Here is a 258465-nt window from a genome sequence, read left to right on the forward strand (position 1 = left end):
CCTTGATCCCCCTGCCTCTACCTCCTGAGTGCTGGGATTATAGAAGTGTGCCACCATGTTTGTTTAGCTTGCTGGCATCGAACTCGTGACCTTCCTGCCTCAGCCTCCGGGGTGCTTGGGTCACAAATGTGTGCCACCACCACCAGATCAGCCAATAAACTGCTCAACAACTATTAAATCGGTGTTTACAAAGCGTCTCTGCGATCTTTAGCAATACATTTTACTTAGTTTTCAATGGTTTTTGAAACATCCATCCACATAGGGCTCTATATTCTTTCTCACTAATTCAGAAATATTCCTACCACCCAAAAAGAAATCCAAAATTCACCAACAGTTCTCCATTCTCTTCTCCCTAGATCCTCCTGTCTTTCCCCGACTCACTTATTCTGAATATTTCACAGAAACAGAACCATGGGCCGTATGAGATTTCATGTCCTGTGGCTTTTATTCTTTGCACAGTGTTTTCAAGGAACAACTGTGTTGTGGCATGCGCTGATACTTTGCTCCTTTTTATGAGGGAATAATATTGTGTGCAGAGGCCACATTTACTTATCCAGTCACAATTACCTGTAACTCCAGCTCCAGGGAATTTGGTGCCCTCTTCCAGTATCTAAGGGTACATAACACACACACACACACACACACACACATACACACACACACATACACAGACACAATTTTTAAAATTTAATAAAAATCATTTAGTAGATTTTGTTCAAAAGTTAAATGTATTTCTTTCTTTTATCTTGAAAGTAATATTACATTAGTAACCTTATAGATTTAGCCTCAAGAAAGTGAGCTTCCCTGCCAGTCTCTGCAAGAAGCACCCAGCGCCTCTGAGGACATTCTAAATCCATTAAAACAAAGAAAAACCAAGCCAAACTAAACCAATAGAGAGCCTGGCATGATGTTGCAAGCGTGCCATTTCAGTACTTCAGAGTGTCAGACTGGTCTACGCAGCAAATCCTAGGCCAATCAGAGTTAACGTGGTGAGACCCTGGCTCAAACAAACAACAAACAACAAACAACAAGCAACCAAACAAACTGTAAAGTCTCAAATGAACCCACCCCACCCCACGACAAATGCCTGAGGTATCTATTAGCCAATCAAAGCAGACGCTGGCCAGTGCTCCCAGCATCCCTTGATACCAGTGGCCCCACCCAGCACTTCTCAACCCACGCCTTTCTGCTTCCTTTCCCATTTGCCATCCCCTCCTCCCCCTCCTCCCGCTCCTCCTCTCCCCTTTTCCTCCCTCTCCTCCTCCCCTCCTCCTTCCCCCTCTCCTACCCCTCCTGTTACCCCCTCCTTTCCCCTTCCTCTTACCCCCTCCCTTCCCCCTCCTCTTTACCTCTCCCCTTCCTCCCCCTCCTCCTGCCCCTCTTTCCTCTTTTCAGGGCCAGGCTCAGTCTGGACCCTTCCAGAAGCCTCTAGCTATTCTCTCCCTCCTATCTACAACAAAACGTTCTCCTCAATCAAACCTGGGCGCAGTCTTGCCCTCATTTTCATTCTCAACACAGAGAAAATCCACAGTGACTTGAGTAGACTGTCTCATTCAATCTCCCGAAAACTGAAAAGTTCAGTCACCCAAGCTCTAATTAACGCTGATCACGCCACAGCTCCCTCTTAGAGGGGACAGACACGGGGAGGGCTCTCCTGGGTTGGCTGCCAGAACCCCGTTATCTAGCTGTATAGAGTTACGCACTTTAGCTTCCTCAGAAGAAGATACCATGAAAAAGAATCAGGCTCAACAAGCTACTGAGTTGGCTATGTCTCAACTAAACGTTGGGAAAAGCATGGGAGACACTGGACTCCCTGCAGGGACCGTGAATCTTTGAGGTGAAGAGTGGAAGGAAGGCTTCTCTGAAAGGCGTCAGAATACGGAGCAGCAGAATGGAGCTGCCTGAGAATTCTGAAAGCTTATGAGAAAACTCCGAGATAACCAGACAGGGCTCTTGTGATGTCTATTTCTTCTAAAGATGCGTTTGTTCTTGGAAGGTGCTTTTGTGCCCTTCCAGGCATAGTGGGTTTACTTATGATTACCAATTATCTTGCTTTTGTTACTCAAAAGTGTTTCCAAGTATGGCCGTTCTTAAGTTTGTATACAGTTGGAAGTCATGTGAACTTGGCCCGTATGACCTTGCTTAACCCCCACAGACTATAAATTGTCTGCTGTTCTGAATAAATTAGCTATTGCTTGACTTAGCCCACCTCACTTTTAGGCTCCGTTTTATCCCGGACTCTGGAATCAAGACAAAGGAGGTGACGATCTTCTTATCAACTGTACAGACAATCAACTGAGTTTTTGCTGAAAGAGAACAAATTGCCTCAAGTCTCGTGGCCTGGGTTCAGCTAGGGCCTAGACTTGGGAGAGCTCGGGGGTTCTTTATAGAGATGGGACCCCTCCACACCTGTGGCAGCACGACCATGCTGAGGTTGGAGCGCGGGGAGCCCTTGTACAATGCTTATTTTATACATCTCTGCTGAGCCACTGCCTCCCACCCAGAGAGCCAGGGCAAGTCCCACGTAGATGCAGTCTGTACACATTTTATGATTTTTTTTTGGTTGAAATTTTCAAAGTGTAAACCCTGTCTAAACTACAGTAATCTTCTAAGTACTAAATACTAAAATTACAGTAATTTTCTAGTTGTTGCAATTCTCATTATTAACAAAACCCAATATACCGAAACAATTATTCATGTGTCATGAATAACCACAAACTTGTGTTAACCAAACAGGAGCAGCGTCTTAACCCCTTAAAGAATGAGGTGGGGAACCCGTCTCATCATATGTAAATAAGGGGCATCAGAGCTTTGTACTGTGCTGATCTTACACACACACACACACACACACACACACACACACACACACACACACACACATATATATATATATATATACACGTTCATATCCAGATTGCCTGAATGAGGCTTCAAAGGAACTCAGGATTATCAGATTCTCCATCCTTCCTGGCCATACTGGTAACCTTTTTTTTTTCCAACCATAAATAACTTTGTCTTGTAAAATATATGGCTTCAAATATAAGAATCCACCCAGTAACATTTTAGCTTACTTTACCAGTCTTAGTATTTTGTTTTTTAAAAAGATTGTCCTATATGTTCTCATGTATTTATATTTCTTAATATATATATTTCTTAATATAATTTATATTTCTTAAGTTTTTATTTATTTTGCTATGTATTTAATATGTTACTCTGATAATGATGACAGGTTATGTTAGAAGTTTAAAGTAGTCAATTACTAAGAACAAAGTGTAGACCAGTCACAGAACTATAGACTACATGGATTGTTTTTAAACAGATGTGTTTATTTTTATTACTTCTGTGAGCATGTTCTGCTAACATGTATGTCTGTACCACATGCATACCTGATGTCTAGTGAGATGAGAAGAGGGTGCCGGGCCCCTGAACTGGATTTATAGACTGTCGTGAGCCACCATGTAGGCGTATGTATAAGGTACATGTGTGTGTGTCTGTGTGGCACATGTGTTCGTGTATGTAATATCTGTGTGTGTATACTTGTGAGTGTGTTTGTGTGTGGCATGTGTGTGTGGTATGTAAGGTATGTGTATGTGGTATATGTGTGTGGTCTGTGTGTTTGTCTGTATTGTGTGACTGTATAAGGTTCATATGTGTGGTGTGTGTGGTGTGTACGGTGTGTGTGTTTGCATGTGTGTGTGTACAATGTTTGTGTGTGTGCTGTGTGTGTATGTATGTGTTTGGTGTGTGTTTGTATGTATGATGTGTGTGTATAAAGTACATGTGTGTGGTGTATGTGTGGTGCACATGTTTGTGTATGTAATATCTGTGTGTGCATGTTTGTGAGTGTTTGTGTGTGGTATGTGTATGTGGTGTGTGTGTGTATATGTGTGTATGGTGTGTGTTTGTATGTATGATGTGTATGTATAAGGTACATGTGAGTGCTGTATGTGTGGTGTTTGTGTGTGTAGTATTTGTGTGTATGTTTATGAGTGTGTTTGTGTGTATGGGGTGTGTAAGGTGCATAAGTGTGACGTATGTGAATATGTGTGTAGGGACATGCTTATGCCACACTGCATGTGTGGAGCTCAGAGGAGAACTTGCAGGAGTTAGTGTCCCCTTCCACCAAGTGGGTTCCATGGACTGAACTCAGGCCTGCAGGCTTGAGCTGTCTCACCAGGACACACACACATTATTCTTAAGGCATTTGAGTCAGAATCTATGTTCCAACATAGATTCTGTGTAAAATTCTGCAGCGTGTGCAAATCTCCAGTTTTTGTACGCTGCGGTTCCCAATAGCCTGATCTTCAGCCCACTTCAGTGACCTGCATTGTGCACACAGGAACAGTCACACCATGGTTGTCCTCTGATTTTGCTTTTTAAAAGTTTTACACATGTTTGGGTGTTTTGCCTGCATATATTCTTTGGACCACACAAATGCCTGGTCCTGACGAAGCCAGAAGAGGTCATCAGATTCTCCGGAGCTGGGCAACGTTGGGAATCTAAGCTGGGTCCTTGGCAAGATTAGTCAATGCTCTTAACCACAGGACCATTTTCCAGCCCTTCTACATTCCCTAAGTAATACTCTTGAGTTGGACATGCACACCTGCGGTCAGGAGGCAGAAGCCAGGGAGAGGATCACGAGTTTCAGGAAACCTGAGCTACACGGTGTGACTTAATCTCAACAGATGACTATATTCTTGCTTTACTTGTAGACAAAGAAAAATGAAAGTGGTGATTCTGACGGCTCTCCTCGTGCTCACAGCTCACTGTGTGCCAGTAAGTAACCTCTGACCGTCCATGTCTGCACACAAGCTTTCCTGTACACGTTCTGAGTCTTAGTTATTCTCGGTCCTGAAATAAAGGCAACAGACCACTCCGAGAGCACCTCCATTTTAGACTTTTCTCTGGACCTATAAAGAAGTAGATCTTTCAACCTATTTGGAAAGACCTTGTTAGAAAAACAAGAGAGGTATGTAGCCCGAAACCGGAAGCTCTCGAGCCTCAGAGCTCAGCAGTGGTTCACAATCTTGACTGCCCTTTAGACTCCTTTGGGAGACTTCAGAAAGTTCTGACATCTGGGTGCCATTCCCCCAAGTCTGGCTTGACTAGTCTGGGGTTTGTGCCAAGTGTCCGGAGGTTCCCAAGCTCCTGGGTGATTCTTCTGCTGGTGGCTGGGCTGAGGACCATGGTTGGAGGAAGAGAACATCACTTCAGTGATGGACATAGAGTGGAGAGAGCCTGAGGCACCGATCAGGGCCATACAGCCCCATTGTCACAGCAGAGAAAGAAGAGAGTGACTGTCACTCAGACGCACAGTGTGGCCAACCTGAGGCTTGCTGCTCATGGACATCTCAGGGCAGCTCTGTCTACAGCCCAACACGATTGCAGATGACTGTGTCAAGGGGCTGGCTGTCAGGAGAGGATCATTTCTTATTCTTCTTGATAAGACACTGTGGTGTGGTGTGCTTTCTATTTCTACAGGTATCAAGATTCCCTGGCAGGATTGTCCTCTACTGTCCTTTCTTCAACTGGAAGGTGAAGTCCCCTCCCTCCCCTTCCCCTCCATCACTTCTTCCTTAGAGGAAAAGATCACACACACAGACACTGTTACACACACACACACACACATACACACACCCATATACACATACACTAAATAAATAAATAAATAAACAGAAGTTAAGTGAGTAATTACTCAGAAAGTAGCAAATTGTTTTGTTTCGCATCTTTAATGTCTATCAGTGTTTTCCTCTCAGACACTCATGCCTTACTCTCTAAGTTTTTTACACACATCTATTATGATACTCAAATCCCTCTGAAAGTTGCGTGTAATATGTTCCCTTTTTATGTCAATCAGTAAAGTTCTTTCTTTTTCCCCCCCCCTTTTTGTCAAGAAACCTGGCAGCCACCTTTGTATTTATTTTTGACTGTTGTCTTTGACTCAGATTTTAATCTATAGACTGTGGCCTCATGGCATTCGCCTGATGCCTCTAATCTTCCTGAAGATGCTTAGAATACCTTGGCAAGGTCAGGCTTAGTATGCTCAGACGGCTGCCAAATGGATTCTTCTTTCACACTTTAACTAGAAGAACAGAGCTAAGTGTGCATCACTCCCCAGCTAACTCCTAACCCCCTCCACTTCCGTGTGATGAGCCCGAAGCAATCTGTATAAATGCTTTCTTTTCTTTTCTCCCCGCACCAAGGGTTTTCTTAAAAGAGCTTTCTTCATAACATTGGAAAATACATTTAACCGGGCAGTAGTGGTTCACCCATTTAGTCTGGGTACTCGAGGCAGAGGCAGAGGCAGAGGCAGAGGCAGAGGCAGAGGCAGAGGCAGAGGCAGAGGCAGGCAGATTTCTGTGAGTTTGGGACCAGCCTGGTGTACAAGGTGAGTTTCAGGATAGCCAGGGCTACACAGGGAAACCCTGTCTTGGAAAACAAAACTAAAGAAAAACACTTAAACTTAGAGCTGCTAACAATCAACCGAGCTGTGACTGCTCCCCTCCCTTCCTTTCCTTGCAGAGATGCCAGAGGTTCTGTGAATTCTTAAAAATCTGTGTAAGTTTTTATTCTCTGTTTTATTCTCTGATGCTCGGAGAGGAGGAAGACTTGGGAAGACAGGGGGGCGGGGAGTAGGAGGAGCTGATGGCATTGGACCCTTTGCTTCTTTCTCGTAAAAGCCTAATCCATCATTTAGGAACTAAAACACTCACCCCTAAGAAAAGAATTACCATACCATCTCTTGAAAATGCTAAAGGTAGTTTTCAATTATGTTATCCGTCATAATATCTGATGATTTTTCTTAAAAGAAAGAGAATACTTGCTTAAAATAGCATAATTTATAATTTAAAAACAAAATTTTAAAACTGTGTTTTCAAAGTTCTTGTTTGTGACCTACCTGGAGAATTGGCTCTGCAGTTATGAACCCTTGCTGATCTTATTGACTGAGGATCCAGGGTCAGTTCCCAGCACCTCCATGAGCTGTCACAGCCATCTGTAACTCCAGTTCCAGAGGATCAGATGCCCTCTTCTGACCACAACTACCAGGAACCAGACTTTGGGTCCCAGCTTCTACATGACAAGCAGGGTGTCCCCACAGACCTGTAGCCTGGGCTCTGAGGTGGATGGACAGAAGGATGACTTGCTGACTGGGAAAGACCCCTATCTGAAAGGAGAGAGGCAGAGAGGGAGGGAGGAGGACTCCTAGTGACCCCTTGTGAGAGCAGTGAGTCCTCACATGGAAATAAAACCATTTAGATTTTATTACCCCATATGTGCAAACAAGTAGACGTTGGTGAGAACAGAGAGAGTCGTAAAAGAATATGGTCTTGTTTAGAAATTCTTCCCACCTTACCCATATCGCTTAAAACATTATTATACAAAATAGCCATGCCACTTTTCTTTATGCATATACTAGCTGTGTGGGTTTTATATGTCATTTTGTTTAAGTGCATTTCTGTCTTGGTTTTTGTTTCTATCAGAGGAAGCCGCCTGTGAACAGGAGAACTACGATGGTCCCATCATTTCCACCCACAACAGAGGCTGACCTCGCTCTGACTGGAGGTCCTCCAGATCCTCTTACCCCCGATAGGCGGGGAGATTCGAGATAATAAGGTTCCTCACAGCCCAGAGAAGCCCTCCCACCCCAGTGCACCAACCTACAGTTGGATCGTGCTTCCAGCTTCTGGGCCACAGTGTCTCCCTCCTAGTGATGCTTCAATAAAAAGTTTATATCATACTGCTTACTATGTAATTGTGTCATGCAGGTTTTGTCAACTTGACCCGAACCGACACATACTCAGGAAGAGGAAATCTCTCTTTTTTTAAAAATTCATCTATTTTTCTTTTATGTGCATTGCTGTTCTGCCTGCATGTATATGGGAGTGTTAGGTCTTGGAGTATACAGACAATTATGAGTTGCCACATGGCTGCTAGAATTTGAACCTGGGTCTATCATTACGTGGTCAAGTCCATGCCCTTAACCACTGAGCCGTCTCTCTAGCCCCAGGACCTGGAATCTCTGAGGAATTACCTCCACGAGCCTGGCCTATGCACCTGTCTGTGGGGCTGTTTTCTTCATTCAAAGGATGTGGGCGGCCCATGTACCACGGGTGATGCTGTGGAGACATGGTGGGTGTGCGTGGACTGTGTGACAACACCAGCTGAGCAAGACAGGAAAGCGAGCAGGGAGAAGCTCTCCTCCGCCCTCTCTGCCAAGGTTCCTGCCTTGAGCTTCCTGCTTTGGCTCCCCTCAACGATGGACTCTAATCTGTAAGCTAAACACAGAGTCTTCCCCCAAGCTGTTTTTGATCAGTGTTTTACCAAGCACAAAAAGCAGACTATAATGATCACATATATTTATTATCTCCCACCATTACTAGGTCTTTGCAGAAGAATCAGGAAAATACAAATAATTAGGACATCGTTTCTTTATTTGTCTGTCTTGTCTTTTCTGTCTTTCTTTTTCCATTCTTTGTTGTTTCTTTGTTTCTTTCTTTCCTTCTTTCTTCCTTTCTTTCCCAATCAAAAGTATAGCTGGAAACCAGAGATTTCATCACGCAGAAGAAAATTGGGAATAGCAATCTGAGGAGAGCAACCTGTGTTCTCTGCTGTGGGGTAACGGTGGGTGAAGGGAGGTCTGTCCCCCCCTTGCATTCAGGGCCTTGAGCAGACTCCTTGTGGTGTCTAGCAAACAGAGAGGGTATCCTGAGTCTTTTAATTGTGATTTAAACTTATAAAGTCACAGGGATATGCATTTAAATTTGCCTCAGTTGGGAGGGAAGGTCTCTCTGTATCTGCTCATGAAGGTATCTGAAGCGAAAGGCAAATGCTGCTGGCTTGACCCCTCCATCTCTGCAGAGTCTCTCTTTCAGGAAGGGAACAGTAGCAGCAGCCCTGGCTCATCAATTGTGAAGGATGGTCACATTTTACTCATCTGTCCGTCCCTCTGGGATGCAGAGTCACCATGTGCCATTCATGAGTGATTTAGAGGCTTCTTTGGGATGTTTTTCGAAGCACCGTCTTTACAGCTAGTGGAAATGGGCTCATGTCTGAAGAACTGAGTCAGTGTAAGAGACACCCATTTCTTAGGATGGGAGGTTCAACATGGACAGAGCTTACATACCACTGACTGCAGCATGCCAGGGAGCTTGTTTGAAACATACAGCAATCCCCTCTCTGCTGCAGACCTGTGGAAGGCTGCGGTAGGTACGCAGAATCCTTCCCTCCTCAGTCACAGGGCACCATATCAGCACATCTGTCAGAATCACTCCAGGATAGCAGTCCATTCCCTCAGTATGAGGGTTGCTTTCACGTTGAAAAGATTATTTCTATTAAGCATGGTTCTTTTGGAAAGATTTTATTTATTTACCTTAAGTATGTGAGTACACTGTAGCTGTCTTCAGACACACCAGAAGAGGGCATCAGATCCCATTACAGATGGTTGTGAGCCACCATGTGGTTGCTGGGAATTGAAATTCGGACCCCTGGAAGCGCACTCGGTGCTCTTAACCCCTGAGTCATCTCTCCAGTCCATATTATGCATGTTTTAAATTAATCATTTTGAAACAGGGTCTCATTTGTATCCAAACTGTCCTCAACTGCACATAGAAGCTCCTGCCCTGCCTTCCGAGTCCTGGGATGACAGGCCTGAGATGATTGTGATAGGAAATTACAGGGATGGCACAGGTCTGCCTCTCTGGTCCCGATGAGTGATCCTGGTCCTCCTGCCTCCTCAGTGACCCCTCAGATAAAGACCCCTCCCCCATTCCTGTGGCCGGTCTCTCTGTGGCATGTTTGCTTCTCCTAATACTGGAGTCTTCTCAACAGTTTCCAGAGACAGCTTCGGAATGGCACGTAGTACCACAGTATCACTGCTAAGTTCTTTTCCTGTCCTGTGGAAAATGTATCTGATCTCTTCTCTGTACCCTTAGACTTCAGAAAAGGACATTACCTCAATTATCTGTTATATGATTAGACTTAGCTCAGCATCCTAACGTATGAACTTTATTTGGTTTGGTTTGAGAGTGTTTTGTACTGTGTAGTCCTGGCTAGCTTCCAGTGCACATTTCTCTTACTTCCCAGGTGCTAGGATACTTCCCAGGTGCTAGGATACTTCCCAGGTGCTAGGATACTTCCTAGGTGCTAGGATACAGATTTGCTGCTTCATAGCTGACTCCGGAGATCTTTCTGGTTTTTTGCTTTGTTTGTTTTGTCTTGTTTTTGTTTTTGTTTGGTTTTTTTTTTTTTTTTTTTTTTTTTTTTTTTTTTTTTGAGACAGAGTTTCTCTGTGTAGCCCTGGCTGTCCTGGAACTCACTCTGTAGACTAGGCTGGCCTCGAACTCAGAAATCCACCTGCCTCTGCCTCCCAAGTGCTGGGATTAAAGGTGTGCCCCACCATGACTGGTCCTCAGTTGATGGAACTGTTTGGGAAGGATCAGGAGGTGTGGCCTTGATAGAGGAGGTCTGTTACCAGGAGTGGCTCCTGCCATTCAGTCAGCTCTGTGTCTACCTTGTAGCTGTGGTCTCGAGATAATTGACAGCTGTAAGCTGTCAGTTACTGCCCCAGCACTATGCCTGCCTGCCTGCTTCCATGCTCCCCATCATGATGGTCATGGACTCACTCTTGGAAACTGTAAGCAAGCTCCCAATTAAAGGCTTTCTTTTCTAAGTTGCCCTGGTTATGTGTTTTGACATGGCTGTGGGAGAGTAACTAAATACAGCACTTGTTGCACATGTCGTGAAAGTGGAAGACAGACCTATCAACATTTGCACAGCAGGAGTATGGCTCTATCTGCCAAGCATGGTGGTGGGTGTGGCAGCTGTGTCTAACAGTGGGCTCTCTGTTGCAGTTTTGCTGTGATATTGCTACACATGGAGCATGGAGACATGTGAAGGTCTGCAGCATCAGACAGTGCTTCTTCCATGTAGGTAGAAATGGTGAACAGAAATGTCCTCACTAGTGTAGGTGGTAAGATAACAAGAATTCAATGAGTTTTGGGTACTTTTATTTTTTAATTACTCTGCCTGTCTGTTGTTGGTGCTGGCACCTACTGTTTAAATACACACACATACACACACACACCTTACATGTAACTTAATTCAGTCTTTTGTGTGTGTGTGTCTTTTGTTTTTTGGATTTGGTTTTTTCGAGACAGGGTTTCTCTGTATAGCCCTGGCTGTCCTGGAGCTCACTCTGTAGACCAGGCTGGCCTCAAACTCAGAAATCTGCCTGCCTCTGCCACCCAAGTGCTGGAATTACAGGCGTGCGCCACCACTGCTCGGCATAATTCAGTCTTTTTTTTTTTTTTTTTTTTTTTTCGGTTTTTCGAGACAGGGTTTCTCTGTGTAGCCCTGGCTGTCCTGGAACTCACTCTGTAGACCAGGCTGGCCTCAAACTCAGAAATCCACCTGCCTCTGCCTCCCAAGTACTGGGATCACAGGTGTGGGCCACCATGCCCGGCTCTAATCTACTTCTTTTTTAAAAATTTTCTAAGAATTCCAATCTGAATGTAAAAATATTAAAACTACCCTCCAGAACTTGACAGCAAAATCCTACTGCTGAAGACACCACATACTGATCTACAGAATACAGAAAAATCAAGCTGATACTCACCTGAAGTGAGGAAAATCGTGAGTTTTATCACAAAATATTTCCACTTCATTTTTCAATTATATCCTAAATGTATTTATATGCCTATTATTTTATCTGAGTTTTTTCAAAAAAAAATCTTCAATATTATCAATTATCCTATGCAATCCTCAATTTTATCTCAGACAGGTTAGATGAAAATATTCGATATTACCAGAAAATATCTTAACTTCCTTTTTCAATTATATTCTAAATGCATTTGTATGCCTAGCATTGTATCTGAGTGATTTTCCAAACAAATCTTTAATTTTGTAAGTAACACTATGTAATCCTCTATTTTATCATACATATGTTGTAGGAAAATCTTCAGGTTTATCATAAAAGGTCTCCACTTCCTTTTTCATTTGTATTCTAAATGCATTTGTATGTCTATCATTTTATCTGAGTTTTTTCCAAAAAAATTTTCAATTTTCAAATACCCTATATAATCCTCAATTTTATCAAACATATGATTTATGAAAATCTTCAGTTTTATCAGAAAATATTTCCACTTAATTTTTCAATTATACTTCATCTATATAGGTAGAACTTCCATATAGGTAGAACTATATGGAAGTATAATTCATCTTTATTGCCTAGCCTTAAAAGTGCTGGAATGTATTATATGCATTTTATAGAAGAAGAAATGTAAGCATCAATTCCACCCAGCTGTGAACTCTGCAAGCTCTAATAAGAACATGCCTACTGGTACAGAAGTGGCACAGATATCACAGGAGGAACCAAACACTTTTTGATGGAAGCCATAGCTAGCACTGTTATCAGGCCAACAACGTGTGGCTTGATAGGTCCCAGGCCTCAGGAGAGGACCTGCTCCTCTTACCTGGCTCAATGGACACACAGTATTGAACTGCCTCCTAACGTAATGACTTATCATTATATCCAAGACCAGTGTACCTCTCAACCCTCAGCAGAAAGGCCTCTTTCTATAATGATGGAAATCAGTACAGACACCCATAAGTGGTCAAGGTGCAGAGAATAAGAGACTTTGGAACACTCAGCCCTAAGTGAGGCATTTGTACCACACAGCCCCCTTCCCAAGGCTCAGGCACCATCACACAGGAGGAAGTGGAAAGGCTGCGAACGCTAGAGTGTGAGGAAGCAGTGATTTTGGGACATAGTCGTGTACTGAACAGAGGAGCTCACAGCAATTGTAAGACATAGACGAGATGGGTCAAAACTCATGCCAGGCAAGATCCCAGCGTGGAGAACAGGAAATCAGCAATACCCCGCCCTTAGCCGGGGAGAACAGGAATCAGCAATACCCCGCCCTTAGCCGGGGAGAACAGGAATCAGCAATACCCCGCCCTTAGCCGGGGAGCGACTGGTGACTGAAAGCTGAGAGAGGCTCACCTTCCTTCAGGGAATGTAGGTAGTCTAGAGAAAGGTCACATATATCGGACTTGGTGGAGAAAAGGTTGTATGGGTAGGGAAGGGGCTGTGGATTTGAGAGGAGTCAGGGCAGATAGGTAAATATGATCAAAACACATTGTGCAGAATTCTCAAAGACCCATAAGAGGGGAAAAAAAACCCAAAACCCCAAGCCCCAAACCTCCTCCACTCTGGCAACTGCTCCACTTTTTCTCTTCACTCTCACAGAATCCTGGCCACTGGCTTCAGTTTAACTGAGAAATGAGAAGTCTTGGTTTGACTAAGCATGGCCTCTGCATGCTCACATTTATGAACGCCTGGTCGGCAGGGACTGACTGATAGGGTTAGAAAGACTAGGAGGAGATGAGGTCTGACTGGAGGAAGCGTGTCTTTGAGGTTTCAAAGGGTGTATGAGTGTGTGTGTGTGTGTGTGAGTGAGTGTGCGCGTGTCTCATCCACTCCTCCAGTGCCGTATGTGCTACCCTTGCTCCCACCACGACACTGGGTCCCTGAAAGAGTAACCAAGCTCTCAATTTAACGTTTTGTTTCTCAAGAGTTGCCTTGGTCACAGTGCTCCTCAGGGCAACAGAACACTGACTTTGAGTCTCCTTAGCATTTCCATTTGCCTCACTTCTTATAATTAACTGAATTCTTTGTTAAAATCGAAACAAAGGGAACAATGACAAAGATTAAGTGAACATAATATCTATTTTTATTATGAAAACATTAGACTTTGACACATTGCTTCATTTGCTTTTTAAAAATCTATTATCTGACTTACACCTATTCAGCAAAAATGCCAATAAATTACATAAATCATAGTTTGGGTTTTTTTTTTTAAACTAAGGTCATGTTTTATGATAATCAAACAATTCTAAGTCCCAGCTGTATGAACTGCTGACTATGATCTATTTTCCATCTTTAGCTTAAAGAGAGAAAACCAGCCACGTTAATACACTCTTCCAGCTCCTCAGAACGCCCTCCACACGCCGGGGCAATCCTTCCTCTCAGTAGGCAGAATGTGGCCCTGTCGGACTGCAAGCACTCACTCTAAACTGTCCCATCCTGCACTCCAGGGAGGCACGGGGGAGGGTGTGTGGGGGTGTGGGGTGGGGGAATGGGGGGGGAGAATTGGGGAGGTATGACACACAGGACCCCTGAGTCCAGGCTACCCCGTCTTCAAGTACAGTCCTTTCTCTACAAGGATTAATCAGCTGAGAACTCAAACGCTGATTTAGAAATAATGATTCCCAATCAATACACATTAATTAAATGTGTTAGTACTGAAGCCACAGAGTCTGTCTGAAAGCAATCTGAACAAGTAAGGCAAACTGCACGGCCACCACATGCCTTCAGAGGGTGCAGGTTTGCAGTCTGGTGCCCTCTGCAAATTGTATTTTGGGAGGGTTCAGATGAACATAAATACAACTTCCACATGAAGTCAGAGTTTTCCACATGGGTGACATTAAAAAACATACATCAATCGTTTTACAAGTGAATGCTTTCCACCTGGTTCTGTCTTTATTTTTTTGTGGCGGCAAACCAAAGCACTGTCTTTAAGACTTCTTCAACATAATGACATAATCTCTATCACGCCTAGGGTTTAAAGCTAGATGTCCTGGTCCTTGTCCCCATCGTCATCATCATCATCGTCATCATCATCATCATCATCATCTTCTTGGTCTCCAGATTCATCTTCTTCTTCGACCTAAGGGGAAAATACAGATTTGTTCATACACACACAAAGTCATACGCTGATTAACATATACACGTAAAATGCATGCTAATAAATATTATCAGTCAGTCTGTCCTCATAGTAGAACAGATTTCCTTGACTTCATCATGCTCAGGGCTCCCTGCCACGTTCTGCATGAGGTTTGTGCTAAGCAGTTCACTTTCATGGGAAACAGTCACACCCTTCTATCTACCAGCTGGAGTACATGGCGGTAAAAACCATGACCACCCACCTCACCCTTGACAGTGACGCTCATTACCTAGGAACAATGAAATCAGCCATTTTTTATGCTCGGGGTCTTCAAATATTGCAAAGAGATTTTAACTTATCTCAGATCAACTCTGAGCTAAGTGAGGACTGCAGGAAATAATACATGCACACACATGAACACAGGCATGACTTCCTCCTCCACACTAAACCCAGGAGCATGCTTTACAGACACGATCATGTGTGGAAATGTCTCAGTCTTACTGGGTGACCAAGATCCTTGAGTTTACTCTTCAGTGACAATATCTTCTGATCTTGATCTGCCAACAGCACCAAAAGATCATCTTGCCCTTTCTTAGAATCCGTAACTTCCAAGTCCAGCTTGTCCTTCTCTGTTTGTAGGATGGCAATAGTGCTGTTGGACGAGTCCAGCTGCTTCTGAATGGCCGTCCTCTCCTCAGACAGTGCTTTAATCTCATTCTACAAGAAAGGTGACAATAAAGCAGTACTTACTTCCTAGAGCACCTAACAGTTTCTGTGGATGACAAACTGTTGTATGTCCCAGTTTGGGTGTGAAATGTCCCCCTGGGTGGCAGATGTGGGCCATTAACCACAGTAGTTTTGAAGGTGATGTCTGTTTCTGGTCTGGCTGGAGCAGTTATTTCTTGATTTGCCCACATGTGGCCACCACACACAGCTGTGAGCTGCTTCTGTCAGACACCACGTCTTCCCAGCCATTAGGGACTCTGATCCAAAACAACCCTCTGCTCTTTAAGCTCCCTCTGCCAGGGCTTCTGCTTGCAGTGTGGTGAAGGTAACTAATGTGACAACTGTGAGTCTGAGATGCCTGGCAGCAACTGGGCACATAAGGCACGCCCAGGAGCATGAGCATCGGCAAAGAGAGCCCCAGAGAAGAACAGAGTAGACAGTAAAAACCTCAATTTCATTTAGCCGCCCCAGCCCAAATCCTGAAGACAATGTTGTACAGAAGATGGTAAGCATCAGAATTCACACTCAAAACTCACAGGAAAAAGTTCCATTTCATTCAGGGAAGCAAATGAATAGTTTCAAATAAAACCACAACATAAATAATTTAAACACAATCCAAAAAGTATAACTATTTATCATCTTCCTTTTTCAAACATTTCTTCATGATTTACTTATGAATGTCACGATTCTTCACGTTACTTCTTCTGACATGTCTATCCCAATACTCCTCAGCCCTATGGAAGTCTAGGTGCTATTTTGTCTTTTGCAATAGTCCCTGGCTGGCCAGGCACTCACAGTCTCACCTCTGCATCAATGCTAGGATTGCACCACCATGCCTAGCGATACATGGTTTCTACATTAGCCAAATTTGTTACCCTTAATTTGTTACGATTAAATATTGTCATTGATAAGAAAACTTGCTGGGTGTGGTGGCGCATGCCTTTAATCCCAGCACTCAGTAGGCAGAGGCAGGTGGATTGCTGTGAGTTTGAGGCCAGCTTGGTCTATAAACTGAGTTCCAGGACAGCTAGGACTATAGAGAGAAACCCTGTACCAAAACCACCCCTAACTTTCAGTTTTCTTTATAAGCCCAAGGAACTTAGAGATGAAGTGAAACAAAGTCAAAGTTTTTGGACTGTAGGTCATATTAGAACTAATAAATAGCAGTTCTAGCACAACCCACCTTTAACTCTCTGGTCTCCTCCAGCAAGGCGGACAGCCGTCCTTCTACATCCGTGGTTTGAGCCGTGGTCACGTGCTCACCCTGTCCTTCTACAGGAACTGATTTTGCCTGAAAACACAAAATTGAAAAGTCTTTTGAAGGTTAAAAATGAAGCAAACTTTGTAAGTGTATATATCTTCTTACCATTTTGAAGTTTTATTTCAAATGAAAGAAAATAAAACTCACGTATTTATGTGAAAGTAACACAATGCGCTCTGACAGATGAGCTGTCCCCGTGGGGTGGCACTAAACATCAACAGCACACAAGAAAGGCAAGGTACAAGGCCGCCGGCTGGGAGCAGGGCCCAGGCAGACTCGACACTGTGCCTCAAGTTCCTGTGCTAAGTTCAGCACTGTCACCTCAGGCTTTAAACCAACCCAATGCCATCACTTGGTAAAATAAGTATTTTAAGTGTTCTATGAATTGAAATTTTCAGCAACCACCCTTTCTCTATAAGATACCAGAGTGGGGACTGACGCAGCCCCTCCTAAGGGTGTGAGACAGTGGTTTTGGAGCAGGACAGGGAGTACAGTTTTGTGGGAGACTCCCACGAGGCCTAAGCCACTTCAAAGGCACTACTGACAGGACTATGAACCTCAGAGGGAATTCTGGAAAGGAGGCACAAAGAAAAGAGAAGGCTATGAAGGATACTTGAGTTTTGTGCACATATGTGGAGAGAATGCATGGTGAAGTCACAGAGAAATGGGAAGATTGCAGTTGGCAGTTGGGGGAAAGACAGCATGTGGTCCGGTATTTTGAGAGCACAGAACAATTGACTGGCCAGTCTGTTGGTCTGTGTATCTGTGTTAGAATGTGTCTGGTCACCCAAGCTGGGCTCTACCTCACAGTTATCCCCGTGCTTGGCATGGTTACATACATAACCTGAATCATGCCTCCAGCTGACGGTCCTAAACAAAGTGCTAAGTGCAGCCTCCTTTCTCTGTTTACTGGAACGTGTAAGAGGAGAGAGAAATTTACACATGAGTAAGTAAAAATAAAATTTTGAATTTTTCAGCCTACCTAGATTGCAAAATATGAGCAAGTGTGTTCTGGGGACCAGGAGGGGTCCACCACCTTTGTTAGTGGCCATACTTGGCAGATAGCAGGACAGAGGTGAGGTATCTGCAGAGGGCTTTCTTGAGTGGTGGTTTGTCCGTGCATGGGATTTTGACAAGTTCACAGCAGCAGGGACGCTATCAGATTGGATGTAAAGGGATGGAAACGGGATGTTACACTGATGAGATAAACCATTCAGTCACTAAATAAACAAATCCACACAGTAATAAGAAGAAAAGAAATGGAAAAGAAAGGAAAGACAAGCAAGATACCAGGAAGCCTGTCACTGAGCTCTGGCTGGTGACCCTTTGGAAGGGAGGACGAGGGTGACTCACCAAGGTCTCTGCTCTCCGTAGCAGCTCGCAGTTCTCTGTCTGTAGTCTCGTGATCTCCAATGACTGTGAACATAACTGGGACTTTAATGCTGTCAGTTCCTAAAGACAAGAACAGTAAGTTGTGGTGGGAACAGTGTGGCTCCATTAAGAAAATGTCCACTTACAGGGAAATCCTTTCTTGACACTATCTTCAAAACTCATTCACGTCCAAGTTTCAGAAGTTATCAAGATCGAGAACAAACCCCATATATCCATCCATCCATCCCTGTTGCCCTTGAGATCCTATATGTCCTCCCCTCCACCAACACATCCTAAAGGGATAGTGGGGAGAAGGAAGCCGGGCAGGCAGGCAGGCATAGAGACAAGAAAACAGAGAAACAGAGTCTGGAGGACACTGGTGACTGCACACTGCCCTGGGGGGCCTGCAGGCTGAGCCCAGAGAGAGCAAAGCCGGCACCGGCGTACAGGGTGCTGCAGCCTCCTGGTCCCATGAGCCATGTTACAAGGCAGGTAATGGGGTGTAAGCACTGAGGCCTGGCTCACAGTCTTAGCTATGAGACAGTCATCAGATCCTCGCCAAATCTCAGGCCTCGCTACTCCTGGCTCAAGCCTATAGCTTGGTGTTTGCAACTCAACGCAGGCCAGCTCAAGGTCAGGGCCATGGCGCATGGCGGTGGCAGCGGCAGCAGCAGACCTTTTGATGCTTACACCTCCTCCACACACAGTATTTTGTAATTTGCAGTATAACACATAGACCCCTATGTTGCTAGATAAAGCCACTTTAAAAATCTTGTATATTTACCAGGCACAGTGGTTTACACCTTTAATACCAGCACTTGGGAGGCAAAGGCAAGAGGTTCTCTGTAAGTTTGAGGCTAGCCTGGTCTATATAACAAGTTATAGAACAGCCAGGACTACATAGAGAGACCCTGACTCAAAACAACAACAAGACCAAAAACCTCCTTCCTACCCACATACAAAACACTGAAGCACATGATATAAGTATAAAGCAATCTCTGCAGATTTAAGATGCAACAGCGTTGGTGACACAGGCACAGTGTGGGCACATCTCTCAGACAGCCATGTATATGAAAGGCTGCTGACTCTGCAGGGGACTCCAGCTAGCACAGCAGCACGGCCTGGTTTCTGATTTCTTTTCTAATAACCATACATTCCTGTATAACACAGAAAGAAGTTTGATCAAGAAGAGAGAGGGAAAGAAGGAAACTTTGAAACAAGAAGCTGGGCTAGCAAGCCGGCTCAGTGCGGGACTATCTGAATTCACTCGTAGCTCCCACACGGTAGAGGGAGAGACCCAATTCCCTGCAGTTGTGTTCTGACTTCCAGATGTGGTCTTTACAGCACAAGCTGTGTACACACACACATTTATAGCACAAGATAAATACATGAATACATGTAAAAAAATTAAAACAAACCAATGAAAGACAAAAACAACATTATTGTCAAGTAAAACCAGCTTGTAGATTTTTCAAAGCTTGTCTTAATGACCAAATCTTATTGTTCCTGACAGTGACATTCTACAGCGATACAACGCTCAGAGTGTTATTACTCTACTGGAATGGAAACAAGACAAAACAGAACTGGGCTCAAGCTAGAACATACCTGTTGTAACTCTGCCACTAGCTGGGAATCTCTGGGCGAGCATGTTCCTGAAGCCTGTTCATTCATGCCTGATGCTTGGGAAGATTTCTACAATTAGAAATAAACTGAAATTAAGGAAAGAAAGGGAGTCACAGCAGAGGTTCCCACTCACAGCCAGGTCTTACAGAAGCTCACCAAGGACTGCACATAAAGACTGGAAATTTTATATATAAGAGTCTATTCAGCAGAGCGCTGACTGTCACAGCTCTCTGCAGCCTCAGGAGTTACACTCATACCAAGGGATTCCTGAAATCTAACACGGACCTGAACTGGTCTCCTAGGCTAAGTGAGGAGCATGAGACGCCGCTGTGTAAAGGCACCAGCCATCAAGCCTGCCCACAGGATGCTGATTCCTGAGACTCCCACAGTCCAAGGAGAGAGCCAACTCCTGAAAGCTGACCTTTGACCTCCACTCTGTACCTGAGCGCCCATGTCTGTACAGCACACACACACTGATTTCAAACCAAACAAAAATAAACAAATGTCTCTAAAACCACACTATCACTATTTTTAAAAGAAATAATCCCAATCAATCAATCAATCAATCAAACCAAGCTGAGTGTGGTGGTTCAAGCAGATTATATGGCGAGTTCCAGGAAAACCAGAGCTACATAAAGAAACCCTGTCTCAAGAGAAAATAAAATAAAAAAGCAAATTAGCTGGTGCAGAGGTGCTCATGCTCAGTCCAGCACCCAGGAGGCAGAGGGAGGCAGAGGGAGGCGGAGCTCTGTGAGTTCAAGACTAGCATGCTCCACACAGTGGGTTTAGAAGCATCAAGCCAGGTATGCGGGCACACATCTGTGATCCCAGCACTTGGAAGGTAAAGAAAGGCAGGAGGATCAGGAATTCAAGATCACGCTGAGATGGCTGAGTCTGTCAACAACAACAACAAAACCCACAGAGCTGGCTGTGGTGGTACCTAACTTTTAATTCAGCTCTCAGGAAATCTGAGTTCAAGGTCAACCTCATCTACATAATCAGTTCCAGACCAGCCAGAGCTACACTGTAAGACCCTGCCTTAAAACAAAACAAACGGGCTGGAGAGATGGCTCAGAGGTTAAGAGCACTGACTATTCTTTCAGAGGTCCTGAGTTTAATTTCCAGCAATCACATGGTGGCTCACAACCATCTGTACAGGATCTGATGCCCTCTTCTGGTGTGTCTGAAGAGTGTGACAGTGTGCTCACATACATTAAATACATCCATCCATCCATCCATCCATCCATCCATCCATACATACATCTTTAAACAAAAGAAAACGAATAAACAAACCCAGAAAAACAGACAAGTAAGATGATGAGAATTACTCCTGGACACTTATTTTCATTTCTTTTTTAACATTTACTTACCAAATTTTCAATCAATGCGTCCTTTTCAGCTAGCTGGCTTTGTAAGAGCACCTGTTGACTCCTTAACTCTTCCACCTCTTCCCTCAGCCGACTGATTTCTTCTGGTTGAATGCCATTCACCTGAGCCCCATCACTGTGAGAGCCTTGATGATTGTCCTTTCCTGTTAAATATTACAACACTGGGGAAAGCTGGCCCAAGTCACGCTCTCATCACCAGGACTAGAAGACTGCAATACAAGGTCACCTAAGACCCCAGAGAATGGCTCCTTTCTGATGGCAGAGGGCACTGATCGGTTCAAGGGTCCTGATTAAACTGTACGGTTTGGTGATTATGACTATGATTGCTTATAGGCTTTAATTCCAATTCTGACAATAAACATAAGAGAAGGCCAATCCATTTAAAAAGCTTCCCAGAGGAACAGCTATCCACGTGGAATAACTAGCCAAAAAAATATTGTCATAAAGGAAGAAAAATTTGTTTCTGAAAATGTTAGTCACCCTCATAGAAATAAACTTCTTCCTCTTCAGCACTTGGCATCATCATCACAAGGCCTGCAAGAAGATGCTCTCCACAAGCGTGGGGCTGGTAGTGTGCCTTACTGTGCAGCGCCGCTCCCGCACACATAGAGTGCAGGACTGGAGCTCCAGCTCCCAGAAAGAAACTGACTGGAATGGAGATCCTTTTTTCCCTCCAGGGATCCTAGACCTGAGGCTAGCACTGGTGGCAAGGAGGCCACAGGTCCTGAAGACATGGTGCAAACAGAGCCAGGCCCTTTCCTCCTGCTTCACACAGAGCAGGAGCAGGACTGACCCCTGGTCTCCATCAAGAGAAGAAGGGTTTACCAGGTCAGGCCCAGACCCAGCAGCACCCAAATGCCCACGCACAACCATGGCCAACAATGACGTCTGAGAAAACGCCCCTTCAAATGGAGGCATGTGAATTCTTACCTATCCACCTGGGACTAAATTAGAGTTTTACATATCTATTATTTCATTTACTTTTCAGATGACATGAATGCTATTATTTCAATTCTAGAATTGAAGCAATTGAAATACTATTTTAGTCAATCTCAAATAGCCTATGGGATATATCATCTGGGGAGCCTGTAATGAATCAAAACATAGTGTGTTACCTAGCAGAGTCAGCAATCACTGGTCAGCCAATCAAGCAGGAGGACAGAGGAGAGGCTGGACTTTATGTTGGAATGATCTGGTCTTAGCTACTTAGTTACAGACCATCCCGCACTAGGTTCTAACTTAAGCGTGCATCACAGTGATCACCGTGACATGTTCCAGCTCCTGAGGACAGAGTGACTCACTCACCAAGCTGAACTTTGAGGAGATTGTACTGATCCTTGTGCTGCTGAATCTGAGATGCCTGCTGGGTGACTGCTGTCTGCAGCTGCTCGTTCTGACATTTCAGTGTGGAGACTTGCTGTTTCAGTTCCTCCAGTTGTAGGTCCTGGGAAACAGACACACGTCAGATGTTCTCACTGCATACACCAGGTACACAATAAAATACATGGACTTTAAAAAAAATTCAGTATGTAAAAACACTCAACATGTCCAACATCAAGGGCAAAGCCTCAGGATTTGCACATGACAAAGCTGATCCCCGGTGGCATAGAGGCCTCAAGCAGGGCTCTGTGGCGGGCACCACAGCACAGCCTGTTCCTCACTCCCTCGGGGCCAGGGAACCATTACAGAAATGTATGCCAAACCACATACGAAACTTAGTAAATGAACATACACATATGCAGCTATATTATTCAAATGTATCGTGTTTACTTGTTTTATGTGCATGGGCACACAAGTGGAAGTCAGCAGGGAACCAGCCTACAAGTCCTAGTGACTCTGTTCTACTCAAAGCTGGGGCTCCAGGACCACGAGCACCTGTCTGTCATGTGGGTGCTGAGATCCCAGCTCTGCTCTTCATGAGTTACCTTTTCAGCCACAAGGCCGTAATTATTAATGCCCATCAATACCTGATCAAGTAGATATAATATAAATTATATTAAATGTTTTTAACGCTAAAGTTAATTTCCACTTTTCAAAATGATATTCATTTAACAGTTTTTCTTGAATTTTGGAGAATTTCCTTAGAATGAATTCTCAAATGTCATTCAAAGCATATAAACATTTTTATAGTTTTAGATGTTTATTATCTGATAGGATTTAAGTTGTGAGAATGTATAAAATTAACATTTTATAAATAAATCAGTAATTATGTCTGAACAGTTTCCTCTTTCTAAATCAACTGTATTTAGCAGATCCAGATGTAAGTGACACACCACATTGCAAAAATACTGTATTCATAAACTAAAACCAGCTGTATTTGAACCAAGACATAGATTAAAAATCCATAACTGGGGCAGTTCGATAACTCAAATTTGAACAGAGATACTGGTTTTAGTTTATTTATTTGGCTGAACACTGAAAAACTGAGGACAAACTTCAAGAATTCTATTATTACTCATAAATTTTCAATCTCAGATATTTATATTGTGAGGAAGGAAAAAATACCATACAGGTAAGAAGATAATCCTACCCCCACATAGGCTGTTACACTTCTTTCATGACATTAGAATTTTAATGACATCAGTAATCTAATTTTTCAGATAAAACTACATAATCCTTTACAAAATGCTATTATGGTATGCATCATTCAGTATATATACTGGATGACATTTGAAAGGATGCAACGGGGCTAAGGGGCATGATACGCAGCGGACAGCGGCTGGCACAGTGAAAGGAAAGTGTCAACTGATGACTCTGAAAGTAGAGTTCTGGTCTAGCTCATCACCTTCCTTCTGCACTGCCTGTCTACCAGGACCGTACTCAACCACCCAAGACAGAAATCTGGGGAGCACACTTATCCTTTCTGCACCTTGACACCTGCAGAGAAACATTACCAAGTCCTGCCAAGTTTTATCTTCAGTTTCCACACTTCTCAAGTCTGTCCCTGCTAACGCGCATACACTTAAATTCTGTTCTAACAATTACTGGGAGATGCTGGGAGAATTCATTAAAGGCAGAGATGTCCCATTTATCTTAAACTGAATATAGTCAGTTCCTACTTGTAGAGATGCTGTAAGAGATACTGAGGGCTGGAGAGATGGCTGAAGGGCTCAGTTCAATGGCTGTTCTTCCAGAAGTCCTGAGTTCAATTCTCAGTGACCATATGGTAGCTCACAACCATCTGTAATGTGATCTGATGCTCTCTTTGGGTATACAAGTGTACATGCAGATAGAGCACTCATATACATGAAATAAATAAATAGATGAATAAATAAATAACTTAAACAAAAAAGACACTGCATTCCCAGAACACAGCAAACATGTGAGGTAGTCACTATTATCATTGTCATCACTGTCACCAACACCCTCCCCTGGCTCACCCACAATAATCTCCTTCATCCCTAGGCTTGCCCATCAAATGTCTCCTTCACAGAGCGAGCCAGGAGCTGCTCTAGGTTCATGGCAGCCCCGGCAGACTTACCGTGCTGTGGGCCATCTCCTGGCACTCTCCTTGGCTCTCTTATGGAGTGTAGCCTAGGCTCTCTCAGAGCTCAGCCTGAGTGCTGCTACACCTTTGATTAGCTCGAGCACTAGGCCTAATATGGCATAACATATCTGTCACAATGATGTAGCTATCTGTCTCACCCTGACACCAATAAGAGAATCCATCTGGTCCATGATCTATAAGATCCTGCACAGTGCCTAGCAGAAAGCAAGTCCCTCAGATGCATTTGAAAACAATCAAGTTTACTTTCTGCCTCCCTCATCCATTTGAAATGCCAAGAAGCAACCTTCCCTCAAGCAGAGCTGCTGCCAGCCAGGAGAGGTCCACTGGTTGGTACTTACTTGCTCACGGATCATATTCTTATAGTGAGTCACAATATTATCGTGCTGCTCTAAGGTTTTCTTTACCTCTTCCTCTTTCTTATCTTCTTCACTGGACTTATAAATAGCCTTGGTAATAACACCTGTAAAACAAAACATACTTAAACTGCAAATGTAAATGTGGCTTTTACTTCCTCAGATAAAGGGATGAGAAGAGAGTCTATCCAAGCTGCACAAACACACGGCTCAGGCAAGCTCAGAGCGTTTCTTTATCTGCACTATCTTGAGACCTAGGCCTCGGCTTCCAGCCTCCTTCTGCTAACCTGGGCCTAGACTGTCTCAGTCTCTCAGACTTACCATGAATAAACACACCCTGTCTAGCTCTTTCTGAACTCTTGCTGGCTAGGTCAATATAGCTGGTCTGGTTCAAATACCTCTCCAAGCTGACTGCTTCAAATTGTAATCTCTTGGCTTCTGCTTGAAAAACCTGCCTCTGAATTCCATGAATTCAACTGCACTGACTGTACCAACCAAACAGAACTCAACTACATTTAACTGAACTGCACAGAATTCAACTGAACTCTATTCCACCTCTTTCTGCTCTGCTCTTAAGTAGACTCTCTTTCCTGTCTGTTCTGATGAGAGTTGGGTGTATCCTATCTCTGACTCATTCTGTTAAATCTTTCGCTGATTTGTCATTTTGTCTGCCGCTCAATTAGACATCAGTGTTTGGAATTAAGGATGTGTACTAAGTGTGTGTCTGTTTTCCAACCAAATCACACTGTGATCCAGAGCTTGTCTGCATCCAGCTGGATCATAGAGACCTGGGTGGTCTTCGGATGTGATCTCTTGCCAGAGCAGCCATGTTTCTAGACTCAATTTCCTCTACATAAACAGCGCCAAGTGGTTTCCTTGAGGCTCTGCAGACAATAGAGAGAGCCTCACGTGCTGAGGTACATGCTTTATCATTCACCTATTTACTTCCAGCTTGTAAAGCATTGTAAACACGACTTAATGTTTACAATTTAATGAGTAAAAATAGCCTAACTCAAGACAGTCATGCAATACTCTTTCTAATCTTAAAGAATCTGAAGTCTTTCACACTCACACACACACACAGACATTGGATCAGCACAAATCTTCACATCTTACCTTCAAGTTCCTTCACCAGCTTTGTAAACTCATGATCAAATATCATGTACTCTGGACTTGGAAAGTTTGGCTGGGGTTTCTGAGATGCTCTGGAATATAACTCATGTTTGCTAATAAATCCTAGTTTCTCTATGAAGTTCTCCTTGCCAATCCTCTTCTCTATTAGTTGCTTTAGTTTCTCTCTACATAGATAAACATATGAGATGCTTAAAAATTTGCAAAGTCATAAGCTTGGTTTACTTATACTTTAGCAAAAAAAAAAAAAAAAAAAAAAAGTATCACTGCCTCTAGATGACTAGATGGCCATCCTGCCCTTACTTACTTTGTGTAGTTTTCTAGTGAGTTGTCGTTGAAATAAATTGAAATGCCCAAAAGTAGGGCACATAGGCCTTGGACCAACTGCTCTTCTTCTCCAAGATTTTCTGCAATCTGTCCTGTAAGCTGACATCTTTGTTAAGGAGTTGAGTAGGTTTATAGTGTCTAGAATTTTATTTTGTAATCTGAATTTAAGATTTACACACATCTTATGTAAGATTTTCTATAAGAAATTCTATATATGTTCCAAGCCAGCATACCCTAAAAACCTATACAAATACATCAGCTTAAGCATTATATACCCATAACATTTTCAAAAGTTGTAACAGAAGTTGAAAGATGTAAGTTACTTACATGCATGCTACCAAAACTCTGTAAAGGATACAAATGGAACGTTGGCCGAGTTGTGAAGAAAGTGTGTTACAGCGATAGGACAGTTGCTTAGCCAGGTACATAGCAACATCAACAACCCAACTCTAGTCTGTATTTTGCTTCCCTGAAATAGATAAGTTGGCAGAAACCACTTTATGTTTACTATTTTTTCAAACTCAAAGTAAGCCTAAGATCCCTCCTTTTCTTTTGTGTTAAAAGATCTTAAGCATCGAGGAATGTATAAGAAAGACAGATTTTAAAAACTGAAAAATACATTTTTGTGTTTATAACAAGCTGCACTTTCCAAAAGAGCACAGGGCAGAAATCAGAATTGATTCATATGCACCAATACAAGTGGTTATTTAAAAAGCCAGCAGCGTCTGGGCTGGGCGTATAGTTCAGTTGACACAGTGCTTGACTAATATGAAAGGAGCCCTGGTTTCTACCCTCAGCACTGAGCAGAGCCGGGTCTGGTGGTGTGCACCGATAATCCCAGCCCTCGGGAGACAGAGGCAGCAGGAGCAGAAGCTGGAAGTCATCCTTGATTATGTAGTGAGTTCAAGGCCAGCCTGAGCTTTATGAGAGCTTGTATAAATAAGTAAATAAATGGTGCTAGAAGATGTTATAACAAAACTATAGTGCGGGAGCTTTAAAAGACCAATCCCAAGACATATTATTAGAAATAAAAATAAACCCATATAAAGTTGAGTAGGTAGGGTAATGAGAAGGATCTGGGAGAAGTTGAGGGAAGCTACAAAATATACTGTATAAAAAAATTAGAAAATGGGACTGGAGAGATGGCTCAGCGGTTAAGAACACTGATTGCTCTTCCAGAGGTCCTAGGTTCAATTCCCAGCAACCTCATGGTGACTCACAACCATCTGTAATGGGATTTGATGCCCTTTTCTGGCATGACTGAAGACAGTGACAGTGTATTCACATATATAAAGTAAATAAATCTTTAAAAACAATTAGAAAATGAATAAAAACAAAAAATATATGTTCCAGAAAATTTAGTTATATTTCAATCATTTTTAATTAGCAAAGAAATGGGATTTTATTGAGAAGTGAAAGTGTAAGGCAGATACACTGCAAAAGAACCTCGAACAGAATTTTAAAAACAAGTTCTTGATAAAGGGAAAAAAAACACCTTTCTTCAAAAAAAATCACAAAACAGACAGACAAATAAAAATGCAAACAAGCTGGGCAGCGGTGGCGCACGCCTGTAATCCCAGCACTCTGGGAGGCAGAGGCAGGCGGATTTCTGAGTTCGAGGACAACCTGGTCTACAGAGTGAGTTCCAGGACAGCCAGAGCTATACAGAGAAACCCTGTCTTGAAAAAACCAAATCCAAAAAACAAAACAAAACAAAACAAAAAAGCAAAAAAAAACAAAACAAAGCAAACAAAGACCCTCCTAAGTCATTTAGTTCAATTCCATGAGAACATATTATTCTCAAACAAGAAAATGAAGAGCTGTGCTGCAAACCCAGGGCGGACAAGCCCACGCTCCTTCTCCAGCATCCCTAGTGGAGCTCAGCTCTCCAACACCAGGAAATGCCCTTAGCACACACTGCGCCCTGCCAAGACCACGGAAATAATGTTAGAAAGGCATGTGCCCACAAGAGTATGATGTTACAGTTAGAGTCCATGTAAATGCTTTCTCTTATTTATAACACTGCTACTGCCCACTTATAATACTATAGCCTTTATTTTCTTTTTAAAGAACAAAATCTCAAATAAAATAAAATCAGCATAATAATGCATCATTTGGGGGAATTTTCAGAAAGAATCCAAATTAGAATTATTCAAAGAAATGATGCAAGAAATGAACTTAACTGTTGCTACACTTTACAAATATTCTATTTAGATTTAAAATAAATTTATTCATTAGTATGAATGTGGAGGTTAAAGAGCATGCTTCATGCCTGGTAACTTTAGTTCAACTTTCAGAACTCATGGCAGAAAAAGAGAACTGACTCCTGAAAGTTGTCTTCTGACCTTCATACCCATAGCATGGAATGGGTGCTAAGGTAGGCATGCAGACATGCACACACACATACAGACGACTATGGTGATGGTGATGGCAAAGTTGATAAAATAAAACTTGAAAAGATGAGTGGATCTGTATCACATACAGATCATTAAAATGACTGAGTAAAAACACCTAACTGGAAGTTATGGTTAAGTACCCTAAAACCCTAAAGATGGAGATAAAGTCATTTCTAAGAATGACTTATAAAGCAGAGACCATAAAAGACTGATTTTTAAAACAAGGGCTGGAGAAATGGCTCATTGGTTAAGAACACTTGTCAAAAGAAAAATGACCCGCAAGGAAAAAGAAAAAGATAGCTGTAAGCTATACCAAAGGACAACAGGTAAGCTCCCTAACAGAAGCAGAGATTAGAAAATACAAGACAAGCACACAGCTCTTGCCAGAGCCTACAGACCCTCCATGGAACTGTGGAGATTTACAAAAGGAGACTGAAGACAGATAGTACGGGGCATTCTGAAGTTCAATCAATAGAAACCAGAGTGAAAGGGTGGAAGAAAAGTCATGAATCCATAACCACAATCACATTTTTGTTTCTTATGAGAGAGGGGGAGGTCAGAGTGTACACACGTACACATGTGGTACATGTGTACATACAGGATATTAAATATTTTCCCTCTCTTCCTCCACCTTGGTTTGAGTCACGTGAAGAGCCTCTCCCTGGAGCTGGAGCTGGAGCCGGCCCCTTTGGCTAGGCTGGCTGGTTAGCCCGCCCGGGCTCCTCCTGCCTCCAATCCCTCAGTGCTGGGTTACAGGTGCACTCCACCAGGCCACACCTCTATGCAGGTGCTAGGGATCAAACCTGAGGCCCATGCTGGGTGGCAGCACTTTACCCGCAGAGCATTCTCAGCAGCCCTTTGTCCCTCTGTCTGTCTGCTGAGACAAGGTCTTGATGTGCCGGCTGGTCTGAACTCACATGTCTACAAGGCTGGCCTCACACACACACACTGAGCCTCCTGAGTCTGCCTCCAAAGGGCTGGGATTGCAGGTGTGTACCACCATGCTCAGGCACAAATAAAATATTTTTTTTCAGGCACAACTTTTTTATTTTATTTTTTTCATTTTGTTTTTAAATCAGTAAAAGAAACTGGGTCCTAGAGGCTGCAGTGATCTAAGCAGCAGTAAAATATTTGAAGTTAGTGCAAATAATCTTTAATATCAGCTATTATACTTTCCCAACTATATTTTCTAAACAAGAATCCTTCTCATTCCTATGTTCACTCAAGTTGAGCATTTTTGTACTGTTTATGTAAACAAAAGCTGGCACTTGAAAATTTTAAGGTTTTTGCATGAAAATCAGGTTCTAGATATTGGACCTAATAGGTCTACTTATAATCCTAGCACTGGGGAGACAGAGCCAAGAAGGTCAGGTGTTCAAGGCCAACCTCAGTCACAAAGGGAGTCCAAGACTAGCACGGCTTACATGAGACCCTGTCGCGGACGAAGGAAGAGCCAGCAGACCTAGTGTCACAGGGTCAGACTCACTTTTAGCAGTGCCTTCTAAGAACGAAGAATAAAAGCACAGATGAAGTTCTTGAAAGTACAAAAAGATTCTACAATTTGTGTGTTTTTTTTAAAAGCCAATCAGTTGAAAACATAATACCTGTCTTTTAAGTGCATGACATTTATACGTAAAGATATATATTCTAATATATATATTTTTAAATATATATATTAGTACAAAAAGTACAAAAAGATTCTACAATTTGTGTGTTTTTTTTAAAGCCAATCAGTTGAAAACATAATACCTGTCTTTTAAGTGCATGACATTTATACTTAAAGATATATATTCTAATGTCAAAACCTCTGGCTGGAGGGCGTGGCTCACTGGTAAAGCGCTTGCCGATCCTGCACCACATCCTGAGCTTGATCCCCAGAACCATCTAGTAAAACAAACCAAAACTGCTGGCACAAGCTGCCACGCATGTGTGTGTGAGTTACAAGTGCATGCTAGGTCACATTCACATGTGAAGTGCAGTCACGACCTGGACCTAACTTACTACTGCTCCACTGTGCGACTGAACCACAGGACTAAACAAGGGCGGGAAGACTTGGAAGACTTTTTTTTTTTTTTGATTAAACACTTTGTCAAAAGAAAAATTAAACTGAAACTGAACATATAACTCTCCTCCCAAGATAGTAAAACCAATACGGAAGTTGGAGATTATACAGATTATACCCAGAATAATCCATAATACTTCATTTAAAATCATTACAATTACAAAAATTTTACTACTGTACATTTTAAATAATGTAAATAAGAGAAGGTCACACGTTCCTCCTTCATATACTAGTTAAAAGACACATTTTATCCTAAACGTGGCTTTCTTTAAGTTGTTTGTAAGGGAAATAAAGAAACAAGCTTGGGCAAACAACACAAGATCCAAAACTGCGCGTCTGAGACAGTGCAAGCCAGCACCCCGGAGCCCAGGCACAGTGCGCCTGTTCCCATAGTTCTCAGTAACCAGCCAAGAGAAGGGAGCCACCGGAGAGCCACCTGTGACAGACAAACTCGCCAACACGTGTGAGTAGAACAGAACTTCAAACAAGCTGTTAAAAACCAACTGCAAATCCCAAGACCAGGAAGAAGCCTGTCAGAAAAGGCCTCGGCCTGTTAGGCATACATACCCGTCTGTCGATCTTATCACCCTGCAAATTATACAGCAAACATTATTCGTAAGCATTGCTTTAAGTCCTCCAGGTCCAGAAAAGGCCTTAGGATATGCTCTTAGTCTCTGCAGTCTAAGGCCACACTCGACGGAAGTGGCCTTAGACTCCTCTAGGAGTCGCACACAGGCGGGCGGACTCACAGCCCTGGGTTACTCACACAGGGCGTCCGGACCCCAGCACCGTGGCTTTCACAGCACCATCAGCACACTTACAAAGCTAAGGTGGCAATGCTGGGCACAGAGTTTTCACAACTGGCAGGAAAACAGTTGTTTTCAACAGTGACAGGAGACCACCAAGCATTAATAAGTAAAATTTGAAACATTTAATATAGTTTATTTTTTAAATCACTAAAAGATAATCAATAAACTGGCAACTGAAGTAAAGCAATTTAAACATCATTCAATTTTCTTCTCATTATAGTTATTTTTAAAGATTTCACTTCTAACTTCTATGAATAATAATAATATTTCTTTAATTAAAAAGCCCCAGAAGGCCTGGGCGCTGGGGTCAGGCAGGGGTGGAAGGTGTTCAGTAAGCACGAACTGTGCCAGGCAGCAGCAACACTGACAATCACAAGTTCAAAACAAAGAAAGTGCAATGTGTGGTGAAAAAATAGTGAAGGCTACAGCACAGCATGGTGGGAGCACCAGGGGAGGACAGTGGGAGCACAGCAGGGAGGATCCCCCACTGCTAGAGTCAGTAGCCAGAACAAGGAGCCTCCATAACTAAGCTTCCGCCCATGATTTTGACTTCACAGCCACGCTGAGTCAGCAGGGCTGTGAACGGTCAGAAGGCGGAGCAGACGTGGGCTCCTCTTCACGGGAAGAGCCATGCCCACGCCTTGCGACCACGCACCACTTGTTCTCTTTAAGTAGCTGCAGGAACACAGATTTGAAATCATTTTCATCTTTATCTTGCTGGGCATGTGAGAACTCAGACACTGGAAGTATACACTGTACATGTCTATTTACTACACCGCTATTGCTTGTTTGGGATGACCAACTGCTTCAGGAGAAAACAGGGAGGCACGTAACTACACATTGCATCAATTAGCTTTCTCTTCTTTACTAATCCAGATTCAGTCACTGAGAAGAGAAAAACGACAGCGAAAAGTCCTGGATAATTTAAGAAGATAGACCTGTGCCGAGAACTTGTATTTTTATCATGGTAAATTCCTTAACCATTTGACAGACCTCTTCTATAAAAATAGTTACTGCTTCCTCTCTGCTTCCAAATGCTCTGATTCCGATGACACAGTAAGTCAGCTTTCTACCCTTCTCTCCCTGCCTCTGCCAGGGGCTCCTGCCCCGAGGCCCCAGCGCTTGCCCTCAGTAGCCCCGGGCCCTTACCTGGGAAAGAATGTTGGTGCATTGCTGCAGGAGCGACACCGGAGGGTTGCCGATGTTGGTGGCCAGCTGAACCCTGAGCAGTTGCTCCTTCTGAGTGGCATTCCCCTGCAGGGCATGGGCGAGGGCCACAGCAGCACACCAGTTTGAGAGAGAATCTGTAGAAAACAAACCTCCGCAGAGCAGCTGGCCGGCCGAGATGGAGCTGCCTGTTGCTGCAAGCAGACAGAAACGTTAGATGCTGAGCGGTGGGACTAACCCCAGCCCCACTAGGTTACACACACACACACACACACACACACACACAGACACACACACACACATACACACACACACAGTATAAATACTCTTAAGTACTCTCTAAGACACAAGAGGGAAACACGACTAAGAAGGGTTGCTGTACAAAGAATACCACAACCCTGCAGGTGTCCAGCTGTGGGAACAATACAGAAGCCATCTTCGGGGAGAATGACATTTCTAACAGTCAGAACATCACTACCTCCGTCATCTTAGTTTCATTTACAGAGAACAAAACTTTATAATAATAGCTTTTACAGAAGTAATTTTAGTAAAATAGAATTAAACAGACTTAAAATTTTGCCAACTTCCAATATTTAAATAATTACAATGAATTTACTGATGATTCCAATCACTCATGTCAAATTGCTTTTAAGTTTATGCAAATAGCCTTTAAAACACATCAAGTAAACTCAATCCTGGAGAAATCCACAAGCAATGGCTGCATTCTAGCACAGACCAGGCTGAAACGCTGGGCCTGACTAAGTGCTGGGATTTATCTTGCGTGCCAATCACTGTCAGCAGCAGCCCTGTTCACTGGTGGTTACTACACACCAGAACCCAGGGTCACAACTGTACCTGTGTCACTGCATGTGTCATCTTCACATTTCTAATGACACCACATCCCCTCACACTTTAATGAGCGAAACAAGGAGAGAATGCAGACTCAGGTAATGTCTGTCTCAGGTCTCCTCCAGCCCACACAGGCCTTCCCCTAGGTCACAGAGTGCCTCAGGCTAAAACGCAAGGAAGGGCTTCAATATAAGCTGAAAAGGTTTTCCTTTCTAACTGCGGGAACTGAGCTACTTGCCGTCGATAGTGGAAGGCAGGAGAGTGGCCACCACCTCCCCCTGCCCCTTGTCGTTCTTATACAGGAAGCACTGGAAACAGTAGAGCACTGCGCAGCGCAGCACGAACGGCTGCCTCTCGTTCACCATGGACATGAGCAGCACCACAATGGCCGGCCTGTCAGAGGGCAAGGGAGAGAGTGAGCAGAAGTGCAGCCAGCACACAGCTGCCTGTCATTCACGAAGATGGGCGGACAGACGGATGGACGGACGGGTGGGAGGCTAAGATTTGTCTGTCGACGGAAAGGCTGGAGGCTGAATCAAGCACTGCATGCGACCCAGAAGCACACAGTCTTAAATAGCAACATACTTTTGCTATTGGACCATTTCCCAACACACGCTGGTCTTTAGAAAGAGTAAGAGGTGGCTGGAGAGGTGGCTCAGTGGTTAAGAGCACCAACTGCTCTACCAGAGGTTCTGAGTTCAATTCCCAACAACCACAGGGTGGCTCACAACCATCTGTCATGGGATCCAATGCCCTCTTCTGGTGTGTCTGAAGACAGCTACAGTGTACTCACATACATAAAAATTTTAAAAAAGATAGTTAAAGAAAAGGAAAAGTAACGTGCACTGACACCCACTACTCCCCAGCCTATGCTCCTACGTCCTTCATGCATTTCCTGGCTCCTACCGTGGGGGATTTGAAGGTGCATTCACAGAAGCAAAGTAGTCCTGGTTTACTTGGCAGCCTCGAATAACTTCCGATACAGTATTTATGGTCTGTCAAGAAAGAAAAACAAAGGACCACATGGAGAGTAAGTTAAAGGGAAAAATCTGTCCAAAGATGAAAACGTTATAGCTTGCTTTTTGTGTTTGTTTCATTTGTTCTATCAAGACAGAGTTCTCTGTGTAGCCCTGGCTGTCCTGGAACTCACTCTGTAGACCAGGCTGGCCTTAAGATCACAGAGATCAGCCCGTGTCTTCTTCCCAAGTGCTAGGAGATAAAGATGTGTGCCACCACTTGGCTAAAGCTATTCTTACCTTCAGACACTTGCGAACAGGAGAGAAGTTAACAAGTAAGCGCACCCACTCCTCTAGCTGCCGGGGTCACTACTGGGGGGAGGGGAGACCCATAAAGTAGGTTTCAGAAAACTAGGATTAAAGAACGGATCCCAAAATGGTCTGAAGAGAAATGGCAGGTTTCACTAGGGAAAACTTAGAATCCCAACTGGCTACTTTGAAGTTATTTCTTCAAAGTAATAACAGAATGGTGACCTGAACGTTGAGTGACAGAGATTTCAACCCTCGGTTCTATACCTAGCTAGGCAGTAATGCTGACGGAAGGGAGTAATATTTTCATGTATAAACAACAACAACAACAAAATCCCTATTTTGGTGATAATGTTCTTTTAGGAAACTTAGTAAAATGAGATAAAGAATGAAGAAGTAAGGAGAAGACCCAAGATGCAGGAAAGAAAGGAATTCCAAAAGAGATCCCAGGAGAAGGAAGCCCCAGGACCAGGGCTGAGCTCCAGCTCGGACGGAGCAGGAGGATGGAGGCTTTCCAAGCCTGGAGTGGGCGTGCCGGCATGCTACGCTGAGCAGAGTATAGGATGTTCAGTTACACAGAGCTACACAATGAGTGAAGGCAGCCACAGTCACGTGAGAGCTCACACCACTACCCTCTTCCACTAGAGGCACAACCATTGGGCTGAGCAGGAACACTGGCTTGTGCCTGTAACCTCAGCACTCAGAAAGCTGAGGCAGGAGCACTACCTGGAGTCCAAGGCTAGCCTGGGCTACAGTGTTAGCCTGCCTCACATATGTTGTATTTATATATGAACATATTAGTTTAAACATTCATTCCATACAATAATCCTGTATGCAAGGGAGAGGGGAGTAAGAGAGTTGCGTGTCAGGGGAGATGGGTAGGGGCCTGACTTAAAGTAGAGACAAATGTGACTAAAGCCAGCTGGTTTATTCTAAAAATTTTGTTATTATTTGTACTTTAATATATATATTAACTGACAAGTTATAACTTAAACACTTTATTACATTTATTTGTCTCTTATGCCTGCATGCATGTGCCATGATGCATATATGGAGATCACAGGACAACTTGGGGGACAGGGCTCTCTCTGTCCTTGGGATCCAATTCATCTCAAAAGGCTTGGCAGCAAGCATCTTTACTGCTCTTTCTTGACAGCCCAACAAAAATAATTCAAAGTATCTATATTTCTGTGAACTAACTTCATTATTATTCTTATAGAAAAGAAATTTAAAAAATGCCATAAATCAAGGTAAAAATTTACTATTCTGAGTCTTCCTGTTAAGGGGGACTAAATAAATTTGTTCTTAAGATTAAAACCATAAATTCCTCCTGTAAGTGGTCAGAAATAACTCAAGGTACTTTGCTACTCTCTTGATTCCAAAAATGCCACCATATCATGCAAATCAAGAGGTTCAAATCTTTGTGTTCATTTTCAGCACACTAGTGAAGGCCACGGGCATGCCCTTCTGAAAAGTCACTGGGCCCCTGAAAGAAGCTGCTCTTCAGAGAAACCGTGCTGGGAGGGAGGAGACAAAGGGAGGGTGATACTATAATTTCAAAAACGGTATCTCTCTGTTAAATACGTTCAGTGAAATTAATGAACAACATTTCCAGATGATGAGCTAAGATTAACACTGTACATTATACAACTTGAGGAAAGACTATGCCTTTTGGAACTAACACTGCCACTATTGTATAGTGAGTGAGGAAACCCTCCTGAAAACGGTTAGCTGTCACTGCTGTTCCTACGGTTAACGTCTACTTCCAACAAGTCCCAAGCTGCACTTGTACAGAGCGGCCTCGTCACGCACCTCGGTGAGGATGTCGGCAGGGATCCCAGTCGCCATCAGGATAGTGCAGAGCTGCTGCAGGAGCCCACACTGGAACATGGCCTTCTGACAGCTACTGGTGGCACCGGGAGGGTTGGTGGGAGATACCAGGACCCGCACAAGCTGTGAAAGAGAATAAAATGTGTCTTTAAAGATTTGTAGCAGGGCAGGGCGGAGCACGCTTGCAATCCTAGCACTTGGGGGTGGAGGCAGGAGGACCAGGAGTCCACGGCTAGCCTACTTGGATGAGGCCGTCTCAAATCACCTGTGAAGGTGTGAGCGCCCGATGTGCTCCCCAGGACTAGGGCTGTCCCGCCTTACTTCACGGCCACAGTGTTAGCACAAAAGACATTTTGCTATTTGCTTAATGTTGTCCCTCTCAGGTGATCTGAACTCTCACAGTGGCATCTGCCTCAGTCATTCCTGCACTCAAATAATAAACACAGTATTTACAAAATAAGCATAGTCAATACAGAAGGGAATTTAGATGCAGGATGCCAGGCTTCTCAGAGAGGCATTAGTAGGATCTAATAGCAGAGGGGAGCTGAAGCAGCCGAGCCTGAGTTTCGATGAATCGCACCGACACTGAAAATAAGGAGAAGCTGCAGCTGGCCGCGGGGCCTGACAGAAGACTCACGCACCGGCTGGGGTGGTCTCACTGTTAACCAAATCCCTACCATTCCATGAGTATGCTAAACCTGAACATGAAATTTCAAAAACAACTAATTAGGCCCACTTAAATCTTCCACATAACTTCAAAATAACTTAAGATATGACTTCTATTTTACAAACTAGTGGTATGTTTTACATGCAAAATTTGTATATACGCAATATAGTATTGACAATACTTAGTTAATGAAAGTGCCAGACAAACGTCCTAAGACCTTATAGTACAGAAGTAATCAACTAAAACAATTACACCCCTAGAGACAGGCCATGCCACAGATTCCGCTTTCCTGATAAAGAGGACTTTGCGGAGGGGCAGAGTAGCAGAGCGTTGGCAAGTGATGGTTGCTAGGTGAGGTGTGGCACACCTTCCCCACTCTCAGGAGGTAGTCAGCCCAGGGCCTCACAGGGAGACTGACCTCAAAAGAAAGATTAAAAAGGGAGACTTAATTTAGAGGAAGAGCTTGAACCTCCTTCTCCCGAGGATATTTATTTCAGTTTTCAACGGCTGAGGAGGGACTATAAGGTCCATGTATCCACACAGAAGCCATGACACACTTCCCTTCAGCGCCAACGGAGAACCTGAGATGAGCGAACCTAACTACGACTGCAGCGGCTCTAACATCGCTGGCTGCGCGGAGTCAGAACCAACCTCTGCATCGCCGAGGTGGAGAGAATGGTAAGGTGAGGGCATAATCGCACTCCCGCTGCTGCGGACTTCGTGATCTTCATAAGCGTAAGAAAGGGATGTTTCCAGTAAGGGGGTGAGGCAAGCTTAGCCATGGTTTTAAAAGTCAAAAACCCTGCACTGTACCTACATATACATGTAGTATTGTAACACATAGTAGGGAATGCATATCTGTGTAGTATATGCATACTGTTCAGAACTATAATAGTGCATTTCTCTGTTTACATGCTATACCACATTAACTTTTTAGATAGCAATATACTTTTTAAACTAACTTTCTTCAAAAAATTTCTCTCTCTCCCTCTCCCCCCACCTCTCTCCCTCCCTCCCTCTTTCATTCTCTCTCTCTCTCTCTCTCTCTCTCTCTCTCTCTCTCTCTCTCTCTCTCTCTCTCTCTCTCTCTCTCCCTCCCTCCCTCCCTCCCTCTCTCCCTCTCTCTCTCCCCCCTCCCTTTCTCTGGGTGTTAAGTAATTGGGAATAACTTACTGAGGGTCAGAGAGGGATGATGTTAGGATGTAATGGCCTTCAAGGGGGAGCTAGCTTTACTTACTCACCAAATGCTTTATTGGTACTGAGAACCAACCCAGAGCCTTGTTTTTTCTAGGCAAGTTCTCTACCTCTGAGTTAATCCCCAAGCCCTATTTTTAAATGTTTATTCTGTGGGGAGAGAGGGAGGGGAAGGAGGGAGAAGACTGACTGACTGACTGACTGACTGACTGACTGACTGACTGAATGAATGAATGAATGAATGAATGGGCAGTCTGTGTTGGTGTGTGAAGAGGCCAGCAGAGGGCCATTGATCCCTTGAAGCTGGAGTTACAAATAGCTGTCGCCTCCAAATATGAGTAATGGAAGCAAGCCTGGCTCTCCCGGAAGGGCAGCGAGAGTTTTAACCCCTGAGCCGGCTCTCCAGCCCCTCAAAGTTTTTTTTACATGGTACTCATAAGTCATACCATAGCTGCACTGCTCCAGGTCCAAAGGACTCCAAGCCGACCTGCGACAGACACCTCCACATCAGTGTATACTGCATTCACAACAGCTAGGTCACGGAACCAACACAGGGGCATGACCATGTGTTGACTCCAGGTCTGGGATCTCCAACATGGTACTCTGGCCCTCGTGGGCACCATACGTAAGTGGCATACATTCACACACACACACATACAGAGATAAATAAAAATCTTTTAAAAATATTTTTTTTAAAAGGTTGTTTGCAGAAAGGCAAATGCAACCAGAGACAATCCTACTAATTGAAGAGGCCAGTCACAGGTAAAACAAATGTTGATTTTTGCCATCTGTGGTTTTTAGATTTTTACATAAATCCAGAGAAGTAAGTATTGATGACATAGAAGCAGGAGAGAAACATCTACAGAAGTGAGGGGTGAGGAGAAGGGAGAGCAGGGCAGTATAGGGTGCACATGTGATAATATTTAATATACACTTTCCAAACGCCCTTATGGCGGCCAGTGGGAAATGGCGCCTGATGACCTGAGTTTGATGAAAATTAAATAAAATCACCGTCAACTTGTCCTCTGACCTCCACACGTGATATGACACACATACTCAAGCACAGTACACTAAAAGGATAATAAAGGTAATGACAATGCCCTTATATACTACAGTATATATGCAATGAGTATACGTTATTTAAAAATCCTTTTAAAAAAGGTTTTATATTGCCTCTAAAAACCAACAGAAAACTTTGGATCTACCAAACTGAAGCAATTTCTTTTTGTGGGAAGAGCCCCTGACAGAGGCTTCCAGCGCGCTGTCTGAGGGGCACGCACATACCTGCAGCATTAAATGCAGATTGGTCACTTTCTGCGCTGACCAGCCAGAGTTCTCATCTCCAACTTCAAACCAAGGTTTCATGCGTTGAATATAAGAGCCTTCTTTAAAAAAGTTTTGATTGGAATTGTTGTTTTTTAATAAGTTTTGGAGCAAAATCAAACAATCTTCTACTACTATACCTGGGGAAAGAACATAAGATGGAGACATTGAGGCTGGGGACATCTGACAGAACTCAACTAGTGTCCTCAAGTGTCTGTCTCCACGGTCAGTCAGCACAGCACAGCCTGTTCTGATTGACACATGCCTGTGTCTGCACTCTGTGTCTGTACAGTCCAACATACTATAGTGAGCCACCTTTCATATTCACATGTAAGCTTAAATAGCAGGTTTTCAGTGCTGATGATCAAGACCCCATGACTAGGTCAGATTGCTTCTAGAAGATTGTCCTCTCCACTAGACCCCAATGCACAAACACAGGAGTTTGTAAATGTCCTACTTAACTCTGCAGTCCTGGCAGACACAAGAAGCAAGACTATATACAAAGCTATATATAAAGTAGCAAAGTACTAAACATTTACTGCCTGGTCGTCTATCACTCCTTACCCATCTGACAGTGTCTGCCTCTTCTCGGAAAGGCTTCTCCTCAGGCTATCGGTCCTGTCCCTGTGCCCCCGCTTCATTCTCCTACTTCCATAATCACAAACATCACTGTCCTGGGCAGTTTCCCCACACTACAACCTCTGCTATCATCACAATGGAAAGCTTCCCACTGACCTCTACGTCTGGACCAACCAACAGCTCCCGTTTCCTCTGAGCACAGCTCAAGGCCCTCACAGCTCTAGGTCACACTCACACACACACACACACACACACACACACACACACACACACACACACACACATCTTTAGTTTTACAAGGTTTATGTTCAGTGGGGTAGACCACTCACTGCTCACTGACAACCCTGACGACCTGAGGTCAATTCCCAAGACTCACATGGTGGATGCAGAGAGACAAGTGCACACTGTCCTCTGGTCCCTACATGCTAAGTGTGAAAAGCAATCTAAACACCTGCTTCTCAGAGCAGGTTGACAGTTACAGAAAACACAACACTAGTGCTTCTGCCTGCTCCCTCCCCTAGCTGCCCCTCATTATCATCCTGCTCTAGTGTGGTACCTTTGTTATAAAGGATGATCAACACTGGCACATAGTACAGATAACAGTTCACTCCTCACCCTGCAAAACCCTACGGCTCCCCAATCTTTCTGGAGTTGATGACTCCTTTCATTGCTGAGTAATCTCGTTTTATGAGCCCATTAGCACGCACCCATTCACCTCCTCAAGGACATCCTGGCTGCTTCAAGTCTTAGCATGTTGACTAGAGCATCTATGAACATTCAAGCACCACTTTTCATGTGGATATGTTTTAATGTAATTTGGATAAATATGAAGCAGTAATACTATGAGATCTCACAGGCAGATTGTGTTTAGCTTGTAAGAAACTGCAGTGTCTTCACACTGGTTACGCTCCCTTCCGTTTCTACCAGCAACGCATTCCTATCTCTCCATGCTCACTATCTAGTAGTGACTCTCCATGACTCTATCTAGTAGAGTCAGTGTTTTGGATTTTCTCCACTGCATTGCTATGTAGTGGTGCCTTAGTGTTCCTAGTGCAACTGCCTAATGACATAATGCTGAACATTTATTTGAATGGTACTGTAAACCATGGTATGTGCTTTTACTGAAGAGTGTATTCAGACCTTTTGCCTAATTTTTTAAATTTGCTTTTCTTTTTTACTACTGATTTTTTAAGTCTTTTTTTCAGATGTAAATTTTAAAATATTTTTCTCTCAGTCTATGCTATTTCCACATTCTCTTAACAGTGTCTTTTGTAGAGCAGAACTTTCCAGTTTTAATGAAGCCCCATTCATCAGCTTGTTTCTTTTGGAACCGTTATCTAAGAACCTGCTAACTCAATCATGCTATTTGCAATGGTTATTTAATACGTATATAAACTGACAAAATAAAACTATGAAAACGTTAAGTATTTTATGAAAACTATTTTTTTGTTTGAGGCAGGGTCTCTATCATGCTGTCCCAGAACTGGCTCTGTAGACCAGGCTCTCCTCACTCACAGAGATCTACTTACCTCTGCCCGCAGGGCTGGGATCAAAGCTGTGCACCACCACATCTGGCTCAATTAAAAACTTTAAACTCAAAAGAAAGCAACCCTGGCTCCAAAATGGTCTACTTTTCTGCTTTATTCTTCCTGAGACGTTCAAGCCATCAACCAAACAACTGCCTCTCTCTTTAGAGCTTCTCCTCTAACCTGGCTTCAGGACACACACACACTTGTAATCCCAGCAGCTGAAGGCCAAGGCGAAATGACCACAGATGCCAACTAGAGCTACCGATAGAATGCAGATTGGTTAGAAGTGCTTGAGATCCAGTTTGCACCTGCCTTCCACTCCTCCTCCATGCTGTAAAGAACAGCTGTGCCTGCCCTGAGAGAGTTCACTTTAAACAGCGTTTGATTCAGTTTTGAGGCTAGAAGGGAACTCTGCACCCATGAGACAGGTGACCACCACCAGCTTTGTGGCTCTCCCAAGAGGCACAGACTAGTTCCTGGGAGTAGGAAGGGCACTTATTGGGGTGAATTAAGATACTTAGGGGCCCATGGGCATAAGAAGACCATATCAGGAAGAAGTCTATCGAGGGCCAGTGAGACGGCTCAGTGGCTACCAGAGCTTGCTACTGTGCAGGCTTGGAGCCTAAGCCCTGGAGCCCCCTCAAGAGAAGCGACTCCTCCAAACTGTCCTCTGACCTCCACACGTGCACGCAGCCCAGCCTACCACCACTTCCCGTGCCACACAGCGGACCAAGGATCCCGAGAAAGCAGTGGGCACTCAGCACTGGACAGTAACAATCCACTCAGCTGTCATCTGGGATGCACTTCAAGGATGAACAAAGACCTTCAACTGTCCCAGGGCTTCAATCTACTTGTCCCTACTGCTGACATGGTCTACTGTAACTGTCATTTGCTTGTTCTGTCCTTGGACAGGACATTTAGCTTGACTCCAAAGCTCACACCAGCAGCTGTAACTTCTCTAGCTCTCTGAGAAGCTCAGTTTGGTTGATTTTCATATTCATACAGATTCTATGCTCTGTCAGTTTCCATGGCCTCTGAAACCTCTTACGCTGCTGTCATCCCTTAGCTCTATGTAGTCTATCTACATGAGTGTAGATAATTTACTGAGTGGTATGTACTGCATGATCTGTGAGTTAATCTAGTAATTAGGACTTCAGTAAAAGAACCCATGCTGTCAGAGTGGGAGCATCTGCAAGCTGTGTCTCTGAGATTACAAGGCCTGAGACTGTCATCACTACATTCTGGCCCTGAAGATGTGACTGTGCTCACCTGCTCTGACACAGTGCCCTCCCTCACAAGGCAGACAGACTCCTGCCTGTCTTCTCTACCTAGCTCAGATGTCCACAGCTCTTCATTTCTGTTACTGGGGAGATAGGTTGCTAAGGACTCCTGTTGAGCTGACACTTCAGGACCCCTCCATGGAAAAGGCTGAACTCTGTGAAAAGCTGAGGATTTACTGGACATTGACCCCGGGAGCCAAGGATCCGGCTGGGCAGAGGGGCGGTAATGTAATCAAGCACATGGACTGCTGGGAACCACGGTGACAGCCATCAAGGTGAGTGCGGACAAAGCAGTCTCCTTACTTCCCCATTCTTACCTCCATCACTGTTCCCCTCCTCTGTAATAATGTCCAGTAGTCTCTCAAAAGCATTTTCAAAAGCAACAATTTTCTGGATTGCTCCATTGTTCCTTGTTAATGCCTGCAGTAGTAAGACACCCTTATAGAAAAGAAAAGTGGCATTCAGTTGAGTATGAAATTTATTGGACACCTAAAAAATTACTTTAAAAATCACAGAATCCTATAATAAGCGGGATTTTACAAATCCAGCTGCTTCGCTCTCTGTATATAGAAGGACGTAGAGGGCAGAGACAGTTCACTAATCTGCTTCCCTAAAGGTCCTAGATCACATAAGAACAAGGCTTTGGCAAGAGTTTCCATCTAACAGTTTCTTCTTACTGTATACAGTAAGAACACAATCACCTCACTCCATCAGTCACCATGGAGTTTCCACAAGCTGAGAATGATTATAAAGCTCTCATATTTAGTCTACTCAAAATGATAATATAAATCATGAAATACCACATTCTAACAGAACTTCTACATAGTTCAGGATATGTTGCTAATCAGGCCCCCAAATTCCTACAATTTGATTTTAAATCAACAGGAAAAAGAAATGGAAATGTGTGTCGCGTGCAGAGTTTACAGACAGTACTGTGGCTGGGTTTTCCCTCCCAGTCTTTCTGGACCAGTGGTTGGCCAGAATGGCTTCCACAAAGCAGGGGAGCAAGAAGACTGGCTATCCTGCTACCACGGTGTGGCCAGGAGTGCACCATCAACATTCCCAAGCACAACCAAGGAGAAAGCCTCAAGAAGCGCAAAGGCCCTGGAACTCTGCATTCTGTCACGGAGGCGATGGGGCTCCGTGTGTGTGTGTGTGTGGGGGGGGGGGGAGCCTCCAGACGCCCATGGGGACTGTGCGCAGACAAGGACTCAACCAAGCTGTCTGGGCCAAAGGAATAAGGACTATTCCAGAGTGCATTGTGGTAACTTACAACCCTGATTACACATTTCAAAATCTAGTCAGTGTAGATGAGACCTAACTGCTGAATGTCAGATAAAGCTACAGAACTGAGAAACAAACAAACAAACAAACGTTAACTAAGTCTTTACCCTGACTTTTAGGGTTTTTTCAGCTTATTAAGTTGTATATTTCCATCAGTTATCATTTTTAAAACTTACATTAATGTTTATTACTCATCTCCTTTTATGTGTATGGTGTTTTGTCTGTATTTATGCCTGTATACCATTAGCAAGCCTAGTGCCTGTGGAGGCCACAGGAGGGTATAGGATTCCTGAAACTGGAATTACAGACAGCCAGGAGCTACACGTGGGTGCCGGGGATTGAAGGGGTTCCTCTGAAGAGCAGCCAGGGCTCTGACCTGCTCAGCCGTCTCTCCAGCCCTGTTACTCACTCCTACTTACGAGCCCCACTGACCACATGATTAAAGAGACAATAAACAGATGAAGGGGCAAGCGTGGCTAGGCTTCAGGTTTGGCCCCCAGGGATGTGACAGTCACTGTGGAAGTAGCAGCTGAGCCTCTGTACACGGTTAACAACGGGTTAACAACGGGCTTGACTCACTGGGCTCCTTCAACCCCTTTCGCTGATTTTCAAATTTTAACACTAACATGAAAGAAAGGTAAAATAGAATTTAAATGTCAAATTTCCTGCCAATGTAATACTGTCAAATTGAAGTTTAATTGCATAAAAGGAAAAAAAAAACACACAAACTCTTGAGTCTCATAAAGTAGACAGAAGCTAAATGCCCTACTTACTAGCTGAATAACTTTAAGCAAAGTATACAAATTCCGTGTCTCAAAATACTTATATGCAAAGTAGAATACTAGTATCTCGAATCCTTCTGCCACACTGTTTCCTTGGAACACTCAATACACACTAGACTGGCCTCAAACTCAAGCAGATTGCCCCCCCCCCAACCCCCCGTCTCCAGAGTGCTGGGGGCTAAAGGCATGCTCCACCACACCTAGATGTCATATAATTTAAAAGGTGGGAAAACAGCACCTACAGAGTCTACCAGTTTTTTTTGTTTTTGTGTTTGATTTTTGTTTTTGTTTTTTTTTTTTTGGTTATTTTGGATTTGGTTTTTGTTTTTTAAGACAGGGTTTCTCTGTATAGCCCTGGGTGTCCTGAAACTCACTCTGTAGACCAGGCTGGCCTTGAACTCATAAATCCGCCTGCCTATGCCTCCCAGAGTGCTGGGATTACAGGCGTGCACCACCACTTCCCGGCTGAGTCTACCAGTTTTAAATCTCAACATTTATTAGTAGTTTATTTTCCTCTTATTTTGCTGAATAGATCAATTGAAACCAAGAAAATATACCCATAAAACATATAAAACTAAGATATTAAAGGTTACAACAAAAATAAAACTTAAGATCCATTCATAAAATTAATAACAGACATCATAGTCAATCATCTTATCTGCCTCCAATTAAAAACCGAGGCAAGGGGCTGGTGAGATAGATGGCCCAGGGGTTAAGAACACAGGTGCTCTTCTGAAGATCATGAGTTTAATCCCAGCTCACAACCATCCGTAAAAAGAGATCGGACGCCCTCTTCTGGTATGGCTGAAGACAGCTACGGTGTACTTAGAAGCAAGCAGGGCCGACCAGAGCAAGCAGAGGTCCTGAATTCAAAATTCCAAGCAACCACGTGATGGCTCACAACCATCAGCACAGCTACAGTGTACTCATATACATAAAATAAATACATAAATAAATAAGTAAGTAAATAAATCTATCTTTAAAAAAAAAAATCAAGGCAAAAAGTTAGAAGGGCCAGGAGCTAAAGTAAACAGACTGAAAACATGGGGGTGGGGGTGGGGGGGGGGGTGGGCAGGCAGCAGGAGTGCTGGGCCAGACAGATTCAAGTCCCTGATAAGCTTGTATGGAAGGAAATATAGTCATTTTATTTTGTACAATAAATATATATGATCTAAGAAAGTAATTAAGGAACCAAAGTAGACATTTGTAAAAAGGGCAATTTTATATCTGAAAATAAAAACAAATTCTGATGACACGAATGAAGACTTAGAGAAAGAGAATTTCTTCATTCAAAGGCTTAACCGTCTCTTATCTAAATTGGAGGTTGAACAGAAACCTTGAATTTAAGGTACACAGTCATGTTTTAGCTAATTAAAACTTTTATTTATGTGTATGTGTGCACACCTGCTTGTCTGAAGTGCCTGTGGGGGCCAGAAGAGAGAACATGAGATTCCTCAGAACCAGAGGTACAGGCATGATGAGCCCCTGGATATGGAACTAGGGCCATGCCTTGGTCCTCTGTAACAAATACTCTTGATTGCTGAGCCACATCTCCACCCCTATAGTTGTATTTTAATTGCGGAAAAACATCCCAAATTATCCCTACTAGATGGGTGTTCATTTAAAAAAGACAATTCTTAAACAAACAAGCAAACAAACAAACATGGAAAGCAGATGTGAAGACATCTGTCTGTAATTTTAGCACTGGGGGTGGGGTGGGGGTCAGGTTTTAGGCCAGCCTGGGATGCAGAGTGAGATTCTATCTCAAAACAAACAAACAAACAAACAAACAAACAAATGTAAAATAATTTAAGTATTGAATAAAGATTTGTTTCTGTAAGTTACATTGGTATAGCATTTTACTATCTATAATATAGCTTTGCCATAGATACTACAACATTTAAAAGTTTTAGATTTATTTTTATCTTACGTGCACGAGTGCTTCTTTGATTCTATGTATGTGCACTGTGTACATGGCTGGGACCTGCTGAGAGCAGAAGAGGTTTGAACCCATAGAACTGGACTCACAGAGTCGTGAGCTGCTAAGTGGTGCTGGGAACTGCACCTGAGCCCTACCCAAGAGCAGCAAGTACCCAAGCTTCAGAGCATCTCTCTAGCCCCAGACAACCAAGTCTGAAATGTTAACTTCAAAATATGTATGACATGGATTACAGGTCAAGGGTTTGGTTTAGTTCTGCTTCTGCTTTGCATTAACCTGTTACAAAGTTCAAAATCATAAGCAAGGATCAAAATAAGTATCAGAATGGAGAATGACTCCAGAACAGCAGCACTCTGCAGTGAAGAGATCACCAGTGAAAATCCTCTGGACACATTATCAATGAAAAGAGAGTGAGGAAGCCACGTGTAACGGATTGTAAACCTATACTATTTAATGTCTCAGAATGTTTACTGTAGGAGAAAGACAATTTCTAGGCGGAATTCTACGTCAGCATTTCAGAAGACCATGAAAGAAAGCCTAAACATATACGGAAGTAGTAAATTTGAATAACCAAATGGTCTGTCTAACTCTAAAGACTTGTTAAGCACAAGACAACACAATAATGTATCTTACACATAAGTTCAAAAGTTGGCCAACACTCCAACTTTCTGAAACTAACTTTTTTTCAACTCATAAAGGTATGTTTGCAATGAGACAAAATAAGCATCCTGTTCTTTCTTACTTTCCAAATTAAACTTACATCATTACGTATAATTTCTCTGGAATCTGCCAGTAAGTCCATTAATCGTGAAACACCTAGAACATACAACCATAAGAAAATTACAGGCGGACCAAAAACACAAATAGTGATTTAAGTTACAGTTTATTAGGTCACTGCTTCAGTCCTAGGCCTCTACTTTGTTCTCAGAGTCACTCAGGAGTAGTCACTTACCCATGGGACTGACTAGGATGATTTGCTGCACAGTAGGACCTAGCTGTTTTAAAAGAGAAGTCAGGAGTCTCACGCCAGGCAAGCGGACGTGGAAATCAAACTCCTGCAATGGAAGAATTTTAACTCTTTAGCAACTAGAATTGCTATTTTCAAGGAAAACATTCTTTTCGACTAATGGTGCAATAAGAAACTACAAGAGAAAAATAGAATTTCAGTGAACTTTAAAAATTAATTTTAAGAAATAACAAGTTAGTGTTAATTGATTATACTTACTTAAATTATAATGATCATAAATACTTTGTAAAACCAGAAATAAGATACAGATTATTTTAATAGATCACATATTTCCTGTATCAAGTATGTGAATCCCTCACATGGAAGTAGTAAATTTGAATAACCAAATGGTTTGTCTAACTCTAAAGACTTGCTAAGCACAAGACAACACAATAATGTATCTTACACATAAGTTCAAAAGTTGGCCAACACTCCAACTTTCTGAAACTAACTTTTTTAACTCATAAAAGTATGTTTGCAATTCAAAGCATGATAAACAGCAAACTTCACTCACTACCTTTCAAGTGTGCACACATTAGTTCTTCAATGACACCCATAAAGGCAACAACAGCAGCTTATGAACATGACAGATGGCCAAGGTTCCCTTTTTACCTCCAACAAAGATAACAGGAGAGTGACATTTTCTGGCTGCTTAGTGAAAATTTCTGTAAACTGGCTTCCCAACTCCTCACTCTGTCTTGTAGAATTTTCTTCTGTAATATTCAAAGAACAAAGTACTTCAACATGATGCTATGGTAAAGTATCCTTTCACTGACGAGTTAAACAGAAATGGTAATTTTCCTGGAATATAAACAATTCAACAGTACGGGTGATATCAGTAATGCAACTAAGATTGAAAACTGTATTTGTAAACTTACTTTCAAGGTCAGTTAGATATCACATTTCCTCAAAGACATCAGGTTAAACTTTTATTAGAAAAGGCAACTTAATTATAAAATTAAGGCAGTCACCTTCAGATAAACCAGCATTGTTTTTATGCAAAACCTAGACAAGTATTTGGCAATAAAAGCAAAATTAAACACTGAATTTCTTTACAATGTTCTGTATTAAAATGGTTAAAACTGTATAGGCCTAAGGGGCGCGGTGCCTATCCTCCCTGCATGCATGTGGCTAAGGCAAGATGATGACCTTTAGCTTGTCTCAGCAACCGAATTGAATTTGAAAACTAGGACAAAAATTAATATTAGGAGTGGGGTGCTGAAATAAAGCTACCATGTGGCTTTTAATGCCTTTTGTTAGAGGACTATGGAGGACTTTGGAACTCCAGGTTAGAAAAGGCATCCCACACTGAAGAAGGCAGTCATTCTTGAGGAAGCTTGAAAGAAACAGACAACGGAGGCCTGGCTTGTGGGGTTTCAGAGACGAGTAAAGACAGTTTGTGACACTTTGGATTAAGAATCTATATGGGGCAAGAGATGCCAGCAGTTCAGACCACATGTTGCTGTTGTATAGGACCTGGGTTCGGTTCCCAGCACGCAGACAGTGGCTTACAACTACTGCTACCTCCAGATCCCAAGTTTGAGGGATCCGATATTCTTTTCTCATCTGCATGAACAGACAAACACATGGTGGGCATACAAGCTGCAGGTAAAACATTCATTCAAATATAATAAAAAGACTCCCCCCAAGGAAAAAGAACCTGCGTATACTGGTCAGTTGGGATTTAAGAATTCACTACGATTAACCGAGAGCAGGTTCACTGGGGCAATGGGAGCCTGCTGGTGAGGGCTGCGAAGTCAGCCGCAGTTGGTAAGAGCTCTGCTTCGCTAAGGAGAAAGCTCCGTGCTTCCCTGGGACAAGAGGAAAGTATTTCCCTACGTGTATACACATAACCTATGCTCCAAGGAGGCCAAGCCCGTATCTCAAGCTGACACCAGAACTCAGCCTCTGTGGTACTGGTTTTGAAGGCTCGAGGGGTGAGAGATGTTGTAGAGGGTCTCCTGGAGAGCAGCTGAGACCTGGCACCGCGTGGCAGGGTGGAATTCCTGAGGATAGGTCAGGAGAGCCTCAGTTACAGGGGAGGTCAGCCCTCTGTGCCTCGCACTATCCCCTGAGCAGGCAGTCCTGGGCTGTATTTAAAAAGCTAAGCACCAGCCTGTGAGTGCACCAGGAAGGCATATCCCTCCATGATGTCGGCTTCAACTTCCTACCCTGACTTCCTCCAATAACAGATGGTGAGCTGGAAGTAAAGCCACATGAACCCTTTCATTCCCCCAAGCTGCTTTTGACCATAGTGCTTGTATAGTAGCAGGATAAAACACACACAAACCTATTTATTAAGAAGTTGATAGGAATGGGCCTAATCAAATCTCAGTAGCCCTGGACTAGAAGCAACTGACGGCCGCCCATGAAGAGAAAAGACTTAAAGTGCGGAGTACTGGGGCTGAAGAAATGGTCCAGTGGGTAGGAGCACTAGCTTATGAATTCAATCCCAAGCATGTATGTTGGCTCATACATGTCTGAACTCCAGTTCCAGGGCAGCCTATGCCCTTTTCTGGCCTCTGCAAACACCAGGCACAAATGATTTATAGACACACATGTAGACAAAACACCCATACAAGTTTAAAAAAGAAAAAAGAGCCGGGCAGTGATGGCGCACACCTGTAATCTCAGCACTCTGGGAGGCAGGCAGATTTCTGAGTTGGAGGCCAGCCTGGTCTACAGAGTGAGTTCCAGGACAGCCAGGGCTATACAGAGAAACCCTGTCTCCAAAAAAAACAAACAAACAAACAAACAAAAACAAAAAAAAAACAAAAAAAAGAAAAAGAAAAAGAAACAAAACAACAAAGTAAACCAGTCAAAAAGGAAAAAAGTACTAATTTGATGAAGTCACTGTATAATGTTTTTTTGTTAATTTAAAAATATTTGTTGGCCATTGGCACCAGGGAGCCAGGAGACTCCATAACCTTCTGTGCACAGCCTGCCAGGAGAGAGTGATCTCCCAGCAGTGCTTTCACTTCTGAGCTCAGAGGAGTAAGGACACAGGCTTACAGGCCCACAGGAGGAACAAACTCCAGCCAGAGACAACAATATCAACTAGCACCAGAGCTAACCAGATGGTGAAAGGCAAGCACAAGAACCCTACCAACAGAAACCAAGGCCATATGGCAACATCAGAACCCAGTTCTCCCACCACAGCAAGTCCTGGATACCCCAACACACCAGAAAAGCAAGAGCTGGATTTAAAATCATATTTCATGATGCTGATAGAGAGCCTCAAGAAAGACTTAAGTAATTCCCTTAAAGAAATACAGGAAGCCGGGTGGTGGTGGCTCATGCCTGTAATCCCACCACTCTGGGAGGCAGAGGCAGAGGCAGGCGGATTTCTGAGTTCGAGGCCAGCCTGGTCTACAGAGTGAGTTCCAGGACAGCCAGGGCTACACAGAGAAACCCTGTCTTGAAAAAAACCAAATCCAAAAAACCAAAAAAAAAAAAAAAAAAAAAAAAAAATTGTTTGAAGAGTATTGGTATTAGACCTTCTATGAAGGTCTGATAGAATTCTGCACTAAAGCCATCTGGTCTCATGCTTTTTTTGGTCGGGAGACTTTCTATGACCCCTTTTATTTCCTTAGGGGTTATGGGACTGTTTAGATGATCTATTTGATCCTGATTTAATTTTGGTGTCTGATATCTGTCTAGGAAACTGTCCATTTCCTCCAGATTCTCCAGTTGTATTGAGTATAGGCTTTTGTAGTAGGATCTAATGATTTTTTGAATTTCCTCAGTTTCTGTTGTTATATCTCCCTTTTCATTTCTAATTTTGTTAATCTGGATACTGTCTATGTGCCCTTTGGTTAGGTTCCTCAGAAAACTGGACATGACACTTCCGGAGGACCCTGCTATACCTCTCCTGGGCATATACCCAAAGGATTCCCCAGCATGTAATAAAGACACATGCTCCATTATGTTCATAGTAGCCTTATTTATAATAGCCTGAAGCTGGAAAGAACCCAGATGTCCCTCAATGGAGGAATGGATACAGAAAATGTGGTATATTTACACAATGGAATACTATTCAGCAATTAAAAACAATGAATTCACGAAATTTTTAGGCAAATGGTTGGATCTGAAAAATACCATCCTAAGTGAGGTAACCCAATCACAAAAGAATACACATGGAATGCAATCTCTGATAAGTGGATATTAATTAGCCCAGAAGCTCTGATACCCAAGGCACAATTAGCATAACAAATGACTCCCATGAAGAAGTAAGGAGAGGGCCCTGATCCTGGAAAGGCCTGATCCAACTTAGGGGAGTACCAGGACAGAGAATAAGGAGAGAAGTGATTGGAGAATGGGTGGAGAGAAGGTTTATGGGACATATAGGGAGGGGGGAACTGGGAAAGGGGAAATCATTTGGAATGTAAACAAAGAATATAGAAAATAAAAGTATATAATAATAATAAAAAAAGAAATACAGGAGAACATCGGTCAACAGGTAGAAGCCCTTAAAGAAAAAACACAAAAAATCCCTTAAAGAATTACAAGAAAGCACAATCAATCAAGTGAAGGAACTGAACAAAATCATCCAGGATCTAAAAGTGGAAGTAGAAACAATAAAGAAATCATAAAGTGAGACATCTCTGGAGATAGAAAACCTTAGAAGGAATTCTGGAGTCATAGATGCAAGCATCAACAACAGAATACAAGAGAATGAAGAAAGAACCTCAGGTGCTAAAGATACCATAGAAAACATTGACTTGCTGGGCAGTGGTGGCGCACGCCTTTAATCCCAGCACTTGGGAGGCAGAGGCAGGCGGATTTCTAAGTTTGAGGCCAGCCTGGTCTACAGAGTGAGTTCCAGGACAGCCAGGGCTACACAGGGAAATCCTGTCTCGAAAAATCCAAAAAAAAAAAAAAAAAAAGGAAAAAAAAAGAAAAGAAAAAAGAAAACATTAACTCAACAGTCAAAGAAAATGCAAAATGCATAAAGCTGGCAACCCAAAACATCCAGGAACTCCAGGACACAATGAGAAGACCAAACCTAAGGATTATAGGTATAGAGGAGAGCAAAGATTTCCAACTTAAAGGTCCAGAGAATATCTTCAACAAAATTATAGAAGAAAACTTCCCTAACTTAGAGAAAGAGATGCCCATGAACATACAAGAAGCCTTCGGAACTCCAAACAGACTGGACCAAAACGGAAACTCTTCCGTGCACATAATAATCAAAACACCAAATTCACTAAAAAAAGAAAGAAGTAAAAGCAGTAAGGGAAAAAGGGCAAATAACTTATAAAGGCAGACCTATCAGAATTACACCACACTTCTCACCAGAAACGATGATAGCTAGAAGATCTGGGCAGACCTCATACAGACCCTAAGAGAACACAAATGCCAGCCCAGGCTACTATACCCAGCAAAACTCTCAACCATCATAGATGGAGAAACCAAGATATTCCATGATAAAACCAAATTTGCACAATATCTGTCCACAAATCCAGCCCAACAAAGGATAATAAATGGAAAATGCCAAAACAAGGAGGGAAACCATACCCTAGAAAAAGCAAGAAAGTAATCTTCTTCCAACAAACTCAAAAGATACCCACACAAACATAAGTAACATCAAAAATGGCAACAATCACTATTCCTTAATATCTCTAAACAACAATGGACTCAACTTCCCAATAATAAGACAAACTAACAGGAATATTTCTCATATAAATCTTCAATTTTATCAGAAAAGGTTTGTAATTCCCCTTTTAATTAATTTAGTAATTTTTTATGTCTACCATTTTATCTGCATTATTTTTCATGATAATCTTCAATTTTATTATATCTTTCTATATATTTCCTCATTTTATCAGAAATATTTTCAATGTAAATCTTTTTTATCACAAATGCTTCTAACTCTACCTTCAATTAATTTAGAAAGAGTTCTTATATCTACCATTTTATATGTAAAATTTTCCATGAAATAGTCAATTTTAACATGTTTTTCTATACATTTCTTAAATTTTACCAGAAAGATCTTCCATGTAAATCTTCAATGTTTATAATTCCACCTTCAATCAACTTAGAATTATCTTTATGCCTATCACTTTATCTGTATAATTTCCATGATAATCTTTAATTTTAACATGTTTTTCTATATATTTCTTAAATTTTATCAGAAATATTTTCCATGTAATCTTCAAGTTTATCAGAAAATGTTTATAATTCCACTTTCAATCAACTTAGGAATACTTTTATGCCTACCATTATTACATCTATATAAAAATTTCCATGATAACCTTCAATTCTAACATGTTTAAAATTTTTAACACCTAAAATTTTTCTACAATTTTTATCAGAAATATTTTCCATGTAAATCTTCAATTCTATCATAAAATGTTTCTATTTCATATTTCAAATAATTTAACAATGTTTTATATGTCTACCCCTTTACTCTTTAATTTTCCAAGATAACTGTCAATTTTAATGGTTTTCTATGTATCTCTTCTATTTTATCTGAAATATTTTCCATGTAAATCTTTAATTTTATCATAAAGTGTTTTTACTTCCTTTTCAATAAAAACATACTTGTTTACCTCTTAAATTACATGTATAAGTGCCTTGACTAGAGTAATGTTTACCTCTTAAGTTGCATGTATAAGTGCCCTGACTAGAGTAATGGAGGTTGTGATCAGCCATGTGAGCGAGCACTGGGAACCAAATCTGGGTCCTCCACAAAGAGTAACAAATACTCTTAACCCCTACTCTAGCCCCTACATTTTTTTAATGTTGAAACATTCTTTTATTACATATTTTATTTACATTTCAAATGTTATCCCCTTTCCTAGTTTCAGCTCCAGAAACCCCCTATCCTATCCCCCTCCCCCTGCTCACTAACCCACTTGCACTTCCCTGTCCTGGCATTCCCCAACACCAGGGCATCCAGCCTTCACAGGACCAAGGGCCTCTCCTCTCATTGATGTCTGACCAGGCCATCCTCTGCTACATATGTGGTTGGAGCCATGGATCCCTTCCATGTGTACTCTTTGGTTGGTGGTTTAGTCCCTGGGTGCTCTGGGGGTACTGGGCGGTTCATATTGTTGTTCCTCCTATGGGGCTGCAAACCCCTTCAGCTCCTTGGGTCCTTTCTCTAGCTCCTTCACTTGGGACCCTGTGCTCAGTCCAATGGTTGGCTGAGAGCATCCTCCTCTGTATTTGTCAGGCACTGGCAAGGCCTCTCAGGAGACAGCTATATCAGGCTCCTATCAGCAAGCACTTGTTGGCATATACAATAGTGTCTGGGTTTGGTGACTATATATGGGATGGATTCTCAGGTGGGGCAGTCTCTGGATGGTCTTTCCTTCAGTCTCTGTTCCACACTTTGTCTCTGTATCTCCTCCCATGGGTATTTTGTTCCCTCTTCTAAGAAGGACTGAAGTATCCACATTTTGATCTTCCTTCTTCTAGAGCTTCAAGTGGTCTGTGAATTATATCTTGGGTATTCCTAGTTTCTGGGCTAATATTCACTTATCAGTGTGTGCATACCATGTGTATTCTTTTGTGACTGGGTTACCTCACTCAGGATATTTTCTAGTTCCATCCATTTGCCTAAGAATTTCATGAATTCATTGTTTTTAATAGCTAAGTAGTACTCCATTGTGTAAATGCACCACCTTTTCTGTATCCATGTCTCTGTTGAGGGACATCAGGGTTCTTTCTGGCTATTATAAATAAGGCTGCTTTGAACATAGTGGAGCATGTGTCCTTATTACATGTTGGAACATCTTCTAGGTACATGCCCAGGAGTGGTATAGTTGGGTCCTCCAGTAGTACTATGTCCAATTTTCTGAGGAATTGCCAAACTGCTTTCTAGAGTGGTTGTACCAGCTTGCAATCAGACCAACAACAGAGGAGTGCTCCTCTTTCTACACATTCTCGCCAGCATCTGTTGTCACTTGAGTTTTTTATCTTAGTCATTCTGACCAGTGTGAGGTGGAATCTCAGGATTGTTTTGATTTGCATTTCCCTGATGACTAAGGATGTTGAACATTTCATTAGGTGCTTCTCAAACATTTGGTATTTTTATGTAAGTAATAACTAATGTATAGTTTTAGCCTTGGTAAGTTTTTTCAAAATCTAGTTCAGTGGAGCATGATAATATGCATGTGGTGACACCAGAGCCTGGAGACCGGTCTGTCAGAGAAGGATGAGCAGCTGCTTCCTGCTGGCTTCTCCCCGCTTACAATCCTCGTCAGGCTTCTTTATTTATCTACTTTAGATATATATTTTTTTTTAACAAGACATGTCTTAGAACTCTTGTGCACATTCAGGAATGAAGGCCAAGTAAAAGTGAAGGATTAATTCAATACTTGCACCAAAAATAAGAGACTAACCTATCAAGAAACAGTTTACATCCTTGATTTATTCTGTTACCTACAACATATAAAATACTGTAGCTTATTACTAATTTGGTTCTACATTTTGAATTGAGCTAGTGTGATGTAATCTGATCTAAGACTTCTGCCCCAGCTAGGGTTTCTACTACCATGATAAATCACTATGACCAAAGTAATTGAGGAGGAAGGGATTTATTTCAGCTTAAAGTTGTTGTCCTGCATAAATGTAGGCCAAGGCGGGAATTCCAGGCAGATCCCATGAAAGAACACTGTTTACAGGCTTGCTCGACCTGCTCTCTCATACCCAGGATCACGTGTTGGAGCATCCTCCAGCCCAGGGACGGACCACCTACAAGGGCTGGGCCTCCCTCACCAATCACCCAGCAGGAAGCACACCAATCACTCTTCTTGCCCTTAGGCCATTTTCTCAAGTTCACTCTTCCTAGCTGAGACTAGGATTGCATCAACTTGACAAAAACAACCAAAGCAACCATCAATTTTAAAAAGTCACAGCCCTAAGGCTGTATTTCCAAACTTTAACAGTTTATTATTTGTATTTTATGTGGATAGATTTTTTTCTCTGCATGTATGTGTGAGCACCACATGCCTGCACTGCCTGCAGAGGCCAAGAGCGAGTGTAAGTCACTGGAACTAGAGCTACACGAGGCTGTGAGCCACCTTTGGGGGCTGAGAACGAGCCTGAGGTCCTCTGGAGGAACAGCCAATGTTCTTAACCACTGAGCCGTCTCCTCAGTCCCAGCACTTCTATACTTTAATGTGGTGCCTTCAAACTAGCTAAGTAATGGTATCCAAAGCTTTTAGTGGGACAGTAAAGTAAAATTGTTAAGAACTATTAAATTAATCATATTTAAGGTTATAAAGCAAAACTACACCCATAAGAAATTTTTATCTAGCTGGGCATGGTGGTGCTCTTGAGAGGCGCAGGCAGGCAGATATGTGAGTTCTAGGCCAGTCAGGTCTACACAGTAAGTTCCAGGACAGCCAGGGCTATGTAGAAAGATGCTGCCTTGATAAACAGCACAAAACAAAACAAAACAAAACAAAACAAAAAGCCTGGCAGTGATGGCAAAGGCCTTTAATGCCAGCACTTGGGAGACAGAGGCAGGCGGATTTCTGAGTTCAATAATAGCCTGGTCTACAGAGTGAGTTCCAGGACAGCCAGGGCTACACAGAGAAACCCTATCTCAAAAAAACAAAAAACAAAAGCAAAAACAAAAAAAGAACCCTATACAATATCTATTACACATATAGGCAAGAGCATGAAACAAATCATCTTAGTTTAAGTGTTATGGGCACATTCCTCTAACCTGTAGAAGTAAGTAATTCCTAACGTAAGTGATTACATTAGGAAACCGATGATCTATTGTTACAGCAAAGATAAGCTAAAACAGATGAGTAAAAGCAAAGACAAATCCTTAAGGATTTTGTGGTGTGTGTATAAATAAATTTGTATTTGAATATATACACATACTCTCTATAGATATTAAACACACACAGATATATCCCACCACTTTCCAGATCTATTTATAGAACTAGCTTCTAACTAAAGTCATAAAAATATATTTGTTCTTAAAGAATATTTATAGATGTATGTTTTCCAGAGGTATAAACTGTTTAAAAAACACTATGGGAACCTTGATAGAATTCCATATCAAGTTCACAATCTAGAGAAGAAAACTGCTGAATAAAAAGCAGAACACGGAGGCATCTGCCTGCAATCTTGGCACTCTAAGGGCAGAGACAGGAGAATAAGTGCAAGTTCTAGGCCAGGCTGGTCTACAGGTACCAGGCCAGCAAGGACCACATTACAAGACTCTATCTCCAAAGGCCAAGTCCCCAACGCCAAAAAAGAGGAAAGGAGATATTTTAAAGTACACAGTGAGACTATCAAGTAATCTTTACAACTGTGACTCAACAATTGAACATTTAGGCCTATTTTAAATGCTTATGTAGGGCTGGAGAGATGGCTCAGAGATTAAGAGCACTGACTACTCTTCCAGAGGTTCTAAGTTCAATTCCCAGCAACCACACGGTGGCTCACACCATCTGTAATGAGATCTGATGCCCTCTTTTGATGTGTCTGAGGAAAGCGACAGAGTACTCATATACATTAAATAAATAAAACCATTAAAAAATAAAAAAATAAAAAAATAAATAAATGCATATCTGAATTTTCTACAGAATTTCTATAGAATTTCTATAAATTACAGTTATGTAAATTATATAATTTATAAGTTCTAGTTAGAAAGTAAAATTGGCCACAATTTATTCAACTGAAAAGTCTATGGAGGGTGTCAAACAAGGAAGTGCGAGAGAGGACACTGTTCTTCCATCAACTGAGTCACACGCAGCTTGGGTGACAGGTCCAGCCTTTTGGTGTTTGAATCTGAGGAAAGAGAAGCAACACCTACCTCAAAGGCTGCATGAGGGTTACGTAAGCCTGCACGTGACAGGACTCTGCACCCTTTAAGGTTCTGCACAAAGATGAGAGAGCAATGACAGAAACAACAGTTCCTGATGTGTAACACCCAAAGAAACAGCCTGACGGACAGACGGACGGACGGACAGACGTCAGGGCTGTGCTGCGGCTCTTCTGTTCTCAAGCAAAGGTCTCAAATGCCATGAAAGGTAGTCAGTTTTTTGTTAGTTTTGGCAACTCTTATTTTAAATCTACTTTAGATAATACTTCATTCATTCTAAAAAAGCATTTAGAAATATTAGTTAAACAAAATAAAAGGAAACTTGATTATTTTAATTATGAAGAAAAGAAATACTGTTAAAAGTTACTAGAAGTCAAACAGACCACCAGAGGGTAAGTATCAGTGAATTCCAGAAATTAATGTAAAAGGTTAGTGACTGAGGCACAGCTGTGCACGTGGTACTTTAAAGGGACAACATCAATATACATGTATTCTCTAAACTGAAAAATTAACAGCCATAGGGAGACATGTATGTTTCCATGTGCATACATATTAAAGTATTACTTATAAATAAAATAATCTGTTTTCCAGGAGTGTGCACAAAACAAATGTAATAAATTTGGATAAATGGAGTTGCCAGAGGAAATTAGATTTTAATAAAAGATACAATATCATGGTGTGGACAACAGATAATAATCTGTATTATCCATTTAAATTAGAGATTCTGATACAATGAGACCAACGTTAGACTTTTAGCTGCCAGAAGAAACAGCATTTGACAGTGTCCTTTTATATTACCAGGTCTTACGTCTAAAGCGGCATGCATATGAAAATGCAAACTTTTACCTCCAACATCATCTGAAAAGTAGATAGACAAAAATGAGGGAACAGAAAGTAGGTGACAGAGCAAACCACATCTGTGTGAGCACAGGAGCCGACCAAGTGAGCAGCACAGCACAGAAGATGAGACTCTGTCATAGGTCAGACAGGTGCGGCTCGTCCAGCACACATGGCTATCTATTAAATACATATGCTATATACTGAAGACTATCAAACAGATTTATCACTAAAGGATTATAAAACATTCCCAAGGGAAAGAACTCTAAGTAGTTTTGGATCACTGGAGAATTACCTCACGAAGAAGCTCTAACAAGAAGACACTGATAATACAACTCAAGAACACATTTTAAGGATCTAGTTTTTAAAAATTTTATTCATATTAACTGAACTTTCACAAGACAAAGGCCATAGAAAAATTATTCTGCTACCATTTATTCTTATTCAAAAGCTGTTTTTCCTATGTTATCAAAAAGACTTTTGCATGATGAATTATAAATAAAGAGCAGAGACGCAGGCTCCGTGGCACCTGCCTACAATCCTAGTACCCAGGAAGCCAAAGGATAAAAGCCTGGGCCGCAAGGCCAGCTTGGGCTATGTGGTGAGCTCATGCCACAACTACACAGTGAAACCCTGTCTCAAAATGCAAATAATTAACACAAAAATCCCAAATACACACAGGATTGCCGCCCCCCCACCCAGATATAAGAAACAAAAGTTTTGAAAACATTTTTTTTTAAGTAAGTATGTTAAGTGGCTAGGCATGGTTTGTCCGCCTTTATTCCCAGCACTTGGGAGGCAGAGGCAGGTAGATCTGAGTTTGAAGTCAACCTTTTCTACAGAACAAATTCCAGGACAGCCAGGGCAACATAGAGAGACCCCAGTTCGAGCAACAACAAAAGGGTGTGTTGCTACTAATTTTCTCATTTATTCAAAGCATATTGTGTATATATTTAAGCAGTTACATGGTCAACTTCTTTTCCAATGAATAATAAATTGTTTACTAAATATATCTACCCCTTAGAAATTAATACACTTCTAAATGAGACATCACAGAGCCATAAAATCTTAAGAAAAAGTATATCTAATTCCACAGGACCATGGCTCCTCAGCGCTTCCTTTCCCACCCCCCCCCACCCCCCCCACCCCCCCCCCACCCCCGTGCTCGGCAGGTGGGTTAGCAAGCACAGGTTTTTCTGCTTAGCTCTTAATAAGAGAGCTGCAAGGTCAATACTTATTTTAATCTCTGCTTTGTTGTATTTTGGAATAAATTAGAATTATGAAACACACAAATAAGTCTGTTCTTTTCTGTAAAGTAATGGACAACACACTAATGTTCTACTGTAAGTGGCAGTTGGCTCTGTGGAACACCCTAAAAACACGTTGCAATGTGACAGGGTGTCACCCTAATGGCACTGTGCATCTTACAGGCTATGCAACCAAGGCACAGACATTCAATCAAGCCTTTCCCCAAGCACCAAAGCCAAGGGCAGCTGTCTGACTTTAAGTGTCCAAGTGTGCTGAAATAGAAAGGGAAAGGAGGACATACCAGGGAAAGAGTGGCTTTCAAATACATCTATACTATTTCATATCAAATATGAATATCTTCATATTGAGAACAGGAATAAAAATCTCCCTAAATTTTTACAAATAGTTGCTATTAATATATTAACAAGGTCTTAACCCCCACCCCCAAGGCTTAAGTGTTAGGAGAAACATCCCTAACTTACACTTATAATAACACATACAAATAACCCATACAAAGACCAACCCACCAGAGGGATCGTTTGATTCAGCACTGGCTAATACCCACACTGCCGAATTGCAGCCCAAAGAGGGAAAAACTTAAGAGAGAAGGCTCTTCTCGGTGTGGCAGGGCACTGCTTTAACCACAGCACTAAGGAGACAGAGACAGGCTCAACTCTCTGAGGCCAGCCTAGTCTATAGAGTGAGTTCTAGGACAGCCAGGGCTACCTAACAAAAAACAAAAAAGAAGGAAAAAGAAAAAAGGGAGGGAGGGAGAGAGATGGAGAGAGACAGAGAGAGGATCTGGAGTGAATGAATGAGGGTGAAGGATAATCTACTACAATGTGTTTCATTTGAAAATGTCAGGATATCTAATACCTTGTAAGTTTACTAAAAAATAAAAATGCGAAAGAAAGAAGAACATAAGCAAGGTTTGTTGGCGTGTCTATAACCCTCCCTGAAGCTGAGGGAGGAGCCTGGGCTTAGGTGCGTCCTGACTTAGGGACAGAAACCTCACTCCACCTCGTCACGATGGTCCAGACCACACCCTGAGCAACCATTCTAGAGATGCTATTGAGGAGTCAAGTTAGATCTTTACTGTGTTGATTCAGAGAGCAACTTAGGAAAACATCACACAATGAACAAGCTTAGAAAATAAACTCAACTTCAAAGCAAAACTGGTATAACCTACTTTATAGAGAAATACAGTGAAATAACTGGAAACTTACCTAATTCTTCCTCTTCATCATTAGATATTATATTATAGAGTGTGTCCAAAGCATATTCTATTATTTCAGAATCCGAACTAGAAAAAAGAAATTATTATACTTACACACTGATGGCTGGAGTTTAAACTGTTATGGGCATTTTTAGGTAGTTCTTTCATAAGACTAATAAAGTATTCCTTTTTTTCCTAGAAATTTTATCTAATAAAGTATTAGTAAAGCCAGGAAGTAGCTCGTGCTGTGTTGTAATCTCAGTTTTCGGGAACCAGAAGGAGAATGGTTGCAAGTTCCAGACCAGCCTGGACGGTACAGTGAGTTCCAGACCAGGCTTGACTACACAGTGACACCTTTGTCCTCTTCTTCTTCTTCCTCCTCTCCCCCTCCTCATCCTAATCATCATCATCATCCTAACAATAACAATAATAAGCTAAATTAAAATAAGAGACTATATATTTATTTAGAATTATAAAAATTGGGACTCCACTTGACTATCTAATTAAAAAATATCATACATAAGATAGCAATGAAAACATAACTTAAGAAAATACAATAGCATCATTATTAAATAAATATTAATAAAGTATCAAGTAGGAAAAACTAAATTTAAAAATAGACAGACAAGGCGCTGAAGAGACGTTTAGCAGATAAAGTCCCTGGCTAATTTTTAATTCCCAGTACCCATATGGTAGCTCTTGACTGTAATTCCAGTCCCAGAAGATCTGGTGCTCTTCTGACCTCCATGGGTACCAGGTATGCCCATGGTGCACAGATATATGCAGGCAAAACACCCATATTCACAAATAATCAAAAGTTTAAAAATAAGAGAGAATAATTTGGGCTGGAGAGATGGCTCAGCGGTTAAGAACATTGACTGCTCTTCTGGAGATCCTGAGTTCAAATCCCAGCAACCACATGGTGGCTCACAACCATCCATAATGAGATCTGATACCCTCTTCTCGTGTGTCTGAAGATAGCTACAGTGTACTTACATATAATAAATAAGTAAATCTAAAAAAAACAGAATAATTCTATTGTATGTATATTTATGTGTACACATGTTTGTTAAAACATCATATATTGCCGGGAAGTGGTGGCGCACGCCTGTAATCCCAGCACTTGAGAGGCAGAGGTAGGCGGATTTCTGAGTTGGAGGCCAGCCTGGTCTACAAAGTGAGTTCCAGGACAGTCAGGGCTATACAGAGAAACCCTGTCTCGAAACACACACACACACACATACACACACACACACACACAGCATTATCTGTAGGTAGTCTACCTTTTCTATATATACTTCATCTTCTTAAGAAATTCTGGTGGTAAATATATAAAATTTCTATAATCAAGAAACACAAGATCTTGTACTTGCTGACAGATTTTAAAATCTGTCAGATTTCCTCTCTCACGGAGGATGACAGAACATCCAGAGAAGTAAGAATGTCACCATGGTCCCAGAGAATTACACATGTGAGGAAGGACACGGGAAACAAGGGTGACAACCCTAAAGGCTGTCAGAGCATGGGGAGACTGAGTCAAGTGAGCTTTTACACAAATTATTCACACCTTTGCTTTTGGAAATTTTGAAACAGGTCTCATAAGAGATGATTGAGAAACCCAAACTATCAGAGACTTTTTTTTTTAACACAATCAAGACACCCAGAAGAAATCACAACTCAGAGGTAGGCCATCCAGGACATCCGGATAGCATGTGATAGGGCCTGTGGTTAACTCAGAGTTCCAACAAGACACAAAGCGTCTGTGACTGTAAACACCAGTGAAGGGGGAAAGTTTTCCCTCTTAAGTAAGAAAGACAACAGCAATACTCCTTGTACCTTTACCCAACACCGAAATAGAAGTTACAGTTTCAAAAATATACAAGCAAACTGGTGCTGAGGAGATGGTCCAGTGGGAAGGAACACCTCCTCTGTAAGCACAAGGACTCGAATCTGATTCCCCAGTACCAAGCATGGACTCTGCATAGGTCTGGGGTAGGTCCTGGGCATGTTCCTAAAGGTGTGTAGCTTGCTGTTCTCATGGGACTCCCGAGGGTGGGAGTGGGGGGATCGTGGTCATTTCTGCTGCAGTTGGGACGCTTTCCTCCTACTGGGTTGCTGTGTCCATCCTTGATGTGAGGGTTTGTGCCCAGTCTTACTGCATCTTGTTACGTGTCGCCGTGTGCAGCTGGTGTCCCTAAGAGGCAGTAGTGTAACTTGGACACTAAGCTCATTGAGAAACTACTAGAGCTAGTGAGCAAACTGAGCAGTCGCAGAATACAAATCAACTTACAGAATCAAATGATTAGGAAATAAGAAAATAATTTTATTCAAACTATTCTAATGATAAAAATAAATAAAATACCTGAAACAGAATTTCCTTAAAAGGTCTAAGATTTGTACTTGAAAAGTTCAAAATGGGGGCTCAGCGGTTAAAAGCACCAGCTGCTCTTCCGAAGGTCTTGGGTTCACAGCCCAGCAAACACATGGTGGCTCACAACCATCCATTATGAGATCTGACGCCCTCTTTTGGAGTGTCTGAAGACAGCTAGTGTACTTACATTAATTAATTAATTTTTTAAAAGAAAAGTTCAAAATGGCCAGGTGGTGGTGACACACTAGGGAGGCAGAGGCAGGCAGAACTCTGAGCTTGAGGCCAGCCTGGTCTACAGAGTGAGTTCTAGGGCTGCAGAGGGAAACCCTGTCTCAAAAATTAAAATGAAACAAAACAAAAAACCAAACCAAACCAACAAACTAAAAACAAACATAAAAAGAAGGAGGGAGGGAGGGAGGGAGGGAAGGAAGGAGGGAAGAAGAGAAGAGAAGAGAAGAGCTGGGGAGATGGTTCAGTGGTTAGTAACACTGCTCTTCCTGAGGTCCTGAGTTCAATTCCCAGCAACCACGTGATGGCTCACAACCACTGCAATGGATCAACGCCCTCTTCTGGTGTGTCCGAGGACAGCACCACTGTACTCACACACATAAAATAAATGAACTCTTTTAGAAAGAGAAAAGACAGGAGAGAGAGAGGGAAGGCAGCCACAGGATGGGGCCAGGCCCACGCGCTCTCACTAGCCTGGCTCTCTCCTGGCCCAGCAGTCAGCAACAGTGGGTCATACGCCTCACACTACAACCCCAGGCCTCCTTTTCCACTTCCCTGCCCTGTCTTTAATGACCCAGGTAGTCATACTGGGTCCACTTAGACATTCGATATAATTTCTTCTCATCTATTAGCATAATTACACCTGCGAAGTTCCTTCTGCTATGTAAGGCGGCTCCCAGGCTTGGCTGGTAAGGAATGCAGGCATCTGGTGGGGTGTTACTCTACCTGCTCTAAATTATACACAGTAGCTGGCTTTGAGAAAGTAGTCAAGGCTACATTGTGTGGGAAGAGGAAGGACAATCACTAACTAAGAAGCTGCTGGACTATACTCAAGAGTGGCTATGAAATAAACGGACAGGTGGTCCCCAAATCTTTATAAAGTTTATATTCTTTGCTTAAGAAATCTGAATTTGGCCAGGCGGTGGTGGCGCATGCCTGTAATCCCAGCACTTGAGAGGCAGAGACAGGCAGATCTCTGAGTTCGAGGCCAGCCTGGTCTACAGAGTGAGTTCTAGGACAGCCAGGGCTACACAGAGAAACCCTGTCTCGAAAAAAAAAAATCTGATTTTGGCATATGGCATATGCCTATAAGCCTAGCACCCAGGAGGCAAAGGCAGGCAGATCTCTGAGTTTGGGGCCAGCCTGGTCTATAGAGCAAGTTCCAGGACAGCCAAAACAACACAAAGAAACCCTTCCTCAAAAACAGACAGCACAGAGGACCTTAAATGCTGGCAGTCCTGGCCCACTTCTCAAGTGCTTTGATTACTTGTAGGCATACTGCATCTGTTCTTTTATTCCACTTCTATGTCTAGACTAATGCCTAGCCCACTGGTTTGTATCTAGTACGTGATAACTAAGACTAAAAATATGTTGCACAGACTTAAAGTTACTGTCTTCTGGGATGATGACGGTTACTCTAAAACAAATTAAAACTCCAGAAAGCAGGAAAGATAAATCATACATGAAACTTACCGATCTGTTTGTAAAACATGGATAAGATGTTCCATAGCTTGGATTCCCACTTCCAGGCGGAATTTCTGCACAGTAGACAAGAAAGTGTTATTACAGAAACTAATGCTGGTCTACATTACAGAGTGAGTTCCAGAACAGCCAGGGCTACACACAGAAACCCTGTCTCAAAACAACAACAACAACAACAACAAAAAGAAAAGAAAAGAAACAAATGGCAGACCTAAAAAAGAAAAACAAAACAACCAAAACCAAACCAAAGCAGTAATTTGGCTGGAAAGATGGCTCAGTGGTTAAGGGCACTGGCTACTCTTCCAGAGGACCTGGATTTAAATCCCAGCATCCACAGGCAGCTTACAGCTGTCTGTAACTCCACTGTGTCTTCCGGCCTCTGCAAGCACAATGCATGCAAGTGCTGCAGACAGACATACAGACAAAACACCCACACAAAACACCCACACACGCAAAGTAATCAATTTTTTTCAAAGAAGCAGTAATTGAGTGTAACGAACCTTAGAGAGGGATTTAAGGGCACGCACAGCATTTCTTCGGTCATCCAGTAAAGTAGATGAAGCAACGCGGTCACAGAGCTTCTGAATCTATCAGTGAAAAATAAAACAGCATTACAAAAAAATAAGAGAGAAACAATCATGTTTTGCACTCCCAAATTCATACCATTTAATTTTGAAGAAAAATCAACAAATGGTATATTGAAGAAGTGTTTTTTGGGCTGGAGAGATTGTTCAGTGGCTAAGCACACTGACTCCTCCTCCAAAGGTACTGAGTTCAAGTCCCAGCTCACAATCATTTGTAATGAGATTTGATGCCCTTTTCTGTTATGTCTGAGACAGTGAGAGTATATTCACACACATAAAACAAATAAGTAAACCTTTAAAAACAAATAAGTAAACCTTTAAAAAAATAAGTGGTTTTTCTATTTATTTATGTAGTATATCGAATTACAGAGATCTTTTTTACCTCACTAAAGACTTGAGAAGTGGAAAGGGGCAAATAAGAAGTCAACTCAGTAAGTCAAAGCAGTTGAGAAATTGGAGACTACACTGGAAGGGGCAAAGGTCAGTAACGTGCTTAGGAGGATATTCAGCTGAGAAGTGGGTCAGACAGGGAGGTTATGGTCCAACTTACTAATGCGCATTGTGCTACCCTCACAGTGCAACTGTACACTGGGCTAAGGGAATTCAAGATATGTACACAATGTTTTAAGTTTTAACAAGTTTCCTTTTATATAATTTTTATTTTATCATCTGAGTATTTTGCCTGCATGTGTCTGCGCACCACCTGCTGACCTGGTGCACAGAGGCCAGCAATGGGCATCAGATGCCCTGGAACTTGAGTTAGACCGCATGAGCCATGATATAAATGCTGAGAATCAAACCCTGGTCCTCTGAAGAAGTGCTCTTAACTCCCAAACCATTTCTCCAGCCTCCAATTTTAAAGTTCTACATGTCTCAAATCTTTAAAGACAGACTATGTCTACTTTAAAATAACAGAAATTAAAATTCAAATTGAACTTAAAAATAAACATCAGAGTACTAATATGACAGAATAAATTTGGATAAATGTCTACCAAATGAGGAAAGTCAAATTATGACATATGTGATGGACCCCATATAGTTATTCAAAAGAATTAACTGTACTGACATAAAAAGAGCATCACACAATAAAAATAGGCAATAGGTAAATGAGCCCACAGAAACAAAAGCATGTATGTAAAATAATAGTATTTATTTTGTATGTGTGCATGTGTATAGGTGTACATGTGTCTAGGTAGGTATGGGTGTGTATGTACGTATGTATACATGTATGTATGTGTGTGTTTATATGTGTGTGAGAGAGAGGAGGGGAGGAGGGACGGACATTCTGTAGAAAACTACTCTTGTTTCTACCCTGTAGGCCTGAGGAACTGAACTTAGGACGTCAGCCTTGTAGTAAGTGTCTTTACTAAGGAAACCACACTGCCATTCAGTATTTTCCTGTCATCGCTCAGCGCAGGACAGCCAGTATTGAACGGTTCTTTTTGAATACTTAGTTCTAGTGGCTGAATACTACTTCTGGTTGGACTGTAACAAATGGCAGTTTCCCTCACAGCCCTCTATGGTAGCACACCAGGTAACCCCAGCACCTAGGAGTCAGGCAGCAGCAGCAGGAGTTCAAGGTCAGGCTACAGAATGAGTCCAAGGCTAGCCTAAGCTACAGAAGAACAGGTAGGGGCCAGCCACTACTGCTGATACCGGAGGAGAAACGGCTTCAGGAAAATGTGAGGACATGCTCACAAGGAACACAGGAAGACATGTTTACATGGAACACAGGAAGACATGCTTACATGGAACACAGGAAGACATGCTTACATGGAACACAGGAAGACATGTTTACATGGAACACGGGAGGACATGTTAACATGGAACATGGGAGGACATGTTCACAAGGAACATAGAAAGACATGTTCACAACATTAGCATTCGGGTCTTTGTTCTGTTTCTGTCTCAAGCAATCTTGTATTTGAACACACGGCCATGAACCTCCTGCTTTTGCTGCTGGAAAGCATGTAACCTCTGCGCATATTCAAGATGCCTGTGGGCCTTAGTGATCCTCCTGGAAGGGAGTGTGGCGCTGCTACTCTCCACAGCCAGCTACAACCAGGTACATCGCTTATGCCCAAATCCTACAAAGGTTTGCTTTTGTTCAAACACAGGCCTACATCTTTCATTTCTAAAGCATTAAATTGCTTAATTTCTATCTAGAACTTGTCATCTTTAAGACCGTCCCTCCAGCGTTTCTCGTTGCTGTGTAATTGTGCTCGGCTGCACTTTCTTCCTTTTAGTTATGGTAAGTCTGGGTGCGAGTTTGTCCACACACACAGCACATCCAGACTTCCTGAGAACGTGGCATCAAGTGTGACCACATTCTGACCAACAGATTATAATTCCAAGGTCATATTCTTAGAGGGAACTTTGTGTTCCTCACTCCTAACTTGCCTCAGCCTGGAACGTGAACTTGATGGTACTAAAGCATCTTCAGTAGTTCAAATCAGTGCAGTGCTGTCAGTGACAGCAGGTACTGTCCAGGGACCTAAGGCCCTGCTGCCTGCCAGCTTGAACTTTTCCTAGACAAAGAGAAACTTCTTTCTCCTTTAAATCTGTCTACTAGCTCTCCTGACTGCAGCTAAAGTAATACCCTCAAATAATAAACTCATTTACAGGTAACGCAAACCTAAACTCTGGAAAAGCACATTTTTATCAGGTAGATTCAATCTTTAGTGCAAGTAAACACACACACACACAAACCTGGTCTTGAAACAAATATTTTGTAAAACGTTTTGGCCAAATGATCATTTTTACTAATTAGTGATTTAAAAAAAAAATCTTCAATGCCCACTATTACGTATTATAAGAAGCAAATCTCATGTTTCAATTTTGAAAAAAGATCTCTTTGTATGTACATACATATATACTGGAAGTAGGAAAAAATTATTTTTGGTGATGGAAAATGAAGTAAGTCAATTATAGACTATACATTGATTTTTATTATTCTAAGGTTTATTTTGTTCAATAACCTTTTCAATAACCTAAGAGAAAAAACAAATCTCTATGCTTTTATTTTGGCATTCTTGTTCTAAGGCTGACCACTTGGCTTAATATTCATCTGCTTTATGCTTACAACTGTTTCTGCTGTGTCAGTTATGTTCTAGAGGTCATCATGGACACAGAATAGTGGGCCCTTACGTACTCCCCTGAAGGGAAACACAGGTTAGCTTCCTGTGAGCTGACAGATTACTGTCATGCCAATCAATAGAAAACCTTGTTTTCAGCCAGGTGTAAGGACACATCTCTAATCCCAGGACTCAGAGGCAGAGGCAGGTGAACCTCTGTAAGTTCAAGGTCAGCCAGGGCTAAATAATGAGACCTTATTTGAAAGAAAAACTGAAACAAAAATCTCAAACCAACAATAAGCCCTTGGTTTTATGTGTATTTCTCTTTAAAGACCCCTTATCTAATAAGTATTCTTATTCATGGATACTGAACTCCAGGCCAACTGCCCTTCCTCCTGAGTGGAATTCTTTAACTCAGTTTTCTATAAGATGTTGTCTACCCTTCCTGTGCCTAGGAAAATCACAACTCAGGAGTCGTTTGTTGCAGAGAAAAGTCACAACAAATACAAACATGTGAAAATGTAATACTACAGAATACTGAGCCTGCTCCCACTGAGAAGCAGGAACGGGGTTAGGTGGTCGTCCTCGACCTCAGCTGGGTGTGGAAGCTAGGAGCCTGCTTCACTGCTCCACAACGGCCTCAGGTGAGCGGGTGTGGGTTTGGGGACTGCAAATATGTCCTAGTGAAATTGCAAATAAGGAAACTGATAAGGACAACCTAAAGTACAGTTCTAAGTCCACTTCATTGTCTATAATGTAGAAGGATCTAAACAAGATGCACTCTTAGGATTATTTAATATTAAAAATTTGAATGCATGAAAAATATTCTATTTCAACCTAAGAAATAATAGCATACTTAACATTTGCAAGTTATCTGACTTGTACATGAAATAATGTTGCTAGCTTTAGAAAATTAAAAAATTTCATATGGAAGTCTACATTTCTATTTTTTCTTGAAAACACTAGCTTGATGGTAATCAACACTATGTTCATGCAAAGTAACAGTCAATTTTTAAAATTACATTTTACTTATTTGTGTGTGTGTATTTGCATGCATGTGCTATGGTGTGCATGTGGAAATCAGAGGACAACTTGTGGGAAGTAGTTCTCATTTGGGTGTTGGGGACTGAACTCAGACAATCGGGCTTAGTGGCAAACATCTTCACCTGATCCAACATCTCACTGGTCCAGAACAATACATTTTAAAACTCACTTGCTATGCTTTTTTTTTTAAAGATTGATTTATTTCTATTTTATGTGCCTGAGTGTTTTGCCTGCATGTGTTATGTTCATGCCTAGCTCCCTCAGCGGCCAGAATCCTCTACTGGACTCCCCCCAAAGTAGAGAGTTTTGAGCTACCTTGTGGGTGGTGGGAACCATCCCTGGTTCACTGGGAGAGAAACAAGTACTCTTAGCCACTGACTTACGTCTCTGGGCCCACATTTTATTTAATGTTACTGCAGATGCAAGTATGTTGGCAGAGGACACCTTGCAAGAGTCAGTCCTCTCCTTCCACCACGTGGAGAGCCACTATTATTAACTGGATCAGTGGGATAGCAATACTAACCAACATTCTAAACTAAATCCCAGCTTCAGAGATATATGCCAATCTATATTTTAGTTTTGGTAAGATATGGTATGCTGGACAGTTTTATGTCAACTTGACACAAACAAAGTTATTTGAGAGGAAGGCACCTCAATTAAGAAAATGCCTCCATATCGGGGTGGTGGTGGCACATGCCTTCAATCCTGGCACTTGGGGGGCAGAGGCAGGTGGATTTCTGAGTCTGAGGCCAGCCTGGTCTTCTAAGTGAGTTCCAAGACAGCAAGGACTACACAGAGAAACCCTGTCTCGAAAAAGAAAGAAAGAAAGAAAGAAAGAAAGAAAGAAAGAAAGAAAGAAAGAAAGAAAGAAAGAAAGAAAGAAAGAAAGAAAGTAAGTAAGTTCCTCCGTAAGACTGGGGCGTAGGTAAGCTTTTTCTTAATTAGTGATTAATGGGGAGGGCCCAGCGCACTGTGATGTCGCCACTGAGCTGGTGGTCCTGGCTTCTACAAAAAGGAGGCTGAGCAAGCCACAGGAGCAAGTAAGCAAGCAGGAACCATTCATGGCCTCTGCATCAACTTCTGAATCTGGGCTCCTGCCCTGCTTGGATTCCTGTCCCAACTTCCTTTGGTGACAGACTAGATGTAGGAGTGTAAGCCAAATAAACCCTTTCCTTCTAGTGTTCATCGCAGTAACAGAACCCGTAACTACTCAATGCTGACATATGGTAAATGTAGTATTTACCATGTGAAAGATGGAGTCTAAAGTGCTTTCTATTTTAAAATTTATTTAGCCAGGCTATGGTGGCCCCCACATTTAGTCCCAGCACTTGGGAGGCAAGGTGTAATCCCAGCTATCCAGGATTCTGAGGCAGGAGGATTATGAGTCAAAACCAGCCTGGGATACAAAGTGAAGCCCCACCTCAAAAATAAAAGTCTCATCAACAGAACATTTGAGTCACCATAATTCACATGGGTGACTTTCAGAATGCCTTTGTGTTAACTGCCGCGTGAGAGTCATAATTCCATTTAGCAAGTAAAACATGAAATAAAGAGCCCTGATATCAAGAGGCAAATTAGATATACACAGAACTGTAACTGGATGATCTGCTTGTTAAAACTAAATCGGAGAACTAATAATGTCACAATAACAAAAGCACTGGGAATAGCTGGGAGTTGGACAGAGAAATGAAAGACATGAAAATGGAAGCCTGGCTAGAGAAGATGGCTCCCAAGCCCGATGGCCTGAGTCCGATCCCTGAAGCCCACAGAAAGGGAGAAGGGAGAACTGACAAGGTTGCCTGGCCCATGGCATGCATGCCTCATAATAAAATATAGTTTAAAAAACAGAGGACCAAAAGAAGAAGCTACCAAAAGACAAAGAAGGGATTAGGGCCACATGAAGGTAGGATTGCCAGACAGTGCCATCACGGCCTGCAGAGGTCCTCCTCACAGCCTGCAGGGATCCTCCTCACAGCCTGCAAGGGTCCTCCTCACAGCCTGCAGGGATCCTCCTCACAGCCTGCAGGGGTCCTCCTCACAGCCTGCAGGGGTCCTCCTCACAGCCTGCAGGGATCCTCCTCACAGCCTGCAGGGGTCCTCCTCACAGCCTGCAGGGGGTCCTCCTCACAGCTTGCAGGAGTCCTCCTCACAGCCTGCAGGGATCCTCCTCACAGCCTGCAGGGATCCTCCTCACAGCCTGCAGGAGTTCTCCTCACAGTCTGCAGGGATCCTCCTCACAGCCTGCAGGGGTCCTCCTCACAGCCTGCAGGGGTCCTCCTCACAGCCTGCAGGGGGTCCTCCTCACAGCCTGCAGGGATCCTCCTTACAGCCTGCAGGGATCCTCCTCACAGCCTGCAGGAGTCCTCCTCACAGTCTGCAGGGATCCTCCTCACAGCCTGCAGGGATCCTCCTCACAGCCTGCAGGAGTCCTCCTCACAGCCTGCAGGGGTCCTCCTCACAGCCTGCAGGGGTCCTCCTCACAGCCTGCAGGGATTCTCCTCACAGCCTGCAGGAGTCCTCCTCACAGTCTGCAGGGATCCTCCTCACAGCCTGCAGGGATCCTCCTCACAGCCTGCTGGAGTCCTCCTCACAGCCTGCAGGGGTCCTCCTCACAGCCTGCAGGGGTCCTCCTCACAGCCTGCAGGGATCCTCCTCACAGCCTGCAGGAGTCCTCCTCACAGTCTGCAGGGATCCTCCTCACAGCCTGCAGGGGTCCTCCTCACAGCCTGCAGGAGTCCTCCTCATAGCAGTCTAACAGGCATGAAACAAATGAAGAAAAGGAACAATTAAATCTCTAGCTCCTCAAGGGGCAAGAGAAATGGCTCACTTCAGAGCACTTGTTGCTCTTGAGGTGCCTGCACTTACACGGTGACTCACAGCCATCTGTACCTCCGGTTTCAGGGGACCTGACACCCTCTCTTGGCCTCCTTGGACACAGACCCATATGTAGCGCACAAGGACACATCCTGGACAAACACTGTTATGCAGATAAAGCTAAATAAATAATATAGGAAAAATAGTTCTAAGAGAGCCCTCTGCATTTAATAATTTAAGAGGGATCTGTCTACCTCCTACCAACTTCCTACCCTGGTCTATCCTGCTTTCTGTGAGTTTAAAGCATAGTTGAACCTTCCTAAAGAGAACTCCCAAGGAAGACTCTTTTTGGTAGGAGAGTCTTCAATTGATGAGAACCTACAGTTAAAGCATAATGCATTAATAGCATAAACATGTTTCTGCTAGGCAACTACAAGCAAGGCAAGGATTTGTTTCCAATGTAGCTCTGTAACTTTGAAGACAAGAGAAAAACAAAGGTCAGTCGTCTGATGACCTCAATGACAACATAGCCATTTCTGTTACAATCACACGTGAATCTACCAAGGTACTACTCTGATTTATTTACTATTCAGACTTTCCCCCACGAAATGGACTATTAAAAGGACAACCTTTCAACAAGTCTATCATGAACCTTGTCTACCAAACAGCCTGCTGTAAATACCAGCATCCTAAAATCTAACACAGCAAGGCTTCTAGAGCTGGCTCAGTGGTTAAGAGCACTGAATGCTCTTCCAGAGGATGCTGGTTTAATCCGCAGCACCCACATGGAAGCTCACAACTATATAACTCCATCCAGGGGATCTGATGTCTTCTTCTGGCCTCCGTAGGCACCAGAGACATCCATGGTGCTGGCAAAACACCCACACACATAAAAATAAATAATTTAAAACAACAACAAAAACCCTAACATTATAGGTCTGGCAAGATGGCTCCTGGCAAGGAGGCTCCTGGATAGAGGTTCTTACTGCCAAGCCTGATGACCTGAGTGTTATCCCTGCAATCCACGTGTGGTAAAGGCAGAACTATCCTGATTGGCAGACTAGTGCCAATGTACGCATGTGCACTCATATCATGCACACACATAAACAATAAATGCTCAAAAAATGAAACACTATACACGTTTTCAAATTAAAGATGATTAGCGCTTTATATAAGAAATGTTTACAATACTTCTCTGGTACAAAAACAAGCCTAACTTTTCCATGATATTTGGACTATTTAAATAGTCAACATAGCATTTTTTAAAAAAGTAATTTGCTATTTTTTTAAAAGATGTATTTATTTCAAGTTTGTGATCACACTGTTGCTGTCCTCACACATACCAGAAAAGGGCATCGGATTCCCTTTACAGATGGTTGTGAGCCACCACACCATGTGGTTGCTGGGAATTGAACTCAGGACTTCTGGAAGAGCAGTTAGTGCTCTTAACCGCTGAGCCATCTCTCCATGCCCAGCATAGCATTTTTATATAGAAAATTTCTGGGCTGGGTGTGGTAGTTTATAATCCCAGCACGAGGGCTGAAGCAGTTGAATTCTGGGTTCAAAGACAGTCTAGGCTACAACGAGAGACCCTGACTCAAAATCAAGCAAACAAACTCAAGCCTCTAGAAATAAACTGGGTATATTCTCTCCTAGGAGATAATCCAGTTCAAGGTGATTGTAATTACTCTCCGAATCACAAGGTTTCAGGGCTTATTCTTTTAGGTATAGAGCTGCTGATCACAGAGAACTCTTGAAAAACGGAGACTAGATAAGCATATTATATACCTATATCACAGTATAATAGACTTCTAGAACAATGCTTTCCTAAGTACATTTCTCAGAGAAGTAGACACACAAAATTCCCCAATTTATCGGAATTGCCTATAGCAATGTATACAGATATTCATTATGTTAGAGTTTCACGATCCCTAAGCAAAACTTTTCTGTTAAAAGAATTAAGTCATGTTGACATGGGTGACTTAATTCAGAAGAACTATCTGCCGTGTGTCATATTTAATGAGGTTGGTTTTGATGCTTCTGCAGAGACATCCAGGGTCTAAAGAGAAATCTGTGACAACAGCACTCTACCTATACACCTCCATCTAAGGGGGGTTTTCTCTTTTGTTTGTGACCACCAGACAAGAGTTCCTTGGTAACAAACATTTTTCTAGAACATACTAAAGAATGTTATTTACATTTACAAGGTAGAACACCCTGTGGTAGTGTTAGGGCATATAAATTTTATGTGATTCTAGCTTTCTTTTTTTTTTTTTTTTTTAAGGAGCTGAAAGTAATTAACCTTCAAAATGGAAAGTGTCTTTAATACAACAAGTCGAGAAGACATCTTTACTTAGATATAAAAGTCATCAGAAGCAAATCACTCTCCAGGTTTTCTCTGACACTACTGTTGCAAGTCACGCCAAGGGAGAAAACATTCCAATTAAGACACCAACCTAGTTACTAGCATAGGTGGAAGTGGCGACTCCAAGAGGCATCTCAGAGCACACACTTATACTAACACTACGATGTACTCTGTTACACACAGAAAATACGCATCACCCAAAGCTCTTTTTTGTTACTGTGATAGGCAGGCATGCTCACACCACAGTGCTCACACAGAGTTCAGAGACAGCTCTGTCAGGCTGGTTCTCTTCTTCCTTTTTGCGGGTCCTGGGGACTGAAGGCTGTCAGGCTTGCACGGCAAGTGACTTACCTGCTGAGTCAGGAGCCAGCCCTAAACCGTGATTTAAGATCGCACGCCTCCCTGAGCAAGTTTAGTTACAAGCGCACCTGTGGCTAGCTAGCTTATTAGCCCTCCTGCTTTCTGAGCCAGTTCCTCCAGATCAACCCCCACAGAGACGCCTGCAGCAGCACAGGGACTCTGTAGCTGTAGTCTGTTGGCCACTTTTGTGCCTCAGGATCTAACCTAAAAACAAAAAGAAGTCCTACAACCTCTCAAACATATTCACATTTCTTACGGACTTTTCAAGAAACTATCTTTTAAAACCAGTACTAGTTGAATAGAAGACATCAAACTAAGAACATGTGAGCATTCACAAGTATGCATGTTGCTCAAGGTGAAAGAAAGGGGTTTCAATCATCAGACGCCAGTGTCTTTCTCTACCTTAAGGAGGTCGGGGTGGGGAAGAAGAAACCATATTAAAAAGCACCAGACTTTAAAAGACAAAGTATAGAGTGGGTGGAATTCTAGATTTAAAATGCCCCCTTTTGTTCACAGACTTGCTGATGATCCTGTGATACAAATACAGATCTTTATTACTAGCCTGGTTTTGAGGAATATCTTAATAAAAGTCCAAAGTTCCTCTCAGCTGAGGCTATGAAAGGTTAGGCATGCACAGTCCTCAGTGTTACTCTTGTCACACACAGGAGATGCTAAGCTGGCCTGGGTGTAGCTTACTCATCCAGGTTCAATTCCTAGCACAGAAACCACTCCCACCCTACACCCACCAACCGCACCCCTCCTACATTCTCTAATAAAGGAAGAAAAAAGTAAAGGTAGGAAAACAGCTAAAGTAATTCATACACCAGAAAAATCTGAGTAAAAAGCCTGACACAGAGACTTCACTTATCTAACAACTGTGGAGGAATAAAATGGCATTGTTTACTACCTAATATCTGTAAGTTGCCCTGACTGTAATATCTGTGGTTTATTTGAAATACAAATCTATATGAAGGGGGGGGAATTAGAGATTCAGCTCAGTGAAATGTAGTGAAAAAGTTTTTATTGTTCATATATTACTAGGGGAAAAACATCTGAAATACAACTGACTCTTGGACAAAAAAGATACTTTAAAGGATGGTATATATATATATATATGTGTGTGTGTGTGTGTATATATATATATACATATATATACATATATATATATAATGTGTACCATATTAATAGTAGAAAGAACAAGACATGCTCATCTAGTTGTAAAGCAATGGTGGTTCTGTGAGGAAAGAGATTATCTGTAGTTTATTGGGCTAAGAAGTTACGGGTGCACACTAAGAACAGGTCAATTCAGATAAAAGAGGCTTTTCACTAGAAAAAATGAAAAAGAAAGAATGTAGAGCCATTCTGAAGACGATATAATTTAGTTCTGCAGCAATGGAAGAACCTACATAGTAGATGATTATACAGCAAATGTTCAAAGCCCTGGTTAGTCAAACATGTAGGCCAAATCAAATATCGACAATTAAAGCATCTAATATTACACCATGCACCCCACTGAGGCTCTATAAATCCATGTCAATTAGTGGCCCCTGGGTCCTTGCTGACAGAATCAGAACTTTGATCATACAGTAACTTAGTGAACTCAGTCCTCAAAAGACAGACTACTGATTCAATTCTCAGTGCAAATAGATTAACAAGAGCATCCCTTTCTCTTTACATGTTTGCCAGAGACGCTGGGCATCATTATGAAGTCATGATGAAAAACCACGATGTTGATCCATGCACACTGAACCAAAGCGTCCCAGCTCTAGCTCTGCAACACCAATCAATTGCACAAGTTACTTTGCTGAGTTTTAGTAACGTGAGGAGGCTTGACCTCTCACTGCTCCAGAAGGAGCCTCAGCTTTAAATTCCTCTAACTCTGAGGAACTAACTCATAACCTCTTCCACAGAAGTCACCGTGACAAGGCCAAAGGATAATCTCAGTCTAACCTATTGGAGTTGAGACTATCCTTTCCTGAGTATCAACTAAGGGCTGCACTTTCTGTTTCTCACTTAATTTAAAAGCCACAGCACTTCTGACTTAGGAAGTGTTAGCTTTCCCTGATCATCCAAATCAATCAAGCCTGGAAGCCTGGATTTAAACCAAGGTCTAATTTCAAAGCAAGCTCTTAATTTGTGTGTCTCTGACATGCAAGCAAAGGCTAGAGATGGGCTGTGACTATGGGAAGCTAGAGTCCCTGGTGTTCCAGGAACAGCAGCCTTGTTGTGTGTGGGAAGGAAGAAGGGAAGCCAGGTATTGGGGGGAGAGGAGATCTGATTTTCAAAAGCGACAGACTTGACAGCCTTCACTCAGTTCAGCGGCAGAACGCTTGCCTTGCATGTAACCAGGCCATGGATTCTGTCCTAGGAACTCCTCCATCTCCCCCCAGTACTAACTACATTAGTAAACTACACTATCAACATTAGCAAACGACTTTAGATTCTGATCAAGTTACTTTAATTCTCTCTTCATTAGTAAAGACTCCATCCGATCTTGCAGGGTATTTTATGACCCTTCTGAATCCACCAAACAGAGCTATGACAACTGTCCAAAGTTTTTCTTTAAAATGTCACACGAGGCCATTTTATCTTCTGTATATCTAAATTCATTATTCGCAAGTAAGCCATCCACAGCCGTTTCCAATTGGCTCTGCAAACTCCACAGGAAGTGTATCCTAAACATAAAATCAAACCCTGCTTTTCCAGTCTTAATAATTAAAAAAAAATTAAGAAATCGTGTCACCAATAGAGCAGTAGAGTCCCTAGAGTGGTTAGCACGCAGATCACTACAGAGTGCACTGCCACATGACACATTTGGGTGAACCTGAAAAGTAGGGTTTGAACCACCAACCCTAAGCAAACGCCCATTCTTACAGCTGATGGGGCAGAAACAGGTGGCATTGTGCCCCAAGAAAAGCGTTTTATTCTTAGCCACAAGCCTTGGCCAACAGCTGGGTTTTAACCTCCTTCCAGCCCTCCAGAGCCGGGTTTCTGCCGGCACCGAGGCCGGCCGACAGGTTAAAGGGAAGGAGGGAGGGGCCGCGCGATCCGTCGCCCCGCCAGGTCCCCGAAGTCGTCCTGTCACCACGGCCCGGGCTACGCCGCCGCGTGGGGAGCTCGCGCGTCCGAGCAGGGAGAAGGAAGGCGAAGGGAGCGGCGTGGACGCCCCGTTCTCGGCCAGCCCGGCCCCAGCCCGGCCCCGGCGCTGCGCTCACCGTCTCAGCTTCTGTGTGCTGGGGTCCGGCACTCTGGCCCCCCATCACCCCGCGGAGGAAATTCATCCCGTCGCTCAGCCGCCGGCTTCACCGGCCCCTCTGCCAAAGAAAGCACGACCGCCCCCTCGCCCCCGAAGGGCCTAGCCTCGGAGCCGGCTCTCCGCACTCCCCGGCCTCCGCCACCGTAGCCTCCTACTAGGCAGCCGCTCCGGCCCCCTGAGCCCGGAAACAGCCACCGCCACCAGCCGCGGTGCGCATGCGCGGGGACGTGGCGTTACGTGGCGGCTCGAAGGGCGAAGGCAAAAGGGGAGAGGAGGGAGCCCAGGGCCGCAGGCCACGCCCACCAGCCCGGGCCCGCGGGCCACGCCCACCCGCAGGCCTCCCACCACATGGGCACGCCCCCTCCTCCTCCTCCTTGCGCCGCTTGCTGCTGCTGGCCACGGTCACCCACGTGGTCGCAGCCCTGCCCAGTTGGCTCGGGAGGCTCTGATTAGACTACGCGCTTCGGCTGGTAGGTGTTTTGTCGCCGAGCGGGACGGACTGCAAGCTGTCAAACCTGAGGGCTTATTTTGTTGAGTCGAAAGTGAAATTTTCCTTTGGCCTGCGTGACAGGTAAGGGGGAGAAGGGTGCCCTGTCCCCTGGGAGGATCCGTTTGGTTCTTTTGGTTAAGCGGTACGAGCGAGGTGGCCTTTTGATCCTGGCAAATCGCATTTCTACACCGGGCTTTGTTTGGTGGTAAAGGGGGTGCTAGAGACCCCTCATTCCACTACCACTGGAGGGCGCGTTTCTAAGTTCTTGCTCCTCAACCCTGCTAAAAGGAATTCCTAGATCTAAACACCAGGTTCTCCGCTCATTTTCAAGTGTGAGAAGGAACCCCCATCAAACCCTGGGTTTATCTCTAATAAGAGATTAGAAACAAATTGTTCCAGAGTGTCATTTTGGTAGCATAATGCCCTTTTCCCCCCATTAACTCTTAATGCCAACATGTCCAATGGTTTTAACAAGCAGAATGTCGTATTCCCAAATCCGTATACTTGTTATTTGCAAATGAGGCTGCCAGGTACCCATGCTTCTGGAATAGTCTTGCAGATTTCTTGACTCTGAAAGGCAGTCTAGTAAGCCAACTAACAAATGCATCTCTCGGTTCCAATTCCCCATTGGTCTCAGACGTAACAATTAAGACCTATGTCTTCCCCAGCCTCCCTCTAAAAAGAGATCAGTCTGCTTCCACAGTGTGTCCTAGCATGCTCAGGAGTCCCTCTACCCAAATAAGTCCTTAGTCTATAAGGAAGAATCGGAAGACTCCGGCCATCTACCTTCACGTGTCCAATGTTGAGTGTATGGTGTGCAGTTATAGATATAGTTATATTTCTCCAATCCTTCCTCTTCTTGAATACTCTGCTTGTTGATAGACTTACACTGAGGTTACAGCAGCAGGCTCCTAACTAGTTTGTCTACATTCAGCACTGGCTTCCTTCAGTACGCCCTTGGGTGAGTCCAAGAAGAAATATGTTGGTCCTCTGCTAGAATCCTCCAGTGGTTCCCTGGTTTATGTAGTAACATCCAAACTCCTCAGTTTGGCAGACACACCTGTTAGGGTTGAAGCTCCAGTGTCCCCCCCCCCCCCCCCCGAATACTGCACATGTTTTTTTCTCTTGCTTCTGTGTGCCTTTTCCCTCTTTGTGAGGCAGATTTCCTGCAGGTTCCTTAAGCCTCCACTTCAGCATCTTAGGAGAGAGCTCCTTGAAATCAAGACGCAGATCTCTGTGCTGTCACTTTGCCCGTGAACGCTGAATTAAAACTTGCTAAGCCAAACCTAATGACTGGGCCATTTGTATATCAGTTGCTAGTGTTTTTACCAGTTGTAGAGTGATTTTGATGACCAAGTGAATAAATTATTGAATGAATATGTGAACAGTATGCTAAGAGAGACCATCTATTCTGCCTGTGAATTACAGAACACATGCCTCACAGGCGGTACTGATAGTCCCAAGGTCGTAAGCCTGGATGCTGATCGTGGTGGGGTACTGGTGCCAGAAATACTGTGTGCAGAGTATTGTCCTCTGCTTGACATTTTGCTTTAGACATTTTCCATGGAGGCATTTTTGTCACAGCCTAAAAAAAGTAACCATTAAATTGTCACCAGTTGCCAAGGAAAGCCTGCAAAGAGCCTCACCTAGCAGCCTCACCTTGCCCTGAGACTGACCCCCCTCCCCCAAGCCTCACTCTGTCCTACCTTAAGAGATAAGGCTCTGATAGGATTGGAGGGGACTTGGTGACATCTGTGTTGTTTGATAATGGAACCCGGGACCCTGACATTGTTACAGAATTATTTTAAGGGACAAACCTCATTGAAACACCTTGTTTTAAACTTTGGTGGACAGAGTTGTCCTGACTTATGAGGTGTCTGCCATTTGACCTGTTCTATATGCTAACATTGTGCCCTGGGCAGGCAGGACTGAGGGATGAACAGATGGATGGACAGTTGGGTATAGAAGTGATGAGGGTAACCTACCACATTCCCCAGATTCTCGGTCTCCTTTCTGTTCTGCTCACTACTTGAAGTCTAAAGAAGGGGCAGAGAAAGCGCAAACTCTTATTCATGCCCCAGGTAGGATCTGAGGGAACTCAAGCAGGGAGCAGCCGTGAAGTGACTTGTTATTTAAGAAGAGGGTTCCGTATTCATCCATCAACACTGGTATGTCTAGAAAGAGTTAAGGACACTGTCTTCTTGCTTGTGTCCTCTTGCAGTGTGGCAGAAGTCAACAGCATGGTAGTTGCTTAAGAACTACTTGTCAGCTGGGCAGTGGTAGCACACGCCTTTAATCCCAACACTTGGGAGGCAGAGGCAGGTGGATTTCTGGGTTCGAGGCCAGCCTGGTCTACAGAATGAGCAACCACTGCCATTACCACCTTTACCATTTTCTGCTAGGCTGTGTTCCGAGTGCTTTGCATGAAGGAGCCTTCCTGGGCTGCAGATGTAGGTCGGTGTCAGAGGCTCGCTTAGAGCTGGAGGCCTGGCTCAGCAAGTACAACTCAAGTTAGTATAGTGCTTGCCAAACATGCATGGAGCCCCGGGTGTGATCCCCTCTACCATATAACCTTGAGGAGGTGAAGGTGGCAGGGAGGAGTGGGGGTGGGGGATCAGAAGTTCAAGGTACAAAGCAAGTTAAGTGGCGCCCAATAGGGGGAAAAAAACCCACAAACAAACAAATCCTCCTACACATTCAGAAAGTTTGCTTAGCATTTATGTGGCTGTGGATTCAATCTGCAGTACCATGATTTATGTGTGTGTGTGTGTGTGTGTTCACATATAATATTTTAGTTTATTGTTTGTTTGAATGCTTCGTTGTATTTTTTGAGGCAGGCCTTCATTCTGTGTAGCTCAGGTTAGCTTTGAGCCCACGTCCTGAGTACTGGACTTACTGATGTGTACCATCATACCTGACCTAATAATAATTGACTTAATCCTCACAGCAATTCAATGACAGAGTTCTTAGCTCTGGCGAGTCGTTTCCTGTACTCAGAGGTGAGCACACGTTGGCAGGGTGGCACCAAAGCCGCATCCCTGTGAGCTGTTATCCTTTCCAGCATCAACACTGTAGCCATGCCATAAGTTAAGGCTTGTCTTCATGTCCCTACACAATCTGACGTGGACTTTGCAGTATTTTTCCTATTTGGGAAGTTTGCTTCTTCCGTTCATCTAGAGGCGCGTTACCTGCGGGCGTCTGCCATCCCTACCCTCTTTAAGTCGGCTCCGATGTTACACAGGTGTTGCCTGACTCTTGGGAGCCCCGCTATTGCCCCCCTTTGCTAGGCTTATGCTTTCTCTGTAGCTCCCGTAAGGTACAACCTACCAAGCTTAGATTTTTTTAAGTGGGTGTGATGGTTTGTATGTGTTTGGCCCAGGGAGTGGCACTCTCAGAAGGTGTGGCCATGCTGGAGTAGGTGTTGCCTTGTTGGAGTGGGTGTGTCACTGTGGGCATGGGTTTTAAGACCCTCATCCTAGCTACTTGGAAGCCAGTCTTCTATTAGCAGCCTTCAGATGAAGATGTAGAACTCTCATCTCTGTCTGTGCCATGCCTGCCTGGGTGGTGCCCTGCTCCCACCTTGATGATCATGGACTGAACCTCTGAACCTGTAAGCCAGCCCCAATTAAATGTTGTCCTTTTAAGACTTGTCTCGGTGGGGCTGGAGAGATGGCTCAGTCGTTAAGAGCACTGACTGCTCGTCCAAAGGTCCTGAGTTCAAATCCCAGCAACCACATGGTGGCTCACAACCATCCGTAATGAGATCTGATGCCTTCTTCTGGTGTGTCTGAAGAGAGCTACAGTCTACTTACATATAACAATAAATAAATCCTTAAAAAAAAAAAAAACAAGACTTGTCTTGGTTATGGTGTCTGTTCACAGCAGTAAAACCCTAACTAAGACAGTGGGAAAATGTAAATTTTAGGATTCATGAACTATAGTGTATGTCATTTATATTTCATCTTGTTATTGTCTATTCCTCCCCAACTCCTAGAATTCTAACTTCATTAGAGCAAAGATTTCAGTCCTTTTGTAGGCTGTTTTACCCCACTGTTTAGCGCAGTATCTGACCCACCATGGACTCGTGTATAGAGCTGACTGTGTCCTTGTTAAATAAGCATGGCAGAGTGGCCATGTTCCTTCATGATCCTCAGATTTTTGTCTCTTAATTTATTTTTTAAAAATAAAAAGCCTAGGGGCTGGAGAGATGGCTCAGTGGTTAAGAGCACTGACTGTTCTTCTGACAGTCCTGAGTTCAAATCCCAGCAACAACATGATGGCTCACAACCATCCATAATGATAACCAATGTCCTCTTCTGGTGTGTCTGAAGACAGCTATAGTGTACTTACATATAATAAATAAATAAGTCTTAAAAAAATAAAAAATAAAAAGTCTAGCTGGACGGTGGTGGCGCATGCCTGTAATCCCAGCACTTGGGAGGCAGAGGCAGGTGGATTTCTGAATTCGAAGCCAGCCTGGTCTTCAGAGTGAGTTCCAGGACATCCAGGGCTACACAGAGAAACCCTGTCTTGAAAAAAAAACAAAAAAAATTAAAAATAAAAAAATAAAATAAAAAGCCTGCCAGGCAGTGGTGGCGCATGCCTTTAATCCCAGTACTTGGGAGGCAGAGGCAGGCGGATCTCTGAGTTCGAGGCCAGCCTGGTCTCCAGAGTGAGTTCCAGGACAGCCAGGGTTACACAGAGAAACCCTGTCTCGAAAAAAAACATAAGAAATTAAATAAATAAAAAGCCTTATTTTTAAATTTCATTTATGCACATGGGCATTTTGTTTGTGTGTATGTCTGTACACCACATATTGCAGTATCTTTGGTGGCCAGAAGGGGGCATTGGAAGCTCTAAAACCGAATGACACGGGTGCTGGGAATCAAACCCAGTTCCCATGCATGAGCATCCAGTACTCTTTACCACTGAACCGTCTGTCTGTCTATCTAATCTATCTGTCTATCTATCTATCTATCTATCTATCTATCTATCTATCTGTCTGTCTGTCTGTCTGTCTGTCTGTCTGTCTGTCTATCTATCTATCTATCTATCTATCTACCTATCTGCCTATCCATCCATCCATCCATCCATCCATCCATCCATCCATCTATCTGAACAGGCTATAGTACAGCACAGGCTGGTCTTGAACCTGGCTGAGTCTGGCCTTGAATTCCAAATCCCCTCACCTACCCCTCCCAAATTCTGGGATTGTAGCTATACACTACCACACCTTATTTGAAAATTTTATTCATATAATAAATTTTGTAATTGTGTTCATAGATATGTTGATGGTCTTCAATGATTAAGTGGACAGTTAACCTTTATCAGAAGTAAATATAAACATCTGTGGAAGGAAGGACTTAACACTTTTAGCATCAGATCTCAGTCCAGTTTCCCTGTGTTCCACACATCTCCCTTTAAGTCCTATTACTCTTGGGGCCGGGGAGACAGCACAGCAGTTAAGAGCCCTGACTGCCACGCTCCTGCAGAGGACCCAGGTTTGATCTCCAGCACCTACGCCTCAGCTCACAACTACCTGGAACTCCAGTTCTAGGGCGTCGGAGACCTTCCACCTCTGCAGGCACCAGGCACACATGTGATGCACAGACATACATGCAGGCCAAACACCATGCACATTAAATAATTCATGTTAAAAAAGAAAGAAAGAATGCAGTTGCTCCTGCAGCTGCCCTTTCCCCTGTCTACCTTCCTGTAGAAGTATGGCATTCATATTCAAGTTGGACCTGCCCACGTTAGTAGATTCTTTCTGGAATGCCCTCGCAGGTAAACCCAGAGGTGTGTTGTGTTCAGTTCCTAAGACCTTCTTATGCCATCATGTTGAGAATCAGGCTTGTTCATCATAGACTATAATCCTAGCACTTCGAAGGTAGAGGCAGGAGGATCAGGAGATCAAGGCCAGGCTCTGCAATCTCATAAATGTGAGGCCAGCCTGGGATACATGAGACTCTTATTTCAAAACAAAGCAAAACAAAACATTAACTGTCACACGTTGCTGACCTAAAATATGCAGACAAGGGTCTGTAAGAAAGTCCACTTTTTGGTTACCCAGGCAGTTGACATGAGCAATTGTATCCATACATATCCATCCATGTACAATTGTGTGTGTATGTAAATATGATACTGTTTTTTTGCTAACACAAATAACTTATTGCATGGTATCTACTGCCTTATATCTTTTCTCCTTTGGTAGAGCTGGAGACTCTACCAAATGGAGCCATTCTAAGTACTCACTGCCACTGAGATCGTCCACAGCCTGCCCCTCTGTTTAACATGGCTGTAGCTTGCCGATTGTTCTAGGACAGTCTAAAGGACGTGTTCTTATTCTTTCTTGATCTGAGGCGCTTTCTTTGAGTCAGGGTTTCCTGTATCCCAGGCTGGCCTCAAGTTCACTGTGTTGTGTGAGGATTACTTTGAACTTCTGATCTTCTTGCATTACCCACCCCACCTCCCACCCCTGCCCCAGTGCTGGGATTTCAGACGCGTACCGTTTTGCAGGTCCGTATTTATGCGGTGGTAGCGGCTGGACCTCGCGCATGCTCAGTGCGCACTGTACCAACTGTGCTCCAGCTCCGGGAATCCGTGTTAGGAGAAGGAGCAAGAAACGGTCTGGGTTCAGTCACACCCTTCTCCAATTGACCGGCTCTCTAATGCTTCCTGTTTAGGGTTTAAACAAAAAGAATCAGGGGCAAAAAATGATAGACAGTCACCTTTCACAGGTGATCAAGGCCAGGACTCAGAATCGTTGGGATATTGATCACGCCCTCAAGTCCTAGCCTCTTGCTCCACCTCTTTAAAAAGGACCCGGAATAGTTAGTTACCTTTCTGGTTTGGTTGTTTGTTAAGATTAGAGCATAGCACTGGGAACCTATTATAAATGTTACAGTGAAGACCCAGCCCTTCCTTGGTGGGTATTGTCACGGGGAACCTCAGCTCATCCTAAAATGCACGGAAAAATAGATGTCCTTTAAGAGGTAGCTGGAGTTATGTGCTATTAGTAACTTTGGCAGTGTAAGAAAACACACAGAGGGGCTGGAGAGATGGCTCAGCAGTTAAGAGCACTGACTGCTCTTCCAAAGGTCCTGAGTTCAAATCCCTGAACCCATGTGATGGCTCACAACCATCTGTAATGAGATCTGACGCCCTCTTCAGGAGTGTCTGAAGACAGCTACAATGTTCTTATAATAAATAAATAAATAAATAAATAAATAAATAAATAAATCTTTAAAAAGAAAGAAAGAAAGAAAGAAAACACACAGATACTCATCATTTCCCTCAGCAGACTGAACCATTTGCTAGATTTTTGTTTTTTGTTTTTGAGACAGGGTTTCTCTGTGTAGCCCTGGCTGTTCCCGGAACTCACTCTGTAGATCAGGTTAGCCTTGAACTCAGAAATCTGCTTACCTCTGCCTCCCAAGTGCTGGGATTAAAGGCGTGCGCCACTACCGCCTGGCTAGATTTTTTTTTTTTAATTACATTTATTTACTTGTTTTTGTTTGTTTGTTTGTGGGTCATTGGGAGCATGTGCAGCGTAAAACGTGTTTGGAGCTCAGAGAACAACTCTTGGGAGCTGGGTCTTTCCTTCCATCTTGTGGTTCCTGGGGATGGAACTGGGGGTGTCATGCTTGGTAGCAAACGCCTTTGCCTGCCAAGCTGGCTCCCAAGCCCCTTGCCAGCCTTTAAAACCTTTATTACCGTCACCATTGTTATTACTACTATTATTATTTATGTGGGTGTGTGGCCTGTATGGATGTCTACGCATGCGGTACCGAGGATGCTGGAAGAGAGGGCCAGATCCCCTAGACTTGGAGTGACAGGTGCTTGTGAGCCACCATGTGGGTGCTAGGGATGGAACTCAGGCCCTCTAAAAGAGCAGCAAGCGATCCTGACCACTGAGCCATCCCTCCCCACCTCGATGTAGTCAGAATGCCTTTTCAGCAATTCTACTAACGCCTGTGTGTGTTCTGAGGCTTTGCAAAGTAACAGCAAATGATGCTGTTATCTGATGAGTTTGTAGTGTGTGTGTGTGTGTGTGTGTGTGTTTTGTCTGCAAGGAGATCTAGACCTTTAAAAAAAAATGCGTCTTCCTGGTGTGTATCTAAGTTTAAGAAAGTACAATAAAGAGAAGTGCTTACTCATGGAAATATCTAAGTTAGGAATGCTGAACAATTGTTTTATATATATAAACCTGTCGAGGAACAAGTTTTGGGACCCAGGCTGTGGTCCTTTCGCCTCTGAGGCATGTGACCAGCACCTCCTCACCCCCACTGCCCTCTCGCTCTCCCTCCCGCTGGCTGAACAGGCAGGTCCTAAGCAGTTAAGACAAGAGATTAACATTTTTATTGTGCCATTCCACAGCTAGGCCAAAGCCTTTGAAGTTCTCCCAGGCTGAGGCCAAGATTCCATGAAAGTATAAGATGACTTATTATAGCGTCACAGCCCCTTCTCCATCGAGCCCGGGTTACTGCGAGTTGCAGCTGTCTGTCTTCGTTAGCTGCTGGCCCATGGAGGAGGTGGGCAGGCTGAACAGTAAGGCTGCCGGGCTCTCCAGAACAGAATGGAGTCTGTCAAATTAGCTTCTGGGACTAGAAACTTCCAAAGCTAGCCAGCCTATCAAAGCCCCCTTCCAGGTTTGTTTGTTTTTTTAATTTTAATCAACAGCTCCCCTCCAACCCCACGTGTATGTGTGTGTGTGTGTGTGTGTGTGTGTGTGTATAATACTGGGGCTTAGACAAAGGGTTGCAAGCATGCTATACATCCCCCCCCCCCACCGCATCCCCCAATTCTAGTTGGTTAATGGAGTTGATGATGGGGTACCAATGCCATATGATTAGTGACTATACCCCCTAACTCCCACCCTCCCTCCACCACCACCACCCCCCCCACCCCCCCACCCCCCCCCTCCCCGGCCAAATAACCAGGAAAGGCCTAGCTGTATAACTTGCAGGTGGAGACCCCAGAACTGTCATAGACAAGTACATTGAAGAAGAGCGTTGGGTGTAGACATTACTCGCTGCCAGCCACTCACCCTGGACAGTGGTGTGAGAGGTGGAAAATAAATCAACAATAGATGTGACACACAGAGAGACCGAGGCCTCCCCTCTCTGCTGCATTAGCATATTGGTAGCATCCATTCTGTGGCTCTGCCAGTCCTTCCACAGAGCATGCTGTTATTTAATCTAAGGAATTTTGTATCACGTTGTGTTTCTATCTGAAAGGAACTAACTGAAGGTAGATGTGGTGGTTTGGATAAGAATGGCTCCCATAGGGGACTTTAGAGAAGGTTCTGTGGTTAAGAGACCCAGAGGTCCTGGGCTGGTGAGATGGCTCAGCGAGGCTAAGAGCGGGTAAGACTGCTCTTCTGAGTTCAAATTCCAGCAACCACATGGTGGCTCACAACTGTAATAGAATCTGACGCCCTCTGCTGGGTGTCTGAAGTGGTACCATATGAAGGGGCGAGAAGGAGCAGGGGGTGTGGCCTTGATGGAGTGGGTGTGGCCTTGTTGGAGTGGGTGTGGCCTTGTTAGCTCCCAGCCACTGCTCTGGCGCCATTCCCCACCATGAGAGTGGACTGAACTTCTCAACTGTAGCCAGTCCCAATTAAACGTTTACTTTTCTAAGAGTTGCCTTTGCCATGGCATCTCTTCACAGCAACAGAGCACTGACTACGACAAGAGATAGAGTTAGTGAGCCAGGCGGTGGTGGCGCACGCCTGTAATCCCAGCACTCTGGGAGGCAGAGGCAAGCGGATTTCAGAGTTCGAGGCCAGCCTGGTCTACAGAGTGAGTTCCAGGACAGCCAGGGCTATACAGAGAAACCCTGTCTCAAAACAAACAAACAAACAAACACACAAACAAACAAACAGTTAGTAGAGCCCCGACTTTGCCCTCCGCCCCTCCTTCTCTCCACCTACTGAACATGTCTCTCCCAGAGCCACCAAGTCTGTGAGACCCAAAGAGACCCAGAGCCAAGCCCTAGAAAGTCTACCAAGTATTTGTCTCTACTGAGATGCAGGCTGGCCGGATCGCTCGGGAGGTAAAGGTGGTTTTGCCATCTGGTACAGGTCCAGGCCTGGTGACTTGAGTTCCAGAGCAAAGGGGAAGGCTGTGCCTAAAGCCTGTGTGTGCATGGTGTCATGTGGGCACTGACACACAAAAACAGTTGGAAAACCAATACCCAGGTGTGGTGGTCCATCCCTTCAATCCCAGCAAGAGATCTGTTTGTTGTGGGCCAGCTGGAGCTAAGGGAGGCCCTGTCTCAAACAACAAAAGCTCTGAGATCGGAGATCTCCACCGGGGTGGGGGCCATTCTCCTTCCTGAAAGGATCTGCTAACTAGGTCTGGGCCTAGTATCTGGGCCAGAGCGAAATGAGGATTCCGGTATTAATGTGATGGTAGGGTCAACGTCAGGAACTGAAAGAATGTTCAGAATCCACACCTTTTTAAACAAAGCCAGGCAGTGACATGTTGAACTCATTTCATTTGAGCCTATATTAGCTCTTAGCCACCGAGTCCTCACCCAAGCCCCTGGCTAAGCAAGCATCATGGGGTTGGGGGTGGGGGGTGGCGGGGAAACAAAGTCATTTCTCAAGACCACAGTTTCAAAGGGGCATGATTGCAGTGAAAACTGGTCTTGTCTAGATTTAAAAAGAAAACGTGCCTGAAGCCCTGGCCTCCGTCTGTGAGGTAGCAATAGGAAATCCAAGCAGTCTCAGATGAGGCACTTGGCGAGGACCCACAGTAGGGTCTGAGGGACAGATTGGTCTGGCCTGCACTCAGTGCCTTGCGGCAGCCTCCTCTCTGCAAGCCAGAGCTTTCAGAAGCTCAGCCCTGGCTAGAGCTCCCTCGTGCAGCAGTTTGGGCTTTCTTTTGCCAGCTGGGAGGAAAGGTCCTTCCCAGGCAGGCAGCCTTGCGCTCCATTCCCAGGAGCGGGTTTCCTCCTGGAACTTGTTACAAGGTATCCTTACCCCTGGGGGAGGAGCTGATTGAAACAGTGGAAGGGCAGGACTAGGTGGGGACAAAGTGCCTTGTGAGAGCCAAGAAACGGAATGAAATTGCTGATTCACTTCTGCAGCCCTGCCGAGCATCGCGCACATAAATACAGTGACCCCCCAACACCCACGCTTAAAATAACTCCCTGTACCAGCACACTGAAAAACAGATGTGCTGGATTTCATGAATTATTGATAGCCAACACGGAAGACTCCATTGCTCCCCCACCTCTTTTTCTTTCTCTCTTCTCTGTACTAAGCCCCCTGGTTCTCTACCATGTACTGCTCGCTTGAGACTACTAGGAAGTTCTTTTTCTGTTTGCACAGAATGAGGCCTGCCTTTGGCGTGGAATAAAGCTTTCAGAAAGGCACATTTTCTTTGCAAATCTAGATGGTCTCTCTTGCAGTCCTGCCCTGTTAGAACTAGGCTTAAGAAAACCATCCCCGGGGCTGGAGAGATGGCTCAGTGGCTAAGAGCACCGACTGTTCTTCCAATAGGTCATGAGTTCAAATCCTAGCACCCACATGGTGGCTCGCAAACAAGACATCTGATGCTTTCTTCTGGTGTTTGAAGACAGTTACAGTGTACTCACATATAATAAATAAATAAATAAAAAAGAAAAGAAAACCATCCCCAAGCCGGGCAGTGGTGGCACACACCTGTAATCCCAGCACTTGGGAGGCAGAGGCAGGTGAATTTCTGAGTTCGAGGCCAGCCTGGTCTACAGAGTGAGTTCCAGGACAGCCAGGGCTATACAGAGAAACCCTGTCTCAAAAAACCAAAATAAATAAATAAATAAATAAATAAAATAAATAAATAAAAATAAAAAAGCTTTGGTTCTGGGGGATCTGCCACCATCTTCGGACCACACTAGGCACAGTATGTCCATGGTGCACATACACACATGTATGCAAAACATGCATGCGAATAAAATACAGAGAAGTACATCTTCAAAAAAAATTGAGGGGCTGGAGAGATGATGACTCAGCGGTTAAGAGCACTGACTGCTCTTCCAAAGGTCCTGAGTTCAAATCCCAGTAACACATGGTGGCTCACAACCATCTGTAATGAGATGGGATGCCCTCTTCTGGTGTGTCTAAAAACAGCTACAGTGTACATAAGCGTACATAATAAATAAATAAATCTTTAAAAGAAGTTTTTTTTTTAAAGGTAGAAATCAGGATCTTATACATGCTAGACCAGTGATCAACCGCTGAGCTACACCTGCAGGCCAGATTACTTTGCTGCATCTTTTGTGGTCCCTGTGCACTGTAACAGAACACGAAGAGTAGGTCAGATAAGATACCCGGTGTAGGGTGGTGCCCTAGGACGCCCTGCGGGCTCCGCGTGCTGCCTGGCAGGATGCCCGGCCACCTTTGCGATTCTTGCTGGCTTTTCTAACTCCAGCATTGCATCCTTGCTCTGGGCAGGAGAGAGGATGCGGACCCAAGAGCAGCTGCCCACCGCGACCGCCATTCTTTCACCCTTTCAGCCTTCTATTAATGAACTAATTTCGGAACCAGAGAGAGGCTACAAAAGCTATATAAAGAATTCCTCTGCCCTTCACCCAGATCCTCGAGTGGAAGCGTTCCCAGTCTCTTCATTCCCTGCAGATATATACATCTCCTGAGACATCCCTGCGGAGTTTATTGGCATGCCCCCAAAGACTTCGTCATCTGATTCCTAAAGATGAAACTGTTTTCTTAAATAACAGTGCTGTGATTAAAACCAAGAAATTAGCTTCAATGTCTTGCTATTATCTATCTATCTATCTATCTATCTATCTATCTATCTGTCTGTCTGTCTCTCTATATATATATCTATACACACAAATAAAGTTTTTCAAGACAGGGTTTTCTGTATAGCCCTGGCTGTCTTAGAACTCACTCTGTAGACCAGGCTGGCCTGAAACTCAGAGCTCCACCTGCCTCTGCCTCCCCAGTGCAGGGATTAAAGGTGTGTACCACCCAGCCCCTAGCTATTGTTTACATATCTTTACATTGTTATTTTTATTTATTTTATTTTATTTTTATTGTTTTGCCAGTAATTCCACTAAATACCTTTTTTTTTCCCCCCGAGACAGGGTTTCTCTGTATAGCCCTGGCTGTCCTGGAACTCACTCTGTAGACCAGGCTGGCCTCCAACTCAGAAATCCACCTGCCTCTGCCTCCCAGAGTGCTGGGATTACAGGTGTGCGCCACCACTGCCTGGTTCCACTAAATACCTTTTTAAGGGGGATTTTTGTTGTTGTTTTTGTTGTTGTTGTGGACTTGGATTAAATGTTGTTTGATTTATATGTTCTGTATCTTTGGTTGTCAATTTCTTTCTTTTTTTTCTTTTTTTCCAAGAAAACAATTTCTTGGAGGGCTAAAGAAATGGCTCATTGGTTTAGCTGCTTTTGAGGCTGGCCTGGGTTTGGGTCCCAGCACCCATGTGGCAGCCTACAACTACCATCAACTCCAGTTCTAGGGAACCCCGTGCTTTCTCCGCCTCCACGGGGCACCAGGCACACTTTCAGTACATACACATACATACATATCATACATCTAAAATAAAATAATTACTCCTTGTGCTGGTGAGATGGCTCAGTGGTTAAAGTACACACACACTGCTTTTCCTGAGGACCAGAGTTCAGTTCCCAGCACCTCCATCAGGTGATTTACAAACACCACTTGTAACTCAAGCTCTGGCTGATCTGATGCCTGTCTCTAACTAAAAAGTTAAATCTTTTTAAAAAGGAAAAGAATAAGCCGGGCGGTGGTGGTGCACGCCTGTAATCCCAGCACTCTGGGAGGCAGTTCTGAGTTCGAGGCCAGCCTGGTCTACAGAGTGAGTTCCAGGACAGCCAGGGCTACACAGAGAAACCCTGTCTCAGGGGGAAAAAAAAAAAAGGAAAAGAATAATGGCCAGGCAGTGGTGGCACACGCCTTTAATTCCAGCACTTGGGAGGCAGAGGCAGGTGGATTTCTGAGTTCCAGGACAGCCAGTGCTACACAGAGAAACCCTGTCCGTTTTTTTTTTTTTTTTTTTCTGTTGCACCATCTTGACATGGGTGTGCGATGAATGTCTGCTAGGGCGGCTTTGTAAAATGCCCTCAGCTTGTCTGTGTCGTCTTGCTCTCGCTGAGGGGACGATAGAATTGCAGTTTTCATAGTACATCCTTCAGGAGGCTCAGCACACCCAATATTTCCATTATTAGTGATAATTCTTTTTGAGAGAGAGATTCATGTAGCCCAGGGCGGCTTTGAACTTGCAATGTAGCTGAAGATGATCTAGAACTCCCCGTGCCTTTACCTCCCAGGTGCTGGGCTTTGTAATTAATAAGCTGCATTTTGGTGTAAGTGGGCTTGCTTACATACTGCATTTGTTTTCAAACCTACCTCTCGCTCTCCCCCCCCCACTGTGTGTGTGTGTGTGTGTGTGTGTGTGTATGGTTTTCCTTTTATGGTGCTGGGATAGAACCTGGGCCCTTGTACATGCTAGGTGAGGAGTTCTAACCCCGAGCAGAGCACGCAGCACGATGAATGTGTTCTTTCCTACTTCCCTGGTGGTTGCCACTCTGCCTGCCTCCCACGTGGGAAGCTTTCCAGGAGCCAGTCTTTCGGCATCCACATGTCTCACTAAGAATTGTATCCAATTTTAGTTGGAAGATGCATTGTTTTGTTGTTTTATTGTATATGGGCATCCTAACAGAAAGAAAGAAGAAACCCTTGTGGGATGCGGCAGTGCACTCTGGTCTACATTGAAGAGTTCCAGGCCAGCTAGGACTTCACAGAGTGAAAGTAGTCAGTTACAAGATTCCCAAAGCAGCTCCACCGAAGCAGTGTCATGGTCACATAAAGACCTGACGCCGATTTCTTCAGATTTGGATCTTCCTCCCACCCCCACCCCAGACAGCTGATCTGTGTTGGGCTGACAGTTTTTTCCCTTATTCCCTCAATGATCAGCTTCAGGAAAGACCTTGAAAGGGAAAACGGTCATAGAATAATGGTGTTTACTCAGCTTGATAAACAAAACGCAGTCGTGCTTATTGATTCTTCGTAGTTTTTAAAATATTTAACAGCAAGGAAGAGGGAACTGTAAAAATGTTTTCCCCTCCTGACAGTTATAAGAATTGGAATTTTAAAACCGCCTTGCTGCAGAGCTAGTTTGAGAGAGCAGGAACGTTTAATGATGATCGGCAGCAGACTCTCACTCCATTTCACTAAAACTTCTGAACCAAATGTTATGAAATAATAATATCAGTACATGACAGAAGTAAAATATGATACTAGGAGAGGAACAAACCAGGCTCAAATTACATACACGGAATGATCACAGCTTGTATAAAATATATCGATAGGGGCCAGGGAGATGTCTCAGTGCTTACGAGCACTTGCTGTTTTTCTAGAGGACCTAGTTTGATTCCCAGCTCTGGAGTGGTGGCTTCACAGTCATCTGTAACTCCAGTTCCAGGTCCAGTGCCCTCTTCTGGCCTCGGGGACCAGGCATGCATGTGGTGCACAGACATACATGCACACAAAACACCCATACACATAAAATAAAAACCAAAACATAGCCGGGCAGTGGTGGCACACGCCTGCAATCCCAGCACTCTGGGAGGCAGAGGCTGGCGGATTTCTGAGTTCGAGGCCAGCCTGGTCTACTAAGAGAGTTAGCCAGGACTACACAGAGAAACCCTGTCTCGAAAAAACAAAACAAAACAAAAAAATATAATCATAAGGAAAAACTTGCCAAGAAGTGCAGTAAGGTGTGAATAAAGAATAATGCTGGGAGGTTGGTGAGCTAGCTCAGTGGTTAAGAGCACTGACTGGTCTTCCGGAGGTCCTGAGTTCAATTCCCAGCAACCACATGGTGGCTCACAACCATCCGTAATGAGGAACAAACAATAAAGAACCTATGGGCCTGAGCGAGCGGGGCCTGGATGGTAGTGCACACCTATAGTCCTAGCGTTCAGGAGGCACAGGCAGGCAGATCTCTGAGTTCGAGGTCAGCCTGGTCTACAAAGCCAAGTCCAAGACAGCCAGGGCTCTGTTACACAGAGAAACCGTATCTCAAAAAGCAAAAATAAAGACCAATGATAGGCATGGTGGTCATGCCTTCAATCCTGGCACTTGGGAGGGAGACAGAGACAGGTGGGTCTTGTGAGTTCAAGGTTAGTCTGGCCTATGTCATGAGTTCTAGGACAACCAGAGCTATGCGTTGAGAATCTGTCCCTGTCTCCAAAAAAAAAAAAAAAAAAAAAAAAAAAGGCAAGAACTCTTAGAAGGCAGATGTCTGTGTTCAAGGCCATCCTGGTCTACATACTAAGTTCAGGTCGGGTACACAGTAAGAACTTATCTCAAAAAAAGGGGGTGGGGGGCTGTAGAGATGGCTCAGAAGTTAAGAGCACTGGCTGCTCTTCAATTCCCAGCAACCACATGGTGGCGCACAACCATCTATAATGTGACCTGGTGGTGCCCCCTTCTGGCCTGCAGACACATGCAGGCAGAATGCTGTGTACACAATAAATAATTATTTTTTTTAAAAAAAAAAGGGAAGAGGAGGAAAGAAAAGGCAAAAGCAACAGATCAGTTATATCTTCGTGGGAAGATCCTGAGTGAGTCCTCTTTCTAAATTTTCTGTTAATAGTTTCTAGCTCTATTTTTGCTTTTGAGATAGGGTCTCACTACGTGGTCCTGACTAGCCTTGAACTCAAGGAGATCCTGGCCCCTTCTGCTTTTTACTGTTTTGTTTTGTTTTTTGTTTTTAATAATCACAAGTAGCAGATTCATAAAACGTACCAATCAGAGACAGCTGGGGAACAGATGCTTCATCTGGACTCCTGACAACTTTGTTTCTTTGCTCTCGGAGACCCCTAGGGGCTTCCCCTGTGGCTGAGGCCTGAGCCCTGATTTCATCCCTCCACCTCAGTGCCATCATGTCTGTTCCCTCTCATCCTCCACTCCTTTGTTAGTTTTGTCATTTCCTTTTAATGTTGGGTAGATGACAAGATCAAGAGACAAGATTAAGAATTAGTTTAGCCAGGCGGTGGTGGCTCACGCCTTTGATCCCAGCACTTGGGAGGCAAAGGCAGGCAGATTTCTGAGTTCGAGGCTAGCCTGGTCTTCAGAGTGAGTTCCAGGACAGCCAGGGCTATATAGAGAAACCCTATCTCAAACCTGCTCCCCCACAAAAAAAAAAAAAAAAAAAGAAAGAAAGAAAGAAAAAAGAAAAGAAAAGAAAAAGGAAACAGAGCTCAGCCCTTTGGAGGAATCACCTCTTCAGCAACCCAAGTATCAACCGAAAGAATAGTCGATCTTTGAGGCCGTATGAACCTTTTGTGTTGTTTCAACAAGAGCTCTGAGAGTAATGCAGGAGCTCACTTTTTTTTTTTTTAAGATTTGTTATGTATGTGAACACACTGTCACTGTCTTCAGACACACCAGAAGAGGGCATCAAACCCCATTAAAGCCAGGCAGTGGTGGCGCACGCCTGTAATCCCAGCACTCTGGGAGGCAGAGGCAGGCAGATTTCTGAGTTCGAGGCCAGCCTGGTCTACAGAGTGAGTTCCAGGATAGCCAGGGCTACACAGAGAAACCCTGTCTCGGAAAAAACCAAATACAAAAAAAAAAAAAAAAAAAAATCCTGTTAAAGATGGTTGTGAGCCACCATGTGGGTGCTGGGAATTGAAATCATGAGCTTTGGAAGCGCAGCCAGTGCTTTTAACTGCTGAGCCATCCCTCCAGCCCCGGGAACTCACATCTTAAGCAAGGATCTGTAGGGACTAAAGATGGACGAGTGAGCTTGGGTGGGTTCCAGCAGGCCGTGCAAGGCCCCTGCAGTGGCACGTGGCTCGGGAGATGCACGGTGGATGCGGTAAGATCAGTAGCACTCAGAACGAGCCCTATCCTCAGCGCATTCGTCTGTCCTGGTGTTAGACTTTTAGATCTTCAGTGCTCTCCTTCCAAAGGCCAAGTGTTTGAAAAGATCATCTTAGGCTTTCCAGAGGGAGATATCTGTGGCCTTCTCAAGTCCCTCATATCAGCAGATATTTCTGGAGTGACCATCTCCCTTAGAATGTGTACAAGAAATGGGTAAGAGTCACTAACAGCCCAAGGGGGATGCATACAGGCTTTAACTCATACAGTAGATGGCCTGTCGTTCACATTCAAAGAATATATTCGGGGCTGGTGAGATGGTTCAGATTCTTCCAGAGGTCCTGAGTTCTATTCCCAGCAACTGCATGGTGGCTTACAACTATTCCTAAAGCAATCTGACGCCTCTTCTGGTGTGTCTGAAGACAGCTACAATGTATATAATAATATAATATATAATAATTATATATAATAATAAATAAATAAATCTTTTTTTCCCATTTTTTTTTTCGAGACAGGGTTTCTCTGTGTAGCCCTGACTGTCCTGGAACTCACTCTATAGACCAGGCTGGCCTCGAACTCAGAAATCTGCCTGCCTCTGCCTCCCAAGTGCTAGGATTAAAGGCGTGCGCCACCACCGCCTGGCAAATAAATCTTTTTTTAAAAAAAGAATTATTATTAATTTGAGACAAGCTCTCACTTTATAACCCATGCTCGTCTGGAACTTGCTCTGTAGGCCAGGCTGCCTCACAAGTGCTGGGATAAAGACATATGTTACCATGTCTGGCTAATGTTTTTTTTTTTTTTTTTTTCTGTTTCTGTGCATATGTGAGTGAATTCAGCATATGTACAGATGCCCTCAGGGGCCAGAAGAGAGCAATGGGTCCCCTGCATGGTGGTGAGCCACCTGCTGTGGGTGCTGAGGATCAAAGGCTGGTCTTCTGGACAAAGAGCAAATATTCCAGCCCCTCATTCTCATTTCAAACCCATTTAACTGGAAAAGATCCCTGAGTCTCTTAAAAGGACCAGGGCTCTGCCGCCCGGCTACAGCTTTGCTTTTACCTCAGCCACTTTTTAACCTAAAACTGAAGTCAGGGGTCATCAGAGCTGATTTGTTTTTTTTCCTCAAGTTCGAATCCAGGACGAGGTGAGGGAGCTTCATACATTGTGACCAACAGGTTGGAAGCCCGTGGGACAGATGACAGTGAAAAAAGAAAGAATGAACAGCTGGGCGGTGGTGGCGCACGCCTGTGATCCCAGCACTTGGGAGGCAGAGGCAGGTGGATTTCTGAGTTCAAGGCCAGCCTGGTCTACAGAGTGAGTTCCAGGACAGCCAGGGCTATACAGAGAGACCCTGTCTCGAAAAAACCAAATCCAAAAAAAACCAACAAAACAGAACAAAACAAAAAAAAATTAAAAAAGCAAGCAAGCAAGAAAGAATGAACAGAAAAGAAACCTTTACATTTCAAATAAAAATGAAACAACGCACTTGAACTTTGTAGAAACGATTCCCATGCCTAATCTCGGATGATCTTGGAAGCTAAGCAGGCTCTGGCTTAGTTAGTACTAGGATGGGAGACTACCCCAATGGAGGGAATAGGCTGGACCATGGTATTAATCATTTCGTTCCCTCCTGTCATTTGTCTCACCAATGACTGTTGTTCTTCCTGTTGGCCTCTGGGGGGTGCTGTTTCCCCTCTAAATGCCGACCAGAAGGTGAGACTCTCATCAACCACAGTGCTGGGCTCTGGTTACTAGAACCCGAGCAACTGTGAACGGTGTCACTGGCGGTCATCTGGGGTGTAAGCCAGGTTCATCTTCCGCTCACTCAGGAATGTCTCTTGTTGGACTTTGCGAAGGCTGCCTGTTTATTCCTGGCATGTAAGGATCGTTCGCCAGCCCTGTTGCTACTGGCTGGAGTAAAATTTCTCAACCAAGTCCAGAGAGAGGGAGACGCCTAGTGTTCTAGTTTGTTTTTCCGTTGCTGTGGTCAGCACCATGATTCCTGAAGGAAGCCAGGGCAGGAGGACCTGGAGCAGGAACTGAGGTACAGCCCACCAGGGGGTGCTCTGCACTGTGATCTGGTCTTCCCCCCCTGGCTTGCTCCCCTACCTCCCTTTCTAATATAACCCAGGCCCACCTGCCCCAGGATGTGATTGTCTCTGGTGGTCTGGACTCTTCTACATGGATTAGCAATTAGTCAAATGCCCAAGAGGCATGCTCACAGGCTAGTCTGATGGAAGTAATGTTAGAACTGAGTTTCTCTTTTGCAGGTATGGCTAAATTTGGGTCGAATTGATAGAAAATTGACTGAAATAGGTAGATAGCTAATTCATTGGAACTCAACCAAGGGACAAGGCAGGGGAAGTGGTCCTGGTCCTGAAGCCTTCCCAGGGACTCCAGGGCCTTTAGTGTTTTGGTTTGAAGTGGAAAGGGCTTTTTTTTTTTTTTTCCTTTTGGGAAAACCATGCAGTGCTGACCCCTCGGTAAATGAGGCTTGCCTTGCCCTCGTAGACATTCAAATTTACTATGAGTAAATTTGTATTTCACTCATACACTTGCTGGGAAGCAGCCAATAGTTGCAGTAAAATTCATTTAGCTAATTTGTTAAATTAGGATGTTTACATTTTTATTTTCAAGATTGAGCATTTAGTGTAGGATCACAGATCTTCCTTCACTCAACTTAATTGTGCTCTGAACAAATTCTGTGAAGTGTGAAAACCACAACTTTCGATTTAACGTATGTTTGGCAGGACTGAGACCTAATCATCATTTCTAAAACTTGGTTCATTAAACCTTAGGTTCATAGTGGATCCAAGCACCAATGATTCTTTATAAAGAAAGTCTGAAGAGCTTCTCATTCATTGTCTCATAACGGCCTTCTTTGATCTAATCTGAGTCAATGTAGTGTTTCTTCTGAGACCAGAGTCTGTGTCATTGTGTATATCTGTTTCTTATTACATTTTTCTTCATTAAACAGTTAGTTACCAGGGTTTGGCTAAGGCTTTGTTTGTGTGTGTACATGTCAGTCTGGGTGCATCCATGCTCGGTACCCTCAGCGGCCAAAAGTGGATCCCCTGACACTGGAGCTACACATGTTTTGGGGCTACCACATAGATGCTAGGAATTGAGTCCTGGGCTATTAGGAAACTCAGACATCTCTCCTCCTCCTCCTCCTCCTCTTCCTCCCATTCCTCCTCTTCCTTCTCTTCCTCCTCCTCCTCTTCTTCCTCTTCCTCCTCTTCCTCCTCCTCCTTCTGTTATTTGAGTGAGTCTCTCACTGAGTCACAATACAGCCAGACTAGCTGAGCATGTCTGTTCCCCCAGGCCTGGCACTGCTGGAGCAGGTGCCAAGGTTTCTGTGGGTTCTGGGGATCTGAGCTCACACCCTTACACTTGCCAGCGGGCGGCTTTACCTACTGGGCCCTCCTCCCCCGCCCAGTCGTTTGCCGGTAACTGTTAAGGTCTTTTACTCCTCACGGGCACGAGTATTGGCTCGTGTCAGTCTCGATTGCTCTTTATGACCTAATGGAGACTTTTGGTAGAGGTCATCTTTGACGCGTTCTAGACCCTGAACACTGAGACTATAATGGAATGCTCACAACCAGACTGCAGGAAGCCACCACTACAGCATCACTCGGCACCATGTGGCAGAATTTGGGGTTGAAACTCAGTCCATCATGAACCCATGCTATATAATAAGAACATGTAATGATGCCCCAGTGCCCAAGTGCCTTGGGTTAGGACAGCTAACATTCAAGTGTCAGAGTTGACCAGACTTACCTGTGAGTTGTTTTTGAATTTTATTTTCATTTTGAGAGAGAGTAATGAACATAGTAAAAAACAAAACAAACAAACATAAACCAAAACCCGGCCTTTTAGACATGTAAAAAAAGCTTAGCGAGAACCCCACTACACCCAAGGCTGCTCCTGATAACCAGAACCCAGGGACATCATCACACACTGAAGATAACCAGACAGTCCTAGAGCCCCATGACACCCACCGGATACCAAGACCAGTGCTCTGCTCTGCTCATCTAGACAGATGCCACCCTGATCTACCCTGCGGATGGAGAGTCTCACCCAGGACCCTGACCCTGACCCTCAAATCAGAGACTACTGTTAATTGACTGCACTTGACCTCTATCCAAGGTGCATCCCACGGGAGAGCAGCCTAGGGGAGGTAGGATTAGGACACAAATTAGGAATTTAGACTGTGAACCTTGTGTGAACCCTCAGCATAATAAAATACAACTTCTAGCCGGGCGGTGGTGGCGCACGCCTTTGATCCCAGCACTTGGGAGGCAGAGGCAGGTGGATTTCTGAGTTCCGGGCCAGCCTGGTCTACAGAGTGAGTTCCAGGATAGCCAGGGCTACACAGAGAAACCCTGTCTCGAAAATTATTAATTAAAAATAAAATACAACTTCTGTTTTAGTAACTACATGTTTCTAGTGTGTCTACCTTCTTGATTTTGTGACAGTTGGTATAGTCTAGTCGGCAGGATCTTAGATGATCCTTAGAGAAAGTGAAACTAAGGTGGCTGCTGGGAGGGCCCCAGGGAGAAGGGTGAATTCCTGACTTCAGGACTTCCTCCACAAAGGCACAGGCTTCTGCCTTAAGACTGGGTAGCCCAGACCTGGTTGCAAGAAGGAAGGAAGGAAGGAACCGGAACCCAGAGGAGGAATCGCTGTGGCAGGAACTAACTCCCTTGGGCTTCCCCCTTAAGATGAGGTGGTGGAAGCAGTTCACTCGGAGTTACCTGAGGGACTGGATAGCCACGAGAGTACTTAGTAAGCAGTGCAGATGGAGGTGCAGAGCATTGCTCTTGGCCTCTGCTTATATACCATCTGGTGGCCTCTGGCGTTCTAGGACAGTGTCTGGTTATCTTCAGTGAGCGATGTGACTGGGTTCTGGTTATCAGGGACAGTCCTGGGTGTAGTGGGGATCCCCACTATTTTTACATGTCTAAAAAGCATTTTTTACTATGCTCAACTCTGAGGTTCCTGGGGGAAACTCTCCAGCTGCAGGACAAACCGAGGTGGTGTCTGTCCAGATGTGCATAGCAGAGGATTGCTCTTGGACTGTGCTTATATACTGTCCATGGGGCATCACAGGGTACTAGGCCCGTGTCTTGTTATCTCCAGTGATGTCCCTGAGTTCTGGTTGTCAAATACAGCCCTGGGTCTAGTGGGGTTCCTCACTAAGCTATTTTTACATGTCTAAGAGGCATTTAAAAAAAAAAGATTTATTTATTTTGTTTATGTGAGTACACTGTAGCTAGCTGTCTTCAGACACACACCAGACCAGGGCATCAGATCTCATTCCAGGTGGTTGTGAGCCACCACGTGGTTGCTGAGAATTGAACTTAGGACCTCTGGAAGAGCAGTTGGTGTTCTTAACCACTGGGCTATCTCTCCAGCCCCCAAGAGGCATTTTTTACTGTGTTCATTACATTTTCAAATCTTTATCTCCTTCATCTAGAAAGACTTTCATGGGAATATTTTAACCCGCTCTCCCCCCCACCCCCCAACCTGGTAAACCGTCTGTTTACTAAAAGGCCCATTGAGGCATTCTAGGAATTTGATGGCCTGGAGTTGTGAGAAACCCCACCCCGAATTCGCCGGAGTTAGAATAAAAACCAAACGCGATTCCTGGCCCTGTGTTTGCTTTTCCCAGCACCCACTCTAGATGAAGAGTAAAGTTTGCTTTTCTTCAGACACTGAAGTTGGTACAGTGATCTCTTTGTTATCTCAAACTTTCTGGACTGAGGCAGGAGGATCTCTTGAGTTCAGCAAAGGCTGGCTTGAACCAGAAAACAAAACAAAACTGGACGGCAAATACTAGAGCCTAAAGGGGGTTAGAATTTTGGGAGACCTGCTTCAGCCTCCAGTGTGCCGGAATTGCGGGGGATGGGGGTGGGAGGGGGGTTGCCTAGGAAGAACTGGGCGCTGTTTCGGGGCTTCCTGACCTCCAGCCTCCTCGGCACCCCACTGTCCGCAGCTACTCCAGCAGGGAGTGTGCTCTTCCCTCACGGCCGGAGGGACTGCTCCGACCTGCACAGCTCTTTTATTTGTGTTTTTAAAAATAAGGTTTGCCAGCGCTTTGTTCAGCGGGGAGAGCCTACCGCAAACAATACCCAGGAAACTGCGGGGGAGGCACGAGGGCGACTTCTTTTGCTCCCGGCTGTAATTCCCGGCTCCTATTGAAATGCTAAAGCGGTGAATTACTAATTTGCCTCGCTCTGGAGTCCTGAGCTTTCCCTAACCAGACCGTACAGCCCCGGCTTTTGTGGGTGTTCTCTCTCCTGAAGTGAGAGATCTGCCTCCCGGAGGAACTTTCTAATGAGGGGAAAGTCAGGCAATTAAGTTAATCTGGGACTCTGAAGGGCCGGAAACTCTCCCTTCGGGGTGTTTTCTCCTTAAACTTGACTGAGAGTTTAGCTCTCTGGGCAGGCCAGGAGGTCCAAAGACGAATAAAGCTTTCACAAAAGTTATTTAGAGGATTACTTGCTTTGTCACGGAGAAACAATTATGTGGAGAAAGGTTTACCCGAGGGGTACAGGAGCCTTGTCTCAAAGAATAAGATGTAGGTTGAAATGATCTTTTAATTAAGCTCAATAAGAAATTGAAATGACCTTCAGTGGAGAAGTGAATAGGGAAATAGGAACAATAGCCAGGTGGATGTGGCGAGGGGGGTGGGGTGGGAAAGAAGGGGGTGGGGTGGGGAACCTCCTTTTCTGCTGGGGCTGAGCCCCTGCGTGCATCCCCAGGTTTCAGGCTTCCAAATGTCCCCTGGCCCCGCCCTTCCTTAAGCCCCGCCCTCTTCCCCCGGCCCCGCTCCTCGTTACGCTCCGCCCCGTTCTTCCTACCTTAACTTGATTGCTTGTTTGGGCTTTTCTTTCTTTTCTTTTCGTTTCTTTTCTTTTCTTTTCTTTTTTCTTTTCTTTTTCTTTTTTTTCTTTTTGGTTTTTTTCGAGACGGTTTCTCTGTGTAGCCCTGGCTGTCCAGGAACTCACTCTTTCCGCCTGCCTCTGCCTCCCAGAGTGTTGGGAATTACAGGCGTGCGCCACCACCGCCCGGCTGTTTGGGCTTTTCTTGTTGATTTTTTTTCTCTGCTCTTCTCTAATCTTCTCTTCTCTTCTTTCTCTCCCCTCTTCCTTCCTTCCTTCCTTCCTTCCTTCCTTCCTTCCTTCCTTCCTTCCTTCCTTCCTTCCTTCCTTCCTTCCCTTTCCTTTCTTTTTTTCTTTTCTTTTCTTTTCTTTTCTTTTCTTTTCTTTCTTTCCTTCTTTCTAGACAGCCTCCGTCTGTTTGTGACCCGCGGCTTGATACTAACTGTGGAGATTCCTCAACTCGCGGCAACCTTCCCGCCTCTACATCCAGAGCACTGGAATTATAGACGTTTGCCACAACGCCCAACCTGTTTTGAGCCTAGTTTGCCGGACGTTTTCAGTTCCTGGATGACCTGACTGCCTGTTGTCGCAGATCTCTGCACCTGGACCACTTTCCATCCCCAAAATTGGTTCTTTGTGGCCTTCGCCCCCTCCCCCACCCCGCCAGTGCTTTCAACATCTACTTAGCGTCTCTGCCAGACTCCTTGTAGTTTGCAGCCCTATATTGTTTAGTTCTTGGTCCTTTGTGAACATTTAAAGAACACTCCCTGGATGGAAGGATTTGGGGAAGAAAGTCCCAGGGGCACTTGCATAGCTGACAAGGGTAAATGCTACTGGTAGGAAGACTCAGAGGTGGTGTCTTCTGGGTGTCAGCTCTCTCTTGGGTCATGTTCTCTCTGTGTGTTTCCGTGTCCCTTGACTGGTTAGTAACTAGAGCCTGGTGACAGAGGCTTCTGCCAACCAAACCGTCAAAACATTCATGATCTCCTCAGCACTTTTCTCTCTCCACCCAAAGCTGCAGGGAATCCAGGGCATGGACAGAAGAGTCTGAGCGTGCCTCTTCTTCCTTCTCCAGGGTCTACTTAGTTTGGCCACGAAGGCCAGGGTGCTCTTCAGCTAAGTGAGTTTTAGCTGTTGCTTCCTTTTCCTTCTGTTCCGATGGTCATAGTGGCCAAAGTGACTTTTTCTCTGAGCAATGAAGGAATCGTGCCGGCCGGGGTCCCCGCACCCTGCTTCTAGCCTTCCAAGGCAGACTAGTTGCCCTGCCCTCTTTGTGTAGTTAGTTTTTCTTTCGTTCTAGTAATAGTCTGAGTTCACTTCGTAGGAGTATCCGGAAGGTCCCTTGGCATGTCTTTGTTGTCTGATGCAGTCCTATTTACAGATTCCAGGTGCGGGGTCTTGACAGTGGCATTTAGAACAGTCGCGTCACTGCGGCTTCCATAATAGTACTCAGGGCTCACTCTCATAGAAGATGAGAAGATTCCAGATTCAGTGTGCGCAAAGATGTGCTTACAGGCAGTGTAGTTTGTTAAGAAAGTAAATCCTATCTTTGGTCCTTCTCTTTAGGTTCTAAGCATGGGAATTCTGAATATGACAAAAGGCAGATGAGCAAGAGAAAAGACAAGACGTCATGTTTATTAACAGTGATAGGAACTCACAGAAACACCATGTGATTGGGGCTCACACCGTCCCACAGGAGAGAGAGAAGAGCAGTTACAGGAAAACCAATGACTTAACCGACTCCGGAAGGGGTAAAGGGGTTAGGACAGTTTCCTGAGAGGGTGCTGTGTGGTGGACACTTGTCTCTGGCGGAGACCGTCTTCCCTGCTTTTAGAATGATGGAGTTATTTGGGGAGGTTGTACTTTTAGAATGATTTCAGGAACTGAAATGCCTCCTGCTGGAAATAACTTCGATGCCGCCGTGTTGTATTCTGGACCTCCCGAAGGTATGTGTACTATACATGACTCTAGGGGGGAGAAGAAAGCGCAACACAGTCGTGCTCCAAAATTAAATACATCTAAAAATGTTTACTATTTGTGTGTGTGTGTGTGCGAGCGCTCTCTCTCTCCATATATGTGATTGTGGGAGGTGCTTGTGGAGGCCAGAAGGATGGCTTCTGGGAACCAAATTCAGGTCCTCTGCAAGAATAGTACTTCCACCTACCTAACTGCTGAGCTGTCCTCCAGCCCTGGTACACCTGTTATATATGTATGTATATATATGTATATATACATGCATACCTATATACACATATATCAGTATTTGTATTTGAGTCAAGAAGCCTTCAGTCAAGTTACTAAAATATCCCAGCACCTGGGAGGAAGAGTCAGGTAGGTGGATTTCTGAGTTCGAGGCCAGCCTGGTCTACAGAGTGAGTTCCAGGACAGCAAGGGTTACACAGAGAAACCCTGTTTCGGGAAAAAAAAGTTACTAAAATATATATTTAAAAAAAAAAACACCAAAAACTAAGAAGCGATTCTGGTGTTAAGTATTAGGTCCACGGGACGCTAGAATTTTAAGTATAAAATAAGGCTTACTCAGCAAGTTTCTCGTAACCAAATTAAAGAGGTGAACAACACAGAAGAATATTTCATGTTGACAGGATGAGGGCCTGAACCAGGGTGGGCGTCCTAAACTCTCGGCAAGCCTCCCACCACCGAGCAGCAAGAAGAAGGTTGTAAGTCAAATTTAAATTGTTGGCGTGCTTCTGTTTCCGAGTTTCCTTCCCTCTGCGTGGGTCTGGGTTTGTTTTACTGGAAGGAGCCTGTTCACTGCAGTGGGGGACCGACCGAACCTCACACAAACTTAGGCAAATGCCTTCCTTCCTGCTGAGCCACAGTCTCACCCTTCCCTGCCCCTTTCATACCGAAAAGACACAGTCTGCCTTCCAGTAGGTATTTGCTGCATTTGGTTCTGCTTTGCTTGGAAGCTTCCCCCCCCTCCCCCCCCCCCTTGCGTGGGCAAGGTCAAAGGAAACAGCCGGTAGGAGACTGTCTGCACGGAGGTGTCAGGTTCAAGGTTGTTGCCTGAGCTGGAGAGCTGCATTTACAGACTTCTCAGCTGAGGGAAGGAATACCTGCTGCAGTTACCTACAGGTTACTCAACTGCGCCTTCACCTACCCTGCTAACCAGGCACCTCGCAACACCAGCTGTTTAGTTCTCCACTTGGTCCTGGCCCAGAAGACCAAGAAGTGACACAATTTAATTCTTACAAGTCAACCAAGAACTTCTGTTATTACTGTTCTGTTATTACTAGTCTGTTATTACTTCTGCTTTCTGCAAAAGAAAAAATAACTTTTTAGGATGAAAAATTATTTTTCTGTTTTTATGTGGAATTAAATGCTTCATACGTCCTTGTTTGTTTGTTTGTTTCGAGACAGGGTTTCTCTGTGTAGCCCTGGCTGTCCTGGAACTTACTTTGTAGACCAGGCTGGTCTTGAACTCAGAAATCCGCCTGCCTCTGCCTCCCAAGTGCTGGGATTAAAGGCGTTCGGCACCACTGCCCAGCTGTGTCATACATCCTTGACTACAGCAACGTATGTTTATGCTGACTTGTTGGGCATTTAATTGATAAACCCAAGATGTCTTCTTGTGTGTTTGCTGTGGTTCTAACTGGTGTGCGCACCAGCTCATATGAAAACCTGGAAGGAGACCGGAATGCTGCCAGCCAGGCATGGTGGTCTGTGGTGGAACTGCGTAATTGTGGTGAATAGAATTTCGTTCCCATGTTCCACATTTTCACACCAAGCACGCATTTCTTACACGACAATAAGACATGTATGAATGTGCTAGAGACTGTGGTGATATAGGTGTAGAGTCAAGGAAACTATTCACAGAACCCTATCTAAAAGAGACAGCCATAAGGAAAAAACATGTTAGTGTGAGATGTGAACTGACCAGGAAAAAAAAAATGTGGGGCTGGACAGATGCACTGACTGCTCTTCTGAAGGTCCTGAATTCAAATCCCAGCACCCACAAGGTGGCTCACAACCAACCATTGGTAAAGAGAACTGGTGCGTCTGAGGACAGCTACAGTGTATTTAGATATTATGATAATAGATAAATTTTTAGGCTGGAGCGAGTGGGGCCAACCAGAGTGAGCAGAGGTCCTGAATTCAAATTCCAGTACACTGTAGCTGTACTGATGGTGTGAACCACCATGTGGTTGCTGGGATTTGAACTCAGGACCTCTGGAAGAGCAGTCAGTGTTATTAACCGTTCAGCCATCTCCCCAGCCCAATAAAATTTAAAAAAAAACAAACCAAAATGTACTAGTTCCAAAATCAATATGCCACGTACATACATTAATAAGGTTCGAATCTTGTAATCATTTTGTGAGGAGTGCATACATGTCTAAAGCTTGGAAAGGCTGCCTGGGCAGTCTAATTTACAACGATAGGGCACCTGAAGCTTGAAGGGCTGGAAGAAGTGGGGAGTAGAAACTGGGGGGTTAAGAGTGAAGTGCTTGCTAATGCTCCCTTGTGAACAGCCCAGCCTTCTCCAGGATCCCGTTCCCTCCTCCACAGAACGGAACCGATTGCCTCTGCACTGGGCTTGTTAAGTTACAGCCAACTGGAAATGGGGTGGAAGTGGAGTTAGAGACGGGAACCGTCGACCTGTCCACAGTCTCTGTGAGCTTTAGTCCAAGGAGGAGATACGTATGGTGGGGAATGCCTTGTTTTAAGCTGGGTTCTATTAAGGTACCGTGTATATGCCTCTGGTTAAGCCGGGGAAGAGGAGTGTGTGAGGAAGAGCTGTAGGAGCAGTGTGGAGAAGCTGAGGAGGGGGGGTTTGCTGAGAGGTACCAGGTGAGCCCAAGGAGTGGGACGAGAACCCCAGGTAGTGGGTAGAGGCTGGGAGGATTGGTAAGTACCCCTGGTTTCTTTTGGTCCTGTTATGTGGCCATGTGATCAAGTCCTTCCTTTCAACAAAGAAAGTGACCAGAGAAGTGACTGGAGTTGGCTCAGAAGCTACTAACTAGCTAGCTGTTGAGGCAAACTGGAGGGCGAACTGATAGGAAACTATTGCACGGTTGTGAAGGTCCTGGACCCTAGGTGTCTGCAGGCTAAAATGCTAAGTGAGGTCGGGTGGTGTGTAGTCTATTCGCCTTCGGGCATGGACCCGGGGCTAAGGTAGGAGGGTCAGCAGGGTGGCTTCCTTCTGGAAGCTCTGGGGAAGCTTTGTTCTTGTCAGAGCCTGGAGGCCACTTGCATTTCTTGGCTTGCAGCCTGATCCTTCATCTTCAAGGCCATCAGCAAAGTGTCCTCCCGTTTCCCCACTGACTGCTCCCTTCACTACACAGGCCTCACTCAGCGCTGACACACTTGCCAGCCTCTGACAGGACTCTAATTTTATGTCTGCAAACCCCCACCTCCTTTGTCAAAATAATATACTTCTAGGTGTGCAGCTCCCTAGTTTGTGTGTGTGTGTGTGTTATTCTGTTTTCCTCAATTAGTGAAGTAAAATGTGTTTTTATATAATTGACTTTTAAAACTTTTTTTTCCCTTAGCAGTTGAGAGGCAGAGGCAGGGGGATCTCTGTGAGTTCCAGGACAGCCAAGGCTGTTAAACAGAGAAAGCCTGTCTGAAAAACTAAAACAACCAACCAAACAAAAGTTCTTCTTTTATGAATTGCCCACAAATGAGATTTGTAGCAGCTATACAGTGGAGTGTATTGCCTATTTCTCTGTCTGTTGTGGTTTTTGTTGTTGTTTACAAAATGCTGAGATAATTATGTTAAAATTTTAAATCTTATATTGTTGAAAATGCCAGACATACCTTTGCTTGCTTTCAGGACCAGAAGCAGAGGTCTCTGAGTTCCAGACTAGCTTGGTCTATATAGTGAACTTACCAGCCGGCCAGGGCCAGCTGGTGAGACCTGTCTCAAAAATAAATAAATAAATAAATAAAAATAAAATAAAATAAAAAAATAAAAAGACAGTTAGATAACCGTAGTGAGAAGTGTGTTCTAAATCTGTTATTTAGATGAAATTACAGGCTAACATCATTTATTCAGTATCATTACTCAAACTCCTACATTTATTATTTCAAAGGAAATTTTAGAGATGTGATTTCAACTATAGTTTTCTTTGTTGTTGAGGCAGAGTTTCAAGTACCCCAGGCTGGCTTTGAACTTTGCATCTAGACAAGGGTGACCTTGAAACTTCTGATCCTTTGGCCTCCACCTCCTGGTTCCTGACACATTGGCCACCACAACATTTCGTGGTCTGTGCTTTCCCAGACAGCCTTCTCTTAGTTGTCTTCTTAGTTTTTTGTTTGTTTGTTTGTTTTGTTTTTTGGTCTGTCTGTCTGTCTCTCTCTCTCTCTCTCTCTCTCTCTCTCTCTCTCTCTCTCACACACACACACACACCACACCTTCATTTATCCTATGATAGCAGATAAAAATAAATTCTGAATGTCTTTTTCTTCGTGCTATGCTTGTGATTGAACCTGGGCTCTGCAGCGTGCTAGCAGGTGTTCCCTGACCCAGCTACTCTCCCAGCTTCTACTGCTATGTGGAGGGGGAGGGGGATGGGGAGGAGGAGGAGGTGGAGGCGGAGGCTTCTCTTCTGTTTCTCTCCTTTAGCTTGTCCTTACCAGGAGCTGCCAATTTCTAACTGCTTAACCGAGTCTGTCTGGGCACCTGCTGTGTGGAAAATGCTGAGTTTATCTTCACAGTGTGTATGTGAACTGGGAGCTGTGTGGAAGGATGACATTTATAAACTTAGCAGGCTGCCCATTGGTGCCCTTAAGTCCTCGTTCCTTGACGACACTGACGACTGGGAACAACTGCTCATAGGCTGGTACATGAACTGATCTCTGCCAGGGCCGAGGGGTGCTGGTGGCTAAACACACGTGTACAAACCAGGCCAGGGCATACAAGGGCATAGCCTCCCTCCTCTCACGTAGCCCCTTCTGTGGCTTCCAGACCGTGGGCACTGAGAGCCTCTGTCATCCACGGCCTGTGTTGCCGCCGGTTGTTGACAGGTGCGGGCGTATGAGCGAGCTGCTGGCCTCTGCTTAGAAGGAGAAGGTATATGAGAGGATCAGTGTTGTCCCAGGACCAGTTAAGAGTAAGTGATACAGAGAGTTGTGGCAGTACCTGTCTGGAATCCCAGCACTCGGGAACCAGGCAAGGTGGAGGATCAGGAGACAAGATGGCTCAATAGGCAAAACGTTTGCTTCCTCCAGCAGGACAAGTAAATGAGTCTGAATCCCTGAGCAAAAGCCAATCACACGGGGGTGCCCCTTCTCTTCCCAAAGCTCCCCTACACATATGTGTACACACACACACAAACACACACACACACACACACAGAGAGAGAGAGAGAGAGAGAGAGAGAGAGAGAGAGAGAATAGGTGATCTGAGTTTCAGACATCAAAGGTGACCACAGAACAGTTCAGCCTGTGCTTGTCTTGTCGTAGCCCTAGCAACTCCACAGCCAAAACAAACGGCTCAAACCTCACTCACTACCATAAATATCAACGGATTTCTCGGGCGCTCTGACTTCCTCGCCACATACTGTCTTAACTCCTGGCTGTCGGGTTTCCACCTCCTTTGTAAAAGAAATTCTCGAAGAGCCAAGTCTTAGGCATTCTCTCCGTTTGGGTCCTATGTGTCCTGTCTTCATATGTGACCTCTTCTCCTTGGCCTGCCCAGATGCTCGCTCCTCCTGTAACTCAAAGATTGCTTCAAAGTATGTTTCACTTTTTAGTAACCATAAAGGCCATTCATAGGGGAAGCCAAACTCAAAATGGGTTGACAGGTGGCCTGGATACCTGGGAGGCCACCCGAAGCAGGGCCACATTCTCTGTTGACAGATTCAGGGGGCCAGGGAGTCAGCACCGGATGTTCTCAGACTTAGGCTAAGGAGCCTAGTGAGTGTCAGGTACAGACTGCAGGGGACAAAATGAAACGCAGTCACAAAAGCCCTGCATTATAAACAGTCATCCAGACACACGTGCTGCTGTTACCTGGGCAACTGTGATCTCAGTTCTCCGACGCGGAAAGCAGAGGATCAGGAGTTCAAGGCCACCCTCCCTGTCCATCAAATTCAAGGCCAACCTGGGAGATTCTCTCCCAATCTGTTTTCCCCAAATATCTGGGTTTTGAAGGCAAGAAAAAAGAGGAAGTAGTAGGATTTTGTTTTTCTTTTCTTTTTGTTTGTATGTTTGTTTGTTTATTTTGGTTTTTTGGATTTGTTTTTTTTTTCGAGACAGGGTTTCTCTGTATAGCCCTGTCTGTCCTGGAGTTCACTCTGTAGACCAGGCTGGCCTCGAACTCAGAAATCAACCTGCCTCTGCCTCCCAAGTGCTGGGATTACAGGCGTGCGCCACCACTGCCTGGCTTGTTTGTTTATTTTTAAAGACAGCTCAGGCTGTCCTGGAACTCGCTAGGGAGCCCACTTTGGCCTCCCATTCTCAGCCATCCTCAGCCCCTTCCCATTAGGTGGGCAGGTCTAGCTCCCTAGGGACTGTCCACATTTGTAGGATTCAAGCATTGTCTATAACTATAACGCAGACACTGTTGGGGCAAAACCCACCGCTCTCATGTGAAGGGAAGAAAAGGTAGTTTATTCTGAAGCCATTTTGATTGGGAACGCAGATTTAGGTTATCCTGAATTCTGCTGCGTTCCAACACGAAGCAGTTTCATAGTTTCTACAGAACAAAGAAATCCACAATCAAGGAAAGTTAAAATACGGTGGTGGTGGCTACATTAGCGGCAGTTACAGCAAGGCGGGAGAGAGGCTTTCTACAGGCCTCACACACTCCGTAGGCCTTTCTACAGATGCTATCTGATGGCTTTCTTAGTTTTGGGGTTGGTGGATTCCAGTGACTCTTCTATATCAATAGATTCCGAAGGTTTTTTCCCTATGAGTCATAGAGTGTTAGTTCCAATACAGAAGTAGGTGTCGGAGGAATGGGTGTTCCTGGGAGCTGAGGGTAGCAAGAGAAGGTAATTGGCCTCTGGACTTGTAACATTCCAGCCTCCCATGGTTGGAGCGTCCAGTCAGTCAGCGGTCTCTGCAGACGCGGGACGCTGTTTCACAAATACGTAAGCCAGCCATGAATGAAATCTGTAGAGCACAAGCCCGGTGTCTTTGTTGGAGAGGTGATTGCGCTGTGCTTCCACGGTGGTCTGGAACCACCGCACCCCGCGCCCCCGCGCCCCTGCCCAGGGTGACTCCTGCCGAGCAGTGTTCTCAGAGGGAGGAGCCAGGAGCCTCAGGCAGAGCTTGGGAGGCTCCTGGGACTCAGGTCATTCATTTCACCTTAACCAGCTTTTCCCAAGCAACAAGGAACATCAGTGCTCAGTCCACAAACGTACTTGGCCAACTTCCAGTGTTGGTTTTGGCGTTTGTTTAGCTTTTCTTAACGTATAAAGTTCAGGGGCTTTTACAACTCTTTTTTTTTTTTTCCTCCTCCTCACTTCAGGCCAGGTCTGGTGGTACAGACCTTTAATCCTAGTATATAGGAGGAAGTAACAGGTGGTTGTCTCTGAGTTCAAGGACAGACCAGTCTATGTATGAAGCATGTTCCAGGACAGATGAGAACCTATTTAAAAAAAAAGATGACGATGATGATGATGATGGTGGTGGTGGTGGTGGTGGTGATGATGATGATGATGGTGGTGGTGGTGGTGATGATGATGATGATGATGGTGGTGGTGGTGGTGATGATGGTGGTGGTGGTGGTGGTGGTGATGATGATGATGGTGGTGGTGGTGGTGGTGGTGATGATGGTGGTGGTGGTGATGATGATGATGATGGTAGAGCAGCAGCAACTGCAGGGATAGGGATGGAGCTCAGCTGGTGGACGCTTGCCGAGAACACATGAGGCCCCAGGTTTGATCCCTAGCACATACATACAAATAAATAAAAGATAAATCAGAAATTCTCAGAAGCTGTATCTACTGCAGCGAGCAGGCTTGCTGTCCCTGCCCCACCCAGCCTAAGCCAAAGCTGATCTACTTTCCACCTCTAAAGATTTTCCTCATTCTAATGACATTCTTCTTCTTTTTTAATAAACACTTATTTATTGCTACATCTAAGTATACTGTAGCTGTCTTTGTTTGTTTGTTTTTGGATTTGGTTCTTTCGAGACAGGGTTTCTCTGTGTAGCCCCGGCTGTCCTGGAACACACTCTGTAGACCAGGCTGGCCTCGAACTCAGAAATCCGCTAGCCTCTGCCTCCCAGAGTGCTGGGATTACAGGCGTGAGCCACCACCGCCCAGCTTCCTGTAGCTGTCTTTAAACAGTACTAGAAGAGGGAGTCAGATCTCATTATAGATGGTTGACAGCCACCATGTGGTTGCTGGATTTGAACTCAGGACCTTCAGAAGAGCAGTCAGTGCTCTTAACCGCTGAGCCATCTCTCTAGCCTCTAAGGACATTATTCTTGTTTTTGCCACCAGGAGGGCCAGCCCAGGGCCTTCTGCTTGCTGGACTAGTAGTACTCTACGGTTGAGTGGGCTGTGTCCTGTCCCTCAGCCCTTGTTGATGATGAGTCCCTGACGCCTCCCGATGGGGACTCATGGTGGCCTTGGTGATTTTTATGTAATTGTTTTGTTTGTCTGTTTGGGGTAGGGTTGGCTTTTTCGTTTGTTTGTTTTGTTTTTTTGTTTTGTTTTTTGGATTTTATTAATTTTTTTGAGACAGGGGTTTCTCTGTGTAGCCCTGGCTATCCTGGAACTCACTCTGTAGACCAGGCTGGCCTCGAACTCAGAAATCCACCTGCCTCTGCCTCCCAGAGTGCTGGGATTACCGGCATGCGCCACCACCACCCGGCTGTTGTTCATGTTTTTAATTCTACTAGAAATGTACTCCAAATTCAAATGAAAAGTGGAAAATTGACAGTCACAGCCTGTCAAATGAATCCTGAACTTCTTCAAAGAGGACCTCGGAGTGGGTGGAGTAAAGTCCATAAGGATTCTCTGAGAGTCACAGGTTCTGACCAGCTCCCAGCCAGCCAGAGCCGCCTTGAGCATCTGAGTCTTTTTAGGATTACTTCACTGATGTCTTTGTGAACGGTTTATAATTTTTCATCCTGGTTTTTCTCTTTACCTACAATATCTAGAATAGTAGGTCAACCTTTTCGGTTTTCTTTTTTAGCCTAAGAGTATTCAACACTAGATGTATAGCACGCTGGAGGTGAAATGGAGTTCTGACATCTACGAGAAAATAGAAGACTCTATTTTCTCAGTTATTTATGTCAGTAATTACCACCAAATGTTCAAAAATGCCATCCAATGCCTTCCCAGATTTCTTAGCTGTTTCTTTTTCCTTTTTCTTGTAAGATTTATTCTCGAATAATCAAGTGGGATGCTTCTTAAATGTGGCAGAGAACATCGTAGACGTTCACATTTTATTTGTGGGCCGGTGTCACTCTGTCCTGGGGGACAAAGTACAAGGGTGGTTTTTGTGAGTCAGACCTTGGCTAGTCTTAACGAATGTTCTAATGTTCTGGGGACCTGAGGAGGCTGTGACAGTGTCAGGGACAGTGTCAGGTGTTACAGGATTTGCTCCGTGCCCTGGTCCCTAAAGTTAAGCCCCAGTTGTTCTTCGTGACAGGGGAATGAGGTCAGGATTGATACCGAAAGAACTGGGGTCCCTTCTCGGAGTTGTCTCATTAATAAAATAATTTAAGAATGGACTCGAAGAGAAGCCTCAGGACAGTTTTATTAGAGTTCAAATGAAAACCTCAAGGCAGGCCAGCTGTAAATCTGGGAGGCTGCCTGGGGGAAGAAAATGGAAAAGAAGGAAAAAAGGCTGAGTTTCGGGCCCAGCTGGAATGGAGGTCAGACGCACGGGGACGGGGACGAGCAGTCATGTGGTAGGGAGGAGGGATTGGGGAACGGGGAAGGAAGCCTACTATCACAGAACCTGAACCTTGGGTTCGAGCCAGAGCCCCACAGGAAGAAACAGGGCCAGCCTTTAATCGCAGAAGCGGTGGGTGAGGCCAGCCTGGTCTAGGCAGGGCGATAGTTCCGGGACAGCCAGAGCTACATCATGAGTCCCTGCCTCCAATCAAAACAGAACCCAGAAAAGTTCCATCTTTCTGAGTCCTGACCTGACCCAGAAAGGAAGATGGACAGAGCGAAGCCCGGGGCCGTTCTCGGCAGCTTGGAGGGACGGCGCTGGGGTGGAAACTTGGGGAACATGAAGTATAATATCTCATTAAAGGGATCCTGCCTGTCTCCTTAGCATGCCTGAAGGCGAGCCCACATCCCTACGAGGTCCCTTTGCGAGTCCCTGAGCTCACCTGCTGGAACGCTAGGAGCCTTTTCTTCATGGGCCCGGCTGCTACTGTGAGAGCATCTTGGCTCAGCCGCCGGAGCAGAAGCTTAGGCGCAGAGACTCCGTGACGTTAAAAGACACGGAGCCGCCTTGAATGAGCCTCCTGGCTGGGTACCACTTCTCTGCAGCCATCATCCTAGCAATGACGCTCACTCCTCAAGCCAGGCACGGCTGGAAAAAGACTCCCTGATCAAACGGGCAGGAATCAACAGTCGCGTCCACAGATTTCATTTTTTTTTAACTTTATATTTATTGTGTGTGGGGTGTCGGGGAGGGCGGATGAGGAGAGGGAGAGGTGACAGTGGGCACCAACATGTCACAATTAACGTGTGGAGGATGGAGGACAGCTTGTGGAATCTGTTCTCTCCTTCCACCCTTACGTGGGTTCCAGAGGGGCTCAAACTTGGGTCCCCAGGCTTACAGGCAACTGCTCCTACAGGCTGAGCTATTTTATTCCCTCTGGGGTGTCGTCCTAGCTTCTGCTCCAAATCACATAAGAGTCTAGGTTTTTACAAGAAATGCCACTAGAATCCCAGTTCTATGAGAAACAAACTTTCTTTTTGGTTTTTTTTTTTGTTTGTTTGTTTTGTTTTGTTTGGTTAGTTTTGGTTTTTTTGGATTTGGTTTTTTTCGAGACAGGGTTTCTCTGTGTAGCCCTGGCTGTCCTGGAACTCACTCTATAGACCAGGCTGGCCTTGAACTCAGAAATCCGCCTGCCTCTGCCTCCCAGAGTGCTGGGATTACAGGCGTGTACCACCACCGCCCAGCTGAGAAACAAACTTTTGTTGTTGTTGTTTGTTTGTTTGGGTTAGGTTTGGGTTTTTTTTTTAAGGCAGGGTTCCTCTGGGTAGCTTTGGCTATCCTGGAAGTCTCTCTGTAAACCAGGCTGACCTTGAACTCACCGAGATCCACCTGACCTGCCCCTACCACCTGAGTGCTGGGATTAAAGACGTGTGCAAAGGCCGACCACCTTGCTAAAGACACTGCCTTTAAATGCTTAAGGCTATATAGTTTCTCAGTTCACTGAGGAAAATCGAGAGGAGAGGTAGATTATCCTCAGATAGGCCCAGCCATGCTCATCTCTCTGTGATGAAAGAGAGTTTTGCGTGAAGTGTTTTCTGTGATATGTGTAGCACATAAAGAAAAGCATTTCTTCTCATGCAGCCCCTCTCCTGTCTGAGAGATGGCGCTATTGAAGACTGGGACCTGATTTGAGCTTGATCTAGCAGCAACAAGGCTGTGGCTGGCACCTCATTACTGCTGTGGCCTGGGCCGGGCGGTGATTGTGAGGCCTTTGCACTTTCTAGCTGGCCTCAGTCTTGCTACACCTGCAAGACCCCTCACGGGCCTAGGGATATAGAGTAGTTTTCTAGTGCAAGAGTGACCCATCAAAAAATGTAGGCAAAGCCATCAACACCTCAGCTCAGGCAGCACCCTTCCAGTGATTCTCAGTGTCTGCTTGGATAAAATCATTTCTTCCCTCAGTTCTCACTGGGTGCAAATCTGCCTTAAACTTTATTGTACAGCAGTGATATCAGAGTCCATCTTTGAATGCATTTTTTTTCCCATTAGGAAATACATTCCTTGAAAACAGACAATTAATAAATATGGTTGATTATATAATGACTTTCCCAGCACTTGGAAGGCAGAGGCAGGCAGATCTCTGAGTTTGAAGTCAGCTTGGTCTGCAAAAGCGAGTTCCAGAACAGCCAAGGAGAGGAAGAGGGAGGGGGAGAGGGAGGAGAGGGAGGGGGAGAGGGAGGGGGAGGGGGAGAGGGAGGAGAGGGAGGGGGAGAGAGAGGAGAGGGAGGGGGAGAGGGAGGAGAGGGAGGGGGAGAGGGAGGAGAGGGAGGGGGAGAGGGAGGGGGAGAGAGAGGAGAGGGAGGGGGAGAGGGAGGAGAGGGAGGGGGAAAGGGAGAGGGAAAGGGAGAAGGAGGAGAGGGAGGGAGGAGGAGAGGGACAATGAGATCTTATTCTGTAGTTCTAGCACACTGGAATTATCCCTGGCTGACCTCATATTTTTATTTTTAGATATTTTTCATTTTAGATGAATGAATGTTTGGCCTACTTGTATGGATGTGCACTGTGTGCATTCCCGATGTCCTTGACAGAAGGCAAAAGAGGGTCCCTTGTGACTAAAGGTGTAGATGGCTGTGAGCCACCATGTGGGTGCTGGGAATCGAGCCCAGGTCCTCTGAGAGAGCAACAAGTGCTCTTAAAGAGCCATCTGTAAGATGGGTCACCCCTCCAGACCCCAGCACCAAAGTCTCCGTAGTGTCCAGCTCGTTCTCCCCAGAACTGGAATTACAGTCTGGAGTCATTATGTTCAGTTTTATTTATTTATTTTTTAAATCCTAATATTGTGATTGAGTCACACTCATTAAAGTAGCACGCTCCTTTAAATCCTAGCACTCAGGAGGCAGAGGCAGGTGGACTTCTGTAAGTTTGAGGCCAGCCCAGTTTACACAGCGGATTTTAGACCGTTGATATTGAGGGCTACATCGTGAGATACTCTCTCAGGAGCTGTGCTCAACATATATTATTACCTCCTTCCCAAACTTTATATTTGGTTGAATAATCCTTGACGGAAAACAAGCAGCTTTGTGCAAGGTGCCTTACCAACTTTTTAGCCTATTAGTAAAGAGAAGCAATCTAGATAAAGATTTTATCAAACTTTCTGGGTCCTTAAGTCCATGCACAGAGCCTGGAATATCCATTTAAAACTTTAAAGAGGCTTCCATGGAGACTCTTTTATCTGTGATAACTCCAGCTTATGTCAAGTTAACACACAAAACTGGCCAGTACAGGTTTCTTAGATTACCTCAAAGACATGCATTTTGGGGACTGTCTGAAAACCATGCACAGGACCCCACCCCCACCCGGTGAGGACTGCTGTCTTGTGGTCCAGGACTGCCTGCCCATGCATTCAGGCTGGGCTCAGCCTTGCTCTGCAGCTAAAGACGCCTGAGCTTCTGACGCTGCCCTCACCCTCACCCCCACCAGGATTGGAGGCGTGTGTGACTGTGCCTTCATACACAGTGCCGCTGTACATGCCCTGTGTATGCAGTGCTGGATCAAACTGCTGGCTTCCTGAACTACACAGCTACTCTCCTGACTGAACCACATATGGGATCCAGATCATACCCTTTTGGGGTTATAGATATATTGTAGAAGTCAATGAAATATGTGCCCTGCCAGGAAAAAAAAAAAGAATGACACAAATATATTTGCAGAATGTTTGCGATTGGGTTGGATCGATGGCTTAATGTTTAAGAGCACTGACTGCTCTTGCAGAGGTCCTGAGTTCAAATCCCAGCAACCACATGGTGGCTCACAACCATCCGTAATGGGATCTGACGCTCTCTTCTTGTACATCTGAAGACAGCTATGGTGTACTCATGTAAAATAAATAAATAAATAAATACATAAATACATAAATACATAAATAAAAAATAAATAAATCTTTTTTAAAAGTTTGTGATTTTATAAACTTCTCAAATATATGCGCAAACTTAGGGTTGAGAACATTTGGTTTAAACCACTGTTTAAAGAAATACAATTAGCCAGGCGGTCGTGGCACACGCCTGGAGGATGTTGTGGGAGGCAGAGGCAGGCGGATTTCTGAGTTCGAGGCCAGCCTGGTCTACAGAGTGAGTTCCAGGACAGCCAGGGTGCCAGGGCTATACAGAGAAACCCTGTCTCGAACAAAACAAATCCAAAAAACCAAAAAAAAAAAAAAAAAAAAAAAAAAAAAAAGGAAAGGAAAAAAGAAGAAATACAATTTACTTAAATAATCTAGCTCTGTCTCTATTAATACTACCTTATTTATGGGAGAAAGGCCGATGCTGTAGCAAGTATGTAGAGGTCAGAGGGGAACTTTGTGCAGTCGGTTTCCTCCTCCCACCGTTTGTGGATTCAAGGATCAAACTCAGGTGGAAGTCAGTCTTGAGCAGTAGGCACCTGGCCTTCTGAGCCATCTCAAACCTCCCGACTTCTTGCAGAAAAGTTCCACTCCTCCCCCATCCCCCGCCCCAATTAAAAAAAATCGTTTACTTAACATACTGAAAGCCTTTTAGATTCTATGCCGTCTCTTGTTACTAGACAGGAAGACAAAACCCTGCTAGCCTTTGCTTCTGACACCTTTGCCTTTGTCCACAGGCTTTACCCAAGCAGGAAGCAGTTAGTTACTTTCAGTTCTGTTTCCCTTGGCAGGTCAGCACCAGAGAGTGGGTAATTTGGGGTGACGTTTCTGGAATTAGGGTGAGGCCTCACTGAGTCCTGAAAGCCTGGCTAGACAGAGGAGAGGGTTCCTGTCAGTTCTGAGCGGATGCCAAGCCATATACAGGGAGGTGGGTGGGTCAATAAGGCAGAGATCATGGCCGCTGCCTGCAGACCGTTTAGAAAGGCAGGCTTGCTGTCTGGAGAGAGAGAGAGAGAGAGAGAGAGAGAGAGAGAGAGAGAGAGGACCCATCTCCATTTAGAGAGCTCCCTGCCTTAGCCCTAAGCCTCCTCGGTGCTCCTGCTGGGGTGAGTGCTCTGCTGCCTTGGCACCCGAGCCCAGCTCAGCTACTGGACAATGAGGAAGCAGTTACCCAGGAAACACGTAGATGGGATGGCTATAAGGCCAACGCTGGCCCTGAACAAGGGCTGCTTGGCTGTGTTCCTCTTTAAGCTGGCCTGGAAGTCAGAAATCTCTTCACAGTGGGGAGTCCGCTGTCCCGCAGCATCCTGGGTGCCCACGGATGCCCTGTGGTTTTCTCGCCATTCGTTTCTGACTGTCTCAAGAGATGAGTACACGTGACTCCACTTAGGATGCACACCATGGCTGCTCTGCTCTGCTCCCAAAATCGAGCATTTGAGGCAAAAAGAGGATAAGGAGGAGGCAGGTGGGGACTGGGAGACCCCGCCCATCTGACATCATGCAGAACTGTTGGGAGGTCCCTTGACAATGGTTCTTTCTTTCCTCATGTGTTTTCTCCTAAGTTTCCTTTCTCCACGCCCCTCTCCCAAGACTCTCGCTTTGTACCCAGGCTCCCCTTGAGCTGGGTTCAAGTGGTCCTCTTGCCTCAGCCTCCTGAATACTAGGAAACACAAGTCGTGCCTTGCTTACCTTGTTCCCATGGGAACCATGTGTATGTGTATATCTGCACACATCTTACCAGGAATCATGCCTAAACACTATAAATATTTCACACCTACCCTAAATAGTCAGAGAAGTGAACTGAACTCATCGTGTAATTCACACTTCTGCATTTCACTGGAAATTGGTTCTTCAGCTCTGACTTCTCCAAGGCAGTCACCCACTTCTCTGGGAGAATTCCCAGCTCAGCTGTTTCCCTGGACACGCTGACCTAATCCACAGGGCTGGATGAAGGAACCGCCAGAATTCCATTCACAAAGAGAGATGCACATTCCCAATAAACTAAGTATCTCCTGATGGGGGCAAGTACAAATGGGAGAGGAGAGCCGATGCCGCTGAGACATTTGATACTGTAAGGCATAAGGAAAGAAACACGCCTGCAGCCAGGTGATGTCCAGAGTCCCCTGGACTGCAGGAGACTCCAGGCACCTGTCCTCATAGCTTCATGAGTCCTGCATACACCTGTTAGAACTCACCAATCCAGATGAGTTATTTTGACAATCTTGTAATCTAATCCTTTGTAGGTTGATTTTTGGTTGTGACTGTGCCTAAAAGCTGAAGCAGGTATAACATGGGTGGGTGGTTGTAGTTGTAGTTGTGTAGTGGGTGGTTGTATAAAATGGGTTCCTGGTTGTCAACTTGACTATATCTGGAATGAACTACAATCTAGAATTGGAAGGCTCACCTGTGATCCTAATCTGGAGGCTCAGAGATACAAGTTTCTGACCTGGATCTTTGCATGGAGATCTTGAAGCATAGTGGCTGTGAATTCTGGAAGATTAAGACAAGGAGATCTCCGGTTCAAGATCATCTGAGATTAAAGGCATGAAGGTACATGCCTTTAATCTGGGCCACACCCTCTGCTAGAGACCTACAGCCTTTAATCTGGGCCATACCCTCTGCTGGAGATCTATATAAGGATATTGGAAGAAGGAAGACTCACTCACTCTTCCTTGCCTGCTTGCCTCGCGGGACTGAGTAACTGCTAGATGCTTGGACTTCCATCCACAGCTGCTGCTGACCATTGTTGGAGAGTTGGACTATAGACTGTAAGTCATGGACAAATTCCCTAACTATATACAGAGAAACCCTGTCTTGAAAAAACCAAAATCCAAAAAATCAAAAACCGAAAAACCAAATCCACTTGAGATTATCTCATAGCCAGGCATGGCATTCCTTGTCTGCAATCCCTGCATTCAGAACTCTGGGGGGGCAAGAGGGTGCAGGGGTCAAGGCTAGCCTTAGTAACAGGACAAGGCTGAGGGCAGCCTAGGCTGTGAGGGGGCCCTGTCTTTTTTTTTTTTTTTTCTTAAAAAAAAATCAAAACAAAAGAAAAAAATTATCTCATAAACATATTTGATTTGAGATTGAAACAAAAATGTCAGAAAGTGTTCTTACATATTTAAATTTAGAGCTCTGGATGTGTGTGTTGAGTACATGTGTCCTAGTTAACTGTTACTATCTAACTGGATATTTCAGATATTTCAGATGACTAACACTTGAATGGCTCAAGGTTTTTTTTGTTTTTGTTTTTTTTTGTTTTTTTTTGTTTTTTTTTTTGGTTTTTTGAAACAGGGTTTCTCTGTGTAGCACTGGCTGGCCTGGAACTCACTCTGAAGATCAGGCTGGCCTCGAACTCAGAAATCCGCCTGCCTCTGCCTCCCAAGTGCTGGGATTACAGGCGTGCGCCACCACTGCCCGGCAGGTTTTTTTTTTTTAACCTAAGATTTATTTTTATTTTATATGTAACAGTGTTTTGCTGGGTTGTATGTAGATACACTATATGCATGCAGTGCTAACGAGGCCAGAAATAGCATATTTCCTGGAATTTACTGGAGATTGTTGTGATCTAATGTGTGTGCTGGTAACAGGACTCAAGTCCTCAGGAAGAGCGTGTGCGTGCGTCTGTGTGCGCGTGCGTCTGTGTGCGCGTGCGTCTGTGTGCGCGTGCGTCTGTGTGCGCGTGCGTCTGTGTGCGCGTGCGTCTGTGTGCGCGTGCGTCTGTGTGCGCGTGCGTCTGTGTGCGCGTGCGTCTGTGTGCGCGTGCGTCTGTGTGCGCGTGCGTCTGTGTGCGCGTGTGAGCGAGGGTTTCAGATGCTCTATAACCGGAATCCCAGGTGGTTGGTTATAGGCTGCCTCACGTGAGGGCAGGATAGCCAGTCTGGGTCTTCTGCAAGGGCACTGTTTGCTCTTACCTGCTAACTTGTCTCTGCAGCACCAGAACGAGTGTTTTTTAACCCTTGAGTCATTTCTCCAGACCCATAATGCCTCAGATTAGTAAAATTACAAATTATCATAGGTGCTTAAAATACTATCCTGATGAACTTGATGGTATACATCCTAAGGGGATAAATACCCAGAAGTGAAATAGCTGTTTTGAAATATAAAACATCTGGGGCTGGGCACGTAACTGAAATGCCCAAAGACACTTGTTCTGTAGGGTGGATGCTTTTAGTTCACAGGATTCATTAAAGGTTGGAGGCTCTCCCATAGGTTTCACTAATACTATGCCCTTTCCCCTGTAAACTGGACATTCCTTGTGTGGATGATTATGTTTTCATCATATTTTTATCTTATTAGATTTGCTTGTGGGTTTCTCCTTAAGCTTTATTAGTTCCATCATTTCCATCTCACCATCTCCAGGCATAGCCGGCCCTAAGCCAAGGGAAACATGGCATAGTAATTTCGGATCTCGAGGGCAATCAGCAGATACAATTTGCTCTAGCTTTTGACTCACACTTTTGACATAGGCTCACATCTGAGACCTTGCGATGGGGAGTTAATCTGAATGTCAGTAGAGCTGAGGCGGCATGAGAGACATGGCAGGGAGGAAGGTAGGACTGACAAGCTGAGGGTAGTGTGAGGTAGGCTTGTAGGCCTTAGGAAGGATTCACAGTTCAGGCTTGCCTTTAGGAGGTTTGGGGAATGCCGTCTGATTTGAAGCTGTAGGAGATCGGGGCTTTTATCGAGGCAGTGGTGCTGCCTGTCTCCAGCACTCAGGAGGCAGAGGCAGGTGGATCTCTAAGTTTGAGGCCAGCTTGGTGTAGAGAAAGAAACCTTGTCTCAAACAAACAACCCAGAAGGTCTGGCTTTTGTGAGAAGGATGAGCTATAGTGGAATTAGGCAAAGTGGCGAAGGTGTGCTATAGGCTTTGACTACTCCAGCAAGAGAAGCAGTGGCCTGGTTAATCCTGAATGACTGAGGGTAGAGGGAGCCAATTGTCAATATGCTGTGTGATCTGATAAAAGGGTGAGGTCAAGGGTCACACTCTCCGGCTCTGAATATCACTCACACTGGGCTCCCTGCTTGGCCTTTGGGGACAGTGGTTGCTTCACAGTGGTTATTTTGAAAGGCAGAGAGATGAACTAGATTGTTACTTCATCATGGAAAGATGAAACGGGCCTGACCCTGTGCAAAGCTGACAACATTCAGAGAACAGGCTAGAGACATTTGGGAAATTAAACAAAACAAAACAAAACAAAACAAAACAAAAAAAACCCGCTAGCTGCTTGAGGGGGAATTAGTTAATTTACGAAAGTTGGAGATAGCTGAGTCTTTTTTTTTAAACAAGTAACCCTTAATTGGTATGTCTCAATCGCAGGGATTGCCTGAGGCCTGCTTTTGTTAGTCCTGGGGCTAAGCTTAGAATTTTTCTTAATCTTTGAAGGATTATAAAAGGAGGAGACTGAGGAAGATACCAGCTGTTCCTTTAGTGGCATTTGCCAGCCTCTGTCGTAAGGGCGGGAGAATGGTTTCCCAGAGCAGCACTAACGTTCCTCGGTACTTGTGGGATGTGTACATTCTCAGATCTCAGCACACGTCTGCAGAGTCACAAACGCTGAGCTGCGTGGAGTTTTAACACAGCCAGATCCGATTTCATGCACAGCAAGGCCAGAGACACACTCTCAAGAAACTTCCATCCTTATCCCAGGTTACAGGATAAAAATACTTCCAAAAACACTGCGTGGAGCCCAGCATGGTGTCACCCATGACCAGCCTGGTCTACAGAGCGAGTTCCAGGACAGCCAGGGCTACACAGAGAGACTTTATCTTGAAATATCCAAAACATACTCAAAAACACTGGATGTGACTGGAAGCAATTGAAATTTTAGCAGTCAATAATAGCAGCATTCTATCGTTTACAATTAAGGGTGTGGGGTATGGATGCAGACTGCTTACATTGAAGTGAGTAACCCTTGTTTGTTTATGTATTATTGAGAAAGTCTCCTTATGTAGCCCTGGCTGACCTAGAATCTGCTTCATAGACCAGGTTGGCCTAGACCTTGGGCTGACCTTCCGGCCTCTGCTTCCCAGGTGCTGGAATTATAGGTATGTATGTAGCTCCATGCTTGACTGAGATGAGTACTAGGTGTGTGTCCTTGGGTAAACAGTCCTAGTAAGCCTTACTTTCCTCATCTGTAAAGTGTGCATTCAAATAAGTAATTACTTAAGTGGGTTTTTGTGAGACATGTGATTTTTATAAAATACCAGTGGAATCTGGTCTATAAATAGTGTAGTTAAAAGGTAATCTGCATAAATAATGCATTAGGGAAAACCATCTCAGATTCATTTCACAAGTGATGTCTGCCTATATATTTTGCATATAAAAATGATTAAGCAATCCAAAGTAAAGCCAGGGAAGATTTTTGGAGGCTCAGATATCAGCATTGCCTTTTGTGACCTTGTTTTACTTTTAGGAAATACATTGAAGTCCCCACTAGAGGACTGTGAGGGAAAACTAGTGATGTATTTAAGCCTGCATCATGCTTGGATAAAATGTGTTCTATTCCCGTCAAATTACCCTCTGTTCCTTAGCTTCATTCCCAGTTTCTTCTGCTCTCTTGATACTGAAAACATTGCAGCCGGGCGGTGGTGGCGCACGCCTGTAATCCCAGCACTCTGGGAGGCAGAGGCAGGTGGATTTCTGAGTTCGAGGCCAGCCTAGTCTACCTAGTGAGTTCCAGGATAGCCAGGGCTATACAGAGAAACCCTGTCTCGGAAAAAACAAACAAACAAACAAAAAAAAAACAAAAAACATTGCTATTAGTGGCAAACTAACATTTTTGTCTACAACGGCGTTTTTTTCCATGAGTCAAAGTTCATGAAGCAGTGTACTGTCCATAACTAAATCCCAGTGGTGTAGATTTATAAGTGGCATTTTTTGAAATCTTAAGCCTTTCTTTGTAAATGTTCCAGTAAGTTCCATTTAAGGATGAAACCACCAAAGCCCCAAGTCCATACAGCCTATGTAGTATTTTCCCCATACTCCATGGCTCAGCACCCTTTATAACTAGCTGGATGACATCGATTAGAAAGACTTTAAACCTCCATTTCCTAAAACAGGTTAATAAGCAGTACAGGTGACCTCACTGTGCAGAGTTCAAAACTGTGTTTTAATGCTCCTATAACGCAGCAACCAGGGACATTACTAAATTTGCTCCCTCTTATCACGAATAAAGGCTCCAGGAATGACCGTTTGTAAAAGACACTGTTTAGCGGCGAGCCATCTTTTTTTGTTCGCGCCACCTGAAAGGACAGGGAGGCTTCGGCATCACTGCAAGAGAAAGGCAGCTTCCTTGTGACGTCAAATCAGCGGGCTCTGGCCCCGGCTTTAGGCCGGTTCCGGTTCCCTGGCTTTCCGGACGCCCGAGTGAGCGAGCGCGGCGCCGTACTGCGCGTGCTCCGCAGAGGGACGCGAGAAGGTTGGGTCCTGCTCTCCAAACTGATGCCTGATTGGCTGGCGCTGTGCTGGGGGGTTCCCTAGTCCTTTCTGCAGGGGTAAAACAATAAGAGGGGGCGGCGGCAAAGGGGGCGGGACGTCCGTGTTCTTGGAGCTCGTTGCAGCTCTAGGCTCTTGGGAAGAGGTGGCTGGCTGTGAGGGGCCCGAGCTTGCGGCTCTTCGGATTCCGAAGCCCCTGGTTTATTCGAGGGAGGAGAATCTGCTGCGGCCGATCCCGCGACACTCCTGACCTCCGCGCGACGTGCCCGCCGCCGCTGTTGGTTGGAGGTGTGTACGGGGGCCGAGAGGGGCGGTCGGTGTGGTGGTCGGCAGGGGACATTTCCCTCCGCTCCGCGGCTCACGGCAACCGTCCGGTGTGTGCGCTTGGTGTCGGGGTTGGTGCGGCAGAAACATTGTTCTCGCCGGCTGCCTACGCCAGCAAGAGTGCGTGCGTGCGGAGCCGAGCCTTTTCCTGCAAGGTGAGCGGGAGGCTGCGTGGGGAGGAAGATGACCCGCGCGCGTGGTGCAGAGGAGGGCACAGGTGGGGCTACGGATTGCTACGATGAGGCGGCCCGGGGGAACCCTGTCCGCCAGAGCTCCCAGAGTGCGCCGACAGGCGCTAAGCCGCGGAACGGGGCAGTGGGCTTCTGCAGAGGCGGTTTCAGGGTGGGAAGCCCACCCGCCTGACTTCTCCGCTCGCCCGCGGCCCTAGTTCCCGGTCGTCGCCCCGCCCGTGGGGGAGGGGAAGGAGGCCGTGTCTGCGAAGGCAGAAGCAACGCAGATGCGAAAGTAGCGGCCTCCGGGCACCATTTCTGTGCCCGGAAACTGAATCCGGGGTTGAAGGTGGCCGCCGCTCCACTTGCCGGGTGCTCGGCGTTTCCCCCGCCCTCCCCGGATGATCCCGAACGTGTTCGGATACTGGGACTGTAACGTGCGTCTCCTACGTCCTTTTTCTGCAGACGATCTCCTGTTTACCCAGGAATAAAAAGGACGTTTCAGTGCTTTGGGAATGGGCTTTTCTACCCCTACTATTCTTTGGGGTAGGATAAGAGGAGAAGAACGTAAGTTTCCCTAGATGGTGTGGATTTTGTTAGTGGAATCTGATTGAGGTTTTCCTGCGTCTGTAAAGGCAGATTTCTTCAGGTACCCCTGTGGTGCTTTGGGGCAGTAGGGTCGTTTTCACAATTTTTACTCTAAGATATAACTAGTTTTAAACCAAAGCACAAAAAATATTGAGGAGGTGCTTCTTAAAAACAAAACACGTGCACCAAAGCTGAATCAAGGAAAATTGCCCCTTCTCTCCGGGTGTGATTGTTGTGCTATTGATTAGCCTAAGGTTTCTGGATTTTAGATTCTAGACACCATACCTGTTTGTTCCAAGTACCCAGGCAGGGGAACCATTAGCTGCAGTTTAAAAGGATGCACCAATTCTAGATGAGGATTGTAATTTCTTGTTCCAATTCCATATTTGGCAGTTGTTGCCCTAGGCATGTGAAGCAAACTTTCTGAATAAACACTTGGCTTTGCGAAATCCCTTTATGGTCTTTAGGTTTGAATTCAGTGTCCCACCTCTCTGGAGTTAGAGGCAGGTGGCTTTTTGAGTTCGAAGCCAGCCTGGTTTACATACATCCACAGGACAGCCAGAACTACCTAGTGAGGTACTGACTCAAAAAAAAAAAAAAAAAAGCTCTGTTAGTTTGGACCTTAGGGCTGGGTTATATATTGTCCCTTCGTTGCTGTTTTAGGTCATATGTTTCGTCTAATCTCAGTATATGCGAATTATTTTGTTCTGAAAAATCATTGTGAGAACAGCTTCAAAATGTGTTACCTAGTGGCTTAGTTCTGTGATGGTTTAGGTTATTGAGTATTCAGAATTGAAATATTGGTGGCCATGGATACATGATTTAATCTCAGCATTTGGGAGGCAAGAGGCAGGCAGGTCTGTACAGTACAGAGTGAGTTCCAGGACAGCCGCGGCCACACAGAAAACTGAGACTCAAACAAAACACAGAAAACATTGGTGATGGTGAAAACATTGGAACATTAGTGATAGTGAAAGCAAACTTCAGGTGGAGTAACTAGAATGCTTGTGGGATGGGTGGCTGTCAGGAGCAGGTAAAGAAGTCATTTGATAAGTTAGTAGACTAACTTTGGCTAAGAATAAGTTCAAGGCACCAGGTTGCCTTGCTAGTAGTACCCAGATCCAGCCACCATTAGCTGATAGATGATGAAGGCAGTTTCTTGTTCAGCCTTTGGCATGTGAACCTAGGGCAAATTTACCATCTAGACTAAATGTTAAATTAATGACCTGAGTAGTTGGATTATTAGGAAAGTTTTGGTTTAGAAGACATTGTTAGCATTGTTCGTAGCCGGGGAATATGTGCAGCTTTGTTCGTAGCCGGGGAATATGTGCAGCTTTATTTGTATTAGAGATTAAAATACCAAAGTTTCAGTATCAGCAACTGGAAATTTACAGATACTCAGTGTCCTTAGATTCTTGACAGCAGTTCTTTCTTTGTTGGAGAATCATTACACATTATGAGTATTAGAAGTTATTTTCTTTTTTTTTTTTTTTAAATATTTATTTATTATATGTAAGTACACTGTAGGTGTCAGATCTCTTTATGGATGGTTGTGAGCCACCATGTGGATGCTGGGATTTGAACTCATGACCTTTGGAAGAGCAGTCAGTGCTCTTACGCGCTGAGCCATCTCTCCAGCCCCAGAAGTTATTTTCTAAATTGCCTTAATTTTTCCTGCATTTCATGTTGAGTGGACATGAGGTGATGAGTGACATCTTTTTGGTTTTTTTTCTTCTGAGACAGGGTTTCTCTGTATAGCCCTGGCTGTCCTGCAACTCACTCTGTAGACCAAGCTAGCCTTGAACTCAAAAGAAGGTGTGCGCTACCACAGCCGCCCGCCAAATGACCTCTTTCAATGTTTACACTGAAGTACAAGTTGGATTGCTTGTGAACAGAAAGAGGGTAGAACTGAGTTGAAAGTTTTGACCTGGTTCCTACACTGGGCTGGTTAGCTGATAAAGCAAATCAGTGTGGTTTTCCCAAACTCTTAGCAAAAAATAGTTTTTTTGTGCTTTGGATTGTTTTAATCATCTCTGGATATTTTTTATCTATCCAGAAATCATTACTATACTAAGGTTGGGGATATTTCTTACTATATTATGTTGTTGTCCTGTTCCTCCCAACCCCAGCAGTCTTGACTTTTTATTTTTTTAATTGCTTTTATTTGTCTTTTTGGGAACAGGATCTTTGTATAGCTCGAGCTAGCCTGGCATTTGCTGAGTGTTCTAGCCTGGCATCCTACCAGGCTAGCCTTGAACTTTCAGTCTCCTGTCCACAAAAATAATCCTATTTTGCTGCTGCATCACCCTCACCTCTCCCCCCCCCCCCCCCACCTTGAGATAGAGTCTCTATAGCCCCAGCTGTCCTGGAACTCACTCTGTGTATGCATCAGACTAGCCTTGAACTCAGGAGAGAGAGCGCCACCTGCCTCTGCCTTGCAAGTGCTGGGATTAAAGGTGTATGTCACCACACCTGGCCCAAAGCAGGTAAGTGTAATAATGAAAACATCATGCTGATGATGTAAAACTCTTATTTATTCTCGAATCTAACGCTGAGGAACCTTGGTCTCTTGTGAATTTTAAGTATCAGTTTCATTTTTCTGCAAATGAAGTTAACACCCTTCTTATTCAAGGAGGTAAAAGAAACACAAGATACTCACTAAACTTTAAAATGTAATGTTAGGATGGGCATGACTGCATATGCCTGTAAGCTCAGAGGCAGGCAGGCAGGTAGATCTCTGATTGGAGTGCAGCCTGGTCCCTAGAGGGAATTCCAGAACAGCCGAGCTACACGACCTTGTTTCAGATGGATGGGGGGGGGGGGGGCAGCACATAATGTCTTATTGGTGCTCGTGTTTAACTTTTGTACTCGCCCTTTATCGTTAGGGTTGCCTTATCTGGAACCTCCTTAGGTCTATCAGTGCTGTTCTGGGATCCAAGGTTGCTCCAACGTATTTGTTCCTTGTCCTAAAATGAGTGGCTTGATAGTATTGTGGTCACTAGAGTCACTTTAAACAAAGACCTTGGAGAGCTTTGGATATAGTTACAGTGTTACAGTTATAGTTACAGTTGGACTAAATGGGATCTAGTCTTTGGGTCAGTGAGAAAGGGCCTTGGCCTAAGTGTGAGGCCTGCAGGGGGAGTGGGGGTAGGCATCCTGCCCCAGAGATGCGCTGGGGCTGAGCTTGGGCAGCCTTTGATAGCACATTCTGATAGAGGCTAAAGTGCGCTGTTGGAGACCTTCTTACCGTGGGTAAATGCTGCTATGGGTAAATAATGCTATATATACCCTTCCAAGGTTGGGAGTGGATTTTTCTGCACTTCCCCTCCTTATCTAGGTATTGTTTTGTTTTCTTGACCTTTTTCAGTAAGAAAGTATAATTTTTTTTCTCCACAAGTACTTATTTTGCCTGTTCTCTCCAAGCATTGAAATAATCATGAAAGAATGACATGAGATTTCATGCAACTGACTGTAGTGAGTGGCGCGCTGTGTTTGAATGCTCACAGAGGTCTAAGGGTGCTGGGGTGGAGTCTGTTGGTGGAGCTCCTGCCTGAAGCTCGCCAGCCCAGGGTTTGCTCCCGGGTTCCATGAGCTGCACCTGGTGATGTCACACTGTCATTGGCTTCTGAGGCAGGGAGGGCAGCAAGAGCAGAAACCTAAGGTAGTTCTGCACTACATGGCACCTGTGTCAGAGAGAATGGGAATCAAAGGTCCCTGTGTCTGAAAATGCTTGGGATCACAAGTGTGGAAGGAAGTTGCAGAATTTTTAGATTTTTGAGCTACACATAGGATTGAGCATCTCCAGTCTGAAAGGCTGGAATGTTCTGAAATTTGAAACCTTGAAACAGTTGCATTGGCAGTTATGACCAGTTATTTGCAGTTGGATTTGATTTTTCTGAAGGGCCATTTTATCACTAGCAATAGAGCAGTGTTCTTAATTAGTAAGAACATGGGGGAGAGACCATTTAAGATATCTACGTAATTAATGAGAATTATTTTGCTTTGGATAACCCTATCTTATCTATTGTAATATGCTCTAATAAGTTTACTATTTGGCTTTTTAGAATTAATTTCATTCTTTACTCATCTTATACATTGCCTTTCTGTTAAGGAAGCCATCATTTTAAGTTTTGTTCTGGTCTCTTCAGTGCCTTGTTTAATGGCGCTGTATGTAGCCTTTGGCAGTTTAGGGACTGAGGTCTGAATCCCCAAGTTCGAGGTTTACACTGGATGACAGTGAGGGTTGGGGCCCCTCTTTAGGGCCTGTGTCACGTGCTTTCCTCTCTGTCGCTGATACTGGGACTGGCCCCAAAGCCTTTCCTATTTATGTATAAGGTTTTAACCTGCATGTGTGTCTATATACCACATATATTCCTGGTGCCTGCAGAGGCCAGAAGATGGCTTCAGCTTGGAAGGGACTGGAGTTACACGTGGATATGACCTGACATGTAGGTGCTGGGAATAGAAACCAGGTCTTTTGGGAGAGCGGCCAGTGATGTTCTTAACCACCAAGCCACTTACATTTTCTGGATTTCCCTGCTTTTGTTCCCGTCTAACTGCCCTGGTTTACCTTTACTTGGCAATATTTTTAGTTTAGCCAGACTTTAGCAATTAGATATTACTGTGTGAGAATTGTATTATTCTTAATGTGATGTGGTTCAGTTTTTACCTCAGTGTTGTTATGCCAGGCCTGGCCCCTTCACCTGATCCCAGTGTTTAGGAGCCTTGGGCAGACAGACTGCTAGGGATTCAAGGTCAGGCTTGACTAGAGTGGGCCCCTGTTCCAAACCAGGAATGTTGCGTGCATTCTCATATCCTCAGTGATCTGGTTGGAGTCCAGGACTTCAGACAAACTAGCTGAACTAACTCCCTGGTCACCTTCATACTTTTGATCTTTATTCTAAAACCATATTTCTCTTTAGCCCTTTTTTCCTTTAAGACCCTCACTGTAGATGAGGCAGGCAGGGGCCTGGCGGTCTAGCTTTGTTTAAATGTCTGTGTGTGAGTGTTTTGCTTGCCTTTATACCACATGTGTTTATGCCCAGTGTTCAAGGGGGCCAGGTGAGTGCCGGGAATCAAAAACCCAGGTGTGCTGGAAAAGCATCCCCCCCCCCCTTAACTGTTGAGCCATCTCTCCTGCCCCTAGAAACTTATTTTCTAACTAGTAGCATGCCTGTTAGATGGTTGCCAGAAAGCTATGAAAATTGAAAAAATGTTTTAAAATTTTAAAGTTACTGTGCACTCGTGACATAGTAACCTTTTTCATGTGCATGGCAAAGCTATTGGCCAGAGATTATCCTCGACTTTTGAGAGTATAGCACAGAGAAAAGGTGAGTCCATGCGGCAGTGATGGCGATGAGGAAGCCGTCCAACTGCGTGCCTGTAACTTGAAGTTTCTGCCCCCTTCATGCACCAGTCATTTTCTAGTCTTCCATTAGAGTTTATAACATAATTTTGATAACAAAAGGTTCAGGGCTGATGGCTCAGTGGTTAAGAGCACTGGCTGCTCTTCCAGAGGTCCTGAGTTCAAATCCCAGCAACCACATGATGGCTCACAGCCATCTATGGGGGATCCGACGCCCTCTGCTGGCAGGCAAATGTATATGCAGCAGAGCATTCATACATTGGAGACAGGGTTTCTCTGTGTAGCCCTGGCTGTCCTGGAACTCACTCTGTAGACCAGGCTGGCCTCGAACTCAGAAATCCACCTGCCTTTGCCTCCCAGAGTGCTGGGTGAAGCTAAGATTCTTAGACAGCGTTGTTCACAATTGTAATTTTTGGTAAGGTGGATATTCTTGTCTACACTGGTAATTTCTCTATTTTTCATGTTTTTGAAGCATATTGTTACATCATTCAGTAGTAACAAGATAGCCTAACATTTGGTAACTTCCAGGCCAGTGAGAGGACACTATCTTTTAAAAACAGCAGACAGTGCCTGGAGAGTGGTTCTGAGTTTGTCTGGGAGCATGTATTCACTCTCACATGTGCATGTAAAAAAGTGCTGGTATGTTGTGTCTGGCAGTGTGGGGCCAGTCTTGATTTCAGCTGCTTAGCTTACTGTAGCACATGAGTCTTTCTGCTTAGGGTTGTCAGCCGCTGAAAGTTGTATTTGAGGAAGATAGTGGCACTTGTAATGTACTGTTTGCATCTGCTTCATGACTTGATTTTGAAAGCAAGTAGAATTCCATATAAAAACTGAAGTAGATATGGGTCATGAGAAAGTCTAGAAGGACAGTTCCAGAGGAAGGAGCAACTCCATGGAACAGCCGGTAGGTAACACTGTGGTCCCTAGAACAGCACTTGTCCACTGTGCTCCTCCACCTTAGTACACCTGACATTTACGAAAAATGCCACATGGTATTAAGATGGCTATGGATATCTTTGGCTGAAATTATTTAGTTGCTTAAAGAAAACCTGCATTGAAATTGTTAAAATAGGAATTCTGGTAGCATTTTGATTTGCCTGATACACACTTAAGAAGTGTGTTCGGCTTTTGTTTTGTGCCATCCCCCCACACTGCCCCCACAGTACTTTTAAGTAAAGGGGTTTGCTATTCACATAGGATTGGTTCACAGTGCCTGTGATCTATAGTCCAGGGCTTGAATGTGATGCCCTCTTCTGGTTGCTTTGGGCACACATGCACATGAATAAAAAGTAAAGTCGCGCCCGGGCGGTGGTGGCGCTCGCCTGTAATCCCTGTAATCCCAGCACTCTGGGAGGCAGAGGCAGGCGGATTTCTGAGTTCGAGGCCAGCCTGGTCTACAGAGTGAGTTCCAGGACAGCCAGGGCTACACAGAGAAACCCTGTCTCGGAAAAACAAAACAAAACAAAACAAAAAAGTAAAGTCGCACACATATCCTTTTAAGACAAATATGCTTGTGTGTATCTGTTGATCTATACACATTTTTTTTTGTACTTGGGATTGAACCCAGGACTATTCCTTGGATTTTACTATTGTACTGATTAGATAGTAATCAAACATCTTACTAAAAATAAGAGTTTGGGACTTTCTCTCTTTGAGTGCATAGAAAGATCAGAAGAAAAACTATGGAAGTCAGTTTTCTCCACTCTGTTGGTCCCGAGGAATTAAGGTCAGGTCAGGCAAATGCCCTTACCTCTTGAGCCATCCCGAACCAGGAGAGAGGGGGTGGGAGGGTGAGGAGGAGGAGGGGGAAGGAGGGAGAGAGAGACTGTGTGTGTGTGTGTGTGTGTGTGTGTGTGTGTATTTAGTGTATGTATTTAGTGTATGTAGGTACACTGCTTGTTTGCCTGATTCCGTTTCTTAGAACACAGTTGTAAACTACCATGTGGGTTCTGGGAACTAAACCTGGATCCTCTGTAAGAGCAAGAAGTGCTTTTTAGCTGCTGAATCATCTCTCGCCAAGATAATATTTTTAATCATGTGTATTTGTGTATCCATGTATGGATATGTGTTAAAGGGTTTTTTTGTGTAGCCCTGGCTGTCCTGCAACTCACTCTGTAGACCAGGCTGGCCTTGAACTCAGAAATCCGCCTGCCTCTGCCTCTGCCTCTCAAGAGCTGGAATCAAAGGTGTGTGCCACCACTGCCCAGCAAGTTATAGGTATTTATGAGCCATCTGTATGGCCTGCTGCTCCTTATTCCTTGTGTTGGCTAATTAGACTGCTCTGAAGGCTATATGTATGAAGTAATAAGCTGTAATTAACCAGGTTAGTTTTTCCATTTTGACTTAATGTGTATGGGTGTTTTGTCTGCATATGTGACTGTGCACTATGTGTGAGCCTTGTGCCCAAGGAGATGCCAGAAGAGGCAACGAGTTACACGGTAGTGTATCTTAATGTGGGGGCTGGGTTCGAGCCTGGATCCTGTTAGAACAGGCTCCTGGCTGCTGTACCATCCCTCTGCCAGAAATGTAGTTTTCTATTGTGGTGCATTTTTAATAAATGGTGTTTATCTGCTTTATTCTCAGTTATACATCTAAGATTTATTTTGTAGTATTTTGCAAGGGTGACTTAATACCTCTTTGTCTTGTGTTTTCTCCTCCAGCATTTGACATTGTGCAGCAAAGAAATGGTTATGGAGAAGCCCAGTCCGCTGCTTGTGGGGCGGGAGTTTGTGAGGCAATATTATACTTTGCTCAATAAAGCTCCAGAATATTTGCACAGGTAAAATTTAGACATTTCTTAGTATTCTCTGGATATGGCCACATTTTATTGTCTGTTGTGTCTCTGTGTTGATAATATCTTGGCAAATAGGAACAACATGTTATGTTAGTACTGAGTCAAGCTCCACATTAGTATAATGAGACATGAAATCCTGAGGGATACGCTTGTGTGTGTGTGTGTGACCAAATGAGGTATAGTACTAACGGTTCCAGTGAGTGATTAGAAATCAATGACTTAAACTCGGCTATTCAAGTTCTCATATCGTTGAGAAATCCTGCTACACAACTGGGAAGGATCTGTGTTCTCATCTGAAGAATAGTATTACTTGGGAGATGCTATTAGTATCTTGTCTTAGTCAGGGTTTCTATTCCTGCACAAACATGACCAAGAAGCAAGCTGGGGAGGAAAGGGTTATTCAGCTTACACTTCCACACTGCTGTTCATCACCAATGGAAGTCAGGACTGGAAAACTCAAGCAGGCCAGGAAGCAGGAGCTGATGTAGAGGACATGGAGGGATGTTTCTTACTGGCTTGCTTGAGTTTCATACATGAAAAACACTCATACAAATCTAAAACCTCACTAAGTTTTTAATACTTCTCTCCTCAGCCCTTATATTATACCTTAGTTAATTATATTCTTAGAGTAAGTTCCTTGAAGAATTGTCACATCTAAGGTCTGATTATTTCTTAGGTTTTAAGTGTGTGTGTGGTGTGTGTAGGCATGCACATGTGTACAGGTGTCTGAGGAGGCTGAAGGAATCAGATCTCTGCTGGAGCTGGGCATATCACGTGGCGTGAACAGGTTATGTGGATTGTTAACCTTCTATGCACAGTCAGATAAATGGCGCTATTTTATGAAGTTGTTAGGATTAAAAGAATCAGTATATGTCACTGAAAATACTGCTTGGCACAGAGGAAGTTCTGACATGTTTGTCTAGTGCCTGAGAACATAAATTATGTACTTAATAACTTAATAAGAGATTGATTGTAGGGGCTGGAGAGATGGCTCAGTGGTTAAGAGTACTGACTGCTCTTCCAGAGGTCCTGAGTTCAATCCCCAGCAACCACATGGTGGCTCACAACCATCTGTAATGAGATCTGATTCCCTCTTCTGGTATGTCTGATGACAGCTACAGTGTACTTACATATAATAAATAAATAAATCTTTAAAAAAAAAAAAGAGAGAGAGATTGATTGTAAACTTTTGCATGGTCTTTGAATTGCTTTTGATTATTTGAAGTTTGTAAACTGTAAGCCTGTTGGAGTTAGTAACCACTTGGAGGTCACAGAGTATTAAATGGGACATTTGATAGTCAATAAATCTGGACAACTTGAGTTTTTCTATCAGAAGAAAAATATGATCAATAAGTTACCAGAATACTAAGTATTAAGAGTGCACTTGGACTCACTCAGTTTTAGTAAGCTTGACACATATGTGAGCACCTGCCTTGTTCCATGGCTGTGCTGAGGATTCTGTGGGCAGTGACTCATTCAGTCAGCACAGCAACTCCGCGGGCAGCAGTCCAGTCACAGTCATGTTTGTGACTAAGGCCCCTTGTCTATTTGTTACCAGCACTCAGGTGGCTCCTAAGCTCTCCTAAGGCAGTGGCAATGTTTTTAACTGTCACGGGTTTTGCAGGTTTTATGGCAGGAATTCCTCCTATGTCCATGGTGGAGTGGATGCCAGTGGAAAGCCCCAGGAAGCAGTGTATGGCCAAAATGTAAGTCACAAATTACCTGTTTGCAAATGTCTTTGAATTAAGATGGCTTTAAAAATATAGCCTTTCTGTTAGGTGTTTTTAGTGTTGTGATCTTTTGCTGTTAAGAGTTTTAGTAGAACTCTTATATATCAGGATGTTTTCAAAAGGAGATTGTGGAATGGTTTATACATATAGTTGAGAACGAATTTTTTTTTTTCTTCTAGACAGGGTTTCTCTGTGTAGCTCTGGCTGTCCTGGAACTTACTCTGTAGACCAGGCTGGCCTTGAACTCAGAAATTCGCCTGCCTCTGCCTCCAAGTGCTGGGATTACAGGCATGCGCCACCACTGCTCGGGCGAGAACAAATATTTTGCATGTTACAGGGATGTAGGAAATGAAATAATAGACCTTGATAGGAAGAGCGGACGTTAAGAGGATCTGGGGCTGCAGTTGGTCTCCACGCTTGGTCCTTAGCAAACAGGAAGAATCTGGATGTAGAAAAATAGCATCAGCAAACAGCATAATAAAGTAAAATGAACCCCAAGGCAGTTGGTAACGTTTGAGAGTGGCAGTCTGTACTGTTGCAGGATATTTGATCACATTGTGAACCCCAAGATTGATTGTGTTAGTTACTGAAAAAAAAAATCTGTTTCTAATTATGGCGTGGCTCAGCCTTTAATCCCTCTGGCTGGGATATAGACATGCCCTTAGTACACACCTCTAATCCCAAACAACGAAGGTAAAGTCAGTTTGTAGAAGGAAGTACCCAAGTTTGAAGTGAGGTCTAATTGAGTGGCAGACAAAGTGACAAATTAGAGAAAGATTTGACAGAACAGGATACGCCCAAGTTTCAGAGAAGAGAGGAAAGGGAAGCTACTTAAGTAGGCTTCCGGGACAGCTTCACAGAGACAGGATGAAAAGAGCAAACTAGACACATGTGAAGACAGAATGAGCCAGAGAGAGAGAGAAGGAACCAGATTAGAGCAGATTGCCAGAGTTCCTATGAGGCCAAGCAGAGCAGTTCAGGAGAGGCCGAGGAGAAGGCAGTTTGAGTCAGCCAGCTAGGAGAGGAGTTTGAGCTGGAACAGCTGAGTTGAACCAGCCAGTCAGTCAGAGCTCAGAAAGAACTAAGAAGGGATGAGCTTATTCAGCAGGTCTCAGGGCCTGGAAGCATTCTAGGCCTGGATTAGAATGTATGAGGCAGCTGGGCGGTGGTGGCGCACGCCTGTAATCCCAGCACTCTGGGAGGCAGAGGCAGGTGGATTTCTGAGTTCGAGGCCAGCCTGGTCTACATACAGAGTGAGTTCCAGGACAGCCAGGGCTATACAGAGAAACCCTGTCTTGAAAAAACCAAATCCAAAAAAACAAAACAAAAAAACCAAAACAAAACAAAAAAAAGAATGTACGAGGCTAGAAGTTTCCAGGAGTAGGCCTAGCTTCACAGACAGGTTAAGTATCAAGCTCTATCAGTTGAGCTAGCCAAGAGCTGCACAGCGCCAGACTGCAACACAGTATCAAGACGCCTTGAGAGTTCTTGTACCTAAGTGACAGGAGTTTACAGGTGGTCTGTTATAACACATAGTTTCTGGACTGAATTCAAATTAATGGAAAAAAAACAGTTAACCTTTTAGAGTCATGAGGAAATGTGCATGCACAGTGGCCGGTAGATATGTGGAAGCACAAGACAGTCATTTTCTTCACCCTTTCCTCTGTAAAGGATATACACCACAAAGTGTTATCTCTGAACTTCAGTGAATGCCATACCAAAATCCGCCATGTGGATGCGCATGCAACCTTGAGCGATGGCGTAGTGGTCCAGGTCATGGGCTTGCTGTCTAACAGCGGACAGCCTGAGAGGAAGTTTATGCAAACCTTTGTTCTGGCTCCAGAAGTAAGTTTTTACTTCATTTACTTTGTGTTTATATGATTTATTTGTTAATAGTTTATTGAAATGCTAGTTTCTTCCTATAGGCTTGGATTTGCTTGTGGCTCTTTTATAATTAGTTGATATTTGAATTTTATTTACTTTTATGACTGTTTTGCCTTTATGTCTGCATTACTTGCACACCTGGTGTCTCTGGATGTCCTGGAACTGATGTTAAAGACAGTCTTCCATGGGCCCTCAGAGTCAAACCCTGGTCCTGGAGAAAGAACAGCTGCTCCCTTAAGTGCTGAACAATCTCTCTCCAGCCCCTTTAGTTTTGTTGTTTGTTTTATTTGCTTGTATGGCTATGTCTGATGCACACAGAGGTTGGAAGGGTATCAGATCCTCTGGAACTGGAGTTACAGTTGTGAGTTGCCATTCTGGGAGTTAAACCCTGGGTCTTCAAAAGGAGTCTGGGTTTTAACCACTAAGCCATTTCTCCTTCCTGCCTGCAGCTGTTTTGAGAGAATTTATTAGCTGCGTTGATACAGCTTATTTGGACATTGAATGTACGTTTGTGTGCAGTTAGATTCTGAAGTAAATGTGTAAGTGGTTGAAAAGAGGGTTGGGGTGATTCAGCTCAGCAGTAGAGCACTTGGCTTTCTGTTGAAGTCTCAGAGCTTGATTCCCACGACCATAAGACAGAGGAAAAGACCCACATGATCTTTGAAATATTAAACTATTTTCAAAAGGATTTGTAAAAGTGAAAAACTTTATGGATTTAATTTTTAGAAGTTTTTTAATTTAAATATAATTATATAATTTTTCTATTTTTAATCACTAGTGTCTACTCCTGCTGGGCTTTGTTTTGACATTTTCATGTATGTGCATTGTGTATTTCTTTTTTAATACTGTCCCCCATAGCTCAATCTGTAGCCCTGTCTCCGCCCTCTCCAAAGAGGTGGGATTACAGGCGTTGGCTACCACATTTTATTATGATCATTTGGTGATATGTTTGTTTTCTCTATGTTAACATCATAACATTCTCAGCTTTGGATAATTATATTTGGTCTAGATTATTTCTGTGGTACTAAAATATAGATTGCGTAAGATTGTGTATAACATTTAATTTGTTCTTTTAATACAATACCACGGGTGTTTACAGTTGTTTGAGGTTATTGTAGGTACTTCTATTGATGGGTATTCATCAAATACTTGTATGTTGTTTTTCTATAGGGATCTGTTCCAAATAAATTTTATGTTCACAATGATATGTTTCGTTATGAAGATGAAGTATTTGGTGATTCTGAACCAGAACTTGATGAAGGTGAGCTTAACTTGAAGGAGAAAGGTTCTCAATAGTCTTACTTTGTAATTTCTATAACATGAAACTTTTAGAAATTTGCTGCTAATTTGAACTGAAACTCTTTCCTCCTTTAGTTTTTGTTAGGGGAAGTATATAACTGTGTGTACATGAATTTATGTAAACGTCAAACCTAGGAAGTCTGTATAGGTGACTTGTCTGTAGACTCTACAAGAGTTTGCTACATATTCTGGGATTGTCTTGGAGACACACTTATCAAAATGAAATGAGTGGCATAGAACTCAACTTTCCCTTCCTGGCTGTTGCCCATCCAGGTTGTGTATACTGTAGTTATTCATCCACTGATAAAAAATAATACCAGATTTTTCATTACCATCCTCGAATAGACATGACAATAGAACCAAAATAATGTTTCTTAGCTTTTCCTTTCTTTACTAATGCATCTTGTTAAAATAGAGTATAATAATCAATTTGTTTACTGCTTGTTCTCTTTAGTTTGTGGGGAACAGGGAATATTTTAGTGAATATTTTAGTGCCTTTGTAAGTCGGCTGGCATTTTAAACTAGCAAACCCTTAAACATACTACAGTATGTATGCTAGGGCCTGTGTAAGCCTCTTTTAAAAAGATGTGTCGTGTGTTGTCAGAGTCGGAAGATGAAGTGGAAGAGGAGCAAGAAGACAGGCAGCCGTCTCCTGAACCTGTGCAAGAGAATGCTAACAACGCTTACTATGACGCACATCCCGTGACGTAAGACTAGCTAGCGGTTGCAAGGTTGCGTTGACCTGTAGGAACTAACTGTAAGGTAGTTCTTTCTAGGATTGTTGTTGGAAGTTAGCTCTTTCCTTTGGTGCTAGGTATTTCATGCATGTTGAATTATGCACAATACCAAACCACACTCTTAGTCCCTGGGAATACATTTCTGTTAAAACCGCCTGTTTAAGCCAGCATCTGGTTACTTAGGGCATGTATCAGACACTGAAAATTACTACTTAATTCAAAAATTTCACATGGTTTGTATCAAAGCTATGGTTGACTGAGATATTGCAGGCAGAGAAGTGTGTTGGCCTGTGAAGGTACTTACCCTGCTAGTCTGGTCCCTACACACGCTGATTAGAAAACAAACGCAGGGCTTATACTTAATGCTGGAGTAAACCTTGCCATCATTTATGTTGAAATGATGGGGTTTGGCTGTAGTGATGGCACAGCACTTAAGAGCACCAGCTGATGCCCAGCACCCACATGGCTGGGGGAATCCTAGACACGGGAATCTGATGCTCGCTTATGGCCTCTGAGGGCAGTGTACATGCATGGTGCACAGACATACATATAAGTGAAATACCATTATGTGCAAAATAATAAAACCCATTTTTAAAAATTGATGGGGCCAGATGCTATGGTGCACTGTAATCCTGGCACTCTAAGGGGGCCAAAGGTGAAGTTCACTGAGTTTGAGGCTTGAGTGGTCTACAGAGCTGAGTTCCAGGCCAGTCAAGGATACATAGTAAAATCCTGTCTCAAGAAACAAGAAGACCCAAAAAGTGTAGACTGGAGGTAGAGCGGTCTCCCTGGTGTGTGCATGGCCGGCAGTGCTAAGGTTTCATCCATACCCAACACCACGTGTCTGACCAGAGAATACTTTTTTCCAGATGCAGAACAGGTTAGCAGCAAGAACATAACTAGTTACAACTGTTAGATTGGAGAGAGAGTTTTATTTCATTTGAATACCTAGTGACCTAGCTGTTTCATTCTAGTAATGGCATAGAGGAGCCTTTAGAAGAATCCTCTCATGAACCTGAACCTGAGCCAGAATCTGAGGCAAAGACTGAAGAACTGAAACCTCAAGTGGAAGAGAAGCACTTAGAAGAGCTAGAGGAGAAGTCGGCCACTCCTCCTCCTGCTGAGCCTGCTTCCCTGCCTCAAGAACCTCCGAAGGTGAGTGAGTTCAAAGGAACTTTTCAGATCTGGGACCTCGCATTTTCATACTTGGTGCCATTAATTAATAAAGCATGGTTTTGGTTGTTATTTGAAAGAATAAGCTATACTTATCTGTATATGAAAGAAGCTTGAGTTTTTGTTGTTCTGGGGAGATTTCGTGGTTTCTCTCTACCCCCAAATATTCCTAAGAGTGAAATTTATAACCTAAGATTCCTCTTGTCTGTATGCAGTGTTGAATGACTTAGATGAAATTATTCAAGTCCCTGTGTGAGGTTTTCAGTTGCTCATCTTCTGATGCTCCAGGAGTCATGCAGTGTCCCAACTGAAGTTGATCTGTGAGAGACACCTGTTTGTGATATAAATGGGATCAGTTTTCTTACTCTGCTAATTCTCTTGAACAGATGTGTGGCACCCATAGCATCCCATGTGAACTCTGTCAAGTAGCCAGCCGGTTAGCATTCGGGCAGCGGGAAGAGTAGTGCAGGAGTCCTTGCGCACTTGGAATGTCTGCTGAGTCTCCAACAGTACTCTGCTCTTCCTCCGCCTCTCCTCCCTAACACCATCACTCACACAGCCTGTCTCCCCGCAAGGGGAGAGGAGTCGTTCTCTGCTGCAGATTTTATAGCATGTTTAGTTGATAGTGGTTTGCCACTTGCTTATGTAGGAATTTGGTGTGGTTTTAGCAGTTGAGACAAAATAGTTGTATCTTGCATAATGAGATTTTGAAAGTTGGCACACAGACTGGCATGTGTGTGTGTGCCTTTCTATTAGGAAGTCCTTCAATATAAAGGAACAGATTAGAAATGAAAACAGATTAAATATTTGGAAGTTTCCCTATAGGAATGTTGGTGGTTTTCCATGATTAGTAGTCTAGGTTTGTTGCATTTCCTGCAGGCTTTCTCCTGGGCTTCAGTGACCAGTAAAAACCTGCCTCCTAGTGGTACTGTTTCTTCCTCTGGAATTCCACCCCATGTTAAAGCACCAGTCTCACAGGTAACCAATCTGTGAACACATTGGATTGTATCCTTGTTACATTTGCCAATTGCTTATTTTTATACATTTTTAAGTGAGTCAACCAGAAGGATGGATTAAACATTCAGAAATGTATTAATGTCAGTGCACCCACTTAAATGCCAAATCTCTACTCATTTACAGAGGTGGGATTTGGGTGCTGCAGTACAGATTAAGTTGGTTTTACTAATGATAATGTTGTCATTTTAAAGGCTTCTTTAAGAAAAATACTCCTTGAAAATTTTACAACTTAGCAAGAGTATTTTAGGCAAGAAATTTGGAAAGGCTCAAAATAGAATGACATTAAAAAAAAAATCACAGTTCTAAAGAAATAGAAACCTTGCTATATATATATGTGTGTGTGTATATATATAATATATATTATATTATATATTATATATATTTACATTGCCTAAACTCAATCTGTGAGTGTTTGACACAATTCGATTGAAGCCTGTACCAACTTATGACTGTAGTGTTCACCTTAACAGATCATCTCAGTATTCTGCTTTTTGTCTGTTTGTCATCTTATCCATTTCAGAGCTTTCCAAAACCGTGAAAATATGACACTATTTATGATGCTTGTTAGACAGTGTAGATTAAATTTGAATTAAGTTTATTGGCATATATAAGTATCCAGTTTCCCCTACATTTTGAGTAGAGCTTCATTTTCCTACAAAATTTACACTTGGTTATTGTATACATTTTTTTTAGATGCTCTAACATTAAGACATTGAGGTTTTAAAAATAATTAGTATCAATCTTGTCCTCAATGTTTCTACACATGTACATGGTACCATAATACCTGTGTGTTGTTGATGGTGGTGGTGTGTTTTTTTTTTTTTTTTTTTTTTTTTTTTTTTTTTTTTCTGGTTAAATACTTAAATGTGGTTGTATTTGATCAGGGTCAAAGTTCAGCCCTAATGATTTGTGCTTTTCAAACCAATCTGGAGAAGGGACGAGTGACTTGGGACTTTGAAATCTTTATTTCTATGAGATTCACATGTGGAACCTTTTGAGTTGTTATTTCAGAGATTTGGTGACACTTTACATTTTTAACTTAGAGTTTTGTGTTTATCTATGTGCATTCATGTGCACCTCATGCATGTCAGAAGTCCTCAGAGTCCAGAAGAGTATGTTGGTTCCCCTGGATCTGGAGATCCAGATGGTTGTGGGCTTCCTGCTGTGTTAGGTGCTGAGGATGGAGCCCTCTTGGTCTGCTGGAAGAGCTGCTGGTGCTCTTCACTAACTACTGCGTCATGGCTACAGCTCAGTGCCTACTATTAAGAAGTTCAGTAATATATTCCTTTTATTTGCCTAGTCATTATGGTCAGTGTATTATTTTCACATTTCTTTTGGGGGGGAAGGGGTGAGGGCAGGGTCGGTCTCATTATATAGTATAGCCCTGGCAAGTCTTGAAATCAGAGATCCATCTACCTCTGTCTCCCTAGTACTGAGATAGAAAGTACACACATATATTTCTGAGTCCTTAAAACCATCCTGCATGAGAGGTACTAACATTCCATTTTAGAGATAGGAAAGTTGGACATCAGCATAACTCACCCGTGCTTAGACAGCTGAATATAGCCTGGCTTTTGAATTTATGTAGGTGCGCATCACACTACATGGGATTCTAAGTCCACACATTTTTCTTTAGTGTCCTGTGGAGGATATTAGGTCTCTGTATTCATAACAGAATTTAAGGTATTTAGTATTTAAGGTGTGTCTTTTTTTAAAGATATGTCTTAACTTAGTAGATTCTAAACTCTTAGGTATCTTAACATTTTAGTCATTTTGGGAAGTTATTTTATTTCCCACTCCATTAAAAAATGTTTTAGAATTAAACTTTAAGGGACTGGATTGGACGATTGCTCAGCAGTTCTGAGCACATATCAAGGACCTAAATTAGGGTTCCCAGCACCCATATCAGGTGACTTAGAACTGTAACTCCACTTCCAGGGGACCTGATGCCTCTGGCCTCTGTAGGCATTTGCTCTTGTGTGCACATGTCCTCACTTAGGTACACACACACACACACACACACACACACACACTAAAATGTAAGCTTTGGGACTATACTGTACCTTTGTGCCATGTGTAGATTACATTTGTGCTATTTTCACCTGGTTTAGTAACCTTCACTTTATTTTGTTACTTTTGAACAGCATTCTTTTCCTTTTGTTTTAAATAGATTACTTGGTAAAAGAAAGTTAAGTCTACCTTAGGGTATTGGTAGGCATTGAGATAAAGTAGGTAAGTGAAGTCTTTGCTGGAACTGAGCAGCTCTCTTGATAGCTTACACTCAATTGAAGGACTTGTGTATGGTTGTAGTGATACCTTTTTTGATTTGCTTTGACTACTTTTATTTTATATTTTGTTTGGCATTCATTCGTAGAATTTGCTGTAAGATCATACTTTTGGACACATGAAGTTAAGTTGTAAGCCTTTAGGCTATTAGCCACTTCATCCATTAGGAATGCCTAATTTTAATTGGTGGGTGAGAAGAAGGCATAGCTGACTTGGCTGACATTTATTTCTTAATAAAAGGAAGGATTCTTTGCTTTTTGTTCTTAGGCACTGGCACTCTTGTCTACTTCCAAACTCAAAGTTACCAAATCAGTGTACAAATTATTTACAAGATAAATTGTTTTGAAAATTTATTTTTGTAATAAATTTTGAAATGTGTTAAGGTCAGACAGATCCTCAAGCTCTTTGGTAATATTTAGATTGAGTGTTCTATTTTTTCCCCTGAAAATTCTAAATGTAAGATATTTGATTATTTTTTTCAAAGAGATTAAAATGAGTATGGGTGGTTTTGCCTGCACATACATCCGTGCAACATGTATCTGTAGGGGCTGGAATAGGGCCTCAGATACCCTGGAACTGGAATTACAGAGGGCTTTTAGGAACCCTGTGAATGCTGGGAACTGTCTCTGCAAAAGCAGCAAGTTCTCTTACCTGCCTACCCATATCTCTTCCTGCCTCTTTTGAGACAAGGTCTTACTATGTACCTATAGTTAGTTGGCCTAGAACTCTGTGTGGACTATGATGGCCTGTAAGTCACAAGATTGCACCTGCCTCTTTAGTCTCCTGGATGATTGGATCAAACGCTAGACCACCATTCACTGCACACAGTTGCCATTTTTATTAATTTCCAATAAGACAACTAAAATTTGAGTAAAGTGCATCTATTTTTCAATTATGATTGATAATACTAACTGCACCAAGTTCTGCTTTTGAGACATTATATGCTTCCTTCAGTGGAAGTAAACATATAGTTATAAATATATGCCTTTTTATAAATATAGTTATATACCACATTTTAGATAGTTAATATACTATTAAACTGAATAGGCACAGACAGCAGTTACCTCATTGTCAGATTACACAAACCAGTAATTGGGACATTTGTTCAAGCACAGTGCTTGGTTCTTTCAGAAGTCTGCAGTCTCAGCAAGCAGTGGCAGAAAGTAACAGTTTAAGATCCCCTTGGGCTGAGGCTGAAGAGATGGCTCAGTGCTTAAGAACACTGGCTGCTCTTCCAGAGGACCCAGCACTCAGATGGGAGTGCACAACTGCTGTAACTCCAGTTCCAGTGAAGCTGGCATTCTCACACAGAAACATATAAGATATATATGCAAATAAAATACCAATGCACATAAAAATAAATAAACCTTTTTTACAAAAACAAAAACAGTTCTCTCAAGGATTGCCACCTCCCATACATACAAAGCAAGACAGCTAGGTAGGCTTTATAATAAAAACTGACTCTTCATTCTGTAGACCAGGCTGGCTTGTGAACTTAGAGAAATCCACTTGCCTCTGCCTCTTAAATGCTGAGATCAAAGATACGCACCTCCACACCTAGCAAAATTAACATTGTAACTAGGCACATTCCAGGACATGGGAAAAGATTTCATCTTGGGAAAATAAGTTTACATAGGGAGAAAAAAAACAAGTTGTAAGAAAGAAGTAGGTAATCTTTTAAATCACTTAATGTTTATATATATTAGGGCTACAGAAGGATTTCATCTTGGGAAAATAAGTCTACATAGGGAGAAAACAGGTTGTAAGAAAGAAGTAGGTAAATCTTTTAAACAACTTAATATATATATATCTTAGTGTTACAGTGGCTGCATCATTTTTTATGTTTAGATTTAACCTTGCAAATTATAATATTCCAGTCATATAATTAATTGAAAGTTGGAGTATTGCTTAGAAAGGTCCTTAAAGATTAAAGTACTAGCTTTTAGTTTGGGATGCCCATAGTCTTTTTGAATGCTTGCAATGTCTTTTGATGGTTCATTCAGTTTTGTCTTTTCCTTGGGCCACAGATGCTTGAGCAAGGTTTTAGAAAGCCCTTGGAGGATGAGAATACTGGAAATGCTGTTGTATGAGGGAAATGACTGAAGGTGTGGACGGATGGACGGATGGATAGACAAGGCATTGTTTACAAAAATCCTTGAGTGTATCTGAGTCAGCAGTTGACAGACCTGTCCTGTCATTCCTACTCAGTTAAGGAAGATGGTTGTTCAATCCTAATCTAAAGGGCTTCTTGGACTACTTGAGATTTTATATGGAAACTCTTGTCGCTTAATTTTTGGTGGTCTTACTGTTTCTCTCAAGCTGGCTTCAAACTTAAGATCCTCCTGCCTCAGCCTTCTGAGTGCACTTGCCACCATGCAAAAGGGTTATTGTTTGAACTATTAAACTATTGGTTTCAAGATGATGGGATGGGTTAGGAGATGTTACCGAGCACTGTTGATTTCTGAGAGCAGCAAGCTAGGCATATTGAGGAATAGTGTGTCTTACTCTTGTCTTTTTAAGATAAGAAAGCTTTTTAACTTTGTATTTTGTATGTATATGGAGTTGCTCATCTTGCATATTGTGATTTTTGTAGCAATAACTTACCTGTTTCATTGTGAATATAATTTAAATTTTAAAGAGTGTTATTGTGTAAAAGCAGCTTAGTGCGAATTATACAATATTCAGTAAGAAAATTAAGATCTACCCTACAGTCCTAGCTTGGTACAGAATATCCTTTAAAAAGTATTTTCACACATATAGGAAATTATATAAAAAATCATAAACTTAATATTATCTTTGCTAGTGACTTGCTAATAGTTACTTTGATTGGTTTTTCTCCGGTAGAAATTACTTCTTTATAATATAAAAATTTTAATAATTTTTCCATTATATTTTAGCCAAGGGTTGACGTTAAACCAGAAGTTCAGTCTCAACCACCACGTGTACGCGAACAGAGACCTCGGGAGCGACCTGGTTTCCCTCCTCGAGGACCAAGGCCAGGTAAGCTCAGTTAATTTATGGCCTTTATCAGACAGTTGGAAAAGACTAAACTTTAAAGACCTATATTGGGTTTCATACACAGGTCCAAGTGAAGATCAGATTACTTAGGTAGGAACATACTGCTGAGATAGCCTGGGCTAACAAACAACTTTTGAAGACAGGGTTTGCTGACCTCTATGGAGACATGTGATTGATTAAAAAAAAAAGCGCTGCTTTATCATTTGCTGAATGTTGCTGCTTTTAAGACTTCTAAGCTGAGCTGTTAGTGTCCAGCTCACTGTACACTCTTGTTTCTTCAGGAAAACCTCTTCACACTGACACTTCTTGAGTTGTACTAACTTTTCATAACTGTATTGTTAGCTAAGGGGTATCGAGGAGTAATATTTGAATTCGGTAGATTTAAGAGAGCTTTTCAGGGTTAGAGAGGTGGTGTAGCAGTTAAGAACACTGGTTGCTGTCCCGAGGACTTGGGTTCAGATTCCCAGCACCCACGTGGTGGTCAGAGTGGTCAGTTCCGGGGATGCACTACCCCCTTCTGTAGTGCCAGCAGCTGGTATGCAAAACACCCATACATGTATAAATAAGGCAGATAAATTTTTTAAAAAGAAAGAATGCTTTTGATGCATTGATAGTGGGATATACCTCATCTTTAACTAAAGTTGAGATAGTACCTCAACTTTAGACATGTGATCCTATAAGTAAAGTAATGAATTCTGAAGTTCCAGGTGGAAGCGTGTCTAAGCTTTGGTATTGACTGTCACAATCTAGGATGACATCCTTAAGTTTGAGCTGCTCATTCTTAAGCCATTTAGGTGGTAATGATGTTTTCTTGTGTGAGGCCTGTCTTCTGTTAACTGTTGCTGTGTTATGACAGGATTAAGAAATATTATTTATATGTGACAGTACTTTAGGAGGTAAGAGGCCTGAAAAAGGAAATGTCGTACAAATTAACATTGATTTGGTTGTGCCATTCAAAGATGAAATGTGTTCTATTTCAAAACACTAAGGAGAAACTTCGGAGGAATATTCCTTACTGACTGAAAGTCCACTTTGTTCCTGGGCTATTGAGAAATAACTGTCCTTTGAGTATTAGTCATTCATAGACTTATCCATAGTCTACAAGTTTTGCAATCTAGTCAGAATCTGTCTCTGCTCTCTATCCACCTACTAATAATACACATCATCTTCAAGATGCACATCTGCTTTATTAAGCCAAAGCAGGAATTTTAGTATTGGTTTTTTTCTTTGTTTTTGTCTACTTGAGACAAAGTCCCATTGTGTAGCTGTGGCTGGCCTGGAACTCAGAGATCCTCCCTACTGTTGGGATTTAGGGCCTGCTTGCTCTACTATGCCTGGCACTAATCCTGATTTTTCTTTCTAGTTCATTTCTTTGTACTGTTTTTGTATGTTGTTGTAGGCTTTAGTGTTTCCTTTCTTCCTGTCTTTCAGGCAGAGGCGATATGGAACAGAATGACTCTGACAACCGGAGAATAATTCGTTATCCAGACAGTCATCAGCTTTTTGTTGGTAACTTGCCTCATGATATTGATGAAAATGAACTGAAAGAATTCTTTATGAGTAAGTGGTTTAGTTTGCACTTATGTTCTACTTTTCATTTAAAGTTTAATGGTTACCCTACATTAGATGAACATAGCTGCTCACCAGGGCTCAGTCCTCTTCTTGGGGTCCTGACCTGCCCTCCCATGAGCAAGAGAATCTGGACTGGTTGGGGGTGTCCTGTCCAAGTGGACCACAGGACTCCACGGTTTTCAGTTACAACAGTTCTACCATCTGACAACAGGAAGGTTTCCTTTTAAGAAAATGTTCTTGAATTTAAATAAAGCCATAGAGGAAGAAACAGTCTTTTTGTCATAATAAAACCCTGGATTTTAAATTACTTACATTTATAAGTTATATTATATCTTACCTGCTTTCATTGACACTTTAATTGGTCAGAAGGGAAGAAATGATAATGCTGTCCCAATTCTCAGTGACTGTTGAGTGTTGCTTGGTGTCAGGTTCAGGAGATGAGGAAGGAGAAACAGCTGGAAGAAACAGTCTTAGATTTAAAACTGAGGACTCCACTGGTAAAGCGGCATGGCGAAAACATTTGTCTTCCAGAACTTGACAGGCAGTTTTTCTTTTCCTCTCGTGGAGACAAGCCTTGCTAAGGTCGTTGGTGTGAAGTGGTGAACCACCTAAGCAAATGTCCCGCAGCAGCCATACTGGATAGCAGCTCTGCCATGTTTATTTTCAGGTGGATCAGAAACATGACAGATGTTCCATCTGAACAATTAAAGTCATTAGGATGTTTGTTAAAATATTTAACCCTTGGTTGTAATGTTTATTTTCACAGGTTTTGGAAACGTGGTGGAACTTCGCATCAATACCAAGGGTGTTGGGGGAAAACTTCCAAATTTTGGCTTTGTGGTTTTTGATGACTCTGAACCAGTTCAGAGAATCTTAATTGCAAAAGTAAGTGATTTAAAGGGCATAAAATTCCCCTCCCCCCTTTTTTGTATATAGGATGAATTGAAACATTTAAAACCATAGAAAATCCTTTTTATAGCATAGTTAATTGTGAAATGGTGTTTGTGCAGAGTAAGACACTGCTGCTGTCTGCTCTGTGGGTCATCTTGCACTTGCTCAACTGCAAAGGGCTGAAGTTTACATTAAGACTTTGTTAAAGTTTCTTATTAAGATTTCCTTATGTATGCACATTAATGTCTATTTTTGTTTAATCCACTTGCCTTTTTTCTGTTTTAAAGCCAATTATGTTTCGAGGAGAAGTGCGTTTAAATGTGGAAGAGAAAAAAACAAGAGCTGCCAGAGAGCGGGAGACCAGAGGTGGTGGCGATGACCGCAGGGACATCCGGCGCAACGATCGGGGTCCTGGTGGTCCCCGCGGAATTGTGGGCGGTGGAATGATGCGTGATCGCGATGGAAGAGGGCCACCTCCAAGAGGTGGCATGACACAGAAACTTGGTTCTGGAAGAGGAACCGGGCAGATGGAAGGCCGCTTCACAGGACAGCGGCGCTGAAGTCCCACTGCTGGCAGCGTGTTGGCAGTGGTACCTAACTCATCGTGTTTGCATTCTTGTTAAGTTTTTTTGGCTTTGGAATGTGACACAGCCTTTTTGATCATTTCTTTGATGTGAAAAGCATCTTTTGGTTATCAGTTAAATTGAGGTGGACATTATTTCCCCAATTTCACAACAGGATTCTTATTGTTAATTTATAAAGCTAGACTTGGAGAATTAAGGACTGAGAAATGACCATATCGTAAACTGTCTACAACAAAATGAACTTTATGAAAAGGACATGCCCACTGAGTTCAGGTCATTTGAGTTTAAAAAAATCCTCTGCTGCACATTTTGTTTAAGTGTTAACTGTTTCTGCTATTAATGTTGGAAACACAAGTAGTGCAATTTGTGCAATTGGAGAATCTTGCCTTTTTTCTTGGCTCCCCCCCAAAACAAACAGAAGCTTGTTACGTACTCATCAGAACACACTCTCGGGTACCCTGAAGTCGGTAACATTGAAAGCTGCACAGGAGGCAACAGGGAAGGAAAGCTTGATCTTTTTTTCCGGTAGAGAGTAGTCTGTGAAGTGATGAGGGCATTCTGTCTGCAGCTGTGACCTGCGGTGCACACAGACCTTAACAAGACTGCACATATTCCAGAAGGAAGTCATTTAGTTAGGAATGAACTAACAAAAATGAGAACTTGTAAAGCTACGGTCGTAACTGCTTAGACCAGGTTTGGTGGCTCCGTTCTGTCAGTTTCTACCTGCCCTCTTGAGTACAGGGACGGACGGCTGCTCAACACTCCTCCCCTTTCCTTTCTTTAAGCTGTGTACAGTGAAAACTGTTTCCTGTATTCTGTTCTCTGGTAATGTAATAAGCATGATGGTGCCTTCTATAACATCATTCCAGTCTTGCTGGTGATTCTGTACAGTGTGGTTTATGAATTGCTGTGCTGCAGAGCCACACGGCTGCAAAACGTTGAAGAAAATCATTGATGTATAAAAATTGCAGTATCTTTAAAATCAGTAAAATGGATGCTTATTATTTATCTTGTTCTTCAGTTAACATCTTCTGTGTTCTGTGTGGGAGGGAGTCGTGTGTTTGAAGGGAGAAGACAGTTGAGTCTCTAATTGACTTTTAGCTCCAGTGTGAACTATAAAGACATAATAATCACTTAGTTCTTGGAAAAGTCAAACAACTTGGTGGACATTTTGTCACACTTTAGAAGCAGTCAGATTCCCAAAAAGGCACGTGACCCGGAGTGCGGATACTGCAATTTTCAGAGGGAAGAATGGCAGCTCTTAGTGGCGGGGGACGGGAACTGTCACTCATTTTGCACAATTCTTGAACTGATGTCAGCACCCAAATGGCTCCTGAATTTAAAAGTCTGGGAGGACATCTTTTTATTTTTACATGAATCTTTAAACAATTCTGTGAGCAAAGTTTCTAGCTGCTGGATTATTGTCTGTCTTTCTAGCAGGTTCCAGTGAACCACAAGAATGGCAAAGGTTATCTGGTTTTATGGTTGGAACAATCAGTATATATCAGATTTCTGGTGTTTCGAGCAAGAAGCGGAGTAAACAAGTGTGACCACTTAAAGCTGCTTGGTAACATGGAAGACTTCTCCATTCTACCTTAGTGAAAACACACACTTGACACGGGAGCAAATTGGTTCTGAACGTTGTGACTGTTTGCTAGTTATTAAACTATTGGTTTTTTGTCAACTGGGCAATATGGGTAAAATTTACTTTTTTCCCTAAGAATGAGGTCTTCCATGTTTGAGGAAATGTCTTGCACTATTGCATATATTTTGTGGACACAGATTTTTGTAGTTTCCATTTTGGAAGGCTAAAGTTTTTTGTTTGTTTGAAACAGTTTTACACTTTCTAATGTACAGTACTTGAAGTTCGTACTAGAGAATTACTTTGTAGTTTTGAAACTTTTATCCAAACTACTTTGAAATAAGTGGCTTTCTTGTCAGTGGTTTGCCCCTGGGGGTAATTTTCTTTTGTTGTTATTCCTCCCCCTATTGTGTACATGTGTATATGTGTGCAAATATTTACACACAGCAACATCTGCACAAGCATATATATTTCCAATCTAAGATATTGCCCTGTAACCCATATACACTGTTCTGGCAACAAAAGACAGATGTTAAGTGTAACAGACAATTGGAGCGAAGAGCCATTCCGCTTCAGCCTTTACATACCACAACGAAACATGAAAACATCACATGGAGAAGTTTACATGGTGACTGTTCACCTGCAGTACTGTGGACTTTTAACATTTTGTCCCCTTTTCAGTGAAATACTAAAAAAGTACTCATCTACCATTACTGTTACTCGCTGATTTTATTTTGTTTTGATGGTAATATTCTATCCTTATGACACTATTGCAACCAAATTGGCTTTCCCATCTTGGCTTTAGTAGGTATAGAAGAAAGTGGATTACCATCTTTATTCTGTAATGTGTTAAGCATTATATGCTGGTAGAATCTAGTTTAATTGTTTCAGGTGGAAAGTATTCTTTTGAGTTTCCATTTTGAATGTGTTTGGACTAAAACAATAAAACTACTGATGTCTGCAGCATTTATCTATGTCCCTAATTTAATCTGAAGTTATATTTTCTCAAATTATTTCCCACCCCCATCCCCAGTTGCATTTCATGTGGCCCGAATGATTAACAGCTCGAACCAACTGCTTTTTGTTTTGGTATATAAAAAAGCAAAACAGGTTATTTACACTTGAACATTGCCAGTGCTGGGGCAGTCTAGTACTGGTCTTGATACCTAGTATAAAATTAAAGAATGTTAGTTACAGTGAGAGCTGGAGAAGTGATCAGTGGGTAAGAGCTCTTCCAGAGGTGCTGAGTGCAATTCCCAACAGCTACCTGGTGGCTGGCAAACATCTAGACTGGGGTCTTACGTCTCCTCCTGGCATGTACATGCAGACAGAGCACTCATAAAATAAAAAGTTAGAATGGGCTGAGGACAATGAAAAGGCTAAAAGTATACTTTGCAGCAATATCTGGCGGACTTAATCAGCCTGGTCTCAGGAGTTGGCAGCATGCAGGGTTGTAGGACTCACTGCTTGGTTTAAGATTCCAGTAAGTTTTCATGGAAAATAATTACTTAAAAAGATTAAGGAGCTAGAGTGGCACAACACTAACCAACCCTACCTAGCACTTGAGAGGTGGAGTCAGATGCATCAGTAGTTCAAAGTCAGCCTCACTTATGTATTTAGGTGAAGTTTGGCTGAAGACCCACCAGTGCACAAAATTCCTGACTTGGAAAACAATGTTTCAAAAATATTGGTTCCTAGTTGCTTTTGACAAATGGGAAATGGCTAAAATCCCCAAATCTTGTATTTGTTGCATTTAATAACCTTCCAAGTGATCAGTCTGGTATTGGCATTACCTAATATTGGAGAAATATTGACACATTAACTGTGAATTGCCCTTGATTTCTAGAATTTCGATTAAGCTGGTCATTTATTTCCTTGGAGTCCTTTTGTGACTACTCACTATTTCTATTTTGATGTCACACCATTAAGAGGGGTTTTACCTTTCCTCATCTTTCAAACAGGTGCTACTTTGGTTTCATTATGTTAGTAGCTGGTGCAGCCCCATAGGCTGCATCGGTAGCTGCCCACGAATGCTGCCTTCTGTGCTGTTTTCCTCTGACTTAGGCTTTGGTGAGTTTAGTAGGCCCTCCGTGAGGGAACTGTTACATTGTTACTGTTACCAGTGTCAAGCATCTCTTAAAATAAAATTGCATACATTTTTCAAGATTCCCTCTATGTAAGCTTGGGCTGTCCTAGAACTCTGTAGACCAGGCTGGCCTCAGAACTCAGATCTGCCTACCTCTGCCTCCCAAGTGCTGGAATTAAAGGTGTGCCCAGCTTTTTTCCCCCCAGTGTAATTTTTCCACATTTCCCTTGGAAACACTAGGTAACAATGTGCCTTTTTGTAATTTATTTTGCATATGTCTCTAATAATGATTATCATCTGATGAGCCTCTGGGTTTGGAGTCAAAAGCATTTTCCTGTGCTCCATTGTGACCCAGGTTGCCAAATCTGTCTGTTATTCTGATTAACATCCAGTAGCCCATCCTAACTAAATCATCTATTTTGGATTGTCATTCCAAAGTACATTAATACATGATCAATAAGATGTTTCTCTACTTTTAAACAAATGAAGTACTGAAACTTTGAGGGGATTCAACTGGTATGCATTGATGGGGGGGCATCCCTTTTCTGCATGTATGGCCACTTGTTAGAAAACATAATCCAAAGTATTTCATAATGCCACATGGTCCTTATTACCATGGTGTCTGTTTTGTTTTTTGATTATTTGAGTCATTGTTCTAGTGAACCTAAGTCATTGGAAAATGTTTGTCAAGTGTTTGCCAAGTGCTTCTGTGACCTGAGTCGTCCTCTTTGGGCCATGCCTGGCTGTCTTGGAATTAGCTTGGTCAACCCTGCATATAGTTAGGAAACACCAAAGAGGTCCTGTAGAGACTTGGAACTGAAGCTAGAAGCTGTGAACATTCTGTGGTGTGAGAGACTTAAGTTTTGATCTTCTAAGAGATGAACTATATCTTGGAGAGGCTCAAAATTTCTTGTCTAGTGTGGTAACAAAGATTGTGGCTTCTAGCCGGGCAGTGGTGGCGCACGCCTGTAATCCCAGCACTGTGGGAGGCAGGGGCAGGTGGATTTCTGAGTTCGAGGCCAGCGTGGTCTACAGAGTTTGTTCCAGGACAGCCAGAGCTACACAGAGAAACCCTGTGTAAAAACCAAATCCAAAAAACAAAAAACAAAAAAAAAAAAAAAAAAAAAAAAAAAAAAAAAAAAAAATTGTGGCTTTTGAAGAGAAAGTCTCATTAGGTGAGTTGCTTGCTATCAGAAATAACTTGGCATGTTTTAAAGCAGGCACAAATAATACTTTATGTGTGCGGGGCTGGAGAGATGGCTCAGTGGTTAAGAGCACCGCCTGCTATCCCAAAGATCATGAGTTTAAATCCCAGCAACCACGTGGTGGCTCACACCCATCCATAACAAGATCTGATGCCCTTTTATGGAGTGTCTGAAGATAACTACAGTGTACTTACATATAATAAATAAATCTTTAAAAAAATACTTTATGTGTGCAAAGGAAGTGAACTCATAGCAGTCAATGGCTATTTAATTCTTACAGTAATCCTATGAGAACAGTTTTTGTTTGTATTAACTTTGACACAATACAGCTAACTACCCAAGAATACATGGTTTTATATGAAATAGGAATGGGAGAGACTACTAGGGACCATAAATGGGTCGATTATATCCCAGGGTGGGTGGTTAAGTGAGGCACATTTGAGATCAGTTTCCTTGAGGAAATCTAGAGGAAGAGCATTCCAAATGGAAAAACAACATAGATGTTCAAGTTCATAGGCCAATTTGGATATTCATGATGAAGTGTCAGTCAAATGTCTTATTTGGTACAGCAGTCTCATAATGTTGCCCTAACTGGCTTGGAACTTGCTATGTAGATCAGGCTGGCCTATGTGCCATTACACCCAGCTGACTCTGGGATTCTAAAAGGCTTTGTGCTGAGTGGAATTTTGCATCCTTTGGATTAGATGAGATCACTTAGGGGTACAGAAGAGGCTGACTACTAAGCGCTTACATAGTTTCCCAACTGAACTACAGGTGCTGCATACAGAGAATACCACATATGGCAAGGACTGGTGTCATGGAAAATACAAGCAGTTTGTTAGCAAATGCTCAGAAATCAGAATAGCAAATGAGTTACTGACAGGCCAATTGTGTAATCAGACCCTCAGGTGTCTAGTGGTTCAGGTAACAGTTTCCCTTGAGTGTTGCAGCAGCTGCTTTTCTGGCTCATTGGGTCATTTGCAAACAGCTGAATGGAGGTTCTACAGTCCTAAGTGTATGCTAGCTTTGAAATTCCTTTTAGCCATTCAAACAGGAAGTAGTGCATGAAGGATCTTGATAGGTTTTTATGGGCCAGGACTGGGTCCATAGGAGTCTGTTGTGGCTATACCAGGATTCATTGGCGGCAAGAAGCCAGCCACCTGTGGGACTAGGATAAGGCAGTTTACTGTCAGCAGCAGGTTCTGCACCACGGATGAGTGGCAGCATGGATATCTAGGGGCTTGGTAAGAACCATCTCCTCGAGGTGATTGATGAATCCTGACAAGACCGGAGTAACAGGTTAATTAATACGGGCTCCTGAGCTTTATAAATGTATATGGGAGTGGCTGTTTTACTTGTATGTCAGTGTACAATTTGTGTGCTTAGTGCTCGTGGGTCAAAGAGTGCATTCAGAGTATTAAGTCCAGAATTGGACTTAGAGGCTGTGTGAACCACCATGTGGAGATCTGGAAGAGCAGGAGGTGTACTTAAATGCTGAACCATCTATCCAGCTCCTTTTTTTTTTTTTTTTTTTTTTTTGAAAAACTGTTTCAGAATAGTGTAGAGGCTACAGAGAAACAGAGCACATGTTAGCAGTGTGAAAAGAAATTAAGCAGAAGACAACACATTTTAGTATTTGAGGACTGGATTCACAAGGTGGCACTACTGTCAACACCTTAGTGACAAACAGCAAAGTATGAGCTATGTGGAACTTGGAAGAAGTGGTATGCTTTATCTTCCATTTCCAAATCTAACAGCCTTTGGTGTGGGAGTGGCTGAGACCGCTGATCTCGCTTGGCTTTCACTCCCATCACCCTTGAGACCATCAAAGTAGTCCTGGCAATCCTAGAACTGGCTATGTAGACTAGGCTAGCTTGTAACTGAAATCTACCTGCTCTGCAGGTTGCTGGCATTAAAGTATGTACCACAACACCTAGCTCTAATTAAGTTTTTGTTTGTTTGTTTGTTTGTTTTCCGAGACAGGGTTTCTCTGTGTAGTCCTGGCTGTCCTGGAACTCACTCAATAGACCAGGCTGGCCTCAAACTCAGAAATCCACCTGCCTCTACCTCCCAAGTGCTGTGATTAAAGGCGTGTGCCACCACTGCCCGGCTCTAATTAAGTTTTTAATAAATGAAATCGGCCTAGGTTGCAAACAGAACTGGCTTTTCTAGAACTACAAAATAAGTCAGCCCACTTTGGTTTTGTTTCCCCTCTTATGATAGAATTAAAAATCAGAGCCTTGCACTCATTACACAGTAGCCCCTAGTTTTTAGATACAGTGGTGTGTGGCACTCATAGTTACATGTGCAATATACTGTAACAGAGAACATTGTCAAGATTTTAGGAGCCTGTCATTCACTTGATTACTTGAGGTGATACCAGAAGCTCGATACAGGTTCTCAGGACTGGAGAGGTTGGGGTAAGTATAGGGAGGCAAGAATTGACTGGTCCATACTAGTCTGCGGATGGCCAGATGTACAGTGATAATGGTCTTGAAATAGTTTAATAGAGATGACTCAGTGTGAGGAAAAGAACAGGTCCAGTGTAAGCTTAAGATTTACAAATTCACTGAAAAAGGGATTTCTGGGGAGATGGGTGTTTCTTAGTTTTCCATATATTTTAATTGAGAGACAGTTTACATACCTTATAATCACTTTAAGAATTTTGTGTGTGTGTGTGTGTGGGGGGGACTTGCTCATGAGTTTTACACATCAGAAGATTGCTTTTGGCTTCTCTCCTTCCACACTGTGGATCTTAGCTGTCAATCTCAGGTTTTTTGTAAAGGGTGTGTGCCACAGTATGTACATGGAAATCAGAGAACAACTTTTTTTTTTTTAAGATTTGCTTGTTTATGTTTATGGGTATATTTTATTGACACATCTTTTTGTTTGTTTGTTTGTTTTGAGACAGGGTTTCCCTGTGTAGCCCTGGCTGTCCTGGAACTCACTCTGTAGACCAGGCTGGCCTCCAGAAATCCGCCTGCCTCTGCCTCCCAAGTGCTGGGATTAAAGGTGTGTGCCACCACCGCCTGGCCACATACATCATCATAGTAGAAGAGGGCATCAGTTCCCATGAGAGATGGTGGTGAGCCACTATGTGGGTGCTGGGAATTGAACTCTGGACATCTGGAAAAGTAGCCAGTGCTCTCCCCAGCTGGGGCAATTTTTAGGCTTGGTGGCAAGCACCTTCGCCTCCTGAGCCGTCTCCCTTGTCTCACTGTGTTAAAGGTGTACAGTTCAATACCTGTGGATTTTACAAGGTTATATAACCATCACTTATAATTCAGAATATCTCCATCTCTCCCAAAAGAAACCCTATACCCATTAGTGGTCACTTCCTTTTCCAAAGCACCTCTAATCCAGTGGTTCTCAACTTTCTTAATGCTGCAATCCTTTAATCCTTTAATACAGTCATATTATGACATATTATGGTTATACTGTTGCTACTTCCACACTAATTTTGCTACTTTATGAATCGTAAGTTACTATCTGGTATGCAGGAGATCTGATATGTGACTCCCAAAGGGGTTACAATTCACAGGTTGAGAGCCAGTGTTCTACTGATGGACACTTGGGTTTCCACTTGGCTGCTGTCAACAGCACAACTTCCAGCATCTGAATAGAAGCTGTTGTGTGGCCTGGAAGTGGTGGTGCACGCCTTTAATTGAATTTCTGAGTTCGAGGTCAGCCTGGTCTAGAGTGAGTTCCAGGACAACCTGGGCTATACAGAGAAATCCTGTCTTGGGGGGTGGGGTGGGGAAAGAAGCTGTTGTGTGGACACATGCTGTCACAGCTCTTGGGTGTGTATTGGAGAAGTGGAATAGTAGTTACATTCCTTAGCCTGTTTACACTTTGTTGTGTCTGGAAGGCTGGGTTCTACCTTAGGCATTTCCAGTGTTTTCCTTAGACCAGTTTCACTTATTCTGGTGACTTTTCATTAAGAACTTGCCTATTTGTTTCATTATCGGCAAGCCAAACAAGTTTCATTACAACTTGCCTATTTGTTTGGCTGGGTACCAGGCATTCCCAGCATTTTTGGCTCCTTACCTCATGTGTTCACCAGGTGTACTGGCTGGTTTTGTGTGTCAACTTGACACAGGCTGGAGTTATCAGAGAGAAAGGAGCTTCAGTTGGGGGAGTGCCTCTATGAGATCCAGCTGTGGGGCATTTTCTCAATTAGTGATCAAGGGGGGAGGGTCCATTCTGGGTGGTGCCATCCCTGGGCTGGTGCTCTTGGGTTCTATAAGAGAGCAAGCTGAGCAAGCCAGGGGAAACAAGCCAGTAAGAAACATCCCTCCATGGCCTCTGCATCAGCTCCTGCTTCCTGGCCTGCTTGAGTTCCAGTCCTGACTTCCTTTGATGATGAACAGCAGTGTGGAAGTTTAAGCTGAATAAACCCTTTCCTCCCCAACTTGCTTCTTGGTCATGGTGTTTGTGCAGGAATAGGGCTGAGATTACAGGGCTGTGCCACAACTATCATGTCTTGCTTTATAAACTGTTGGGTATGGGACCCAGGGCTTTGTGCAGTCCAAACAAGGGCCCACTACTGACCTGCCTCCCCTCCTAGTTTCCAAAGGGGCTTGTACTTCTTGAATATCCTCTATTTCCTTTACAGTTGTTTCCAACTTTTAAATGTTTTCTCAAGCAACACCTGTTCACCATTTTGAGCCTTTGTCCTTTCAGTTCCCATGGATACCAATGGGCCATTCCTGTTTTAAGGCCTCTTTGAAGGCCCCTCAGCTATTTTTGTAAAACTGGTAAAAAGTAAAATATGAGCTTCTCCACCCTAATGAACCCCAGTTTGTTTCATAAAAGTGCACATGAAAGGCTAGAGAGATGGCTCAGTGGCCAAGTGTACCTGTCACTCTTCCTGAGGCCAAGTTTGATTCCTAGCATGCCTACAGCAACTCAGAAACCAGCTGTAACTGGTTCCAGGGGGTCTTTGACGCCCTCTTTTGGACTCTGGGCACCAAGCACGCTCCCAGTGCACAGATATACAAGCTGGCAGAACCCACAAATATTTTTCTATTTAAACCTCATGAGGTTTGTTACACTCTAGAGGAAAGCTATGGGAATTATCTTCAGTTTGGTCACAGCTCATTGCTACATTATAACTCAATATCTTGGATTGTCCAAAACAAAACAACAAAAACCTATATCCTGTTTCCAGAGGTGGTCCTCAAAATTGTAGGTTGGGGAACTCGATTTTAAGCAGTTTGGTGAACGATGGTAACTGACTGAGCACCGGGAGATTAATGCAGAACCAAACTAAGAAGAGATTATAAAACAATTGCTCTTACACCTTAGTATGTAAGAATGACCCCCGGGTGCTGGCTAGGTATACAGGTGTCTGTTATCAAGCATAGCTGGATGGAGCTATTTTAGAAACTATGAGTACAAATTGTGTGGCTATTGTGACTACAAGTAAAACTATTTGGCTTTACAATCTCAGTCCCTTAATAACGAGGGAGACTCCATTTCCCGGCTTCTTGTACGACGTCAGCGTATGCTTGGTAATGGTCTTCTGATCTTGCCCAGTTATGGCTCATGTAGTCTTCAAACAGAAGGCAAGTTGTAAGCTCTAGTTTGCTTCACTTGCAGTCAGCACCCATCCCACTACCTGTCATGTCCTCTCTGGACTCTACCCCAAATCTTTCCCTACCAGGCTGGCGTCCCAGGGTCCTTTTAACTGTCAGGTCTGTCAACAGATACTCATTTAACCTATTTCGGCTAAATAACTTACTAGGCTCTTCCGGTCCACCGCCCGGAACCGAAAGGAAGCGGGGAAGTGCGGCTGGGCGGAACCTCCCCGGGTGGGGCCCGCGCCCCGCCGCGCCGCGGGCGGGCAAGCTGGGAAACCTCACGGTCTCCTCGGTCCCACAGAACCGTCACCTTGGCTCTCCTCGTGACCACTGGAGCAATCTGCGTTCCCCTGAGAGCAGAGGTCTCCTGGCACCGGCGGAAAGGTCCCTCCAAACTTAAGACGGTAGGTGTGGAGACGAGGCCGTCAGCAGATCGAACCTGCGGGCTCCAGGTGAAGGGGCGGGACGGGATGGCACAGAGCCAATCATAACGCCTGACGACAGGCCTCAGCCAATCAGGATCAGGGAGGCTCCGCCGTAGGCTGGGCGGGCCCGGGCGGGTGAGAGCCGCCCCTTGCAGCCGGGCCAACGCCTTCGCCTAGGGCTACTTGGCGAGGCGCCGCTTCTCCGGAGCTGAGCGACCGGAGCGCTTTCGGCAGGCGGTGCTCTGTTTCCCCAGTTCATTTCTCTGCAGCTCCTGCCTTGACAGGTGCTAGTGTCGGTGCTCGTCGCAGACGCATTCTGACTCGGGCCCTTCCTCTCTCTCTCTGGAGACTGCCTATGGCTGGGGACCGAGTGAGGTCGTTGCCTTGACGACGGCAGCATGCGGCCCGCAGTCCTCGGAAGTGTGAGCTTGCGGAGGGCAGAAGCCAATCTGCCTCCCTGCCTGCTTCACCTAGGACCAGTAACTGCGTCCGCAAAGGAAATCCCAATACTGGGATTGCTAGTTTGCTAGTCAGCATCTTTTTAGATCTGCTAGCGAGATGCATATCACCTCGATTTTGTTTCCAAGTTGAAAACCTTTGGCTCTTTCCATGTGAAGGGTTTGGAAGAAATAGTAAGTATAATACTTTTTTAAAGCGCTGTTGTTTCGTTCTTTTATCTATAAGAGATTTCAGTCTGATTTTAACCAAAGAAAATTGGTAGTATTTGAACAGTATGCTTGTATAGCACATATCCTAAATTATTATAGTGCCATCTACCAGACTTTTTTTTTTTTTTGTATGCCATGTGATACCCATAGATTTAAGAGTGGGAAGGCAAAAAACTGATGGGTTATGAGTTACTGAGGAAACAAGGCATATTTTAGGCCATGATACTTTTAAGGTATTTTAGACAATAGTGTGTCCACAGGTTGCTTGGGAAAATAAATGTGGATTCGTTCACTTGGCTAATACTAGGTTATGATACGTCTCAGAACTTTGTAGACATGATTAAGATCATTTTTATTTGGTTCATTTTGCATCTTCAGATGTCTTGGATGCCAATTACAATATGGTTAAAAACCATCCGGGCTACAGATTCCAGCTGTTTGTATTATTTTTTTACTAGCCTAAAGCTTACTCCTATACAATGTATATATACTTAAGGGAAGGTTAAAAGCAAAGCCAGTTAGAATCACACTGAAAGTTTTTCCAAATGTAAACTTTCTATTAAAAAAGTAATTAAAAGTAAATCGAAGTTAAAATGTGAACTATATGGGGGAGTCAGTGCCTGTGACCCTGTAAATAGTTTTTAGTAGAATCTAATACCCAACATGGTAATAAGATAGTGAAAGGTTTTGAATTTGATGTTAATTAGGATTCTTTTCATTCTCTCCATCTTCTGTCTTCTATGTTCATATCCGTTTGCACTGTGCAAATGATGGCTGCTGGATGGTGTACTTCAGTGGTAAAAAGAACACCTGCTTAGCCTATTGGAGGTCCTGGGTTAACACACACACACACACACACACTTAGATGCAAGTTCTGGAAATGTAATATATACTTTGGATTATTATTTTTTAGGATAACGATGATTTTCTTTGTTTTTTCCCCCTTTGCTTTGAACATACTAGAAGCCACTAAAACATCACCACTTTTTACAGTCTGAGTAGTTAGTTTTACATAGCTGTTATATGCAATTGATATTAAGAGGAAAGCAGTATTTTCCTTCCAAGAGTTTGTGATATGTTTTTTAATATGGTCAGGCTCTTAAAATTTCAACTGAGTCATCATTTGAATGTAAGCTTACCTAATATATTTTTTTTTTTTTGGATTTGGTTTTTTCGAGACAAGGTTTCTCTGTGTAGCCCTGGCTATCCTGGAACTCACTCTGTAGACCAGGCTGGCCTCGAACTCAGAAATCTGCCTGCCTCTGCCTCCCAGAGTGCTGGGATTACAGGCATGCGCCACCACCGCCCGGCTTACCTAATATTTTTAAATATAAATGTACCTAATGTTTAAGCCACTCTAAACCCCAGATGAAACCAAATCAGGATCTAGAGCAATATATATTTTATTCATGGCTGCTGGAATTTAAATTCAAAAGTCAGATTAAAAAGTAAATAAAATGTATGCTGTGCATGGTGGCATATATATGTGTGTGTGTGTGTGTGTGTGTTTGTGTGTGTTATATGATATGTGTATATGTTGTGTGTGTATATGGTGTGTGTATATATATATATGTATATGGCATGTTTGTGTGAGAATATGAATTTGTGTGGTCTAGGACTCAAACCTAGGACTTCATACCCATGTTCAGCACACACTTTACTGCTAGCCACCCTCCCAGCCCTAAAATAATTTTTTTCTGTACTAAAATATATAATATTAAAAACTGGTTGCTGGATTTTTGTCAATTATTGATAAAATAAGATTCTATTTATGATAGAATTTATTCAGAAAACGCCTTATATCCAGATGTGAAAGAATCCTGTTTATAAAATTTAAGTGACTCAAGTTTAATATAATAATTTAATCAGTATGATGAGAAAATTTATCAAAAGTTCAATATTAATTCAGTGGTTATGTTGTGATTATTTTTTATAATTAAGTTGAAAGTGCATAAAGACTTCCAATTTAGATATTTTGAATCTCATGCAAAATTTTTCTAAGGTTTATTTATTTATTTATTTATTTATTTATTTATTTATTTATTTTGTTTTGTGTTCATGACAGGTTCTCTCTACATAGCCATGACTGTCCTGGAACTCACTATGTAGAGCAGGCTGGTCTCAAACTCACAGAGATCTGCCTGCCTCTGCCTTCTGGGTGCTAGGATAAAAGGCGTGTGCCACCATGCCCCGCAGATTTGTTCAATTTTTATTTTATTTGTATGAGTGTATCCTGTGCTCATATCTGTGTGCACCACATACATGCTTGTGCCTGACGCATGTACCCAGAAGTGTATTTTGGGTGCCTTGAAACTGGATGACTGTGATCTATCATGGGGTTGCTGGGAACCAAATCCAGGTTCTCGGGAGAGCAGTACATGCTGTTTTGCTTTGTTTTTTGAGATAGGTTTTCCTGTGTACTCTGGCTGTCCTGGAACTCACCATAGAGCAGACTGGCCTGGAACTCACAGACATCTTCCTGCCTCTGCCTCTGTCTTGGAGTGCTGGGATTAAAGGTGTGCACTACCACCGTCCAGTGCATTGTCTAATTTTAAATTATATATACATTTTGAAAGCATGTGGGAATGGTAAGAAATTGTGTCATCATAGATCACTGTGAATGCAGTAACCACTGTGAAAAGGGAAACAATCTCACAAGAGTGAGTTTTCTGGGAGATTGGAGGGAATGGATGTGTTTAGCACTCTCTCTCTCTTTTTTTTTTTTAACAGATTTATTAATTAATTTGTTAATTTTATGTATATGAGTATACTGTACACTGTAGCCATCTTCAGACTCACCAGAAGAGGGCATGGGATTCTTTTTTTTTTTTTTTTTTTTTTTGGTTTTTCGAGACAGGGTTTTTCTCTGTGTAGCCCTGGCTGTCCTGGAACTCACTCTGTAGACCAGGTTGGCCTCGAACTCAGAAATCCACCTGCCTCTGCCTCCCAAGTGCTGGGATTACAGGCGTGTGCCACCAGGCCTGGCAGGCATGGGATTCTATTACAGATGGTTGTGAGCCACCATGTGGTTGCTGGGAATTGAACTCTGGACCTCTGGAAGAGTAGTTGGTGCTCTTAACTGCTGAGCCATCTCTCCAGCCCATACTCAGCACTCTTAACGCTATGCTTTGGTTTCCACAGCAAGAAAAATTCCTACTGGTTTTAAAGCAAAATGGAAAAGTACGAGAACCTAGGATTGGTTGGAGAGGGGAGTTACGGAATGGTGATGAAGTGTAGGAACAAAGACAGTGGAAGAATTGTGGCCATTAAGAAGTTCTTAGAAAGCGACGATGATAAAATGGTCAAGAAGATTGCTATGCGAGAAATCAAGTTACTAAAGGTAAGAGCATGCATGAACTGAAAAGGAAGTTGCTTCTTGTTCAAGACTGCTACATTTGAAGGAAAACATTACTGGAAAAGAAGTAAATCTTTTATTTTCTTTAAAACTTGTATGTTAGCAAGGAATGCTCTTTATTTTTGTCGGTCTGAAAAATTTTTTTTTTGTTTTTACTTTGTTTTTAAGATTATATCCACAGAAAGCAGAATTATTTGAGTTCATTACGTTATGTTCACATTTGATTCCACTGTTATGCTGTCTCTCAATGTTCCCAGGAAAAGTTCGCTGTCTGCCTTATTGTACTTTTAAAAATAAAGATTTATAGCCAGGTATGGTAGCCTATGCTCTTAATTCCAGCATTCCAGAGACAGAGGCAGGTGGAGTTCTCTTAGTTGGAGGCTAGCCTGGTCTATGACTAGGTAATATCCTGGTCCCAAGATAGCCAGACCTATGTAATAGACTGTCTTAAAAAAATAAAAATAAAAATAATAAAATTTATACTTTCTGTTTCATAGCCATGATGCCCACATTTCAACAAGGTTTGTTCCTATATGAAATAGATTAATTTCTCATGTGCAAAATTGTCGCCTTTTTTTACTTAAATACAGTTTGATTAAACACAGTTACTGGGTCGTATGTTCTTGTAATTTTTCCCTTTTACAGCTGGCAACACTGTGTTATTTATTTATTTATTTATTTATTTATTTATTTATTTATTTTTAAAGATTTATTTATTATATGTAAGTACACTGTCACTGTCTTCAGACACTCCAGAAGAGGGCATCAGATCTCATTACAGATGGTTGTGAACCACCATGTGGTTGCTGGGATTTGAACTCAGAACCTTCAGAAGAGCAGTCAGTGCTCTTAACCACTGAGCCATCTCTCCAGCCCCACACTGTGTTATTTATATTTGGGGAGTGTCAACCTGTTGTTTGTCTTACTCCTTTCATATATATATATATATATATATATATAGAATTGATGAACAGACTTCGGGATAATCACTCCCTTCTGTCTGTCCCTCCTCGTTCCTTCCCTTCCTTCCTCTCTCTCGCTAGATGAACCAGGGCGTCGCTCATGCTAGACAAGTTCTGTTACTAAGCTGCGCCCTCAGGCCCTGGAATGCCTTTAGTTTTATGGTAATGTGGTACTGTTGGAGCATCTATTAGTAAAAGGTTCAGTTAGGGAAGAAGACAGGATCTTGCTGGGGATAACAGAAACCACTGGCTTGTGATCATTTCTTCATATCATAGGGCTGACCATAGGACTGCATTCTGTTAGCCTCAGTTTCTTTGAATTTGTACTTTTGAGTTTTTTTTCTAATGAAATGATTGATTTTGGTCTGATTCTTTTAGCAAGTGACTGTGTGGCTGTTACACAATCTGCCTTTCCTTGTGAGTTCCAAGTACCATTCTGTTCTTGTGATTTTTAAGAAGTGACTTTATTATGTTTTCTGAGAGGAGAAGGAACAATATGCTCTTTGTACTGTTTTAGAATTTGAATATACTTTTACTATGAGCATTGTTTATGCATTTTATTTATATGTTTTTCTTACACTAATATCTTTTAAATGATAGCTAATTGCTTGCTCACGACTTGATCTAAAAATTATTTTATATTATTTTTAATAACAGCAACTGCGGCATGAAAATTTGGTGAATCTGTTGGAAGTATGTAAGAAAAAAAAACGTTGGTACCTAGTCTTTGAATTTGTTGACCACACGATTCTTGATGACTTGAAACTCTTTCCAAATGGACTAGACTATCAAGTAGTTCAGAAGTATTTGTTTCAGATTATTAATGGAATTGGATTTTGCCATAGTCACAATGTAAGTATTAGGTATGATCCTTATTTTGCCAATCATTCACTATATATAAACTAAGATGTGACCTGGTTTAATGAGATATTTATTTCAAGTTTGAGCCAATAACATAAGGAATTAAATTTGGTATTGCTAATTTTCACATGTCATAATATACATGTTTCTAAAAGGCTGTTAGGCCCTACTGGACAGTTGAAGGACACACAGTGGGGACCTATTGTCATTAGCTATATGACATTTAAGAGTTTCTTGTTCTTGCTTAATAAGTATATATAGTGGGCACTAAGTTCTGTAATCTGTATTTACCTGTTAATTTATTAATCTCTAATACTTATATCTTTTGAAGAAAGTGCTGACATCAGTGTACTTTGTGCACAATTGATTGGCTGTGTGCTCAGGGCCCAGTGCACATGTCAGAGTGTAATGTGCAGGAGTCGGCTCTCGACTACCAGGGAAGTCCTGGGGATGGCCTAGGGTTTTATGCTTGGTGACAAGTGCCCTTACCCACTGAGCCATCTGTCCAGCTCCTCTACCCCTGAATACTAAAACGCTAGATACTTCACTTATAAACTAGACTTAAATATTTGTTCATTGATTATTTTTTGTTCTTTTTAATGTAACATTTGATGATTTGGCAAAATCATCATTGAAGTGATGAGTTTTGATAAATATGTATACCAAGGAGCCTGTGTTTTTCTGACTCATGTTTTTTTCCCCTATGTGTAGAGTATGAGAGTGTGAAAACTCTGTTCTCATCTAGCCTGTACCAGCAGTGTTTGTTTTGTCTTTTGAACACTATAGAAAAGCACCTACAGGAAAACAACACTGTCAAGGCATAAAACGAATAACTCAACATATTGTCAGTTTTACAAAATATTTTATTTTTTTAAAGGTTTATTTTTATTTTATGAGTATACTGTACCTGTACAGATGGTTGTGAGCCATCATGTGGTTGCTGGGGATTAAACTCAGGACCTCTGCTTGCTCTGGCTCTGCTCGCTCCGGCCCAAAGATTTATTTATTATTACATGTAAGCACACTGTAGCTGTCTTCAGGCACTCCAGAAGAGGGCGTCAGATCTCATTACGGATGGTTGTGAGCCACCACGTGGTTGCTAGGATTTTAACTCAGGACCTTCGGAAGAGGAGTCAGTACTCTTAACCACTGAGTCATCTCTCCAGCCCACAACATATTTTATGTAACACCTTGTGATACAATCATCATGAGTGATAGTGGCATATGGTTTGAAAACTGAAGATAATCTGTCGGTAGAGTACTTGCTTACTGTGCACAGCACTGGTTGCCTCTCAGCACATAAACCAAGTGTGAGGGTGCCTTTCGGGAATCCCAGCCCTTGGGAGGTAGAGGCAGGAACAACAGAAGCCATTCTTGGCAAAGTAGCAACTATGAAGCCAGCTGCATGAGACTCTCTGTCAACAGATACCTAAATAGAGGCTGGAGAGATGGCTTCCCGGTTAAGAATGCTCTCTCTTTTGCCAGAGGACCTGTGCTGGGTTCCCAGCACTCATATCAGGTGGCTCTCAGCCACCCCGTATTCTAGCTTCAGGAGATCTGATGCCCTTTTCTGGTCTTCACTGACAGTGCTTACATACATGGCACACACTTACACAGAAACATAAGTAAACAATAAGTAAAAGGAAAAAGTGTGTGCTATCACCTAAACATTGGTTGTTTTCACTTTTCCTATTTATTATCTTCAGTTTTTATGGTCTTACTGTCTCTTCCCACAGTGTAGTTATAGTATAGTATATAGTATAGTATATAGTATAGTATATAGGGTGACTATATCTGGGTGTACATATATAAATTATTCCATAGAGACATCTAGTTTACTTCAAGCCTAAGAGAACATTGGCTTTCTTTGTGAGGTCCCTGAAACAATGATACAGTGTCAGAAAGTTGATGTTTGAGAAATCCAATTTGACATTGTTTTTATCATGAAGGCTAACATTAATCAAGCTCAGGAAACTGAATGCTAGCTTAATAGATCAGAGATAGGATTGTCACAGGAACAGACTACATGATATATAATAGTAGTTCTGACTATACAGAAAACTGGATCAGTATGAAGTGCTTGCATCTTGGTAATTTTTCATTTTTTAAAGATTTATTTATTTATTATATGTAAGTTCATTGTAACTATCTTCAGACACACCAGAAGAGGACGTCAGATCTCATTATGGATGATTGTGAGCCACCATGTGGTTGCTGGGATTCAAACTCAGGACCTTCAGAAGGTCAGTCAGTGCTCTTAACCACTGAGCCATCTCTGCAGCCCTTGGTAATCTTTCTTATTGCTGGGACATTATTTGACCCCAGCAACCTCAGGAAGGACAGGTTGGTTCTGGCTCACAGTTTGAGAGCAGGGAAGCCATGGCGGCAGGCATGCGAGGCAGCTGATCACATTGCATGCAGTCAGGCCACAGAGAAATGAAGCTGGAGTTCTGCGTGAGGTCTTCCTTTCGCTAATTCCAGGACCATAGCCCATGGGATAGTGCCACCCACATTCAGGGTGGCTCTCACGCCAGTTACAGTCTCTGAAACTGACCTTAAGACTCAGCCAAAGATGTATTTCCTAGGTGATTCTAAATCCCTTCTAGTTGACAGTCTTAACTGACACACACATTGCAAGGACATTGGTGAATCCAAAACAAACATACAGACTAAGCAGGTTGTATTTAGAAATATATGTAACAACAATTAATGAGAAAGGGGTCCTACATTTGAAAGAGAGCAAGGGAGAGTATAATGGAAGGATGGGAGGGAGGAAAGTATGTGCTTGTAGTCTCAAAAAAAGTAAAGTTTTTAAAAAGACAGTTTCTTCCTAGTGAGGCTGAAATGCTTAATTATGGGTGGCTAGACTCTATTCATCTGTGCTAAGGATTGCCAATAAAACCAGTATCTATCCCTGTCATTGACTTTGTTCATTTGTTTGTCTTCTTTCCCTTGTTTTTTGTTTGTTTGTTTGTTTTCCAAGACAGAGTTTCTCCATATAGCCTTGGCTGTCCTGGAATTCACTCTTTAGACCAGGCTGGCCTTCAATTCAGAGATCCTCCTGCCTCTGCCCACTGAGTGCTGGCATTAGAGGTGTGCACCACCACCACCTGGCCACCATTGGCTTGCTTTCTGTTGAAGACCATTCCAACGTATGCTGCTTGTATATGCTTCTCTTTCCCTTTATTTTATACCCTTGTGAATGATCAGCCCGTATTTAACTATGCACTGCCTTCAAGGTGTGGGGTTTTAATACTGATTGCTTTTGTGTTTAGTGCATTCCTGTACCTATGCAATGTTTGATTTTATTTTTTTCTACTTAAACTTGTTTTAGTGGATCTCAAAGTTCTGGGACAGATTTTTGGTTAAAAACGTACTGATTTGGGGCTAGGAGATAGCTCAGCTGTTAAGAGCACTGGCTGCTCTTCCTGAGGACCGGAGTTTAATTCCCAACACCCACATGGCAGCTCACAGTTCCAGGGAATCTGACACCCTCATATAGACATCTTGCAGGCAAAACAGCAATGTAAATAAAATAAAAATAAATAATTTGAAAAAAATGTACAGAGTTTGAAAAATAATAACTCAAACTACCATGTGTTCAGGCACATACCACCCACCCCGCCCCTGCCCTCAAGATGGTCAGTAAAACATTCTCCTAAGAATTTAGGGCCAGCCTCCAGCTTCCCATCAGAACACTAATCATTTTTCTTTAATCTCTGCAAGCTCTCAAGCTGTGTGAGCTGTGTGTCAATCCATCACAAGGTGTAACATTGGTTTGGCTTGGATGACCCAGGAGAATGGATTCTGTACCCCTTTCTCTTCAAACTTGTATGGTTTAGCTATTCATTCCTAGACTTCTACAAGGGGATAGTGTAATAGTACCCGTTTCAGGGTTGTGTGGATACAATAAGTTAAAGTACGTAAAATAGTTTGTATAGTGCCTGACACATACATGGTCAAGTGTTTGCTAAGGGATTAGTGTAGTGAAACCTATCACAGAGCTTATCTCTTCCATGCATTTTCCTTGACTATTCTTAGTTTTCAAAAACCAGTTTACTTTTTAGTCTTGACAGTAGTGATTAACTGAGAGTTGATCTGTTGGTTAATGATAATGAGCTTTACTCAGTATAAAATACTAGTTTAGCAGATGCTCGAGACATCAATGTTCTCTTTTGTCCCACTCGGGCCCAGGACTTTAAGCCCTAGAACAACTTTCTATGTCTTCTATTCTGGTACTGCTTGTGGCAAATACCCCAATAAATTATTTTTTATTTAACATCTTATGCTCTGTGGATGTTTTGTCTTAGATCATACACAGAGATATAAAGCCTGAGAATATATTAGTCTCCCAGTCTGGCGTTATAAAATTATGTGACTTTGGGTTTGCACGGACATTGGCGGCTCCAGGGGAGGTTTACACTGACTACGTGGCTACCCGGTGGTACAGAGCTCCAGAACTGCTGGTTGGCGACGTCAAGTATGGCAAGTAAGAGTCAGGAATGCAGGCGAGGACGCTGACTGTTAAAAAGTGGGATGCGTTTGTAATAAATGATCCGCTTAACAATGAAAGGGAGGTCCGGGCTCAGTGTTACTAAATGAGTTGTAATGGTCCCCAGTGCTTTGTCCTTGAAAATTCTTTAAGATGCTTACAGTTCTTGTAAGGATTTTCATAATCTTTTTCCTTTAATATCATACGGAGTTTCTGGAAATCTCACTTATTAAAATAGAAGGCTTGAAGTAACTTTAAGTGACAAGACTTACTACCATGACTTTTTTTTCAGGGGGAGGCGGGGGGAGGTGGTTTGAGACAGGGTTTCTCTGTATAGCCCTGGCTGTTCTGGAACTCACTCTGTAGACCAGGCTGGCCTCAAACTCAGAAATCCGCCTGCCTCTGCCTCCTAGAGTGCTGGGATTAGAGGTGGTGCCACCACCGCCTGGCACTACCATGCCTTTCAAAACCAAAAATAACAACCTAGTAAAGTGCTGTAGAAGATGCAGGCACGGGGCAGACGTTAGTATGCCATGTCTTTCATCATGTAACTTTCTGCTTGCAGGGCTGTTGATATCTGGGCCATTGGTTGCCTGGTCATTGAAATGCTTATGGGGCAACCACTGTTTCCAGGGGAATCTGATATTGATCAGCTACATCATATTATGACATGTTTAGGTAAGATTATACATCTGTGCTTTACATTTTACAGATTTTTCTCTTTGTTTGTGTTGTTTTTTAAGTTCATATATTAAAGATAATGCTTATTTTAGGCGAAGGTAGGGAGCAATAGAAAACATACACATATGTACACACAACACACATATACATACATGTACACATATGCACATATTATATGCATCTTTTATAGTCATATAGCTATAGTCACATTACATACATCCACACATTCATGTGTGCACACACATACATACACACTGACCCACTAGCAAGACTGCTCAGTGTAAGAGAGAAGGAGGTGGTTGCTGAAATTAAGTAGAATTATAAATCTAAAAGGCAGGAAAATTTAAAAATTATATTAACAAAGATTTTATTAGCATGCAATCAACTACCTTGAGGTTGCTCAAAGTCACTGCTGATTTTAAAATGTTGCAAAAATTATAACAATGCAATTTAGTGAGAACTCAAAATAACTCAGAAAATCCTAGAAACCTGAGCCTGGATCTGAACATTCTTACCTCCAGCCCCTCAACAGCAAAGATGCCCTCATCACTTCTACCCCTGAGTGAGCATTTGGTGAGATCCAGCTCTTCTCTTCATCCTTAACTTCATCTCCAGGAGAAGATGAGAGAAACAAAGACTTACAAGATAGCAATACATTTTAGGGCTTTTTTTTTTGTTTGTTTGTTTTCTGAGACAAGGGACTGACTGAAGCGCAGGGTGTTCTCAAACTCTATCCTTCTGCCTAAGTGTCTAAGTCTTCATTGCATCAGTCTCCCAAAGTTTGCGACCACAGATGTCATCACCATGCCCTGACTCCTAGATTTTACTTTTTGTCCTTAGTGCTTTGGATGAAATTCTAAAGCTAGACTCTGAGGCTTACATTTGTTAGAATATATAATTCATATTCTAAGATAGATTTTAAAATGGAAAAATAGGAAAACCCTTAGAATAATTTAAAGTTTTGAGATTAAGAATTTATGAAATATGTGATTTCTTACAGTAGAATTTTTATTTGACTGTTTATCATAGGGAGGAGGGAGAAAGAACCGGGGGTTTCATCCATATTGAATGCATATATTAATCTTTTTACTATTTCATATAGTATACTTATATAGTACTTACAGTTTTAGTATAAAAGATTTATAAAATTTAACTTTTCATCTATACAGCTCAGATATAATAGGTATTAAAATTGAGATAAAGGTTAAAATGCTCAAATCTAAACTTAGATATAGCTACACAGTCTGTTGAACAAAAATTAAATTTTTAGAGGGAAGAAGTGATTTACCTGCAGTAGATTCAGTCCATGTGACTATAAACTCTTTGTTTTGGGGAAGGATGGTACATTTTCCTGTTAAAAGTTGTAGTACTTCATCTGGAGTGGCACAAAATGTCTTTTACCTGCCATGTCTTCACAGTTAATTCTGCTTATAGCTATATTTAAGTTTTTAGATTAAGGTGTTTTAAAATCAGTGTTCATTTCCTTGTGCTGTCTTGCGTCAAGACCCTATAAAGACTTCCAGGTGCCACTGTGCTAGCAGGGTTGTCTTAGGTTGATCTGCTGAGACGCTCAGGCACCTGTCTCCACTGTTTCTGTCACCTGTTCTGACAAACACTCATGCTGTTTTTTTTTTTTTTCTCCTAGGTAATTTAATTCCAAGACACCAGGAGCTATTTTATAAAAATCCTGTGTTTGCTGGAGTAAGGTTGCCTGAGATCAAAGACACAGAAGCAGAACCGCTCGAGAGCCGTTATCCTAAGCTCCCTGAAGTTGTGATCAGTTTAGCAAAGGTGATTGCACTTTTCTTTCTTTGTGATAGGACATTTGTATAATACAGAGACCTGACTCATGTGTGTCTCTCACTCTGTTTCTCTCTGTCTCTGTTTCTCCCTTCCTTTCTGCTTTCCTATTGATCTTTTAGGTCAACAATTTCCTCAGATGGTTTTAAATTTTGTACACTAAGAAAAGGTTTAAATTTGTTACATTACCAGAGGTACTTCTGAAATAAAAGCCCTAAGTCTTTTTCTTTTATTTTTTGAGATTATAATATAGTTGCATCATTTCTCCCTTCCCTTTCCTCTCTCAGAGTCTTCCTTGCTCTCTGTGAAGTTCTTGGCGTCTTTTTAATTAATTGCTATTATATGCATATATATATATATATATATATATATATATATATATATATATATACTTTCTAAATATAACCTGCTTAGTCTGTAGAATGTTACGAGGTTCTAGGTTCTAGGGCTGACCGTTTGGTACTGAATAACCAGTCGATGTCCTCTTCCTTGGGGAAAACTGTTTCTCTGGCTCTCAGCGTTCCTTAGTTGCTTATAGTTCTTTGAGTTCAAAGCCTTGCAGAGCCTGAAATTTTTATCTGTCTTAAAATTTCAGAGAACATTTCTAACATGTTCTAAGTCTGAAAACATTCTCATTTAAAAACATAAAAACTGTTTTAAATAGAAATAAAAACTAAAGAGAAATAAATGTAAATAATTGGGCATAAATTCATAGGCTCATAGTCAGTGCTATTATCGACACTTTTTGCTTAGACATTGGATTTGTTGAAGCTAATTTACAAATGACTGTTGCTTTTGTTTGTATGTAGCTTAGAAAACTAGGATTTCCACTGCATTACCTTGTCTCTGAGAGTTGACTCTTTGACATTGTTAGTTCAGAAAGTTATTGTTCCTAATTGTTCAGGGTCCTACAAAAGAGTATCCTTAAAACGCCAGGCTCATGCATCCATTTACTTGATGATTTTGATGTCTTTAACTCACTAAGAAAAGTTTAGATAGGGGTTAGAAGGATGGCTGTCAGCCAAGTATGTGCCATACCTAGCTTAAAAGCCAGGGGTGATGGTTAGTGCTGTCACACTCGAAACATCTGAATCATTTGGGAAGAGGGTCTCTTAGCATGCCTAGGATGACTACATTAGTTGAGGTAAAAAGACCCGCTCACTGTGGGTGCCAGCACTCCCTGGGCAGGGATCCTGGACTGTGAGAATGGAAAAGCAGCTCAGCACTAGCACACATGCATTGTTACTCCCTTCCAACTGTGGATGTATGGTTGGCTGCTTCAGGCTCCTGCTGCCTTGTCTTCTTCATCATGATGTACTACGCCTTGAATTATGAGCTAAAATAAGCCCCCTTTCCCTTAAATTGCTATTTTAAATCACAGAAACAGGAAAGGAATCTAAGCCACTGGGCGTGTCTGTAACTCCCCTAGCAATGCAGGGTCAGGGAGCTGAGGGCTGGGGAGACAGGGAGGTCCCTGCAGCCCAGCCCAGTTGGTGAGTTCCTGATTCAGTGAGAGGCTGTCTCAAAGATGCAAGGTGCAGAGTGATTACAAAAACAAACTCTCCACATGAGTGCTGTGTTTCCACACATCACATGCACCCACTTGGAGATAATGATGAATTATAGTAAGTTAATAGAATAATACATGTCTTCTCTTCTCTTTAATCCTCTAATTGTTTTTTTTTCTGAGACCATCTTTATATTTTTAAAAAGAGAAATAAAATTTAAACTGTTGCTTATTATACATCCCTTTAGAATCATACAATCTTTTTAAAAAATATTATTTATTTTTATTTATGTACAGTGTACTTACACTGTAGCTGTCTTAAGACACACCAGAAGAGTGTGTCAGATCCCATTACAGATGGTTGTGAGCCACCATGTGTTTGCTGGGAATTGAACTCAGGACCTCCAGAAGAACAGTCAGTCAGTGCTCTTAACTGCTGAGCCATCTCTCCAGCCCCTAGAATCATACAGTCTTTTTCGGTTTTTGTTTTTGTTTTTTTTGTTTTTTTTTTATTTTTTTATTTTTGAATTTGGTTTTTTGGAGACAGGGTTTCTCTGTATAGCCCTGGCTGTCCTGGAACTCACTCTGTAGACCAGGCTGGCCTCGAACTCAGAAATCTGCCTGCCTCTGCCTCCCAGAGTACTGGGATTATATAGAATCATACAATCTTAAAAACATTTTGTTTTAGATTTTTTTTTCTGAGTCTCTGTGTAGCCCTAGTTGTCCTGAAACTGTTCTGTAGACCAAACTGGCCTTGAGATCACAGAGATCCACCTGCCTCTGCCTCCTGAGTGCTGGGATTAAAGGCATGCACACCACCACTGCCTGACTGTTTTGGAATTTTAAAGAGATTTATTTTACTTTTAGTTTTGTGTGTGTGTGTGTGTGTGTGTGTGTGTGTACACATTAGTGATGGTACCCACAGAGTCTGGAGGTATATGGGAATGTGGCTAGGCTGTGAAACAAACTTAGATCCCTGTGCTCTTAACTGCTGAGCCCCTCTCAAATCTCTGATATATACCTTTGTAGCACAGAAAGCAGGAAGGGTTGGGCAGGATAGGCCTTCTGTATCTAACTTTACTAGTGATTGACTCTTTGATCATCTTGTTTAACTTCACACTACCTAATACTTTTTCTTGGAGTGTGTTGAAGCAAATATAGTAAAAGTTTCAGCATCAACCATATCACTTAAAAGTATCTACAGAATCTGTTCTGTTTTTATTGGTGTTGAGGGATTTCAGTGGATTGGAGCAAGACCTTGTTTAATGAGGTCATCTGCTTGAAGCACCTGGCACAGAGGCAGCAACAGAGGGCTCTTCCCGGTTGTTCTGCAGTAGCTTATGTTCTAAAGGCTTTACAGAAGCTGTGAGTTGTGCTCTTCTGTTGCTGTTGGGATGACATGACACTGTGCTGCCCAGGCTGCCTCCAGTGTGCATGGTGCTCCTGCCTCTGGCCACTGCAGACTGGGGACAGTGCAGCCACGCTTGAGCTGGCTTTGTGTCAGCTAACTTCTAATTAGCAAATAATCATCTCTTCAGATCATAAAATCAGTTGCCAAAGTTTTAATTGGTTTTCTCTCCCTCCCTCTCTTCCCTTCCTCCCTCTCCTTTCTCCCTTCCTCCCTTCCTCCCTATCTTCTTCCTCCTTCCCTCCCTCCCTCCTCTTCCTCCTCCTCCTCCTCCTCTTTCTCTTCCTCCTCCTCCTTTTCCTCCTCCTCCTCCTCCTCCTCCTCCTCCTCCTCCTTCTTTCTCTCTCTCTCTCTCTCTCTCTCTCTCTCTCTCTCTCTCTCTCTCTCTCTCTCTCTCTCTCTCTCTCTCTCTCTCTTTCTTTTTTCCTAAGGCAGTGTTTCTCTGGAAATCACTCTGTAGACCAGGCTGGCTTAGATTCACCTTCCTCTGCCTCCTGAGTTCTGGGATTAAAGGTATTCACCATAACTGCCAGGCTTAATTGTTTTTTTGTTTTTTTGTTTTGGTTTGGAGGAGGTTGTTTTATTTGTTTGTTTGTTGTTTGTTTTTAGCTTTTTGAGACAAGGTCTCTCTGTATAGCCCTGGCTGTCTTGGAACTCTCTGTACAACTCTGTGTACACCAAGTTGGCCTCCAGATCACAGAGATCCACCTGCTTGTGTCTCCTGAGTGCTGGAATTAAAACAGTATGTCACCATGCTCAGTATTCTTTTGATTTTAATTTTTTTAGATTTTTATGTTTACAGGTGTCTTTCTGTCATGTATATCTATGCACGCACCATGTGTGCTCAGTCCCAGTGAAGGTGGAAGAGGACATTGTTTTCCTGGTACCAGAGTTACAGATGGTTGTGAATTGCCGTGTGGGTGTTGGGATAGAACAGTTGTCCTCTGAACAGTACTCACTTCTCTTAACCACTGAGCCATCTCTTCAGACTCCCTCCCTTCCTCCTTCCCTCTCTCTCTCTCTTCCCTCCTTCCCTCCCTGCTCTCTCTCGTATTTCTTTCAGTATAAGGTGTTATCTGGTATGTGGTGGCACATGCCTTTAATCCCAACATTCAGGAGGAGGCAGAGGCAGGTGGATATCTGAGTTGGATGCCTTTCTGTTCTACAGTGTGAGAGGGCTACACAGAGAAGCCTTGTCTTGGAACCAAAAAAAAAAAAAAAAGTTTTACTATGTAGTTTGGCTGGCCTATAACTCACTATGTAAGCCAAGCTGACCTGGTCTCATAGGCATTGGAGAAATGGCTCAGTGGTTAAGAGCACTGGCTGTTCTTTCAGAAGTTCAATTCCTACCAACCTGGCGACTCATAACCATCTGTAATAGGATCCAATACCCTCCTTTGGTGTGTCTGAAGACAGCTACAGTGTACTCACATACATAAACAAGTAAATCTTAAAAAAAATCTTGAAAGAGTTGGGATTAACAGTGAGTGCTGAGTTAAAGGCATGCAGTACCATGTTCTGCTATAATTTCTTTGCTAATTTAAATTAGGATATTTTCTTAGTTAGGGTTTTGTTGCTGTGAAGAGACACCATGACCAAGGCAACTCTTTTTTTTTTGTTTTTTTGGATTTTGTTGTTTTTCGAGACAGAGTTTCTCTGTGTAGCCCTGGCTGTCCTGGAACTCACTCTGTAGACCAGGCTGGCCTCAAACTCAGAAATCCACCTGCCTCTGCCTCCCAGAGTGCTGGGATCACAGGTGTGCGCCACCAGTGCCCAGCTACCAAGGCAACTCTTATAAAGGCAAAGATTTGGGGCTGGTTTACAGCTTCAGAGGTTCAGTCCATTATCATCACAGTGGGAAGCACGGCAGCGTGCAGGAAGACATGATGGTGGAGGAGCCAAGAGTTCTACACCATTCTTTTTTAGAAAACATTTCTTGACAGGTAGTGGTGGTGCACGCCTGTGATCCCAGCACTCTGGAAGGCAGAGGCAGGCAGATTTCTGAGTTCAAGGCCAGTCTGGTCTAGAGTGAGTTCCAGGACAGCCAGGGCTACACAGAGAAACCCTGTCTCAATAAAACCACAACCAAAAAATGAAAAAACAAACAAACAAACATTTCTTTTTTTTTAAAGTTTGTTTTTTTTTTAAATAATATTTATTTATACAGCTGTACTATAGCTGTCTTCAGACACACCAGAAGAGGGCATTGGGCCCATTTCAGATGGTTGTGAGCCACCATGTGGTTGCTGGGAATTGAACTCAGGACCTCTGAAAGAGCAGTCAGGGCTCTTAACCTCTGAGCCATCTCTCCAACCCAAGAGCTCTACATCTTGAGCCAAAGGCAGCCAGGAGGAGACTGGCTTCTGCAGGTAACCAAGAGAAGGCCTTGAGAACTTGAAGACCTCAAAGCTCACCTGTGCACTGACACACTTCCGCTAAAAGGCCACACCTCCTAATAGTGCCACTCCCCGTGGCTAAGCGTATTCAAAGCACCACAAATATAAAGAAAACCTATAGATGTGCAGGTAAAGCTCTGAAGCCTCCCAGGTTCAGTCCCTGGGAGCTACATGGAGAAAGGAGAAGGCCAACTCCTGCAGGTGTCCTCTGATCTCACAAATGCACTGTGCCTCGTATGAATGCACATACCACACACACACACACACCTATACACAGACACATGGCAATAAATATAATTTTTTAAAAACTGAAAACAGGATAATTTCTAAGTTGCTATTGGTTAATGTTTTTGCTTGTTTTGTTTTATGTTTTTGAGTTTTTGGGACAAGGTGTTGTTATGCTAGCTACCCAGGCTGGCCTTGAACCTATAACCCGTTCCTCAGTCTCCCAAGTGTTGGGAAAACAAGTATGTACCACCACAGCCAGCAGTTACTCTTATACTTATGCAGTCTCCTTTGTTTAAACTTTGTACTGTGCTGAAGGAACCAGGTTGTGTTGTACAGCCCCACAAGTGAAGTCTAACTTGGTGCTGCTGCCTGTACTCGTATAGACAGATAGTAGAGTTCGAGACCAGAATAAGTTTTTTTCTTGGAAACACTGCACTGCTTCTTAGAAATTTGTGCATTTATTTGCATTTGTAGATACTCAATGCATGCTGGGTCTGTTTTTGTGATATGAAAACCACTGGTGGCCACTATTGTAATTTGTGCCTTATTCTGTTTACTAGCTGTAAAGAAGAACCCTGACTTCTGTTCTTGAAGAAGACTTGTATGTGTTCTTGATTTTTCAGAAATGCTTGCACATTGACCCAGACAAAAGGCCGTTCTGTGCTGACCTTCTACACCATGATTTCTTTCAAATGGATGGATTCGCTGAGAGGTACAGTACTGGCCTGTGCTCTGCAGGCTGCAGGGACCAGGGTCAAAGGGAGGGCTCCAGAGCCACTGTCCTTGTTGTCACTCCCTCTGCAGGATGCCAGCCTTCTGCAGCCTACTCCATTTGCCCGCCCTTGGCAGGAACGCAGTCCCCAGGTGGTTCCTGTGTTTATTAAACTGGAACTGCTGGATTTCATGAAACAGCCTCTTTTCTGTCTTCATGTGGTGACACCGGCCATTCATTCAGGTCACTAAACTCTGTGGTGTTGCTGTATCTGTGCAGTTACATTTCTTGTTGCTGCCAGACTTATGCTACCACAGGCCCAGGGGTCCAGCTTATGCTGCAGACGTGCTGGGTCCTTGATACGTCCGTGCTGTCTCAGTGGCTGCGGGTGCTAATCCAGGCATTAGTGTTAGCATTGCTGATCACACCTGTGTGTAGGATAATGTATATATCTAATTATGTGTGTCCATGTGTGTCTGAATCTGTCTGTGCACACAAAGGAAGGCACTCAGGGATCACAAGAGGGCAGAAGAGGTGGTGCTGGAGCCAAAAGCAGTGGTGAGCCTCCTGCATTGGTGCTGGCAACCCAACTCAGCTTCTGTAAGAGCGGCCTGCGTTCCTAGCTGCTGAGCTCTCTCCTGCCCTAAAGCTCTGCCAGTTTGCAAATCTCCTAAAAACTCTAGCTTAATACAAGACATCTGGATTCTCGCATTTGCTTTTATATTAATTTGTGAACTCTGTATGTTATTTTTGTTTGAAGAAACAAATTTATGTGTGTATTTTTAATAGTCTTTTGAGGTAATTTAGTATTCTTTGATTCTATGTCAAACTTAAATAGTATACCAGAGCTTGGTAGTTGTAATTTTTTCCTTCTATCTTTTTTTCTCTGTTACTCTTTTCCTTCCTTGTTTTTATTTTTTAATATTCAAGGAAGGGTCTTGCATTGTACTTCAGCTGATCTGAAACTCACTCTGTAGCCTGTACCCAGCTTCTCCTGCCTGGGCCTGTAGGCTGCCGAGATTTAGAAGTGTATGACGTCATGCTTAACTATAGTAGTTTCTTTATTTAAAGTTTATTTTATTTATATTTATGTTGAATGTGTGTGTGTGTCTGTCTGTGTGTGTGTCTGTGTGTGTGTGTGTCTGTGTGTCTGTGTCTGTGTTTGTCGTGTGTGTCTGTCATATGTGTATACTCCACAGGGGCTGGAAGATTGTATTAGATGCTGTGGAGCTGAAGGTTTAGACAGTTGTTCCTGCCAGAGGCAGTTGCTGGGAATCTGGTGTGGGCCCTCTGGAAAGCAGCAAGCACTGTGGAAAACTCTCTCCAGTCCCCTCTAGTGGTTTCCAAAAGACTGGCTGCAGTATGAAATCTAAACCATGTCAATGAACTCTGCTTTCTCTGTTGCATTAAATCTATGTCTGATCTTCTGACCTGATGTCTTCTTCTCTGTGCACACTTCTATGATATACTCTCACCATTTGAAGTATATTGGTAATGTTGAATTATGTGGACCTTAAAAATGTAGGTATGTTTCTTTATATAAGATAAAAAATTATACTCCATTTTACCAGAAAATCTTTGAACTATTGAAAGACCTCTAAGATCCCAAGTTAACTGAATTGTAGTTTTTTACATGGAAAATTGAATTTTATTGTTTACAGAAATATTTTCAGTTGATTTCCTTGCAGTGAGCAGCTCACCTTATTCATTGTCAAAGCAGAGTATCTGCCACATCGCCGTCTGGAATAAGCATGTTTTTCCTGTTCACCTTCAGGCGAAGGATGTGTGTGGCTTGACTGGTATTTGGGCCACCATTTGAGTGCGTCCCTTAGGACAACCAGGACAGCCTGTGGTTCTTGTCTTCTTGTCCCGAAAGCCGAGAGAGATGTGCAGGGGTTCGTTCATCAGTAGAATTGACCCTCTCCCTGCCTCACTCCAGGCATCCTTAAGGGAGTGAGTGGCCGGGAGGAGCACAGGAGCTGGGGTGCTTTGCTCAGTGCCTGGTGAGCTGCCTGCCACAGCCTCACCCTGCACTTCTTACCAGCAGCTGTGCTCACAGGCTGGTGCACACATGCTCACGCCGAGGCTCCCGACAGGCTCTCCCGCACCCGAAGAAGGCCTACGGGAAAAATCTTAGGAACTATTCATCTGGGATGGGAGTTTTCTCTTTTCAATAAAATGGATTAGTTTAATACTGAATTTTAAATAATTATCTTGAGGTTTTTCCTAGGTTTATCTTTCTCATTAATTGTATTTTAATTGAGAAATATACTTTTATATAGGTTTTCTCAAGAATTGCAGTTAAAAATAGAGAAAGATGCCAGGAATAATTCTTTACCTAAAAAGTCTCAAAACAGAAAGAAAGAAAAAGATGATGCCTCAGGTGAAGAAAGAAAAACACTTGTGGTGCAGGTAAATGTTTATGCTTTACAGTTTAAATCTGTGGGGGAAATAATGAAGATTTAAGTTGTTTTTTTTTTTTAAGTTTTTTAAAAATTAGATGTATTCATTTTATTTTTTACATGAGTATTTAACCTGTGTATATGTGAAACACATACAGGCTTGGGACCTGTGAGGGTCAGAAGAGGGCATTGGATCCTGTAGAACTGGAATTTCATGGTTTGTGAACCACCATTTGGGTGCTGGGGATCAAACCCTGGTCCTCTACAGAGCAACAAGTGCTCTAACCACTGAGCAGTCTCTCCAGCCCAATAATGAATATTTTATTTATTTATTTATTTATTAAAGATTTATTTATTATTATATATAAGTACACTGTAGCTGTCTTTAGACACACCAGAAGACAGAGGGCGTTGGATCTCATTACGAATGGTTTGTGAGCCACCATGTGGTTGCTAGGATTTGAACTCAGGACCTTCGGAAGAGCAGTCAGTGCTTTTAACTGCTGAGCCATCTCTCCAACCCCCAGAAGATTTTAAAGTTTTAAAATACTGAGTAAATTGTTAACTTTCAACTTGGTTGCAAAAGAATACCTAAATAAAAAGATAGTGTCTTTCCTATAGACAGTAACTTTAAAAAAACAAACAAACCATGATATATTATATTTTAAATGCTCAACAGGTACTGGAAGGCGCCGTAGGGTTGCTTAGACAATCACCTTACATAAAGTCATGGCTTGAAGGATGTAAGGGAGTGCTGTTCTCTGGGCTGAGGACGAGAAACCATGCCCAGAACATGGCTTTGAGTCACCCTGCGTGACGTGCTTTGCTGTAAGATCGTCATAGCCACACATTGGAGACAGTCATAAGGCAGGGCAGTCACTAAACACACGGGTGGGGTTAGCTAGGTGGGCTACAGCAGAGCGGGGCATCACTTTTCTGTTACAGGTGTTACCCTACAGCCTTTAGCTTCTGGGCTGGTAGAAGCTAGAGGCTTGCGATGCTTAGCAATGCAACCTCAGTTTACCGAGAGGTCCTGAGGAAGCTGGGTCAGATGCAGGATGTGAGTGGCCGCGGAAGGGAGGAGGGTACTCCAAGATAACTTGGCTCTAGACCTGCATCCATCTCTCCTAGTCACAGCTCTCACCAGTCCGCTACAAAACCTGTGGCACAGATGCAGCTCCAACAAGACTTGAGTTCCACACACTCATCCAAGAATACTGGGCATCTCTGTCCATGTACATGCATAAGTATACATGTACATTCACATGCTTACACATATGCACAGGTGCGCACACACATCACATGCACACACACATACATGGGGAGCAAATGCATGCAACTTCATTCATTTTTCTTCCTTAATAATAGAAAATAAAGATATTACTTTTACAATTTTAGTAACATTTTAAACTTGTGATTCTGATATTTAGTTAAAAGTTTACTTTCCCGCCAAGTTACTCAGGCTCTGTTCTTGATAATGTTTCCACCACTATCAAGTGAACCGAACGAAGAGTTTTCAATTTTATGTTTACTGACTGACTCTGACTATGAAGGGACAAGAGCAGCAGTCTCTCCGTGCTCCTTTTCTATTTTGCTCCCCAACTGAAATGCATACGCATAGACACAGACATATCTATTCTCTGCCTGTCTGTCTATCTTCTGTCTGCCTATCATTGATCAAGTTGGTATTCATCACAGTCTTCTTGTATTTTCACAATAACTATTTGAATAATAGTCTTAATTTAATTTTAATTCCATAGGTAGAATAGGAATGTAAAGTTTATTGTCACATCATTAACTTGTTAACATCTTTATCAACGGTCAGGATACCAATGCTGATCCCAAAATTAAGGATTCAAAAGTGTTCAAAATAAAGGGGTCAAAAATTGATGTCGAGAAGACGGAAAAAGGAAGTAGAGCTTCAAATGCCAACTGTCTCCATGACAATGGGACAAACCACAAAGGCTTGCCTTCTACAAGCCTCCGAGACTGCAGCAATGTCAACATTGATCACTCAAGGAATCCAGGCACAGCGATTCCTCCCCTCACGCACAATCTTTCTGCAGTCACTCCTGGCATGAATGCTGGAATGGGAACTATTCCTGGAGTTCAGAATTACAGGTATGGATGGGAAATGAGTAAAAAAAAATGCTTGTTAATTTGTTCACATTGTTTTACTGTCAAAATTCTGGATGCAATTTCTACTTAGAAAATAGCTTTTGACCTTTATGAAGAGAATTTATTAGAATTTTCCAAAAAAGAAAAAGAAAAAAAAGAAATTTCATATGAGTTCTAGGAAAATAGTTTTGCTGTTGTTTACAATGAAGAGAAGCTATAGCAGTTTAGTTTAATAACATGAAAGTCTGTCATTAATAAAAGGAATAATTCAGCTGGGTGGTGGTGGCGCACACCTGTAATCCTAGCACCCTGGGAGTCAGAGGCAGGTGGATTTCTGAGTTCGAGGCCAGCCTGCTCTACAGAGCGAGTTCCAGGACAGCCAGGTCTACACAGAGAAACCCTATCTCAAAAAAAAAAAAAGGGAATAATTTATTGTGAGCACTCCTACTACATGGAATGGTGTGAGCATTTAATGGCACACAGAAGCTCCTTTGGGCATTTTCTTGAAAGGAACAGCTACAGGAAGCCCAAGTGATATGACAAACGGTTGAATGTTACAACAGATTTCTGTGTATTGTATCCTTGAGAGTATACATTAAGTTTTGATTAAACTGCATATCATTTAGCATGATGTCATTGATTTTGTGTTTGAAAGTAATTATTGATGATTCTAACTTAAAATTTTTGTTACAGAGTGGATGAGAAAACTAAGAAATACTGTAATCCATTTGTTAAACCAACTCAGCCTTCTCCATCAGGGATTTATAATATGAATGTGAGCACATCCGTAAGTAACTGTTCTCTGCAGCAAAAGAGCAAGCACTCGTCGCTTCTAGACCTGCGCTGCTCGTAAGCATGGCAGTGAAGACTTAAGTTTTACTTGGAGACAGAGTAAAACCTGAGTTACACAGTACATCCTCACTTGTCAGAGTTGAAATTCGAAATTCCCAATGCCTAAATAAATTTTCTAAGTCTGGATGGAAGATTCTCTCACCATGCTATCTCATTTATTTTCGGCAGCATAATGAATTTTCTTTCTTTCTTCCTTTTTTCTTTTGTTTGTTTGTTTGTTTGTTTTTTGAGTCAGGGTTTCTCTGTGTAACCCTGGCTGTCTTGGAACTCACTCTGTAGACCAGGCTGGCCTTGAACTAAGAAATCTGCCTGCCTCTGCTTCCCAAATGCTGGGATTACAGGCGTGCGCCACCATGCCCGGCTCATAATTTTCTTAACCTAATACTTGCAGTTCAATTCTTGTTAAAGAGTAAATGAGAAGATAAATTATATTACTATCTTACTGGATTTTTGGTGAAAATATTTTGTATAATCACTTAAATATTTATGATCGTTCTGTTGTTTATAAAACACAAATTAAATCAATTCAACCTTTGTGGAGTTGATGGTCTAGTAGGTCAGCAAGGTAAAGACAGAGGCTTGTGTGTGGTTCAGAGGTGCCGTGGGGAGGGCATTGCTCTCAGCAGTGCCTTCAGCAGGCCAGTCCAAGACCATGCCACAGTCACCTCTTACCTGATCAGAACGCTCCCCTGGCCCTGTTCTCTGTGGAAGGGCCAGAATCCCGATAGCTGTTTAATTCCTACATGAGTTAAGTCCCCAACCCTGTATTCCATCTCTGTTTTCCTCAACTGTTCCAAGTGTAGATTCCCTTTTTGCTTTTATGTAATGGTCAGATGCACCCTCCCTCCCAGCCTTTGGGCTTTTACACTTACTGTCAGTCCTGCTTTAGAACATCCTTTCCCTAGACAATCCAGCAGATGTTTTGGGTCCTCTTCAGTCCATAAGAAACCTTGAGGGTCTCATTTTAATATGGCATCTCATCCTCCATCGCTGTCTAAGCCCCCTCCTTACCTCGTTTCCTTCCCCATATCTAACTGATACCCTCTGTGAGTGACACGAGCCTGTCTTCCCGCATGGAAAGTAACTTCCAGCTCAGACGTTTGTGCTTCTGCTTTTGTTGCTGAGCCCCATCTCCTACAGTGATGCTTTCTTAGGCTGGGAAAGCTGCCTGAGAGGGTCTGGGAGCAGAAGCTGGGGACCACGACTCTAAAGGGACAGTAAACCTGGAGGTAGGATAATGTGCATGAAGAACAACAGGTCGCAGTCACAGTAAAGGACATTAGCTGCTGCTGAAAGACCCAGGCGGTGGTCTAATGCCAGCCCCTCGGGAAGGAAGAGCCAAGGTGTCATGTCCCCCTCAGCTGCCTATCGTTTGTGTCTTCCACTGAAGAGTGGCTAAGGGAGAAAAGAAACTAGAGAACAGATTTTCTACTTGTTGGCAAGTTTGATAAATTTGATAAAATAACTGGGTGAAACTGTTTTCTGTGTCAGTAATATCCTTCAAGTTTTATTATCCTAGCCCTTGAAATGAGGTGTGACATAGCAGTTACCCGAGGAGGCCGAGAGCCTGGCTCACCTTAAAGCTAATGTGTGTGTCCGTCATTCTGGCCGTCAGGTCTCAGGTGACAAGTACCTCCTCCAGGCAAGCAAGAAGAGGAAGGAGTACTCCAAAGCAGACGTGCGATTGCCTGAACTGAACTACAACCACCTTCCTGAACTGAGAGCTTTGGAAGGCATAGGTACGTTTGTGCACTCCTGCTCTTTCAGCCTGGGTTACAGTGCTAAACTGTAAGTTAAACTAACAATTCACTCTTGTATAATAAGTACTGACAAATGTGGAAAACCAACAGTTCCTAATGTTTTCATTATGTTTTTGATTCTTTTTATCTAGCTCGAAATTCTAGGCTAGTAAAGAAAGAGAACAAATGTCTTTCAGAATCTCGAATTCCTTCTCTGGCTGCCATTGACCTGCATGCGTCCAGTGTTGCATCGCACCAGGTACGAAGATGCTCTTCACAGGTGCAGCTCAGGTGCAGAGATGCTCTTCACAGGTGCATCTCAGGTGCAGAGATGCTCTTCACAGGTGCAGGTCAGGTGCAGAGATGCTCTTCACAGGTGCATCTCAGGTACAGAGATGCTCTTCACAGGTGCAGCTCAGGTACAGAGATACTCTTCACAGGTGCATCTCAAGTGCAGAGATGCTCTTCACAGGTGCATCTCAGGTGCAGGGATGCTCTTCACAGGTGCATCTCAGGTGCATCTCAGGTGCAGAGATGCTCTTCACAGGTGCATCTCAGGTGCAGAGATGCTCTTCACAGGTGCAGAGATGCTCTTCACAGGTGCATCTCAGGTGCAGAGATGCTCTTCACAGGTGCATCTCAGGTGCAGAGATGCTCTTCACAGGTGCAGCTCAGGTGCAGAGATGCTCTTCACAGGTGCAGCTCAGGTACAGAGATGCTCTTCACAGGTGCAGCTCAGGTGCAGAGATGCTCTTCACAGGTGCATCTCAGGTGCAGAGATGCTCTTCACAGGTGCATCTCAGGTGCAGAGATGCTCTTCACAGGTGCATCTCAGGTGCAGAGATGCTCTTCACAGGTGCATCTCAGGTGCAGAGATGCTCTTCACAGGTGCAGCTCAGGTGCAGAGATGCTCTTCACAGGTGCATCTCAGGTATAGAGATGCTCTTCACAGGTGCATCTCAGGTGCAGAGATGCTCTTCACAGGTGCATCTCAGGTGCAGAGATGCTCTTCACAGGTGCATCTCAGGTGCAGAGATGCTCTTCACAGGTGCAGTTCAGGTACAGAGATGCTCTTCACAGGTGCAGTTCAGGTGCAGAGATGCTCTTCACAGGTGCATCTCAGGTGCAGAGATGTTCTTCACAGATGCAGCTCAGGTGCAGAGATACTCCTCATACGTGCAGCTCAGGTCTCAAATTTGATGTGCTTCAGGGGGAATGTGCTCTTAGGAATTTGGTAAGTCTCATATGGGATTTTGTTTATAAGTTCATTATGTATAGAACTTTATTACATTTATTGCAGAACTTCTGACCTGAAATAATACATTCTTTAATTTTAGCTTTTGAGATGGGGCCTTTAACATTTTTTTAAACTTTATTATAAAAAACTTGCAAATAAATAAAAACATCACATATCAAAATTAACCATATCAAAAGTCTATATAACTCAGTGAACTTCTAAACAGACTTAACATTCAGAATCGAAGCTGTGGAACTTCACATTAAATTTTATACTTTAAATATTAAATAAGTTCATGTACCTACCTGCTACCCAAACAGAAAAATGACGGTAGAGTTAGAACTAGAAGAAGATCAGCTGTGTGTCCTGTCTCAGCTCCTGCCCATCACCTGCACTCAGGCTGCCTCACCCACACCACCATACTCAGCTTTTCTTCTCTTTCCTTCATGTTACACATATTGACATCTACATGTGTTTACATGCACACATATACTTTTGGGAAGATTCTACATACAAGAGAGAATGTGTTTCTTTCTAAGATTGTGTGATTTCATTTAATATTACACATTCCAGGTCCATCCAGTCTCTTGCAAATTGTACAACTTGATTTTTCTTTAGAGGTGGGTAATATTATACACGCGCGCACATGCACACACACACACACACACACACACACGCACGCACGCGCACACACACACATCACATTCACGGACTGGTACACTGATTCTAGTATTTTGCATTGGTGAATTAAGCAGCAGTAAACATGGTGTGCAAGATCTCTATAGCAGGGTATGGATATTCAGGAGAAGATGCAGGGCCATATGGTTCGACTTTGAATTGTTTGAAAAATCACCAAACTCATTTTCACTGTTAGTTCTCTTCACATGTTCTCCAACATTTTTTAAAAGATTTATTCATTTTATATATATATACATATATATATATGTATATTATACACACACACACACACACACACATTGTAGCTGTCTTCAGACATACCAGAAATGGGCATCAGATCCCATTACTGATGATTGTGAGCCACCATGTGGTTGCTGGGAATTGAACTCAGGACCTCTAGAAGAGCAGTTAGTGCTCTTAACCACTGAGCCATCTCTCCAGCTCCCTTCTCCAACATTTGTTGTCAGATTTGTTGATGATGGCCATTCTAACCAGCATGAGGTGGTATTTCAAAGCAGTTTTTATTTGTATTTTTCTGATGGCTAGGGATATCAAACACTTTGAAAATAGTTATTGGCCAGTTGTATTATTTTTTTCAAAAGTTGTAGAACCCATTTCATTTGCCCATATGCATAAGTTGATTGGCAGCTTTATTTCCTTGGCATTTAATTTTTGTAATTCTTTGTGAATTCTGGATACTAGCTTCTTTCACAAGTGTAGACCTGTCTCTCCTATTCTGTGGCCTGTCTGTTAGCTCTGCTGACTGTTCCTTTTGCTGTTTAGAAGTGTACTTTCCCGTACTCCCAGCTGTTGCTACTGGGGTTAGTTTCTGCTGTGGGTGTTCTATTTGAAACGGTCTGGCCTACCCAGATATCTTGAAGGGGATCCCATATGCTTTTTTCTAAGTTTCAGGCTTTAAATTAAGGTCTTTGGTTCATTTTGAATTGAGTTTGGTGCAATGTGAAAGATATAAAGCTAATTTAATTCTTCTGCCTTAGAAATCTAGTCTGCCAGCCCATTTGTTGAATAAGCTTTTACCCAAAGGAGTTTTTGTCTCCCTTGTCAAAATTAAGTGGGCACAGCTCTGCCATTTTATTTTGGGTCCCTCGTGTGATCCATCGGCCTGCCTATCTGCTCGTCTCCAGTGCCCGCCGGCTTTGTCACTGCAGAAGAGCACGCGTTACAGTGCTGTGACCTCCAGTGCTGGTCTCCTTAGCACTGAGCCTGTCTCCTGTGGCCTCATAGACAATGCCCGTATTGTTTTCTCGTTCTTTAGTTCTGTATATTAATTTTGGTAGTATGGATGTTTTCACAGTATTAATTCTACCTATCCAGGAATATGAAATATTTTTCATTGTCTCATATCTTCTGTAATTTTTTTCAATATCTTGAAATTTCATAGAGGTCTTTTACTTCTACTTTATGTTCCTAAATAGTTTTGGCAGGAGTTATTTTGGATGGAATATTTTTCCTAATTTCTTTCTTGGACGGTAACTGTTCGTGAAAACGAGGGCTATTTCCGTTTGTGTTGATTTTGTCTGCTGGAACTTTATGGCAAGTGTTGATTCTGACTGAGGATTTTCTAGTAGACTCAGACAGGGAAAGAATTTATCTACTAATAGGAATTTCTCGACTTCTTCCCTTTGTCTTTATCTTGTCTTATTGCTCTAGCTAAGATTTTGGGCACTGTATCTAATAAGAGAGAAGAGTAGAAATCCGTGATCCTGGTTTTAGAGGAAATGTTCAGAGTTTTTCTTCATTTGATAGAATGGTGTGGTAGTTTGACTAAGAATGGCCCACATAGGCTCATATATTTGAAAATAGTATTAGGAAATGTGCCCTTGTTGGAGTAGGCTTGGCCTTGTTGGAGGAAATGTGTCACTGGGGGTGGGCTTTGGGATTTCCAGTGGCTCTCTTCTGTTGCCTGTGGATCCAGAAACAGAGCTCTCACCTCCTCCATCTCCACGTCTGCCCGTGTGTTACCATGCTCCCACCATGCTGGCAATAGTCTAAGCCTCCAAAACTGTAAGCCAGCCTTAATTGCGTTTCTCCATGATCACAGCGGTAGAATGCTAAGACAGTTAGCTGTAGGCTTGTGTATGATGCATGTCTGTCTTTCTTTCCTTCTTTTTTTTGTTTTTTGTTTTTTTGGTTTTTTGTTTTTGTTTTTTTTTGGGGGGGGGGGACAGGGTTTCTTTGTGTAGCCCTGGCTGTCCTGGAACTCACTCTGTAGACCAGGCTGGCCTTGAACTCAGAAATCCACCTGCCTCTGCCTCCCAAGTGCTGGTACTAAAGGCCTGCTCCACTACTGCCCGGCGAAGCATTTATTTCTGAAGTCTCCAGAATGTTTATCATGAAGGCATGATGAGCTTTGCCAAATAACTTTTGAGCTTCAATTGAAATAATAATGTGATTTTTGTCTTTGGAGTTTCTGTATGTTGAGTCGACCCTGATTTTGGTATTGAGCCTACTTAGTCACAATAGCTAAGCTTCTGTTTCCTCCTCCTCCTTTCGGCTTTGTTTGTTTTGTTTTTGTTTTTGTTGAGAAAAGGTCTCTTCTGTCCTGGAACTTGCTAATGTAGATCATGCTAGCCTTGAACTCACAGAGATCTAAGAGCTTCTGCCTCCTGAATGCTGAATTTAAAAGTCTGAACCACCATTCCTGGTGATACATAATCTTCTAAATTTGCTCCTGAATTTAGTTTTCAAGTATGTTCTTAATGATGTTTACATCTATATTCATTGAGAAAGTAGGTCTGTAGTCCCCCCCATGTGTGTGTTTGTATGTGTGTGTGTTGTCTTTACCTAGTTGGCAGTGTTCCTTCACATTCTATTTTATGAAACAAGTTAAGAATTGATATGGGGGGCTGGAGAGGTGGCTCAGCAGTTAAGAGCACTGACTGCACTTCCAGAAGTCCTGAGCAACTACATGGTGGCTCACAACCATCTGTAATGAGATCTGATGCCCTCTTCTGGTGTGTCTGAAGACAGCTACAGTGTACTTATATATAATAAATAAATCTTTAATAAAAAGAAAAAAGAAAGAGTTGATATTGGGCTTCCTTGGAAGCTTGCTAGACTTTAGCAGTGACTCTACCTGGTCCTGGGCTTGTCTTCAAGGAGAGGCTTTCATTAACAGCTTCAATCTCGTTGCTGTAATGGATTGGCTTGTGTTCTATCATCAGGGCTTTATTTGGTACATTGTATGCTTTCGGAATTCTTGTATTTCTTCCAGGTTATCCAGCTTTTCAAAGTTTAGGCTTGCATTGATTTGTAGTAATGCTCTGAGCCTTATTGGAGTCAATGTAATGGCACCCTTTGGGATCTAATTTTACTAATTTTTGTTTTCTCTCCTCTTTGTCAGACTAGCTAAGGGTTTGTCTATGTCCTTAACTTTTTCAAAGAGCCAAGTTTTGGAGAACTTTCCATGTACTGGGTTGGGTTTGTGTGTCATCTTTTAGCATCAGTGTCATTTCTTTCTCCCAAGGCTTTATTAGTTCTTCACTGTGCTCTGCTCAGATCAGCTGCTTGTTTCCTGAGAGCCTCAGGGTGCATCGCCAGTTGATTTACTTGATATCTGCCTCTCAGATTTTTAAATAATGAACATTTCTCAAGATAAGCACTCCTCTTGCAGACTGCCTTGGCTGCACCCCTAGTGGTGGGTGATTTAATTGTCAGTTATCAGTTATCTCCTAAGAGTTTAAAAACCTCTGACTGGTTTCTTACGTGGCATATTATCCACTCAAAAGTATGTTGTTTAATTTCCAAGCATTTTTATGGTCTCTGTAGTTTCTCTTACCATTGATTTCTAGCTATGGCATTCTGCTATGATAGGAGATAAGTAATCACCTCTTTTTGTTAATTTGTTGAGACTTGCCTTGTGTCCTTTGGTGTGACCAGTTTTGGAGAACTTTCTATGTACTGTTGGGGGAATATTCTCTTTCTATTTTGTTAAGTCTAGTTCATCCACAGTATATTTTAGCTCTAAAATCTTTTCACTTAGTTTCAGTTCGGAAAACCTATTTAAATTTGAGAGTGGAATATTGAAATACTCCACTCTCATTGTATCAGACCTTATATGGCTATTTATGTCTTCTAGTGTTTGTTTTATGAAATTAAGGGCTCTAATATAGAGAGAATAAAGATTTACAATTGTTTTATGTTTTGATGAATTGTTCTTTTTATTAAGGTAGTATCTCTTTTATCTTTTTCACTTAGCTTTGGTTTGAAATTCACTTTGTATGATATAAGAATAACTATGCTGACTTGTTTTCATTTTACTCTTGCTTGGTTGATTTATATCCTTCGATATAAGTCCTTGGGTATGTTTGTTGGTTAAGTGTGCCTTTTGGAGACAGCACATAGATAGCTCTTGTTTCCCCTGGTCCCTTAGTTTGTATCATTTTAGTGAGCTGAGGCTCTTCACACTTAAGATGTTATGGCAAGGCGTTTCCTGTTTCCTGCGGGTATGCCAGGTGATGCCTGTTTTGCTGGGTTATTGGTACTTCTTTTCCCTCTGTCAGGTTAGTGCTGAGGACTTGCTAGGTTGCTGTGTTGGACATGGTCATTTCTTTCCTCAGTCTAGTTTGTTAATAGTTAGGCTATCTTTTGTCTCTCTCTTTGTCAAGTCTCACTGAGAACCTTCTGCACTGCTGGTGTGACTTTCATGACCTGCCTGGGTTTCTTCTTTTGAAACACCCTTTGTCCCCATCCGTGTCGGAAGACAATTTGCAGGACATAGAGTTCTCAGCTCGCAGTCGCACAGTTGTTTACTTTCAAAGCTGGAGATATTTTATTCCATATTACAGTGGCTCTTATGGTTGCTAGGATAATTCCAATAAGATTATTTCTTCACCTTGTACTTTGACGTCCTCACTGTAATATGTCATGGAAGGTGTCCTCTCTGAATATGTCTGCCTGGAGTTGTATATGCTTCTTGTGTCTGGAAGCCTACTTCTTTCTGTAGACTTGGGAAGTTTTCTGTGATAATTTCTTTCCTTCTTCTTTTTCTTTTTTTTGTGCAGTAGCCACTCTCCCCACCCCCCCATGATAACGTTACTGAATAGTCTATTTCATTCAGTTTTACCTCTCTTCTTTCTTGGGTACTGTAACTTCTCAGGTTGGTCCTCTTGATTGTGTCCCAGACTTCTTGGAAGTATCAGTTATTCTCCTATTCTCCTTAATCCACAACCCTCCCCCAGTTTGTCTGTCTGTCTGTATCATCATCGCAGGGCCTGTCCATTTTGTTTTCTGAGACAGGATCACCTGGAATGTACTGACTAGGCTAGGCTGCTCAGCCGGCAAATCCCATCGACCATGTGTCTCACCATCTGCAGTGCTGAGACTATAACGAGCCTGTGCTGCCCAGCTTTTCTCTATGTGGATTCTGGGAACTGAACTCAGCCCTTCATGCTTGTAAGAGCTTCGCTCTGCTGTAGCTATACCTCAGGTCTGAGCGCTCCACATGCTCCCTACTTAGTGCAAAGATGTTTAGTTAACGCGCCTGTTCTGGCCATGAATTTTAAGTATGTTCTTCTCTACTTTGTGTAACAGCTATAATGGCTTTGATTCCAACAGATTTTTGGTTTTGTTTTGGGACGAGTGGGAGAGATTCGTTGTAGTGGGGCCGTGGCAGACCACAGTGCCTCCTTTGTGTTTGTGGGGTTTGTTTGTTTGGGAGAACTCAGGAGCCTAGGCTGTCCTTGAACTTGAAATCCTCTCTCATCTCTCTAGTGCTATGATGATATTTGGTTCTAAAATGTCTTCTAAAACTATATATTTATTTTATTTTATATATCTGACTATTATGTCAGCATGTATACTATATGCGTGCCCAGTCAGAAGAGGAGCCATGAAAGTGTTGTCAGCCACCATGTGGGTGCTGGGATTGAATCCAACAAGTACTCTGAACCACTAAGCTCTCTCTCTCACCTCTCTAACAATTCTTTTGACGTATATAAACCAGGGGTGGCAGTGTATGCCTGTCATTCTAACACTTTGGGATTAGAAGCAGGAGGATCAAGAGTTCAAGGTCCTTCTTGATTAGATAGCAAGCTGGAGGCCAGTCCTGGCTACAATAAACTCAGTCATCCAAACATACAAATAAAATATGTATATGTATATAAATAGGGGCCTCTTACTTCATCCTTTTTATGAAAGCAACTTCAACTACAAATTGCTAATCCTAAGCATGTGAGTCTTAACAGACACAGTCAGAATTCTTGTGGAGTAGGAGTTTTGCAATTACTGGACATCTGTAATGCTTGTTTATTAATTTGTAGGGAGCAGGATCACCCCTATCAGATGATTCTGAGGCTGATTTGCCTCGGATGGAACACCAACACTGAGACTCATTTTAATCCTGAACAGGGTAGGTCTGATTCCTCACACTTAAAGCTGTGTACACTCTTCATGAGAAACTTCAGGGAAGACATTCTCTAGTGATCCCATGAGAACTGCTGCTGACAAGGAAGTGGGGTATTCCTTAGAAGGTCAGGAGTAATGGCCTCCAGGAGAGCACGTCTGTCTCCACGATCAGTCTTTTACCTGTAGGCTTTCAAAGCAAGATCCACTCAGTGATTGCCTGCCAGTTTCCATCCCAGTACCAAAATCTACTCTATAGAAACAGTACTTGCTTCATCAGAATAACGCTTTAGTGCCCTGTCCCACTAAGACTGATTTTAATAATAACCTGCTGGAGCCTTGAGCCTAACATCTCTTGTTCAGTATCTCATGAATTCTGTGGAGAATATGATGGTGATAAAATTCCATGTGCTTGTAACTGTGTCATTGCAATTTATTAACTTCAACAAAGTATTTTGAACACCTGTGGCATCAAAACTAAATTGAATTTCAAGTGAACAAAGCTTAATTGCAAGTTTTCATTTACACAAACCCTCCTCAGGCCCCAGGCCTTGTCTCTATGATACAATCCCTGAACAAGCAAGTCACATGAGCTCTACAAGTTGTATGCTCTATAAAACTTAGATCAGTCAGTGTTTGCATAGAATGAGACAGTATGGTACACATGATTGTTTACATTGGTAGTTATCATAAAGATTGTCTTTAAATATTGAAGTTTCTTAGACTACACAGCACCTGCAAGCATTACCAACATTCTCAGTGTGAGAAAGTAAGTGACGTTACAGTCAGCTTATAGTCAGCTTCCAGAAAGATCCTGGTAAAGTGTTGGTGTGCACCCTGTTTTTAGATGCTGCCAGCACTTGAGATGACATCCTCTTGCACGAGAGCACTGATGCCCCAGAGGAGATCTGCGGTTTGACTGTTTCCTTCTGGAAACCTACGCTTTCTAAGAAAGGCTTTGCAGAAGAAGGGAAGACGGACTTCCAAAGACTTCAAAGGAAGAGTGAACAGGCGTCCCTTCACCTTTCCAACCTGTGATGCTATTTCAGGATATATCCATGGAACAGTAGTGACGTGGTTCTTGTTACATGAATGTGTATTTGATATTAGTAGATTGTGTATTTAAAGTTATCTGAGATTAAAAGTCAGTAAAAAAGGAGAGAATCATTATAAAAGGTCATGATTTTATGCATTGAACTTAGTGTATTATCTATATAAATGTTTACAGTTGAAGAAAATGAAAAAAAAAAGCTAGGATCTATAAGAGAAAAGTTTCCTTTACCTTAACTATAAGAACACATTTTGAAAGCTTGCTTCTCAGCATGAGAGTGGTGCAAGACTGTGGTTGGGCTAGACTGTGTCCCTGTTTTCTGTCTTTGTTGAATGACAGGTCTCTACTGATCTAAGAACTGTGCTATTGCGAATCTGGCAGAGACTCCTTTTGTCCTAATGACTGTGGCATTGGCTAGTGTTCTGTATTGAGAGATTCTGGTGATAATGTTGTGCATGAAAGGACAGAATGGATGCTGTGTGGGGGAGAGTTTTGTGGGTGCACCTTTGAAAATCTTTTTCTCCTTGAGGAAAAAGGTATAAAATATAAAAATAAGAGACTGGCGCAGAACTGCCTGGCAGTCTGTCTGGTGCTCCTGGCTAGGCCAGTTGCCACTGAGTCACCCAACCAAAGAGGCTTTTGGAGGCTTTGATGGAGTCCACTCTTGTCTCTGATAGTTTGAGGTTGATAGTGGACAACCCACAGAAGTTCCTATTGCCCCATTACCTTAGCCTTACCCCAAAGCCTTTACCAAGGTGGACAGTCATTTGCGTGTATGCCACAGATGCTTTCTGATGGATAGGGTTACAACCAGTTAGGTGGGAGGATTGGCCCATTTCGATTCCGGGGTCTTAGTGTCTGGTTTCCAGCCATGCTCCCCATTTGTCATTTGAGAAAATAGTTATTCAGGGGGCCACATTTGTGTAGTGTTTTTGCATTAACCAACTAATCCGAATCTCTTTTTTTAAGCTGTTGACTAGAACTCAGCCTAAGAATTGAACAAGAATTCTACATTCCCCTGGGAGACTTAAAAATGAAATCCTAAATGTGGATGCTTGGAGTAGATGTTCAGGATGAGGCAAAATAAATGGTTCCAACATGAACATATCTGTTGGTAATAGTGGAATAAAGGCCGATTTTTATTTAAAAGATGTATTTTAGACCTCTGACCAATGGTTTGCCTAGATTAGTAAGACTAACATGCTGATACAACTCAATATATGAGTAGTAATAGGCTTTCTACTAAAATACCACTATTTATTGTTATTTTGAAAATATTGCCAGCAGCTAGCAGCATGGGGAGGAGAGAGCCCTTGGAGCTGACCGGGCCCAGCCAATTTCAGGGCTGTTCGCAAGTAAAGGCTAATGTGCGAGCATCAGCCTGACCACGCGGGGTCTGTGTCAGCTGCCTTATCGTTTGTATGCTTGACTTTGGTATCTTTGGTCTGTTAAGATACTTCATTTCTTAAGTCCTTATTGATATCTGAAGATCATATTTTGTTAGACCTTGGTGTGGAACTAAAGAAGTAAACGCTGTTCAGATGAAATTTCTAGGTACTAAACCAACATATTCTCTTTTTTTTTCACTGCGTGGATGTTTAGTCTTTTCCTACAAGAATGTGATTTATGTAAACATGCTAATGTAAAATCAGTTTATGTACTTTTGGGAGACTGTGGGCTTACTGTGCCCACCTGTGTTTTAAAATTAATAAATACTGTCTAAGCACGATAAATGGTTTTAATTCGTATTAAGAGATTATAAATAGTATACATACCAGTATATGGTATTAATAAATAAAATTGAAATAGTTAATTTTTTCCTCTTTCTTTTTGTAGAGATACTGGACATAGGGGTGGCAAGTTAATTTTTCTTGTACAGTTGTTGATATATGTAGACAGTATTCTAACAAAATAACATCTTATAACAACTGTCTGGCAAGAGTGTGCGAGACCCAGGCCCAGAGCCTGGGTTTTGTGTGTGTGTTTGGACCGTCAGGCTTCCCACTAAAGAGGGAAGATGGAAACATTTCCTTATGTGACTCTCAGTCTGCTTGTTTTTAATCTCAGTACCATATATGGCTGGATCTGTTTAAGCTGTTGGTCAGACTAGACTGAAAAATGTGCTTGAACTTTTTAAAGGCGTCCTCATGCAAACAGGGAGCAGGGAAGCCGAGGCCACCAGAGCCCCATTACAGAGTTTAAACTTGTCTAGTGAGTTGAAATAACTATTGTCCGCTATTGTTTTAGTTGAGTGCATTTACCTCAGAAAGAAACCCTTAACTCTTTTACCTATACAAAAAGTTATGTTACCATATTTCTTTTTAATTTATGACTTTCTGCCTCTTCGCTTCAAACATGAAGTAACTTGGGAATGTCACTAAGCCTTGGTGTGTCTGCTGCTGTATTGCCCTCACAGAATGCCTCACCTCAGCTCAGCCCCCTTGGTCTAACATTAATTTTGGATACCTGATAATCACCCACTGCAAACTTTCTTTTTTCTTTTTTCTTTTTTTTTTTCAAGACATGGTTTCTCTGTATAGCCCTGGCTGTCCCGGAACTCACTCTGTAGACCAGGCTGGCCTCAAACTCAGAAATCCACCTGCCTCTGCCTCCTAAGTGCTGGGATTAAAGGCGTGCACCACCACTGCCCGGCTACAAGATCATTTCTTGTAGAAGTGAGAAAGGTTCCAGTAAAATTCTGAGAAAGCTGTGTCAACGAGAGAGGATCAGAGGAGTGCAAACACTGTATCTCAAGTCACCATATTTTCCCCATCTCTAGACTAGGGTGAGGCCTCCAGAAAGGGGACAAGAATAAGTGTCACTGCTGAGGTGATTTTTTCCTTGTCCTCAAGATTAGGAACCAGAGCATATTACTGTGTTTCTCCACTAGAGATACCATTCATATTCTCTATGTAAATAGGTTACACAGTTTAAAGGACTTTTTATTGATAAGAAAGCCAATTGGTGTTTGTGACATAAATTATGGTTATGATTATTTACAGCAGAAAACAACTTATAAAACACTGATTTAGATAATAAAGCTGGGGCTAGAGAGGTGGCTCAGTCCAAGATCGGCTGATTTCCCAGAAGACCTGGTTAAGCTCCCAGCACCCACACGTCAGCTCACACTTGTCTCTGACTAGTTTCAGTGGATCTGATGCCCTCTTCTGGCAAAATACCTGTACACATAAAATAGGAAGTTTTACTAGCTTAGATGAGCTCTTGGTGCCTAGACTCCCAGTATTACTTGCTTCTTTATCCACTTCTAAAAGAAGAAATGAGAAGTTTCCTTAGTCATAAGGCAAAACTTCAGTGACTACTGTACTGATTTTCTGCTAAATTCTCTTCCCTCTGTTATCAGAAATGAAAGCAAATGGGTTTATGCCAAGTGGGTTGTGTGAGTAGCGATATCTCCACAGAACTGCATAGCCTCACAGTGTGGTGAAGACAGGGGCAGATGGAGGAACAGTCACGGAGGTCCCCAGAAGTCAGTATCTGAAGCTACAAAAGGTTTGCAGGAGAGTTCTGTGAGTTCAAGGCCAGCCTGGATGAGTGGGAAAACCATGTTAAAAAAAAAAAAGTATGCTTCATTTCAGTTTTGAGTGATTCTGCCAAATTTTCTTCTAAAAAGACTTCACTGGATAGATACCTTTTCTTACATTATATATTATTTCTGTTATTTTAAAATTATCCTAATTTTATGTGAATGGGTATTCTGTCTATATGGATGTCTGCTCGCCATGTGCATGCCTGGTGCCTTAGGTGAGCTGACATGTGGGCTCAGGTAACCAAACCCAGGTCTAGGAGAACAGTCAGTGCCCCTTACCTCTGAACCATCTCTCCATCCCCTAGCTAAGATTAATATATTTATTATATAATAACATAATTATATAATTTATAATATAACTTATAATAATTTGTTATATGTTAGCAAATTTTACTTCAGTCAATCTGATGTCTTTCTTTGAGCTTCACTTTCTTGGCTATTGCTGATGTTAGCAATGTTTTTACATCTTTAAAATGTTTTTCTGCATGTTCAGTGCTTATTTAAGTTCTTATGAATTAAATACATAAAAGATTTTGAAAAAAGAAGAGATCAAAGCATATTTGGGCTTGAATATTGGGGATTTTTCCCTGTAGATATTTTTCCTACCCCTAAAAATAAAAAGAAACATCAAATGCAGGTAATACCTATATAATATGACTACATCAGATTATGTTCTGGGCCAAAAATTAATACTGAAAAATGCAGTCTAGTCAGAAGAAAGAAAAGGGACAGAGCCAAATCCCTCTCGTGGGTCTGGGGCAGGAAATAGGATAAGCAATAAGCACGGCTGGACTGAAGGATGCTGTCACCACTGCCCCAAAGGATGACGGCACTGCTGCAATGACATCACTGCTGTGGGATGGGCAGAAGTTACTGTAGGAGAGTTAATTACTGCAGATGGCTCTGTCCCAATTCTGCTAATGCATATTCCAGAAGGTGGCAGTAGAGCCCTCCTCACATAAGCCATATCCATTCCAAAGCAGAAAAATGTTAAAATTAGTGATGACTGGCATCAGATCCTCTTCAGCTGGAGTTAGAGGTGCTGGGAACCTATCTTACTGGGCTATCACCAAACAGCGCTCTTCTCAGTATATTGATGTTTTTTGATTTTGTCGGCACAGTGTGGTAAGGTGAGGTTAATCATCTGAGCCATGGGATGCTCCAGGGGGCACTATAACAGGGCACCAGGGCATCAAGAAATTACCACCAGTGCAGCGGCGCTCCCTGGCAAGCACTAGGAGCACACTGTTCATCCAGGCTCTAGGAGTTAATGAAACTCACCGGGTACATAGGAGGCTGGCGTGGTCATGGTCTCCTCACAGCCTCCGTGATGATCTGGGCTTCCCTGATGCCTCAGGTGGCTGGGGACTCCTAGGCCAGTGTACTGCCTGGTTTTGTGTGTCAACTTGACACAAGATGGAGTTACCATAGAGAAAGGATCTTGAGGCGAGGAAATGCCTCCATGAGATCCAGCTGTAAGGCATTTTCTCAGTTAATGATCAAGGGGGAGAGGGCCCATTGTGGGCGGTGCCATCCCTGGGCTGGTGGTCCTGGGTTCTATAAGAAAGTAAGCTGAGCAAGCCAGGGGAAGCAAGCCAGTAAGTAACATCCCTCCTTGGCCTCTGCATCAGCTCCTGCTTCCTGACCTGTTTGAGTTCCAGTCCTGACTTCCTTTGGTGATGAACAGCAGTGTGGAAGTATAAGCTCAATAAACCCTTTCCTCCCCAACTTGCTTCTTGGTCATGACGTTTGTGCAGGAATAGAAACCCTGACTAAGACAGCAAGGTAGAACAGCAGCTGGCTAGGAACATGGAAGTGATGGTAGAGACCTGTGTAACGTCATCAAGAGTTCTGAGTACAAGATGAAGGGTTTGCAGGGCTAGGAAAGTAGATTCCTTCCTAAAAGGAAGCTGGGGATGGGGGTGTGGCTGGGAGTTGGGGGGGGGAGCAAGGGCGGGGTGGGAGATGTCCTGAAGGCAGAGTGACAGGGATGCTGGGCAGACCGTGTTAAGAGTATCTGCCTCACAAGGCTGTGAACATCTTCAGAGCTGACTGGAGATGTGTAAAGCAGAGGTAGAATGTAAGCCAGTCCTTACAGTGAACGGACGTGGGAAAGAGAGTCCACGCTGGCCGTGGCTTTCTCCCTGAATTGTTAGTTTACACAAGTGCAGTCTCAACCTTGAAGGCAGTCAGCAAATACAGTTATCTGTCCACTGAGATTCTCAATTTTAAAAATGCACAGCAGAGGGTTTAAAAAAAAAAAAAAACAAGGGAATTAGCATCTAAGTTATGCCTAAAACTGTAAATCCTCACTCTACATCCGAAAACAAAAGTCTGAAAAACAAGACACTGATGAAAACTGAATGGGGGGTAGGGTAGAAAAAAGAAACAGGTGTCAGAGATGTGAAGATAAGGGTTTTAAGCCATGTAGAAACATATTTCTACTGCTCTGTTCATGATAGGACTCCTGTCCCAAGCAGAATGGTGTCTGGTCCTTTGAGTGAAGGAAAGTGCAAAAGACATTTCCAAAGTGAAAATGTTTATTCTATGCAGACTGTGCAGTGAAGGACTGTCTCCTGCACTTGGATGTCCTGGTTCCTCAGGGAAGACTGCTATGAGCCACACTCCTCCGTACACATATGTCTTGATCTGATCTTGCAGAGGGGTTTTGCAAAGAGGACAGGACTGGGAGTTTTAAGAAATATTTATTTTTAGTTTATGTGTATGGGTGCTCACTTGCACGTGTGTCTGTGAACCATATTCACACTTGGTGCCCACAGAGCCCAGAAGAGGGCGTTAGACCCTTGAGCCTGGGGCTACAGACAGTTGTTAGTCACCACATGGTGCTGGGAATTGAACCCTGGTCCTCTGTATGAACAACAAGCCAGACCCCCCACCTCGCTCCAGTTTTTTGTTTTGTTTTGTTTTGTTTTGTTTTTTGGATTTGGTTTTTTCGAGACAGGGTTTCTCTGTGTAGCCCTGGCTGTCCTGGAACTCACTCTGTAGACCAGGCTGGCCTCGAACTCAGAAATTCACCTGCCTCTGCCTCCCAGAGTGCTGGGATTACAGGCGTGCACCACCACCACCCGGCTCTCCAGTTTTTTTTTTTTAAGTGATTAATGCTGCTAGGAAAAGCCTGAAAAACTTTAAAGCTGTGTGCTGAGTAGACACAGGCTTCTTTGTCTCTAGCTACCGGTCCAGCTTCTCCTCTAAAAGCACTGAAGGAGAAATTGAATCTGCACTGAAGCAGAGCAAGGGTCCTTTTAAGTCTCCTGAAAGGTGGAAAGCACCTGTCAGCGATTGCTAGCTATCTTATTTGGAAGGAATGTGTGTCTCCCCTTTCTCTCAACAGATGTTCTTTGTTTTCTGCGTGAAGACTTGAGACTTGGCCAGATAATATATAAATTGATGAAAAACCTAATAGGGTTGAATGTCAAAGTTTAAAGATTCATTTGTTTAATAAACTAATTGACTGCATTCTTATTGTGTCCAGAAGTCGTTCCGAAGCTTTAAAGAAAAAAGAATCTTTAAAAAAAAGATTGACAAAATTCTCCTTAAATAACAAGATTGTAGATGCCTGAATGTGTGTATGAATGAATGAAAGAAAGAAAGAAAGAAAGAATGAAATAACACTGTTGCTCATAGGAGTAACACGAGAGAACATGTACAAGGAGTGGAAGTTAGCCTGTGCTTTCCATCTCAGTTGGGGTCAGGGAACTAACAGTGGCACTCTATGGACTTCACAGAGGGCAGATGAGGGCGTGTCTTAGAGTCTTAGAGAGCCCAGCAAGGGTTCAGGCCCCAAGGAGGACGTGGGCGTGGTCTGCAGAGCAACTGCAGTGAGGCGGTGTGCAGTGCAGAGAAACAGTGAACCCGTGAGAAGTTTGAAAGCTGATCACAACAGCAGGGGTGGGGAGTGGGGTGCGGAAATGGAGGGACCGGAAGTAAGTGTGGCAACGTTCTGGAGGTGTGGCGAGTTGCCGGAAGTATCTCTTTTAAGAACGACCCGTTATATTCATATCATTTCATTGCTGCAGTTTAATCCTTGCATACCCTAATATTCCAGTGTTGAAAGTGAGGGAGGCAGTCTCTGCTTGACGGGTGTGTTTCTCTGTTTCTGGGGCTTTCAGCTAGTCAGATGTATGCAGTATAGACTTAGATTTAAAACCATTAGAAACGTTGTAGTTGAGCTGGGTGCAGTGGCGCACGCCAGGGGGAGAAGCTAGTGGATTTCTGCGTTCCGGGCCAGCCTGGGCTACAAATCTAATACCAGGCCAGCCACGGGTACATAGAGAGACCCTGTTCCAAAAAAAAAAAAAAAAAAAAAAAAAAACACACACACACACACACACACACACACAGAGAGAGAGAGAGAGAGAGAGAGAGAGAGAGAGAGAGAGAGAGAGAGAGAGAGAGAGAGTGAACAAGCAAAACTCTACCACCACCATTATAGTCCAAATCTACCCTAGTGGTGGAAGGCATCAATTTTCATTTTTTCTTTTTTTGTTCTGGCTTGTTTTTTTGGAGACAGGGTTTCTCTGTGTAGCCCTGGCTGTCCTGGAACTCACTCTGTAGACCAGTGTGGCTTTGAACTCAGAAATCTTCCTGCCTCTGCCTCCCAAGTGCTGGGATTAAACGTTTGCACCACCACTGCCCTGTGGCATGCACATGCATCTTTCTTTCTTTCTTTCTTTCTTTCTTTCTTTCTTTCTTTCTTTCTTTCTTTCTTTCTTTCTTTCTTTCTTTCTTTCTCTCTCTCTCTCTCTCTCTCTCTCTCTCTCTGTGTGTGTGTGTGTGTGTGTGTGTCTTCAGTGTGTCACAAACCAGTTATTTGGCAGCAGCCTGTCTCAGACCACACACGTTCTTCTCCAGCCTAGATGCCTGCCTCTTGTTGGTCCCCGCAGCCTACAACATCTTTCTTCATCCCTGCTGAGGTGGTTTCCCTCTTTGTGGTGAAACCAGTGTCCAGCGAGAGACTGGGCAGTTTCCCAGGTGTAAATATGGCTGTATTTTGACTGGGAAGAGTGCAAGCAAGAATGACTTCTGTGTGGAGATGGAGGTGGTGCCTCCTCCTCAAATCTGTGTCATCTTTTGTCCTCTTGCCCCCCAAGTAGCTCTGTTACAGTCAGAAGTTCCAAAGTCTCAAGATATTTTCCTCATGTCTATTGTTCATCACCAACCATGGAAACTCAAATGCAGCCCAAGGACCTGGCTGTTATTGGTGGTTATGGGTGGATATGATCTCATAGCCTGCCCCTCCCCCACTTTTCCCTCTGAGGACTGTGCTTCCAGGCAAACCTCCCCCTCCCCCAATTAAAAAGTAGCTTCTCTAGACATAAATACTAACCATACCCCTCTACAGGCAAGCTAGACAAGGTGTTCTCAACCTGTGGGTCGCAACCCACTCAGGGGTCAAATGACCCATTCACAGAGGTCACATATTACATATTCTGCATTTCAGATATTTATATTATGATTCACCACAGTAGCAAAATTATAGTTATGAAGAAGAAACAATTATGGTTGGGGGTCATTACAGCACAAGGAGCTACACTGAAGGGTTGCAGCATTAGGTTGCAGCACTGGTCTGGATGCTTAGAACTCTTACAGCTAATGTGGGAATCATTAAGAGGTTGGCAGTGATGTCTGTGGGGGTGAGGTTTTATTTTTCATTTCTCTGTAAGGCAAGGATAACTATAAGATTAACTTCTGTGTTTATTTTTTTAAAGATTTAAACAATTTTTTAATTATATGTATCTGCGTGTTCTTGTGTGTATGTGCATGTGTGAATGCTGGAGACTTTGGGGTCTGGAAAACGGCATCAGGTACCCTGGAAGCGAAGTTACAGGTGGTTGTGAGCAGCCTGGCCAGGGTGCTAGGAAGCAAATTCAGGTCACTGCTGAGCTGTTGACCCAGCCTGTCTGTGTTGTTTTTAAGAATGCTTCTAGGGCTCAGCGGTTAAGAGCACTGACTGCTCTTCCAGAAGTCCTGAGTTCAATTCCCAGCAGCCACATGGTGGCTCACAACCATCTGTAATGGGATCCGATGCCCTCTTCTGGTGTGTCTGAAGACAGCTACAGTGTACTCACATACATGAAATGAATAAATAAATCTTAAACAAACAAAAAGGACTTAACTGACATTCTGTTTCTGTGAGTTTGAGGCTGGCCTGATCTATGTGAGTTCCAGAATAGCCAAAGCTGCTACACCCAGAGAAACCCTATCTCGAAAAACAGAAAAAAACAAAAAAACAAAAAACAAAAATAAAAACCAAACCAAACCAAGCCAAAAAGAATGCTTCTAAATTATCATTTTGAAATGATGTCACACCATAGAAGAACAGCAAGAATTCCCATATGGCCTTTACTTTCAGGCATATCAATTGTAAAAACATTTTGTTATCTGCCCACCCTATCACCTACCTACCTACCCACCTACCTACCTATTGCTCATCTATCAAGTCCTTTTTTTTTTTTTTTTCTGGAATGATCTGAGATTGAATTCTTGAAATTAGGCTCTCATTCTCCATCAAATGCCCCAGAATCTCTTTTCTAAGAACATGATATTCTCTTCCAGAATTACAAATTCAGAAACTTAATTGGTATAACAGCATTACTAAATACATTGTTCATGTTCTGAGTTTGCTAGATCATTTATGCTCTCCCCCACCCCAGCCCCACCCCAGCCCCACCCCAGCCCTACCCCAGCCCCACCCGGCCCCAACCCCAGCTCCCACCCAACCCCCAGCCCACACCCCTACCCGGCCCCACCCCAGCCCCAGCCCCTAGTCCTCACACCCCCAGCCCCAGCCCCCCCTTCAGGGTCTGCCGGGCGTCACACACTACACTAACTGGCACAGCACATTCATCATTAACCTTCTCAGCACTTTTGAAGATGTTAATTTTGAGAACATCCCTTATTTTGAGTTTGTTGTAGGATCAAATTGAGCTTATCTGTATGGGACATAATTAGAACTTTAGACTTACCTGGTTATTCACACCTCAAAGCCTAAAATACATTAAAGAATGATCTCATCCCTCTGAAAGACCCTTTTGCTTCAAAACCAGCAACAGGTTAAAAGGCATGCACAGCGGAGTAGCAGAGTGCCGGAGTGCTGCGGAGAAGCTGGTTGCCCGGAGGCATTGGTGGCTGGCGACACCCCAACGCAATGCACTTTCCAGGAGTCATCATATGTTAGAAGCAAAATTCGTGAAGTCAGAGGAATGAAGGGAATGTGTTTAAGTCACAAAAGCTCAATGTTTTTATTGCAGGTGTGTGCTGCTGCTTAGCATAGAGGCGTCTTTACCCATTACAGGGAGTGGGGTGGTGGTATCTCAAGTTACCTAAGAGGTTCCTGTAAAACCCGGATGAATCAGTTAGCTTTCAGCAATAGACAGTGATTGATACACCAAACCTGCCATTCTTCCTTACTATGTAATCTGAGGTTTACACACCACCTAACACAGCCTTGCAAGGGGCTAGACTTAAATTATAAACTTGTGTTTATATTTACTATTGTGTGTGAGAGGTGTCCATGGTGGAGGGTGGGGCACATGTGCCGTTGTAAGTGTGGAGGTCGGAAGACAGCTGTGTGGCCGGTTCTCTGGGTTCAAACTTAAGTCACCAAGCTTGTGACCTACTAGGGTATTTTGCATAGGCTCAGAACTATTAATTATTTTTAAATAGCAAAAGTTGTAATGTTTGGGAAAAAATTTTCCCCAATCAAACCTAGGGTTGGTTTGAGACCGTGAGGTTCTGAGGGACAGCCAAGCATACAGGTGTACCAGGGAGACACGAGATTAAAATCCCAAACTTCATCTTTCTTCCTGCTTGCCCAAGGGTGGTCCTTTTCTGGTTTGGTTTTCCTTCCCCCAAACAAACAGAGAGCATGTGAAGTTCACTTCAGAGTATAGTCTCAGGATTCAAATAGGCTTTAACGTAAGCCTCTAAACTTAAAGGAAGTATTCGTTCTTACAGTGCTGGCTACCATGGCTTAATTTTTTCCCCATTACCATTTGACACGGGAAAGAAGCATGCTGGCCTGATGATCTGTCTTCTTTTCCTGGGTGTCCATCCCCAGAATTCTCATGCTTTTGTGGTTTTCCAATTTTTCTTTCTTTCTTCGTCGCAGCTACAGCAGCGGCATTTGCACATAGTTCTTGAGAACGAGTAGACGTCACTGTCCACATGCACAGGAGCCAGGTTCCCACGTCACGGCAAAGGGAGAGGCACAAGCAAGAGACAGGGTTTGCTAGAGAGGCCATCAGACCAGGCCTTGTTTCTTACTCCCCCAACAGCACAAGGTCCCCTCAGTTGAGCTGCAGCCAACTAATGTCCGGGTAATTTTAAAGCCCAGTTTTTGATTGGAACCATGTTGAAGGCTTGAAGAGAAGTATGTGTCTATGTGACAATCACAGGAGAAACAGTGACACATTTGTCTAATTAGTATGACCAAATGGTAATATTAAAAGTTAGGATCTGACAGTTAAAATATTTTGAGTTGGATAGTTCTGAGTAAAATTAGAGAACTACCTAGAGCAGTTTCTCTAGACAGCCTTTTTCTTTAATCTTTATAGTTTCTTTTAAAGTTCTTTGTAGATCCATCTGCTCTCTAAGATTCCCATTGAGTATGAAAAGAGAGTCATTAATGGCTGCATTTGGCTCATAATGGTTAAAATGTCCTTCACTCTAATTTGGAAGTGGGGATTAATTAATACTGATGGTGTCTAAGTACGGATAGAAATTATTAGAACAGCCCACTTAAAGCCTTTATTTGCACTAATATCATGTGGGATAAGACTGAAGCCGTTACTGCCAGATTTTGTAATCCAAATTCTTCTTTGTTGACAAAAAAAAAAAAAAAAAAAAGAAAGGAAGGAAGAAAGGAAGGAAGGAGGAAAAAAGAAAGAGAAAAAAGAAAAAAGAAAAGAAAAAGAAAAAAATCTCGTCACTGGTCACTGTCACTGAGGGTACTTAATGTTCTAATGCAGTGCTTTTAGATTGAAGAGAGGAACAGTTTCATCACCTTTTCCAGAGGTGTGGATTCTTTGGCCTCAGCACCTTTGGCCTTCTCATTTCTCTGTGCTCTCCTCAGACGAGCTTCTGCTCTGGAGCCTTCTTCCAAGGAAGACTCTCCAAGGAATCAGTCTCCCTCGAGGCGGCAGGTAGAGAGGCCAGAACTGGAAGCGACCGTTGTTTGGAAGGAAGAGAGGTGTGTTAGGGAACCTCGGGTAGAAGCCGGGCCTCCTCGGCGGCAGCGGCGGAAAATAAACTGTGGGTGTCCTTGTGACGGGCTGGGCCCTCATGGTGGGCGTGGTGGGCGTGGTGGGCGGAGGGGTGAGTGTGATGATCTGGCAGTCTGTAGGGTTCATGTTATTTTGGGAGCCGCCAGGAGGGGTGACTACATCTTGTCCTGTGGAAATGAAAATGTAGATCAGGAAATGGGCCTAGCAGTAGAAGCAAAAGACAGTTAGATCCCTCAGGGCGAGGCTTGGAGAGAGATAAGAATCAAACAGAGATGTTTTAAAGCGGGACTGAGCTGCAGTGGTCCAAGGAGACGACCGTGGACACAGCTGATGATCCACATTTCCGTCTGGGGAACTGATCCAAAAGAAATAAATATGTATTTATCAAAAATACTAGTTCAAGCAAGGTTGCAGTAGCATAAGCCATCCAAATGCCCATCAATAGGAGACAAGCTAAATAAACCATGTTAGTCGTAATGACACAGTTGCCAGGAGTGAAAAGCAAAACCAGCTGAGACCTAGAAACCCAGATGAGTCCATGCTATAATAAACAAAGGAAATTAGACACAAAAAAGGTATGAGGCCATTTCATAAAATAAGGTCATGAATAAAGCAAAATGGAGGAAAAACTAAGTCAGACCCAGGGTCAGCACAAACGACATTTCATGGAGGAATTAACCAAGAATCTCTTGAGCAATGGTCTACACCTTGATCTTAGTGCTCAGTAAGTAGATTGGATATATGTGACATACCTACACATATGTACACCAGTCTAAAATGTGAAGCTGGACCCTTAATTTATTTACTATTAAGATAATTAAAAAATAAAGAAAATAATGCTGCAGACCTGTACATACATCTTGGTTTTGAGAAGAAATTTGGATGTAGCCAAGTGTCAGTTCTTCATGTGCCTGAATCACCCAATTGAGTTGCTCTTGAAAAACTAAGTTCTGATGTTGAGAGTTCTTTGGCCTAGAACATTTCAGTCTAGATGAGAGAGAAGACTGGACAGATGTGAATGGTGGAGATGTGAACATCCCCCAGGAAGCTGAGAGTTCTGGTGAATTAAAAACCAAAACCGCTGGGCAGTGGTGGCACATGCCTGTAATCCCAGCACTCTGGGAGGCAGAGGCAGGCAGATTTCTGAGTTCCAGGCCAGCCTGGTCTACAGAGTGAATTCCAGGACAGCCAGGGCTATACAAAGAAACCCTGTTTCGAAAAAACCAAATCCAAAAAAAACCCAAAACCCAAAAACCAAACCAAACCAAACCAAACCAAACCAAACCAAACCAAACCAAACTAAACCAAACCAAAACCCAACCCAACCCAACCCAACACAAACCAACCAAACAAAAACCCTGGACTCCCTCTCCCAGAGATTAAATTTCAACAGTTGATTTGAATTTCTTGCCTATACTGGATATGATCATCTAGCTTCCAGAGAGACCCGAGTTCCTTTCTAAATCCACAACTCTTAGAAATGTCAGCTTTGGGCTGATAAGATGGCTCAGTGGTTAAGAGCACTGACTGCTCTTCCAGAAGTCCTGAGTTCAGATCCCAGCAACCACATGGTGGCTCACAACCATCTGTAATGAGATATGATGCCCTCTTCTGGTGTGTCTGAAGACAGCCACAGTGTACTCATTCACATATAATAATAAATCTTAAAAAAAAAAGAAAAGAAAAGAAATGTCAGCTTTGAACATCTGGCTGTGACTGATTGGGCTGTCGATAGACAATACAGTCACTAGCTAGTTACTAAGGAATTAAAGTCTCACTTGAGAATTACTGTGAAGACCCAAAGGGAGATGTCAATAAGAGGCGTAGGACAGTGGCTGATGTGTGACTTTTTGGCTAGTAGAATTTTGACGTATAGGTCAGTCTCCATGTAGTAGTACGGTAATCAACCCTCCTCCCCTCCTCCTCGTTCAGATGGTATGTGTATGCATGTTCACTTGTATGTGTGCATACGTGTGCATGACTCTGTATACCCTTGTGTAGAGACCAAAGATTGATGTCGGACACCTCTATAACTTGGTCTTGACTTTATTTATTGAGGCAGGGTCTCTCACTGAACCCAGCACTCTCTGATTGAGCTAATTAGCCAGATTGCCCTGGTCAGTGGCCTCTGGAGAGAAAGTCATTGTCTTCAGAGATGGAGCCACCCATGCCCCAGGGGAGACCTTCACATCCGTGTCCACTTGGGTGGCTTTGGTTGAATCCAGCAAAGCAAGCACAAAGCAAAAACAAAACACGTTGTGAAAGCGGGACGGAGCTTTGTGGGAGCACCTGGGAGGGCTTGGTAGTTGATAATGGGATGGTAAGAGAAGATAGAGTGATGGGTGTGGTCGGACCTCTAAGGAGTCATATACAATGTCATACTTGTAAGTTAATCATTTTATAAGGTCAGTAATTTTCCCCACACCTATCCAAGCTACTGAATATTGAGCCGATATGCCTGAAATTAGGTCAAGAAATATCAAATTATAGAAGATGACTAAAACCCACAGTGTTTATTCTTTCTGATAAATTCCTAACTTTGGTACATGGGTACTTTATATACCCAGAATCTAGCCACTAGGAGAGAAGTTTGCTTTGCTGAGAAGTCTCATCCTGACAGCTGGCTAGCAGGTGGGGCTCAGCAAGGCCTTGAGCTCTGCCACCCAGTGAACTATCCCGCTTTATAAACATACTGACCAGCACCCGCCATCTTGTTTCTTGATGCCTGAAGCTGATCTCTAAATCCCACGGTGGTTGGTGCTAGAGCATGCAGAAGAAGATTTTTCTACCAGGCTGAGGTATTTAGCTTAGTGCTCTTATCTGGGAATCCACCAGCAGCTTGCCAACAAGACCATATAAACATGCTTTGATATTTTCCCAGCAAGCTAATCACATGATGATTATATTGGGTTACTGCTTAGAAACACAATGTTCTAAAATGTAAGAACTATAGCTGGAACACTGGCTCAGGGTTAAGAGCACTGGCTACTCATCCAGAGGACTCGGGTGTGATTCCCAGCACACACATTGTGATGGTTTGCATATGCTCATCCCAGGGAGTGGCACTATTGGAAGGTGTGGCCTTGTTAGAGGAAGTGTGTCACTGTGGGAGTGGGCTTAGAGATCTTCCTAGTCTGTTCCTGGCTTCCTTTGGATAAAGATGTAGAACGTTCATCTCCTCCTGCCCCATGCCTGCCTGGATGCTGCCATGTTCCCTCCTTGATGACAATGGACTGAACCTCTGAACCTGTAAGCCAGTCCCAATTAAATGGTGTCCTTTATAAGACTTGCCTTGATCATGGTGTCTGTTCACAGCAGTAAAACTCTAACTAAGACACACATGGTGTCTTACAACTATCAATCCGGTTCCAGGCGATCTAACTCCTTCTTCTAATTCTCCTAGGCACCAGGCATAAAGGTGGTGTGCATGCAAAACACCCGTGCATATAAAATAAAAATAAAGTGTAGGAGTCTTAGGAGTGGGCTTGGCAATCTGCCTCATGTGACAGAGTCAAGACCATTCACGTGAATGGATGCTATCTGGTTTCTTGACCTCAATCCGACGACCCCGCCCACCAGTCTTTATGTTTAACCTCATTCTGCTCACTTCCTGACGTCATTATCTTTGTTTTCTCCTCAAACTGCCTTGAAAATTTCCATCTTGATTTATTTGAAGAATTCTGTCTCTCTAAGGTTACCAAATCTTCAGAGTGAAAACTAGTGTGATCTGCCAATAACGTTTTAGGTTCTTTTGTTAAAGAGGCCTGTAAACTGTGTACCCATTCAAACAATTAAACAGAGATGTCCTCTCTACCCCCAAGATGCTACTCTGGCAAAGGTCCTTAATATTTCTGGGTTTAAATTTTGGTTCCGGATGCCTGGAGTTCCATTTCCTGTCTCTTAGCTTGGATCTGCCATGCGGTCCCCAAGTCAGACCTCCCTAGAAAGAGCTTCCCTCCCTGGAGACTGAGTGACCACCATTTGCAAGAGCTTCCATAGCAGTCTCGGCCCGCCAGCATCGTACTTACGAGTCATGCTGTTACCAGTCCTGGAATGCCCACCAGGCCATCTTACAGCCTGGCCCTACCCCAGGGCCTGTGGAAGAATTAAGTCAGTGGAGCGAAAGCTCCATTTCTATAGTTGCAAAAGTTTCTATGTTCTACCTATCAAGGATGGTGTGAAGATTAACATGTGTGTCCCACACATCACACACTGACACACCAGCAAGGGCACTGCACATAAAAGTTAAGTATCCTGAAAACTTAATAGGACCAAAGCGGGTCATGTATTCTAGTGCTGATTAAAAACAGCTGGAGAGGCAGGGCAGCGTGATATTCCAGAGGCAGGATCCCTGCTTCCAATCCTGTGACTATGGACAGATCACCTCACCCCTGACGGTTTCCTTATTTGAAAGATATAAGAATAATATGGCCTATACAATGGGCTTATGAAATTATCTAAAATAAGATAGTAATGGTTCTGGAAGTTTCCCTTTACATACTACACATTTAGTAAGTTAGCTATTATTATTGTTAATTCTTTTTTTTGATTTTGTTTTTCGAGACAGAGTTTCTCTGTATAGCCCTGGCTGTCCTGAATGTCCTGTATAGACCAGGCTGGCCTGGTAGACTCAGAAACCCACCTGCCTCTGCCTCCCAAGTGCTGAGATTAAAGGCATGCACCACCACTTCCTGGCTTCATTATTGTTAATTCTTTTTCTTTTTTTTTTTTGGATTTGTTTTTTTTTTTTTTTCCGAGACAGGGTCTCTCTGTATAGCCCTGGCTGTCCTGGAACTCACTCTGTAGACCAGGCTGGCCTCGAACTCAGAAATCCACCTGCCTCTGCCTCCCAGAGTGCTGGGATTACAGGCGTGCGCCACCACCGCCGCCCGGCAAGCTTCACTTCTTAGGTTTATCTGTTTATATTTTATGTATGATCTGTGCATCAAGGTAAGGGTAGGACTAAAGTGCATCATTACTATAAGTCTCGGAGCTCTCTGAAGACGAGGGATTGCTGGTTCTTTTGGTCACCGCTGATGTCCTCAGAGCCCGGAACACTCCCTGGATGGCCGTGTTCTCCTCGAATACTTGGTGCCTCACTAAATGACTAGGCAGACACTGGCTGTTCCTCTCGGTGTTTCTGTGGCACTCAGCGAGAATTTAATTCCTGCCTTAGAACATTTTAAATAATAATTTATATTTAAAATTATAGTATTGTATAATACAAGCCAAAATATTGTTTGAAGTTTCTATGTCAATTTTAAATGGGCTTATTATAGTCTAGACGTGAAATTTATAACATACCCCAAAACTAGCTCGTTTTTTTGAAAAAGAGGTAATGATGAGAAGATCTTTTTATAATTACCCATACTCTGTGGTTTATCTGGGCAGTCAAGAGCTGCTTTGTAGAGAACTGTAGTGATTTTTACAGTAGCGAGCCTGGGTCTATCCACACCATTCTTCCTTACAGAGCACCTGGAGTCTTAGAATTCCCATGCTCATTCAGACTTTAACCACAAAGAAATACCAATGCCGTGGTTAACTGACTCATAATAACTGTAACTTAATTCATTTTGTGGATTGGCTATTTTTGTTAAATCCATCACTTGAAAGATAAAGAATTTAGAGCCCAGAAAATGCGCCATATCCCCCTTTCAGGATGCTATGCGTTGGTTCAACAGTGTGCACATTCCATGTCAAGTACTGAATTAAACGCTGTGATGACAAAGACACACTGCCTGCCTCTGAGGATTGGAAAGAGACTACAGACAGACAGACAGATCTACAAGACAGAGCGGCATGGGACGCACGCTGGAGGTGAGGTACAGACCAAAGATGTCAGAGAAAAGCAATCTATTTTACAGTAATGTGTCTCCAGAAAGACTTGTGAATGTGATGTTACAGCAGCATTTAAATGCGGTTACTCTGAAGCAGAATTGCAGAGAGCAGATGTGAGGCAGGGAAGGCACAGCTGCTGCCCTGAGGGGAAAGGCACGGGGACACATGTGATCCTTGTGATCCTTCCTGTTGGGCAGTCAGTCCCAGGACAAGTAGAAATGAGCGATGACCTAGATCCTGTGCTGCCCAGCTCAGAGATCAAGTCTCACCTTTCAAATGACATTTTTATTTGTTTGTTTGGAGGGAGACATTGTCTCACAATGTAACCCTTGGCTGTCCATTCTGAAACTTGCTCTGTAGACTAGGAAGGCCTTAAACTCACACCTATCTTTCATCTTCTGCCTCTGAATGTCAGGATCAAAGGCACCACTGTGTCCAGCCCTCAAAGGATATTTTTAGATATTAAATAATTGAAATCTCTAATCCCATTATAACCTATTTAGCTATTTTCAAAGCCTCGAGAGAACAAGAAATGTCAACAAAACTTGCTCTGTGACTACATGCGCTCCACAAACTGGAAAGAAGGTAGCCTCTTTTTCAGCAGATACCCATAACCTTGTCTTGGGAACTGGGGAACTGTTGTCCTGTGATAGCTGTAGTCTGTGCAGAGGCTTGGTTAGGGGATCTCTGGGTATCTAAGAAGTTCTGATGCCTCTCCCTGTCTACAGGCTGTCTCAAACATTGTGTGATGACTGCAGAGAAAATGTTGGAAGATGGAAGGAGTCTCACTGAACCCCTTGAGAAGCTTCCCTAGGTCAGGGTACGTAAGTGGGTGAGAGGCTCTGTCTGATGCTGGATCCCTCCTCACTGAACAGAACCTAGTTCTGCATTTGAAGTCAATGACAAAACAAAAACTAGATGCAGGGCCCCTAGGTTCTCCTTCCTTTCCCTTTTCTCCTATCTTCCATATCCTCCCTTGGGTAGGGACTTGAAATCCAATGCTAAGGCTCAGAACATCTGCAGGTGTAGTGGAGGGCAGTGGGGGAGAATAGGAAGGAGCAAGAGAGATGTTAGTCTTAGAAATCTGCTCACCTTGGTAGGGCCAAGACACAGCTTGTCAGGCTATGATTCATTAAAGCAATAAACAAAGACGCATGAACAGCTGGCTGCCCAGGGTGGCGAGGAAGCTGACAGTGCTGTCAATCCACGTTAACACCGTTAGCTCGGTAACCGTGGTAACAACAACAGCATTGATGCACTGCTTTTAATGTGGGGCTTTTGCATATAGCTCAACAGTCCTCTCCAGCCCCACGACAAAGCATAATCATATGTAATGCTGAAGTATAACCTAAAATCACAGAGGTAATGCTAAGCTGTGGAGCTAGGTCCTCATATGAGCAAACCCAGCCTTTCATTTCCTTCACACTGGCTGATGGTAGCAAATAGAAACACTTCCAATTCATGGAAATCTGTGACCATGGAAGCCACATTTGTTTCTCTGTGTGGTATTAATTATATAACCCCCACACAGTAGGTATAAAGTCAGACTCTTACCTTCTGCCACAGCTACCACCAACCAGGCGACCAGGAACCAGGAGAAGTGGAAACCAGGAGCCATGGCCTCTGCCCTGAGCACTCAGTGCCCTGAACCCAGGGCTGCTTTAAAGGGGAGTGAGCCAGCTGCCCGCAGCCTGAGTCAGACAATTTGCATTTGCATAGTGGACCACAACCACCTGGACCTGTGGTGGGAGAGTAAGAAACTCTCAAGGAAATACCAGACAGTCTCCGTCAACCTGAAGCTTCTGGTAATGCCAGGCAAACGTCATGCACCTCTCCTTCATTCTGGACTGAATGAAGCCACCTTACCTCCACCTTTGTCCTGTCAGTTCCAAACACTTGCCACCTTACTGCCTTCTCTTCACTTGTAACCGCGGCTCTCCAGCTACAAGGGAAGGTATTTTGGTTTCTTTTCTACTGCTATGACAAAGCACTATGACCTGACCAAGGCAGCTTATAGAACAGTGGTTCTCACCCTTTCAAATGCTGTGACCCTTTAATACCTCATGTTGTGGTGACCCAACCCCCCAACTATAACATTATTTCATTGCTACTTCATAACTAATTTTGCCACTGTTGTGAATCCTAATGTGAATATCTGATATGCGACCCCTGTGAAAGGGTCTTTTACCCCCTAAAGGGGTCACAACTCACAGAGAAAGTTTATTTGGGCTGAGAGTTTCAGATGGTGAGCCCATGACCACCATGGTGGGGAATCATGACAGCAGACGGGCAGGCATGGTGCTAGAGCAGCATCTGAGAGCTTATATCTTACCCACAGGCCTGAGACAGAGAGAGACCTACTGTGAAGTAGTATGGGTTTTTGAAACTTCAAAGCCCACCCCTAATGACACACCTCCTCCAACAAGGCCACACCTCCTAATCCTTCCCAAACAGTTCCACCAACTTCAGATCAAGCATTCAAATGTATGAGCCTGTTAGAGCCGTTCTCATTCAAACCCCCAAAGAAAAGAACTACCTTAGCTCCTCAGCACATAGCTTGACTGCCTGGAGCAAACCGTGACGGAAGAGATTTCCTGATCCAGGTGTTTGAAGAGGCTGCTGTTAGATTCTGACCAAGTGTATGATTCTTCTCTGCTCTGTGTCTGCCATGGTTAGAAAAGTGTCTTTCCTTGTGGTCACTATAGTTATTGTTTAAACAAAAATAAAGACACTCGGAGCATAACTTAATAAGTCTACTTACTAGACTTTCTTCTAAGTCACCAGCTTGCTTGTAAGATGAACACGTGTCTTGGTCACTGTTATATTGCTGTGAAGAGACACCAAGACTAAGGCAGCTCTTACAGAGAAAGCATTAAATGGAGGCTGGCTTACAGCCTTAGAGGGGTTATTCCATTATTGGCAGGGCAGGAAACATGTCAGTGTGCAAGTGGACGCTGGTGCAGTGCCTGAGAACCACATACCGATATGTAGGTAGAGATGTCTGGGCTCCACTGGGCTTCTGAAACCTCAAAGCCCACCCCCAGTGCCACACTTCCTCCAACAAGGCCACACCCACTCCAACAAGGCTATGCCTCCTAATCCCTTAATCCTTTTAAACAGTAGGGTTGCAGATAATATCTGCAAGCACGGATGCTACTGTAGCTGGGCAGGAGTCAGTCATCAGAGAGAGGTAAGGGAGGACTGGGAGGCTGGCTCGCTTTATTGGGTAAGATGGGGATTGACTGGAGGGTTTCACAGAGCGACACAGCATGATCCTACTTATGTGTTAAGAAGATGACTCTGGCTATTGCCTGGAGAACAGACGGTTGGAGGCAGGAAGGTCTGGTTACAGTAAACTACTGTACAAAACTACAGCTGTCTTGAGTGGAACCAGTGCTCACTTCAGCAGTAGAGATGCGGGAGACTCAAGGCTTGTGTTGGAGAACAAGCTAACAGGATTTCCTCAAAAATTGTAAGTCGGCTGTGAGAAACACCAAGAAGTAGTATACTATGCTTTTTTGGTCTGAGGGTTTAGGTGATGAAAATATAGTCAGGTTAAACTGTAATGTCATGATAATGCTGTGTTCATAAGCAAACACTTGGAAGATAAAAATACCTTGGCCAGGCATGGCAGCTTAAACTTCTAAGTCCAGCACGCAAGAGGCTGAGGTAGACAAATTGCCACAAGTTCAAAGTCAGCTTAGGCTACTTAGTGAATTCAAGACCAGGGTGAGCTACAGGGTAAAACCTTGTCTTAAAACAATAGTAACAGGCTGGAGAGATGGCTCATTGGTTAAGAGCAACTGACTGCTCTTCCAGAGGACCTGAGTTCAATTCCCAGCAAGCACATGGTGGCTCACAACCATCTGTAATGGGATCTGATGCCCTCTTCTGGTGTGTCTGTGGAGAGCAACAGTGTACTTACATACACAAAATAAATTAATGAATCTTTAAAAACAAATAAACAAACAATAGTAACAAAACCAAAAATGCCTTTTTCTGCAGAATACAATGGTACTTAAGAGAGTGAATGCTGAGAGTATTATCCTTGGGGCAGTTATTAAAGTCTCCAGAGGAGTACCCAGGGGCAAGTGTGTAGGAACTGCAGCACCGGAGAAGCGAAGTCTGGGCCCTAATGACGATGCAAATTGTTGCCCAATTGGATCCAGGACAGCTTTGCTCCTGTTAGGAGAGAGAAAGGACCAGGTGACAGAGGAGCCCAAGAGTGGGGCTGCTTCGTTGACCCACAAGGCTACTGGTTTCTTCGCTTGCCTCGTTTGTCTACCTGCAACTCTCAAGTGGCAAACGTGTGTTGTGGGAGAGTTTGGAAGTTCTAGCAGGGCAGCAGAGCTAGCTCTATGCCCTTGATGGAAAAGTGGTCCTTTCCTGGGGAATACCACATGTTCCAGAGATTTAGGAGGGAGAGGAGTGGTGGGCGCAGAAGGGAGAGAGCTCTTTGTCTTTTCCACCACAGCAGCCCAACCAATCAGTGTGACAGACGTCACAGCCAAATGGTCTTGAGGCCTTGTCTTGTATTTCCTCCTTTGCTCTTTGTGGTAAAGTATGTTTAGCATACTTTATGTGTGAATTTGAATATATTATGAATATATTTGGCCTTTTTCTAATAGATAGAAGCATATTAGCTTTAGTTCCAGTGGTGGGAGCCCTTGGGAAGTACACCTGTGATAAAGTCTAACACATCGATGGAGCGGCGGTAATAGTCTACCTACCACCAAGTGTCTCTTTGCCAGTGATGTCATGTCTGGGACAGCTCACAGTTTCTTCAGAGGATTTGGGTGAAGTGGTAGCCTGAACCTATCCCCTAGGGTACACACCCTTCCAAGGAGGTCAGACGTACATTCTGGGGAGAATCTCACAGTTAATTCCCTGCTTCACCCCTCTTAGTTTCTCCCTGTCCCCTGGGAGTTTAAAAATGTGTTTGGAATTTCAAGAAATTCAAAAGATTTCTGAAAATACTTGGTTTGACTACCACATGGTTTAGGTGAATAGGTTCTTTAATTATTTTTTAATTGATAGGATTATTTAGCTTTATTATTTTTTATGGGGCTGGGTAGATGACTCAGGGTTTGAGAGTACACAGTGCTCTTGCAGAGGACCTGGGTTTGATTCCTAGCACCTTTATCAGGTGACTCACAACCTCTTATCATTTAAACTTCAGAGACTCCAATGTTGTTTTTGTACTCTGGATATCTGCATCACACACATACATATAATTAAAATTATTTAAAATAAAATCTTAAAAATGTTTTTATATCTATCTATCTATCTATCTATCTATCTATCTATCTATCTATCTATCTATCTATCTATCTAGGTATCTATGTACCTAAATATCTATGTCTCTATCTATGTATCTATCTGTGTATCTATGTATCTATGTATCTGTGTATGTATGTATGTGTGTATGTATGTATGTATGTATGTATCCTGTGTGTGTGTGTGTGTATGTGTGTATGTGTGCATTTGACTGTGTGGAGGTTAGAAGGCAACTTGTGAGCATGATTCTCTCGTTCTGCCCCATGAATTCCTGGAATCAGACTCCAGTAGACAAGCTTCATGATTGGCGTCTTTATCCACTGACCCACCTCTCTGGGCCATGTAGTTAATTTTCCATACTCAAGTTGAATTTAAATTGAAACAGAAACTGGAATGTTGATGGAGTGGGTGGGAGATGTTCAGAAGGACTTAACTGTTCTGTCCTCCTGTAGCTTTGGGGGGCTTTTGAGGGCTCGGATCAGAGAGGCCCACTCTGTAGCCTGATTGTAGAGCTGCAAAGGTGACCCGCCCTGCACCAAGATCAGGCTGAAAGTTCTGCTCCTGCCTGGGACCCTCCCCCTCTCCCACCCTGTGAGTCATGCCCGAAGCTGCTTCAAGGATCAGGATGGCTGTGCCAGGGACCATGGCAGGGGTGTATGCCTGTGAGTCAAGATGAGGAGGCTCTGCTATGGTTGGAGCCCATGGTCTGTGAGGGGATATAAAGGCCCTGTGGTTGGTGCCGACTTTATGTGAAGCTCTGACTTCCCAATGGGGCCTGTCAGGGCATCATCCACTGCCGTTGTTACTGGAGCGTTCATTGGCACTACCGGCTAATGAAATTGAGAGATACAGTGTTACGTTTTTTTTTTTTTTAAAGATTTATTTATTATATGCAAGTACACTGTAGCTGTCTTCAGATGCCCCAGAAGAGGGCATCAGATCTCATTACAGATGGCCGTAAGCCACCATGTGGTTGCTGGGAATTGAACTCAGGACCTTCGGAAGAGCAGTCAGTGCCATTAACCATTGAGCCATCTCTCCAGCCCCCAGTGTTAAGTCTTAAGAGGTGACTTTATTTGAAAAGTCCATTGTGATGTGAACTGATCTAGGAGCGTACGGGATGGTGCACACTCTAGCGCTAGCATGCTGATGGCTGCTTCCTCCTGGGCACAAGGTTCCAGGTCTATGAATAGTTGGTACCCATCTCAATTGTTTAATTACAAGAACTCTCCAGTTCTGCGCATATCAGCAAATAAACAGTGATTACTTTTGTTTATTGATCCGACTGCCTACTTGCTGCCTACTTGACTGTTTACCTGACATGCTATGACGGGCAGGCTAGCAGGTGAAGATGCCGCAGTAGACAGACAAGAGCTAGGTTGTGTTAAAGATGGAGCACTTAATCATGGCTTTGGGACAGTCATCTTTGCTATAACTCCAGTTTCTCCCATTTAGCAGAGTGGGAGACTGAGGTCTGTAGAAACTGCCCGAAGTCACCTCAGAGATCTAACAAAAGAATGACAATAACAACCCGGCTATGACAACTAAGTATTAAACAAAAGGAATAAATCGAGGTTCTAGTGAAGGCCAGGTCACCAATTACCTGTGAGACCTTGGGCCAGTCAGTCTTGTTATATCTCAGTTTTCTCATCTCTATTTTGTTTACTCTAGTCTAAGCATTGGGCATATGTGAAATACCTTCTTTGTTAAACAGCCCACTGAGGAAAGTGTAGTTGTCATCCCCATTTTAGAGATGGAAAAATGGAGGCACAGAGGATGAAGACATGAAACAAACCCAAGTGGGTTGACTCCACAGTCCTGGCCTTTCGTCATCTTGCTTGGTCGCTTTGACACACTGGCTCTCACTTTTGGTAAAGGGCCCACCAGAGTTTTCTTAAAACTCACCTTTGTACTAGGCCACAAAGATTTGTTGATTTGTTTTTATGAGAAAAAGGGGGAAAACTAGAAAGAAAGAGGGAAGGGCCCTGTGATGGCCTGCTTTAAGTGTCAGCTTGACAACCTAGAACCTCCTGGGAAGTGAGGGTCAGGGTGGTGGTTTGAATAAGAACGGCCCCCATGGATGAGCATTTGAATGTTTAGGGCGTGGCGTTAGGGGGTGTGGCCTTGTTGGAGGAAGTGTGTCGTGGGGGTGGGCTTTGAGGTACAGATGCTCGGGCTAACTGGCTCTCTCTGCTGTCCGTAGGTCAAGATGTAGAACCCTCAGCTCCTCCTGCACCATGTCCACCGTGTGCTACCATGCTTCCCGCCATGATGGATGATAAAGGAGTAAACCTCTGAACCTGTAGGCCAGCCCCAGGGAAATGTTTGCCTTTATAAGAGGTCATGGTGTCTGTTCGTAGCAATAAAATTCTAAGACAGTCAGGGAGGAATTGTCTACCTTGGGCTTGGCCTGTGGGCACGTCTGTGGTGGATTGCCTCAATTAAGTTCATTGCTATGGGGTGACCCAGCCTGCAGGGAGCTAGGCCATTTCTCAGGTAGGGGGTCTGGAAACGTGTGAGAGTATCGGGATCCAGCTGAGGGCCGGAGAGCAAGGGAGCCCGTATGCAGTTCTTCTCTCTGCTCTTGAATGTCTGGGACCAGCTGCCTGAGTTCCTGCTTTGAATTCTCTACCCTGATGGACCATAACCAAAATGTTCTGTGGTGTGTGTGGTGAGGTGTGGGGCAAAGGGGTGCTTTGGGTGGGTCCGTGCCAAGGCATCCCTTCCCCCTGAGGGACCAGCCACACCATGGTATAGAATAGAATAGAGTTTATTCAGGGCACGGGGAGGGGAGTTAAGAGAGTAGTAGAGGCAGAGAAAGGCAGAGAGAGAGAGAGAGAGAGAGAGAGAGGAGAGAAGTAGAGGCCAGCCATGACCATGTGGAGATGGGGGGAAGGGAATGGGGAGAGAGGGGGAGCAAGGGTCAAGAGGAGGGAGAGAGAGAGAGACAGAGACAGAGACAGAGAGGCAAGAGTAAGAGAGGGAGGAGGGGCCAAGCAGCCCCTTTTATAGTGGGCCAGGCCCACCTGGCTATTGTTAGGTAACTGTTGGGATGGAGTCCAGACAGTACCACAGTAAGTTAGATAAACTCTGTGTCCCTTAAGTTTATTTTTGTCAGAATATTTTGTCACAGCAACAGGAATGAAACTAGAACAGAAGCCACAGACTGAACGGCATGAGAAATCTCATTGGCCAGTTACAATCCATGACTTCCTTTGGGGCCTGTTTCAAACAATTTCTGGTTAAAAAAAAATGAATTTGGGCTGGAGAGATGGCTCAGCGGTTAAGGGCACTGACTGCTCTTCCCAAGGACCTGAGTTCAAATCCCAGCAACCACATGGTGGTTCACAACCATCTGTAATAATGAGATTAGATGTCCTCTTCTGAGGTGTATGAAGACAGCTACAGTGTGCTCACATATAATAAATAAGTAAATCTTTAAAAAAATGAATTCAACTAGGAAACATAAACACTGAATGCTCAATATCATTAAGAGACTATTGCACCGGGCAGTGGTGGCGCACGCCTGTAATCCTAGCACTCGGGAGGCAGAGGCAGGCAGATTTCTGAGTTCGAGGCCATCCTGGTCTACAGAGTGAGTTCTAGGACAGCCAGGGCTACACAGAGAAACCCTGTCTCAAAAAAAACCAGAGAGAGAGAGAGAGAGAGAGAGAGAGAGAGAGAGAGAGAGAGAGAGACTATTGCTACCTCATTTTCAATGTGGGGATGATGTATGGCTTATTCTGTGGTAAGGCCTAGGTAAAATATTAAGGCCTGGGTAACTGTTACCTGGCTCACCTGCTATTATTATAAGGAAACTTTCTCACACGTTTCTGCTGTTACTAGGCATCTTTCTAATGCCAAGATTGATTACATATTCTGTATGTTCTATGCGCTTGGAAACCGATCATGATAGAAATCAGCAGAGCCACTTTGTATAGTTACCCACAATAAACTTGGACCAAACCAACCACTCGGCAGCACTTCCTGCACCTGTGTGTAAGCTTTTATGGTATAAGCTGTCCCTGGGATGGACCCCAACACAAGAGAGACACCTGCCCCAATATAAGAAACTATTTGGGGTAAGACTTCCATTTTGAGTAGTGGTCAAGTGAAGTTTAGGTTCCCAAGACCTCCCTTGCTGGGAACTGACATCCTGGTGGAGAAGTTAATATTAGACCCTACCACAGTTGAATACCCCAACCAGTGGGAGCAGGGTACGTGTACAACAAAGACACGTTCCTAAGGAAATCCTCTATCCCTAAATCCTAATTGGTGGAATAACTTGGCACAGATGTTTGTAGACCTCAGGCTTTAAAAAGGCCTGTAGGAGCTCAACTCAGGGTCGTGGTTCAGTTCAATTCGGCCTGAATTGTATCACTGACCGATCAGTCTTGGCTTGTGGTATTCAATAAACCATCCATAGCTGACTGAGAGCAGTGTCTGAGTGGTTTGTGCGGTGGTTCCCAGACCCCAACATTCAGAAAAGAAAACAAAGCACGATTCTATCTTTATAAGATACATGTATGTGCAGAGTATATGCTACTTGAGATTTGCTTCAAAAGGGGAAGTGGAGTGGAGCTCCAGATGGAAACAGGTTACCCAGGTTTCGTAACTATCTAATTGTAGGCGATGAGCACATTACTATTTTTTGTTTGGAACCTTATGAGTACACACTTCTGTTTGTGTTTTGAGGCAGGGTTTCTCTGTGTAGCCCTGGCTGTCCTGGAATTCACTCTGTAGACCGGGTTGGCCTTGAACTCACAGAGATCTTCCTGCCTCTGCCTTCCAAGTGCTGGGATTAAAGGTATTGCACCACCATTGACCAGCTATGATAATACATTTAAAAAAAATTAAACTGTAAAAACATTTGTTTAATTCTGTCTGGGAAACATCAAAAGAACCAAAGCCCTACCTCACCGGGCAGAATCACCTTCCACAGGAAAATGAAAGGAGAATGCTTAAGCTGGCCATGGTGGCAGATTTTTGAGTTTCAGGACAGCCAGGGTTACATGGTGAGACTGTCTCAAAAAAGCCAAGATGATGATGATGATGGTGGTGGTGGTGGTGATGATGATGATGATGATGATGATGATGATGAAATAGCCTGGTGGGACATCGCTTACAAGATTTACCTTCTAAGGAAACTACCACTTACCTGGGGGAGACCCATGGTGGTTTACACATGGCTGGCACTCTGCAGAGTTGTCTAGATTGGAATCATGGGCCTATGAACACACAGATGTGAGTGAATTTGGTCCACAGGGAGTTGGAGAACTGCTCAGCCACGTGATCAGGAATATCACTGAATATCTGGACTGTGTGTGTTTCATGCTGGGCCCACGTATGCATCTGGCCATTCTTGTTTTGTGGGAAAATGCACATGAAGAGATTTCCTGATGAAGATCCTTCTCTCTGCCGTGATCCCACTCTGGCTCACCTCTGTTCTCACCTCCTCCACCATTGTCTATGTTTGCCCTGCCCTGCATGTGGCTCCTTCTCCACGTGCATCGTTTCTCCGTTCTTCTTGCTCTACAATTTTGGAATAACCTGTGACCACCAGTCACAGCACAGAATTTTAATGCCCAGAGTTGTTGATTTGGGAACAGGTGCTGCACTCAAGCCAAGGCTATCAGGGCCAGAAAAAAAAACTTGTTCTAAAGCCGGAGCTGTTGGCAGGAGCATGTAATATACCAGCTTCTTGGGAGGCTGAGACACACCAAATTTTGGGTGTAGCTCAGTGGTGGAGTGTTTGACTTACATGCATAAGACTCTGGGCTCAATCCTTAGGATCACAAAGTCATGGTGGTGTTGTGTGAGTGGCCGGAAAGGAAGCATACATTTTGCCTTTGGACTTGAAGTTATCAGGAGACGTGGAAAGGAGATAGGGAAAGAGACAAAGGAGAGGAGAGGCTGCTTGATTAACACATGCGAGGATTCTAGATCCTGACGCTTGGATGTCTACATCCAGCTGGGCCTGAAGCTTTCCTTGGTGTGTGTTCTGACGATTGAGAAACATCACCACGGAAGCCTGCGGTGGTGAGTCACTGAGAGTGAGACTCTGCTGTTGCAAGCTTGTGTTTCTGTATTTATAGATCATGGCTGTTTTATCATTCCCTGCATCCCTTCCAAGAGCTCAGAGAAGGTATGGCCCGAGACAGACACCGGTGAAGGAGAGAAGTAGGCTGGCCTGCCCGGCCTGTAAGGTGGTGAGGTGACATCACCCCGTGCTCAGACAGATCCAGATTGTGGTAATGAGTAACTGTGGGCTTTCCTCCTCCTCCCACCGGGATGACAACACATTCCTTCTCACAGGAATGGGACGGCTGAAGTTTGACCTGTAGGACATTGTGAACATTCAATGAACAACTCAACCTCTCAGACCTCTGCGTTCGGCATTGTAGATCAGAGCTGTCAAGAATGAGATTTTTTTTCTTACTCTCTTTGCTCTGCCAGCTCTGAGGCCTGGGGCAGGTTACTATTTTTTTCCCCTGGTCAATTTTCTTAGCCATAGAATCAGAATGAGTGATGGCAGGCTCCATCTTACCGGGTTATTGTGAGTGAGTAGAGACTCGAATTAGAGGATGGCATCTTGGAAATGTTAGCTGGCATTACGACTGAAAACTAAATCTCACTCAAACAAGCATTTCTTCTTGAATGTGGCTGTCTGATGGAAATTACAGGAAGAGCAGAAACATAAGGATTCTCAAAAACGGTGATCTAGGCTATGATCTTGCTAGGAAGCAAGAACAGGCGACACTTGCCATGACTGACTTTACGGTCACGCTCTGGATGATCTGGGACACTGGGCAGGCTGGAAGCTGTGTGTGAATGTCCTCCAAGGGTTGGGTTCTCTTGGGTGACTTGTTACAGACACGCTAAGTAAAACCTTGTGACCCCGCCTGCACAGACACTGGTTTAGAAAAATCTCAACAGTTAAGCCAGTACAGCTTTGGGAAAGCGCCTTGGAATTTCCAGGTGTCACTGGAAATAGTCACTCAGGACTTGGATGCTACACCCTGGGGTCATGGTAAAGGAAATGATGATAAGAGACCCCCATTTTTTCCACAATAAAATGATTTAGATTTTAGTCTGTAGAATGCCTTCCTCAAGTCTGTTTTCTGTTACTATAACAGAATGCATGGAACTGGATAATTTCATAAAGAAAAGAGGTTTTACTAAGCTCATGGTTCTGGACTGGAGAGTTCACAGTCTGGAAGCTAGCTGCACTTGGGGAGGGTCTGATGCTACACCATCCCAGCTGTATAGCCTGGCAGTACTTCACAGCATCAAAAAAAATCTACTATTGAAATAGTCACAAGTAGGCTTCATTTTTATTGACTTGTGTGTTGAGTATACTTTATCTCTATGTCTGTCTCCGTAAGGTATTCATTATGGATTTCTGTGGTTGGCAGTGTGTATAGCCTATATACCCCATTCTTTATTTAATAAAAGTACCCTGTCTTATGAAGCTCAAGGCCTTAATCTGCTGAGTCAGATGTGATGTCACCTCTCAAATGCATATGGTTGGCCACAAGGATCTGTGGGAGTCCTCTGACACAGATCTGTCGGGAACTCCTTGGCTGTCAATTGGCCACAAACCACAGGTCTGGTTGGTCAAAGACTGTTCAGCAAGTGACTCGACACTTTTGAGTGCTCCAAGGAGCCAGACTCCGAGCTGTGACTATTCCGGAATGAGATACGGCACTTCTTCCAGAACGTCAATTTATTATATACTGCTCCATTCACGAGAAAAATCCATCACTGATCGAATCAAAACTGCTTCGCCACATAATTGGTTTACAATCTGGTGCGAGTTCACTTGCAAACCAGTCTGTGAGCCACATTTTGAGCAGAACTGTTTATGTTCTATGAGATTGGATGAGTGAAACAATTACATCCAAGATGAATTAAATGGCATGTAATGGCTGGGGTGGAAGGATAGAGAAAAGTTAGAACAAAATACAATTCTCTTTAAGTGGGATCATATTCCTCATGCACTTTCAGTTGCCGCCGGAGGGGAAGAGGTTTTTAAGGTACAGTCTCCCTGATCATGTTTCTCAAGACTACTATCAGCCCCTGCATATGTTTCCTCCTCGTGTTGTTTTGTCTCTGGTTCTGACCCCTTTCCAATGTCTCTGAGATGGAATTTAAAAGAAAAAACACTACATGGGAAGTACATTGTATGGTTTGGGCTTTATACAGCTTTCTCTTGTATTGTCTGCTTTGTAGATGCTCAGAGAAATCCAGCACCAGAACTATGATCCATCCCTCCATCTATCTATCTATCTATCTATCTATCTATCTATCTATCTATCTATCTATCTATCTATCTATCTATCTATGTATCTATCTATCTATCTATGTATCTATCTATGTATCTATGTATCTATCTATGTATCTATGTATCTATGTATCTATCTATCTATCTATCTATCTCTCTATCTATCTATCTACCTTCCTATCATCTATCTATCATCTATCTATTTATCTATCTATATATCTATCCACCTATCTATCATCTATCAATCAATCAATCATTTATCTATCCACCTATCACCTATCTACCTACCTATCTATCTACCTACCTACCTACCTATTATCTATCTATCTATCTATCTATCTATCTATCTATCTATCTATCTATCTATCTATCTGTAATAAAATGGTAGGCTTGCCTGAGATTTTGAATCCATGCTTTTTGGTGCACCTGCAATGGTTTGGTTTCCTACTCTGATGAGAATATGAATTTGGTTTTCGAGACAGGGTTTCTCTGTGTAGCCCTGGCTGTCCTGGAACTCTCTCTGTAGACCAGGCTGGCCTCGAATTCAGAAATCCACCTGCCTCTGCTTCATGAGTGCTGGAATTAAATGCATGCACCACCACTGCCCAAAAGTCTTTTACTTTCTTAGGGAAAGAATATTTCACTCCCTTAGGCAGGGAATCAGGCCTTCTGTAAGTGCAATTGCCAGGCTTTAGACAAAAATAATGCATGACCACAGACAGAGCTCACCACCCTATCCTGCCACATTGGTCTTTTCTTGTTTCCTAGTACAATCTTAAATCCATGAAAAAGAGCTTCCCACTTCCCATTGCATCTGTGTTTCCAGGAATGTTGACAGGAACAACCTGTCACCTTGTTGGAGGGCATGAAAGCAGCTAATGTGCATGGCCAAAGTTTCTTCCTCAGGAGTCCCTTGTCTGTCTGTCTGTCTCTCCACCTGTCTCTGTCTCCCTCCCTCTCCCTCCCCTGGAGCACCCCACCCATGCACAGTTCATGAAATCACTCTAATCTCACTTGCTCAGATTGTTTCCCACTAAGTTTCCTTTGCTTTGCCGTTGTTCTGCCCCAGCTCCGATACTGCTTCTGTCTAAGTAACTTCTAACTTCTGTTTTAACAGCGTACCGCAATGTCCGTGGTTACATAGGGGACTCAAATTTATATGGAAATCTAAACTGAGGTGACAGGGCTGCATCCCCTGTGGAGCTCCAGGCTTGAATTCATTGCCCCTTCTTTTCCAACTGCTAGAGGCTGTCTGTATTACTTGGCCCAACAAGGCTTTCACAAGCTCTGGAGATTAGGATATGGAGAGCTTTGTGGAAGGATTACTATGTCTCCCAGGGCCCCCACTCATTTTGATGAACCCCTGGACTTTGAGATCATGGTCCTTTCTCCTGCTAGGACTTTGTCCACTCCTGCTTTTATGCACATATTGACAATTCTTGTATATATTTATTCACTTTTCTGAAGTACTCAGTTTTTGTTTTATTCCTTGTTATTAGGTACATGAATATTAGGATTGGTATGTCTTGACTTATTATGAACCTTATTATTCCTATTCATATGCTTTGTTTTTAAGTCTGCCTTTCCAACTTTTATTGGTGTTAATATGGTGCATTTATTGAAAAACTTTTCAGTGTATTTGACCATTTTTCCTTCTCTAATTCCTCACAGACTCTTCCTATTTATCTTTTTATATCACATCCCTTAACCTATTTGTATTTGTATAAAGTGGTTCCCATATTCAGTATACATATGGCTATTTGGGTCTTAGACATAGCTGACCATCTATGCCTTTTAATTTAAACAGGAAGCCCAGACCACTTAAGGGACTTATCTTTGAGACAGTTCTTGCTATGTTGCCCAGGCTGGCCTTTGAACTCTATAGAGCACAAATGAAATGTCTGGTCCAACCTTCTGAACTTTTAGTTTGGGTTAATATTACTATGATGAAACATCGTGACCAAAAGCCACTTGGGAAGGAAAGGGTTTATTTGGCATACACACCCTGAATCACAGTCCAAACTATGAAAGACAGTTCCGGAGGAAGATCCGGGTTGAAGTCTCCAAGGGTATCCCTAGGTTTGGTGACTCACCGGAAAGATTCACAGACCTCAGCACGGAGTTGTCCTTGTGGCTATTCAAGGACAAGATACAAAGAGCAGGGTCAGCAAGGAGAAAATACACACATGGGAACTTGAGAGGAATCAGACGCTCACAAGCCCATCCTCGGTGTCGTCATACACGACACACAACCCCTGTGGAGTCAAATGGTGACAAAGGTACAGGGGAGCCTGCACAGCCAGGAAGCAGATTCAAGTATCCAGGGTTTTATCAGTTACCCAGGCACACTCTACCTGATGCAGTCCTTCCCTTCAGGCTGGCGGAAGGAGGGATCCATTATAGGTCACGGTTCCTCATTTAATCCCTCACTGTGACCCCCAGAAAAGGTGTGATCGGTTCTGCAGGATAATAGGTGAAGACAAATGGATTCAAGACAGAGCCCTGTGAGGAGCTGGAGAATTGAATACTATCTTTGCGAGGGGTCGTAACACAGCTATCTGTGCCATCAACTCCTTGGCAGCTCGTGTTCTCCCATCACCATTAAGGATCAGAAATGTTCATATGGAACGAAGAATAATATATAGTCTTACCCTGAGACTGTGGATACTGTTGTAAAGGACCGACACTGTGCAGTCTAAACAAAATTATAGAATTGAAAATAGGGACAAGGTGAATCCAACGAGAGAAACAAGAAATATCAACTTCACATGCTAGTGCATGCCCCTAATCTTAGTACTCAGAAGGCTGTGGCAGGAGGGTCACATGTTCTAGGCCAGCACGGGCCACATAGTGAGCCCTGCCTCACAAAAGTCCTTAAAAAAGGCCGAGATACGGCTCAGTGGATAAGAGCCCCGAATCAGGCGGCTCGCCACTGCCTGGGACTACAGTTCTCCGGGCTCCCACACCCTCTTGTAGGTTCCACAGACACCTGCACTCATGTGCACTCCCTCTGCCACAAACGCAGTTTAAAAAAATTCTTTTATAACAAAGTACCTAGTAAACTCTCTTCAAGGCATCCATGAAGTGTAAGTGCTATAGAGGGACAAAACTGTGTTACACCCAGGGGACACCGTGATCTGGGCACGCCAGGATGCCTCCCTGGAGGAAAGGACAAACTATTACCTTTGTATGCTCTGCTTGCTCTGAGGCAGGAGGCACAATGCCTGCTGTTCTTCTGTGGTCACAGGCAGTGTCTGTCACACTAGTAACACTGTTCCTTCCCAGATATCAGGGGCATGAGGAGCTGCCAGTTTTAAGAGATAAAGCCAGTCAGTTCACACTGTGCTAAAAGCCAGGCTGATGTGTGCGCTTGTCATTTTTCCCAGACCATTTTGTTGAATCAAGGTATAAAAAATCCCCCACACAACACATTATTAGATAAAATTTTTATTTTTCAAATAAATAATAGCTTGCATCTCTCAATTATTTCTGTTAAGAATTTTACTTTTAAAAACTAAAACTGTTATTTAATACATTTTCATCTTTTCTCAAATTAAAGGCTTGCATAATTTATAGCTACGTTTAGCAACAAAGTTTATTTTCAGAAGTCTATAAACTTGATACGGAGAAGAAAATACCACACGGAGTCCTTCGTACCTTCTTTGGAAATCAAGGGTGTTTCAAGGTCTAGAGACCAGTCTATGTTTAGAAAGTAGAGCTCTTGGGTCAGCTTTGGGTACCTGAGGACTTCTAGATAGGTCATGATCTTGACATTTTACATCATCATCAATCATCATAATCATCATCATCGTCATCATCGTTTCTTCAGGACAGGATTTCTCTGTGTAGCCTTGCCTGTGCCTCTAAGCCCTGCAGTGCTGGGATCAAAGGCATTCACCATCACCACCTAGGGTAGCTTTACTTTATATCCAGCAGTTCTTCCCTGGAAGACCTAGGCTGCAATCTCTGATGGACTGAGGTAGGGACTGTGCTTAGGCATTTAGGTGGCAGGTGGTCGGGATCCTATACTAAGTCTGACTTCTATTGGTAACACTCCTCTGGAAGAGTAGAGAGCAAATGAGTTCTTACTGATATTTCCCCCAGTTACCAATTTCTCAGTGAAAGAGAGGACAAAGACGAGTTAAGCAAGACACAAGCAGTAGAGTGACCGTGTAACCGTAACCGTAACCGGGCAGAATCTGGGCCCTTCCTGTGGAGAGCCTTGCAGGGGTGCTCTATCGCAGGCAGCCGGGGATGGGAAGTCTGCACACTGCTGCAGCCTTCCTTTCAGTCACTCGGTCACCAACTCCAATGTCAACGCGCAGAGAGCGTCTGGAGGCTTAGAATCTTCCCACCCTCCCGTCAGAGCACCCACTGTGACTTCGACATTACACAGGGAGAAGGAATGACAAGCAGGCAATGAAAAAGAAAACATGTGAGGGGGATAAACTGATCCCAGCCAGTCCCCTCCCTCAGCACAACACTTACCTTTCAAAGGTGGGAAAAGTCTCTTTTAGAGGGAAGATTTACAGTCCCACAGGAAAATTAAATATCCTCAACACAGAAATCTTCAAGTGACCACATTGGTATGATACTAATGTGGAACAGTTACAAAACATGAAAGTGATTTAATAAAACAATGAAACAACTGCTACACATATTCTGGTGACGATGCACGGGTCTGAGTAAGGCTCATTCACAGACCTGTGCTCAGCATGGGGTGGGACTTTGGCCAATACTTTTTATGACAGTATTTATGACTCTTCCGTTAATTTTGAACATTTGGCTCAGTTAGTAAATAGCTAAGACTTTTGTCTATTTGGTAAGAAGTTCCAAAGCAGCTCTGTTTAATGTCCGTTTCTCTGGGTAATTAATTACTGGCACGGGTCTGCCATCAATTCTCTGTTTCTATTTCCATGGCAAGGCCTGTACATTTTAAAAGGCTTTCCTTATGTTTTCCAGCTTTCTTGTGTTTTATGTAAGTTTCCTTAGGTTTTACATGCTTCCTGGTGCTTACAGCTATTCTTTATGGTTTACATCAGGCTGGCCCCGCTGTGGAGGAATGGCGCATGCACTGTACCCGACAACTGGCATCAGGGGTCTCTAGACTTAAAAGGTGGCAAGTCTTTTCCATGCGTTATTCTCAGGACAGTGCTACCAAGTGCCTTATTAGAAAGAATACTCTGTAGTATGATTAATAACTAAAGTACGTTAGGGTGGGTGCAAGACGAACATGTGTTGTAAACAAATTCTCCTTTATAGTAAAATATTTAAAATTAGAATCATAACTTACTATAAAGCACATACAAGTAAACATATGTTGTTCTCTCTAACTGCCAGAACTTCATGTGGCCAACTTGATCTAGTTCCTCACTTTTGTGAGATTTAACCGCTGTACAGTTCTGACCCAGCACTAGTTTAGGTCTGTGAACACATAATTGTCACAAGAGCATGCCCACAGCACCTTTCTGCACATCTTACCAAGTGTTTGGCTTGCATAAGCTGTGGTTGCCGACGGGATTGAGTGGCAGTGTGGGAGGATCTTCTAAGCAGCACAGTCAGGTCAACTGCAGATGGAACATATAAGAAATGACTTCCCAAACTACAGCCTCAGGCTGTGCCTTCCTGACAACACTCCCAACAGAAAGCACCCAGTCTGTTGGCTGTCTCCTGGCTGATCAGACTTTCATCCTTTAATTCCATGATTGTCTTCCTCAGTGATTTTTGAAAATGTTTCTCTCGGTCCAAAACATTCTGTAGGCTTTCCTTGGTATTCTCTAGCTCGATGATCACATGATCTAATTTATGCTTAAGTTTCTTTGGACTGTCCATGACACTGTAGCTATGTTCCTGAAATAGAAGCACCAGGATTTTGAATAAGACAAGCGGTCAGACAGAAGCTTAGCACTAAGTTTCAGCTATTTCTTCATTTACAATTCTTAGAGGAGATCATTAGAGGGTGAACAAACACAGGGTGTGATAGCAGGGGAAGGGGTATGACAGTGCCGAGGCTCAACGCGTGTGGGGAGCACGGACCACTGCACACACTTCATTTGGGGGTTCCCGGCTGCTATGAGCACTGCGCTTGCAAAACCCATACAGCTTTCATTCCTTACGTACAGCACTGATAAAAAGTTTCTATCTATCAAATAAATATTAGTTCCTTTCTCTTGACACAGGGTCTCATGTCAAGAATGTTTGGAAGGGACTCTACAAACTGAGTTACATCCCCAGCTCCAAGACAGTTTTTACTTAATTTTGAGGAATGCTTTACTTTGTTAGAGGTACCAGAAAAGGCACACAAGAGCACATGCTCAGGCTGACTGTAGGGGACTTGGAGAGAACTCCAGTCTTGGAACTTAAAAAAAAAAAAAAGATAATTTGGTTCCTGTCAATATGCATTTTGGCTATGCTTAAGTAGTATGCTGACTTTTTAAATGTTCATTTGAAAACAGGGAAAATAACACTGACCTAGAAAGATCCTATAAACTATTTTTATAAAGTTATTCAATATTACAATTACTGAAGAGGACTTTTGCTTCTAGGCAAGGTGAAATAACAGACTGGATTGATACCACATGAACCAATGTGTGGTCCAAAGACCTAAACAAGTTTGAGGGTAATGGGTACTACACACGAGAGAGGGCTTTCCAGACAGAGGGGAGATACACTGAGCCCTGTGACCACTCTAGTTTATGGCCTTGGAAGAGCTTGTAGGCCCGACTGCAAGGGTGAGAAAGAAATGCAGAGTGTGGTATTTAAGAGCAAGGAGATTATGCAAAACATCAGGGAAGCCGAAGAGGCCGCCTTGTTTTTCTAATTTCATGTGTGTGTGTGCATGTGGAACCCTGAGGCTACGCCCAGAATCACTGACTATTGCTGGCCTCCTTATTCACTGAGGCAAGGTCTGTCCATCGAGTCCACAGCACGCTGACCAGCATGGCTAGTGCTGCCAGCCAGCTTGCTCGGGGAGCCTGTGTCTGCCTTGTGAAGATGCGATGACCACATTTATAACCACTGGGCCATCGCCCCTATCCGGAATAATAAATTTCTAAATAACCCATGGGTTGAAAACCAAGCTGAACGGAAACTGAATATAGGAAAGACAAAGAAAATACAACTTATTGTGGAATGTAATCCTTAGGGAGAAATTCATACCACTGAATGCCTAGCCTAGAAGGATACAAGTCTTAACAATGACGTCAGCTTTCACCTTAACTGGAAAAGAATATTTTACTGAAATAAGTAGAAAAATTATAACACATGAGCACAAATTAGGGAAGCATAAGAGAAAATGAGTAACTGTGTGCTCTAACAAGATCAAGAACCTTGTTAACCCTTCAGACATACTAATCAGCCAAGTAAAAGACCAGAAGCAAAGGAGAAGCAAAGAGTCAAGAGGATCAATAAGGAGATAGTATTAAATGCCTTTTCCTAATCAATGCCGTAACTGTGACGAAACGGACAAATCCCTTGGAAGATAGACGCTACTATTTTTTCCTTCAACAAACAACAGACCACAGAACGTCACTAAAGACTATCAAATATTTATAAAAGAAACTTATCATTCTATGAAAACAACTTCTCATTAAACTGGAAAAGTCAGGAATGCTTTCTCACGGTTTTAAACGTCAGTATTATTCTGATATTGATGGCAGACAAATGAAACATTAAAGAAGGGGACGGGGCAGCCTTATAGGCTGCCTATAACCCTTGAACATCCAAGGAGAGATTCAACAAAAATTGGCAAAAATACATAAAAAGGAGGATGCGCTATGAAGCAGGGGTCATTCCTGGAATAAAAGGTTGGCTAAGCAATCGAGGAGTCACTGACATATTAACCTAACAACGAAAAATGGCAGTGGGGGTGGATAAGGCCCGCTGTCGGCTCTCAGTATTTCTCACCCTGCTCTGGAGGCCCAAGGCACTTCAGTAAAGCATGGAAAGCCATGGAAGATCTTTACAGGAGAGAGGAAGAGGTACAACTGTCCTTAAGCACAGAGAACATGATGTTCTATGCAGAAAATCTGATGGCCTTAAAAATTAAAGCCACTACAATTACTATTTGAGTTCAGCATGTTTGTCAGACATAAGATCAACAGGAAATGAATGGCACTTCCGTTTTCTAGGTGCAGATGAAGTAACAGCATTTACAACAGCCGGCACACAGGTAAAATACAGGGGGACAAATCGGATGTAGCACAACCCAAGAGCTGAATGCGATGAAACAACGCTGAGAACTGAAACACACGGAAATACGCAAGCCCAGTGGCCCCTAAGGGTGTCTGCAGAGGCAACAGCAAACTGGTGGAAATTCAGCAGAGTTTTGGGTAGAATTTTACAAAGTGATTTTAAATTCATATAGAAATGCAAGGAATCTACAATAGCCAAAACACCTTGAAAAACTAAAAGAGTAGACTAATAGTACCTGATTCAATTCGAACAATTATTACAAAGCTGTAGTAAAACAGTTTCCTTTCAGCCTGGCATTATATGAAGAAGCAATTTATGAATAAGAAAATACAAGCTTCAGGCTGGAGAGTTGGCTCAGCGGTTAAGAGCACTGACTGCTCTTCTGAAGGTCCTGAGTTCAAATCCCAGCAACAACACGGTGGCTCACAACCATCTGTAATGAGATCTGACGCCCTCTTCTGGTGTGTCTGAAGACAGCTACAGTGTACTTACACATAATACATAAGTAAATCTTCAAAAAGAAAATATAAGCTTCAATACTCTGTATTGTATGTGACTGTTCTTTCAAGAAAACCTAAAGATACAGCTATTTTTAATTACATATTTCCATGTAGAAAAATATAATACTTAAAGGGAAGAATTATTTTATGAGTAGAGTAATCCTTGCAAAAGCATTTCTCTTCTTCTTTTTTTTTTTTGTAAAAGCATTTCTCAAATTAAGTATGTAACCAAATGATTACCTGCTCCTATGTTGCTCTTGTATACATTTAAATGACGGTGGTCACAGGAAACACACTTATTTGGAAACATAATTATCTATTAAAGAACCTCCCACCAACCAGCCTGCATTTTGATTTTCCCTGTACCCCTTATGCTTTGAATCCTAGTGGAGAGGCCATATTTGCCTTAAAATAACATCTCAGCAGCTAGCTCAGTAAATCCTTTTACTTACAAAAATGAACTGGGGTTGGAATTCGTCAATGCACGAGGCGTCAACAAGCTGGTGGCCGCGGTTAGTGACAGGAAGGGTTTTGAGAATGAAGTTTTTTCTACAGTGAAGCTTTTCTCTCTTCTCCTGTTAGGAACAGTTAATAAAAACCATTCAGAAACTGCATCTGTTCTTACAGTCCGATTCCTTCCTAACTCTGGGAACTACCACACTCCTTTTCATGGGAACTGCTGCAGAAGTCAGTAGCCTTCATTCTGTTTACTTTAACGGAGCATCCCCAGGGCTCGTCTATAAATGTAACATTTCCTTAGGAATGAAAAGAGGAGTGAAAATCACACTGGCTACTCCCACTCCCTGCCAGCTGAGAAAAGGGTGACAGGAGAGGACCTGAGTAAGTAACTTACAAGACTCATGCTCCACCATTACTGAAGGAAACGCACTCTCGGATATATTACGCCATAAGAGACAACAAGGCAAAGTGGCCAGCTCCTGGCATCATCCCTGACGAAGAGCAGAAGTCAGCTAGGTGTGCCACTCAACCTTTCTGTTTCCCTTTTCTAACCTCCTCTCAGTCTTTTCCTGTTCTTATCTTTTGGTCCTGTTTGCAGTTTGCTCTTGAGTTTGTTTTGTTTTGAGACATGTTTTCTCTGTGTAGCCCTGGCTATGCTGGATCTTGATCTGTACACCAGGCTGGCCTTGAACTCAGAGATCCGCCCGCCTCTGCCTCTGGAGTGCTAAGGTTAAAGTTGTGCCCCGCCACTGAGCTCTTGAGTTCTTAACGACTGACTACCAATCCGAAACTTCAAACTTCAGAGTTCAGTCTCTGTTTTTAAGACACTGTCTCTGAGTTAAAACAATTTCTCTACGTCAGTCTACTTTCTCGAACCCTGGTAATGTATATGTATGAGAGGCTACTGGCCAAATTCTCCTGCTATGCATCACGAAAGCTGAAGCTACAATCTACGGAAACTCACAGAATGTGCTTCAAATGAAGAAAGCCGCGCATGCGCGCGCGCGCACGCGGGTGCTGAAGGGGCTTCAGAACTGTCGTGGGAATGAGTGCTCACAGCTCACGACAAACCTGCAAGTGATGTGGGGACTCAAAGACAGACGGGATGGCTCCTGCTTTCAGCTTAGTGTTTGGAGTGCTTTTGTCAAAGTCTGTCTTCTTGAAGTGCCTTGAACACAGCACATCTCCCTTTTTAGGCTCCCAAATGCCTGCAGTATTCACATCTAGTCTTCTCATGGCCAGTACCCACTTTCTTTTGATGTTTTCATCTGTGGGGAATCTAAAAAACCGTAAAAATATATTTTAAAGCTATACATGTATACATATATATAACTAGTATATATTTTAAATACTATTGATATATTCAAACTGAAATATTTAGGAAATCATGATTCCTGCTATATAACAAATTAGTTTAAAAAACTACATGTTTATGTATCTGTGTATGTGTGTGTACATGCACAAAAGCATTCTATAGCATATGTAGTGTAGATTAGAGGGTAATTTGTGGGAATTCACTCTCTTTCTGTCATGTGGTTCCTGAACTTCGGTCATTAGGCTTTGTGGTAACTGCCTTTACCCGCTGCTAAGACACTCATAGCTTCATAGCTCAGTTTTAATATCTAAATTTTTCTGCCAACCATTCTTCATACATATGGACTTTATTTAAATTTTTATCATATATGAATGTTTCAGTGGGCACTTAGCATGTTGTAGCAAGACTTGCAATTAAAAGTTTTTCTTTATAGAAGTTGAAGAATACCTCTGGCCTTTCCCTTTCTGAGGTGATAACTGGAATTTGTCTTCAATGACTAGGAGGGCCTCTTATACTCTCACCTTTTTGTCAAACCTGAAAATTACTCGAATAGCAACTCATATATAGCAGGTCTAGAAATACTTTATGAACGCATGCAGAGAACAGCTGCAGAGCCGAGGGTTCTGGAGCTACAATAATTTTGACAGACATGGGAGGCAATAATCAGCTTTCTCAACATTTCTAAGCTAAGTCAATATTGTTTTGGGGATATGGTAGCATAGACACACATTTTATTTCCATGCTTAGTAACTAGATCTTCCCCTAGTAATAACAGTGCTTCACAAAAGCTGAGGACATTCTAAGTATGTTTATTAAATCCTATTAGATCCTTCCTATGGGTGTCACAGGAATGGCCAAACACTAAATTAGAATCCTCAAACTTCTGCAGCTAAATGATCCTTAATCTGAACATGTAGTTTATAGTGAACCACTCTGCCGCATCTATTTCTAAATAGAAGGAGGTATGCTTATTTGAACAAAGAGCTCTCAGATTGTAAACTACATCTAAACAATAGTGAACATAATACAGTTAGAATGCAAATATTAGTAAAGATGAGTCTGACAATTGTGCGTGGGGTGTTGTATTTTTGGTGGTGGTGTTATCTGGTCTTTCATTCCTTGGCAGTTATAACTTGCACATTATAAAGGAATCATTGTTCAGTTCAAATTTAACAAGGTTATTTTAAGAGGACTGGGAACAAAAGTTTGTAACTGCAGACTCAGGTAGAATCATTTTTAGTAAAAAGTTAAAAGGATTTGGCTTGAGTACAGCAAAGTCTTACACATGAAATGTCAGTCCTTTTAACTTGGAATTTGGCAAACAGCGAGAAGCACATCCAATGGCTGAGCAACATTTCACCATGATTTTAGCAACTCATAACAAAACTGTAAGAGAATTAAAATGAGTTAGTAACTTTAGGGCTAAGCTACAATTGCCTCCCCTCTCCCCCATCCCAACACCTGAAGTTTTGCTGATAAAATGTTTTAAGTTTTGGTATTTTGTAAGTGTGGAATTAAGTTATGCACCTTGAGGTCTGAGATTCCAACTTTGTAGGCTCCTTTATTTCTCTCATGTTCTTACGGGCCGGATTTTCTCTCCCCCATGTCTGTGCACACTAACTCCTGTTGGCGTACTGTTTGTTAGTCATTCAGTTTTCAGCTAGAGCGGCCCCTTCCCCAGGGACACCACACACGACTGTCCTTCCAGTGTCGCTCCGAGTTGGGATCTCATTTAATGCAGTGGTGTTCTCCCCCTACCCATCTGTGAGTTCCACTGAGGCGTGTCGTGGCGTGCCTGCTTCTTTTCACTTTTCGGTCTCCGGTATTGGATGGTGACAGCACCAGGCGCAGGGAAAAAAAGAACCGCCCGCTCTAGGAGCTGCGCGCGCAGCCGCAGAGCTCCGCCCCTTTTTGAGGCAGCCGCGGGAGGGGCCGCTCCTCACCGGCGCCCGCGGCCCAGGGCGGCCTGCAACAGCGCCCGCCCGGCGTCGCAGCGGTCCCCTTCGCCCCGCAATCTGGGCTGGCAGTGATGCCTGGGGGAATAAGAGCCAACCTAAGAGCTATTACCGTTAGCAGCGACGACAGCGACTAACGCCGACGACGGACTAAGAGTCTCACTTGGTTTTCGCCCCTTCGACCAGGAACCGGAAGTCCGGCTGCTCCAGATCACGTGATCGGCCGCCATATTGACTGCGGTGGCCGCTGCTCCGAGGAGGAGGGGCTATCAGACCGACTCTGCTTCTTTAAGGCGTGGCTTCCAAGCTGGGGGAAGGTTCAGTGGATCGTGAAGGGGAGGTGGAGGAGGAGGAGGAGATGGCGGCGAAGGCGCGGGAAGATGGCGTCCCCAACCTGGCGCCAGGGCCGCGGGGCTGCGAGCACTACGACAGAGCCTGTCTCCTCAAGGTGACGACTTTAAAGGGCACCTCCTGATGAGCTGCCATCGGGTTAGGCGCGGGCAGGTTGGGCTAGGCGGGTAGTCGTGGGCATAAGCTTTCGACTGAGCTGCTTGTCAGCTGCCTTCCATCTGGAATTGGGTTCCCCTTGCAGGAAACGTCTTGGCTAGGCGGTCGTGAGCAGCTCTGCCCTCGACTCAGCTTCTGTGCTTTGCGAGCCAAGTTCTTGTTTGTAAAGACCTGGCCCTTGCATAAAGTCACTTCCCTAGGGGATTTATTCGTCATTTGCGGCTGACAGTAGAATGAGGAAGTGAAAGGCCTGTCCTAAGCATTTCTGTCAAGTGTGTGCGATGCACTAATGAAAGCGTAAGCAAGGGGAAAAGAATTTAATTTCTGTACGTATAGTAAGTTTATAGTTTAGCTTGTCAGCTTCATTTTGCTGTTTTAGGAATATGCCGAGACCTGTCCAGGAGAAAAATCTATGTCTGAAATGAGAGCTGTGTAATTGCCACTAAATTGGATATTGGAGAAGTGCCTAATACACTATCACTATGATATGCTATCATTTCTCCTGCTTGAGACGTTCCGGTCATCTAGAGTTTTTAAAAATGACTCGCACACAGTTAAGACTTTCCTGATTGTTTTAAAGAAGTAGCATTAATATTTTGTCGAGAAAGCCTGAGATTTGAGCTGAGGTTATAACTCAGCCTTAGAATTAAGTTTAAAATGCTGAAGGCCTTGGCTTCAGTCTTCAGAAGTCTCCTCCCACTGAGAAGAAAGAAACTTTGACTGTTGGAATCATATAGCCTTCCTCTCATACTTCAGATCTGTCCTTAACTTGCTCTGTAATTTTGAGCAAGCTACTTTTTTAAAGGGCTTGCATATAAACAGTTTTAGGAGCTGGTCTTAGTGGTAAAGGCCTGTAGTTCCAGAAGATGCATACTTCCAGCTATTTGTACAGCTGAAGCTCGAGGAATACCAGCCTGGAGATGCTATTGCCAATAAGAAAAAGAAAATGAGGTGGGGCTGGGGTCTATTTAGGTCATTGCTAGAGTACAGGCCTCACCAGATAGTCTCTAGGATCGGTCTGATCTGCCAATGGGGAAAGGCCCTTTTTTATAAACCGTGTGTTGATTGCATACTAGAGTGCACATGTGGTGTTTAAGAGGTGTGTCCCCAGAAGTGACTACTATTCATTTCTGACTAAATAGTAATATTAGTGGTAGTAATTATTGACCTCCACCCACAGTGGTCATCAACTCCATCTCCTCCTCCTCCACCTTCACAATTGGCTTTGCTAGTCACTGACCTTATAAGTTAGGATTAAGTGATAGACTTAGATCTGTAAGACAACTTAAACCCTTTTCTGTAGGTCATGGCTTGGTGAGGATTCATTTCATTGGATAAATTTTTTCGTACTGGTCAATTATCTAATGTTGTATAAGGAGTTAAATATTATTCTTTTGATTACATTTCTACTGAAATATTTTTACGGTCTCAAAGTGAAGTATGAACTGAATTTAACACCTCACCTTCCCCTCCATCCTTGCAAAGAAATTACACAACCAAATTTGTGTTTCACCACACTTAAATATTTTTCCCTGAGTGTCAAGTATTGTTTTTCTTTCCTTTCTTCCTCTTCCTTAAATGGGAGAGAGCAGCTGAGGTGATTTAAGGAGCAAGTCATCTACTAGATCAAGTGGAGCTGCCTTTCAATTTGGCAAGGGGAAGGTCACTGTTGATCTTGACAAGTGTCAATGGAAGGATCAGGATAAAATTCCTTGGAGTGGATACTGGAAGTAGCAAAGAGGAGTTTTGGATTTTTATTGCCAAGGAGAGCAAACCTGTGGCTGTTTTGCTGAAAGCTGTGTTACAGTATGTTTCTGTACACTGGGAAATGATCTAACAGGTCATTTTTAATGCAGCAGGAAAAGAAGTCCTTTGAGTAGTCAAAGGGAAGATCCAGCATACAAGTCAGGCTCCTGTGAGCTGGCAAGGACAGCATAGGAGTTTGCTTCTCTTGGGTTGTGATAAACAACATAACTAGAAGTTACTTGGGAAGCAAAGGGTTTATTGTTTGCCCTTCCTGTGACAGTTTTTTATTAGGGGAAACCAAAGCAGGCTCTCCTGCAGGGCAGGCACCTGGAGGTAGGGACTGAGGCTGAGGCCCTGGGGAGTGCTGCTCACTACTGGCTTGCACAGCATGGCTTGCTGAGTCTTTTATCTCCCTTCTGTCTGCCCTTCCTTCCTCCCTTCCTCCCCTTTCCCTCCCTTCCTCCCCTTCCCCCCACTCCCTCCCTTCCTCCCCACTCCCTCCCTCCCTTCTCCCTCCCTCCCTTAGTTTTTTCCCTGCCTCTCTCCTTCCCTCCCACTCTCCCTTCTTCCCTTCCTCCCTCCCTCCTTTCCTTTCTTGCACTAAAATTATTAATAGTTATTAAATCTTAGCTCACACTCATAAACATTTTTAATAACTTATTTGACAAATAGAAACATTTTAGCAAACACTTTGGTTTTCTTGAGGAAAAGACAGTTGTCTTGTGAAGTAAGTTAATTGCTTTGTTCATGGAACATTGGCTTGAAAAAAAATTGGTCATTCCAGCTTGAGTATGTGGCAGACATTATCTCAAAAGGGGGAAGGAGTCAAACTCATGAACGAGAAACAGTTGACAGTGCTTTAAAACCTTTAGTGACTTTGGTATGAGATCTTGTAGCTATAATCCATGTAACCAAAAGTTCTGTGATTTCCTTAAGTGCCTTAGAGTGTAACAGGGTCCTGAGTCTTTAATCTTCCCTCTGAAATTTCATAAGTCAGGCTTCCATTGTTTGCACTGTTCTCAGCATTATCTTCCAAGCTTCTACAGACCATCCCCCAGAGCTCTTAATACCCAATGGCTTTTCTACCAAAGTCCACAGTCTCCCCAAAACCTGGTCAGGTTGTCAAAGAAATACCCCACTATGCTGGTACCAATTTGTCTTAGTCAGGGTTTCTGTTTCTGCACAAAACATGACCAAGAAGCAAGTTAGGGAGGAAAGGGTTTATTCAGCTTATACTTCCACATTGCTGTTTATCACCAAAAAAGTCAGGACTGGAACTCAAGCATATTTAAAAATTAAATACTTACAATGAAATGACCTAACAATAATGATGTTTAAATAATAAAGAATACATATCTGTGTATTTCTTTCCATATAACAATTCCAAAGTGATCCATATGGGTAAAGAGCCTCAGTTCCATTTGGCTATTTTAGCATCTTTTCTTTTTTTTTTTTTCTGTTGTATTATTTTGACGTATTTTAAGGCATATGATCATATGTGGGATTCAACTCTAGAATAATTGGGTAATGTGTTCAGGAAGTAAGGAACAGATTTCAGTGGACAACTGACAGTTATTAACATTCTCAGAATCAGTGAGGCTGAGTGTGGTGATACATGGTTTTACTCCTAGCACTTGGGAGGCAGGGATAACCTGATTTTAAGGCCAGCCTGTTTTACATAGTTCCAGGACAGCCAGGTCTATATAGAGAGACTCTATCTAAAAACCAGTGACTGTCTCTTGTTTTTTATATTTACTGCATCCTATGTAATATTAGGCGTAAATGCATCATGATTAGTGAAAATTTTGTGTTTAAATGTCAAGGTATATAAATGGTATTTTTTCCCTTTTCTGGCAATGTCTCAGAAAGGTGTTCCCTATCTTCTGTTAGGCTGAAAATGAGATTTGGGTGTTACTTTATTGTATTTTTTTCTTTTGTCTAGAAATTTCTATCTTTCAAAATTTTTGTGTTTGAAAGTTGTATTTAGAATCATTCAAACAGATATTGAAGAGGAAGATTATTAGCATCAAATGTGCCAAGAAATGAATGCTAACTAGCCATATATCCACTGGTTGTAATCTGTGAACTTGATCCAGAGAAGGAGGTAGGACTTCCCTTATTTGTAAGTAACTTGTTTTTTCTTCTTATACCCTTTTTTCACTGGGTGGTAGGCACCTTGTTGTGACAAGCTTTATACTTGCCGCCTGTGTCATGATACCAATGAAGATCATCAGCTAGATCGCTTCAAAGTAAAGGAAGTGCAGTGCATCAACTGTGAAAAACTCCAGCACGTAAGGCCTTATGACTTCTGCCCCATTGCTTTTTAAAGGTTCAAGATGGATTGAAAGTAATTTAATCAAAAGTTAGACTTAATTCTCTGAGGAAACAACATTGTTGAGTTAGATGTTTTAAAACATAAAAATAGGCTAAACATACTTTAACAAATTCTGGATATTTAATAGTTTTGATAAAGTTACTTGAAGTTTTAATTACTCTGTCCTTTTCAGGCCCAGCAGACATGTGAAGGGTGTAGCACAGTGTTTGGAGAATATTACTGCAATATTTGCCACCTGTTTGACAAAGATAAGAAGCAGTATCATTGTGAGAACTGTGGGATTTGTAGGTACTGTATGTAAAATGTCCTCTTTGAATTATTTCCAGTACATTTGGGCAATAGTGTATTAGTTATTTTTCTGTTGCTGTGATAAAACATTATGACCAAGGCAACTTAGGAGTTTATTCAAGCTGTGTTTCCCAAGGGTTAGAGTTTGTGATGGTGGGGACAGTTTGGCAGCAGGTGACGGACATGGTGGCTGGATCATCAAGCTTGAGAGCTCATGTAGGAGGCAAAGAATCAGAACTAGCAATCACATGAGTCTCAGAGGTCATCTTCAGTGACATACTTCCTCCAGCAAGGCCATACCCCTTAAACCATCCCAAACGTCACCACCAACAGGAAACCAAGTATGCAAATACTGGAGCTTATGGGGACATTTTCATTTATACCAGTACAAATAGGTTTTAAAAAGTTAACTTGTGCTGGGCAGTGGTGGTGCACGCCTTTAATCCTAGCACTTGGGAGGCGGAGACAGGCAGATTTCTGAGTTTGAGGCCAGCCTAGTTGGTCTACAGTTCCAGGACAGCCAGGGCTACACAGAGAAACCCTGTCTTGAGTGCTCTCCCCTGCCCCCCCTGAAAAAATTAACTTTTTTTTTTTTGTTTTGAAATAGGATCTCACTGTTCAATATATAGTCCATGCTGACCTTGAACTCAGAGCCACCTCCCTCTGCTTCCTGAGCGCTGGGTTTAAAGGTGTGTGCACCACTGCACCGTTTAGTTTTCTTTTGTTTTAAGGGAGATCATTCATCTAAGATACAGTCATCTGAAAGTCATAATCTGATTTATTGCGTATAAGCTCATGATTAGAGTTCAGTGCAGTGAATCTGTTTTTGTTTATTTTTGAGATTGTAATTTAATTACATTTCTTCCTTCTCTTTTATCCCTCCAAATAATCTTTCATATACTAACCCCCTTTTCTCCTTCAAAGTCCTGGTCTCTTTTTTTCATCAGTTGTTATTGCATGCATGTATGTATTTGTATGTACATAAATATTTCTAAATATAACTTGTTGAGTCCATATTATGTTACTTGTGTGTATGTTTTCAGGGATGACCATTTGGCACTGGACAGCCAGTGGATGTTCTCCTCCCTGGGGGAGGGCCAGCCACCTTTCCTGCTGTCCACTTTACTGAGGTGCCTGTAATTCTTTGTGTAGGGTTGAGGCCTGATGGGCTCCGCTCTTGTGCATTGGTGTCTTCGTTGAGCTCATGTTTGGGCGGTCATGTTGATGATACTTTATGGGTCTGTCCTCTCTGCCTCCCTGCCTCCCTCCCTGCTTCCCTCCCTCCCTGCTTCCCTCCCTCCCTCCCTCCCTCCCTCCTTCCTTTCCTCTTTGCTTTCTTTCTTTCTTTCTTTCTTTCTTTCTTTCTTTCTTTCTTTCTTTCTTTCTTTCTTTCTTTCTTTCTTTCTTTCTTTCTTTCTTTCTTTCTTTCTTTCTTTCTTTCTTTCTTTCTCTTATTTAATAGGGATGATTTTGCCTTGAGAGAATCCTTTCTAGATTTTCATATCCAAGAACAGGGTAATAGTATAACATTTACTGGGGAGAAGCCAAAAATGCTATTAGAAATCCTACAGTGTACAATCCATCATAAGAACAGCCTGGTCCAAAATGTTAGTAGAAGCTAGGTAGAAAATCCCCATACTGGCGTGTAGCACGCTAGTACCACTGCATTTACTTTTTTTTTTTTTTTTTTTTTTTTTTTACTTTTTGCTATATTGAATGAAAAAGGAAAAATTTGGCCTTTTCAACTGTGATCACCAAAACCTAGAAAAGTCTACAAAGAAGATGTTTTCAGACTAATTACCTCTGTAGTAGATGATGTAGTGCTTTGAGCAGTACAAAAAGAAAACCAGAAGGATCTTACAAATAGTGGTGATTTTTCTGTATTATTCTTTGAGTTATTTCTACCATCCTTTTCTAAGTTTTCCCATTGCTGTGATAAAACAGCCTGACAAAAGCAGCTCAAGGGCAGAAGTGTTTATCTTCTCCTAGTCTCCTAGTTCTGGCATACAGTCTGTCAGGCAGGAGTGTCATGTTCCCTGTGCAGTCAGGAGCCCGCGAGTGATGAATGCTGATATTCTGCTGCTTAGCTCCCTCTCTATTGTTCTGTCCCGGATCCTGGCCAAGGGAGGGCACCAGCAATGGAAGTTTTAAACAGTTAGGATAATTACCCAGAGATATGCCAGAGGGCCCATCTCCTGAGTGATTCTAGATTCTCTATAGTTGACATCACACCTATTAACCATATCATTCTAGCCTCTTGGCTAGGATTGTTGGTAATAATTAATAATGTGAATGATTGCTAACATTCTAGAATAGCATGATGTTTTAAGATATAGGAAAACAAGAACATTAAGATCCTGTAAAAGGTGCTGCTGAGATGGCTGAGAGGGTGAAGGTGCTTGCCACCAAGTCTGAGTTTGATCCCTGGACCCACATGATGGAAAAAGAGAACCTCCTTCTGAAAATTGTTCTCTGACATCCACACACTTACCATGGTATACACATGCACCCAGCTCTCCACACCCCCACATGCAAACACACACACACACAGAGTAAATATATCAGGTTTATAAAGGTTCCATAGATCATATGATAATTATAAACTTGACAGTTTATTCTATTAAAGACCTGTTGGATGCCTTGTAGGAGGAGCTACAGTGGTCAGTGAGCTTCCTGGCCATGCCCACTGTTGAGCATCGCTGCAGTGGGTGAATCCTGGAGTGGTGCGGCCCCAGGGGCTTTGCCCCAGGGTGGCTTCTTGCTGATGTCTTCTCACGTTTGTCTTGCTATACTCCTCATATATCTGACATCATGTCATTGGGCATCGGTAGACCACACTGCCTTCCTGCAGATCAACATGAATATGAATTTTTATAAAATAATATTGTTTAAATGAATTAATGATTTTACAGAATTCTTGATTTGACTTACATAGTTTTAGGAAGTTAGAATAATTGCTAAAAAAGTTCAAGGAGATGGTTTTAAGTTGTTCTGCCAGAAAGATATAATGAACTTAGAATCAAGAATAGAATGTGCCCCTCCTCGTAGACTAGTAAGATGGGCTAGAAAAGGAGGACAGTGAGCTTTCATGTGTTACAGACAAATAAATTACACTTGGAAGAAAACTAGGCTTGGAATAAATTAATGATCAAAGAAAACATTGATTTTATGTTAGATCCAGGAAGGAGGCCATAGGTCTTGGTGTGCAAGCTCTTGAACAAGAAGTGGGTATTTCTATAACATAGAAAACTATTGCTTTGAACTTATCATGAGCTTATGGAATGAAAGATAGATAAAACGACTGCTTTGAACCTGTAATCAATAATCCTGCTGTAGCTCCTGCAGGTGTAACATTTTATCTGTTTTTGAATGAGGTAATTCTTCCTCTTACATAAAGAACTTTGTCTTAGTATAAAAAAAACTAAGAGAAAAAATAAAGTTGTTAGAGCTTGCTCACTAGAGCTTTGCTCTATCCACCTAATGTCTGTCTGTCTGTCTGTCTGTCTGTCTATCTGTATATATGTACTTGCCTATGTGTGAATGTATGAGGTTGTTGGAGCTTGCTTTTTGGAGTCTACTTTGCTTCATCCAGTGTGTGTGTGTGTGTGTGTGTGTGTGTGTGTGTATGATTTTCTCTCTTTCCTTTTCTTTCTCGCTGGCCCCCAAAGAGTTACAAGAGTTCAGAGTTTCTCTCTGGTCACAGAGAGTACTGCCCCAGATAATTAAGTCTTGCTCTCACCAGCACTACCAGTGCTGGCCCCGTAAATTGCCTGCTGCTATCAGCACTGGCCCCAGTCACCTCAGACTCCACATTTACCACTCCTCAGATAACTATGGTGTTGAAGCTGACCTTCAACAAGGACCTTTTGTTCTTTGGAAGATCTTTAATAAAGAATAATGTCTTAGAATAATACAAAATTTTATTCCTTAAAACAGAATTTGTTTGTTTGTTTTTTGAGACAGGCTTTCTTTGCATAGCCTTGGCTGTCCTGGAACTAATTCTGTAGACCAGGCTGGCTTTGAACACACAGAGAGTCTCCTATTTCTGCTTCCTGAATACTGGGATTAAAGCATACACCACCAATGCTTGATTTAGAGCAAAATTTATTAAAAAGGAATTGGACTAGGGGACAGTATATGTATTGGCTAAGGAGTTTGTAAATGCTGAGTTTAATCTTCATTCTTTCTCAGGACTTTTAACTTACTAATTTTGCTTGTAAATCTTTCAGAATGTTGTGTTGTGTTTGATCATAGTCTTTATCATATGAGAACAAAATTGTGAAAAGTCAAGTAGTATTGAAGATTTAGGTTTTGTCTTTTTTTTTTTTTTTTAGTTATTTGAGACAAGGTTTCTCTGCATATAACCTTGGTTGTCCTGGAACTCACTTTGTAGACCACAGACTAGAGAATTAATCCTAATATACATAAATGAAAAAGATGAATATCCAGGATGTATAAAGATGTTTTTTAAATTGATAAAAGGCAAATAACCAGGTAGAAAAATGATCAGAGCATACCTGCAGAAGGTTCACAAAAATATAAACTATTTTTTGTTTGTTTTTTTGTTTTTGTTTTTGTTTTTTTAATTTGGTTTTTTTTCTGAGACAGGGTTTCTCTGTATAGCTCTGGCTGTCCTGGAACTCACTATGTAGATCAGGCTGGCCTCGAACTCAGAAATCCGCATGCCTCTACCTCCCAGAGTGCTGGGATTACAGGTGTGCACCACCACTGCCCAGCTTAAACAATTTTTTAGTATTAAAGAATAGTCCTTTGTAATTTGAGAAATGAAAGTTAAAGTGGTGTATTTTTTCTATTATACATCTGCTGATGTTCAGGTTGTGAGGAGAATGGATCATGCACTGTCTGGGAATGTATGCTAGCAGTCTTTGGAGGCTCAGGTTGCCAGTATTACAGTTGATGATCCAGTACCCTCTGAATCATTAGGGTCACTTGTAGGAATCCTGACAAAAATCATCTAAATTATATCAATAAGGAAATACTGTTGAACATGGTATATCCATACCCCATGCTGTTAAGAAGAGGGAAGAGGTTTCCTATGGACAGACATAATAATACCTGGAATATGTTAGAAAATGTAAATAAGTTGCAGAACAGCATATTAGAATTGTGTAAGAAATAAAACTCAAATTGTGTAGGAAATAAAGCTCAAATTGTGTGCCCGTCCTGTGATCTGTTTCCCTCTTTAGAGAAGAAAAGTCTTAAAGAGTGTCACTCTGCTTGTGGTATTTACCTTTGACACCAGAGAGACAGTAGTCTCTCCATATTCTTAGTGTGGTTTGAGTATTTTTACAGTAGACCTATGTTTGGGCATTATATAGTGAACAAATTATCATGTAATAAAAAAATAATCTTTTGGTCTTTGTTATATTTTGTTAGGATTGGTCCAAAGGAAGATTTTTTCCATTGCTTGAAATGTAACTTATGCCTAGCCATGAATCTTCGAGGAAAACACAAGGTACATTATTCAGTTTGCATAATTTAAGAAAAATGTTAATGTTTTTGAAAACCAGCTTAAATATTAATATGTTTTGGGAACATTCTATTTCTCATATATTACCAACTTCAACTCTGTGTTTTCCAGAAAAGCAGAATTCAGTAGGTAGTAAAAATACATGCCTAAGAATCTTGGCTCCACAGTTTGTTCTCTGTAGTGTAAGAGTGCCTACAGCAGTTATTAACATGTTGCCAACAGTGACTTAGGGTTTCTTTGGCTGTGTCAAAACACCACGACCAAAGAGCACCTTGAGGAAAGAGAGGTTTATTGGCTTACATTTCCATATTATTACGTTTCCATATTGCTGTTCATTATTTATGAAAGTGAGGACAGGAGCTCAAATAGGGCGGAGTCTTGGAGCTGATACATGAGTTATGGAGAGGTGCTGCTTACCGGCTTTCCCTCCGCTTTGCTCATTCTGCTTCCTTATAGAATCCAGGACCACAAACCCGTGGGACCACCCACCGTGGGCTGGGCCTTCCTCCATTAGTCACTAATTGAGAAAATGCCTCACATCTGGATCTCATGGAAGCAATTCCTCAACTGATTTTCCTTTGTCTTTGATGACTAATTTGTGTCAAGTTGACATAAAGCAGCCCGTACAGCTTCTCAGTTGGTTTATTGATTCTTATCATTGGTATTGCTTTTAAGATTAACTTTAAAAGGAAAATATTAAGTGATATAACCTATTTACATAGTATTCTAAGAATAATTCTTTGTATTTCCTTTCATGATTAAGACTTATAAATGTGGATATAGGAATTTTATTGTAATTCCAGATCTTCTCCCTACTTAAAAGCAATCTCTATTTATAGTACTGATTCTATCTACTGTAAGAATTTAAAGAATGGAGGGTCAGCAAAGCAAAGTATAAAAGTACAGGACATTCTGGTACAGAGACTAATAATGGCTTTCTGTGTGAAGATGAGACAGACAGACAGACAGACACAGACAGAGGTGGGGGAATGGAGAGAACGAATATACAGACACAGAAAGAATATTTGAAATAATTTAAAAGTCACCATGTTCTGTAGAAGATAAAGGTAAAGGATTCTTGTAGAAATACAATATTACGTAGGCCCTGACCTAAAATTGTATAGTAGTGAGGAAAGTGAGGATGACTAGTGAACCCTGGGAAGTGATCGCTGAGGATCAGGGCGAGGTAAGAGAGAATTCCCAAGACTCCCTGTCTGAGCTAAGATGAGCAGAATGTGAGTTTGTTAAAGACTGAGTCTGACTTTAGAAACTTGGGGTGTTAGCAGAGTAGCCTGGCAGAGGTCGTGGCACATGCTTGCAGTCTTAGCACTTGGCAGGCTAGGAGAAGTGCCGTAAGCTCATGGCTCACCTGAGTTACATAGGCACGCCTCTTTCAAGATAAAAATTAAAAAGACACACAGGCTAATGATGATAGCCTGGAGTCAGTGGCCTCATGGATTGTATTTCTCTGGCTCTGTTTTGGTTTCCAGAGCATATATAGAATACATTTGTGTTCATAAATGCACATGTGTGTATACACACAGCCAGCTCGTCACACTTCATTCACTCAGCAATGCCATGGACTGTCAGACATCCTAATTACATAGATGCTAAGGTAGGTGGGGTTGTGTGTATATTGAGTGTACTCGAGAACAAAAATGAAATACATGTTAGCTTTAGTTTACAAATGGAGAAAATTAGAATGAAGAAGTGCTGGCTTTTCTAAAATCTTAAAGATTCATAAATGGCAGGGCTGAGATTATAATCTAGATTTTTCAATTCATTTTTTGAAGGATTTTTCTCCATATTAAACTTTTATTTTTAGAAAGCTATATATGTTCTCATATTATGTTAAAAAATTGTTCAGCTATTATTCACTGTTTAAATATTAGTAAGGGATCCTGGCTTCTACTGTAAACAAGGGAATCATCTGTGGCTTAGTGTTTTTCCCTTATCTCCTTGTATATAACTAGACATGTCTTGCCATGGTAAAAGCTTCCGACGGCTGGGTTCTAACTCAGTAGTTCACCTGTGACGGTCAGAGGACAACTTGCTGGAGTGGGGTCTCTCCTTCCAGCGTGGTGTTTCCAGAGATTGAACTCAGCTCCTCAGGCCTGTGGCAAGTCTTAACCCACTGAGTCGTCTCACTGGCTCTTCTAGTCAGTTTATTTTATTGTATTTATGTATTTTATTATATTTATGTATTTTATTAATGCTGTTATAGTTGACATTTTTATGTTTTAATGCTTTTTGTTAATGTAAAATTCTCCTTTAAACAGTGTATTGAAAATGTTTCCCGGCAGAATTGTCCAATATGCTTGGAGGTAAGTATGGAATATTTTTCACTTTGGAACTCTCCTGTTCTGAATGTGAAGTCCTTGGATGTTACAGTGTTTTTATGTAAGCACTAATAACTTCCCTTTCCTCTTAGGACATTCACACGTCCCGTGTTGTCGCTCATGTCTTGCCGTGTGGGCATCTCCTACACAGGTAAGATGCCTTTGTTCCTGCTCAGAGGTGTGTGTGTGTGCAGTGATGGCGCTTCCCTGTTACTGAAATGATGTTCTGTTTTCTTTCAGAACGTGTTATGAAGAAATGTTGAAAGAGTAAGTTTTTGATGGATTTAAAAGCTTAGAGTTTTAAGATGTTTGTTTTTTGTGAGAGGGTGGTGGGGTGGGCGGGCATGATGGCCAGGTACACTGTCTGGCTGTGGTAGTTACATAGATGGCGGTGAGGAGAGTAGGTGACTGCTGTTTAGCTGAGCATGGGACCCTGTGGATGAGGCCTGCACTGTCCCATGTCCTTACCATGCCTGCTTCCTCCCACAGCTCGAGGCAGGCAAACCCTCCTGATTCCCAGCCATGCATACTGGGAAAAGCCCCGAGGAAAGGGTCCAAACTTTATCAATTCATATATCTATCCAGCAGTGAACTACAAAAAAACCCAGTAAATTTTCTTTAAAACGGGAACTACAATAAGACGAGAACTAGGAAAGAGTAGAAATGTGTTTTGGTTCTGCTGATAAATGAACAGAAAATTTAATACCTAGATAGGGAGCAACTTTTGAAAAATTTTAGAAAGGAAGTAGTACTATGATTGGGATAATTTTTTAGGAAAACCATTTCTTTGCATCAGTGTCCTAAGAAATTAAAATTGCTTAGCTAATGAAGTTTAATTGGTATTTTTAGTGAAAGACATAGTTCTACAAACAATAT

The 258465-nt window shown here is 43.1% G+C and overlaps 7 protein-coding genes and 2 non-coding genes across 18 annotated transcripts in view; 5 read left to right on the top strand and 4 right to left on the bottom strand.

Annotated features, from left to right (window-relative positions):
- Positions 1 to 13707: 13707 nt before the first annotated feature.
- Uso1 (USO1 vesicle transport factor) lies at positions 13708 to 80252 on the bottom strand. 2 transcript variants are annotated; one of them, XM_052198266.1, is made up of 25 exons: positions 80003 to 80252; positions 67047 to 67133; positions 66538 to 66602; positions 62476 to 62552; positions 48985 to 49085; positions 48319 to 48421; positions 48127 to 48182; positions 43679 to 43799; positions 39935 to 40113; positions 36772 to 36912; positions 34601 to 34689; positions 33933 to 34087; positions 32828 to 33039; positions 31437 to 31457; positions 26770 to 26880; positions 26392 to 26510; positions 26070 to 26251; positions 24939 to 25060; positions 22398 to 22536; positions 21075 to 21235; positions 19687 to 19773; positions 18064 to 18162; positions 16633 to 16740; positions 15225 to 15440; positions 13708 to 14726 (listed from the first exon to the last, which is right to left on the bottom strand). In XM_052198266.1, exons 1-25 carry the CDS (start codon positions 80066 to 80068, stop codon positions 14628 to 14630), a joined length of 2916 nt encoding a protein of 971 aa, XP_052054226.1. In that variant the 5' UTR covers positions 80069 to 80252; the 3' UTR covers positions 13708 to 14627. The 2 variants fall into 2 exon arrangements, with proteins under 2 accessions (XP_052054226.1, XP_052054227.1); XM_052198267.1 differs by lacking the exon at positions 31437 to 31457 and having other exon boundaries at positions 80003 to 80251.
- LOC127696882 (small nucleolar RNA SNORA57) lies at positions 21767 to 21911 on the bottom strand. The gene has a single exon (XR_007980331.1). It is a non-coding gene; the product is annotated as a small nucleolar RNA SNORA57 (small nucleolar RNA).
- A 26848-nt stretch (positions 80253 to 107100) lies between the features above and the next one.
- On the top strand, positions 107101 to 156428 carry G3bp2 (G3BP stress granule assembly factor 2). Of its 2 annotated transcripts, XM_052198074.1 has the most exons (12): positions 107101 to 107238; positions 137556 to 137674; positions 139314 to 139395; positions 141091 to 141264; positions 142474 to 142564; positions 143207 to 143309; positions 144314 to 144494; positions 145392 to 145490; positions 150713 to 150815; positions 152265 to 152393; positions 153172 to 153290; positions 153584 to 156428. In XM_052198074.1, the coding sequence occupies exons 1-12, from the start codon at positions 107206 to 107208 to the stop codon at positions 153854 to 153856; spliced, it is 1506 nt and encodes a 501-aa protein (XP_052054034.1). In that variant the 5' UTR covers positions 107101 to 107205; the 3' UTR covers positions 153857 to 156428. The 2 variants fall into 2 exon arrangements, with proteins under 2 accessions (XP_052054034.1, XP_052054035.1); XM_052198075.1 differs by lacking the exons at positions 107101 to 107238; positions 145392 to 145490.
- On the top strand, positions 152470 to 152596 carry LOC127696892 (small Cajal body-specific RNA 23). The gene has a single exon (XR_007980341.1). It is a non-coding gene; the product is annotated as a small Cajal body-specific RNA 23 (non-coding RNA).
- An 8109-nt stretch (positions 156429 to 164537) lies between the features above and the next one.
- Positions 164538 to 202083, top strand: Cdkl2 (cyclin dependent kinase like 2). 4 transcript variants are annotated; one of them, XM_052198577.1, is made up of 14 exons: positions 164538 to 164739; positions 168570 to 168768; positions 170403 to 170597; positions 174917 to 175095; positions 175664 to 175776; positions 177425 to 177570; positions 183742 to 183830; positions 186113 to 186242; positions 188058 to 188353; positions 189044 to 189137; positions 190818 to 190941; positions 191094 to 191200; positions 199138 to 199226; positions 200067 to 200161. In XM_052198577.1, the coding sequence occupies exons 2-13, from the start codon at positions 168601 to 168603 to the stop codon at positions 199201 to 199203; spliced, it is 1707 nt and encodes a 568-aa protein (XP_052054537.1). In that variant the 5' UTR covers positions 164538 to 164739; positions 168570 to 168600; the 3' UTR covers positions 199204 to 199226; positions 200067 to 200161. The 4 variants fall into 4 exon arrangements, with proteins under 4 accessions (XP_052054537.1, XP_052054534.1, XP_052054538.1 ...); XM_052198574.1 differs by lacking the exon at positions 199138 to 199226 and having other exon boundaries at positions 200067 to 202083; XM_052198578.1 differs by lacking the exon at positions 199138 to 199226 and having other exon boundaries at positions 189044 to 189125; positions 200067 to 202083.
- Positions 191406 to 192245, top strand: LOC127696086 (uncharacterized). Its single transcript, XM_052198579.1, has 2 exons — positions 191406 to 191573; positions 191670 to 192245. The coding sequence occupies exons 1-2, from the start codon at positions 191433 to 191435 to the stop codon at positions 192177 to 192179; spliced, it is 651 nt and encodes a 216-aa protein (XP_052054539.1). The 5' UTR covers positions 191406 to 191432; the 3' UTR covers positions 192180 to 192245.
- An 8552-nt stretch (positions 202084 to 210635) lies between the features above and the next one.
- Odaph (odontogenesis associated phosphoprotein) lies at positions 210636 to 220518 on the bottom strand. The gene is made up of 3 exons (XM_052198580.1): positions 220455 to 220518; positions 212843 to 213229; positions 210636 to 212655 (listed from the first exon to the last, which is right to left on the bottom strand). The coding sequence occupies exons 1-2, from the start codon at positions 220516 to 220518 to the stop codon at positions 212889 to 212891; spliced, it is 405 nt and encodes a 134-aa protein (XP_052054540.1). The 3' UTR covers positions 210636 to 212655; positions 212843 to 212888.
- Positions 220519 to 235944: 15426 nt separating this feature from the next.
- Positions 235945 to 245085, bottom strand: Thap6 (THAP domain containing 6). 4 transcript variants are annotated; one of them, XM_052198139.1, is made up of 5 exons: positions 244996 to 245085; positions 244212 to 244314; positions 242685 to 242892; positions 241607 to 241729; positions 235945 to 238311 (listed from the first exon to the last, which is right to left on the bottom strand). In XM_052198139.1, the coding sequence occupies exons 2-5, from the start codon at positions 244289 to 244291 to the stop codon at positions 238072 to 238074; spliced, it is 651 nt and encodes a 216-aa protein (XP_052054099.1). In that variant the 5' UTR covers positions 244292 to 244314; positions 244996 to 245085; the 3' UTR covers positions 235945 to 238071. The 4 variants fall into 4 exon arrangements, with proteins under 4 accessions (XP_052054099.1, XP_052054097.1, XP_052054101.1 ...); XM_052198137.1 differs by lacking the exon at positions 244996 to 245085 and adding an exon at positions 244456 to 244843; XM_052198141.1 differs by lacking the exon at positions 244212 to 244314 and having other exon boundaries at positions 244996 to 245078.
- Positions 245086 to 245229: 144 nt separating this feature from the next.
- Positions 245230 to 258465, top strand: part of Rchy1 (ring finger and CHY zinc finger domain containing 1) — a 17040-nt gene continuing 3804 nt past the window's right edge. The window contains exons 1-7 of one of the 2 annotated variants that reach the window (XM_052198135.1): positions 245230 to 245331; positions 249308 to 249427; positions 249644 to 249759; positions 255157 to 255235; positions 257530 to 257574; positions 257682 to 257740; positions 257830 to 257856. In XM_052198135.1, the coding sequence (XP_052054095.1) occupies positions 245242 to 245331; positions 249308 to 249427; positions 249644 to 249759; positions 255157 to 255235; positions 257530 to 257574; positions 257682 to 257740; positions 257830 to 257856 (536 nt within the window). In that variant the 5' untranslated portion in view covers positions 245230 to 245241. Of the gene's footprint in view, positions 245332 to 249307; positions 249428 to 249643; positions 249760 to 250366; positions 250449 to 255156; positions 255236 to 257529; positions 257575 to 257681; positions 257741 to 257829; positions 257857 to 258465 lie in introns of those variants that run through there. The other variant, XM_052198136.1, reaches the window with a different exon arrangement.

Source organism: Apodemus sylvaticus, chromosome 11 (assembly GCF_947179515.1).
Source record: "Apodemus sylvaticus chromosome 11, mApoSyl1.1, whole genome shotgun sequence".
NCBI classification, from domain to species: domain Eukaryota; kingdom Metazoa; phylum Chordata; class Mammalia; order Rodentia; family Muridae; genus Apodemus; species Apodemus sylvaticus.

Excerpts from the sequence above, each read along its gene's own strand:
- Thap6 (XM_052198139.1), bottom strand. The coding sequence starts at position 244,291 with ATGGTGAAATGTTGCTCAGCCATTGGATGTGCTTCTCGCTGTTTGCCA. Across the intron at positions 241,730-242,684 it reads AGTCCCCACATCACTTGCAG|GAGAAGAGAGAAAAGCTTCA; the intron begins GTTTGTCGTGAG and ends TGTTCCTAACAG. Across the intron at positions 238,312-241,606 it reads TCCAACCCCAGTTCATTTTT|GAACATAGCTACAGTGTCAT; the intron begins GTAAGTAAAAGG and ends CTTCTATTTCAG.
- Odaph (XM_052198580.1), bottom strand. The coding sequence starts at position 220,518 with ATGGCTCCTGGTTTCCACTTCTCCTGGTTCCTGGTCGCCTGGTTGGTG. Across the intron at positions 213,230-220,454 it reads GGTGGTAGCTGTGGCAGAAG|GACAAGATGTAGTCACCCCT; the intron begins GTAAGAGTCTGA and ends TCATTTCCACAG.
- Cdkl2 (XM_052198574.1), top strand. The coding sequence starts at position 168,601 with ATGGAAAAGTACGAGAACCTAGGATTGGTTGGAGAGGGGAGTTACGGA. Across the intron at positions 170,598-174,916 it reads GATTTTGCCATAGTCACAAT|ATCATACACAGAGATATAAA; the intron begins GTAAGTATTAGG and ends GTTTTGTCTTAG. Across the intron at positions 183,831-186,112 it reads ATGGATGGATTCGCTGAGAG|GTTTTCTCAAGAATTGCAGT; the intron begins GTACAGTACTGG and ends ACTTTTATATAG.
- G3bp2 (XM_052198074.1), top strand. The coding sequence starts at position 107,206 with ATGCCGCCGTGTTGTATTCTGGACCTCCCGAAG. Across the intron at positions 107,239-137,555 it reads GTATTCTGGACCTCCCGAAG|CATTTGACATTGTGCAGCAA; the intron begins GTATGTGTACTA and ends TTTCTCCTCCAG. Across the intron at positions 145,491-150,712 it reads TTAAAGCACCAGTCTCACAG|CCAAGGGTTGACGTTAAACC; the intron begins GTAACCAATCTG and ends ATTATATTTTAG.
- Uso1 (XM_052198266.1), bottom strand. The coding sequence starts at position 80,068 with ATGAATTTCCTCCGCGGGGTGATGGGGGGCCAGAGTGCCGGACCCCAG. Across the intron at positions 36,913-39,934 it reads ATCTGCATTTAATGCTGCAG|CTTGTGCGGGTCCTGGTATC; the intron begins GTATGTGCGTGC and ends TCTCTTTCACAG. Across the intron at positions 31,458-32,827 it reads GCACCAACATTCTTTCCCAG|GGTGATAAGATCGACAGACG; the intron begins GTAAGGGCCCGG and ends TATAATTTGCAG.
- LOC127696086 (XM_052198579.1), top strand. The coding sequence starts at position 191,433 with ATGCTCTTCACAGGTGCATCTCAGGTGCATCTCAGGTGCAGAGATGCT. Across the intron at positions 191,574-191,669 it reads TGCAGAGATGCTCTTCACAG|GTGCAGCTCAGGTGCAGAGA; the intron begins GTGCATCTCAGG and ends TGCTCTTCACAG.